Genomic DNA, 288,358 nt, shown 5'->3' with positions numbered 1-288,358 from the left:
TTGTGGGAGCAGGTGATTGTGAGTTGAGGTTTATGGCTCTCAACCCTCAATTTAAGCAATTCTTAGTTTATAAAATCAGAATCATCAAAAGCAAAACTTGCTTCGGTTTCTGCTCAATGCTAGCGACATAATTTGGTTTGCCTGGACTATATAGTGGACATTAACACTTTTGTCTTGGACCAGAAATAGACATCTTGCCCATTAAATATGCCCTCATTGGTTGACAATAATTATTTAGGTCAAAATGTCGCACGGTAAACCATCCGCACGGCATCGACTTGTGTCTAATTTAATGCTGAACAATTTTAAGTGTCAGCCCTTGGCCGATTATCATTTTGAGTGCATTGATGCATTTACGGGTCAGTGAGTTAAAACAAGAAAACTCGCAAATCAATTTAGATTTATTTTTTCTAACTCGTGTTTCAACTGGGCCCCGTTCAGTAAAAAAGGCTTTTTCAACTTTTCAATTAATATTTTAACCAAAAGTCAGCTTGTTCAACTTTTTGGGCCTCATCGATTTTTTTTCAACACCAAAAATTGTGGTTTTTTTAAATTTTTTCAACTTTTCAACTATTACAAGTTCTGCTGAATGAATTATAGTCTGTATTTTTATTTTATTAAGGTCTAAATGCTATCTTCAGTATATAGAAAAAAACATGAAACAACAACGTATACCAACAGACCTTCCTAAATCTTGTTTCAGCTGGGCGCCCATTCAGAAAAACAGCCTTTTTCAATTTTTCAAATAATATTTAACCAAAAGTCGGCTTTTTCAACTTTTTGGGCCTCATCGATTTTTTTCAACACTAAATTTTTATTTTTTTCAACGTTTCAAGTATTAAAAATTCTGCTAAATGCATTATATTCTGTATTTTTTTTATTAAGCGCTAATAAATGCTATCTTCCGTAGATAGCAAAAACATTAAAAAAATTTTTTGGACATTTCTAAACCAAATTGTCTTTATTAATTGTTTTATCTGTTACTGGTTGTAAAACTGTACAATGTACATTTTTTGAACCAAGTCCTCATTGCGCAATTTTAAATGAGGAAATTACTAGTACCTCATTTTTCCAATGAAAATTGCGCAATAAGAATTTGGTGAGTTAAACCATAGTAACTTGGACCATAGTTTATATTTTAATAAAAAGTTACATTATATTCAACATTTTTATGATGTTAAAGACGGTAAATAACATTATGGGGCATCTGCAACATGAAGAATAACAGAACTTAAAGATAGGTCGGTCGTTAGTAATGATGACATCATTATATTGGCTTACAGCAACGGCAAATGCTTCACTCGTACACCTCAGTTTCCTGATGAGATTGATCATGTTTACACAGCTCTATATGCGACGAGTTTGATCGAGCATTGCTGCAAAAACTGGGTCATACTTGAGCTCTAAGTGCTAGCTCATTAATGGTAATGTGTGGTGTAATAAATCGAAAAGGGTCATATGTCGGAAAAATTATTTTTCATATTATTTCTCATTTGATATGGTAATTTTGTAGGATATAATATTCTACAATCTTGTGTATAATTGGGCTAATAGTATCCGAAATATGACCAATTTTATGTTGCTTAAAATAATAACATACAGAAGAAATTAAATAATTTTCTCGGTTTTATCATAAAATAAACGTTACCGACTTGAGACTCATTTTGCTTGATCATGTTATTACATTAAGACTTGATCATAAAAACTAGTGACAGGTCGTAGCTAGGGAAATCGTACATGGTTTTGACACAAGAAACGAAAATGTTGTTGAAAGAACCGTTTTTAGAGACAGCTAAAACGTGTCTGTGTCACTGAATGTGATAAACCGATTACTTGAGCAGATAATTTGCGTATTTTATGTTCAAATTATATGTAATTGCAAAATTCCGGTGAATATTGATTAAACTTTTACTTGTAGTATATTTATATCAAATGAAAATCTGAATTTGTATAACAAATTTAAATGAATTGGTCTCACGATGTAATTTAAATTAAGGCATGATTTGCATAATGTCATGTACCTTAAAATTGTATTTCTTTATAATTATTTTACCAAATTAAAAAAAAGAAAAACATGATTTTATATTACATTTGGTTTTCAATCATTTCCCGGGCTATTCTATTTGAAATCCATACACCCCATATGGAAGACATGACCTTAATCTCCCACACTGGGGGTGAAGATTTCATATGGAATCACCCTTTCAGATAACCCCCTTTGAAGTTCACACTCCCTGTGTGGGAGATTAAGGCCATGTCTTCCATAGGGATTATGAATTCCAACTGGAATATCCCAACATGGACTATACAGGGTGTCCCAGAAAAAATTACCGGGCGAATAAATTTGGACGTAAGTCGAGAAATAGACATCAGAATCAAAAAATCTAAAAATCAGCGCGTAGCCCATCTTATTCTGCATCTTATATGCCAATTATATTGGAATCGGTTGACTGATTCCGACGAAATGAGCGATTACATAACGTATGCGTCAATTAACTTCATTCCAAGTTTGAAAGAAAGATCATTCAACACAATTATGCGCACTAGTGGTCAATGGGCTTCATATTTTGTTTGTTGAAATCCCTTTCGTTCTTTTTAAACAATCTGTTTCTTGCAAAACATTTAATTGGGTTTAGTTCACATTTGAATACCTGCACGATATTGAAAATGAAAGCTTGCATGTAAGATAATGCTAGGTACTGGTAAATATCTTTTTTTCGTTAATGTTGATATAAACGTTAAAAAATGTTGCATAAAGAATTGTTGCATTAAGCTGGCTTGAAAAATGTCTCACACACATTAATGTTTTTGGAATGTTTCCAAGAAATTGTAATGCAAAGTTTAAATCTTTTAAAACTTCAACATTGACGGTGCATGGTATCAAAAATCACACGTAAAGCTATAAGCACTTGATCATTGTCATTCTTGGCTCAAATATTCTTTGGAAAGTTAAAATAACATATTTGCTCAACCTAAAGAATTAAAGTTGGAAAGCAATTGCAGTTTTCTCGGACAAACTGTTATTTATCTTCAGTGAAAGCATGAATAACATAACACCATCGGATTATAAAATAGAAAATGTGGACTAAATTTAATGAGATACACAAACTTTAGGAAGCGGTGCAGCGAGTATGAAAAAAGCGCCTGTTGGTCAAACTTGGAATGAACTGCATTGATGCGCGCATTATGTAATCGTTAATTTCTTTGCAACCAGTCAACCGAATCAAATAACATTTTCGTATGTGATGCGCAATAAAATAGGCTATGCAGTACATTTAAAAATTTTTGATTCGGATGTCTATTTCTCGACTTACGTTCAATTTTATTTGCTCGGTAATTTTTTCTGGGACACCCTGTATAGCATGGTGCACTATGGTACAATTGGTGCAAACCAATATACATAAAATATATAAAGTATTTTAACCTACCCATACGTCTCGTCCAATCCACTTTCATCCAGATTTTCTTAAAATGACAAGGGATACATGTGTTGGTGCACTCTGGATACTTTTGCAGGTGCTGCACATGATGTCCCATAGAAACCGTGTGTGCTTTTTTATATTTTGCAACGTGCCTTTGTTTGATGCGGCGGAAGAAAGTTATATTGTGTGTTCCCCCATGAATCGGTAAGACAACTTTACTACCAAAATGCTAAAGGCAGCGCACTTATTAATATTCATGATATTAAAACATATACTTTGATGTTATAGGAAATGAATCAAGGAAGAAAATAATCGCATACATATTTCCATAGGTCTTGAGGGCAATAATATATCAAAGCGATTTTTTTGGGGGGGGGGGGTCCCTCCCGACAAAGAGCATGTATGAGCCGAAATGAATAAATTGAAATTGATAACTGAAACTAAATGACAACCCTTATATTAAGCCTTTGGATCTTCTTTATAGTACTCATACCATTCCTCTTGTGTGTCAGCTTTATCTGTCTTAATATTTGAGTACAAACACTGCTAGGTCATGTTCCACTCCTACCGACTGAAATATATTTTCCGACTTGTAAGTTGTGAATTGTTGACCCCAATTGTTTTGGTGGGTATGTTCCCCCGGAATTTTGAGGTGGTGGCTCTATGGGAGCTGACGGCGTACCAGTAAACGGGGGTCTTTTGGACCTGCGAACCGGGCTGCGAACAAGTAAAATGGGGACTTTTGGAGCTGCGAACAGTTAAAATCAAGGGTCTTTCTTGGCTTTTTGGTTGAAAATCGCCTGAAAAAACACCAGAATTATGTGAGAAATGAGCAATTTTTGGTCAAATATAGGGGGTCTTCGGAGCTGCGAAATTCAAAAAGGGGGGTCTTTCCGGGGAACATACCCGTATGGTCATTTGTGTTGAGTGCCCCCGGCCCCCACTGGCTACGCCACTGGATTGGTAGAGGGGTGGATGTGGGTGTATTATGTGTGTATAGAGTGCACACTGTCTATGGAGATCTATTTATATAAGATTGCACTCTGTATGTGAATTTCATGTTATTATATTTTATGTGAAACCTGTGAGAGAGTACAAACGACCCACTTGAACATCTACTCCGGGCAGGTACTTTATTTTCATGAGTTTATAGCGTATAGCCTCCTTCAGGATAATTTAGCGTCACCCGCTAAAGAGGGATATTTATATGATTAAAGTGACAAGCTTCCCCTCTAATCTGCTGGTCCCCTTCGAGGCTCCTTCGGGTGGCTAGATTATGGGAGAGTGGCCCAGCTCTGGACTTGTTTCAGCATGCCTGATATAATGTAATAATACCTGACATGTTCTTAGGGTCATCGTGGTCATTGGCCAGGTCAGTATCTCATTGTTTCTTGCTCAAAGGGACGTTGCAGATCCATTGTCATTGAGTTGCAATGTCTTTTCCCATTTTTTGCTCATGTTTACCATAAATAGTTATACCCACGTATATAACTTACGGTAATACATTATAATATAAGGTGTTATATTTGGAGCCCGGATTTAGAGTCGTGTCGTTATTCTGAAGGACCGTATTTGGATGGGTCGTTATTCCGAAGGACCGTTATTTAGAAGGGTCGTTATTCCGAAGGACCGTTATTTGGAAGGGTCGTTATTCCAAAGGACCGTTATTTAGAAGGGTCGTTATTCCGAAGGACCGTTATTTGGAAGGGTCGTTATTCCAAAGGACCGTTATTTGGTAGGGTCGTTATTCCGAAGGACCGTTATTTGGAAGGTTCGTTATTCCGAAAGACCATTATTTGGAAGGGTCGTTATTCCAAAGGACCGTTATTTGGAAGGGTCGTTATTCCATAAGACCGTTATTTGGAAGGATCATTATTCCATTTCCAATGGACCTTTATTTGGAAGGGTCGTTATTCCGAAGGACTATTATGTGGAAGGGTCATTATTCCAAAGGACCGTTATTTGGTAGGGTCGTTATTCCGAAGGACGGTTATTTGGAAGGTTCGTTATTCCGAAGGACCGTTATTTGGAAAGGTCGTTATTCCAAAGGACCGTTATTTGGAAGGGTCGTTATTCCAAAGGACCGTTATTTGGATGAGTCGTTATTCCAAAGGACCGTTATTTGGAAGGGTCGTTATTCCAAAGCACCGTTATTTGGAAGGGTCGTTATTCCAAAGTACCGTTATTTGGAAGGGTCGTTATTCCAAAGTACCGTTATTTGGAAGGGTCGTTATTCCATAAGACCGTTATTTGGAAGGATCATTATTCCATTTCCAATGGACCTTTATTTGGAAGGGTCGTTATTCCGAAGGACTATTATGTGGAAGGGTCATTATTCCAAAGGACCGTTATTTGGTAGGGTCGTTATTCCGAAGTACCGTTATTTGGAAGGGTCGTTATTCCAAAGCACCGTTATTTGGAAGGGTCGTTATTCCAAAGTACCGTTATTTGGATGGGTCGTTATTCCAAAGGACCGTTATTTGGATGAGTCGTTATTCCAAATGACCGTTATTTGGAAGGGTCATTATTCCAAAGGACCGTTATTTGGAAGGGTCGTTATTCCAAAGTACCGTTATTTGGATGGGTCGTTATTCCAAAGTACCGTTATTTGGAAGAGTCGTTATTCCAAAGACAAGTTATTGAGAAGGGTCGTTATTCCATAAGACCGTTATTTGGAAGGATCATTATTCCAAATGGACCTTTATTTGAAAGAGTCGTTATTCCGAAGGACTATTATTTGGAAGGGTCATTATTCCAAAGGACCGTTATTTGGTAGGGTCGTTATTCCGAAGGACCGTTATTTGGAAGGGTCGTTATTCCGAAGGACCGTTATTTGGAAGGGTCGTTATTCCAAAGGACCGTTATTTGGAAGGGTCGTTATTCCGAAGGACCGTTATTTGGATGGGTCGTTATTTCAAAGGACCGTTATTTGGAAGGGCCATTATTCCAAAGGACCGTTATTTGGATGGGTCATTATTCCGAAGGACCTTTATTTAAAAGGGTCGTTATTCCAAAGGACCGTTATTTAGAAGGGTCGTTATTCCAAAGGACCATTATTTGGATGGGTCGTTATTCCGAAGGACCGTTATTTGGAAGGGTCGTTATTCCGAAGGACCGTTATTTGGATGGGTCGTTATTTCAAAGGACCGTTATTTGGAAGGGTCATTATTCCAAAGGACCGTTATTTGGATGGGTCGTTATTTCGAAGGACCGTTATTTGGAAGGGTCGTTATTCCGAAGGACCGTTATTTGGAAGGGTCATTATTCCAAAGGACCATTATTTAATTTTTAACCTGTACAACATCTAAATACCATGGACCAGTTGAGCTCCATATCTTGGTTATAACTAGCATATAATGCCCCACGCGCACACAAGTGTTACATTTTTGTGATAGGGACCTACAATGAGTCTCTTGTAGTTGTAATACTTAAGATGTGCTTTTTGAGTACATTTGGAATATGTTTAATTTTTGCCCCTTGTGTGTTCCTTATATGGGTATTTGGAAGGTCCTTTTTAGGGTGATGGTTACAGCTTGGCATAGACCTACAGGCAAAATATTCAAAGTTAACATAACCAATTTAACAAAAATAAGTTGGTTGCTATACTGCTTTAACCCCATTGACCTCCAACGTTTTAAATTAGTTATATTTTGGCTTTTGGTTTAACATTAAAATGCCGGGTTATATAAAGGTCATGAAAACGTTTTAAAACGTTTGCATGAAAATACACTACAACAATATTTTTTAAATGTTTTCACAATGTTATTGTAAACTATTTTGGCAAACATTTTTGCCAAATATTTTGTCAACACTTAACATTATGTTAAAATATTTGCACCCAGCAAACACAGAAATGTTCTTAAAATGTTTTTGTTTTCAAAACGTTTTAATAACATTTAAATGTCGGGTTATATAAAGGTCATGAAAACGTTTTAAAACATTTTGCATGAAAACACACTACAAAAATATTTTTAAAATGTTTTCCAAATGTTATTGTAAACTATTTTTGCAAACATTTTTGCCAAATATTTTGTCAACACTTAAATAACATTATGTTAAAATATCTGCACCCAGCAAACACAGAAATATTCCTAAAATGTTTTTTTTTTTTCAAAACGTTTTAATAACATTTAAATCCCGGGTTATATTAAGGTCATGAAAACGTTTTGTATGAAAACGCCTTTAAAATGTGTTCAAAATGTTATTGTAGGCCTAAACTTTTTTTGCAAACATTTTTTGCCAAATATTTTGTCAACACTTAAGGGATCTAAAATGAGCGTTTATTGCGTTTCGACAGTATTGTTTGTTGGACATGAGAGCACCTCAGACCTATCGAATTGCATTCTGAATACGAAGCATGTCTTTCTGATATCAAATAATTTTTATGTTTTGAAAATCACAATATAATACAAATTTTATGACAAATTATAAAAATTTGATATTTTTCAAATTTTGATATATAACAGTCCTCGAAGTAAATTATATAAATCTAATGATATATTCTTAAAGTGTATGTAGCAGGAGGAAAAGCCGACGGTCAATTGAAAATTTTGACCTTTCATATTGAAGATATGGATTTTTTCCTAAAAAGACCTTAATTTTTTTGGTGTTTTGGGAAAAAAATCCATATCTTCAATACGAAAGGTCAAAATTTTCAATTGATCGTCGGCTTTTCATCCCACCTACATACACTTTTAAGTATAAATCATCAGATTTATAAAGTTTACTTCAAGTAGCCTACTGTTAAATATCAAAAATATCAATTTTTAATGATTTGCCATAAAATGTGCATTAAATTGCGAATTTCAAAAAATCAAAATTATTTGATATCAGAACGACATTCTTCGTATTCAGAATGCAATTCGATATGTCTGATGTGCTCTAATGTCCCAAAATAAATACTCTCCAAACGTTCATCCCCCAGCCCTTAAGTAACAGTATGTTTAAATATTTGCACCCATTAAACACAGAAATGTTCTTAAGGTGTTTTTTTTTTCAAAACGATTTAATAACATTTAAATGTCGGGTTATATAAAGCTCATGAAAACGTTTTTAAAACGTTATTGCAAATATTTTGTTTAGAATGTTTTGTATCAAGTTTTCAAAAATGTTTTTGGAATGTTATTAAAACGTTTTTATACCCCTTATATAACCCGACATTTAAACGTTTTCTGTAAAACATTTTGTGTTTGCTGGGCGGTAGATGTATCATAAAATATTTTTTAATGTTATGAAAATGTTTTATACCCTTATATACCCTTTATATAACCCGACATTTAAACGTTTTCTGATAACCTTTTATAACCTTTTGCGAATGATATCGAAAACGTTTTGTGTTTGCTGGGCTACAGCATTTCTGGTTGCTTGGTAACTAGAAATGCTCATTTCAATTGTCAATTAATAGTATGCTTTAAACTATTGGTCAAACGTGCATTTGCAGATGATCTTATTAATACCGTCTATGATTGGTTCAAAAATTGGACACCATAATTTTTGCCAATCGGCAGGTAGTTCTCATGGGGTTAACCCAGACTTGCCGAACGCAGCTTAGATAAGCATGTATACCGTATTAAACGATATAAGGTACCCGGATGTACATAAACTCCCCGTGCAAAAGTATAGGGGAAAATGACAGGTCGCAAGGAAAATTGCTTTTGCAAAATAGTGGCATTGATTGCAAAGGGTAAAATAACTTGACCCGAAAGATAAACTCTTTATTAACGTTTTCCATCACGGAAAAAAAAATTAACTACGGAAAAGCTAGATATGGCTGATTTACAAACTTATATTTCATAATTTCCGTGCTAAATGGGCGTGCCAATTTGCCATATCTATGACGTAGTGCTGGTTTCATACTATCATGCTGCTTGCCGCCGAGCGACGTGACACACGCGCATTGTAGACAAACAGACACAATCAAGACTTGTGAATGGCTGATAAGTCATGCCTCTTGTCGCAACGGCATGAAAGTATGAAAGGGGACATGATTGGCTTTAAGGTCAGAACTGTGCAAGCGGCGGATGACATGATCGAGCCGGCAACTTGTGAAACCGCCCGGCCGTATGGCATTTTCCAATATAGTCGGTTAATTTTGTGGGGTTCATTATCGAACCCCAACGGTTTTAGCTTGTGTATTTATATTAATTATCAACATAGGCCTATTTGTTTGTGATATTTCAAGCGTTTTAAAATTTCAAAATAATCCCATTCAATTACACGGTTGACGATGAAAATTTACTGAATTTAGAGAATGCAATGCGGCCACCACCTGGAACTGTGGTCGCAATTTCAGTGATTGACAGTGAGGTAACACGAACATGGCACTGGCCATCTGGTCACGTGCGCATTTATATATGCGCATAACCACTTGGCATGTGACGTCATTGCCCGGCAGTATGCGAGCGAATTATGGCAATTTTCATTGTTCTTTGCCCTGCAGTGTGCGTACGCATCGTAGTTTGCTAAGGGCATGTGCATTTTAAATCGCCCGCCACATTTCATATAGTACAAGAAATCCATTGAACAGTATAGCGGCTCGTTCAAGCATATCGATAGACGAGTCCCTCGCCTTTGTTGATAAACAGTGATGTCAAGTGGTCTATACAACCGAAGTCCACTGCTAAATGTATAGAATAATATTATTCTATTCAGGTATTTTTAGTCTCATGTATAAAATAAGCCTGTCGCTAGACGGCGGTAGTCCCTCCATCCTTTTTACAGAGTGGATGTCAATTGAATGTCAAGTTGCACCTCCCTGCGTCATACATAAATTCGCACAGCCCCCCAAAAAAAAAAAAAAAAAAAAAAACACGTAGGGGAGAGTGGCGTAATCCCCGGCACCTTTAGTTAAGGCTACACAGGTACAAGATTAACTAAAGTTCATCAGTGAAAATTATATCAATGCAAAGTAGGAGTAATGTTCCAGTAACCAGTTTTTAATAACTCAACATCTATAGTTAATAAGTTATAATTAAAAAACAAAATGGTAAAAAATGATGGGGTAATGCCGGACACGGGGTAATCCCGGATACAATGATTGCTGCTAAGAGGGAAAGTGGAGTAGGATGATAATCCGATGTATTAGGTACTTCTGTTACCAAGGTTACCTCAAGCAAACAACTACATGTTGTCTATATTTTCGAAATAACAAGTGTCCGGCATTACCCCATCTGTATAGAGACGCATGTGTGTCCGGGATTACCCCTCACGGTCCCGAATTAATTTTTCAGTGCTTGTTCTATTAATCCATTTTTAAGATACCAAAATTCATACATCCAGCTAACAATCAAGTATCAAACATAATTTTCATCCATACTTTCACCCAGCTAATAAATCACTTTTCAGATAAAAAGTCAAAAATGACAATTTCTGTTTTTTCGTAATTTTCACAAAGAAAGACGAGACCCAAAGCGCCGGTAGTAGTTCACGTAAGGTACACCTGGAGGTAGCTAATACTCTAAGGTAGTATAATAGTGCCACCCTTCTCCGTTTAGCTGCAATCGATGTGTCCGGGATTACCCACAGTCCGGCATTACCCCACTTTCCTCTACCATATTTTGGAATTTTCATCTGCTTAAAAACATTGTGTATTATAGCGCTTAATTGTTGTTAAATTGCGTGTTCTACATGCTATGCTTATTTATATTGCGCAATACACGTGTTTGTATTTCCCGCAAGTTTACCGGAAGTTGCATTGCGAACTGCATCCGAACTCCATTTTGAAGCTGACAGAAGTAGGTTTTTTTGATAAAGCTTTGGATTGTTCCAGTTTGCACCAAAAATCCGCATAGAACCCCTACATTTATTTACTTTATGTAAAAAAATCCCTAAATATGGTATATGTGGGGGTTCCAGAGTTCCAGCCGTACATCCTATCAAAATGTAATTCGAGTAAGCTCAGCCCCCCCAGGCGCCCGGGGGGGTAGTGGGTGCATCAGTTTATCATAAACTTTGTAGATCTAGATTCATTATACCACATTCCAAAATAGCGCCATCACTGTTTTGTAAAAACTTCTGCAAAAATAATGGTAGTTGAATTTGCACTCAGACGATGAGCGACGAGAAATTGAATTTTGTCAAATGAAATACTGTCTAATTGCTTTTTAAAATGTTTACATAACTAGGATTTTTTTGCTGGGGAGAGGGGGTGAAGGTGTAAAATTTCCAAACGTTTGGAATTTCCCAACAGGTGAACTGAACATACCCCTAAAATGGACTTTTGGGGCTTTGAACAGTTTAGCATGAAAACGTAGTTTATTTGTTAATTTTTCTTTATAATTTGGACCTAATTTGGGTAAATTGTAGACAGTTTACCATGAAAAATATAATTCTTTTGTCAATTTGGTCAAGGAGGATTGGAGGAATTTTTCCCTGGCAAAAATTGTGTATTTTGGGCTCACCTCCAGTGCATCTTTAAAAAAATAATACTAACAAAGATAACGTGATTAATCGATTGTCATGATTGTCTTTCCAGGATCTGATGTATGATCTAAATGTAAAAGAGTGAAAAACTCACTCCCCAAAAGAGTGATTCACTTTTTTGAGTGGTTTTAAAGTAAAAAACCGCATTTCACTCCTTTTTGAGTGGTCTTTTAAGTGAATCACTCTTTTCGGGAGTGAGATTGTCACTCTTTTACATTTAGAGAGTACTACAACATAATTTGCACAAAGGTTACAAAACAAATAAGTACAGGCTACAATCTAAGCGTATATATGCAGCTGATTTGTACTGTTTTTAAAAAGCCCTTGTCTACGTAGGCCTATAGTTCTACGTGACGTACTAAAAATACAATTAGTATATCTTTATAGATGCATAGGCTTATAATCTTAACCTGGCAAGCTGTAACCGGTTCCTATACATGCGTACATTTATTTTTTGCAACCATAATGGGCTGCAATACACAATACGCAAACCGTAACCCTAACACCAGTGTTGTCTTTGAATCCCCCTCCCATGAGTTGATTTGATAATAATTCAACCCACAGAATTTCAACGCCCTTAACAATCAACCACCCCAAAGAGAATTTCATCCTCCCTAACCCATACCCCCAATAGTTTGAAGTTGAAAATTGGCCCCGATAAACACAATTTCACCTTAATTTTGACCTTAAATAGTGAAATATTGAAAATTTATCAAAGTAGCATAGGGCCAAAATGCTGCCCAAGGATTTTTTTGTCTTTGCCCCCCCCCCCCTAGAAAACTTACCATGATACACCACTGATCAGGACCTCCCAAAAGGATTTTTACAAAGACCACACTGCGTAGGCCTAACCATAACCTAACCCTAAACCCTTGCCGTAATGGTTAGTGGTATGTGCCCCACTGCCCCATTATTGTTGCTAAAAGAAATTTATCTCTGCAGAATTAGAAGCAAGGGAGACCTCTTTTGACACATAAATCAATAGATTGAATTTGTGAAATCGGCGATTTAGCACAAGAGGGCAACATTTACCCTTACTGCAAGCGGTCAGGCGGCGAGCGGCATGTTAGAGAGAGAGACGGCAAAAGTGCTCACTGAAACAGCTGGTGTGTCAGATCATCTAACTCGAAACTCGAAATATGAGACTCGAAACTCGAAAAATAAGACTCGAAACTCGAAGTATAAAGCTCGAAACTCGAAACTCGAAACTCGAGACTCGAAAATTTGACTCGAGACTCGAAACTCGAAGATAAGCAACACACACACAACACAGGGGCACTCACAATAGGCAATTGAACCCTACTGGTAGCGCTGTATCGTGGCTATTGGGGATGAACTAGTTAGTATCATATATCAAAAAGTATAAAAGCTATGATTTTAGTAGGCCTACTTTCTCTCTGTTTCAATTACTTATTCTTTTCCAAATAGGCCTATATGAATCTTCAACCCGGTACAAGCTTTAATAACGGGGGGGAACATACATTTTTATTAAAAAGAAATCCTATCATCTATCCAAACTCGCCGTGTTATTCCAATGCACATTTTACTTCACCGGGCAGCCATTTTTTTAATTGTATTTTGAAGATTGGCGTCATAAAACCGTCATAGGTACAACTTTAGTACTTTCTGTCAATCAATTATGGCTTATTCTCTACATGTCAATCTTTAAATAATTGGCATAGTCCTTATAATAACGGTACTCCGCCTTGATGAGTAAATGACAGCAAACAGCTGCAAACCAGTGAAAAATATCCCAAAACTTGATCAGTGGGGCCCCGTTCGTACATTTCAATAGAGTCGTTATCGATTGGATTAGTCGTCCGTAGCGGACAATTCGGTCGCTCATTGGATCAATATTATCAGGTGTTAATAAATTTGCATTGGACAATAGATTACTATATAATGGTTTAGTACTGCATATATCGGTTTAATCTTCAATAAGCGGGTTTATGGCTGGAAAGGTCACGGTGAATTCGCCGTGGACGTAAGTGCACTATGTCTTTGGAACTGCCGGGATTCTACATGTAGAATTCTGACGGGTGTCAGAATTGTGGAATTTCGACAGCTGTCAACAATTTGGAATTATTTTGTAAAGTCGGGTTCATGTATCGCTGATGGCATGGGAAATGCAGTGGCGTCCATGTCACGAAAGACTGGACATCCGTTATTTTGGTGAGGGATTCCTCGACCACTATAGTTGCCACTGCGTTGAAGTGAAGCGCCTGTGACTTGATGTAGTTTTTGCAACACATTGTAAGAACATTAATTTATTTTTCTGTAAATTTTGGATACTTTCAAATGTTTGTTTCTATAAAATCATGTTTGAAATTAAAGTATTTTATAGGGCATTTTGGTATTACCTTGCAAATTGGTGTTAGGTTTATTTAAAGGTGGTATGTAATATATTTGTGTTTGGAGTAGGCCAAAATATTTGTTTAATTGTAAATTGGAAAAAATCACTTTGCATTGCAGTCATGCGCCACACCCAAAATTTTATTTTTGTCATGAACATGAGGTATATGAATTGTGCTTTTGGTATCATGGGTAAAGTCTTATAATTATGGGTGTTTTCGAAGTATGGTTTCGCTTTATAATTTAGGTTTGTTTGGGCATGTACAATTTTCGGTCATTGAAATTAAAATTTGTCTTCATGCTTTTGAAATCGCATCTTATCAAGTTTAATAAATTTGTTTTGCTTTGTATGCTTGTGGACGGTAGACAACTATTGTTAGGTCGTTTTTCTATTTCTATTTGTCTTCAATACAGTGCCACCTTTTTTCTTTTGCTTGGATTTTTTATTTGGAATTACGTTTTACAACTGAAGACCAGAGTGTACTTCATCCATAAAACAACAATGGAAAGATCAGCTCTTTGAACTCCAAAGCTTGAACAGAACTTTTACTATGAACTTTAAAACACAATGGATTCTTGAACATACTGATATTCATATATAAAAAAAAGGGTAATAGTATAAACCATATAGTTCATCAATACCAGGTATGTCAGTTTTTGGATGTTCTAAAACATACTGCTAATAATTGTCAAGCTCTACAAAAACGTTATATCACTCATGGTGTTTAAATAATCCGGATCATCATTTTAATAATTATATATCACAATTATATTTTTGTACATGTATTTGCTTGGAAGAAAGACTTAAAAAAAATTATTAAAGTTTACTTTCTCGTGAAGATTGATATCTTTGTTTTCGTATCTTATTTTGTTGGATAGCCACTAGATAACATAGTCAAATTGTTCTCCCTAATTTTGGGTGACAATTAATGGGGGCTCGTCCGGGAGTTTCTATCCAACAAATTCCAAATTTAATTTTGCGGGATAAATTAATTTTGGTAGTTAAGCTAAACTATATAGTGTATATATTCTTACTATTGTATTACTTTGTATTCACAGGCGACACTACTGTGCTGTGGCAGGTGAACTGGTCGAGGGTGTCCCTACATTCCTGTTTTCCCAGGCACAAGCGAAGGCGAAAGCTGAGGAAGCACATGCGAAAGCTGAGGAAGCACAGGCGCACGCGCAGGCGAAGGCAGCTGAAGCACATGCAAAATCTCAGGAAAATGATGCTAAAATGACAATCGAAATAGAAAGGTCTAAACAACTTCAATTACAGCTTGAAATAGAGAAGGTTAAGAATGAGCCGGGGAATGGTCATAATGGTGATAATACGCAAGGTAGTAAAGCCAGGACCCCAAAGTTAACCTCGTTCAATCAGGATAAAGATGATATTGATGCGTATTTGCATAGGTTTGAATTATATACCACATCTCAAGGCTGGAACAAGACTACCCAGTGGCCAACAAGTTTGTCCGCATTGTTACAAGGTAAGGGATTGTTTGAATACTCTTCATTGTCACAATAAGTTGCACTGGATTACGATAAAGTTAAAACAGCCATCTTAAGAGCATATAAATTGACCGAGGACGGATTTAAGAAAAAGTTCCGTGAGGTAAGGCCTTTGGAAGATGAAATGGGCGATAGATTTGCTGTTCGACTACAGAACTATTTAGGACGCTGGATGGAACTTGATAAGGTAGACAATTTTGAACAATTGCAAGATATGATGTTAAGAGAACAGTTTTTAAATTGTTGTACAAAAGATCTGTCAACTTTCTTGAAAGAGAGAAAACCAAAAACTGGCCAAATGGATGAAATGGCCAAATATGCAATCAGTATAGAGAGGCACGTGGTGGTTGGAATCCAGGTAATTCTAAGAATAAGAATGTCGGGTCTGGTAAGCCAAATACGAGTAGTAACTCTCATACAGCTAAGAGTAATGAAACGAGCAAAGGTTCCGACAATGGTAAGTTCTCCCAGTCAGGTCAAAGTACAATTAATAAGCGTTCAGGTGTCTGTTTCAGTTGTGGGAAACTCCGTCATTATGCAAATAAATGTAGACAAAAACAAACAATGGCAGCTATGTCACAGATGATGGAAGGAATGTTCTCTGAACTTCGATCAGCTAAACAGCGTCTAGCATCTCGACAACAAAGTCACTGCGATTTGAATACTCGGAATGATATTGCCGGAGGTATGATTACGTTGAATTGTAGTCCCCAACTTCCTGTTGTGTAATTAGCTTGTTACAATTTAGATAGTCTTGGAATGTCGGTAAAGAAAGGTAAGGTTGGTAAACATAGAGTTCAAGTTATGCGTGATGATGGATGCAATTGTGTGATGGTATGTGCAATCTCATCAGAAGACAGGAACCATTGAACCATGCGGACAGCTTTGAGACAAACCTTTTTTTTTGTGGCCATATAACTCCTAAATGTGCCAAGTAGAACGTGGGAACCTTTTGGATATCAATTCAGGCATATCTTTACTGTTGGATTTGTTATGTTTTCATGTAGTGCCGAAGAGGGGACTACAGAAGTGAAAGATAAATGCCCATGCCTCATAGTCTAAAGACAATTATGTAGTCAATGAGGAAATGTAGAAACTATTGTTCTTAAGGGATCTAAAATGAGCGTTTATTGCGTTTCGATAGTTTTTTTTGTGGGACATGAGAGCACCTCAGACATATCGAATTGTATTCTGAATACGAAGCATGTCTTTCTGATATTAAATAATTTTCATTTTTTGAAAATCACAATATAATACAAATTTTATGACAAATTATACAAATTTGATATTTTTCGAATTTTTGATATATAACAGTCCTCGAAGTAAATTATATAAATCTAATGATATAATTGAAAAGCCGACGGTCAATTGAAAATTTTGACCTTTCATATTGAAGATATGGATTTTTTTCCCAAAAAGACCTACTTTTTTTCGGTGTTTTGGGAAAAAAATCCAAATCTTCAATACGAAAGGTCAAAATTTTCAATTGATCGTCGGCTTTTCAACCCACCTACATACACTTTAAGACTTAAGTATAAATCATCAGATTTATAAAGTTTACTTCAAGTACTATTAAATATCAAAAATATCAATTTTAATGATTTGCCATAAAATGTGTATTAAATTGCGAATTTCAAAAGTCAAAATTATTTGATATCAGAATGACATTCTTCGTATTCAGAATGCAATTCGATATGTCTGATGTGCTCTAATGTCCCAAAATAAATACTGTCCAAACGTTCATACCCCAGCCCTTAAATTTTCACTCATATTTTACGGCTCACTATGGATTTTCGCGTTCACCTCGACTTCCAGAGGCTTTAATGCCAGAGTGGTTTTGAATACATAATCCTCTATAATCCTCTATAATCCTCTAGACGTTCAAGTTTGTACTTTTGAACTGCATTTCGCAAACTCTCTATTACTACTTTCTCCGACTTCATAATTTCAGAAAACAGAATCACAGCTTCTGCTTCTAAATATGATTTCCTACATAGGATCACTTCAATGTCTGTACCTTCTATAATTGGGTACGAAGCTTGACTAAAATAAGACACTATATTGTCTCCTATCAGTTTCACATTTTTGATCTTAGGAAGTGTAACCAACATGTCATATATTCGCTCAACCCAATTTGTCTGACTTACTTCTTTATATGCTTGCCGTACTGCAAGGTTTTCAAGCGTGGGGTGGTATGAAAGTGATTGTAAACTTTCAGAAGAATACCTTGACAAAAAATGCGGCAGCAACACTAGCGATTTTATTTTCTCTAGATTTATGTTGATCAGTTTAACCAGCGATGACCTCACGCATATTCCTTCTAATACAAGTGTTTCTAGATTAGGCAGTCCCTGTATCATAATCTCAAAGGCTTCTGTCGAATAGCGCACCCTTCGCAAGGTCAACATTTTCAGATGTGTCAAGTGAGCGATTGATGGTAAAAGTCTGTCACCGTCGATTTCAAGAAATTGACCATGTCGACGCTCACCGGTGATTTTGAAGCGCGTTAATGATGTCATACACCCTACTGTAGAGGACAATATCTCATCAGCCATCTCCTCCTCACCATACTTAAAGTTTAATTCCATCTCACGTAAATTTGTTAATGTTACAGGTGACATCTTCTTCAACATGGATAAAAAAGAAAGGTCGACCTCGTGAAGGCTTATATATCCCAATTTACATTTGTGTATTAATTGAATAATTTGTTCATAACCATTCCATTCAATTGAATGCCAAATGCAATCTGCGGGCCATGTCAGATCCAATCGATGCAATTTCGGCAGAAAATACAGCAGCTGATACAGATTTCCGTAATCGTGTTTAGGTACTCTTACATCGGACCATTCCTCGACGTGCATCATTTCGAAACGTAACCCAAGAGTGTTTATATTCGGACAGTTCACGCGCAAATAACTCATGATTTCATCGCTGGCTACAGGTAGATGGATCTCTTGCAAACCTATACCAGCATAAAGAGTCAAGAACTTTAACACGTCATTTTCGTTTATTGGAAATTGCCATTCATTGCCATACTCTCTGTACTCAAAAATATTTTGTCCATTTTGTGATACAAACCGTCTGAACCGTCTACTAGACTCTTCCACTTTTCTGTTGGGACCTTCGTCTCTGAAGTTGATGACAGTCCAAGCATGGTTTTTGATTATTAGATGCCATTCCTTGCTTACCCTATTAAAAATACAAATAAATATTTTATAAACGTTTCTCGATATACTTTTACGACAACTATTCATGATCAAACCATCTAGGCTGACCCTTGTCAACAGAGCATTATAGTATGGTGCAATTTACCCAATGTGAGTAGAAAAAAATTGCATGTTAGTTAGGTGCCTTTCCTACTGAAGATTCAGCGGCTCTGAAAAGAGCCGAATAGTCCATTATTATAGGAGCAAGCCCTTTCCAATATGTGGTGGCTCTATAAATTTGACAAATGATCAAAAATCAACGGACGTTAGGTGCGTTTAGATCACTGTACACACTAAATTTCGACAGACAGCCCAAAAATAACATTGTTAAAGATATTTAATATAATAGTTAATTTTTGTAGGCAAAATACAGTTTACGGCTTTTTTGTCAGGGCCACAGCACTTTTAGTGTGCAAGGGACATTTCCTTTTTTAGCTCTTTCAGAGCCACCTAAGGCAGCTACTGTAAACGGCTCTTTTCAAACCCACCATCTCTTAAGTACTGCTCACACCACATACATGTATCATTGGGTAAGTGCATGGCAACCACAGAATTAAAACCATTCTGTGATGGCAACCAATATGCCTCCCCACAATGATACTCTGTAGACAAGGATTTATCATAAATGTGAAAACCATGTGTGAATGAATGAATTTAATAAACGAATGAATGTTCACCGGGCATTTAATTTTGTCTTTGCTCTCTTCAGACAATTGACTCTGATTCCTCACTGAACATGTAAAATACTTGCATTTGGACCCCCCCCTTAAAAGTAGATTTACAAATATCACGCTTCCCTTAAAACATTGTTTTGTCCTGAAGAAGTGGCGGAATCTATTGAAACCCCCTATCGGTTAATATTCTATGACAGACCTTTATGGCACTAGGAACATAAGTTTATATGTTGCTATTTATTAACGTGTTGAAGTATATTGCTAATAGACCAACGTGATGTAAGCTGGGAATGAAAGGGCTCAAAAGCTACCGAATTCTTGTACCCGAGATCGCAAATTGGAGCACTTTTTGTTCCCATCATGCAACACTTTTGCCGATCGATTACTTTCAGCATTATACCTTATTGAATAGTAGTCACTATCTTACCTCATTGCGATTAATTTCTCGTATAAAGACAAGAAGTTGAAAATAACCAGCAATGTATCAATATTAAGCATCCCAATTGGTCCCTCATCGACCGGCGTTCTGTTTTGCAAGAAGGTAGCGTCCATTTCTGTATTAAAATAAAAATGGGTAATTATCACAGAAAATTGGTTGTGATGACGCTGCATGGAAGTCCTGCAACTTTTTATGTCTTTGAGACTACGCGTCGTTTAAGTAAGCTTACCACTGAATGCTGTTATATCCATATCTAAATTAAGCTAAGACTGATCTATAATCACATAATTAAGTTTTCGCGTTACAATAAGATTAGTAGAAAGAACATGTGTATTATGTGTGGTTCATCGGTAACATACATGTATTAAGATGAACCTTATTATTACAGAGCACATGTTCCATTTTTGACTATATTGCCCTGCACTACATATTTCACGCGGTACCTATGCATTTAACCATATCATGCTGACCACTCGCACCTGTAAGATTAGTATCTTTGAAAACAAATTATGATTGCAGATATATACAGGTGATGAGTGCAACCTGCACGTAGTTCAGGACGATATAGTCAAAATTGTATTCATCTATTGCTATGGTAGTTAATCCGATTTATTACGTCACTTCTACAGCTAATTCGAGGTCGAAGTGACATAATCGGATTAACTTCATAGCAATAGGTATTTTTGATTATATCGCTCTGCACTAGTAGGGTACCTGCAGGTAATATGGGACCATTAAGGACGTTTAGCTTATTTGCATAAAAACTAAAGAAGATATGCCAAAAAGAGATTGTTATGATGAACAACATGTCCTTTAAGATTAATAAAACAGACAATGTTACCTTGTTTTTATGTTTGTTTGGACGCTATGACGTCAAAATGACGTCATCGTCAAGTGTCCCATATTACCTGCATGTGCAGGTAATATGGGACACTGTGTTATCTCTATGGTGAAAATCAAAAGTTCAGAAAATCACTCTTTTGTTCTAAAAACATTTTTGTTACATGATTTTGAATGTTAAATGCAAATTTCTACAAGAAAATTCAATTTTCTAAATAGTTTTGCTTTTCGCATTGACAATGCACACAATTTCCTATGTGTCCCATATTACCTGCACCCATTCAGTTGAAAATCAGAGAAAATAATCATTTATAAAAGGAAAGTGCCACTTGTCAGTGGAATTTTACCTGCTGATAAGCTTTACCCATCACCTAAAGATCATAAAAATGACAAATGCCCCTCAGTACCAGAGTTTTTGGATACACAATCATAAAATGTGACGTCATTGATTTTATATCAGGCCAAAAAAAACGACATAATTTTTGGGCAATTTCACTCTTTTGGCATTGATTTCAAGAGTTTGATACACAGACTCCAAAACTGCATTTCTAGAAGCACAATTGATGTCTCTAAACACTTAACAAATCAACTTAAAGTGTTTACCTTCTCTAAGCTACTTTTTGTTAAAATGAAAACAGGTGTCCCATATTACCTGCTGTCCCATATTACCTGCACCTACCCTACGTTACGCGGTACCCCTGCATTGAACCATATCATGTTGATCACTTGCATCTTAAAAGATCTTTAAAAAAAATTAGTATTGTATTCAATATATGATTGCAGACACACACAGGTGAGTGCAACCTGCTTGAAGTGCATCGTGATACATTCAAAAATTGTTTATACCTGTTGCTATGGTAGTTAATTACATAACTTTGACAGCGAATACGCAAGCGAAGTTACGTAATTAATCGGATTAATTACCATAGCAATAGGTGAAAACAATTTTGAACATATCGTGCTGCAATACAAGCAGGTAACACTCATCACGTGTGTATGTCTGCAATCATAGATTGACTACAATACTGGTCTTTTCAAAGATACTAATCTTACAGGTGCAAGTGATCAGCATGATATGGTTCAATATTAACAAAATTGATAATGAATTAAAGCTGTCAGCTATTTCTGTATCAAAATAAAAATGGTGACAGAACATGGGTCTGTGCGGACAGTTTACTTACTAGTTAAAATATCTTGAGATTTTCCTGTAGAAAGAACATGTGTATTGTACATGTATTAAGAACCTTATTATCACAGAATCACACAAATCAAAGCAGACTTACTTGACAAAATTGATAATGAAATAAACCTGTCAACTATTTCCTTATCAAAATGGCGCCGGCAGATCATGGATCGACAGTTTGTCCCAGTTAGTGCATATAGCAGGATCTAGCAGGCGCATACTGCAAATATGATTGTTATAATGTAACACGTGACCGGATAATAATAAAGCGTAACCTGTTTTGCATATTCATTTTGGTTGAAGTTCAAGGCAAGGATACGACATACAGGCTGTATCAGAATGATTATTCTTGACAAACGAGTCATTTTTTTACAAAATATTAAAAATATGAAATCGATTTCATTTGAATGAAAATTATGTGGATTGAAAGATTTGCTGATTTTGTTGACATTTGCTGTTGTATTTTTGCAGATATTGTCATTTGAATGAAGAAAGGTGACATTTCACCCATCACAACAAAATATAATTTGTTTTACTGCTTGCAAGATTTGTTATTCTACTTCCACTGTGTCAAGCAAAATTGAATACTAGGGTTGTAAACATGTTTAAAATGAATAATATTAATTATTGGTCATGTAATTACAAATCATGCCTTCTTTCATACATTTCCTAGTCAAACCACATCATTGATATGCTAGGGGATACACCAACAAGCAAGATTATATGATAAAATCGTGAAAGGGAGAACTTGTTCACAGAATGTGCTATTCTCGTAAGTTAATTCTGATCAAAAATGACATTCTTAGAAATTTGAATATTTAAACAGAATTGCTAACAAATTTCAGCTATATGATTAAAAACATTCACAAAAATTGAGAAAAAATAATTTTGATACAGCCTGTATAATACAACAAAATTATTAACAAATGGCAGCTTTCCACCTTTAGTTATGCTGCTTATTGTTTATGTACCTTTAACTCTTAGGTATATAAGCAAGTATTTTCCATGTTATCACAAAAAAAATCAAGTAGCGTATGGAATACACAGGGAGCTATGAATTACAATGCCGACAACATGACTCACTGGAATAGCCTATAGGCCAACATAATTTTGAATATAAAACAAGCAAACACATCATTCGCCAAAGGTTAGAAAACTTTGTCAGGAAACGTTTAAATATCGGGTTATATAAAGGGCATAAAGCGTATAAAATGTTTTCATAACATTCAAAAACATTTGTTAATAACCTACTGCAAATATTCTAACATAATGTTATTTAAGTGTTGACAAAATATTTGGCAAAATATGTTTGCAAGAAATATTTTACAATAACATAAAACCCGGGGAAAGATAATAAGAGAAAGGTGGTCCACGGAAAGAGCTCTGCGTTGTATTATTTGCCCTTCGTTCTCTATCGACCACATCACATACCCTATCAGAGTCTTCAAGGTCTTTTTGTGATCTTTCTAATTTGCGATACCGTCCACCACTAATTTTAGTCAATCTTAGATGTATAAGAAATTCTTTGGTCAATAATTAAATTACGCTTAAAATGATTGATTCTAAGGGATTTCTGGCCCTGTGATTCGTTGATTCAAGTCTACCACGAATAGGCGTCTAAAATTGCATCATAGACGTCTCAGATTGTATCTTAGACGTCTAAGCCTGTATCTGAGACGTCTAAGATTGCATCTGAGATGTCTAGGATGTCTATCAAAGACTTATCTTAGGCGTGTAAGGTTAGGCGTATTATCTTAGGCGTATTTAGACGGTATCCGCCATCCACAGATGTCCAAATACGTCGGCCAGTGCCCGCGTAAATTATTCGAACGCATAAAAAGTAAATAAATTGCGTTCGCGTATAATTTACAGTTTATTATCTGCGATTGATTGGGAAGCACATGTGGTGCGAGATTATGAATGGACTAAACTGGAATCCTCCAGTTTTCTACATTGCGCATGTATTTGTCTTATACTTGTAGTGGCGACTGAAAAACTATCGTGTCGGACTCGTGAACATATTCTCGCGCGACATTGGTTGTGTGCCATAGCGTGACTATCGGCACCCGTGTACTGCGACACCCGTGTAATGACAATGACAGACAGTAAGTGTTGACGAATGAAGGAGAATGGACAACCTGTTCTTCCACGTAAATGTGAAGTATCTCAGTCGTCAACCCAGACAGTAAGTGTTGACGAATGAGGGAGAATGTACAACCTGCTCTTCCACGTAAAAATAAGTATCTCATTCGACAACCCAGACAGTAAGTGTTGACGAATGAGGGAGAATGGACAACCTGTTCTTCCACGTAAATGTGAAGTATTCTCAGTCGTCAACCCAGACAGTAAGAGTTGACGAATGAGGGAGAATTGATACCTGCTCTTCCAAGTAAAAATGAAGTATAAAATACTCGTCAACCCAGACAGGAAGTGTTGACGAACGAGAGAGAGAGGGGACAACTTGCTCTTCCACGTAAAAATGAAGTATCTCAGTCGTCAACTCAGACAGTAAGTGTTGACGAATGAGGTAGAATGGACAACCTGCTCTTCCAGGTAAAAATGAAGTATCTCAGTCGTCAACCCAGACAGTAAGTGTTGACGAATGAGAAGAATGTACAACCTGCTCTTCAACGTCACAATGAAGTATCTCAGTCGTCAACCCAGACAGTAAGTGTTGACGAATGAGAAGAATGTACAACCTGCTCTTCCACGTAAAATGAAGTATCTCAGTCGTCAACCCAGACAGTAAGTGTTGACGAATGAAGGAGAATGGACAACCTGTTCTTCCACGTAAATGTGAAGTATCTCAGTCGTCAACCCAGACAGTAAGTGTTGACGAATGAGGGAGAATGTACAAACTGCTCTTCCACGTAAAAATTAAGTATCTCATTCGACAACCCAGACAGTAAGTGTTGACGAATGAGGGAGAATGGACAACCTGTTCTTCCACGTAAATGTGAAGTATCTCAGTCGTCAACCCAGACAGTAAGAGTTGACGAATGAGGGAGAATTGATACCTGCTCTTCCAAGTAAAAATGAAGTATAAAATACTCGTCAACCCAGACAGGAAGTGTTGACGAACGAGAGAGGGGACAACTTGCTCTTCCACGTAAAAATGAAGTATCTCAGTCGTCAACTCAGACAGTAAGTGTTGACGAATGAGGGAGAATGGACAACCTGCTCTTCCACGTAAATGTGAAGTATCTCAGTCGTCAACCCAGACAGTAAGTGTTGACGAATGAGGGAGAATGGACAACCTGCTCTTCCACGTAAAATGAAGTATCTCAGTCGTCAACCCAGACAGTAAGTGTTGACGAATGAGAAGAATGTACAACCTGCTCTTCCACGTAAAATGAAGTATCTCAGTCGTCAACCCAGACAGTAAGAGTTGACGAATGAGAAGAATGTACAACCTGCTCTTCCACGTAAAATGAAGTATCTCAGTCGTCAACCCAGACAGTAAGTGTTGACGAATGAGAGAGAATGGACAACCTGCTCTTCCACGTAAAATGAAGTATCTCAGTCGTCAACCCAACAGGAAGTGTTGACGAATGAGAAGAATGTACAACCTGCTCTACCACGTAAATGAAGTATCTCAGTCGTCAACCCAGACAGTAAGTGTTGACGAATGAGAAGAATGTACAACCTGCTCTTCCACGTAAAATGAAGTATCTCAGTCGTCAACCCAGACAGTAAGTGTTGACGAATGAGGGAGAATGGACAACCTGCTCTTCCACGTAAAAATGAAGTATCTCAGTCTTCAACCCAGTCAGTAAGTGTTGACGAATGAGGGAGAATGGACAACCTGCTCTTCCCCGTAAAATGAAGTATCTCAGTCGTCAACCCAGACAGTAAGAGTTGACGAATGAGGTAGAATGGACAACCTGCTCTTCCACGTAAATATGAAGTATCTCAGTCGTCAACCCAGACAGTAAGTGTTGACGAATGAGGGAGAATGGACAACTTGCTCTTCCACGTAAAATGAAGTATCTCAGTCGTCAACCCAGACAGTAAGAGTTGACGAATGAGGTGGAATGGACAACCTGCTCTTCCACGTAATTATGAAGTATCTCAGTCGTCAACACAGACAGTAAGTGTTGGCGAATGAGGGAGAATGGACAACATGCTCTTCCACGTAAAAATGAAGTATTTCAGGCGTCAACCCATACAGTAGGTGTTGACGAATAAGGGAGAATGGACAACCTGCTCTTCCACGTAAAAATGAAATATTTCAGGCGTCAACCCATACAGTAGGTGTTGACGAATAAGGGAGAATGGACAACATACTCTTCCACGTAAAAATGAAGTATTTCAGGCGTCAACCCATACAGTAGGTGTTGACGAATAAGGGAGAATAGACAACCTGTTCTTCCACGTAAAAATGCAGTATCTCAGTCGTCAACCCAGACAGTAAGTGTTGACGAATGAGGGAGAATGGACGACCTGCTCTTCCACTTAAAAATGAAGTATCTTAGTCGTCAACCCAGACAGTAAGAGTTGACGAATGAGGTAGAATGGACAACCTGCTCTTCCACGTAAATATGAAGTATCTCAGTCGTCAACCCAGACAGTAAGTGTAAGGAATTAAAAGATCACTTGAAACATAATCATAAGTATATAATAACTGAATTTACTCAAAATTCTCGATTTCTCACTATGCCGAATTCGTAACGAATTATAATGTGACTGATGTTTAAAGATTATTTCAATTATAAAATTGAATTAATTCAAACACATTAATTACTTAAATTTAACGGTTAAAGTTATATGCCTGTATATCCTATACTAATTTTGACAGTTATGACACATGTCACCTTTGACATAGACCGCAATTTCTATTCATTCTATTGTGTTTTGAGTTGAGTTTTGAAATAAAACGTCCACGATATATTGGCATATCTCAGGTCACATGGTATATCATAGGTCACTATGTCCTGACAAATGTGGTATTGACCAATATTGTGTAGGTTATTATTTGCTCAGTATATACATTATGGAATAACATTAATTAAATGACAGTAAGTTAACAAACCTTGTTAATGAAGAGTTAAAGGAAGTAAGCAATTGGTTTAAAGCTAATAAATTGTCAATTAATGCTACCAAAACAAATTACATGATACTTGGCACACCCAAAATGACATCGATGAATCAAGACCTGCAAATCACACTGGATCACACGGCTTTAGAAAGAGTGCATCAAACTAAATTCCTTGGTGTACTAATAGACGAATGTCTTACTTGGAAATGTCACATAAACTATGCAAAAAAAGTTTCTTTATGGTTAGGAAATTTACCCTCTATTAAAATCGAGCAACTACTTTGCTAAATAGTCGCATGCGGGGGATTGTCCTGCGCAATTTGACACTTCAATCACTACCCTACGACACTCCTGAGAAAAGACATGGATGTTTAAGTACCAAGAGGTCGACAAATAAAAATTGCATTTTCTTTGATGCATGTTGGATAAGTCCTGCATTCTGTTGTAGTCCCATTTGCAGCAGCCATTGGTGAGGGATATTACCTGATGCAAGACAACACAACACCACAAACTGCAGCCAGTACAGCTGAATTTCTGGAAGCAGAAGGAATCGAGACACTTGAGTGGCCCTCCAGAAGCCCTAGTCTTAACCCCTAGGAGAGCATTTGGGATCAGCTGAAGAGACGAGTCAACAAGAAGATAAAGGTAGATACAACTCTGGTGGGATTGCGTCGCATCGTTATCAACGAGTGGAACGGGATTGAGCAAGGTAACATTCGACACTTCATTAGGAGCATGAGACGCCGCGTGGCTGCTGTAAGGGAAGCCAACGGTGGACACACAAAGTACTGAAAGACTGGACAAGAAAGAGATTAATCGCAAGTGAAGTTGGAAGCGGCAGTATGATGCCTGAAATGTGTTCAGCAAGTAAACATAAAATGTTATCTGCATGTTTGTTGTTTTTGTGTTCTTTTATGCTGAAAACTTGAATAGGCCTTTTTGCAATTCTTATTTTTCGACCTCGTGTTACTTAAACATTCATATCTTTTCTCAGGAGTGTCGTAGGGTAGTGATTGAGGTGTCAAAATGCACAAGACAATCCTCCACATGCGATTATTTAGCAAACGTACAAAATTAGTCGCTAGATTTTAATAGCGGGTAAATTTCCTAACCATAAAGAAACTTTTTTTGCGTAGTGTAGATTGCGTATCTAGAACAATTTCAAGAAATGTCGGTGTCATGAATAATTGAAACATTTTGTTCCAAGTAGTATTTTATTTACACTTTATTGTACGTTAATATTGCCTTATTTGAATTATGGAGTACTTTTATGGGGAAATACATGTAAAACTTACTTAAATAAAATATTGTAAAAATTCAAAATGGGCTATTAGAACGGTGGCAAACGTTCACTATAGAGACCACACAGCGCCATTGTTTGCTAATTATAACATATTAAAAGTTGAAGATATGTACACACTAGAATTGGGTACATTCATGTACAGGCACTCTATAAATGAGCTGCCCTGTTCATTTGATAATTATTTTACCAAACGTTCTGACATACATAACTACAAGACACGATATGTAAATGACCTAAATCTAACCAAAAATAAGAAAGTATTTTCTGATCATGCCATACGTACAAGAGGTCCCATTCTTTGGAATTCTTTAGATAAAAATCTGAAAGCTTCAAAATCTGTTAAACAGTTCCGTAATCAATTCAAAACAAAACTGATCTCTAAATATAATTAATATTTTCCGTGAGCACCTCCCTCCCCTTCCCTTGTCTTTTGGTTATGTTATGTGATGTTGATTTATTTTGTTAATTTCATTTGATTTCAGGGAAAGGCTAACTTTCAGACATTTTTGGTCTTCCAGCCTTTTCCTCCATATGTACCGTGTTTATATATTTTTTTAATGTAATGTCTTTGATTTTTATGGAAATAAATATGAATGAATGAATGAATGAATAAACAATTGTTGATCTCATCATGTGTACAAAAAAACACCCGAATTGCTTATATATTATGAATATCAACTAATTCATTTTGTCCTGACAGCGACGATACACTTGTGTAAATTCAAAATTATAAATCATGATCTTGTAGCAATAAAACTACCTCAAGGAATCACATCGTTTATTTCCACCAATATAGCCATGCATATTTGACCGCATCTCTGACTTCATAATTTTAGAAGTCACTATCACACGATGTGGTTCTTTAATAGTACTAACATAGTGTTTCTCACAGAGGATCACTTCAATTTCAGCACATTCTATAATTGGATACGAAGCTTGACTAAAACAAGAAACTAAATTGTATCCTGTTAGTTTCACATTTTTGATCTTAGGAAGTGTAACCAGTATGTCATATATGCGCTCAACCCAATTTGTCTGATTTTTCTCATCATGTGCTTGCTGCACCGCAAGATTTTCCAGCGTGGGGTGGTATGAGAGTGATTGTAAACTTTCAGAAGAATACTTTGAAAAAAAAGGCGGATACAACTGTAACGATTTAATTTTCTTAAGATGAATGCTGATCAGATTAACCACCGATGACGTCACGGATTCTCCTTCTAATACATGTGTTTCTAGATTAGGCAGTCCCTGTATCATCATCTCAAATGCTTCTGTCGAATAGTGCACATATAGCAAGGTCAATATTTTCAGATGTGTCCAGTGAGCGATGGAAGGTAAAAGTTTGTCACCATCGGTCTCAGTATATCGTGAAAATCTACTCGGGTACTGAAACTCACCGGTGAGTTTGAAGCATGTTAATGATGTCATACATCCTACTGTTGAGGACAATATCTCATCAGCCGCGTCTTCTTCGCCTAATTTAACGTGAAATTGCATCTCACGTAGTCTGGTTAATGTTACAGGTGACATCTTCTTCAACATGGATAAAAAAGAAAGTTCGACCTTGGGAAGGCTTATATATCGCAAATTACTGTTTTGTAACAATTGAATGATTTGTTCACTATAACAATTCATATCAGTTGAATACCAAATGAAGTGTGCGGGCCATGTTAGATCCAATCGTTGCAATTTCGGCAGAAAATAAAGTAGCTTAGACAGGTTTTCGTTAGAAACTGAAAAGTCCTTTTTCTTGAATTCCAATTCGAAACGTACCCCAAGAGTCTTTATATTAGGACAGTTCACGCGGAAATAGCTTATGATTTCGTCACTGGCTACGGATAGATGAATCTCTTGCAGACCTATACCAGCATAAAGAGGCAAGAACTTTAACACGTCATATTCATTCATTGGAAATTTCCATTCATTTGCATACTGTCGGTACTCAAATGTGCTTGGTCCATTTTGAGATACAAACCGTCTAAACCGTCTACTAGACTTTTCAACCTTTCTGTTGGGACCTTCGTCTCTGAAGTCGATGACAGTCCAGGCATGATTTTTGATTATAAGATGCCATTCCTTGCTTACCCTATATGAAAATACAAATACATATTATATAAAATATAAGTTTTCATAACGGCTATTTACGATATAAATTTTCAAAATTACACTGTTAGGAGTTCCGCATCTAGACTGTCCTTTGTCAACCGATTATTGTAGGTTACCCCCTTTAAAAAAGGTCAGCATTTACCTTCTTGAATAGCCCCTTGGGACACGGAGGAAGATGTTTTATATTTTATATTATTTTTTACGCTTATTATAACTATTTTGGATAGTGATTTGTAAAAAACAAATTACCTCATCAATTATGCAAAATAGGACCCGTGTACAATTGTACACATTTTGGCTAAATGTCGTCATTTACAATGGTATTGTTTGATACAACACACTATGACTAAGTAATGATAATAAAACTTGGTTACATGTGTGAAACAACAAACTTTATCCCTATTTTGTCCGTATCTACGGCAGTACTCGCCATACGCCAAGTGTTTCTAGAATGCAGCTAAAATAAGAACATTTTTAATGCTAATTTATTGCACATTCTAGGAAGTGTGGTTACCTTTTTGAAATCGCCGAGTGGGAGGGCTTTCAATGAAACATTTTTTGTGTTAAAACTGAAGCATCCTATGTATAAAAGAATATATGAATATTAACTGCACATCATATATAACGATTCGTGATACCCAATCGTGCTAAAATTTATGTGGTTTAGGAGGCAGAGAATTTTATTTCAATTTTGTATACGCCAAAATATTTTCTGAATTTAGTCAAAATAACACTGAATTAATGGTGAAAATTTTATGTAAATTTTACGTAGGTCCTGACTAAAGATTACTGTTTCGTCTTTATGGGAATCTAATCTTTTAATATGTGAAAGAACTTTGGGGACCTACGTGGACTTTTCCTATAAATTGCACAAATTCAGACCGTCTAACCAAGAAAAATGGTAGGCTGACTGGGCTCCATACACACCTCGCACCCGACGCGATGTCCTGAGCAAAGCACGTGGCCGAAATCAAAATCGATTGATGTATTGTGTATGTATCATAGGCCCCTCGTATTAATTGTCTGTATGCGCTTGAGAATTAAGAATTCAACAATATTAATAATGGTAGCTCTATTATAATACACATTAATGTTTTAAGCAGATAAAATGCCAAAATATGGTACGTTTTCTGTCTTTGCTTGTCACGTGGTATGTTGAAGTAATAAAGTTGCGATTATAATTTATGTTCAAATTTTCAAGATGGCACCAAGAAGTTAGGTGGCCGAGCGGTAAAGGCGCTGGTAATATGTCGATACTGTATAGGCCTACCTGATAGCGGCGCAGTGCAGCGTGGTTTCGAGCCACACCTCTGCCGAACTTAATTTTATTTTATGTTAGGGAAATGTGGCTGGGAGAATTTATGTATGACGAAGAATGTGGTCAGTATCTGTGGGCTCTTAAATGACATTAATTATAGGTATGAAGTGCTAAGAAACAGTTCTGGTCTTTGGAGACACAGAAAAAAGACATCACACTTGATACACTTGATTTCTAAGAACAATTGTGTTACCCCACCCTACACGATCCATTTTCGGGCCCACCACCGACCAGTTACTCCTGCAATAATAGACATACGTGTGGTATTGCAAAAAAATGTATCGGAGCCAATCATAAACTGAATGGAAGTATTAACAAAAGAGTAACAAATTAAATGATTTAGAAATGTACTAAATAACGCCTATATATTGATAAGATTAGTCACACTGTGTACAACTGCACACAAAAACTTTGGGGTATATTTACAAGGTGAGACATACTGTGTACAATTGAACACACTATTAAAAAAATCTACCCAAACATGTTTGAAGCATTTGATCAAAAAAGTGTTTCATGTGTTCTACAGGTCTTACACTAACACCATGACTAGAATTTAGCTGGTTCACAATATTATTTCATATAAAATTTAAAAGGGAAAGTACATGTCTTCCGGCACTGTGCAGTAGTGGGTGGTGCCCTCTTAGATTGTGAAAAGGGACATTCAGCTAGGTGATGGCGCACTGCGCTGGAGGATAGCATAATTATGAATACGCGATTGTACACTTGGTGTTTGTTTGCAGTAATAGGCTTCCACTGGCATACAGGGTGCAATAGCAGTTCATAAGTTTAATTGTACACACTATGTACGAAGGGGATAGTATCACTCTCTTACCTCATTGCGATTAATTTCTCGTACAAAGACAAGAAGTTGAAAATAACCAGCAATGTATCAATATCAAGCATGCCAATAGGTCCTTCATCAACCGGCACTCTGTTTTTCAAGAAAGTAGCGCCCATTTCTATAAGTATCATTAAAATAAAGATGGGTGATTACCAAAGAGAGTTTATTGTAGAAACACAGATAATGGGCTATTCCAGATGTATTCCGCACCCCCCCCCTATGGAAGACACTTCCGGAATTCGGGGCTAAATTGACAGCCGGAATTCACATGTCAGGAAAACCCCATGGAAGACACTGCCGGAATTGTGGTAATATGTCTAATATGGCCAGCTGGAATTCACATAAATGTAAATGTCTTCCATAGGGTTCCAGCTGGAATTAGAACATTTTTTGTTTCCAGCCAGAATTCAAGTAAATGTCTTTCATAGGTTAATCGAGATGGTGATCATAAGTGAAGATTCTGCTGGAATTGGAGCATTTTTGACCATTTTCCAACCGGAATATTAAGAAATGTGAATGTCTTCCATAGGCACATCATGGCCTTTCACAATCCCCACTCTTGTTTTTTTCGTTTATTTTAGTAGCCGGAGTTTCACCTAATCTCAATGTCTTCCATACCCTCCAGCCGGAATCTTTGCTAAAAATGACTGCTGGAATTCTAGACACATCTCAATTCCAGCTGGAATTGTATTTTTTTTTAAATGTCTTCCATAGGGGGGGTGCGGAATACATCTGGAATAGCCCAATATGACTCTGCATGGCGTCATGCAACTTGGGTTGTCATTGAGACTACGCTTCGGGTTAGGCTTACCACTGAATACTGTTATATACATATCTATATAGCTGAGACTGATCTAAATTATAAATATAAATAAAGTTTTCGCGTTAAAATAAGATTTTCTAGTGATTTAATGTATTTAATAGAACACTATACGTGTATATTTATATCACAGAATCACATAAATTAACACAGACTTACTTGATAAAATTGATAATGAATTAAACCTGTCAACTATTTCCTTATCAAAATGGTGGCATGGGTCTGTAGATGGACAGCTTAGTGCATTCCTGCATATACTACTACATGTACAGAGGGGTTCAGTACACTTACAAAAATGATTGGTGTATTATTGTATGTAACACGTGACCCGGTAATAATAAAGCGTAACCTGTTTTGCATATTCATTTTGGTTGAAGTTCAAGGCAAATATATGACATACAGGCTGAGTCAAAATGATTATTCTTGACACACGAGTCATTTTCAGAAAATATTAAAAATATAAAATCGATTTCATTTCGAACAAAATTATCTCGGAGTGGGGGGCACTCAACTTTAGAAGTGATGTGGTAAGTACCTGTCATCAGTAGGCCTCCATTTCTGAAGTCGAATATACCGATGACATCCCATATTAATTTGTAAGCGCTCTTCAATCAAAGTCATTGTCCATTGACAAAGCAGGCAAAAATAGTAACTTTTTGCACAAGATTGGCCATTACTCATTGAAAGGAATCTACTATATGGACAATATAAGTGTGTTCTTTTTTATTCCCTGTACTTGGGACTGGTGGGGGGGGGGGGGCACACAACAGAGATGTAAGCCAAAAAATAACTCCTTTAATATGCATGGAACCAAACCAAAACAACCGAACAGGAAGACAATTCCTGAAATAATGAAATTGATGGTAAAATTACAAATAATAATAATAAAAAAACTTAAATCCAGGAAATTTCCCGAAACCTTACACCTCTGGTACAAAGATAATAACCACCAACGCCCCCACTACTGTTCACACAATCAAATCACACATCATGGGGGTAATTGTTTGAAATTAAAATACATGGAGATGATCTGTGTCCAGAATAAATTGAATGCACACGGCAATAAGCACGGGCAGTCAAAAAGTTGGGAAATGACAGACACATATCAACCCAATAGTTTCATTGACATAATATAAAAACAAAATCATGAAGAGGAATCATTATTCATAAGAAAACAACACAAAATTAATTGTATATAGTAGTTGTGAGAAAGAAAATCGCTAATATCAGGGAAAGAAAACAAAACCACCCATCCCAAAACACCCACCCAACCTCCCCTACACAAACAAGACAAAACAGAGGACCCAAAAACACGTGCTATATATTATAAGTGTGCTCTTTCATTTAATGACATTAACTTTGAAAAATGTTATAAGGATCACTCGGGGTTTTGAATTTTTAAACCTATATTTTGGTCAACTGCATAATATTGTACGTGAATAGGTTGTTTTCAACAGATTTACCACATTCGCCTTGCTGTAAACATTGAATTGCGTCATCTGATGACGTGATGAAAAAAAAGTGTTTTCAGCGCGAATTGTTAGCTTTCTTTCTTTCTGATTTGATGAAGGGAACATCAGAATTTTTTGACAAAAACCAATCACAGATACCGTATTTTCCATTAGTCACTAGCTGGAAGCTCACATAGCTCTTATGATGCTATGCACTCAACCGTGTAGTGTAAACACAGAGTGTTTAGAGACAAGGCACTGCTTGCTAGCTCTTGCTTGGACGAAATTGTGTGCTCAGGTGTATCAAGGTGGAAACTGTGCATAGATGCGTTTATAAGAGAATCGTTTTGTAGTCAAACATTTCCATATGTCATTTTAAAAGCCATGCATGCCAAATGACCCTCTTTTTAAGGTGCTGCTACTTAATGACTCCTTTTTTATATTTAGAATTGTATCAATAAAAAGCCACAAATTAATGCGAAAACTTTCAAATAATGATATGTCAGCAAATTTATATTAGAAATTTGGAATTTGAGAAATAGAAGTTTGCTCCATTTTTAACACTTTTTTACCCGATATGTCCAATGAAATATTATACCTAATGACCTCCTTTTTCATTCTGTTTGTTCCCAATAATGATACAGCCTGCATAACACAATTACATCATTATTAACAAATGGCAGCTTTCCACCTTTAGCTATAATTGTCATCAGATGAACCCAGCTCCAGAGGGATTTGCCATTTGGTCCAATACCATTTCGTCTAATATTCATTTTGTCTACATCCATTTCGACTAAACCCATTAGGTCTATATCCACTAAGTCATTGGTCCTATATTACCATTTGGTTCGATAACCAGTTACTCCGATAACCACTTGGTCCGATAAACATTTGGTCAGATAAACATTTGGTCAACATTTAGTCCAATAACCAATAAGTCTTAAACCTATGAATCTAGCAACTACTTAGTCTAATACCCATTTGGTCTATAACCAATAAGTCTAATAGCCATTTGGTCTAATAGGCATTTGGTCTGAAAACCATTTAGTCTAACAAGCATTTAATTTTGCATTTTTAAATGGTACTAGACTAACTGGTAATTATACCCAGTAAACACAAACATGTTCTTAAAACAGACTTGCAAAATGGGCAAACATTTTTGTAAAATATTTTGTCAACACTTAAATAACATTATGTTTAGAATATTTTGCATCAAGTTTTCAAAAATGTTTTTGAATGTTATAAAAACGTTTTGATACACTTTATATAACCCGACAATTAAGTGTTTTCTTTCAAACATTTTGTGTTTGCTGGTATAGATTACACGAATATTAGACCTAACAATTATATATTAGGCTCGGTCCCTGTCTAATAGGCATTTGGTCTGAAAACCATTTAGTCTAACAAGCATTTAATTTTGCATTTTTAAATGGTACTAGACTAACTGGTAATTATACCCAGTAAACACAAACATGTTCTTAAAACAGACTTGCAAAATGGGCAAACATTTTTGTAAAATATTTTGTCAACACTTAAATAACATTATGTTTAGAATATTTTGCATCAAGTTTTCAAAAATGTTTTTGAATGTTATAAAAACGTTTTGATACACTTTATATAACCCGACAATTAAGTGTTTTCTTTCAAACATTTTGTGTTTGCTGGTATAGATTACACGAATATTAGACCTAACAATTATATATTAGGCCAAACGGAATTAGACCAACTGGTTATTACAAAAATATTAGGCGAAATGGTTATTAGACTATATGGTTTTTAGACCAACTGGTTATTGGACCAAACAATATTATACTAAATGAATATTAGACCGAATTGCAATAGACCGGGCCCAGGACACCTAAAATGTGGGGCACACAAAATTGCCCTGTGCATCAGTCTTCCATTTCAGCCCGAGAAACACCATGTTTTGGACCAATATAGGCCCTGATGTAAAGTTGCAAAATTTTACCCTATATCGAACACACTGCCCTTCAAATAGCCCTTCATGTTGGGCTTAATTAGTCTGAAATTCTTCGCGCACAAAATATTATGCTCGGTCCCTTCTAAATTTTAATGCATCCGCCGCAACTGTCGATCTTATACAATGTACGAAAATTGGATTCCGTTGTCTGAGGCAGATTCCGTTTGCATGAAAGGTGCCCGAAGCTACTCTTCACAGTACAGTCATTAACTAGACCATCAAGACAAAAAAAAGCGAGGGTAGCCTTTTTGTAACTTTGCAATAACTCTGTTAGAGGGTGTTTATTAAAATGGCCTCCAAATCCCATTTAATTACACATGAAGGCTTAAGAGGCGCTACTGACTACAAACTGATTCTGTTTTCAAATATTTATTAATGACATAGGTACAAGAAGGCATCTTAACTTTAAACAGACTTAAAATGAAGACTATTCTAGAGGGCGCTTTTCAAAATGCCGCCAAATTCCATTGGATTACAAATTAAGGCTAAAAATAGGCACTAATGACTACAAAGTGATTTTTTCCAACTATCTATTAATGGCATAGGTACAGGAAGGCCCCATGACTCAACACAGACATACAAGTTGAAGACTATTATAGAGGGCACTTTTCAAAATGGCCGCCAAATCACACTAAATTACATATTTAGGCTTATAAACAGGCACCAATGACTAAAAATTGATTTTGTTATCAAGTATTATTTACAAGCCAATTATATTTTGAACTATTTATACAATTAGAGGTACATCTTACAGCAAGGCACTTTGTCTTAATTTAGACAATGAGAGAATACATTTATTTCTTTGGGTTTTCAAAATGGCGGTCAAATGTCTGTGAAATGGCCCCATTAGTTAAAATCGGTAAAGTTACTTGTTAAATTTGGTGCCTTGTTGATCTATCGTTTTGCATGGGGTTCCTGTCTTCAAAACTTGCATAAGATATACATTAGTCGTAACAAATAGTTGTATGTTGTAGTCATTTGACATGTTCGGGTGGAATCCAAACTCCATTAGATATTTTCTCTGACTTCGCTTTCAAAGCTGCACGCTTTTTACCCACTTTGCTGATATAATCACAGCCGTGCCGGTTAGAACTTATAACTAATGTAGCCATTTCGAGAACCCAAAACCCACATATATTCTCTCGTTGTCTTAATTGAGCCAATATAGTCATTAGTACCTGCTTTTAATTTAACGGATTTGTAATTCAATGGGATTTGGCGGCCATTTTGGAAAGCTTCACCAAAAAAAAAACCCATTGTGGTGAAGTTGATCAAAATAAAAACGGGTTTATAGAAACTTATAACTATAACTAGTTTAAAAAAAATAATAACGTAACGTAGTATATATTACATAAGTATTACGCGCTAAAATGACCTCGCAGTATGAGGTGGTATGCGGTAAAAAATTTTAAATATTTTCTCAATACCCTCAAAACCTGATGCACACTTTAACTCCTGTGTGCGTATGTCATTCAACGGGCAATTTGATTGTGACTCATATAGTGTGATACGCGGAGGTTATGAAATATCTCTGTAAATGTTGACGAATGAGGGAGAATGGACAACCTGCTCTTCCACGTAAAATGAAGTATCTCAGTCGTCAACCCAGACAGTAAGTGTATACTGTTTGGGTTAAATAAGGGAGAATGGACAACCTATTCTTCCACGTAAAAATGAAAAATCTCAGTCGTCAAACCAGACAGTAAGTGTTGACGAATGAGGGAGAATGGACAGCCTGCTCTTCCACGTAAAAATGAAGAATCTCAGTTGTCAACCCAAACAGTAAGTGTTGACGAATAAGGGACAATGGACAACCTGGTCGAATCCAACCAAAAGTGTACACGGCATGTTCAGGGCCATAACTTGAAAGTAGTAAACAATTGGATTTCGTATTTGTATTGTGTTTATTCTCCTTGATCATACCCTTCGCGCCATATATAATAAGACCCCCTTTAATAAAAAAACTTAGACACAGAGACCCAAAAACATGCTATTTTGACCCATTTTTTCAAATTATTTTTTACAGTATTTTTTAAAACACCTACATCAGTTATGAAAAGCAGTCATTGGATTGAATCTAAATTGATTTCCTGAAAGGTGTGTGTTCAAAGATTGCCTGTTCAATTTTTCACATATTTGAACATAATTATGAATTTTTTGTTATAATTTTTTGAATGGTACTTTTTTACATTACCTACGAATACAATTTTTCATAGCACTAGATATATCTCTAAATAATGGAAATCACTAATAAATGCGCGATTGATACAAGCTTTGGTATGTCCAATACTGAAATGCATTGCATTTAGATATCTTTATTATTGTGTTTAGCTGCCAGAAATTCTAAATGGGACAAAGGTAGGTTTGGTAAAAAATATGCATTATTACCCCCGAAAAAATGTTAAAAGCTCTCTCATTTCCACAAACTGAAATAATAGTAAATTATATTTAAGCAATAGGTGCAGGGTAATACACTCTTTAACACTACCAAGTTTTAATAGCCTGCATTTAACTATTTCTGAGATATTAACAAAATAAGTAAGTATTCGTAGGTAGTTTTCGGTAGCCGTATGTTGCCTACAAATAAAATTTGACATCATGACCCTATTATGAAACACCGCCATTCATGCCAATTCCCATATCGGTACATAAAGAAGGCCCGTACGTTCGCTATTAAATCATACGTCAATGAAAGTTGCGAATTCACATACATACCTGCCATGCAAAACTGAATACAGCTTAATTGTTGAAAATATATACTGAAATAGACGACGGTCTGCTTATTTGAAAGAAAAATCAGATCCGAGGAAGATTAGAACGGGATAAATACTTGGATTTGTCAGCTGTCATGTGTGACTCATTTTAAACGTTTACCGACCTTCTGGTTTCTGAGTAATTTGTGTCCAAATTGATTTATTCGAAGGTAACTTTTGACGTTTTCGCTAAGATTACCTACGAATACCACGGACAAAAACGACTGTTCTTATTGTCTCATGATCTAGAACACGCAGCGGTGGACCCTGGTATAAAGCTAATTGTAGTTGCCCTCAAACTAAAGGCCACAAGACGTAACTGACTCCAAGATGGACTTCACAAGTCTGTAATAACGGTTTTAAGCGATTTGTGTGCAATTAAGCAAATTAAAGACACTTTAGTGCCTTTGTTTCTTACTTTGTTTCCTCATTCAACCGCTGTGAACCGACATTATTAATACATGATAGGATCTCTAGTATCAATAAACGAACATAAAGAAACGTAATACATTCAAAGTGCTTTATAAAATGAAGATTTGATTGTGATATCCACTAAAAGTCTAATTCTAACCTACAAATACTGAAATGTTACTTACGAAGACAGCATAATACATGACATGCGCAATGAAGTGTCCCTACCAATGGAAATTAATTGTCAAAAAATTTAAGCGGTACCCCCGGACAATTTTATTACCGATATACGGATTTATTCAACAATTATTTATTTTGTAAATTTGCTGTTTAACTACTTGTATATCAAAATGAAGTGTTCAAAATCTTGCTAAAAGCATCATTTTTATTAATCTAATGTAATAACATTTATTCATTTGGACGTACCATCTGAAACAGATCTAAAAACTACCATTATATTCATTCATTAACATAATAGCAAAATTTGATCCTCTAAACTCAATATAGATATTGTTAAATCGATCATATTACCTACGAATACCCGGGTTTCTTCACCTATCATTTTATAAAGTGTTAGGTGTAAGTTAAGGAAGGTAAAGGAGACGATCCTGTATAAAGAGTGATCGGAGTGCCCATCTCTCTTTCATTGGCGATTGGGCCAGACTCCACCATGTAATGTTGCTACAGGGGGATCACTACACCTCCTCTACAGCGAGTCTGTTACCTTCCCAGCATTTAAGAATGCCAGTTTGAATGGATAACATACTCTTCCACGTAAAAATGAAGTATCTCAGTCGTCAACCCAGACAGTAAGTGTTGACGAATGAGGGAGAATGGACAACCTGGTCTTCCACGTATAAATGAAGTATCTCAGTCGTCAACACAGACAGTAATTGTTGGCGAATGAGGGAGAATGGACAACCTGCTCTTCCACGTAAAAATGAAGTATCTCAGTCGTCAACCCAGACAGTAAGTGTTGGCGAATGAGGGAGAATGGACAACCTGCTCTTCCACGTAAATATGAAGTATCTCAGTCGTCTATCCCGACAGTAAGTGTGTCGACGAATGGGGGAGAATAGAAAACCTGCTCTTCCACGTAAAAATGAAGTATCTCAGTCGTTAACCCAGACAGTATGAGTTGACGAATGAGGTAGAATGGACAACCTGCTCTTCCACGTAAATATGAAGTATCTCAGTCGTCAATCCCGACAGTAAGTGTGTCGACGAATGGGGGAGAATAGACAACCTGCTCTTCCACGTAAAAATGAAGTATCTCAGTCGTCAACCCAGACAGTAAGTGTTGGCGAATGAGAGAGAATGGACAACCTGTTCTTCCACGTAAATATGAAGTATCTCAGTCGTCAATCCCGACAGTAAGTGTGTCGACGAATGGGGGAGAATAGACAACCTGCTCTTCCACGTAAAAATGAAGTATCTCAGGCGTCAAGCCATACAGTAGGTGTTGACAAATAAGGGAGAATGGACAACATACTCTTCCACGTAAAAATGAAGTATCTCAGTCGTCAACCCAGACAGTAAGTATTGACGAATGCGGGAGAATGGACAACCTGCTCTTCCATGTAAAAATGAAGTATCTCAGGCGTCAACCCATAAAGTAGGTGTTGACGAATAAGGGAGAATGGACAACCTGGTCCTCCACGTAATATTGAAGTATCTCAGTCGTCAACCCAGACAGTAAGTGTTGACGAATGAGGGAGAATAGACAACCTGCTCTTCCACGTAAAAATGAAGTATCTCAGTCGTCAACCCAAACAGTAAGTGTTGACGAATGAGGGAGAATGGACAGCCTGCTCGTCCACGTAAAAATGAAGTAACTCAGTCGTCAACCCCGACAGTAAGTGATGACAAATGAAGGAGAATGGACAACCTGCTCTTCCACGTAAAAATGAAGTATCTCAGTCGTCAACCCAAACAGTAAGTGTTGACGAATGAGGGAGAATGGACAGCCTGCTCGTCCATGTAAAAATGAAGTAACTCAGTCGTCAACCCCGACAGTAAGTGTTGACAAATGAAGGAGAATGGACAACCTGCTCTTCCACGTAAAAATGAAGTATCTCAGTCTTCAACTCAGACAGTAAGTGTTGGCGAATGAGGGAGAATGGACAACCTGCTCTTCCACGTAAAATGAAGTATCTCAGTCGTCAATCCAGACAGTAAGTATTGACGAATGAGGGAGAATGGACAGCCTGCTCTTCCACGTAAAAATGAAGTATCTCAGTCGTCAATCCAGGCAGTAAGTGTTGACGAATGAGGGAGAATGGACAGCCTGCTCTTCCACGTAAAAATGAAGTATCTCAGTCGTCAATCCAGGCAGTAAGTGTTGACGAATGAGGAGAATGGACAGCCTGCTCTTCCACGTAAAATGAAGTATCTCAGTCGTCAATCCAGGCAGTAAGTGTTGACGAATGAGGGAGAATGGACAGCCTGCTCTTCCACGTAAAAATGAAATATCTCAGTCGTCAATCCAGGCAGTAAGTGTTGACGAATGAGGGAGAATGGACAACCTGCTCTTCCACGTAAAAATGAAGTATCTCAAGCGTCAACCCATACAGTAAGTGTGTTGACGAATAAGGGAGAATGGACAACCTGCTCTTCCACGTAAAATTGAAGTATCTCAGTCTTCAACTCAGACAGTAAGTGTTGGCGAATGAGGGAGAATGGACAACCTGCTCTTCCACGTAAAATGAAGTATCTCAGTCGTCAATCCAGACAGTAAGTATTGACGAATGAGGGAGAATGGACAGCCTGCACTTCCATGTAAAAATGAAGTATCTCAAGCGTCAACCCATACAGTAAGTGTGTTGACGAATAAGGGAGAATGGACAACCTGCTCTTCCACGTAAAATTGAAGTATCTCAGTCTTCAACTCAGACAGTAAGTGTTGGCGAATGAGGGAGAATGGACAACCTGCTCTTCCACGTAAAATGAAGTATCTCAGTCGTCAATCCAGACAGTAAGTATTGACGAATGAGGGAGAATGGACAGCCTGCTCTTCCACGTAAAAATGAAGTATCTCAGTCTTCAACTCAGACAGTAAGTGTTGGCGAATGAGGGAGAATGGACAACCTGCTCTTCCACGTAAAATGAAGTATCTCAGTCGTCAATCCAGACAGTAAGTATTGACGAATGAGGGAGAATGGACAGCCTGCTCTTCCACGTAAAAATGAAGTATCTCAGTCGTCAATCCAGGCAGTAAGTGTTGACGAATGAGGAGAATGGACAGCCTGCTCTTCCACGTAAAAATGAAGTATCTCAGTCGTCAATCCAGGCAGTAAGTGTTGACGAATGAGGAGAATGGACAGCCTGCTCTTCCACGTAAAATGAAGTATCTCAGTCGTCAATCCAGGCAGTAAGTGTTGACGAATGAGGAGAATGGACAGCCTGCTCTTCCACGTAAAAATGAAATATCTCAGTCGTCAATCCAGGCAGTAAGTGTTGACGAATGAGGGAGAATGGACAACCTGCTCTTCCATGTAAAAATGAAGTATCTCAAGCGTCAACCCATACAGTAAGTGTGTTGACGAATAAGGGAGAACGGACAACCTGGTCTTCCACGTAAAATTGAAGTATCTCAGTCGTCAACCCAGACAGTAAGTGTTGACGAATGAGGGAGAATGGACAACATGCTATTCCACGTAAAAATGAAATATCTGTAAATGAAAAACGTAGTAGATACTGCTTTTTAATTTGGGTGGAAGGTCTATAGAGTCAGTCTACTCGCAAAGTATAACGAGAATGTCTGCTGGTAACATGATGTAAATTATACAATTTTTCAACCTGATATGGGAGTGACGTCAGTGCGTATTTCAATGGTTCGCTCAAAGCGCTGGCGTACACACACACACACGCTTAAAAGCCTCATAGATGTACGGGAGAATAAGCTTTCTCGAGGCGCTGGCGTCACTGCCACATCAGGGTGAAAAATGGTAGAGTTCGGCTTATAATAATCGAAAATTATTCGTTTTTTGTTACTGCGCGCGTCAATTAAGTCTAGACTCACGCTCGTGTAAATTCACATAAGCGTGCGCCAGCCATGCATTACGTAACGTGCAACTAGCGTAAGTGCTGCGCATAACTGCGTGCACGGATTATGTATCAATACACGGGTGCTATAAGTTTTATTTTTGTCGCTTATTATAATTGGCGAAAATTATTTAGTTTTGTTTAGACTTTCTTACTGCGCAGGTCCATAAAATTCGAACTTACGTCCGCACTTAAATTCACATAGGCGCGAGCCAGTCACGCATTACGTAACTCGGAACTAGTGTAAGTACTGCGTCCATATCAATACACAATGTTATGGGTCAAATTTTCGTCAATAAACGGAAAAAAAATTGTTTGAACCATAGACAATCTGTACTGTCTATGATTGAGCAGGTTTAAGGTTACGCAAGGTTTGGTCAAAATCTTCCCTCAAATTTGATTCACGTAAACCACCTGTCATTGTATTTCTTTCTGAAACTAAATATCGATGAAAGGAAAATCAGAACTGATAGTATGGAATTATCATTTGGACGTGTTGTTCACCTAGCTCGTAAAGTAATGTAAGTGTGTGAATGTTGTTTTATTGAGTACGTACGAAGAATTTGGGAGAACATGCCATAAACGACTGAGTGTATGCAGCGATTGTGTTACGAATTATGATACAATCATACTAAAACAAGTGAATAAAATGAGGATATTCTTTCTACGTATATCGCCAAAATTGATTGTAAATTTTATAACGATAGTAATCATTGTTTTAATGTGTCATTTTGTCGACATATTTCTTAGCTACGTTATTTGTATGTTACCTATTGTAAACACATGTTTGTTTCTTGTAGCGTTCAGCTCGTGGCTCATTACACAATCTTGATAAATGGTGGTGAAATTGAGTAAATATTCATGTGCATTTATTTGCCTTTGCTATATTTGTGTATTTGCAAATGTATAACAAGTCACACTTTATCTTGTGTAAATTATAACAAATCATATTCTTGCTTTGTCAGTTAAACTTCTTCAAGGTTCAAACCAATCTCTTGTATAATACATTGCTTCAATATTTTAGAATATTCTCTGACTTCAATATGTTAGAAGTCACAGGTTCAGCAATATATATATATTCTTCTGTATGAGTCCAATACCAATCTAATCTATCTACTCTCCTTAAATGGATCACTTCAATTTCTGCACATTCTATAACTGGATACGAAGCTTGACTAAAACAAGAAACTAAATTGTATCCTGTCAGTTTCACATTTTTGATCTTAGGAAGTGTAACCAATATGTCATATATTCGTTCAACCCAATTCGTCTGATTTTTCTCATCATATGCCTGTTGTACCGAAAGGTTTTCAAGCGTGGGGTGGTATGAAAGTGAATGTAAACATTCAGAAGAATACTTTGACGAACTACAAGGGGACAACTGTAACGATATAATTTTCGTAAGATGAATGCTGATCAGATTAACTACCAATGACGTCACGGATATTCCTTTTAATAGAAGTGTTTCTAGATTAGGCAATCCCCGTATCATCGTCTCAAATGCTTCTGTCGAATGGCGGACACATACCAAGGTCAACATTTTCAGATGTGTCCAGTGAGCGATTGATGGTAAAAGTCTGTCACCAACGATCTCAGTATATCGTACATCTCTATGAGATGGGTGAGTGCTCCAATATGGATTTAGATGACGCTCACCGGTGAGTTTGAAGCATATTAATGATGTCATGCATCCTACTATTGAGGACAATATCTCATCAGCCATCTCCTCCTCGCCAAACTTTAAGTTTAATTCCATCTCACGTAAACTTGTTAATGTTGCAGGTGACATCTTCTTTAACATTGATAAAAAAGTTAGGTCGACCCCGTGAAGGCTTATATATCGCAAATTACATGTTTGTAACAGTTGAATAATTTGTTCATAACAATTCCATTCAACTGAATACCTTCTCAGAGTCCGGGCCATGTCAAATCCAATCGTTGTAATATCGGCAGAAAATACAGCAGCTGATACAGTTTTTGTAATCGTGTTTAGGTACTCTTACTTCGGACGTTTCCTTGCCACGCATTTCGAAAGGTAACCCAATAATGGTTATATTAGGACAGTTCACGCGCAAATAGCTCATGATTTCATAGTTGGCTACAGATAGATGAATCTCTTGCAAACCTATTCCAGCATAAAGAGTCAAGAACTTTAACACGTCACTTTCGTTCATTGGCAATTTCCATTCATTATAATACTCTCGGTACTCAAAAATGTTTGGTCCATTTTGTGATACAAACCGTCTGAACAGTCTACTGGACTCTTCAACTTTTCTGGCAGGACCTCTGTCTCTGAAGTCGATGACAGTCCAGGCATGATTTTTGATTATTAGATGCCATTCCTTGCTTACCCTATTAAAAATACAAATAAATATTTTATAAAAATGTCTCGATATACTTTTACGACAACTATTCATGATCAGACCATCTAGGCTGACCCTTGTCAACAGAGCATTATAGTATGGTGCAACTTGCCCAATGTGAGTAGAAAAAAAATCGCATGTTAGTTAGGTGCCTTTCCTACTGAAGATTCAGTGGCCCTGAAAAGAGCCGAACAGTCCATTATTATAGGAGCAAGCCCTTTCCAATATGTGGTGGCTCTATAAATTTGACAAATGATCAAACATCAACGGACGTTAGGTGCGTTTAGATCACTGTACACACTAAATTTCGACAGACAGCAAAAATAACATTGTTAAAGATATTTAATATAATAGTTAATTTGTGTAGGCAAAATACAGTTTACGGCTTTTTTGTCAGGGCCACAGCACTTTTAGTGTGCAAGGGACATTTCCTTTTTATAGCTCTTTCAGAGCCACCTAAGGCACCTACTGTAAACGGCTCTTTTCAAACCCACCATCTCTTAAGTACTGCTCACACCACATACATGTATCATTGGGTAAGTGCATGGCAACCCAATATGCCTCCCCACAATGATACTCTGTAGACAAGGATTTATCATAAATGTGAAAACCATGTGTGAATGAATGAATTTAATAAACGAATGAATGTTCACCGGGCAATTAATGTTGTCTTTGCTCTCTTCAGACAATTGACTCTGATACCTCACTGAACATGTAAAATACTTGCATTTGGACCCCCCCCCCCTTAAAAGTATATTTACAAATACCACGCTACCCCTAAAACATTGTTTTGTCCTGAAGAAGTGGCGGAATCTATTGAAACCCCCTATCTGTTAATATTCTATGACAGACCTTTATGGCAAGAGGAACATAAGTTTATATGTTGCTATTTATTAACGTGTTGAAGTATATTGCTAATAGACCAACGTGATGTAAGCTGTGAATGAAAGGGCTCATAAGCTACCGAATTCTTGCACCCGAGATCGCAAATTGGAGCACTTTTTGTTCCCATCATGCAACACTTTTTCCGATCGATTACTTTCAGCATTATACCTTATTGAATAGTATCACTATCTTACCTCATTGCGATTAATTTCTCGTATAAAGACAAGAAGTTGAAAATAACCAGCAATGTATCAATATTAAGCATGCCAATTGGTCCCTCATCGACCGGCACTCTGTTTTGCAAGAAGGTAGCGTCCATTTCTGTATTAAAATAAAAATGGGTAATTATCACAGATCATTGGTTGTAATGACGCTGCATGGAAGTCCTGCAACTTTTTATGTCTTTGAGACTACGCGTCGTTTAAGTAAGCTTACCACTGAATGCTGTTATATCCATATCTAAATTTAGCTAAGACAGATCTATAATCAAGTAATTAAGTTTTCGCATTACAATAAGATTAGTAGAAAGAACATGTGTATTATGTGTGGTTCATCGGTAACATACATGTATTAAGATGAACCTTATTATTACAGAGCACATGTTCCATTTTTGACTATATCGCCCTGCACTACATAGTTCACACGGTACCTATGCATTTAACCATATCATGCTGATCACTCGCACCTGTAAGATTAGTATCTTTGAAAATAAATTATGATTGCAGATACAGGTAATGAGTGCAACCTGCACGTAGTTCAGGGCGATATAGTCAAAATTGTATTCATCTATTGCTATGGTAGTTAATCCGATTTATTACGTCACTTCTACAGCAAATTCGAGGTCGAAGTGACATCATCGGATTAACTTCATAGCAATAGGTATTTTTGATTATATTGCTCTGCACTAATACGTTCACGCGGTACCCCTGCATTGAACCATATCATGTTGATCACTTGCACCTGTAAGTTTAGTATCTTTAAAAAAATAGTATTGTATTCAATCTATGATTGCAGACACACACAGGTGAGTGCAACCTGCTTGAAGTGCATCGCGATACATTCAAAAATTGTTTATACCTGTTGCTATGGTAGTTAATTACATAACTTTGACAGCGAATACGCAAGCGAAGTTACGTAATTAATCGGATTAATTACCATAGCAATTAGGTGAAAACAATTTTGAACATATCGTGCTGCAATACAAGCAGGTAACACTCATCACGTGTGTATGTCTGCAATCATAGATTGAATACAATACTGGTCTTTTCAAAGATACTAATCTTACAGGTGCAAGTGAACAGCATGATATGGTTCAATATTAACAAAATTGATAATGAATTAAAGCTGTCAGCTATTTCTGTATCAAAATAAAAATGGTGACAGAACATGGGTCTGTGCGGACAGTTTACTTAGTAGTTAAAATATCTTGAGATTTTCCTGTAGAAAGAACATGTGTATTGTACATGTATTAAGAACCTTATTATCACAGAATCACACAAATCAAAGCAGACTTACTTGAAATTGATAATGAAATAAACCTGTCAACTATTTCCTTATCAAAATGGCACCGGCAGAACATGGATCGACAGTTTGTCCCAGTTATTGCATATAGCAGGAGCTAGCAGGCGCATACTGCAAATATGATTGTTATATGTAACACGTGACCGGATAATAATAAAGCGTAACCTGTTTTGCATATTCATTTTGGTTGAAGTTCAAGGCAAGGATACGACATACAGGCTGTATCAGAATGATTATTCTTGACAAACGAGTCATTTTTACAAAATATATTGGAGATATTGTCCTTTGAATGAAGAAAGGTGACACCGCGAATTTCACTCATCACAACAAAATATAATTTGTTTTACTGCTTGCAAGATTTGTTATTCTTCTTCCACTGTGTCAAGCAAAATTAAATACTAGGGTTGTAAATGTTTAAAATGGATAATATTAATTCTTGGTCATGTAATTACAAATTCATGCATTCTTTCATACATTTCCTAGTAAAACCACATCATTGATATGCTCGGGGACACGCCACCAAGCAAGATTATATGATAAAATTGTGAAAGGGAGAACTTTTTCACAGAATGTGCTATCACATACCCTATCAGATTCCTTCACATTCACATAGTATACGGTTACGAACTGCTAATAGTCGTCAAGGTCTTTTTGTGATCTTTCTAATTTGCGATACCGTTTACCACTAATTTTGGTAAATCTAGGATGTATAAGAGATTCTTACGCGTCTAAAATCTTAGGCGTCTGAGATTTCATTGGTCAATAATTAAATACGCTTAAGATGGTTGGTTGTTTGGGATTTCTGGCCCTGTGATTCATTGATTCAAGTCTATCGCGAAATTCTTAGACGTCTAAGATTGCATCTTAGAAGTCTAAGATTGCATCTTAGGCGTGTAAGGTTAGGCGTATTATCCTAGGCGTATTTAGAAGTTATCCGCCATCCATAGATGTCCAAATACGTCGACCAGTGTCCGCGTAAATTATTCGAACGCATACAAAGTCACACAACGTGGTTGTTGTAACAAGTATGTATCTATCACGTTACGAGACGCGGTCATTATACTTTTCCAATTACCTACAAATAATTGCGTCCGCGTATTTAAAATTTATTATCTGCGATTGGATTAAATATATCGCATCTATGCATGAGGTTATGAATGGATATTCATTAATATTCGCGGACTAATCGCGGACTAATTTAATCACTCTTTGACGTAAATGCATGTTATAGAAAAAGTATAATGACCGCGTCTCGTGACGTAGCCAGAATTACGCTTTATAATGACCACGTTATCTGACGTGTTGTTATGCATTCGAACAAATTACGTGGGCGCTGGCTGCCGTATTTGGACATCGCACAAGTGTGATTGGTTGGTAGCTGTATTTCCTTACTCGACTATTCGATTTTTTTACAGGGAAAGCATTAATTACAGTTAAAATTGTATATATTTGCTTTTCAAATTTAAAAAGAAGAAAATAGTCAAATATCTCCCAATGAGGCGCTTACAAGTGGTGATTTGGTAATCATGTTTTATATTGAAATGCAATACAAAATAATTGCATTGGAGCAAAGATAATTTATTCTATTCATTCGTAACGATGGCAAGCTAATCTGATAATTGGTTGGGCCTATACGCCGTAGAAGTGACGTCATAATCGGATTAACTACCATAGCAATAGATGAATACAATTTTTGAATAGACCGCCCTGCACTACAAGCACATTGAACTAATCACCTGTGTATGTCAGCAAACATAGATTGAATACAATACCGCTCTTTTCAAAGATACTCATCTTACAGGTGCGAGTGATCAGCCATTCTTTGACATCTATGGTTCAATGCATCGGTACCGCGTAAACGTTGTAGTGCAGTGCGGTATAGTCAAAATTGTATTCATCTATTGCTATGGTAGTTAATCCGATTAACTACGTCACTTCTACGGCGTATATGCAAGACTCGGGTTTATTTTAAATGTTTATTTTTGCAGAGCTTATTTTCAGTCATGGATCATACTGATCAATTTCGCAAGGGAGGGGGAGGGAGGGAGAGGGAGGGAGATCCTATGTCTTGAGACTGAACAAGTGAGAGTGGGAGGTGATAAGGAAGAAAGAGAGGAGAGGGAGAGACGGAAAGACTAGAAAGAGAAGAACTCGAGAGGAGAGAGTAGGGACCGGGGAGGGAGTGGGGAGACTGATCATGGGGGGGGGCAGAAGGAAGCAAAATGGGGAGATAGATATTGATACGAGGGAAGGGCGACACTGTGACCCTGCACAAGTGCATTGGGGTGTGACAGGCTCATAAGCGGACCTTTTGTGATTTAAGGGCTTATTTTCAACGTTTTTACAGAAAAAAGTGGACTTTGTCATTCGGATTGGCATGCATTTTGTCAAATTAATGTAGATCAATTTACCACTGTCAAAGACGAGAGGGCGCTAGACCATTAAAAACACCGGTGTTAACATAATCTTGTCTCTCCCGCTTTTATTGACATAGGCATGCGCCTCTATTGAAATAAGCTGATTGGTACTTCAAAGTTAACAATGAAGTCAGATTACAGTAAACTTACTAAATCCCTTGCGTTTTCGTATCTGGACAAAAGACTTACGGAAACTGAAAAGAAACGAACCTCAGTCGTCAACCCAGACAGTAAGTGTTGACGAATGAGGGAAAATGGACAACCTGCTCTTCCACGTAAAAATAAAGTATCTCAGTCGTCAGCCAAGAGAACAAGTCTTGACGAATGAGGAGATGTGGACAACCTTCTCTTTTACGTAAAAAATTAAGTATCTCAGTCATAAACCCAGATAGTAAGTGTGAAATGACAACCCGCTCTTCCATTTAAAAATGAAGTATCTCAGTCTTCAACACTTACTGTCTGGGTTGAAGACTGAGATACTTCATTTTTACGTGTTGACGAATGAGGGAGAATGGACAACATACTCTTCCACGTAAAAATTAAGTATCTCAGTCGTCAACCCAAACAGTAAGTTTAAGTGTTGACGAATGAGGGATAATGGATAACCTGCTCATCCACGTGGAAATGAAGTATCTCAGTCGTCAACCAAGAGAATAAGTGTTGACGAATTAGGGAGAATGGACAACCTGCTTTTTCACGTAAAATAAAGTACAAGGTGCATGTAGAAAATGAACCGCATTTTGTGATCGTACAACAAAACAATGTAATTTTTTCAGATATTATTTATTCATCCTTCTTGTAACTATCTGTTAAGTTTCAAGTCCGTATCTTAAAAGCAACATAATTTATGAACGCAAGATGACATGGGTGTCAAGATTAGTTAAGGGGGTACTACACCCCTGGCCAATTTTGTGCGTATTTTTGCATTTTTCTCAAAAATTATAGCGCATTGGTGACAGGTAAGATATGTATATTATAGGGGCAGAGACTATAACTACTGCACTGAAAATTCAGCAACTCAAGGCAAGTAGTTATTGATTTATTGATCAAATATTGGTTTTCCCTCATTTTTGACTGTAACTCCACAACTGTTTTCTGTGCTGAAATAAAATGTCCAGTGCAGTAGTTGTAGTCATTGCCCCTATAATATACATATCTTACTTGTCACCAATGCGCTATAATTTTTGAGAAAAATGCAAAAATAGGCACAAAATTGGGCAGGGGTGTAGTACCCCCTTTACCAACAACATATTGCACAACGAAAGGTGAACACAGGCACACCTTTGTTTTCAGATTTTTGCTTTGTTACTTTTTATGTTTCTCTTATTTTTCATTATTGCACAAAAGAAACATCTTGAAAAATTAAATATTGTACACTGAAAATAAATCAGTTTTAGAGCTTCTGGACTCTTGGTGGTACAAAATAAAGGAATATGGTCATTAGAGGAGAGCACGTTATCGGTGAAAGCAGTTCTGCACGCTGTTTCTCCTGTCATCAAAATAGTGAAATGAATAACAATCTTTTACATTTAGGTCTTGCATGGATTGTGTTGACTTGAAATCGATGCTGTTTGTTTTTACATTGAACTCTTGAAATAAAACCGAATAAGTTATTTTCATTGTTTTTTTCAGAATAAAATACTGCATCTGCCATGCTATGGCTGGGCCTACTCAAGTGCCCCGCCAAAGGCACGGTGGCTGTGACGGTGGTAATACCACCGGTATACTGAACCTCGTGTTGTATTTTGTCACGTAAAGAGCTTGGTCAGGAATGCCTGGAAGTACGTAGGTTGTGAACTTGACATTCACATGGGTACTACATGTAGTAAAGGGTACATAGATTATGCCATGAAAAGGATGTTTATATTTGTTAACATTAACTTAGATTATTTTCAAATATCTACATGTAACCTTTTTTGGGACACCCGGTATCTCAGTCTTCAACCCAGACAGTAATTGTTGACGAATGAGGGTTAACCCAGACAGTAATAAATTGTTGACGAATGAGGGAGAATAGACAATCTGCACTTCCACCTAAAAATGATGTATCCCAGTCTTCAACCCAGACAGTAAGCGTTGACGAATGAGGGAGCATGGACAACATACTCTTTGAAGTAAAAATGGAGTATCTGTGAATGAATCAATACACAATGTCATGGGTCTAATTTTCGTCAATAAACCGAACAAAATGCGTTGATATTTGTTTGAACCATAGACAATCCGTACTGTCTATGATTGAACAGGTTTAAGCTTACGCAAGGTTTGGTCAAAATCTTCCCTGAAATTTGATTCACGGCCATGTGTCCTGAACTCGCCACCCTTAGTGTTACATCACAAATATTATGATTTTTTACACCAATCGAGTTTCTAATTAGATTAATTAATCTCCACCATTATCAACCCTAAACTAGCAAAAGTAGGCTAAAGGCATAAGCAATTCAAATATACACATTTACTTAATGCATTGCTTATTACCAACTTGCAGTAATAAACTGGAAATAAGCAACATTTATTTGGTTAGAGGATAGGGGAAGCCTACTGACTTTGGAAGAAACCAACATCACAGCTGTTTGGTAATCTCGGAATACAAGGTATCCCAAAGTATGTTAGAATTTTTTACAATTCAACATTTTGTTTAACTCAAACATTTTGCCCCTAACCCATACAGAAAAAAAAAATAAGTCCATATTAAGATTCCTCATCAAATGTACCTTCAGAAATATATACTTTGACTATGATAGGATAAGTAATAAACATTTTACAGTAACTTTTAGATTATGAAGACTTCCGAATTACTTACTACAGTGTTTTATACAGGTAGTTTTATATGGAAAAGTTTGTATTTTCTACACTAAACAATCATAAATGAATAAAAACAGTTAGTAGAATTGTTAAGATGTAAGGTCATGTGTCTTTTAGGTGCTAAAATCAAAATCCAATTTACAGCCTTCGCAGAAGCAGATTATGCACTAAAAACATCAATCCCATAGAGTTTGTGTGTACCACATCCCTCACCTCCACATCAACCACAACCGCCATCCTGCCCATTCTGAATTCTATGAAACACAGTGTCAGTATTAAAAAGCCTAAAGAATTTCTTATTACAGGGTTGAAAGTGCATTTTATTTAGCAATAAAATGAGACCACAAGCATGACAATAACTTTTCGGTTTGCACAGATATCATCATTAATTTGAGTCGAATTTGGAAAAACGTAACATTGGCACCTTTTTGGGTGGCGAGGTCAAGACGCATGACCCCACCTGTCATTGATTTTCTTTCTGAAACTAAACATCGATGGGAGGAAAATCCGGAAACTGATAGTGTAGGAATTATCATTTGGACGTGTTTTTCACCTAGCGTAACGATTTTAGGAGAACATGCCATAAATGACTGAGTGTATGCAGCGATTGTGTTACGAATTCTGATACAATCATGCTAAAAACAAGTCCATAAAATGAAGATATTCGTTCTACGTATATCGCTGAAATTCAGTGAAAATTGTACAACGAGAGTAATCATGGTAATTGTTTTAATCATTTTATCGACATAATTCTACGTTATTTGTATAATTATTATCTTCTGCAAACACATGTTTCTTTCTTGTAGCATTCAGCTCGTGGCTCATGAGACATTCCTGATAAATGGTGGTGAAATTTAGTAACATTCTCCAGAAATCCCGGATACGTGTACACGTATTCAATATCGATAATACATACATGGATACATACATACACTGGGCGATAACAATATATAAAAATAGTGACTGGGATCAATTTCTCGATTTATTCATGGCATGTGTTAGGGACTCCATACCTTCTCGCACTCAAAGAAAACGTCCCAAGCCCTGGATTACACCAGAAATGCACAGACTCATCACTCGTAAACATGCCCTTTTTCGCAAGTCGAAGTCTTCTCAATCACAAACTGATTGGGCTGCATTTAAAAAAACTCGTAACAGGGTATCCAATGGTATAAAAGCTGCTTACAGTAACTACCTTCATTCTCTCCTCACTGCTGACGACAGTAAAAAACGATTTTGGTCTTTTGTTCGTGGTCGCAAAAAAGAACCCGATGTTAAATCATTTGTTGTCAACGGCAAACTGTGCTCTGACCCGGCCGTTATTGCTGACAATTTTAACCAAACTTTTGCTAGCTACTTTACTGCCCCCACCTCTCCAGCCTTTGATATCACATCTCCCTTATTACCTGTGACCCGCTTATGCTCCCTCCAAATAACCATAGACCAAGTTATACACCGCATCAAAAACTTAAAACTGATGGTGCTGTTGGTCCCGATGGTTTGTCAGCGAGGATGCTTAAGCTCTGCATGTACCAGGTTGCTCCAATTCTCACCAAATTATTTAATCTTTCTCTTAGTTCTGGTCACCTTCCTAGTGGCTGGAAACAAGCCAATATTGTCCCTGTTTATAAAAAGGGGGACCGCTCAAATGTTGCCAATTACAGGCCCATCGCTCTGACTAGTATTGTCTGTAAAATGCTTGAAAGCATCGTGGCTGACAACCTTCGTGTCCATCTAGGTAACAACAATCTCTTATCATTAAGTCAACATGGCTTTAAGCCTGGTTTATCATGCTGTACACTATTACTTGATAAAACAAATGAACTCTTGGAATTAATGGACAGTAAATCTACTCAAGTTGACCTCATTTCTCTAGACTACAGCAAAGCATTTGACTGTATATCACATAACATTCTAATTTCTAAACTTGAAAAAACTTATGGTATCAGAGGTCAACTGCTTGCCTGGATCAGTTCCTTTGTCTTAGGTCGTGTTCAGAGGGTTACTTTTAGAGGGCAGAGTGCTGATTGGGTCTCGGTCCTTTCTGGAATTCCTCAGGGCTCTGTTCTTGGCCCCTGCTCTTCACCATTTATGCCAATGATCTAGGCCAGCACTTGACCTCTGGTATCGGGCAATTTGCTGATGATACATTTCTTTATCGTGTTATTTACAATGCTAATGATGTAAGGGATTTACAAATGGATCTTGACAAGCTTTCAGTATGGTCGTCTCGTAATTCACTTCAATTGAATCCTACCAAATGTAAATTTATATCTATCACTCGTAAACGTACTTCATATCCATCAGTGTATAGTATTAACAACATCAATCTTGATCAGGTAAATAATCTTCCCCTCTTGGGTGTCATCATCTCAGATAAGCTTAATTGGGATGCTCATGTTAAGGATGTTATAGCAAGAAGCAACAAACTTCTTGGTTTTATTCGCCATGTGACCGGGGAATCTCCCCCAGAGGTTCTCCTCCAATTATATCGGACCATGGTCTTGCCCATCCTCGATTATTGCTCCCCTGTCTGGATGCCCCACACAAAGCGTCTCAAAAATGCTCTTGAACGCGTTCAAAGGACAGCCACCAGGGCTATTCTCCATCAGAAGCGTCGCGAGGAGGAGTACAATGTTCGTTTGGCGCGTCTTGACCTCAGTTATTTGTCCCAAAGACGTGAATACATGTCCATTTCACTTGTTTCCAAATGCCTCCTCAATGTTGACTGCTGCAATGCTATGCCTGCTTTAAATAAAATCCGTCCAAATAGTAGGCATCCCGATCACCTTATTTTTCACCATCTCAAAGCCAAAACTGATGCTTTTCTTTATCATTCCATCCAACGCTTCCCCAAAAATGGTCTGACCTCCCCGTCACATCACTGATATTTATTTGTGCAATAGCTTTAACTGCTTCAAATCCCACTTGAGAGACTACTTTCAGTCCATTCAAGAAATTTAATCCTTGGTGCCATCTATGTTTTGTTGTGGTGATAGGGTGGGAGGGGGGGCATTATCTCATTATGTCGTGGTGTGTTTTTTTCCTGCCTGGCTAAGTGCAATATATTGTGTCTCTTGTATCTTGGGGCTTCATGCTTCTAGTTTTAACATAGTGCTGTTTTAAAAAAATGTTTGTACTTTTAATGTGTTAATAATCTTTGTAATTTTTATGTGTATTTATAGTGCAATACTTTGTTTATTTTCATGACCAGCTTGCAAGGGTGGGGTCCACTCATCTTTTAGATGTCAGTGCTTTATTTGCACTTTTGTTGGGCCCTGGCAGCCCTTGCTTGCTGGTCTAATTTTGCTGTATATTTTTGTTGAAATGCCTAATGAATAATAAATGAATAATAAATAAATAAATAGACTGCTGTGATCTGGTTTTACTGCATTTCCTGCGGAGGTTGGATGCACTCTCACTCCTAGTCGAAGTATTTATTTTTCAATTTTAATGTATACCTTTATACAAAGTTGGGTGGGGGAATTTTTTTTACTCATCAGTGAGGCAAACAATTTTTTTTCCGTCTCACTAGTGGGTGGATTTTTTTTTTTTTTTCAAAAATCTCCCATGCCCCCCCTGGAAATCTAATGGTGCGCCCCTTAGCTAATACAATTTTTTGAAGAAATTTGGTTTTATACCGGAAGTGACCCCTTAATAACCTTTGACGTCAAATATGTTTATGATTTATAAACACTGAGCAATAACAATGCATGTGTGCGAGTGGCGTTACTGCTCTGCGAAATTTGTGGGAGAAGTAGCATTTTGAGTTAAAATCACATTTTTGACCCCTGTGACCCCTACGTGACCTTTGACCCCAGAAATTTCATGTGACATGTAGGGGCATAGTCAACGATCATTGTGACCAAGTTAGGTTAACATCGATGTAAGCATGTCAGTGCTAGAGCAAATGTAATGGTCGACAGAAAGAAGATCATGTAAAAAAATATATTATCTTGTTGGAAGGAATTAAGGTACAAGTCGACATTCGGTAGAGAAACCTTAAAGCTGGGTATATTTTAGAACATTCTCTGACTTCATAATTTCAGAAGTCACATACACAGGTGCTGTTCCAATAATCACACCCGAAATTATTGGAAGACGCTTTCTATCTATCTGCTTTCCTCAACAATCTAATTACGATCACTTCAATTTCTGCACATTTTATAATTGGATACGAGAATTGTCTAAAACAAGAAACTAAATTGTATCCTGTTAATTTCACATTTTTTATCTTAGGAAGTGTAACCAATATGTCATATATTCGCTCAACCCAATTTTCCCCATCATATACCTGCTGTACTGCAAGGTGTTCAAGCGTGGGGTGGTATGAAAGTGATTGTAAACTTTCAGAAGAATACTTTGAATGACCACCCGGAGATAACTGTAACGATTTAAGCTTCTTAAGATGAATGCTGATTATATTAACCACCGATGACGTTACGGATGCTCCTTTTAATACAAGTGTTTCTAGATTAGGCAGTCCCTGTATCATGATCTCAAATGCTTCTGTGGAATAGCGCACATATCGCAAGGTCAACATATTCAGACGTTTCCAGTGAGCGATTAATGGTAAAACTCTGTCGCCGTAGGCGATCTCATAGTATCCTCCACTCGTGTGCCAATCTTCTAGGTTACGTTCACGCTCACCGGTGAGCTTGAAGCATGTTAATGATGTCATGCACTCTACTGTTGAGGACAATATCTCATAAGCCGTCTCCTGTTCGCTACACTTAAAGATTAACTCCATCTCACGTAAAGCTGTTAATGTTACAGGTGACTTGGATAACATGGATAAAAAAGAAAGGTCGACCTCGTGAAGGTGTATATATCGCAATTTACATTTGTGTAACAATTGAATAATTTGTTCATAACAATTATTCCATTCAATTGAATACCAATACCAAATGCAGTCTGCGGGCCATGTCAGATCCAATCGTTGCAATTTCGGCAGAAAATACAGCAGCTGATACATGTTTCCGTAATCGTGTTTTGGTACTCTTACATTGGACCATTGGACCTTTCTCTTGACTTCCAATTCGAAACGTAACCCAAGAGTGTTTATATTAGGACAGTTCACGCGCAAATAGCCCATGATTTCTTCGCTGGCTACCGATAAATGAATCTCTTGCAAACATATACCAGCATAAAGAGTCAAGAACTTTAACACGACACTTTCGTTCATTGGAAATTTCCATTCATTGCCACTCTCTCGGTACTTAAAAATGTTTGGTCCATTTTGTGATACAAACCGTCTGAACCGTCTACTAGACTCTGCAACCTTTCTGGTAGGACCTCTGTCTCTGAAGTCGATGACAGTCCAGGCATGGTTTTTGATTATAAGATGCCATTCTTTGCTTACCCTATATAAAAATACAAATAAATATTATATAAAGTTCTTTAATAGTTTTTACACGGTTGTACATGATACAGATCTTTAGAAGAAAACTGTCCTTGTCGTCAACAGGTCATTAATAGTTGGCTACCCCAATGATATGAGAGTAGATTGCACATGAAGGAGATGTTTGTTCTTAAAATTAAAATTACAAATCTTAAAGTTTGACAGACTTGTAGTCTGTAGACAAGGATCAGTCTACTTTATTATAGCTATTTAATATAACAGTTAATTTCTATAGGCAATGGACAGTCTACGGCTATTTTTCAGGGCCATCCCACCTTTAGTGGGCAAGGGAAAGATCACGTTTATGGCTGTTTGAGAGCCAATGAAGGCTTCAGTAAGAAAGGAGCACCTAGTATCTACTATAAACGGCTCTTCTCACACCCAACATGCATTATATTCACATCAGATGTCGTTATGAATTCGGCAGACGGTAAATTCATTTTATGCATGCATAACATTTGAATTAGAGAACAAGGGATCAATCATGTACATAATAGAGGGCAGCATATAAATTTTTTAACGGAGATCAGATGATAACAGCATAATAAGTAATCAAAAGAGGGCAACATACCACGGCCGTTCGCCGCCTATGCGTGATGTCCACTTGTATCTAGAGCGCCCTCAGTTTTGACTTAAGGAGTCTTATTTGGTTTAAGTGGTGTTGGGCGATACAAAGAGTTATAATTTAAAACTACCGATACCAATTAGCACACAAAAGTATAGCGGTACTGTTGACTCAAAATTCCCATACCGCCCAACCACTAGTGGGTGGATTTTTTTTTTTTTTTTTCAAAAAACTCCCATGCCCCCCTGGAAATCTAATGGTGCGCCCCTTAGCTAATACAATTTTTTGAAGAAATTTGGTTTTATACCGGAAGTGACCCCTTAATAACCTTTGACGTCAAATATGTTTATGATTTATAAACACTGAGCAATAACAATGCATGTGTGCGAGTGGCGTTACTGCTCTGCGAAATTTGTGGGAGAAGTAGCATTTTGAGTTAAAATCACATTTTTGACCCCTGTGACCCCTACGTGACCTTTGACCCCAGAAATTTCATGTGACATGTAGGGGCATAGTCAACGATCATTGTGACCAAGTTAGGTTAACATCGATGTAAGCATGTCAGTGCTAGAGCAAATGTAATGGTCGACAGAAAGAAGATCATGTAAAAAAATATATTATCTTGTTGGAAGGAATTAAGGTACAAGTCGACATTCGGTAGAAACCTTAAAGCTGGGTATATTTTAGAACATTCTCTGACTTCATAATTTCAGAAGTCACATACACAGGTGCTGTTCCAATAATCACACCCGAAATTATTGGAAGACGCTTTCTATCTGCTTTCCTCAACAATCTAATTACGATCACTTCAATTTCTGCACATTTTATAATTGGATACGAGAATTGTCTAAAACAAGAAACTAAATTGTATCCTGTTAATTTCACATTTTTTATCTTAGGAAGTGTAACCAATATGTCATATATTCGCTCAACCCAATTTTCCCCATCATATACCTGCTGTACTGCAAGGTGTTCAAGCGTGGGGTGGTATGAAAGTGATTGTAAACTTTCAGAAGAATACTTTGAATGACCACCCGGAGATAACTGTAACGATTTAAGCTTCTTAAGATGAATGCTGATTATATTAACCACCGATGACGTTACGGATGCTCCTTTTAATACAAGTGTTTCTAGATTAGGCAGTCCCTGTATCATGATCTCAAATGCTTCTGTGGAATAGCGCACATATCGCAAGGTCAACATTTTCAGACGTTTCCAGTGAGCGATTAATGGTAAAACTCTGTCGCCGTAGGCGATCTCATAGTATCCTCCACTCGTGTGCCAATCTTCTAGGTTACGTTCACGCTCACCGGTGAGCTTGAAGCATGTTAATGATGTCATGCACTCTACTGTTGAGGACAATATCTCATAAGCTGTCTCCTGTTCGCTACACTTAAAGATTAACTCCATCTCACGTAAAGCTGTTAATGTTACAGGTGACTTGGATAACATGGATAAAAAAGAAAGGTCGACCTCGTGAAGGTGTATATATCGCAATTTACATTTGTGTAACAATTGAATAATTTGTTCATAACAATTATTCCATTCAATTGAATACCAATACCAAATGCAGTCTGCGGGCCATGTCAGATCCAATCGTTGCAATTTCGGCAGAAAATACAGCAGCTGATACATGTTTCCGTAATCGTGTTTTGGTACTCTTACATTGGACCATTGGACCTTTCTCTTGACTTCCAATTCGAAACGTAACCCAAGAGTGTTTATATTAGGACAGTTCACGCGCAAATAGCCCATGATTTCTTCGCTGGCTACCGATAAATGAATCTCTTGCAAACATATACCAGCATAAAGAGTCAAGAACTTTAACACGACACTTTCGTTCATTGGAAATTTCCATTCATTGCCACTCTCTCGGTACTTAAAAATGTTTGGTCCATTTTGTGATACAAACCGTCTGAACCGTCTACTAGACTCTGCAACCTTTCTGGTAGGACCTCTGTCTCTGAAGTCGATGACAGTCCAGGCATGGTTTTTGATTATAAGATGCCATTCTTTGCTTACCCTATATAAAAATACAAATAAATATTATATAAAGTTCTTTAATAGTTTTTACACGGTTGTACATGATACAGATCTTTAGAAGAAAACTGTCCTTGTCGTCAACAGGTCATTAATAGTTGGCTACCCCAATGATATGAGAGTAGATTGCACATGAAGGAGATGTTTGTTCTTAAAATTAAAAATTACAAATCTTAAAGTTTGACAGACTTGTAGTCTGTAGACAAGGATCAGTCTACTTTATTATAGCTATTTAATATAACAGTTAATTTCTATAGGCAATGGACAGTCTACGGCTATTTTTCAGGGCCATCCCACCTTTAGTGGGCAAGGGAAAGATCACGTTTATGGCTGTTTGAGAGCCAATGAAGGCTTCAGTAAGAAAGGAGCACCTAGTATCTACTATAAACGGCTCTTCTCACACCCAACATGCATTATATTCACATCAGATGTCGTTATGAATTCGGCAGACGGTAAATTCATTTTATGCATGCATAACATTTGAATTAGAGAACAAGGGATCAATCATGTACATAATAGAGGGCAGCATATAAATTTTTAACGGAGATCAGATGATAACAGCATAATAAGTAATCAAAAGAGGGCAACATACCACGGCCGTTCGCCGCCTATGCGTGATGTCCACTTGTATCTAGAGCGCCCTCAGTTTTGACTTAAGGAGTCTTATTTGGTTTAAGTGGTGTTGGGCGATACAAAGAGTTATAATTTAAAACTACCGATACCAATTAGCACACAAAAGTATAGCGGTACTGTTGACTCAAAATTCCCATACCGCCCAACCACTAGTGGGTGGATTTTTTTTTTTTTCAAAAACTCCCATGCCCCCCTGGAAATCTAATGGTGCGCCCCTTAGCTAATACAATTTTTTGAAGAAATTTGGTTTTATACCGGAAGTGACCCCTTAATAACCTTTGACGTCAAATATGTTTATGATTTATAAACACTGAGCAATAACAATGCATGTGTGCGAGTGGCGTTACTGCTCTGCGAAATTTGTGGGAGAAGTAGCATTTTGAGTTAAAATCACATTTTTGACCCCTGTGACCCCTACGTGACCTTTGACCCCAGAAATTTCATGTGACATGTAGGGCATAGTCAACGATCATTGTGACCAAGTTAGGTTAACATCGATGTAAGCATGTCAGTGCTAGAGCAAATGTAATGGTCGACAGAAAGAAGATCATGTAAAAAAATATATTATCTTGTTGGAAGGAATTAAGGTACAAGTCGACATTCGGTAGAGAAACCTTAAAGCTGGGTATATTTTAGAACATTCTCTGACTTCATAATTTCAGAAGTCACATACACAGGTGCTGTTCCAATAATCACACCCGAAATTATTGGAAGACGCTTTCTATCTGCTTTCCTCAACAATCTAATTACGATCACTTCAATTTCTGCACATTTTATAATTGGATACGAGAATTGTCTAAAACAAGAAACTAAATTGTATCCTGTTAATTTCACATTTTTTATCTTAGGAAGTGTAACCAATATGTCATATATTCGCTCAACCCAATTTTCCCCATCATATACCTGCTGTACTGCAAGGTGTTCAAGCGTGGGGTGGTATGAAAGTGATTGTAAACTTTCAGAAGAATACTTTGAATGACCACCCGGAGATAACTGTAACGATTTAAGCTTCTTAAGATGAATGCTGATTAGATTAACCACCGATGACGTTACGGATGCTCCTTTTAATACAAGTGTTTCTAGATTAGGCAGTCCCTGTATCATGATCTCAAATGCTTCTGTGGAATAGCGCACATATCGCAAGGTCAACATTTTCAGACGTTTCCAGTGAGCGATTAATGGTAAAACTCTGTCGCCGTAGGCGATCTCATAGTATCCTCCACTCGTGTGCCAATCTTCTAGGTTACGTTCACGCTCACCGGTGAGCTTGAAGCATGTTAATGATGTCATGCACTCTACTGTTGAGGACAATATCTCATAAGCCGTCTCCTGTTCGCTACACTTAAAGATTAACTCCATCTCACGTAAAGCTGTTAATGTTACAGGTGACTTGGATAACATGGATAAAAAAGAAAGGTCGACCTCGTGAAGGTGTATATATCGCAATTTACATTTGTGTAACAATTGAATAATTTGTTCATAACAATTATTCCATTCAATTGAATACCAATACCAAATGCAGTCTGCGGGCCATGTCAGATCCAATCGTTGCAATTTCGGCAGAAAATACAGCAGCTGATACATGTTTCCGTAATCGTGTTTTGGTACTCTTACATTGGACCATTGGACCTTTCTCTTGACTTCCAATTCGAAACGTAACCCAAGAGTGTTTATATTAGGACAGTTCACGCGCAAATAGCCCATGATTTCTTCGCTGGCTACCGATAAATGAATCTCTTGCAAACATATACCAGCATAAAGAGTCAAGAACTTTAACACGACACTTTCGTTCATTGGAAATTTCCATTCATTGCCACACTCTCGGTACTTAAAAATGTTTGGTCCATTTTGTGATACAAACCGTCTGAACCGTCTACTAGACTCTGCAACCTTTCTGGTAGGACCTCTGTCTCTGAAGTCGATGACAGTCCAGGCATGGTTTTTGATTATAAGATGCCATTCTTTGCTTACCCTATATAAAAATACAAATAAATATTATATAAAGTTCTTTAATAGTTTTTACACGGTTGTACATGATACAGATCTTTAGAAGAAAACTGTCCTTGTCGTCAACAGGTCATTAATAGTTGGCTACCCCAATGATATGAGAGTAGATTGCACATGAAGGAGATGTTTGTTCTTAAAATTAAAAATTACAAATCTTAAAGTTTGACAGACTTGTAGTCTGTAGACAAGGATCAGTCTACTTTATTATAGCTATTTAATATAACAGTTAATTTCTATAGGCAATGGACAGTCTACGGCTATTTTTCAGGGCCATCCCACCTTTAGTGGGCAAGGGAAAGATCACGTTTATGGCTGTTTGAGAGCCAATGAAGGCTTCAGTAAGAAAGGAGCACCTAGTATCTACTATAAACGGCTCTTCTCACACCCAACATGCATTATATTCACATCAGATGTCGTTATGAATTCGGCAGACGGTAAATTCATTTTATGCATGCATAACATTTGAATTAGAGAACAAGGGATCAATCATGTACATAATAGAGGGCAGCATATAAATTTTTTAACGGAGATCAGATGATAACAGCATAATAAGTAATCAAAAGAGGGCAACATACCACGGCCGTTCGCCGCCTATGCGTGATGTCCACTCAGTTTTGACTTAAGGAGTCTTATTTGGTTTAAGTGGTGTTGGGCGATACAAAGAGTTATAATTTAAAACTACCGATACCAATTAGCACACAAAAGTATAGCGGTACTGTTGACTCAAAATTCCCATACCGCCCAACCCTACATAGTTACCGAATGTAATCGGTCGCCGATAATGGCGCCGAAATGTCCTTTCGAAGTTGAAAATAGCCCATTTTGATCACTAGAATAGACCCACAAAAACACTCCCAATTATATTTTATTAATTTTTTCAAGTAAACCAGAAGCTTTAGATAAAAATGTTATCCAAGAGTTACCGTTCACACTCCTTAGATGCTTGATAATAGACAACTTGTGTCCGTACACCATCACTAAATTCACTGCACAAAATGCGAATCATACCGTACGGTATAGCGTATTTTAGTCAGAATATTGGAACATAAAAAACAGTTAATAATCATCCTCGCTTTATTTACAAGTAAAACAGATGCTAATGATAATAATTTGTGCGAGCATAACAGTGTCACAGTCCATATACTTTGCAGAAATGATATGACATGTACTGATAATACACGCACTATAGCCACTATACTGTACTACAGTACAGTACATGTACATGTAAACTCTACATAGAAACCCAAAAGTATAACATGTAGTGTGTGTGCGCCGACTGAAATCATTGTGAGTTGCGATTTTGTTGTCAAACCCTTACGAAGCATTAGTTTGGTTCGTGTGAGATACGTAACGATACGCTATGACTTTTCGCTTGTTTTTACCAATCTCGATAAATTCTCCATTTTTATATTTTGTCCTTCCGTAGTTCTTTACGATGCCGAAATAGTGTATCGGTATATTCTGATATCATCGTCGCACTCTTCCGAAGAACCAATTTGGTCCGATTTACAAATGTAACGCTACGCGATGAGTTTTAGCTTGTTTCAACCAGCTACGTAACTAAATGCTCTACGGGCCAAAATTTCCGATACAATTCTACATTACATATAATTTTATGTACCGGGTTCCGTAGCAATTTACGGGTTCCGTAGCAATTTACGGGTTCCGTAGCAATTCACGGGTTCCGTAGGGTTCCGTAGTAATTTACCGGGTTCCGTAGCAATTTACGGGTTCCGTAGCAATTTACGGGTTCCGTAGCAATTTACGGGTTCCGTAGGGTTCCGTAGTAATTTACCGGGTTCCGTAGCAATTTACGGGTTCCGTAGCAATTTACGGGTTCCGTAGCAATTTACGGGTTCCGTAGCAATTTACGGGTTCCGTAGTAATTTACGGGTTCCGTAGTAATTTACGGGTTCCGTAGTAATTTACCGGGTTCCGTAGTAATTTACCGGGTTCCGTAGTAATTTACCGGGTTCCGTAGTAATGCTAAAATAACATACCGGTATATTCCGATTTCAACATCAAGTTCTTACGAAAGACCAATATTGGTTTTGTCACATGCGTAAGTTACGTAACAATACGCAAAGAGTTTTCGCTTGTTTTTACCAGCCATGTTACAACATTTTCTGCGGGGCCTAAAATCTCGATAAATTCTAGATTTCCATGTTGCCCGTAGTTCTTTGCGATGCTGAAATAGTGTATCGGTATGTTCCGATATCATCGTCGCACTCTTTCGAAGGACCAATTTGGTCCGTGTTACAAATGTAACGCTACGCTATGAGTTTTAGATTGTTTCAACCAGCTACGTAACTAAATGCTCTACGGTCCAAAATTCCCGATAAAATTCTACATTGTCTAATGTCTTGTTCTGTACTGGGTTCCGTAGTACTTTACGATGCTGAAATAACATTTCATCATTAAGCTCCTACGAAAGACCAATTATGTACGCAACAATACACGATAAGTTTTAGTCTATTTTAACCAGCTACGTAACTTATTTTTTACGGGGCCTAAAATCTGGAGTAAATTGTACATTTTGCTGTGTCGTACTTCTTTACGATGTTAAATAGGCTAAAATAGCGTACCGGTATGTTCAGATTCACCGTCACAGAATATGTTTTGGTGAAAAAAGAGCGAATTTTTCCACCCGTCTACATTCGGGCCACTGACCGGGTCTTCAAGAATCGGACTTTCACTTTGGAATAGATTCAATTAAACTTATATACATTAATTGCTTTAGCTTAGAGACAAAATTATTGTTAAATTGAAGGTATTGGACACTTTAACTATTATATAACCATGATCTAATGGGATTTTAAGGAAGCTAAAAACTTAACTTTCAGTAAGCTTAAAAACTTAACTTTCAGTAAGCTTAAAAACTTAACTTTCAGTAAGCTTAAAGCGTAATATGTATTACGTGTTCATATCTTCAACGTACTCATCAGTAACGGTGGGCATTCGCTGTGTAGGCGTCTGACACGCCACAAACGTATATACGAGACTAATAGTTTACCCCCTCAGTTTTCGTTGTTTTCGATAAAAGTGGACGTTAAAAATGGCCGTGATACAGGGTTAGCTAACGGTGCTTCGCAGTGTGGTCAACGACGATAACCGTTAAAAAATCGATATGTTGCCCTCTATAGGTAAAGCATAGATCCCTTGTTCTCTATTTCAAAAATAATGCATGCGTAAAATGAATTTAACAAAAGCCGAATCTGGATTCGGCCGTCTGCCGAATTCATAACGATATCATTGGCCAAGTTCTAACCCCCTAAATCCAACCCCCAAGAAATTGTCAACCTCCTAACCCATCAAATAGTGTAACATTGTAGATTGGTACGTTAAACACCTTTATTTTGGACTATAATAGTGGTGATTGAAACATTGCTCGTGCTTTGCGCTCAATTATCACAGTAACACGGGGCCAAAATTTATTTTTGCATTTGCTCCCCTCAGACAACTGACTTTGATACGCCACTGAATATGTAAAATACTTGGACTCTATCTAAAAAGGATTTATACAAAGACCACACTGGAGAAGTCGGAGCCAATCCTGACGAAAGTTTGACAGCTGTATAATCGTCCGACGACGAATCCGTCGAAATCCTCAATCTGTTATTATATTCTAGTACAAGTTGATCTCGAGAGGAACATAAGTGTATAATTATGTTGCTTCTTATTATCACTTGAAAGCAATTATTGAATAGTTATTATAAATGACTAATGTAGGATTTTCATCCAATCACTATCTTACCTCATTGCGATTACTTTCTCGTATAAAGACAAGAAGTTGAAAATAACCAGCAATGTATCAATATCAAGCATGCCAATAGGTCCCTCATCGACTGGCACTCTGGTTTTCAAAAAGGTAGCGTCCATTTCTATATCATTAAAATAAAGATGTCTAATTGTCAACGAGAAATGATTTTAAAAATACAGAGAAATATGACGCTCCGTGGAGTCCTCATCATGTTTTCGGTTCAAGCAAAAGTTCAAGCTTACCATTGAGCCCTACTCGTATATTATATCTAGTAAAGTCTGATCTAAATTATAAACATAAATACATTGTTTGCGTTAAAATATGAGTTTCCCGTGATTTAATGTCACACTCTACGTGTGTATTGATATCACAGAATCACATAAATAAAGGCAGACTTACTTGACAAATTGAGAACGAATCAAAGCTGTCAACTATTTCCTTATCCAAATGGTGGCAGAACATGGGTCTGTGGTTCGACATGCGACAGCCTAGTTTCTAGTGGCATATGTGCATATACTACTACAATGTACATGCCCAAATAGGTTGCGTATACTGCCAATATGATTGTTGTATGTAACGCTATATAGACCGGATAATGATAAAACGAGACCTTTGTATATTTATTTTGGTTGAAGTTCAAGGCAAAGATACGACATACAATCTGTATCAAAATGATTATTCTTGACAAACGAGTCGTTGTTTTGAAAATATTAAAAATATAAAACCTTTAGCTATTGTCATACTGCAGACACAGCTTTTAAGTGCCTATATGTATTCAAACGGGAGCTGTCCACCTTTAACTCTTAGGTATATAAGCCAGTAGTTTCCATAGTATTACAAAAACAAATTAGGAGAACATGCAAATCAAGTAGTGGAACACACTGGGAGCTATGAATTCAAATTACCCACAACGTGGTTCACTCAAATATGACTGCGCACAACTAAAAGTATCCGAACACGTAAAACAAAAACAATAACTGAAAGACGCTCAACCAAAAGTACCAGATAAAGTAGTCATTACATTTCAAAAGTGACAAATTTTGGCTATTTCCTCCTTCAGAGTGATTGCTACCGGCTATTCTAACGGGCTCATTGTAGGTTATATAATACCACTAATAGGCCTGGCCGATGCATGGAAATACGACGAAGTTGACCAAGCTATATAGCCAAAAAAAGTACATTTTGGGGTTTGATGCTTCGAAATGGTATATTTTGTCTCATTATCTGACATTTTTGTTGGAATATTACCACAATTCATCCACACGGCATCGGTTTTTAGTAAATATTCGCCCTACCTAATTGTAACTTTCAGCTTCAAGTGCGCACTGCCATTTTAAGGTGTTTACGGTTCAGTGCGTTAAAACAAGAAAAGTCTCAGGTCAACCTGTTGGGTTTTTTGATCATTTGGCATCTAAATCATCTAGTTCCACCTGATATTGGTGACGTTTAACTGCGAGAGTTCTGAACATGAGACTATTCCGCACGAAATTAGCCATTTTCCTATTGAAAACCGTGTAACAGATTAGTGGTGTTGAACCTACAGCGTGAACAATTAGCCATTTCCCATTGACAACCGAACAGTGTCATCGGCCCGATATCTTCATGGCAGAAAATGCCATGGTAGGTTGAATCCACAGCCACGGATGGCTATTGTATTCCCACCTGTTTAATAGTTTTTAAATGCATAGTAAGTAGGCTGAAGGACATCCGACTAAGGCTAAAGACATTAGCCTGTGACTGACCTCTGTACGGTCAGCGATCATACATTCGCCATTGTCATGCTTATAGACTGTCTCTACGATAGTCTCCTACACAGCCAGTTTGTGTCAGTCGGTCTGACACTCGTCGATCCTGTATGTTCGTGATAGCCACATATAGTCTGGCCTGAGACTACCTCCACGAGGTTCTACGCTACGCTATTTAAAATCTTGAATTTTGGTCACTTTTTCAGCTCAAGACGCAAGCTACTGTCTCAAAGCGCAAACTAACGACTATCATATCTGTTCAACACGTATTTTCAAGTGTATGAGACCACATCTGGTTTCTTGAGAAAAAATCATTTACGGGAGATATTCATCATTTTCCAACCCGGTATCCGAAGATTTTCGTCTGATATTAAAATCGTGCATAGCAATTCACGTGTATTTATTTGAATATCTCTGCTGCATCAAATAATTATTAGCCAGGCGATGTCGGTCTGAACCGTGTAATAGATTAGTGGTGTTGAACCTATAGCGTGAACAATTAGCCATTTTCCCATTGAAACTGTGTAATAGATTAGTGGTGTTGAACCTATAGCGTGAACAATTAGCCATTTCCCATTGAAACTGTGTAATAGATTAGTGGTGTTGAACTTATAGCGTGAACAATTAGCCATTTTCCCATTGAAACTGTGTAATAGATTAGTGGTGTTGAACCTATAGCGTGAACAATTAGCCATTTTCCCATTGAAACTGTGTAATAGATTAGTGGTGTTGAACCTATAGCGTGAACAATTAGCCATGTTCCCATTGAAACTGTGTAATAGATTAGTGGTGTTGAACCTATAGCGTGAACAATTAGCCATTTTCCCATTGAAACCCGTGTAATAGTAGGCATGTCCACTAAAAATTGAAGTACTTTTAAATTGATTCAGACCTAACTTATTGGCTGGGAATTGATGAAAGAAACATTTTGGCGTTTAAATAATCTTAATCGGACGTTTCATTCCAGAGATATGGCCTTTTGAGTGTTACGGTTTTATATAGGGCTGCTAGAACATTTTAAAAAGTTAAAGTCCAAAAAGGATTACTAACAGAAAGTGCAATTTTAAGGTACTTTTTCTTAATGTATTTATTAACTAGCGTTATCTGGAACATTATATTTGCTTATAACAACATGAAAATAAGATCATCCTGAAAATTTAATCGATTTTGTTGACATACAACAAAAAATATAAGACCTCAAAACCCATGGTTTGTTTGGTGAAACCGCAAGCATGATCATAGATGGCCGCCATGGAAAATATCTCCATAGAGGAGATGAACAATAAGTGCATTATTTCAAATGAATGGCGGTAGTCTTAAACATTGTTCAATCTTTTACGGTCAGCACATTTTATCTTCAAAAATTATTATATTTCATCATGGCATAAGTTTGGTAACATTAATCACTGCCAATTTTGAGAAATTTGCTCCAACTCAAAGTTTATCTTTACTACATTGAGCAATACACTGTGTGCATGGAAGCCATGATGGTCCCCGGTTTTTATACTCCCTATGAAATGGACATGGTAGTAAGAAGTGCACGGGGAAGTGCATGATTTGAGATGGGCCGCGGTAGGCTTAAACATTCTTAAATTTCTTAACATCCTACACATTTTGTCTTCATAAATAGTTAAATTTTATGAGTATGTAAGTTTGCTTGTCTGATTCACTCCAAATTTGGAGATAATTGCGTTTGAACACCTGATGCACGGAATGGTGTCACTTCAACCTGTTGTAGTTCTCATCTCATTAAATTTTTCATTAAAAAAAGTTGATCTCTTCATGCAGGAAGGTCCTCTCTATTTACTGACCAAACAGGAAAAAGTTAGGTGAATGTTTTCTGGTGGAATCAGGAATTTCTTGAAACACCCTGATATAGGCCTACATTTGGATCAAAACAAGTATGTACGCCATTTAACATGCCTGGGATTTCTTGTATCGATCAGTTTCTCCATAGACAATACGTGTGTGAGTGCACGCACACAGTAAATGAAAAATCGTTCTAGTGGAAACTGTATTGAGAGTGGGCATCCCTAGTAATAGATTAGTGGTGTTGAACCTATAGCGTGACAGATTAACACTTACTTTTGCCGAAAAGTCAATTTGGTCATTTTTGAAATGCTTTTATTCAAGTGAACTTTGGAAAATAAAGTCCGCATCGTGCCGAATTAAGGTATCAAAATATGCAAAACAAAATTCTATTGACTACTTCATTTGGTACATTAGGATATAAATCCCCATAGTATTAGGTCACATGTTCCGTGATTCTCCCGTTTTAGTGATCGCTCCCGTTTATTCAGCTAGCGGGTATCCTGCTAGTAACGATAATAATTGTTTTAGTATGTCATTTTATCCACATAATTCTTAGCTACATTATGTGTATGTTATCTTCTGCGAACACATGTAAGCTTTTAGCTCGTGGTTCATGACACAATATTCTGATAAATGTTGTTGAAATTTAGTAACACTCTCCAGAAACCCCAGATAAGTGTACACGTATTGTTTGTCAAATATTGTGCAGCTTCGGAAGGAAAAAGTTATTCAAAATACCGACTCTATTAAATATAATTTGATAAAGAAGCAATATTTAAGAATTCGGTTTCATGATGACATACAAATGTTATATTGTTGTATGGGAGCACGGTGGCCTAGCGGAACGGGCACTGACTCATAATCGGAAGGTTGCGGGTTCGAGCCCCGGCGACGCCATCGTGTTGTGCCCTTGAGTAAGGCACTCACTTTATCTCGATTACTCCTCTCCACCCAGGTGTTTAAATGGGTACCGGCATTCTTAAATGCTGGGAAGGTAACAGACTCGCACACCGACATCGCCTGGCTAATAATTATTTGGTGCAGCAGAGACATTAAAATGAATACACGGGATCGATACACGTGAATTGCTATGCACGATTTTGATATCAGACGAAAATCTTCGGATACTGGGTTAGAAGATGATGAATATCTCCCGTAAATGATTTTTTCTCAAGAAACCAGATGTGGTCTCATACACTTGAAAATACGTGTTGAACAGATATTATAGTCGTTAGCGTGCGCTTTGAAAATTGGCCGTGCGCTTTGAACTCAAAATTTGACCAAAACTCTAATTTTATATTGCGTTGGGCCTGTATGGACTACAGCGCGCAGCAGGCTATAGCGGCACTCACTCAAGTGGAGACAGTATAACCATTGACCGCAATGTCGTATACAAGCTTACTCACACAGCGAGAAATCAATTACCCCGTCTATTGTCAGTAGCCTTAGTCAGGTCACTTCGCTAATTATGCATCTCATAAGGTCCGAATAAAATGGCCATGGGTGGCTGTGGATTCAACCTACCATGGCGATTCCTACCATGAAGATATCGGGGCGATGTCACTGTGACTCGCTGTAGAGGAGTTGTAGCGATCCCCCTATAGCAACATTACATGGAGGAGTCTGGCCCAATCGCCAATGAAAGAGAGATGGGCACTCCGATCACTGTTTATACAGGATTGTCGCCTTTACTTATTGTTGTATATTTCTAAATGTACAATTCACACTTGTGTAAATTCCAAAATTATAAATCATATTTTTGCTTTGGCAATAAATTTATTTCAAGGTATCGCATCGGTTTTTTTTCCACTTGGCTTTTCTATTTAACATTCACACTACCTCTGTGGAAGATTAAGCTTAAGTCTTCCACAGTGGGAGTATAAGTTTCAAATATAATAAACAATTGGGTAACTTGCATTTGAAATACTCACTCCAGTTGTGGAAAATACAGGTAAAGCCATAATACAGTGGGAGTATGACTTTCAAAATGATTAACTTTGACCGATTACATTTGAAAAACATACTCCCCCTGTGGAAGATATTTCCAAATTCTAGCCCTACTAGTATATGGCCTTTTGACTGTGGTGATCCAAAACCATCCTATATAATAAACCCTTGCTATACAGGCTTAGTCAAAAAAAAAGTAAACTCATGTTTGAGGGGCTGTAACTTGAGATCTGTAATGAATTTGCTAAAAATGAACATACCGCTGGAAAGAGCAAATTCTACACGTTCAAATAAAAACAAAGAATTGTTGTAATTGCTCACAGCAAACGTAAGTTATACTCATTTTTAAATGAAATGGGTGGTTGTATTTAAAAATACAACCACCCATTTTTGTAGCTGCACACGGTTTCACTTCACTTTTGATTGGTAAGGTGCGATATTCATATGCAAATAAAGTTCTGTGGCAGGTATTGGTTTCGATCAATAATTCCTACATGTTAAAGGGCTCTTTTCAAATGAATTTTACCTCATTGCACTACATTATAATAAAACGGGCCAAATGACAACATGGCACCACAATTTACCGCAAGGGAGCGCACGTTTCTGTCGATGAAGTATCATGAAACTAAGAGTCCCTCTAACATGTGTGGCACGATTTAGGACAAACTTCATTTTGTAAGAGTTCCGATCTTACCAAAATTCTTACAGCTATACCGCCACCAACTGTTCAACCTGATTTCCTTGTGCATGGGACACTAAGGAACAGAGAGCCGGAAGCTTCAGGCAGACCACGAACTGCTAGATCACAAGCGAACATTGCTAGAGTTAGGAATGCGTTACAGCAAGACCAAAGATCAGATCAATCAATCCTTTACCAAACATTCCAAAATCAAGCTTCTGCCGGATATGAATTGAAATACTTGAATTGGTATCCCTACAAACTATAGTACCGTCATGGACTTTGTTAAATGTTAATTAAAAGAAAAAGTTCTCTTTTCAACAATAAATCCTGTTAGCACTTTGCTGATTCGTTGAATTTGATATGGATGAAAATCAATCAGCCGTGCCTAGCTACAAAAATGGGTGGTTGTATTCAAATGAGTATAACTTTGGTTTGCTGTGAGCAATTGCAACAATTCTTTTTTTATTTAGACATGTAGAATTTGTTCTTTCCAGTGGTATTTTTATTTTTAGCAGATTCCTTGCAGATCTCGAGTAATTACAGCCCCTCAAACATGAGTTTACTTCTTTTTGACTCAGCCTGTATCCCGAGAACTGCTAAACCCAGTGACTGCTTCCCCGTCGGGTGTAGCGGTCACTGGGCGTTAGCGGTTCTCGGATATAGTGTGTTTAAAAGGCGCTATAGTAGGGCTACCAAAATCTTCCACAGGGGCAGTGTGGATTTCAACAGGAATAGCCCAATACAGCCATTTGAAAGCACCTCTTGTAAATGCATAGTACAAATCGATATATACAGAACATGTATTACTAGTTAGCCTCTCAGCCACTTTATGTTTGAAGTCGATTCTAGACCAAAATTTTCCGAGGAACACGATCCCGGTGGGCCTTTTTTTTGAAAAAATGTGCCCAAGATGCCTTTACCGGGGGTGCTCCCATTTTTGGGGGCAAAATTTGTTCTTAAGCATTCTCTGGCCAAATATGGTATATTTGGTGTCTATTAATATGTTTTCGAGCATGAAAAATATATTCTGATAATTTTCAAAATAAAAAATAGCTGTCTTATGCTCAAAAATCCAAAATGGCGCACAAAATGCCTTTTCCCGGGGGTGCTCCCATTTTGGGGGTCACATTTTTTTTAAGCATTCTGTGGCCAAAAATTGTATGTTTGGTGTCTGTTTATAGGTTTCCGAGCATGGAAAATCTATTCTGATAGTTTTTAAAACAGGTCATTTTGCTCGCCATTTTGAACACTAATTACCTTAATTACCGTTACATTCAAGATGGCTGATAAAGTTTATTTCGTATTTTCCTATTTCATATAGTTATTAATTGTCATATTTACGAGTCCTCTTCTGAACTCTCTTCACTCAACGGGACTTCATTGTCCTCTGAATCTTCAGAGTCGCTGATCAGATCATATCACCTTAGTTCTGGTGGGATTTCTGGAGTCGGCATGACTGCTTCTGGTGTTTCATACCCTTCCCCTCTTCCACCATCTGTCTCACCTCATCTTCATTTGGAAGTGCCGAACCACGGTACCCAACGGGCTTAAGAACAACATCATCATCAAGTTCCCAGCCGTAGTATCGAGGATTCTATTGTTTGAACATACCAGCCAGGCAATTAACCATACAGTTTACTACAAAGTTTGCACGTTGGATGTGGCATTTCATTGATTTACTGTCAGCCTTTGAGACGGGGTTACCTTCCGCTTTTTTCCCTTTCAACACATTCTCATTGAATAGCGACTATCTTCTGCCGTCTTTTCCTTCCTTGGCCTGTTGTAAACTATGTGAAGTATGAAGTCTGTAACTTCATTAGCATAACCTTCCTTCAAGGCTAGATAGAAGTTCTAGGCTTTCTGGATTATGTTGCATCTTGGTAAAGGCTCTCATTTTAGACCGGTCATAGAAAGGTTGCGTGAAGTCGCTGCCTGTTACTACATGAAAAACAGGTAGGCTCTTGCGAATATCTCTTCCAAGGTGATTTGCAAGAGACTTGATATCATGGTACGTTATGCCTGCTCTTGACAGCCTGGTTGCATGTCTGAAATACAGATTCTTAGTAGCATTTTCTGCTACAAATAGCAACAGAATAATAACGAGATCTGATTGCGTTCGCCTGCGACCGCGAGTATGCACAGCCAGCAGTGACAAATGAGTTATGACCCCGAATCTGTGAGAACCGGAAGTGATCCCTTAATTACCTTTGACCCCGCAAAAATATTACATAGTGCTTAGGATGTCATAAGGAATATTCCTGGTGAATTTCAGCTTAATCGGAACTTATACATGGATTTTGATTTTTTTTAAATTTATGATTGACCTTTTGACCCTCTTAATGACCTTTGACTTCAATGAAAAAAAACCCTCATGTACACCGACAAAATGCATTGTTCCAATGTTAATTTAAAAATTCTACTTTGTTTAGTTGTCGAGATAAAAATTCTTAAAGTTATTTAGCTAAAAACAGGAAGTAACCCCTTAATGACCTTTGACCCCCCAAATAAAAATACCATGTATACATCAGGTAACACTAATTCATGTATGATGATTATATTACTCTGGTCTGTTTACATTTTGAGATAAAAAAATTTTAAACTTTTTTGATAATTTTGGTTTTTGACCGGAAGTAATCCCTTAATGACCTTTGACCCCAAAACTGTAGGCATCGTAAAGACCCTACCTAGTAGCGATGCATGTGTGCTAATGGCGACTCTCTGCTATGTAATTTGTAAAGACAGTGATTTTTTGTATATTTTTACAAATTTTTCAGACTTTTACCGGAAGTGACCCCTTAATGACGTTTGATTCTAATTTTGTGGTATAACTTTTAGACACTGGCTATAGATGATGCATGTGTGTAAGTGACGTCACAGTGCTATGTAATATGTGGGAGGAGTAGCATTTTTAGTGAAAATCCAAGTTTTGGCCATTGACCGGAAGTGGATGACATTTGACCGGAAGTTGATCATGTGACATATGTGGCACCACCAAACGGTTCTACTGACCAAGTATGGTCAACATGCCTGAAAGCATGTGGCTACGATGGCTGATTATGATGTTGACAGAAGAAAGAAGAAAGAACTAGATATGGTTGCGGTCGCCTGCGACCGCGAGCATGCACAACCGCCAGGTATTTTAGAAGGTATTTTGTTTAACACCGGAAGTGACGCCTCATAACCTTTGACCCTAAATAAAAATCAATAATGTAAACGAGATCTGATTGCGTTCGCCTGCGACCGCGAGGATGCACAGCCAGCAGTGACAAATGAGTTATGGCTCCGAATCTGTGAGAACCGGAAGTGATCCCTTAATTACCTTTGACCCCGCAAAAATATTACATAGTGCTTAGGATGTCATAAGGAATATTCCTGGTGAATTTTCAGCTTTATCGGAACTTATACATGGATTATGATTTTTTAAATTTATGATTGACCTTTTGACCCCTTTAATGACCTTTGACCTCAATGAAAATAAAACCTTATATACAACGACAAAATGCATTGTTCCACTTTTAATTAAAAAATTCTACTATGTTTAGTTGTTGAGATAAAATTCTTGAAGTTATTTAGCTAAAACAGGAAGTTACCCCTTAATAACCTTTGACCCCCAAAATAAAAAATACCATGCATACACCATGTAACACTAATTCATGTATGATGGGTATATTACTCTGGTTTGTTTACATTTTGAGATAAAAAAATTTAAACTTTTTGATAATTTTGGTTTTTGACCGGAAGTAACCCTTAATGACCTTTGACCCCAAAACTGTAGGCATCCTAAAGACCCTAGATAATAGCGATGCATGTGTGCTAATGGCGACTCTCTGCTATGTAATTTGTAAAGACAGTGATTTTTTGAATATTTTTTACAAATTTTTCAGACTTTTACCGGAAGTGACCCCTTAATGACCTTTGATTCCAATTTTGTGGTATAACTTTTAGACACTGGCTATAGATGATGCATGTGTGTAAGTGACGTCACGGTGCTATGTAATATGTGGGAGGAGTAGCATTTTAGTGAAAATCCAAGTTTTGGCCATTGACCGGAAGTGGATGACATTTGACCGGAAGTTGATCATGTGACATCTGTGGCACCACCAAACGGTTATACTGACCAAGTATGGTCAACATGCCTGAAAGCATGTGGCTACGATGGCTGATCATAGTGTTGACAGAAGAAAGAAAGAAAGAAGAAGAAGAACGCGGTAAAAAGAATGCACATCGCCGATGGCGGATGTGCAAGAAAGAAGAACGCGGTAAAAACAATGCACAGCGCCGATGGCGGCTGTGCAAAGACATCTGTATTATCAGCTACCACACAAATATTATGTGTTGCAGTAGAATACACTGCGTGGAAAGCCAGGCGAGGGCCAGCTTCTCTTTGATAGGAGAATAGCTCTGGGATTTGTCGTAATACTGACCCTGGTTCTGACGGAAGGCAAAAACAAACATGACCCTTTGTGACAAAAACAGCTCTTCCTAGAGTAGATTCATCAGATAAGATGAAATCAGTTGCGTTAGCTGCAATTTGTTGGATTCATTTGTAAGGAAGTCATTCCATTCACCAAGCTTTGGTAACTGTTGGTCAAGGTGAGTTAATCTTCTTTCTCTTCCTTTGTCTGGACGACAGGTACAGTTGAATCATCGGGTCGACGATAGTCGTCGAACATGAAGAATTCTACCTGGAAGCAACTTGAGGTGATCGATGACTCTTTTCACGCACGATCTAAAGGTAAATGGCTTCAGACCTTTTATTGTCATCATACGGACGATACGCATGGCATCGACGACACAACACTCGATGTCAATTGGTGCTGAGGAATTCGGCGCTGAAGGTGACAATGGTTGACAATGACTTTAGATTTGATCTACGTTTCTCACTGCATATAGACCAGGGTTTGCTAATGATTGGCCAATCCATTATGGCACGCATATCCAGTTTTTTCTTGTTATATTCAGCATATGAACTTCCTTCATCTGCTATAATTGATACTTTGCTATGTTTCTTTCCCAGGCTTTCAAATGTGTGAACTGGTTGCTTCTTTATAGGGTCCACGTACAGAAGGTTTGGCTTTTGGTGAGATGGCACTGTATCTTCACTGGTGATATCACCAGTCGCCGATTGACGGCTGACTGAAAGTGGCGCTGGTTCCTCATTATTCCTAGCTTTAGTTATCCGATCGATAAATTCTTCTTTGGCTTTAACACCACGCTCTATGGCTGATGATACATTTTGAACTTGCCATGGCGTCTGGTGCTACATACTGCAGTTACTGTCCGTTTTCCTATACACAATAAACAGAGCTCTCACAATGCACGCGTGACCTCTACAAGTAGTGTATGTTAAAAGTATAGGCAATTGCCTAGTTAACGCCACTGTGTGAAAAGTAACCGGCCAATATTTAAAGTATTCTCTGAAATTCTAGAAAATATAGTTTTGTAACATGTCCTAAATTTTAAGCTAATTTAGCTGTTTGGAAATATTCGCACTTTGGTGTTTTAGTGTATGTTATAGGTAATAGGACATTGCCTAGTTAACGTCACTGTGTGAAAAATAACCGGCCAATATATTATGTATTCTCTGAAATTGTAGAAAATATAGTTTTGTAACATGTCCTAAATTTTTAGCGTTTGGAAATATTCGCACTTTGGTGTTTCAGGAAGGATATGTTAACGACGGATAACACCAAAAAATATGAAGAAATTATTTCCAAACCGTGTTAAGTCTGCAAACCATTATGCTTCTCATTTTCAAGAACGTTGGTTAACAATAAGCACACTATTGTCTCATTTCGTAAACAAAAGCGCACACAATATTGTTACCTTGCGTTCGTTTTATAATCGTTCACCCAACTGAAACTATAATACCTTTTAATGGGGTTTAAGTCCTGCAAAGGTCGTAGTGAATTCTACTGTAGACATGACTGCATCATGACTTCTCCAGTTGCAATATTGACGAGAGGCTGTGACGGTAACCACATGTCTAGGACCGATGAATTCAGGCCTGACGCAATCCACTTCATCCTTTTTTATCCGCTTGGATCCTAGCTCTGCATGACTTGATTTGGTTACTTTGCGTATTTTTCCATCCATGTACTCCTTCAGGGCTGCCATATAGTGGTTTATACGGACCCATCGGTTGCTGGCACCAACGTTCTCTGTCTTTCCTGAAAGGCCGCCTGTTTCTTTGGAAAATCTGTTTATTGTGACTTCAGTGATCTAATCCATAGTGAGTGAAGAGAGTTCAGAAGAGGACTCGTAAATATGACAATTAATAACTATATGAAATAGGAAAATACGAAATAAACTTGATCGGCCATCTTGAATGTAACGGTAATTAAGGTAATTGGTGTTCAAAATGGCGATCAAAATGACCTGCGAACAGCAAATCACTATTAGGTGGCGTTTTAGTTTTTGCAGCTATTTTGGATTTTGAAGGGAGCTGTAATATAAGTTTAAATCAAGAAAATGCAAATTGAACCTAAGATCATTATCATAATACTGGTACAAACAGTAATTATGAGCTATGTGACGGACATTACCGGTACTAGTATGATTTCAAGCCGATAGCAACCATTTTGAGCTTTAACACTTAATTTTCAACCCTAAAGTTGTGGAACATTGTTTTCTTTTGGCCACATTACTACATCGTTTTGGCCGCCATTTTGAATTTTGGGTATGCAGCAGCCATTTTGAATTTTGAAAATAGATTGATTGTGATATTTGTACTCCACACAATGCAAATAGGTACAAAATAATTTTAAAATGTTCTTACATGGGGAAATATTTCAATTTGGACAAATATTGCATTTTAGGCGCCATTTTGGATTTTTTTTTAGCATAAGGCAGCTATTTTTATTTTAAAAACTATCAGAATAGATTTTCCATGCTCGAAAACATATATAAATAGACACTAAACATACCATATTTGGCCACAGAATGCTTAAAAAATAATTTTGACCCCCAAAATGGGAGCACCCCCGGGAAAAGGCATTTTGGACAATTTTGGATTTTTGTGCATAAGGCAGCTATTTTTAACTAAACTAATTTTAAAAATGTTCTTACATGGGGAAATATTTCAATTTGGACAAATATTGCATTTTAGGCGCCATTTTGGATTTTTTTTAGCATAAGGCAGCTATTTTTTATTTTAAAAACTATCAGAATATATTTTTCATGCTCGAAAACATATAAATAGACACCAAATATACCATGTTTGGCCAGAGAATGCTTAAATACAAATTTTGACCCCCAAAATGGGAGCACCCCCGGAAAAAGGCATTTTGGACAATTTTTTTTCAAAAAAGGCCCACCGGGATCGTGTTCCTCGGACAATTTTGGTCTTGAATCGACTTCAAACATAAAGTGAACACCATTTCCCAATTGTGCGTGGCTGAGAGGCTTACTAATGGCGTTGTGTGATCTCTATAGTGACTGTTTACCACAGTTCTTATAGCCCATTTTTTAATTTTTACAAGTTTATTTAAGTAAGCTTTACATGTATTTCCCCATAAAAGTATTCCATAATTCAAGTAAGGCAATATTAATGTACAATAAAGTGTATATAAAATACGATTTGGAACAAAATGTTTCAATTTATTCATGATACCGACATTTCTTGATATAGTTTTAGATACACAATCAATGTGACGTTTCCAAGTGAGACATTCGTCTATTAGTACACCAAGGAATTTTGTTTGATGCACAATTTCTAAAGTCGTACGATCTAATGTGATTTGAAAGTCTTGATTCAACGATGTCATTTTGGGTGTGCCAAGTATTATGTAATTTGTTTTGGTGGCATTATTGACAATTTATTAGCTTTAAACCAATTGCTTATTTCCTTTAATTCTTCATTAACAATGTTTATATGGCGTTCTACGTTTTTATGTGAGTAAAAAATAGTGGTATCATCTGCAAAAAGGACGGATTCGAGTACTTTGGATGCATTAGTTATATCATTGATATAGAGTAAAAAATAGAGTTGGACCCAGGATTGATCCTTGCGGAACACCACATATAATATCGTGTGATTCTGATTTATAAGAATTATAATAAACATATTGATTTCTGTTGCTTAGATAGTTTCTGAACCATTCTAGCACAATACCACGAAAGCCACAGTGTTCTAATTTATGTAAGAGTATGTTATGATCGATCGATACATTCTTCTTTGGCTTTAACACCACGCTCTATGGCTGATGATACATTTTGAACCATGGCGTCTGGTGCTACATACTGCAGTTACTGTCCGGTTTCCTATACACAATAAACAGAGCTCTCACAATTCACGCGTGACCTCTACAAGTAGTGTATGTTAGAAGTATAGGCAATTGCCTAGTTAACGCCACTGTGTGAAAAGTAACCGGCCAATATTTAAAGTATTCTCTGAAATTCTAGAAAATATAGTTTTGTAACATGTCCTAATTTTTTAGATAATTTAGCTGTTTGGAAATATTCGCACTTTGGTGTTTTAGTTGTGATGTCCACTGGTATATCATAGGATTGATTGAGGCATTGAGCATCCAGCATCAGGCACCCCCTGCCAGCTACTAGTAATTGGGAGACAGGCTTAATTGCCTACAGACTGAAAATACAGGGAGATCAAAATGGCTGCCTACCTGAGCAACACGGATGGCACATGGGCTGAGATAGTTGCAGATTTTTATATCTAACATTTGCAATGTAAATGCAAGGGATTCACCAGAAAGACTTAGCAGTTATTCAAGAACCTAGTGGAGGTAAAGTTATACGTTGGTATGAAACCATTCCAAGGAACTGTTAAGCTTAAGCTAGCTGTGCTGTGTTATTTGATTCTGTCATGACATGACTTTGAGTAGTGTACACGAAAACGCGAACTGCGAGCATGCATTAACTGGCTACAGAGTACAGACTAGTCTTCATGGAAACTCCCAACTACAGATCAAGACATGATATGGATAACAAATGACTCTAGATCATCTCATGCCACAATGATGGCACTGCCAATGATAACATATTAATATGCTTACTCTATGCTAGTATGCTATACATTATATGATTGTGTATGTGTATTATAACTTGTGAAGCAGGTTAACATGGTTAAAGCCCCACCTGATGATGTAATTAACCCCAAAATAAATGTTACTAGTGTTTTATTGTTCTGAAATAGTAAAAACAGTGTGCTGTGTTTACTTTGTGTGAAGCTGGTAGTAAAGGGTATTCTGTCCCTAGGCCATCAGTAAGGTTGGTATATACGTTGGTCATAACAGAATTGGGGGCTCACGTCCGGGAATGAATTAAGTAATTTGGAGCCCTACCAGAAACAGGGGCTCGTGTTCTGAGATATTGAATTAAAAATTACAGTACACTGTACGTAAAGAAATAAAACACTAGTAACATTTATTTTGGGGTTAATTACATCATCAGGTGGGGCTCTAACCATGTTAACCTGTCCCTAGGCCATCAGTAAGGTTGGTATATACGTTGGTCATAACAGAATTGGGGGCTCACGTCCGGGAATGAATTAAGTAATTTGGAGCCCTACCAGAAACAGGGGCTCGTGTTCTGAGATATTGAATAAAAAATTACAGTACACTGTACGTAAAGAAGAAAAAAATACACTGACAAAATTGGGTTTAATCAGTATCATCATCATGGAGTTTAAACCAGAAGAATTCATTAAGGATGTAACATGGGAAAAGTTTGACCAGTTACGTAGACCTAAGTTAGTGTCATTAGGCCAATATTATGAATTGGATATGAAACAGCCAATGAGAAAGCAAGTAATTAATAATGATCTCATAGATGTATTGGTTGGTAAGAATATTCTTGATGAAAAATATTTGGATAAGAAAATGGAAGTCCAAAGTTATGTTGGGGTGGATGTTGTAAAACTGAAACAACATGAAATTGAAATGCAGAAATTGAAAACTGCAGCACAAGAAAACATGGCAAAGTTAAAAATGGAGGAAGAAATTGAAATGCAGAAATTGAAAACTGCAGCACAAGAAAACATGGCAAAGTTAAAAATGGAGAAAGAATTCAGGATGAAACAATTAGAAATGAAATGGTCACTTGAGCATGAGAAATTGAAACAAGAATTAGTATTCAAAGAGAGTACATTTGATGTCACTGAACATATCGAGTTGGTACCAAAATTCAATGAATGCGAAGTAGACAAATATTTCATACATTTCGAGGAAATTGCCAACAGTTTCTCCTGGCCAAAAGACCAATGGTGCTTATTACTTCAGAGTGTTTTGGTGGGTAAAGCTTATGAGGTATTTTACTGTTTACCCGATGCAGATTACCCCACTTTAAAGCAGGCCATCCTGAATAAGTATGCGCTCATTTCACAGTACAAAACAAGATTGGCAAAGCCATTTTCACACTCAAATTCCTATGAGGAATTAAGTATAAGCACACAACATGGAGAAAAAGTTTGGTCATCTGAGGTTCATGATACAAAAAGTATGAAAGTTCCCAGTGACCGTAGTAAACAAAAGGTTATCAATGAAAGTAAGCCTAAATCAAGGCCTTCTTGCTATCACTGCCATAAGAAAGGGCACCTGATGTCCCAATGTTGGAAACTTCATGAGAAACAAAATTGTTCATCTCCAGAAATGTGTGAAGACCCTGTGCAAATTAATGAGAGTCTCCCCAATGAAAACCAAAAAGTCCTACAAAAGGAATCTGACTCAATAGAGGTTAGTGAAATGTTTGAACCTTTGGTGAGTGAGGGAATTTGTGTGTCGTTATCAAATGACAAATCAGATCCAAAGCTCATAGAAATAAAGAAGGATACAGCTTGTGGCAAGAGTGCAAATTTGGAAAGCACCTTGTCATTTTCAGTGATATCTTCCATTGGAGAGGATGTGCTGGTCCCTGTTATTGGGATGGATACTGTTAGTAATACCCCTCACATAATTGAATTACAGACTGACTTGGTGTCAAAAACATATGAAGTGGGAGTACAAAAGGAACTGCCCATAGATGCTGTGAACATACTCTTGGATAATGATTTTACTGAGGAAAAAGTACTACTTGATAAAGTGCCTGATCACATACATGTAGTTACTAAACCAGTGATTAAAACTGATAGGGATGAAGAAAATTATGTTTTCCCATCAGGTGTTGTTCCCAGATCCATGAGTTGTCAAGCAAACAAAGAATTTATGGAGCCCTTACAGAGTGCTCAAGAAAAACATGAAAGTCAGAAAAAGGAAAATGACTTAGTCCCAGACCTAGAGGACACTTTTCTTTCTGAAATACATGTATACGATCAGGATGCACAATCAAGTCCTATTGTTATGGGGAAATCAGATCCCAATGTATTCAATGTAATTGCAAAATCTGAGAAACATAGGGACTGTGAACAGTACCCTAGTAACCATGAAAAACTGGTTAGTGAACAAGAAAAGGACCCAAAACTAGTAAACATAGATCAAAGATCAACTACAGAGGAAACAAATGAGGTCCCTGTATGTTTGTACAAAGTAAATGAGGTTCTAGTGAGAAATTGCAGACCTCCAGATACAAAAGTTTATCAAGAATGGAGAGTCTATAATCAAGTAGTGGTGCATAGTACACGTAATGTAGTCATAAGTCTGACACATGAAAATCTCAAACAGAGTCAAGACAGAATGAGAATATGGTATGACAAGGAAGCTGAGAACAGAGTGTTTAAACCAGGTGAAAAGGTCCTGACAGCAACAACTGACTTGACATACCATGATCTTTCTGTACATGTAGGTGATGCTGCAGCTGCACCCATAAAACAATATCCCTACATGGTAAATCCACTCAAACAAGAGTATACCCTAGATGTCAAGCATGTTAAATGGAAAGAAAAACAGTGGTAACTGACACCCTATCCAGGGCAGCTTAAATTGTACATACATGTATAAACATTGTGTGAAACAAGAATTCCTTTTAAAAGGGAAAACTGTGTACTTTTAAGTATATAGATCACATATATGGAACATGTTCAAAGCTGAGTTTTCATGGCATTTAAATTTTGCTTTTGTGCTATATAAAACTTTGAGTTTTGTTATCAAACAAAAATTGCTTTTAAAAAGAAAAGCAGTGACATGGTCATGAACCAATGTCAACATTTTATAGTTTGTGTGGTGTTATACAGTCAAGGTGTTTTTCACAAAAGTTCAGGTATAAGAACCATAGTGATTTAACTAAGTAATCAGTTATGTAGTAAAACACTTAAAGAAGTGTGAAGTTTTCATTACATGTAAACTTCTCTTTTAAGGGGAGGTGTGATGTCCACTGGTATATCATAGGATTGATTGAGGCATTGTGCATCCAGCATCAGGCACCCCCTGCCAGCTACTAGTAATTGGGAGACAGGCTTAATTGCCTACAGACTGAAAATACGGAGAGATCAAAATGGCTGCCTACCTGAGCAACACGGATGGCACATGGGCTGAGATAGTTGCAGATTTTTATATCTAACATTTGCAATGTAAATGCAAGGGATTCACCAGAAAGACTTAGCAGTTATTCAAGAACCTAGTGGAGGTAAAGTTATACGTTGGTATGAAACCATTCCAAGGAACTGTTAAGCTTAAGCTAGCTGTGCTGTGTTATTTGATTCTGTCATGACATGACTTTGAGTAGTGTACACGAAAACGCGAACTGCGAGCATGCATTAACTGGCTACAGAGTACAGACTAGTCTTCATGGAAACTCCCAACTACAGATCAAGACATGATATGGATAACAAATGACTCTAGATCATCTCATGCCACAATGATGGCACTGCCAATGATAACATATTAATATGCTTACTCTATGCTAGTATGCTATACATTATATGATTGTGTATGTGTATTATAACTTGTGAAGCAGGTTAACATGGTTAAAGCCCCACCTGATGATGTAATTAACCCCAAAATAAATGTTACTAGTGTTTTATTGTTCTGAAATAGTAAAAACAGTGTGCTGTGTTTACTTTGTGTGAACCTGGTAGTAAAGGGTATTCTGTCCCTAGGCCATCAGTAAGGTTGGTATATACGTTGGTCATAACAGAATGTATGTTATAGGTAATAGGACATTGCCTAGTTAACGTCACTGTGTGAAAAATAACCGGCCAATATATTAAGTATTCTCTGAAATTGTAGAAAATATAGTTTCGTAACATGTCCTAAATTTTTAGCTAATTTAGGTGTTTGAAAATATTCGCACTTTGGTGTTTTAGGAAGGATATGTAAACGACGGATAACACCAAAAAATATGAAGAAATTATTTCCAAACCGTGTTAAGTCTGCAAACCATTATGCTTCTCATTTTCAAGAACATTGGTTAACAATAAGCACACTATTGTCTCATTTCGTAAACAAAAGCGCACACAATATTGTTACCCTGCGTTCGTTTTATAATCGTTCACCCAACTTTAAGTCCTGCAAAGGTCGTAGTGAATTCTACTGTAGACATGACTGCATCATGACTTCTCCAGTTGCAATATTGACGAGAGGCTGTGACGGTAACCACATGTCTAGGACCGATGAATTCAGGCCTGACGCAATCCACTTCATCCTTTTTTATCCGCTTGGATCCTAGCTCTGCATGACTTGATTTGGTTACTTTGCGTATTTTTCCATCCATGTACTCCTTCAGGGCTGCCATATAGTGGTTTATACGGACCCATCGGTTGCTGGCACCAACGTTCTCTGTCTTTCCTGAAAGGCCGCCTGTTTATTGTGACTTCAGTGATCTAATCCATAGTGAGTGAAGAGAGTTCAGAAGAGGACTCGTAAATATGACAATTAATAACTATATGAAATAGGAAAATACGAAATAAACTTGATCGGCCATCTTGAATGTAACGGTAATTAAGGTAATTGGTGTTCAAAATGGCGATCAAAATGACCTGCGAACAGCAAATCACTATTAGGTGGTGTTTTAGTTCTTGCAGCTATTTTGGATTTTGAAGGGAGCTGTAATATAAGTTTAAATCAAGAAAATGCAAATTGAACCTAAGATCATTATCATAATACTGGTACAAACAGTATGAGCTATGTGACGGACATTACCGGTACTAGTATGATTTCAAGCCGATAGCAACCATTTTGAGCTTTTAACACTTAATTTTCAACCCTAAAGTTGTGGAACATTGTTTTCTTTTGGCCACATTACTACATCGTTTTGGCCGCCATTTTGAATTTTGGGTATGCAGCAGCCATTTTGAATTTTGAAAATAGATTGATTGTGATATTTGTACTCCACACAATGCAAATAGGTACTAAAATAATTTTAAAAATGTTCTTACATGGGGAAATATTTCAAAAAAAACTATCAGAATATATTTTTCATGCTCGAAAACATATAAATAGACACCAAATATACCATGTTTGGCCAGAGAATGCTTAAATACAAATTTTGACCCCCAAAATGGGAGCACCCCCGGAAAAAGGCATTTTGGACAAATTTTGAATTTTGGGTATGCAGCAGCCATTTTGAATTTTGAAAATAGATTGATTGTGATATTTGTACTCCACACAATGCAAATAGGTACTAAAATAATTTTAAAAATGTTCTTACATGGGGAAATATTTCAATTTGGACAAATATTGCATTTTAGGCGCCATTTTGGATTTTTTTTTAGCATAAGGCAGCTATTTTTATTTTAAAAACTATCAGAATAGATTTTCCATGCTCGAAAACATATAAATAGACACTAAACATACCATATTTGGCCACAGAATGCTTAAAAAATAATTTTGACCCCCAAAATGGGAGCACCCCCGGAAAAAGGCATTTTGTGCGCCATTTTGGATTTTTGTGCATAAGGCAGCTATTTTTGACTAAAATCATTTTAAAAATGTTCTTACATGGGGAAATATTTCAATTTGGACAAATATTGCATTTTAGGCGCCATTTTGGATTTTTTTTAGCATAAGGCAGCTATTTTTTTATTTTAAAAACTATCAGAATATATTTTTCATGCTCGAAAACATATAAATAGACACCAAATATACCATGTTTGGCCAGAGAATGCTTAAATACAAATTTTGACCCCCAAAATGGGAGCACCCCGGAAAAAGGCATTTTGGACAAATTTTTTTCAAAAAGGCCCACCGGGATCGTGTTCCTCGGAAAATTTTGGTTTTGAATCGACTTCAAACATAAAGTGAACACCATTGTAATTTTTACAATTTTATTTAAGTAAGCTTTACATGTATTTCCCCATAAAAGTATTCCATAATTCAAGTAAGGCAATATTAATGTACAATAAAGTGTATATAAAATACGATTTGGAACAAAATGTTTCAATTTATTCATGATACCCGCGACATTTCTTGATATTGTTTTAGATACACAGTCAATGTGACGTTTCCAAGTGAGACATTCGTCTATTAGTACACCAAGGAATTTTGTTTGATGCACAATTTCTAAAGTCGTATGATCTAATGTGATTTGAAAGTCTTGATTCAACGATGTCATTTTGGGTGTGCCAAATATTATGTAATTTGTTTTGGTGGCATTTATTGACAATTTATTAGCTTTAAACCAATTGCTTATTTCCTTTAATTCTTCATTAACAATGTTTATATGGCGTTCTACGTGTTTATGTGAGTAAAAAATAGTGGTATCATCTGCAAAAAGGGCGGATTAGAGTACTTTGGATGCATTAGTTATATCATTGATATAGAGTAAAAAATAGAGGTGGACCCATGATTGATCCTTGCGGAACACCACATATAATATCGTGTGATTCTGATTTATAAGAATTATAATAAACATATTGATTTATGTTGCTTAGATAGTTTCTGACCATTCTAGCACAATACCACGAAAGCCACAGTGTTCTAATTTATGTAAGAGTATGTTATGATCGATTGTATCAAATGCTTTTGACAAGTCCAGAAATATTCCAATAGTCGTTTCGCTTCTTTCAACACGGCATCGGTTTTTTTTTCAACACGGCATCAGTTTATTTCAATACGGCATCGGTTTTTAGTAAATATTCGCCCTATACCTAATTGTAACTTTCCGCTTCGAAAAGAAAAGTCTCAGCTCAACCTAAGTTGAGTTTTTGATCATTTGGCATCTAATTCATCTAGTTTCACCTGATATTGATGACGTTTAACTGTGAGAGTTCTGAATATGAGACCATTCCGCACGAAATTAGCCATTTTGCCATTGAAAACCGTGTAATAGATTTGTGGTGTTGAACCTATAGCGTGACAGATCAACACTCACTTTTGCCGAGAAAAGTAAATTTGGTCATTTTTGAAATGCTTTTATTCAAGTTGACTTTGGAAAATAAAGTCCGCATGTCTTCAGAGTCTATGGCCGAATGCGGTATCAAAATATGCAACACAAAATTCGCCTTCTATTGACTACTTCATTTGGTACATTAGGATATAAATCGCCATGGTATTATGTCACCTGTTCCGTAATTCTTCCCGTTTTAGTGATCGCTCCCGTTTATTCAGCTAGCGGGTATCCCGCTAGTAACGATAATATTAAATTGTTTTAGTGACAAATCAGTCTGGAGTCATTAGTGCAAATGTCAAAGATTGAAATGTGGACTCCACAGGTGTCAAATACATCAAGTTTACCCGATTTTGATTAGAAATGGTCTCTAATGTTTGTCTTGTTACAAAATTCAGAAGAAGGAAAAGTTTTCACCATTGACGACATTTCGTTACCTAGCTAACGCGGAAAAATACGCCAACATTGGAATCAACATTGGACTCCTTTTGGTGTGTTATCATGGTAATGAAAACATCGTAGATAGTGCAAATTCGGTCTTTTCTGAACACCACATATAATATCGTGTGATTCTGATTTATAAGAATTATAATAAACATATTGATTTCTGTTGCTTAGATAGTTTCTGAACCATTCTAGCACAATACCACGAAAGCCACAGTGTTCTAATTTATGTAAGAGTATGTTATGATCGATTGTATCAAAGGCTTTTGACAAGTCCAGAAATATTCCAATAGTCGTTTCGTTTCTTTCAACACGGCATCGGTTTTTTTTCAACACGGCATCAGTTTCTTTCAATACGGCATCGGTTTTTAGTAAATATTCGCCCTATACCTAATTGTAACTTTCCGCTTCGAAAAGAAAAGTCTTAGCTCAACCTAAGTTGAGTTGTTGATCATTTGGCATCTAATTCATCTAGTTTCACCTGATATTGGTGACGTTTAACTGTGAGAGTTCTGAATATGAGACCATTCCGCACGAAATTAGCCATTTTCCCATTGAAAACCGTGTAATAGATTTGTGGTGTTGAACCTATAGCGTGACAGATCAACACTCACTTTTGCCGAGAAAAGTAAATTTTGTCATTTTTGAAATGCTTTTATTCAAGTTGACTTTGGAAAATAAAGTCCGCATGTCTTCAGAGTCTATGGCCGAATGCGGTATCAAAATATGCAACACAAAATTCGCCTTCTATTGACTACTTCATTTGGTACATTAGGATATAAATCGCCATGGTATTATGTCACCTGTTCCGTAATTCTTCCCGTTTTAGTGATCGCTCCCGTTTATTCAGCTAGCGGGTATCCCGCTAGTAACGATAATATTAAATTGTTTTAGTGACAAATCAGTCTGGAGTCATTAGTGCAAATGTCAAAGATTGAAATGTGGACTCCACAGGTGTCAAATACATAAAGTTTACCCGATTTTGATTAGAAATGGTCTCTAATGTTTGTCTTGTTACAAAATTCAGAAAAAGGAAAAGTTTTCACCATTGACGACATTTCGTTACCTAGCTAACGCGGAAAAATACGCCAACATTGGAATCAACATTGGACTCCTTTTGGTGTGTTATCATGGTAATGAAAACATCGTAGATAGTGCAAATTCGGTCTTTTCTGAACACCACATATAATATCGTGTGATTCTGATTTATAAGAATTATAATAAACATATTGATTTCTGTTGCTTAGATAGTTTCTGAACCATTCTAGCACAATATCACGAAAGCCACAGTGTTCTAATTTATGTAAGAGTATGTTATGATCGATTGTATCAAAGGCTTTTGACAAGTCCAGAAATATTCCAATAGTCGTTTCGTTTCTTTCAACACGGCATCGGTTTTTTTTCAACACGGCATCAGTTTCTTTCAGTACGGCATCGGTTTTTAGTAAATATTCGCCCTATACCTAATTGTAACTTTCCGCTTCGAAAAGAAAAGTCTCAGCTCAACCTAAGTTGAGTTTTTGATCATTTGGCATCTAATTCATCTAGTTTCACCTGATATTGGTGACGTTTAACTGTGAGAGTTCTGAATATGAGACCATTCCGCACGAAATTAGCCATTTTCCCATTGAAAACCGTGTAATAGATCTGTGGTGTTGAACCTATAGCGTGACAGATCAACACTCACTTTTGCCGAGAAAAGTAAATTTGGTCATTTTTGAAATGCTTTTATTCAAGTTGACTTTGGAAAATAAAGTCCGCATGTCTTCAGAGTCTATGGCCGAATGCGGTATCAAAATATGCAACACAAAATTCGCCTTCTATTGACTACTTCATTTGGTACATTAGGATATAAATCGCCATGGTATTATGTCACCTGTTCCGTAATTCTTCCCGTTTTAGTGATCGCTCCCGTTTATTCAGCTAGCGGGTATCCCGCTAGTAACGATAATATTAAATTGTTTTAGTGACAAATCAGTCTGGAGTCATTAGTGCAAATGTCAAAGATTGAAATGTGGGCTCCACAGGTGTCAAATACATAAAGTTTACCCGATTTTGATTAGAAATGGTCTCTAATGTTTGTCTTGTTACAAAATTCAGAAGAAGGAAAAGTTTTCACCATTGACGACATTTCGTTACCTAGCTAACGCGGAAAAATACGCCAACATTGGAATCAACATTGGACTCCTTTTGGTGTGTTATCATGGTAATGAAAACATCGCAGATAGTGCAAATTCGGTCTTTTCTGAATGATTATAACAAAACAAGCATTTTGAGAATATTTTTTCTCAAAATTGGAATAAGTTTCTGTGTTAGATCACTATGGAGCCTACATTTCAACCTTTGACCTTTGAGTTATTGGTTGTAGGTAGGTGAAACTATATATTTTCGGAGTGGACGATAGTTTGCAATAGGATTGAACAACATCGGAGTTCTATCCGACTAATAGCTGTGGTGTTTAACTGATTTTAATTTTATTTTATTTTACCTGTGTGATGAACGCCCGCATGTGCGTAACGAAATACTGTCGCGGTCGGATCGCGTATACAGCTGTTGGCTGTCAGATCGCCTACAGCTGTTTTCATTCAAATAAAAGTTTTACCATAGAGTAATGCCTGGAATAAAAAAAAAAGTTTTTAACAACCCCAATATAAATTTTTAATCATTCGCCATTAATGTGTATTATATCGAAACTTTCAAAAAAATCAAAATTATTTGATATCAGAAGGACATTCTACGTATTCAGAATGTTATTCTATATGTTTGATGTGCTCTCGTGTCCCACAAAAAAATACCGTCCAAACGTTCATACCCCACCCCTTAAATAAATTAAGAAAAACAAAACAAAACATGCCTTGTAAGTGGAGAAATTACAAGTTTTATAAATGAAGACCTGAGCGCAAGAAGACCGTAAGTCCACTTGGTCCCTCAGCATGTATATACACTAAAGTTGCGCATAGTTTCCTATAGTTTGGTAATGTTTAATACATGTTCAGGGGCCAAAAAAATATTTCACATCCTGTCATGATGTTTTCACCCTGGAACATGTATTAAACAATAAAACCCTATTAAGAAAGCATACGCAACTTTAGTATATACAGGTTGATGGGCCAAGTGGACTTACGGTCTTCTTGCGCTCAGGTCTTCAATTGCGGAATTCAACAAAAATATACAATGCATAAATAAATACACAAATTGATAACCAGTAGGTATATATATATCTAAAAGTATATGTCATTAAAGCAATATATTACATGTATTAGATAATATTATAAAACAAATAACGGTGGATACAACTATGAAAAATAAGCATTTTATTCAACACATGAATGCATGTGCAAAATCAAAGGCATACATCGAAAGAGATTTCAGGAAAGATTATCGTCAATTAGTATACCAATAAATTTGCTTGTGTGGAATTTTTCTAGTATATTATTATTGATAGTAATATTGATTTCCTTGTGATGTTTGGTAGTATCTTTATTGTTAAAAATCATGATTTTTTTAAAACATTTAATGAGAGTTTATTTAGCTTAAACCAGTTAAAGATAGTTGTCAATTCATTATTATTCTATTTTAGTCTGTTTGAGAACAGAGAGTGTTTGTGTCCATCTGCAAAAATGATGAAATCCACAGTGGTGGATCAAAAGGGAAGATCATGTGTGAAATTCCATAGCCGTAAAGTGTCTGCATCCTGGCTTGATCTGCAATCGGCGTTTTTTAAGGACGTGTACAGATGAAGCAAGTTGTTCTTTTCTGTATCAAGCCCAGGTAGACATATTATAAACCCTGTTCCATCAATCTATCATTATGCTGCACTGCCCATGACTTGCGACGGGCGGTGGTGGGTTGAGCGCTTTGTTCCCGGGAACCCTCCCTCTCCAGTGCAGCAACTGTTGAGATCAGGGAATCACATTACAGTAGTGGCTACTCCCTTCTTGCAGATTAGGAACTGTTGGTACAAGGTGTTGAAACCAACGTGCTTGCCAAACCATCACGCATTAGTATACCAAGCAAACCCTTTGTCATGGATCTGCAGGGCAGGACTTGCACTGCTGGAACATCTTGATGTGTGCAAGTTCCATTAGAGGTTAGGCTGGTCACAGGATCCTGGTCCGATGTAGGGAAGTAAAGCTTGGTCGTTTATTTAACTTCGGGTAGGTCGAGAGGTGGCATAGGACGATGCACCAATTCCCAGTTTCCGAAGTGTTTGTGGTTGCGTGCAAGCCATAGAGTGTACGTTACTCTTAAATGCTGTTCTTGCCACAGTATCCAGTGCCTTTTTGGTTTCTTAGTTTGTGAGGCCAACGAACTTTAAGCAGGTTCGAAGTGTGTTGTTTGTGAATCCTCTTGATCTTACCTCTACTGGGAAGTATTTCAGTTCCCATCCTGCTGCTTGTTCTTCCTGGATTAGATCTTCATTTTCTTTCCGAGGTTGGCATATGCTAAGTTCTCCTCAGCAGGTACTGTGAGTTCAATTATGATGCCTTGCTTGTCTGATGGTGAGTATAGATAGTTATGTCTGGGGTTGTCGATGTTGCCACTATCTCTGGAGGGAACATAGCTAGGCATCTGTCTTCATACCACAGTACTTGCCAGTCCTTACAGCTTTGTATGATGTTGTCTTTCTGGGTTCTGTGCCATGCTACATTTCTGTACTTCGTTCCAGTCTCAGTTCTAAATGAAATGCCGGTGACATTCTGTTGATATCAGTTGCATACTGTCCCACATCTAGCTTTCAAAACAGCAGGAACTAGTTGGTGGACTACCATGTAACGTCTCCAGTTGTAACGGCCTGTTCTAAGAGAGTACTGACAGCAGTTGAATATGTGCAACATTGTGCAGCAGTTGTAGCAACAGAGAGTACACTGACCTAGTGGGTGTTTATTCCAGGTCTTCAAGTTGGCAGGTGAGGGTAGTGCATCTTGGATTGATTTGAGGTAGAATATTTCAGCATCTCAGGTGACCAAGAGTAGAGGAGATTATATCATGATTACAGTGACTTAAGCCGTTTGATAGTTTTTACTATCACATGGCATGAAAAGAATCCATGTGATATCATGATATAAAAACATGATAATCAAATTTTGACTATTCTATTGCACTCGACTACGCCTCGTGAAATAGAAAAGTCAAAATTTGACCTCATGATATATTTTGTACTATCACACTCATAGGCCTGTAATATTTGTATACTATTCCATCTTGTGTCCATGTGCATGGCTGTTTCCCATCCTAAGAAGCGACCTTGTTTTGCCATTCCATATGAAATGAAATGAAGTCATGAATGCTCATTTAAAAATAAAATCACTCGTTTCAGGTTGTCTTGTAAATTGCAATGTATTGACTGTACAAGCCACGTGATCATGTTAAATCACTAGCGTCATCTTAATTAATATTTTATATTATTTTAATAACATGTCGGAAAAATATAGGGTAGGCTAAAATCGAAATAAATTTCTATACTGCTGAAAAAAAGGTTTGTTTCTTGTATAAAGCTTTAAGCTCGATCGTGGCCGGCTCATGACACATTTCTGATAAATGTTGGTGAAATTTAGTAGAGCAGTTTCTCCAGAAACCACGGATACGTGTACACGTATTCAATATCGATAGCATACCGTAATATAAAAATATATAATGTAGTTGTGATAAGTGAAATTTTGTCAATTATTGTGTAGCCCTGGAAGGAAAAAAATATTCCAAAAATCTACTCTATTAAATAGAATTTCTTGACTTAGTTACAGAATCAATATTGAGTTTCATGATGGTACATCATTAATGATATCGTTATGAATTCGGGAGAGTGACGAATAGAGCATTTTGAGCAAATTGGGTTATCGTATGCTTGTGATTATGTTTCAGGCGATCTTTTATTTCCACCGAATATTAATGATAAATTTTTCTTCCCGACGTAGATATTAAAATTGTGATTTGGACGAATCGCGCGCGCCTATTGCGATTAAATGGATTTGACCAAAAGACGAATCGTATACTTGATTCACAAGCCTCGGCACACTTGTATAGTATAAAACTCCAAATTGTCTATATTACATGTCCTCTTAGATTTGATGCCAATGGGTAGCTGCAGGTATCATCTATCCAGTGATACCAAAATAAGTACAAACATTCCCCACACGATATTGCTATGGCGTAGTTATGTCAGAGTGCCGTCGCAAAATTGAAAAATCGCAGAAAATTATACATAAAAATAGACCAATATTGTTATTTCTACTCTAAAACTATCCATAATTTCAACCCAGAGTTTTCACTAAACAATGACTAATTATAACTTACATATCAAGTTTAAAATCTATATCCTTAGGACAACCAGCAATTTTTACATAAAAACCCAAATCAGGATTCGTCCCCGCATACAACTCTTTGCGCAGCGGTGGACACTTTTTGGATTTAGCATAAAGCCGATAGCTGTAAACACTTGTTTTGAGGGAAATTTTGATTGTTTCAGAACATGCAAGTATTACAAATAATTAGTGCTCATTTACTTCTATAATATACACTTCATACGAGTGCTCATGAGTGTTCTCAATTTTTAGAATTTTCAAACGCCGTTTACTCAGAACAGCAATGTTGCGTATTCGGCACTCTGCCGTATTCGTAACGATTTATATGAAGCTTAATAATTAGGTATACATATGTATTTATTTGCCTTTGTGATAATTATTTGTAAATGTACAATAACACTCTTTTGTAAATTCCAAAATTATAAATCATATTCTTGCTTTGTCAGTTCAAGGTTCAAGGTTCAAAAAGCTCTTGTATATATCGTTATGAATTCGGCAGATGGCCGAATCCGGATTCGGCTTTTGTTAAATTCGTTTTATGCATGCATTACTTTTGAATTTGAGAACAAGGGATCAATACTTTGCCTAAAGAGGGCAGCATATCGACTTTTTAATGGTTATCGTCATTGACCGTACTGCAATGCACCGTTAGCTAACCCTGTATACTGCCCTCTTTTGAATGCTTACTGTGCTGTTATCATCTGATCTCCGTTAAAAAATTGATATGCTGCCCTCTAGTATGTACAGCATTGATCCCTTGTTCTCAAATTCAAAAGTAATGCATGCGTAACATGAATTTACCAAAAGACGAATCCGGATTCGGCCGTCTGCCGAATTCATAATGCAACTCTTCAATATTTTAAAATATTCTCTGACATCAATATTTCAGAAGTCACATGTATTATATGTCTCCAATTCCTATATAAATTTACCTTCCTAATTAGGATCACTTCAATTTCTGCACATTCTATACTTGGATACGAAGCTTGACTAAAACAAGAAACTAAATTGCATCCTGTCAGTTTCACTTTTTTGATCTTAGGAAGTGTAACCAATATGTCATATATTCGCTCAACCCAATTTGTCTGATTTCTCTCATCATATGTTTGCTCTACCGCAAGGTTTTCAAGTGTGGGGTGGTATGAAAGTGATTGTAAACTTTCAGAAGAATACTTTGACGAAATATGCGGATACATCCAAGGAGACAACTGTAACGATTTAATTTTCTTAAGATGAATGTTTATCAGATTAACCACCGATGACGTCACGAGTATTCCTTCTAATACAAGCGTTTCTAGATTAGGCAGTCCCTGTATCATCATCTCAAATGCTTCTGTCGAATAGAGCACCGTTCGCAAGGTCAGCATTTTCAGATGTGTCAAGTGAGCGATTGATGGTAAAATTCTGTCACCATGGGTCTCATGAAATTGACCATTTCGACACTCACCGGTGAGTTTGAAGCATGTCAATGATGTCATGCACCCTAATATTGAGGACATTATCTCATCAGCCATCTCCTGTTCGCTAAACTTTAAGGTTAATTCCATCTCACGTAAACTTGTTAATGTTACAGGTGATCTCTCCTTCAACATGGATAAAAAAGAAATGTCGACCTCGTGAAGACATATATATCGCAATTTACATTTGTGTATTAATTGAATAATTTGTTCATAACAATTCCATTCAATTTTATAACTTCTCCAGTGTTCGGGCCATGCCAGATCCAATCGTTGTAATTTCGGCAGATAATACAGCAGCCGATACAGATTGCCGTAATCGTGTTTAGGGTATACTCTTACATTAGACCATTCCTTCCATTCCATTTCGAAACGTAACCCAAGAGTGTTTATATTAGGACAGTTCACGCCCAAATAGCTCATGATTTCATCGCTGGCTACAGATAGATGAACCTCTTGCAAACCAATACCAGCATAAAGAGTCAAGAACTTTAATACGTCATTTCCGTTTATTGGAAATTTCCATTCATTGCCATACTCTCGGTACTCAAATATGTTTTGTCCATTTTCTGATACAAACCGTCTGAACATTCTACTAGACTCTTCAACCTTTCTGTTGGGACCTTCGTCTCTGAAGTCGATGACAGTCCAGGCATGGTTTTTGATTATAAGATGCCATTCCTTGCTTACCCTATATGGAAATATAAATAAATATTATATAAAAGTCCTTGAAAATGTTTTCACAACGGCTATTCACGATACAAATAACACTACCATGAGTTCTGCATCTAGACTGTCCCTTGTCAACAGAACATTACAGTAGGCTACCCCTTTAAAAAGGTAAGTATATACCTAATCAGTATTACTCTCTTACCTCATTGCGATTAATTTCTCGTATAAAGACAAGAAGTTGAAAATAACCAGCAATGTATCAATATTGAGCATGCCAATAGGTCCTTCATCGACCGCCACTCTATTTTGCAAGAAGGTAGCGTCCATATCTATAGGAATCATTAAAATAAAGATGGGAAGTTATCAAAGAAATTTTATTGTAGCAATACATAGAAATATGACTCTGCATGGAATCACGCAACTTGGTTTGTCTTTGAGACTACGCTTCGATTTAGGCTTACCACTGAATACTGTTTATCCATGTCTAGCTGAGGCAAATCTAAATAATAAATATATATAAAGTTTTCGCGTTAAAATAAGATTTTCTTGTGATTTAATGTATTTAATAGAACATTATACGTGTCCATATTTATATCACAAAATCACATAAATCAAGGCAGACTTACTTGACAAAATTGAGAATAAATTAAACCTGTCAACTTAACAACAATTGACCTACAACACGGAAGCCTCACCACTTCAAGTGTTTGCATTGTGGCAGTACTTTTTAACTTTCACATGTAACTGTGTAATTTCAAATGCATACATACCAAGTACTGGCTTCTATTATCATTGCATTTGATGTGATTTAACTGTGTGAACTCCATTTTGGTTTACCTCGTTCATGCTTAAGTCCTTCAGAGCGAGCTGTGTGAGTATTCGTTTTCCAGACCATCAACACAGAAGCAACGACATTTCAAGTGTCCGTTTTGAGGCAGTACTTTTAAATTTAACTGTATTATTACATCTCATGCTTACCAAGTACTGGCTTTAGTCATCTTTGCCATTGTATGTGTGCTGAGCTACAGTGTGATTTACCTCGTTTATGCTTAAAGACCTACTGAGCGAGCTGTCTGCTAATTTACTCACTTTCAAGACCAGCACCACAGAAGCATCTCCATCTCAAGTGTTTGTTTAAGCCATTCTGCGCCACTTTTAACTTTTTAAATTCATCTGTGTGACATTTAATTATTTTTGATTTCTGCATATTTACGTGTGTTTGGTGTGATTATTGGTGAATTTGTGTAATAATAGTCAGTACATAGACTGATTTCCTCATACTTCGCAATACTGTGTGCAGTGCATCTGTCTGTCATCTAGAGCTGGGTGTAGCGAGACTCATCTTTGGTATTCATCATGGACAGAATTACAGTTCTCAAAGACACAGCTCGCAAGAGCAACAGAATCTCAAAACAAAACATAAGAGGAGATTTTGTGTATGACGATTTAAAACTCTCTTATGAACTTGATAAATCAAAAGCTATCGAGAAAAAACTGATCTCATGTAATAGACCAGTTGTCGCCTCTGAAACAAAAGCCAAGGGCCAACTTCGGCTGAAATTTAGCACGGCGGGCTACGAGGCAGCCAAATCCTATATTAGTGACATGTATATTAACAATCCTGACCCGGATCTGATGAAGGATCTCTCTGTCAAGCACTCAGTTGTTAGAGATAAAGGTGAGGCGGTAGTTCAAGAACTGTATTCCATCTATAACAAAAAGAAGAATGGTGATATGGGTAGTCGACTCAAATTCACTATCAACCTGTATAACACTACTTCATCTGCCCTTGTGAATGGGTCACAGGCGATAGATATATTTGGTGGATCACACTTTCCGGTTATACAGAATTTACTGGACACCAACTTAAACCTAGCAGCGGCTGATAGGCATATTGGTAAAGTCCTGCAAGATTTGAAGATAAGTCAACAAAACAAGCAAAACAACAGTGAGTTTTGTGAGGACCTTGTTAATGATCGCAATGTTGCTTTTCCAGCCACTCATCTTACCCCCTTATGTGCCAATAAGAGCATCCCGTATCATACAAACCAAATTCAATATAGAGATGATGTTAGCCAGATGGTACTGGCCACTCAAGATGATAATGTAGATCTTCAACTACTCTGTGTCATTTGCAACAATGACGTGGAATTTGACTCGATTGAGTGTCATAAGTGCCTTAACTGGCTTCATTTCTCTTGTGAAAAAATCAGTGATGAAGACAAGAAAGAGTTCACCTCTAATCCCTCTTACATTTTCACCTGCGCAAGCTGCCAACAAATTACTGCTATGGATGGTCAGGCAGAGCCTGACGAAAACCTTAGTGTGACTCCATCTGACAGTGCTTATACTGCCTCTACTGAATCTGAACTAAATGCTGATGCTGATACAGCTAATCCAACCTCTCACACACCACCTGATGGCACTAGTAAGTCCTTACTTAACACCACCTCGGAAGACAAAAGCCTTGAATCCGAAACTGCCAACAAGAAGCCGGCAGAAGGCAAGACTGACATTCCAGCCGCATTCCAGGCACCACCTGCATTCCAGGCACCACCTGATGGCACTAGTAAGCCCTTACTTAATACCACCTCGGAAGTCAAAAGCCTTGAATCCGCAATTGCCAACAAGAAGCCGGTAGAAGGCAAGACTAGCATTCCAGGCGTAGTTACATCTTGTTTACCTGGTAACAGCATGAGCTCTTATGTGGCCCCTAAGCTGCTGAACTCAATTGAGAAAGATGGAGTTAGTGTTAAATTACACCATGCCTGTAATAAACCTGCAATCAGTAAGATTAACCTTGCCATTAGACAGACTGAACAGCCTGCCAGCAAAAAGTCATCCGAAGACAAGGTCAGCGTGTCTGCTGGTTCAACCAGCTCTTCTGATGTCCTCAGCACTATGGTCAACAAACAAAGAGAACGTGATTTGAATCAAAAAGAGAAACAATTGAAAATTAAAGAATATGAGCTAAAAGACTCTATGAAACAACTCAGCACTACTAAAAGATATGCAGCCAAACTTGAATCTAAAATTATAGACCTTGAAACATCTATAGGTCTTCTGCAGAAAAGACTGCAATGCACCAGTACATCTCATACCAATAATAACTCTTCTAGCATCCAATCTGATCGGACACCAATGATGGGTAACGAGATGCCACAGAGTCAATATACCAATCCTCTTGATAAAGTGAGACAGAATGAGTCACAACTAAATGACTCCTTCAGTAATGAGAGAGCACCGCAGCAACTGAATGAGACATACTGGAACCAGAATAGGACCTGCACAGAGCGTAGTGTTACTAGTGTACCCCATTTATGCAGTAACAACCCGTCTAGCATTGAGCAGAGGCTCAATAAAATAGAGCTTGAGCTAATCAAAGAAAGAATAGCAAAAATTGAGAAGCAGTTGAGCAACTTTCAAGAACAACAATCTCCACACCACTCCATGCATGGTGTACATCTGAATAACCCTACTTATCAGCCAAATACAGCTCAACAGATGCAGTATGTCCACTCGGATGGGAGACAAGGAATATTCAATCATGCTGTCTTGTATAAGCTTCCCATGGGCCTCCGCCATCCTATGCTCAAGCTGGTCCTATGCTAAGAAACCCTGTTCAAATACTGAACCAGCCACAGACCTTGTATCATCATGGGTCAAGTCAGAATGGTAACCAACAAATCCTGAACCAGTTGCAAGCAAATCATTCAGGGAATTTTATCCAACACATGAGGGCTAATCATCTGGGGCCAAACCAGATTGGAAGCCATCAGATGATGCAGATTGGTCAAAAGTTGAAGCCAGAGATGCAGATGGTGCACCACTTGCAGTCACGTCAAATGGAGAAGCCTAGACAACAGTCGGTGTCTAATCATATGATAAGCCAGACTGCAGATAGACAGTTGATGAATCAGCAATTAGGGCAAATGGTGAATCCTAATCACAAGTTTGTGCCTAACCAAATAGCAAGCCAGATTGAAAATGGTCGAGCAACTACTCAAAAAGAGATAGGACAGGCGACAAATCCTAACCAACAGTTGGTAATATGTCATAATGGTGAGCGTCAGTGGGAAAACCAAATGCATCGCCAGCAACTGTTGCCTACTCAAGTGCCAACCCAGAATGAAGTGTTGAAGCCTACTCATCTATCGATGACTAATCCGATGTCTAATCAAAATGCTGACAGTCGGGTGATGAATCATTTGCAAGAAAACCAAGTGATGAAGCCTAGTCACCAGTTGGTGGCTAATCAAGTGACTGTCCAGAATAGCGATAGCCAGACATCGAACCAGTTTCAACCAGGTCGGGTGCTGTTGCCTAATATCCAAACAAAATCTGACTGCCAAGCGTTAACACAGAATAGTGACAGTTGTGTGATGACTCAGTTTCAGAGCTGTCAGATGAAGCCCAGTCAAGCAACTAATCAAGTGTCTACACAGTCCAGCGACAAACTGGTCTTGGAGCAGAAACAGAGGCAAGCAATAAAGCCTAGTTACCACCTGTCTCCTAATCATGATGTGTCAAGTCAGAACTGTGATAACAGTGTGATAAACCACTCGCAGAATAGTCTTGTGTCAAAGCCTAATAATGGTCCTAAATATCAGCAAGTGCTTGGTCACGTGATAGGTCACAATGGTGATAGACAATGGGTTAATCAAGTGCATGGGCAACAACTGATGTCTACTCGAGTACCAAGCCAGAATGCAGTGTCGAAGTCTACTCATTTTTCAGTGACTGATCCGATGTTTGGCCAAAATTTGACAGTCGGGTGATGAATCATTTGCAAGTGGGCCAAATGATGAAGCCCAGTCACCAGTTGGTGTCTAATCAAGTGCCTGTCCAGGATAAAGATAGCCAGACACTGAGCCAGATTAAACCAGGTCAGGTGTTGTTGCCAAATATCCAAATAACATCTAACTGCCAAGCATTAACACAAAATAGTGACAGAGGGTGATAAAGCAGATACGGAGCAGCCAGACGAAGCCCAGTCAAGCAACTAATCAAGTGATGATGGAGCAGAGACAAGTAATAAAGCCTAGTTACCACCTACCTCCTGATCACGATGTGTCAAGTCAGAACGATGAGATCAGTTTGATAAGCCAACCGCAGACCAGTCATGTGATAAAGCCTAATCACATGCCTAACCAAGTGCCTAATCAGAAAGGTGGTTTCAGGGAGCAGTTGACAAATCACACGCAGACGACTCAAGAGTCAAAGGCCACACACCAAACGTCGTCTGATTGTGCAATGTTAAACCAGTCTGGTGGTACATGTAGTAGATTGTCAAACCAGAGGCAGTCCAGTTGTGGGAGCAAGCCTACTGAAGTGTACAATCAAGTGTCACTACCGAATGGAGATGGACAAGTGCTGAATCAGATGTTGCCTGGTAGAGTAACAAGTTCTACTCATCTTTCGTCACATGAACATCCACTGCCCAAACAGAATGACGATCGTCAGGAAAAGAAAGGGCCTCAAACCAGCCAGGTGATGAAACCTAGTCAACTATGCCAAGTGAGGAACCACTTGCAGATAGGTCAAGTGGTGAAGACGAGTCACCAGTCGATGCCTAACCAAATATCAAGCCAGACTGCTAATGGTCATGATGTGTCAAAGACTATTACTGCTAGTCACATGCAGGGCTCTAATGGGCTAGCTGGCACTTATGTGAATTGCGATCAACACACAGCTGATACCGACATGGACTGGCGGAATAGTGGTAATTTACCAGCCTCATCTGAAATAACCAGACCGTCGGCTGTGCGTAGTCAGCTTACTGACTCAATAAATCGTCGGGTGTTCATTCACACCAAGAATTCGTCAGAATGTCAGCCTGCTCGCCAAGTAAAGACTCAAATCTTCAGACGTACGGTGACCCCACTTAGTGGATCAGCTCAAGAGGAGTCATCTTCACAGCAACAGTCTTTTTTAGACGTAAGCCGAGAACTCAAAGAAAGATGGCAGTCGCAGGGAGCGAAACCCAAACGGGTATAACGATTGCTACATCAAACATCAAAAATTATACTTCAAATAAGGTCTTTGTTCAGGAGCTTCTGAAGAACTATGACATAATCTGCATCCAAGAACACTGGCTCTTTAATTTTGAGAAAGAGCATTTGGAAGATGAGTGTAATAAGCACACCTGTTTTGCAAAATCTGTTGACGATGAAGACCCCATTTCACCCCGGCAGCGTCCTCGCGGATATGGTGGTGTTGCGATTTTTATACCATCACAATGGGCTGCAGTTACTCGATTTCGCAAAGATGGAGACCATCGGCTATGTATTGTTACTATTGACTTGCCAGGATGCCATTTATGTATCATAAATTGCTATCTACCCTGTAGAGGCTATGGAACTTCAAGTGACATGCTCAAAGATTCTCTTGACCAGTTACGAGAATCTGTGATTAAATACAGCCATTCCTACATTGTAATTGTCTGTGGAGACATGAATGCATCTGTGTTTGGGAACAGTCAACTAGCAACGGACACTCATGATAGACTACTCAGTGAATTGTGCAATGAGCTACACTTTGTTACTCCAGAGAATTACCAACATGGTCCTACTTTCCACCATAGTGATGGTAGATCTTCGCAGATAGACTACTTTCTTATCCAAGCTGACTATGCAAATGTCATCTCAAAAGTTGTGTTTGAGAATAAGCTCACTGGGTTGGATACCTCCGACCATAGATCCTTGGTGGCACTTGTGAATCTTGTCTCCAAGAAAGCTATTGCCCAACGCAGCATGAGGAAGGCGAAAGAAGGTAGCAGATGCGATAAAGTACACTGGGAACAGTGTGATGTCAAGCTGTACAAGAAAGTTTGCACTGAACTACTCCATGACTTTGACTTCAATGTAGTTTCATCAACTGATGATGTGCTTCATGAACTACAGTTGATTCTGAAGAAAGCAGCTTTAGACGCTGCCCCAGCTAAGAAAGGGTTTAAAAAAAAAAAAAAACTTAGACCATGGAGCTTGCAGATTGCAAAGAAAGTCAAGTCAAGCAAACATGCCTTTGGGGCATTGAAAGAAGCAAAGGCCACAGATCCTGCAAACCTGGAGCAGATCGCCAAGCTTACAAGGAATTGCAAGACAGCCAAGAAGGATCTTCGTGTAGCCCAAAGACAAGAAAGAGCAAAGGACAGGCAGAAGACTTACAATGAGATCATGGAAGCTGATGCTAACGATCAAAAGTTGTTCTTCAAGCTAATCAACAAACAGAGGGCAACTCCACTGAATACTGATTCAATTCTTAGTGAGGGAAAGCTACTCACTGATGATGATGACATCAAGGAGGCATGGAAGAGTTACTTTCACAAACTTGGAACTCCGGAAAATGATCCTCGTTTGACGCTAATTATCTAAGTCAAGTAGAAGCAGATCTTAAGACTATTTCACAAATTGTTGAATTTGAGGAGTATATCAACCCAATCTCAAAGGAGGAAGTGGACCTTGCAATTAAGAAGCTGAATAATGGAAAATCGCCCGATGGTCATGGGATCCAGGCAGAACATATCAAGAAAGCAGGACCTGCTGTTCTCTTCTCTCTTGCACACCTCTTTGACCTCAAAAAAAAAAAAAGGAGAGTCCCTGAAGCCTTTAAGAAGGGTGTTGTAATACCAATCCCAAAGAAAGACAAGAACCATCTTCTGCAGGAAAACTATCGTGGAATAACTCTTACCAGCACAATTGGCAAGATTTTTGAGAACGTACTTCTTGGACGTATGAGACCAGTAATGGAAGCAAAATATTGTCAACTTCAGAGAGGTTTTACTGCTAATACTTCCTCCCTGTCTGCTGCTCTGCTTGTTTCAGAGATAACAAATGAAGTCAAGGATACAAAAAAGGATCTCTTTATTGCAACACTTGATGCAAGAAAGGCTTTTGACGTTGTCTGCCACTCTTCGCTGCTGAGAAAGCTATACCTGCAGGATGTGCAGCCCGAAATATGGAGCATTATCAAACACTGGTACGAGGGCGCTTCTAGCCAAGTAAAGTGGAAGGGTAATCTCTCTGATCCATTCGAACTCTTCCAAGGTGTGCATCAGGGTAGAGTGACCTCAACAGAGCTGTACAAGTGCTATGTGGATCCCCTGCTACATCGACTGGAGGAGAAGAGATATGGTACCAGAATCGGTCCCTACTATGTAGGAGCACCAACATGTGCTGATGACATCCTTTTGGCATCCAACTCCATGACGGAGCTACAAGACATGCTGGACGAGGCAGTTCTATACTAAAAAAAAGAAAGATACATTTTGCACCCTCAGAAGAGTGTTATCATACCTGTGAAATCCAAGTTACCGTTCTCGTTTTGGAGTGATTTCGCACCTTGGTGTATGAATGATGAAGTAGTGGAAGTGGCTGAGAGCAGCAAGCACCTTGGTGTAGAAAGAAACAACCACTCTTCAAATAAAGCAGTAATCCAGGATAGGACTCTGACGGGGAGACGCACCACTTATGCTCTCATGGGAGCTGGATTGCATGGCCTTAATGGGATTAACCCCAAGCTATCTTGGAAATTGATTCACACTTATGTGGAACCACGCTATCTCTATGGAATGGAAATCATGAACCTAACATTGGCTGACTTGAAAGTATTGACAACTTTCCAGAAGAAGATATTGAAGCAAATTCAACACCTGCCAGAGAAGACTGCAGATGAAGCGGTATACCTTCTTCTTGGTGCACTTCCAGTTGAAGCCAGAATTGAGCTTAATCAGCTTACACTGTTCCTGATGACTATAACCGGTCAATCTATTGAGTGGGAGATTGCTGAAAGACAACTGGCAATGAAAGACTTGAAATCAAAGAGCTGGTTCATAGGTGTGAACAAACTACTTCATAAATATGATCTCCCAAGTGCTCATGACTTGATCATCAGTCCTCCATCAAAAGCAATGTGGAAGAATGAGACCCATTCTGCAGTAACTACATTCTGGAATGATAAGCTGAGAAATGGAGCCACAAGAAAGTCCTCTCTGAAATATCTCAACACTGCATACTGCGGCATCGGTTTAACCCACCCAACATGGGAAAATGTGGAATGTAACCAGAGAGATGTCTACAGAGCTACCATCAAGACAAAACTACTGACTGGTACTTACAACCTGCAGGGCAATCGTGCCAAATTTAACCAATTCAACATTGACCCAACTTGCCTGCTGTGTAATAAAGAGGCTGAAACCAGGGAGCACTTTCTTGTCTGCTGCACAGCCCTTCACAAACAGAGAGACCCTTTGTCAAGCAGCTAAAAGCTCAGTGCGAAAGTCTGTATCCGGGTAGCTGGTCACTAACTGCTGAATCTAACACAGCACTTACTCAACTCATTCTTGATCCAACCCGCTTTGCCTGCTATCCCAACCTGCATGCTCACACTGAACCCATCGCAAGACTACTTGTGTACAGACTTCATGTCACAAGATCTGCTATCATCGCTGCTCTGCCTACCTAATGACTTTGTGAAACTCCTAATTTTGACTTTTAACTACATAAAAGGACTTGTATATACAATATGACTTTTTACAGAATTGATTTTCTGGTGCTCCTAATGCAAAGGAGGGAATTACGTCAACCAACCAACCAACCCAATGGCGGCGGAATATGGATATGTAGATCGACAGTTTAGTTAATACTGTAGTGCATTAGTGCATATACTACTACATGTACAGAGGGGTACTTGACAGGGTAATAATAAAGCGTAACCTGTTTTGCATATTCATTTTGGTTGAAGTTCAAGGCAAAGATACGACTTACAGGCTGTATCAAAATGATTATTCTTGACAAACGAGCCATTTTTTGAAAATATTAAAATATATAGTCGATTTCATTTCTATTGAAAATTATCCCGGGGCACTCAACTTTAGAAGTGATGTGGTATATGCCTGTCAGCTCAGACTGATCTAAATTTTAGTTTTTGCGTTAAAATAAAATTTTCTTGTTATTTAATGTATGTAATAGAACATTATACGTGTATATTTATATCACAAAATCACATAAATCAAGGCAGACTTACTTGACAAAATTGAGAATAAATTAAACCTGTCAACTATTTCTTAAAATGGCGGCGGAATATGGATTATGTAGATCGACAGTTTAGTTACTACTCACACCACCTCAATGCCTTCGGCAAAATATTTCCATAAAATATCGCAAAGTAGTTTGATTGACAGATTTCACCTCTGACCTCGATCACAAACATGGCTGCGCCCAGTGGGACATTCACACACACACAAAATGCAATACACACGATAGATGTGAAAATCAATCGCATTATTTGCCTCGTTTACCGACGTGCTTTGACAAGTTTGCAATAGGTTTTCAATTCATCTTGTATCAGAGAAGCAAATAATAAGATGGACTAAGGACAAATATTGCCACGGACATCGAATCCCGCATCGAATAGACGGCGAAAACATGACGAGATATCGATATTTGTTCCATTGACTACCATGTACTGCACTGCCCGTATGTTTTCATATGCATCAATCGATCATACCTTTGTCTGTGTGTACAGCTAGCTGAGCATCAGGCGGCATAGGAAGCGCAACACGTGACGTACGAGGCTGGCGAAGATACAGGGCTGACAGCCCCATTCAAAATACACGGTTAGCAATTACAAATGGAAAATTAACATACTTACAGTGTGGTACACGGTCGTACCCCGACGGTTTTAGAGTAAGATAATTTTGCTTTGACACCACATAACAAATTTAGAATTGTTTGTAAAGATTTCATGATTATGTGTTAATCCTATGGCGACCTCAAAATTGGCGATATCGCTTCCATCACCGCCTGCTGAGCATGCTGTATGTTGGATTGTGTTGCTTGTTGTGTACACGACAGTGAACCTTAATAAAAGATCTGAGCTAGTATCTAAATGTCGTCATGGATACAAACCAGCCAACCGTGCTAAGAAAATATAAGACTGTGTGATCATTGTCATATCATTCCACCTGATGATTGCTACATGCGTGTAGCATGAAACTCGGAGTAGTGGCCATGATGTGTTAGTTAAACTTAATTAATTATTTTATATTTGAAAATATAAATAAATATTATCATGTAAATAGAAAATTAATTGATAGGTTTTCACAATGGCTATTCATGATACCTAAACCATTGCTGTGACGTCAGTCTATTCAATAAACTGTAGATTATTTTCTACGAATCAACACTTTTCTGCACAAATCTACAGTTAAGTGTGGATTCGTAAAGAGAAATGTGGATTCGTGCAAAACATGTAATCTACAGTTTATTGAATAGAATTGTGGCTGCTTCTAAATTAAATGATAGGAAACAGAACATTATCATGAACAAATAAAAATATGAACGACATTCGAAAATTATGGAACCATTTTACACAGTAAAAAATATATACAATGAATACAATATTTGATTTACAAAGCTTACGTTTTTCCAAAATTATATAATCACAGTAACACAGGACCAAAATGCTGTTCACCTTAATTTTTTTTGTCTTTGCTCCCTCAGACAACTGACTCTGATACGCCACTGATCATGAAAAATACCTGGACCCCTTAAAAACCACACTGCTCCTAATATGTTTTATCCTGAAGAAGTCAGACCTAATCCTGACGAAAGCTTGACAGTAATCGTCCGACAACGTATCCGTTGAACCCTGAATCTGTTAACATTCTAGTACATACCTTTATGGCAAGAGGAACACGAGTTTACATGTTGCCTCTTATTATCACTTGAAGGTATAGATGAGTTGACCTCAATGTTTATCAACAAAGGCAAGGGATTGGTATATCCATATGCTTGAGCGAACTGCATACAACTCGGGATACCGTTGCACTGTGTTGTGGCGGTAGTTTTAAAAGCACGGGCCCTGAACAAAATATGATGCGCGCGAATACTGCCAGAAAAAATCAATGGAAATTGTGATGATGCGTACGCATACTGCCAAGCAATGACGTCAGAAGTCAACTCATCTATATGTTGCTGATAGCCATTATCGATCAATAGGCAAACGTGATGCATGCTGGGAATGAAAAGGGCTCAAAAGCTATCGAATTCGTCACCCGAAATCGCGAATTTGAGCCATTTTCCAAGTTTTCGTTCCCAGCATGCATCACTTTTGCCAATCGATTTCTATCAGCATTACTATTGAATGAAAAAGTATTACTCTCTTACCGCATTGCGATTAATTTCTCGTATAAAGACAAGAAGTAACCAGCAACGTATCCATATTAAGCATGCCAATAGCTCCCTCATCAACCGGCATCTGTTTTTCAATAAGGTAGCGCCCATTTCTATCATTAAAAAAAAGGGTATCATTAAAATAAAAATGGTTATTATCAAAGTAAAAAATACAGAGAAATATGACGCTGCATGGAAGTCCTGCAACTTGCTATGTCTTTGAGACATGTTGTCGGCTTAGGCTTACTACTGAATACCGTAAAACCCCGTCTACAAGCATTATAGTGTTTTTTATAAAAGCTTAATTTATTCGAAGCAAGCGTTAAACATGTTAAAGGGGCATTTCGTGATCCACAGCCTGATCCCCCCACTTTTCTCAAAAAAAGTTGAGATTTTTATATCACTGGAAACCTCTGGCTACATAATGTTTATGTACAAAATATTTCTTGCGGATTAATTCGTTTAGCAAAGATATCGTGAAATTTGAATTTCGTTCTGGTGCACCTGAACGAAATTACAACGCATTGTCTATGGAGTAGTGTAATACACATAATCATGCATAACTCGCGAACGCAAAATCGGAAGCAACTGAAATTTTTGGAATAGGTTTTTTTCGTGGATATCTAATCAAAAATGACATAAATAGAAGATGCTAGGATCACGAAATACTCCTTTAATATACCAATACAATAGATCGGTCTAAACTAAATAATACTTGTTTGTATATGCTTGGATCCGTAATTTATTTGCTCAAACTGCATAATGGCGACTGGATTAATGTAGCTTTCATCAGAAGCACACTATATGCTTGTAGACGGGGTTTTACGGTATTGCTCTAGATCTAGCTATACTCCTGGTCTAGAAACATGATAAAGTTTTCGTGTTAAAATAAGATTTCCCTGTGGAAAGAACATGTTTATTATGTGTGGTTCACCGGTAACATACATGCAGATGCATTAAGAACCTTATTATCACAAAATCAAATAAATCAACACACACTTACTTGACAAAAACGAATTAAGCCTGTCAACTATTTCCTTATAAAAATGACGGCAGAACATCGACAGTTTTTGCATGTACAAGGGCTGCGTATACTGACGATATTATTGTTACACCTGACGGGGTAATACAGTGGCGTACCGTGGCCGCCCCAACCCCGGGGGGCTGAAGAAGAAGCAATTTTGCCGCCCCTTCCTTAACATCCCATGCAAATAATATTGAACACACAGAGAGCTATAAATTCAAATTGTCCACAACGTGGCTCACTGGAATATACATGAAGACACATCACTGTTGAGTGAGGAGTTTACCATTACATTACACAATGTCTGAGAAAGTTTCCCATTCGCAGTTTCCAGATGAAGTAGCTTAGACACCACACGTAATGATATAGGCATACACTAATAAAAGCTATATATTTATAAGTTTAAACAATCATGCATCATGGTAACGGTTGAACTGAACAGGAGTTTGTTTAAAATAATTATACAGGTTGCTTAAAATAATATTTTAAACAACCAGTTAAACGGTGTTGCATAAAAGCGCTTTAACAGTGTATGAACAACCCGTTTATCCATCATCAATAGGCCTACAACAATGGGCTATGCATTTCAGTTGAAACCCACACACCCCCTGTTAGTTTTTTAGAAGCATGGCGTACACAGTAGGAGGGTAGTATTCAATATGGGTAAACCCCGCCAAATTCAAAAGACTTTAACCACTTCGTGCAGCGCCATCCTTTTATGTCCGCCGTACCTCAAGCCTCTTGTAACACTTTCACGATAGACGGCCGGTACCTAACAAGCGCTACCATGGCTACGAAGCATGCCTCTTAACTCCTTACGAAATGCTTACTAACGTTGCGCTGGAAATGTATCAATATTAAGCATGCCAATAGGTCCCTCATCGACCGGCACTCTGTTTTGTAAGAAGGTAGCGTCCATTTCTGTAGGTATCACTGACAATAAAGATGGACAATAATTATCATAGAGAGTTCGTTGCAGAAACACATTATGAAGCTACACGGAGTCCTCCAACTTGTTATGTCTTTGAGACTACGCGTCGGTTCAGGCTTCCTACTGAATACTGTTATATATATATCTACCTATACTCCTGATCTATAAACATAAATAAAGTTTTCGTGCTAAAATAAGGCATTAAAATATCTTGAGATTCTCCTGTATAAAGAACATGTGTATCGTGTGCGGTTCATCGGTAACATACGTGTATTAAGAACCTTGTTATCACAGAATCACATAAATCAAAGGCAAACTTACTTGACAAAATTGATAATGAATTATCCTGTCAACTATTTCCTTATAAAAATGATGGCAGAACATGGATCGACAGTTTGTGCATGTAGCAGCGGTTGCGTATACTGCCAATATGATTGTTGTAACACATGACGGAAATAATAAAGCACAGAGGAGGCTTAAAGGCATTCCTACAATGCACTATGATTGGGAAATTTGATCAATATAACCTAATTTTAAAGGCAAAGTCCCCATTGCCACACACACAAAATGGTAATTTTAAAACTGCAGCCAACGAGCTAATAGTTGCGACTTATGACTGATATTTGATTTTCTTACAGGAAACATTCATATTTTCCCACTGCATTAATTTTATTCCTAATATAAGTCTCGATGTTTTGAATGTTAAATAATAGGATGAAAACACCAGATATTTGCACAAAATCCCAATGCAATGTATGATCAACTGTACCACATGTGTACAAAAGCCAGATATACAAGGTCAGAAACCCCATTGGGTTGTGGGAATGTCTTTAAACATCCTCTGAATAAAGCATGACCTTTGCATATTCATTTTGGTTGAAGTTCAAGGAAAGATACACGTACACTCTAAGTCTGTACTATTCATTTTTAATAGAATCCCTACTCATTTACTTTGATTCCGTCTCCCTATTCGTATTGAGATATAATTATATAGGTATATTATCACTTTGAACCGACAATCTTATAGTTTCCGCTTTATTTTGACAAGTAACTGTTCAAATTGACAAGATATCAAACTCTTTATTTGACAAGATTACCCATTTAATTTTGACAAGATTCAGTTACGCCCCTCTCTGACAAGACAACCTATTCAAATTTGATTTTTCGGTCATTTGTGACAAGACAAACTACTCAAATGAGGTTGGTTTTTTTGACAAGAATATAATCATTTTTAACATGGCAAGGCAGTCATGATGAGTTTCTTATCATTTTGATGAGAATTTTCGATTTTTTTCACAGGTTCGCCGTCGCAAAGAATAAAGACGGCAAGTAGAAAAAGTGATCCCGAGCGGGGAATCGAACCCACGACCTCAGGTTTACGAGACCTACATGTGCCATAACCACTCGGCCACGGGAGCTTAATGTGAAAGCTGTCTGAAATTCGAACCCATAAGCGGTCACTAAAATTTCTTTCCTCCCCGCAAATAGCTCATAGTAGCTTCAGGGCCGTAAATGCAAGAAATAAAATGCCATCCTCATTGTACAATGTCTGAGAAAGTTTCCCATTCGCAGTTTCCAGATGAAGTATCTGAAACACCACACGTAATGATATAGGCATAAACTGATAAAAAGCTATACGAGTGGATATTCATACGTAGTGGTAGCTAGTGGTAGATAAAATGATTAAAGAGAACTAGTGAAAACGTTCCAGGTGAGCGAAACATAGTGTTGTGTTGAAGTTAAACTCTTTAATCATGATAAAAAGCTATTTAAAAGTTCAAACAATCAGCATGTATAAACGGGTGAACTGAACATGATGAAGTACTTACCACAGTACTTAGTGTGAGCCGTGTTTAGTGTTGGTTTCACCAATAAGGCGTGTAACTGGTGCAGCTAGCCCGTTATCACTAAGGACCATAGCATACGTCTCACCGAACATGACATATAATTTTATAAGGAGTGATCATAGTGTGCAGGGACTGATCTTTTTGACGCATTTCTGGACTTTGCTGATCACTAATCAGCCTATAAAGTAATAATTGTTCCAATAACTCATCAGGATGACTTTCTATTGTCTTTGTTTAACATCATGATTGAAATAGAACAATTTTTTTATGAAATGCATTTCTTATTTTGAGCGTGGACTGTAACAATAACACGTTCTTATGTTTATCAGGGTTCAAAAGTTTTCAAAATTCATTTTGTCACTCATTTATTAGCCAAAGATTTCATGTCTCTGCCATAGACATCATAATTATGACTAGATGACGGGCAGCTCTTGGATTTGGGCGAGCTAGCTGAAGGGTGGTGGCTATAGAGTACCGAAGTGATGACGTCACAAAACACTGTTTTTGCATTTGGTGGGAATTGGATCATGAGGGCCGAGATATGGACGCATGAATACCTAATTAGCCCCACTGAAATCAGTGTAAATTGGCCTGGTTCATAATTGTTTGTAACTAGGCCAATTTACACTGATTTCAATGGGCTAATTAGCTATTCATGCGGCCATATTTCGGGCCCTCATGATCCGATCCCCTCCTTGCGGGGAGGAGATAAGTTTAAATGACCGCTTATGGGTTCGAATTTCAACCAGCCTAATCATGAAGCTCCCGTGGCCAAGTGGTTAAGGCATAGGTCTCGTAAACCTATGATCCTGGGTTCGATTCCCAGGCGGGATCACTTTTTCTCCTTGTCTCCTTTATTATTTGCGACGGTGAACCTGGTGAAAATTAATGTTTATTTATATAATTTCCGTGTTTTTCATCATGTTCTACTGAAATTTGGTCATGAAAAGCAAAAAAGAAAATTTGATGACGTCACACTTCAGTACTCTATATGACGGTCATTTTTTGGGTTTATTTCTGCCGAAAAATGACGAACATTTGCACTTTTCTTTTCATTACTGTTGTGTTGTGAAGTATTGTATTTTCACTTCAGTGTCAAGTTTTCATGTTCAAAGTTAATGCCTAACATTCTTAGAGGTCAACAATTACAGGTGCCAAGTGGGCACCCTTGAGAAATAAAAGATATATGGGGTCACAGGTTATACAGGGGTCAAAACTCAAAATTGCTCCGATTGGTTAAAAACTATACCAAGTTATTCCTCTGGTCACACGGACTCAGAAAATATATAGTTTGACCTACAGATGACAAATCAGTCTGAAGTCATTAGTGAAATGTCAGAAGTTGAAATGTAGGCTCCACAGGGGTCAAACACATAAAGGTTACCCGATTTTGATTAAAAATGGTCTCAAAATGTTTGTCTTGTTACATTAATTCAGAAAAAGGAAAATATTTCACCATTGACGACATTTCGTTACCTAGGTAACGCGGATAAATACGTCAACATATCAATTGGACTTAACAGGCAGTGACTTCTTCTGGTGTGTTAAAATGGTAGCGAAACATCGTAGATAGTGCAAATTCGGTCTTTTCTGAATGATTATAACAAAACAAGCATCTTGAGACAATTTTAATCAAAATTGGAATAAGTTTCTGTGCTAGATCACTAAGGAGCTTGTAGGTTGTAGGTAGGTGAAACTATATAATTTCAGAGTTCTTGTAATATGTTCGATATTTTACAATACATTTGAACAAAAACGGAACAGTTTCGAGTTTTGACGTGGGACACAAGCTTAACTGACTTGATGTAAATGGCCTTCCAACTAATGTTTGGGAATCGTGTAGCCAAAGTGCGGCTCCGCCTTGAGCGAATATTTAGAAATTGGTCCAACCCATTAGATCAAAATAATGATGCTATACATGAAACATACAGATTTGCCGCAGAAGCCTCTTACATATACTCGACAGTGGGTTCTTTCAGAAATAGATGGACATATCCTATAGAGCTAGAGGAGTTCGGACTTCCAGACTTTTTGACCAGTTATGATTGCTGGAAATCCAGACTTTCCAAGTGTCTAAATACGACAAAATCCAGTAAAAAAAAATCCACAATCGAAAATCCTAAATTTGAGGGGCTTTGACAATCTTTTTACATGTTATTGTATTTTCAAGTTTTTTCCAGTAACATTGGCAACTGCAATTCTAGTCGTTTTTAGGAAGCAAATCTGGAGATCCTGAATTTTCTTTTATTGAAAATGTCTATATAGCGGATGTTCACTAATTTTTTTGGAATAGCCCATTTTAACTCCACATTTAGGCCATCAGACTAGAAGAAGCCATGCAATTGATACTCGAATCCAGGTTTTTGTAGCGCTAAAATTTTATGTTCAAGGCAATGTACACTATAACCATCGATAGTACCATGGAATCAACAAAGCCAGTGCTTGTAGAATAGTGCGACGGGTTACTATAGTATAGTATTATATCTCAAAAAGAAAACCAAATCGTGACCGACGAGAGGTGTCATATGAAAGAAAAAAAGGAGAAACGTGTGACAGTATAAGGTCCATGGTTCAGCTATGGTGCGGTAACTGCTCTAGCTCTAGGATAGCGAGATGAGGCATATTAGACGTGTGCGGAGTGTTATTTTTCAATAGCATATTGATTTAAATAATGCAAATCGACGTTGTGCACCCTTAATACATTAAGCCCTTCAATTTCACATTGACACTCGCCAGTCACGCATTACGCAACGCGCAACTAGGGTAAGTGCTGCGCCCAACTGCACATTTGAATTTGGATTTGGAGGATACCTTCTCTTAAATAACAGTATTGCGAACCACCAGCATACATAACTCGATGTAGAGAGTCTTTCCTATTCAGAGGAAATATTGCAATTACACACCTTATTGCCTTTTAACAATAACCATTGACACTAGCACATATCAGAGAAGATGTAAGAAAAGGATGGAGAACAGAATTATATCCTTGAGATAATCCCGTAGGTAATCCTGTTGCACCTATCATAGTCCTTTATTCTCAAGTGGTGGGTTAACCAACAGTTAACAATGAGAGGAAATTCCTGAACCTAGTTCAGTTGGGGATGATTTGAAGTGACCGCCAATTATGACCATTTGATATTTAATACCAGCAATGTGAAGAAAAAAAAGAAATAATGTAGTGCCAAAATAATGTACCCTTTTACGGAAGGAGCAAAGTTTAACAAGTTATAACTCCGCTTCTGAAGTACGAATGTCAGCGGCGAATGTCAGGTTATTATTTCCCAGTCTTTAAAAAAATTGCAGGCAGAGGTGGGAATCGATCTCGGTACCTCCCGGTTAAACAGCACTGTACAAGACCACTAGACCAACTAAATATCTGTTGTGAGATGTGTGACATTAATCTTTGATATTGCTTAATGGAACAAATCGCGGAATTAAATCAGTAATAAAAGAAATAGATTCTTATATAGCGGTCAAATTAGATAAAAGGGAAATATTTGTCCCTGCTCAAAAGAAAATATAGGTTAGAAAATTATCAAATAAATTTAAATTACAAATTGAGATTTTATATTTCTTTCTTTCACGAAGCGACATTATCACAGACAAACACTGTATAAGCTAAAAACTCGACTCTCATCACTAGATGCTGTCATTTAGCTCAATGGTAGAGCATCAGATTGCTGATATCAATATCGTTGGTTCGAGTCCTCCTGCCAGCAATGGTTAAATTTATGATTTTAATGCTACGCTAAAATTTGTTCAATTTTTTTCGTTTATTTATTTATTTATTTATTTATTTATTTATTTATTTATTTATTTATTTATTTGTTTTTGTTTATTTATGTAAATAATTTGATATATTTGAAAGAGGTATTTGAGCAATTTTATAATCCTATGGGGTCATTTTGAACCCCCACCCTCCCAACTTGCCAAACGCACAACACCTATGAGTTTGCATCATACATGTCATCATTAGTCACGATTATGCACTTTCAGTTTCCCACGCGTTTGAACGGGAATTGGATTGCGTACTTTTTCGATGTCTAGTGAGCAAATTTTTTCATTATTTTGAGAAAATGATGTCAAATTTTCTATTCTATATTGTTTGGTAATAATGTCTTTTGCCAATAGTATGTTTAAAGTTGTAATTTTGTGTTTTTGATCGCAAAGATCGGATATTTTCGTTCCCGATTCGAATTCTGAACCCTTCGCAAGGGTGCCGATTTCGGCAGAACTTTGACGATAATTTTGCCGCTTTCGATCCTTAAAGCCATATTATAACATTTGCTGAGGAAGACGCCCTCACTGAATTTTTAAAATTCCTTTTTTACACGATTAAATTGTACTTTATTAAACCAATATACCCTGCAAAAATCAAGTGCTGTAGTTTTGTCAAAATCCGTGATTTTGAATTAAAGGCTGATTCAGCGCTTTATTATTACGATGGAATTATTAGTCGAACGCATACACGATATTCATAACACACAGTACGTCACGGCGTACGGGACGGTGATATACACAACAAAGGGTCGTACCACAACATGACCGAAGGAGTGGTACGTATTGGCGACATGTGCGCTGGTAGTAAATTCCAATTTTCTTTGCTTTGCCGTATTTGTTCGGCTCAAAAATAAAAGGGATATATATCTGAAAGCTAACATTTTATGGCAAAGAAATGCTAATCTATTTTGTTTGAAAATGTTATAATATTGCTTTAATTTTGTTTCAACCGAGTCTTAAATTATCAAGCACAATACAGTTGGTACCACATTTATATACATTGATGAAATTTTAAAGATTTTTTTTCAAGTTTCTAACCGGCGCAAATCGTTAAGTGTGTATTTCCCATTGACATCCAAAATGGCGTAAGCCAGTCCTCAATATACATAGGTACGGCGTATATAGGAGTGGCAAGCGAGTCTATGTCATCATCATAAAAATTTAAAATTCAGGTCCCACAAAAATACAGTAATTGTGCAAAAGAGGACATAAATAATTTCTTTCTGCAACCATAATGGGCCGCAATATATCACTAACCGCATAGTCCGAGGCAAGGTTCATTATTGTCAGGGTTAGGGTCTTAGGGTTAGGGTCTTATGGTTAGGGTTAGGGTTAGGGTTAGGGTTAGGGTTAGGGTTAGGGTTAGGGTTAGGGGTTAGGGTTAGGGTTAGGGTTAGGGTAAGGGTTAGGGTTAGGGATTAGGGTTAGGTTAGGATTATATTCGTATTTATTATACTAGTAATAGTATATTGTGTGTATGCAGTTTATTCCGTAATCAATAAGTATCATAAACAAACACCTTTCTGGCACAACGAATCATAGCACAGTCGTGTAGGCATTAGACTATGGATACAAAGGTTGTGGGTTCGAACCCCAGGTAAACCGTTATAGAATTTTAATTCTATCGATTTCTTTTTATTTGATTAAGTAAGAGGAAATAATAATGGTAATAAACTCGTGTTATATCTAGCCTCATAGGCCTATTAATTACATGTATGTACTATCGCATTGTGGCCCATTATGGTTGCAGAAAGAAATAACGCACGCCGGCAACTAGACTAGCTATATACAAAAAAATAGTATCAAATCTTTCCTGCTCAATCAATATAATACTTGCAAATAGATCATAGTTTACTAATCTAATCCTGTAATATAGACCTGTTATATCACCTGTATTTGCATGTAGAGTCTATACATGGTTTGTTATGGTAGGGATTAGTGTCCGATCTCTGTAATGTAATGTAAATGAAGCATATTGATATGCAGGAAGAATCGATCAGGGCGCTATCTATTAGGGAAAGATAAACACTATTCAAAATATCAATAGACAAGAAGAAAGGGATGTAGAGATTTGTAATTGAGTCATGCATGATTTAACAGAAGGTTCTTTCCAATTCCCAAACGTAATGATGTACGCCATTGATTTTATAGGAATTGTTATTTGGTAGTGTTGTTCACTAGCCTATAAACTAATGTACTTTGCAAGTCTTTGAATTGTGTCAAATTTAATGAATAAATTACTGAGTGTATACAGCGATTTTGTTGCGAATTCTGATACAAACACGTCAATAAAATATCGACATAAATCTTAGCTACATGTGTGTTATCTTCTGTAAACACACGTAGTATTTTAAAAGTACCAGAATATACCATCATCATCATCATCAGTCGGCTGCGGAGCAGGTGACTACAAGCTTTCTGGACATACTGTAAGTACAGTTTGTGCGGCCGTCCCGGTATTCCTCTTCCCATGTGGTGGAATATAAAGGGCTTATATTTTTAAGGCTCGTCGTCTTCAAGACGCAGTATATGGCCAAGAAATTTGAGTTGATGAATCTTAATTCTGCCAACCAGTGGAGTGGTGTTGGTCAGATTGTAGATGATTTCATTTGGATTCCAGAATATACCAAAAATTAAATATTAAGGTGTTTTTACGTGCGGGCATGTTTGAAAGATTTCGTATATCAAATGTTACGAGCCGCTTAATATATCCCAAGTTCATTTCAGAATGCACAACAAAGCCATATTATAACATTTGCTGAGGAAGACGCCCTCACTGAATTTTTAAAATTCCTTTTTACACGATTAAATTGTACTTTATTAAACCAATATACCCTGCAAAATCAAATCTCTATGTGCTGTAGTTATGTCAAAATCCGAGATTTTGAATAAAACGCCGGAACCGGCGCCTTATTATTACGATGGAATTATTAGTCGAACGCATACACGATGTTCACAACATACAGTACGTACACGGCGTGCGGGACGGTGATATACACAACAAAGGGTCGTACCACAACATGACCGAAGGAGTGGTACGTATTGGCAACATCCAGGGTTCATGGGCCATCATTGTGCCAAATATTAAACCTGAACTACAATCAACGAAAAAAGTCTTGGAACGCTTGCGTGTAAATAACGGAAAACTGTCACCCCTCTCCCCCGTACAATGTCGAGAAATACCAAAGTCTTCAGCAGTTTCCCAATGTGTTCCAACATTGATTGATGGGGAGAGGGGAAGGGTAAATCATTGTTGTAGATGTCATGCTTGTTCCCAGGCAAAATATACGTCATTTCCATGATCATATGACAGAGATGAGATTCTGCACGGAATTTAGACAGAGTGTACCAAGCGTTCCAAGGACTTTTTTCGTAGATTGTAGCTTGGGCTAAAGCTGTTTGAAATGTTACACATATTTCCTCCTGTAGCCCATGAACTTTGACCTCTGTGATCGCGGCTGCCCCCGGAGGCTACCCCAAGAAATTTCTAGGGGTCATGGGCTATCACTATACCAAGTATGGGCCCCAAGGATACCGAAATTTTGATTGGGACGAATCGCGCCTGAGTACGATTAATGAATTTAAGACGAATCGTAATACTTCACTGTACGAATCAGGTTAAACTATAGTGTTGTCCTTGCAATAGCCAGTCTTCTCTTAATTTCAGTTGTGCTGTCACCACTATTGTTAATCATTGAAGCCAGATATTCAAATTGCTTCACCTCCTCAATCTGCTGTCCAACTCATCACTTTTCCGCTCTCTGTCTACAACCATTATTTTTGTCTTCTTTGTGTTCAGGAGAAGGTGTTTTTTTTCACTGGCCTCTTTGATGCGCTTCAAAAAATCAATCAGCTCTACTCTGCTGATACAAATAAGAGTGATATCATCGGCGTACCTCAGGTTAGTAATTCTTGTACCGCCACCTTCAAATTAATGCAAAGTTGTTCTCATTATGTTTTCAGAGTAGATGTTAAATAGGTTTGGTGATAGCACACAGCCCTGTCGTAAGCCTCTTCCAATCTTGAACCAATCTTTGTCCCCACTACTTGTTCTGACTGCCGATTCTTGTTCTTCATATAAGCAGCTGATCAGATCCAGAAGATGACTTGGGAGTTGGGAAACCCATCTTGTTCGTAGTTTCCCACATCTGAGGGTGGCTAACACAGTCAAAACCTTTACTGTAATCTATGAAGCACATGTAAAGAGGAAGTCTATGCTCTCTGCATTTCTCAATCACATTCCTGATATTGATGATTTGGTCCCTAGTCCCCCTTGCTTCACGAAATCCTGTCTGCTCATCAGATATTTCTTGCTCCATTTTGCTCTTCATTCTCTTGATGATGATCTTCAGAAGCACTTTACTTGCATGACAAATCAGGCTAATGGTCCGGTGATTGGCACACTCGTCCAAATTTCCCTTCTTTGGCAGAGGAATAAATACTGCCCTGCATCAGTCTCTCGGCCATTTCTTCTTTTTCCAGATGATACCACATAGACGCCACCTTAGGTCTATCCCTTCTTTGTAATTTCTACACAAAAAGCCCCAGGTACATCTGTATGACGTTTGTAATCCCCAATTATATCTTCTTCTTCCCAAATTTGGATCACTTCAATGTCTGCACATTTTATGATTGGATACTAGCCTTTCTGAAAGGCCCGTTGGTTATTTTCCCACATAAATATTGTATCAGTAAAAATACCCAGTAGTAAAATAGCGCCGCCGCTGTGCACATTTTTTGACCAAAATGTAAGTTTTAAAAGTCAAACCCTTAAGTGTTCCTTATAATATTTTTCAAATGTCCCCGCTTCGCGGCGACCGGCTCGTTCTCGTCGCTTCGCGACTCGCTGTCGCGGCTTCACCGCTCCCTTCCCACTTGACAAGGATCGTCGGGAGGGATAGTGAGTCGTCTTTGACAAAGACTAATTGGATACGGATAAGTACAAACATTCCCCAATTAATGATATCGCTATAGCTAAATACTGTGAGTGCGCCCTCGTGAAATCCCAAAAAATTACGCAAAATAATATAGGCCAATATTGTTATTTTTTTTGCTTTGAAATCCGTTTTTGCCAATAAGTTATGTCTCAAATTTAAAGTCTACAGCCTTAAGACAACCAGTAATTTCTACACAAAAGCCACAGGTCCATCTGTATGACGTTTGTAATCCCCAAATATATCTTCGTCTCAGAAAATTTGGATCACTTCGATTTCTGCACATTCTATGATTGGATACGACTCTTGACTAAAACAAGAAACTAAATTGTATCCTGACAGTTTAACTTTTTTGATCTTAGGAAGTGTAACCATTATGTCATATATTCGCTCAACCCAATTTGCCTGAAGTTGCTCCATATATGCTTGCTGTACCGCAAGATTTTCAAGCGTAGGGTGGTATGAAAGTGATTGTAAACATTCAGAAAAATACTCTGACGAAAACAACGGAGACAATTGTAACGATTTTATTTTCTTTAGATGAATGCTGATTAGATTAACCACCGATGACGTCACGGAATTCCCATCTAATACAAGTGTTTCTAGATTAAGCAATCTCTGTATCATCATCTCAAATGCTTCTGTCGAATAACTCACACGTCGCAAGGTCAACATTTTTAGATTTGTCAAGTGAGCTATTGATGGTAAAAGTCGGTCACCAACGATGTCTTCATATATAAGAGGCTCACCGGTGATTTTGAAGCACGTTAATGATGTCATGCACCCTACTGTTGAGGACAATATCTCATCAGCCGTCTCCTCCTCGCCAAACTTGAAGTTTAATTCCATCTCACGTAAACTTTTTAACGTTACAGGTGACATCTTCTTCAACATGGATAAAAAAGAAAGGTCGACCCAGTGAAGGCTTATATATCGCAATTTACATTTGTGTATTAATTGAATAATTTGTTCATAACAATTCCATTCAATTTGATACCTTCTCCAGTGTGTGGGCCATGCCAGATCCAATCGTTGTAATTTCGGCAGAAAATTCAACAGCTGATACAGATTGCCGTAATCGTGTTTAGGGTATACTCTTACATTAGACCATTCCTTCCATTCCATTTCGAAACGTATCCCAAGAGTGCTTATATTAGGGCAGTTCACGCGCAAATACCTCATGATTTCATCGCTGGCTACAGATAGATAAATCTCTTGCAAACCTATACCCGCATAAAGAGTCAAGAACTTTAACACGTCATTTCCGTTTATTGGAAATTCCCATTCATTGCCATACTCTCTGTACTCAAACATGTTTGGTCCATTCTGTGACACAAACCGTCTGAACAGTCTACTAGACTCTTCAACTTTTCTGGTAGGACCTCTGTCTCTGAAGTCGATGACAGTCCAGGCATGATTTTTGATTATAAGATGCCATTCTTTGCTTACCCTATATGAAAATACAAATAAATATTATATAAAATTCCTTGATAAGTTTTCACAATCGCTATTCACGATACAAATCTTCAGAATAACACTATTTAGTCGAGTCACCAGTTGGCTTTGCATGCACCTGAATCATGTTAAGTTCACCCATGGAACAATATTTAGTTTTAGGAACAACAACATTTGTGTACTAGGAACTTTAAGGATTACGAAGAAATAGGTTAATATACATCATTCAGGTGCATGTAATTAAGCCATCAGGTGACTAGACTAATTAGGACTTTTGCATCTAGACTGTCCCTTGTCAACAGAGTATTATAGTAGGCTACCCTCCCCCCTTTAAAAAAAAAGGTCAGCATTTACCTTATTGAATAGTATCACTATCTTACCTCATTGCGATTAATTTCTCGTACAAAGACAAGAAGTTGAAAATAACCAACAATGTATCAATATTAAGCATGCCAATAGGTCCTTCATCGGCCGGCACTCTGTTTTTCAAGAAGGTAGCGCCCATTTCTATAAGTATCATTAAAATAAAGATGGGTAATTATCAAAGAGAGTTTATTGTAGAAACACAGAATCATATGCAACTTGGTTTGTCTTTCAGACTACGCTTCGGTTTAGGCTTACCACTGAATACTATTATATCCATATCTAGCTGAGACTGATCTAAATTATAAATATCAATACAGTTTTCGCTTTAAAATAAGATTTTCTTGTGATTTAATGTATTTAATAGAAAATTTATTTATATAACTGAACCACATAAATCAAGGCAGACTTACTTGATAAAATTGACAATGAATTAAACTTGTCAACTATTTCCTTATCAAAATGGTGGCATGGGTGTGTAGATCGACAGTTTAGTTTAGACAGCATATACTACTACATGCACACAGAGGGGTTGAGTACACTGCAAAATGATTGTTGTTTTATTGTATGTGACACGTGACCGGGTAATAATAAAGCGTAGCCTGTTTTGCATATTCATTTTCGTTGAAGTTCAAGGCAAAAATACAACATACAGGCTGAATCAAAATGATTATTCTTGACGAACGAGCCATTTTTTAGAAAATATTCAAAATACATAGTCGATTTCATTTCGATTGAAAATTATCCCGGGGGGACTCAACTTTAGAAGTGATGTGGTATGTACCTGTCAACGTGCCCCTTTTTGAAGTCGGATATACCCGATGACCCTCTCTTTTTAAAAGCCATGCACGCCCAATGAACCTCTTTTTAAATTTTAGGTGCGGCTACTCTATGACCCCTTTTTTTATAGGAATTGTATCAGCAAAATGCCACATAATAATGCAGAATTTGTCGGCAAATTTGTATTGGAAATTCGGAACAAGAAATAGAACGTTGCTCCATTTTGTTCAACATTTTTTACCCAATGACCCCTTTTTGAAAATTGTATGCCAATGGCCCCTGTTTTTCAAAATATCATACCTAATGACCCCCATTTTTATTTTGTTTGTACCCAATGACCCATCTTTTTAAAACAACTTTTGTACCGATAGGTCCCTAATTCGAGAGGACGAAACAAAATTGCCAACAAACCTCAGCTTCATGATTAAATAAATAACAGCCTGTATAACACAGCACTACGTGTAAAGTGTGCTGAGGCTTGTGGATCAACGTCTAGGCGTTGTGCCTGTGCGTAGTGCACTATTGTTTTTTATTAACAAGCTGCAACTTTCAACCTTTAGCTATTGTCGTCATTGTATGATTTAACATTGGGCCAGATGAGCCCGGGCCCAGGGGATTCGCCATTTGATCCAATATCCAAAGGCCAGCCAACTATCTCTGAACAAAGACGGAGGGCACTACAAGTTACCAAAGGTCTATGACCCGGTCATTACGTCACACTTCAAGAGTGCACGATCGGGTCAATCCGCTGACGAAGGCTGTATTATATAGTAACAACAGCTGAAAATTACGGAGGTAAATAATATATATTTGTATTGAGATCAACAGTTTAAATCTTTATGCATTATGTATTACCAATACAGATGAACTTCCATGCTAAGTCCAATAATCATATGGCCCTCTAAACATTTGGTCTAATTGGTCATTGAATCTAACAACCATTTGGTCTATAACCAATAAGTCTAATAGCCATTTGGTCTAATAACCATTTGGTCTATAACCAAAAAGTCTAATAACCATTTGGTCTAATACCCATCTGGACTACAAACCATTTAATCTAACAAGTATTTAGCTTCGCATTTAGAAAATGGTATTAGACTAACTGATGATTATATCATACCATTAGTAGACCTAACCGTTATTAGACCAAATGGTTATTAGACCAAACGGGTATTACAAAAATATTAGACGAAATGGTTATTAGACTATATGATTTTTAGACCGAATACTATATGAATATTAATCCAAAAGATATTAGACCATATGGCAATAGACCCGACCCATTGGGCCCCTAAAATTCGGGGCCCCCAGAATTGCCCTGTGCATCTTTCTTTTTTGCCCGAGATGGGTCAATTATAGGCTCTGGTGTAAACTTGCAAAGTTTTACCCTATATCGCACACACTGGCCCTTCAAGTAGCAGAATTCACCTTCAATTTGTGATTAATTAATCTGAAATACTTCGAACAAATGTCATATAGAAAAATCGGAACAAAATATGCTCGCAACCCTCTAAATTTTAATGTATACGCCGCAACTGTCGATATTATACAAAACTTGTGATCCGTTGTCTGAGGCAGATTCCGTATACATGAAAGGTATAGGTATACCCTTCTTTTTTACACGATTATATTGTACACGATTATATTAAACCAATATACCCTGCAAAAATCAAGACTCTAGGTGCTGTAGTTTTGTCAAAATCCGAGATTTTGAATAAAATGCCGGAACCGGTGTTTTATTATTACGATGGAATTATTAGTCGAACGCATACACGATATTCATAACACACAGTACGTACACGGCGTGCGAGACGGTGATATACACAACAAAGGGTCGTACCATAACATGACCGAAGGAGTGGTACGTATTGGTGACATGTGCGCTGGTAGTAAATTCCAATTTTCTTTGCTTTGCCGTAGTTGTTCGGCTCAAAAATAAAAGGGGATATATCTGACAGTAAAAGCTAACATGTTATGGCAAAGAAATGCTAATCTATTTTGTTTGAAAATGTTATAATATGGCTTTAAGGTTAGCAACCTTTTTAAACTGTTGCGATTTGGTCGTTCGCAGCATCCTACAAAATGGTAGTAAACTTTGGCAAAAATTGCTTTGATCAATTTATAGCGAGTTTGTAGAAGAATTCAAACATCACAGATATACTTTTGTAGGTCATGTGGTTCTTGAGTTATGTTGTAAAGAGGGCTGAAACAACAACACTTTTGTAAAACGTACATGACTCATTAACAACAATAAATCAAGCAAGTTTTCAAAGTATATGATTTGTAGAATGAACTGTTGTAAAACATCAAAATGTGTGTTATTTTTCAATAATATATTGATTCAGATAATGAAAATCGATTTTTTTTTACTGCTTCGATCAACAATACCAACACATGCACCTCAAATCCAACCTTCTACCTCTTGTCCGGCAAACATAGTCCAATGATCCCTTAAACGTACTATAGCCTACCCTTAACTAGACCATGTCATGACAAATGGAAAATGGTGAGGGTAGACATTTTGTAACCTGGCAGCAACTCTGTTAGATGGCGTTTTTCAAAATGGCCACCAAATCCCATTGAATTACACATGAAGGCTTAAAACAGGCGCTACTGACTACTAACTGGTTCTGTTTTCAAATATTTATTAATGACATAGGTACAAGAAGGTATCCTAACTTAAAACAGATTTTAAAAGAAGACTAGTCTAGAGTGCGCTTTTCAAAATGCCACCAAATTCAATTGGATTACAAATTAAGGCTAAAATGGGCACTACAAAGTGATTCTATTTCAACTAATTTATATATCTATTACTGGCATTGGTACTGTAATGCACCATAATTCAACACAGACAATGAGAGAATACATTTGTGTCTTTGGTTTATAAAAGCAGCCAAATTTCTGTGAAATGCCTCCATTAGTTTTAAAATCATTAAAGTAAAATGTTGTTGCTAAGTTTGGTATTATTGTTGGTCCATCGTTTTACATGGGGTTCCTGTCTTCAAAACTTGCACAAGATATTCATTAATCGTAACAAACAGTTGTATGTTGTAGTCATTTGGCATGCTTGGATGGAATCCAAACTCTACAAGGTATTTTCTCTGGCTTCGCTTTCAAAGCTGCACGCTTTGTACCCACTTTATAATCACCGTAGCGGCGGGTAGAGCTTTTAACTAATGTAGCGATTTCGAAAATCCAAAACACACATATATTCTCCTGTTGTCTTAATTGAACCATAATAGTCATTAGCTCCTGCTTTTACGCCTGGATTGTTATTGACATTTTATTCAAGAATTGTTTTGTTACGTTGCCCGAAAAAATTTGGTCAAAAAAATCACACCCGTTTTTGGCCAAAAAGTCTTTCTTTGTCATTCTAAATATGTATACTTTATATACTTGCAAAGTTATGAGGCCCAAATGTTTCCATAATTCCAGGGTTAAGATCACCCTTAATAGGCATATTATAGACGTGTGCTGAATGTGTGTTGAAATTTTTGAGAAAAAATATACCAAAAGTCCCATGACCCTCACTTTTGAACTCCTCACTGAATCAAATCTCAAGATTTTATTTTTCGAAATGTGTTGAAATTAACAATTTAAATCACAACTTCAAAGTCCTTTAAAAATCGAAGAGGCTAATACGGACTTACCAGTTATAGAAGTGAAATTTTCCGGCGCAAATGTTCCGGCGCAAAGCATGCGTTCGAATCCCCTACGACACACGCGTAAGTCATTGATTAGTTGCTTTGAGGGTATTGTGAAAAATCGAAACATATTGCTTTGGAGCTGAGGATATTCTATTCCTAGGTTCGCGCAAAATAATTTAATCATATCAGAGGTAAAAACATTTTAAATACGGGGACGCAATTGCAGGTTATTGAAAAGTATATGACCGCGCCGTGTGACGTAGTAAATAAGTACGCGCTACAATGACCGTGTTGTATGAGGTGTTATGCGGTAAAAAATGAGTACGGTAAACGAATGAGGGACAATGAACAACACACTCTTCCACGTAAAATGAAGTATCTCAGTCTTCAACCCAGACAGTAAGTGTTGACGAATGGGTGAGAATTGACAACCTGCTCATCCACGTAAAAACGAAGCATCTCAGTCTTCAACCCAGACAGTAAGAGTTGACGAATGAGGGAGAATGAACAACTTGCTCTTCCACGTAAAAATGAAGTATCTCAGTCTTCAACCCAGACAGTAAGTGTTGACGAATGAGGGAGAATGGGCAAACTGCTCATCCACGTAAAAACAAAGTATCTCAGTTGTCAACACAGACAGTAAGTGTTGATGAACGTGGGAGAATGGACAACCTGTTCTTCCACGTAAAAATGAAGTATCTTAGTCGTCAACCCAGACAGTAAATGTTGACGAATGAGGGAGAATGGGCAAACTGCTCTTCCAGGTAAAATGAAGTATCTCAGTCTTCAACCCAGACAGTAAGTGTTGACGAATGAGGCAGAACAGACAACATGTTCTTCCACGTAAAAATGAAGTATCTCAGTCGTCAAACCAAAAAGTAAGTGTTGACGAATGAGGGAGAATAGACAACCTGCTCTTCCACGTAAAAATGAAGTATCTCAGTCGTCAACCCAGAGAGTAAGTGTTGACGAATGAGGGAGAATGGACAACCTGCTCATCCACGTAAAAAAGAAGTATCTCAGTTGTCAACACAGACAGTAGGTGTTGACGAATGGGTGAGAATGGACAACCCGCTCTTCCACGTAAAAATGAAGTATCTCAGTCTTCAACCCAGACAGTAAGTGTTGACGAATGAGGGAGAATGGACAACCTGCTCTTCCAAGTAAAAATTAAGTATCTCAGTCTTCAACCCAGACAGTAAGTGTTAACGAATAAGGGAGATTATGGACAACCTGCTCTTCCACGTAAAAATGAAGTATCTCAGTCGTCAACCCAGACAGTAAGTGTTAACGAATAAGGGAGAATGGACAACATGCTCTTCCACGTGAACCTGAAGTATCTCAGTCGTCAACCCAGACAGTAAGTGTTGACGAATGAGGGAGAATGGACAACCTGCTCTTCCACGTAAAATTAAGTATAAATTAGTCGTCAACCCATACAGTAAGTGTTGACGAACGAGAGAGAGAAGGGGGACAACCTGCTCTTCCACGTAAACATTAAGTATCTCAGTCGTCAACCCAGTCAGTAAGTGTTGGCGAATCAGCTCGAGTCTCGTGACACAATTCTGATAAATGTTGGCAAAAATTTAGTAACACTCTCCAAAATTTTTGTCAATTATTTATTTGGAAGAGAAATACCGACTCTGCAGCCTGTCTCAAAAAAAGTTGTGCAAGTGAAAAGCGTCCTCTTTGGCGATTAGGAAATACCGTTGTGACATGATGCTTACGTCAAGGGCACAGCCTTAGCTCTCAAATACCGTTTGTTCTGTTCAATTTGCTCTTTTTAATCTCGAGATATGTTTAGTTAAGAACGAAAGGGTAAAATCACAATTGTGCCACTTTTACTAGGGAATAGGACTGTACATGTAAATCAATGATAGCTGATGTTGATGCGTCTAATGCACTCCCCCCCTTTGTGATTCGTGCATTAGACGCATCAACACCAACGCGTGCATTATTTTGTCTAATTTCATTAATTTGTCAAATTTCATGAACTTATCAAAGTTCATTAACCCATAAGTGTGTAATATTTGTTTGTCTTTTAACATGTCTTGAATGACAAAAAGAACAGTATGTAAAATCATTGACATGCACATGTATTTAATTTTGCAGGAGAATGTGAAATATTTATTTATCGTTTAATTTGTCGTAAGAGGAAAAAGAGAATCATTATACCTTTATCATGATAAAACAGTAAAAACAATTTTGTATTGTTGTGTAATTGATGCATTCTTTTGATTTCACGAAGGAACTCTTGATAAACTTGATGCTATCATTGATTTACATGTACAGCCCTCTTCCCTAGTAAAATTGGCACAATTGTGATTTTAGCCTTTCGTTGTTTCGAGATTAAAACAAACATTTGAGAGCTAAGACTATGCCCTTGACGTCGGTGTAAGCATTATGTCACAATGGTATTTTCTAATTGCAACAGAGGGCGCTTTTCACTTGCACAATTTTTTTTGGAGACATGCTGTATTTAAAAGAAGCAATACTTAAGAATTGGGTTTCATGATGATATTTCTAAATGCTAAACACTTTATTTTGTGTAAATTCCAAAATTATAAATCATATTCTTGCTTTGGCAGTAAAACAACTTCAAGGTATCGTATCGTTTATTTCCACAAATACAGCCAAGAATATTTGAATGCATCTCTTGCAAATGCATGATTGTGCAGATTTCAATATTTTAGAATATTTTCCAACTTCAATACCTCAGAAGTCACAGGTTTTGTAAAAGATATAATCCAACATCTACATGGTCCATCTACTTTCTTAAATAGGATCACTTCAATTTCTGCACATTCTATAATTGGATACAAAGCTTGACTAAAACAAGAAACTAAATTGTATCCTTTCAGAGTCACATTTTTGATCTTAGGAAGTGTAACCAATATGTCAAATATTCGCTCAACCCAATTTGTCTGATTTTTCTCATCATATGCCTGCTGTACCGCAAGGTTTTCAAGCGTTGGGTGGTATGAAAGTGATTGCAAACTTTCAGAAGAATACTTTGACCAAGTCCGTGGAGACAACTCTAGAGATTTAATTTTCTTTAGATGAATGCTGATTAGATTAACCACCGATGACGTCACGGATATTCCTTCTAATACAAGTGTTTCTAGATTAGGCAATCTCTGTATCATCATCTCAAATGCTTCTGTCGAATAACGCACCCGTTGCAAGGTCAATATTTTCAGATGTGTCAAGTGAGTGATTGATGGTAAAAATTTGTCACCATCGAGCTTACCGGTGAGTTTGAAGCATGTTAATGATGTCATCCACCCTACTGTTGAGGACAATAACTCATCAGCCGTCTCCCGTTCGCTAACCGTAAAGTGTAATTCCACTTCACGTAAATGTGTTAATGTTACAGGCGACATCTTTTTCAACATGGTCATAAAGAAATTTAGGTCGACCTTGTGAAGGCTTATATATCGCAAATTACATTTCTGTAGCAATTGAATAATTTGTTCATAACAATTCCATTCAATGAAAGACGATTTCCAGTTTGCGGGCCATGTCAGATCCAATCGATGCAATTTCGGCAGAGAATACAGCAGCAGCTGACATAGGTTTCCGTAATCGTGTTTAGGAACAAATTCAAAATTGGGTACTTTCCTGTCGCACATTATTTCGAAATGTAAGCCAAGCGTTTTTATATTAGGACAGTTGACGCACAAATAGCCAATGATTTCTTCGCTGGCTACAGATAAATAAATCTCTTGCAAACCTGTACCAGCATAAAGAGTCAAGAACTTAAACACGTCATTTTCGTTCATCGGAAATTGCCATTCTTTGCCATACTCTCGGTACTCAAAAATGTTTGGTCCATTTTGTGATACAAACCGTCTGAACAGTCTTCTAGACTCTGCAACTTTTCTAGTAGGACCTCTGTCTCTGAAGTCGATAACAGTCCAGTCATGATTTTTGATTATAAGATGCCATTCCTTGCTTACCCTATATGAAAATACAAATAAATATTACATAAAATATAAGTTTTCATAACGGCTATTCACGTCACGATACAAATCTTCAAAATAAAACTATTATGTGTTCTGCATGTAGACTGTTCCTTGTCACAAGAGTATTGAATATTATGACTTACCTCATTGCGATTAATTTCTCGTACAAAGACAAGAAGTTGAATATAACCAGCAATGTATCAATGTTAAGCATGCAAATAGGACCCTCGTCGACCGGCACTCTGTTTTGCAAGAAGGTAGCGTCCATATCTATAGGTATCATTAACATAGAGATGAGTAATTATCAAAGATAGTTTATTGTAGAAACGCAGAGTACATGACTCTGCACAGAGTCATGCAACTTGGTTTATCTTTGAGACTACGCTTCGGTTTAGGCTTACCACTGAATACTGTTATATACATATATCTAGCTGAGACTGATCTTATTATAAATATACAATAATAAAGTTTTCGCGTTAAAATAAGATTTTCTTGTGATTTAATGTATTTAATAGAACACTATACTAGTATATTTATATCACAGAATCACATAAATCAACACAGACTTACTTGATAAAATTGATAATGAAATAAACCTGCCAAATTTTTCCTTATCAAAATGGTGGCATGGGTCTGTACATGGACAGTTTAGTTACTACTGTAGTGCATTCCTGCATATACTACTACATGTACAGAGGGGTTGAGTACACAGCCAAAATGATTGCTGTATTATTGTCATGTAACACGTGACCGGGTAATAATAAAGCGTAACTTGTTTTGCATATTCATTTTAGTTGAAGTTCAAGGCAATGATACGACATACAGGCTGTATCAAAATGATTGTTTTTGACACACGAGTCATTTTTCAGAAACTATTTAAATTATAAAATCGTTTTCATTTCGAACGAAATTATCGCATATGAAAATACAAAACAAAAAACGATTCTCTTATGCATATTCGCACAGTTTTCACCTCGATAGTACGCACTCTGTTTTATGCTACACGGTTGAGTGCATAGCATCATAAAAGATGTGTGAGATCTTGTGGAAAAAAGGATTCTGTGATTGTTTTTTTTTGTTAAAATCTCAAGTGTTTCCCTCACCCAATCAGATTTTTTTTTTATATCAAACGAAAGCTAACACTTCCTCCTAAAACTTCTTGTCCCCATTAGGTAAACAGATAACGCAATTTAAAGTTACAGCAAAGCGAATGTGGTTAATCTCTTGAAAACTGCATATCCAAGCAATTTTTGACCAAAATGTAGGTTTTAAAAGTCAAAACTTCAAGTGCTCCTTACAATATTTTTCAAATTGTATGTAATTAAATGAAAGAGCACACTTATATTGTCCAAATACTAGCCTCATTTTAATGAGCAATGGCCAATTCTGTTAAAATTGCAAATCTTGTGCAAAAGTTACTATTTTCACCTGTTTTGTCATACAGTTTCAGTTTAGATTTATTTGTACATATAGGCCCTTGGCCCTTTGCACTACAAACATAATAAATACATATGAGGAAGACATATAAATAACGTGAAGAAATAATTACATAAATTCAATCATTTCACGAAGTTTCATAGCATGAAAAACAAATAATGAAAGACCACTGATGTCAGATGGTGTATCTGAACTCATGAGAGAAAATGAATTTTGGGGACCCGGTTCCGATCTGTACCTGAGTGGAAGATATTTTTGACGAATCTTATCAAAAAACTTGCAGACCATGACAAAATGATATTCATCTTCAATATTCCCATCCCTGCACAGATCACAAACCCGGTCCGTCCTCCAAATCCAATTTCAGTCTTCTACCTGTCTCAATCTTGAGAATATGACTGGAACACCTTAATTTAGCTAAAAAACGCCTATATGAGGCGTGCTTTACATCAAAAAGATATTTTTCAGGAGTCAATTGATACTTGAAAGTGCAATAAGTGCGTAGCTTATCAAGTGAAGTTACATCAGAATACCAGTCTTGTTTTGCAACATCTTCAAGTCTTTGTTTAAATATGTACATAAAAAGACATTCATTTTCAACACCTTGATTGTACCAAACGTGGCCAAAGCCATACGTTAAAAGAATGTTTTTAACATGCATTACCCATGTTGCTTTACCTCTGTCGTCAAGATACAATAACATAAGGTAGCACTTTTTTCGATACCTGTTATTGTCCATATTTAGAAGTTGAAACCAAAATTTAACACAACGAATCATACAAGTAACATAAATTGGAAGTCTACCACATTCACCAACAGCAGCATTATTGGGAGTGTTTTGAGATATCTGTAAAAAATGTTTACATGCTTTGAAATGAATTTTTTCAATGCAATCATATTTTTTGTAACCCCAGATTTCAGAGCCGTATGTAAGAATAGGCAAAATTGTTGTATCAAATATCTCGAAGTATGAGTCATAAGAAATATTTCCAACAGCAGACATCGTTTTTCTTTATATAACGATCTTTTTGCATACTGAATATTATGTTTGGAAGCAAAACTGCTTAATGCAGAGTAACAATGTCTATCAAGCCTTAAAACCCCATTATTTTTGACGGAGTTTTCTACTAAAATTTCACCAAGATGAATTTCAATAATCTTTGTTTAACATCATCATTGTAGAACAAGTTTTATGAAACAGTTTTCTTATTTTGCACTTGAACTGTAAAAATATATATTTATCACTCAGAACGATGGTCAAAAATTCTTTTGTTATGCATAGTCGCGCTAAAAGTCGATCGATACATGTTAAAATCAGCACAATTCAGAGATACACCTTTTTGCTATGAAATTTATTTTCCCGGTCAAACATAAAGCAATATTTTTTTCCTTCAGAAATGTCAGTTAAAAACATAGTGCTTGGATATAATTTTTTTTTAAATCCTCGTGTTAAAATTAAGCATCAAATTGTGTTTTTTAATGTGATATTTTTGATTTTTATAGGCCTTTAGTTCGCCCGCGAGCTTTTTACGGAATTCATTTTTTAGCGTCTCAAACTAATATAGTTTGCTAACGAAAGATATTTCCCACCTCTGTAAGGCACATCGTGTGGGTCTATATATTATAGTTGTCAGAACTTCCGTTGTTATTTTACCCTTTTTCCTTTCATGCTCCGAAAATGTCAAACTCAGCACTTTATCTCGAGAGCAACCAGCAGAAATAATCGATATTTCCATTGTTGTCATCAAGGTCCCTTTTCCATTGAAAGCAAGGATTGCCCGACCAGAGATTTTGTAGCCCAAATCCCCAATTGGGTGTTCTGGTAAATGAAGTGAATTTTGGAAATTTGCTCCCGTGATAGCCTGCAATTTCAATTTATAGGGCCTATGGATTCCATGATTATAAAAACCATTTTGTCTTTTTGTTTATTTACCTAGGATGAAGTGCATGGGAAAATCCGCTCTCCAAACCTAGGAAAATTTGCGTGTTATTATAATTATATTTAATTTTCTGTCCCTCCTATCTCCAGATGAATTTTGTATGCCCCCCCCCCCCCTCCCCCATCGCGGGTTGGCATTTTCATTACACCCTTCAGACTTGTGTTCGGGTTTGTTTAATTTGACATGTAGGCCTATTTGTCATAATTTAGCACTGCAGGACCAACTTTATAAATGTATAGCTATAGCCGTGCTATATAAATAATATTATGTACCGGTATGTAATATTATGTAGGCCTATGGGGGTGGGTGGGTGCAGAGGTGTGTGAGGTGGGTAGTGGGGGTATGTAGGGATGGTAGGGGTGGTACTCAACACATTTTAATTTTTTGACTTTCAATGCAAGGCTCATTGTTGCCACAAATGTTTTTTCATTTAGGTCAATATAGGTTTTTATGAACTTCCACGCTAGGCCTGGGAATTTCTTTGCTATATTGAAGTTCTGGCAACACTGTAGCCAGGCCGGGCACCCAGAGATATCGATCCACAATGCTAGTACTAGCCTCAGAATTCACGCGTTGATTTTGAAAAATTTTCAGCCGGCAGTAAAAAATGGTGAAATCAAAACGGAAATTCTGACAAAACTATGATATATCGTTCACGGTGATGTGCGTTAGAAAGTTGGGAAAAATCCTTCATTAGCGAACTATATTACTTTGAAAAGCTAAAAGGTTGATCCAAAAAAAGGCTCGCGGGCAGAGTTGAAGCTATCAAAATCGAAAATCTTACACTAAATGACTGAATTTCACGCCTAAGTTTAACACTAGGATTTGAAAAAAAAACCAGTATCAAGCATTACTGTTTTTCCTGACATTTACTGAAAAAAATGAAAATTATTGCTTTTCATTTGGCCGAGAAAATTAATTTTACATTGAAAACGTGTAACTCAAAATTTTGCTCATTTCAACACCAAATTCGATCGTTTGTATTGCCTCATTAAATGACTGAGTGAGCCTTGTACAACAATAGGGCCATTGTTGACCATCGTTCAGAGTGTTATAAGGTTCCAAAAGTTTTCAAAATTTTGTCACTGAAACAACTTGGACAACTTGCTCGTTCAATGCACCTCCACGTAAAAGTGAAGTATCTCAGACAGTAAGTGTTGACGAATGAGGATATATTTGCAACCTGCTCTCTCACGTAAAAATGAAGTATCTCAGTCGTCAACCCAGATAGTAAGTGTTGACGAATGAGGGAGAATGGACAACCTGCTCTCCCACGTAAAAATGAAGTGTCTCAGTCGTCAACCCAGACAGTAAGTGTTGACGAATGAGGGAGAATGGGAACCTGTTCTTTCCCGTAAAAATGATGTATCTGTAAATGAATAAAGTAGTAGATAATGCTTTTGAGCTTGAAAGGCACGTCTATTCGCCCTTTGCACGGATCCACCATTTTGCGACCAAAGCGAGGCTTTTTGAAAGCGTACGCGGTAATTATGGCACGCGTTTGACAGGTGTACGCACACATAACATGCACTACGGGTAGATAGACCCTTGTTTTGAAATGACCGTGCAAATGTTCAACTGAGTCCCAAAGTAAAAAGACAGTATCGGCTGTTAATTAACAAAGGAATGTCTTTTTGGGGTGCCCTCTACGGAGTGTACCCCCTTATTTGTCTTGGAATTGCAAATTACTTCAATTTTTGGTTTTGTTATATTTACGTAGCATTTGTTTTGTTTAAAAGTACGTGCTTAGAATAAATAACGCAATTGACTTTTTTTGCTCTGTACTAATGTATGCACTGGATGCAAGTTAAGTTAATTGGTTCTATATACAGCAGGAATGTACAGTCAGCCAGCACAGCAGTGCATTCAGCGGTTGACCTCGCCTAGCAATAAACTGAATCTCGACCTACCCCCCTAAAATCCTCACACGCTTTGCGCATGTGCGAGTACTAGTCTGTGTTCAAGACTTTGCGTATATTCATGATGTATTGACCAGGCGAGCACGTATATTTGCCGTTCTTGAGATCACTTGGTAGCCTACAACTTATTATAACAAGTATGCTAAAATCATGAAAAATAAACTGTTACTTTTATGATAAAAGAAAATATAGGCCTATTCGGTAATTGTACCAAAATAGGTCTATAGGCCCCTATCCATGCAATCAACTATCATAATGCCGTGAGTTGGTTATAATTAAGCTGTTATAGGCCTATGCCCAGGCCTATGCCTAGCTTAGGCTCTTTTAGATTTTTTAAAACGGCACGATGACTGTTAATTAGGTAGGCCTATTAATTATTAATTTTAATTAAAAATAATAAGTAATTAAAATTACTTATTATTTTCTTTATTTTGAAACGAGTGGTCACATCCCAGTAGGTCTATCAACGGTACATTTTTGCACTGCAGATATAATTATTGCGATTATGGTTGATTTTATAGGTCTACATTGATATCTAAAATGCAGGGGTGTTTCAGTAGGCCTATCATAGTAAAGAAGTAAAAAAAAAAAAAGTAGCAAATTAATATAGGCCTATTTTTGAGAAAATGTCAAATAAAGATCAAATAGGCCTAATTAGATATTGTGCAATTCTCAATTTTGGACGCGGGAAATATTAGGCTAAATAAATAAGAAATAAGTAAATAAATAAACATGTTTCACGTCTCCTCTGGCTTTCCTTTTGGAGGTTTCTTCGATTTATAGGCCTATATTATTATTTTTTTGAAATTCAATTTAATATAGGCTAACTTTTCAAAACATATCTATAGGCCTATGTCTAGAAAGTTGAGATGCTTTCTATAGCCTAGCTAATATAGGCCTACAAGAAACATTTTTGGAAGGTTTTGTGATAATTAAAGGGGTCTTACCGATACCTCTCAGAAAAACAAATAAAATGCTTAACCCTTTTTCCAGGCATTAGGCCTGTTGTCAGTGCAGTGGCGGCACCAGGAATTATTAAAGTGAATTTCAGGGGGAGGGGCGCAAAATAAACACATTTTGAGCAAAATTGCCTCAAAAAGTGGACATTTTCATAATTTTGAGTTTTTACTGGGCAATTTTCGATAAAAAATAAAAACTCCCCTCTTCCTCCTCTATTTTTCAAAAACCCAGATGTGAAACACGTTTGTTTATTTTGTTTATTTAGGCCTATAAGTTTGTTTATTTGTTTGTTTAAAACTGTGTTGTTATTTGTTTGTTTATCTTTGTTATTTATTTTGTTTATTTGCCTGTATTTTGCTTGTTTTAAAGTTTGTTTATTTATATTTGTTTATAAGTTTGTTAATTTGTTTAAAACTTGATTCATAATTTCTTTGTTTGTTGATCTTTTTGTTAATTATATTGTTTATTTGTTTGTTTATAAGTTTATTTGTTTATAAGGTTTTAGATTTAAATATCTATGTATTTGTTTGTTTGTTTATATACTTCCAGAGTGGTGTAAATCGTTTTCATTTAATAAATTAATAATTGCTAACCGCTGCTTGCCTATTTGTTTGTTTGCTAACTTGCCTATTTGTTTGTTTGCCTACTTGCCTGTTTGTTTGTTTGTTTGCTTGTATGTTTACTTGTTTGTTTGTTTACTTGTTTGTTTGTTTACTTATTTACGTTTTTACTTATTTACTTACTTGTTTACTTGTTTACTTGTTTATTTATTTAATTAATTAATTATTTAAGTATGTATTTATGAGTAAAATGAATGATTGAGTAAGACGAGAATTGAGTGAGTGAGTGAGTGAGTGAGTGAGTGGGTGGGTGGGTGGGTGGGTGGTTTGATTAGCTTATGATTGATTGGTTGATAAAATTATTGAAATGTTGATTATGTTAATTGAGATGTTGATTGATTGATTGAATGGTTGAGTAAGTGATGATCTATATTGATCGCGATTGAATGAGTTCTGAAGTATTACTTGATAATAGTAATTGTTTGTTTGACATGATCGAGTGATCAAGTAGTAATTTTTGTTTGGCAAAACCAGTAAGTTTTTACTTACTAATATTTCGTCCATCTCGTCGGAGGACTTCATCAGATGTGAGCATCTGATCCACTCTCCCGGGAAACTGGCTTCCGGTTTTGGGTATTCTTACTTCCAGTCTTCAAAAGTGGGTCAAATACGTGACTTAGGAACATCGTCATAACATTGTAAGGTTTCGTTTTGTACCAATAAAACTAACTTTGAAATAATTATATGACTGTTTACTAAGTGCTGTGTGAAAATGAGAGATTTCCATGACTTCAGGGCTGAATGAGCCTAAATCTACATCTACATAAATACTCAACAAAGTTGCATGAAAGCAATATCTAGTTGAGGTGATCAAATTGAAGGCAAAAACTGCCCTTTTCAAAAGTCACGAAGTAGGCCTATGTTTGCCACAAAAATTGATTCATGGCTTGTTACTAATGGAAAACCCCATGTGTTTGAGTGCAGTTTAAAATCCTCACCAAGTGAACATTTACTGTAATGTGTATCGATCCTTGATCATTCAGACATGCAAATCCCCTTGGTGCAGATTTCAGCACAGTGAGTTGTAAGATGGCCAGTTCCATTTCTTGTCCCAATACGCCTTGCCGTTAACAAGCATAGGCCTACTTTGTGAATTTTGGAAAGGGCATTTTTTGTCTTCAATTAGGGTTCATTCAGCCATGAAGTCATGGACATCTTTCATTTTCACAAAACACTTAGTAAACAATCATATAATTATTTCTAAGTAAGTTTTATTGGTACCACGTTTTACTTTACGATGTTATGACGACATTTTCAGAGGGGGACTTATTTCTTTTGATGTGTTTACTATACAATAGATCAACCTGATTTGGACAGCTAAGTATACGATTTGTCTCTTCGTCAAATTCATTAATCGCACTTTGGCGCGATTTGTCCAAGTCATAATTGCAATTTCTACGTCGGGAAGTAAGATTTATCATTAATTTTTGGTGGAAATGAAAGATCGCCTGAAACATAATCACAAGAATACAACCAAATTTGCTCAAAATACTCGATTCGTCATACTCGATTCGTCATAACGATGTATTGTAACTTTAACAGATTGGCGTAGCTTCTGGGACTGTTCAGGGTTGCATAAAATACTCGAAACTGATAATAAAATACCAAAGCATCTTTTGTCGCGTGGAAAAAAAAATACAGAGCAGTAAATCCGCTAATCAGTTTGATCATTTAAGATGCTTGATGGGAGGGTCTGTTAATATTGTAAATTTATTTTGTACGCTATTTCGATTGAACAATATTTGCAGTATAGTACTAGCTCAACAGTTTACACCTCAAATATTTTTTTTTAACTTTGGGAACGAGAAATCAAAATCCATGAGAGACCAATGGGACCAAATGGATTTTGAATTTGAGTTTACAAAGTTATAAGTAGATTGGGGGTGGGAATTGTGGAACTATTACTTCTGTCTCCGACTCCCGCTCCGACTTCATAATTTCAGTAAACAAAATAACAGGTTCTGCTCCGTCATATGTTCTCCTACATAGGATCACTTCAATGTCAGCACATTCTATAATTGGATACGAAGCTTGACTAAAACAAGAAACTAAATTGTATCCTGTCAGTTTCACATTTTTGATCTCAGGAAGTGTAACCAATAAGTCATATATTCGCTCAACCCAATTTGTCTGATTTCTCTCATCATATGTTTGCTGTACCGCAAGGTTTTCAAGTGTGGGGTGGTATGAAAGTGATTGTAAACTTTCAGAAGAATACCTTGAAACAAGATCCGGAGTCAGCTTTAGCGATTTTATTTTCTTCAGATGAATGTTGATCAGATTAACCAGCGATGACGTCACGGGTATTCCTTCTAATACAAGCGTTTCTAGATTAGGCATTCCCTGTATCATCATCTCAAATGCTTCTGTCGAATAGAGCACCGTTCGCAAGGTCACCATTTTCAGATGTGTCAAGTGAGCGATTGATGGTAAAATTCTGTCACCATGGGTCTCATGAAATTGACCATTTCGACACTCACCGGTGAGTTTGAAGCATGTCAATGATGTCATGCACCCTAATATTGAGGACATTATCTCATCAGCCATCTCCTGTTCGCTAAACTTTAAGGTTAATTCCATCTCACATAAACTTGTTAATGTTACAGGTGATCTCTTCTTCAACATGGATAAAAAAGAAATGTCGACCTCGTGAAGGCATATATATCGCAATTTACATTTGTGTATTAATTGAATAATTTGTTCATAACAATTCCATTCAATTTTATAACTTCTCCAGTGTTCGGGCCATGCCAGATCCAATCGTTGTAATTTCGGCAGATAATACAGCAGCCGATACAGATTGCCGTAATCGTGTTTAGGTTCTCTTACATTAGACCATTCCTTCCATTCCATTTCGAAACGTAACCCAAGAGTGCTTATATTAGGACAGTTCACGCGCAAATAGCTCATGATTTCATCGCTGGCTACAGATAGATGAATCTCTTGCAAACCAATACCAGCATAAAGAGTCAAGAACTTTAATACGTCATTTCCGTTTATTGGAAATTTCCATTCATTGCCATACTCTCGGTACTCAAATATGTTTGGTCCATTTTGTGATACAAACCGTCTGAACATTCTACTAGACTCTTCAACCTTTCTGTTGGGACCTTCGTCTCTGAAGTCGATGACAGTCCAGGCATGGTTTTTGATTATAAGATGCCATTCCTTGCTTACCCTATATGAAAATACAAATAGATATTATATAAAATTCCTTGAGAAGTTTTCACAATCGCTATTCAGTTAGCAACCTGGACAACGGATTCTTTTGTTCTGCAAGGCTCACTCAGTCATTTAATGAGGCAATACAAACGATCGAATTTGGTGTTGAAATGAGCTAAATTTTGAGTTACCCTTTTCAATGTAAAATTAATTTTCTCGGCCAAATAAAAAGCAATCATTTTCATTTTTTCAGTACATGTCAGGTCAAATTGTAGCGCTTGATACTGTATTTTTTTTTCAAATCCTAGTGTTAAACTTAGGCGTGAAATTCAGTCATTTCGTGTAAGATTTTCGATTTTGATAGGCTTAAACTCTGTCCGCGAGCCTTTTTTGGATCAACCTTTTAGCTTTTCAAAGTAATATAGTTCGCTAATGAAGGATTTTTCCCAACTTTCTAACGCACATCACCGTGAGCGATATATCATAGTTTTGTCAGAATTTCCGTTTTGATTTCACCATCTTTCACTGTCGGCTGAAAAAAATTCAAAATCAACGCTGAAATATAATGCTAGTACTAGCATTGTGGATCGATATCCCTGGGTTTAATAGGAATACCGGCATGGCTATAGTGTTGCCAGAACTTCAATATAGCAAAGAAATTCCCAGACCTATAGCGCTCCTACTGATCATGTTTAACCAGAACACCCAATTGGGGATTTAATCGCTGGTCGGGCAATTTGCTTTCAATGAAAAATTGACCTGGATAACAACAAAGGAAATATCGACTATTTCTGCTGGTTGCTCTCGAGATAAAAGTACTGATTTGACATTTTCGGAACATGAATGGAAAAAGGGTAAAACAAAACGGAAATTCTGACAAAACTATAACATATAGACCCACACGATGTGCTTTACAGAGGTGGGAAATATCTTTCTTTAGCAAACTATATTAGTTTGAGACGCTAAAACATGAATTCCGTAAAAAGCTCGCAGGCGAATTCAAGGCCTATAAAAATCAAAAATATCACACTAAAAGACACAATTTGATGCTTAATTTTAACACCAGGATTTAAAAAAAAAATGTATATCCAAGCACCAAGTTTTTAACTGACATTACTGAAGGAAAAAAAATATTGCTTTATATTTGGCCGAGAAAATTAATTTCATAGCAAAAAGGTGTATCTCTGAATTGTGCTGATTTTTACATGTATCGATCGACTTTTAGCGCGACTAAGCATTTCTAAAGAATTGGTTGTCCAGGCGGCTGACTGTATTCACGATACAAATCTTCAGAATAACACTATTTAGTCGAGTCACCAGTTGGCTTTGCATGCACCTGAATCATGTTAAGTTCAACGACCTTCCCCCACCCATGGAACAATATTTTGTTTTAGGAACAACAAAATTTGTGTACTAGGGACTTTAAGGATTACGAAGAAATAGGTTAATATACATCATTCAGGTGCATGCAATTAAGCCATCTGGTGACTAGACTAATTAGGAGTTTTGCATCTAGACTGTCCCTTGAATAGTATCACTATCTTACCTTATTGCGATTAATTTCTCGTATATGGACAAGAAGTTGAAAATAACCAGCAATGTATCAATATTAAGCATGCCAATAGGTCCCTCATCGACTGGCACTCTGTTTTGCAAGAAGGTAGCGTCCATGTCTATAGGTATCATTAAAATAAAGATGATTAATTATCAAAGAAAGTTTATTGTAGAAACACAGAGAAAATGACTCTGCATGGCGTCATGCAACTTGGTTTGTCTTTGAGACTACGCTTCGATTTAGGCTTACCACTGAATACTGTTATATACATATCTAGCTGAGACTGATCTAAATTATAAATATAAATAAAGTTTTCGCGTTAAAATAAGATTTTCTAGTGACTCAATGTATTTAATAGAACATTATACGTGTATATTTATATAACTGAATCACATAAATCAACGCAGACTCACTGGATCAAGTTGATAATAAATTACACCTGTCAACTATTTCCTTATCAAAATGGTGACGGAACATGGGTCTGTAGATCGGCAGTTTTATAGGTGTTGTATTCGTGCATATACTACTACATGAACATAGGAGTTGCGTACACTGCCAAAATGATTGTTGTATTATTGTATGTAACACGTGACCGGATAATAATGAAGCGTAACCTGTTTTGCATAGTCAATTTGGTTGAAGTTCAAGGCAAAGATACAACATACAGGCTATATCAAAATGATTGTTCTTGACATATGAGTCATTTTTTAGAAAAGATTAAAAATATAAAACCGATTTCATTTCGAACGAAATTATATCCGGGGAGGGGCACTCAACTTTAGAAGTGATGTGGTGTGTGCCTGTCAATAGGCCCCTTTTTGAAGTCGAATATACCCGATGAACCTCTCTTGATAAAAGTCATGCATGCCCAATGACTCTTTTTTCAATTTTATGTGCGGCTAATCAATGACCTCCATGGTTTTTTTTAGATTGTATCATCAAAATGCCACAAAATAATGCGGAAACTTTCAAATTTTCTTATGACAGCAAATTTGTATTGGAAATTTTGGAACAAGAAATAGAACATTGCTCCATTGTTTCAACATTTTTGATGACCTCTTTTTAAAATTTGTATGCCCAATGACCCCTTTTTTCCAACAACGTTTTTTAAACAACGTTTTGTACCGAAGGGGGGGTGATAGGCCCCTACTTCGAGATGCCGAATATTTAAACAAAATTTATTAAGATCTGATTTAAATCTGGTCAACCAGACATACCTATTTTTGACGGACGAACCGACGTTGCGACTGTAACCTTCAGTCTTCAGCTGGGTTGTGATGCAAATGACCTTGAGTACCGGACACTTCCGGTATTGATGACAATCGACGAGGAATGTCCTTTATGATTCGGTCCAAGCCGTGTGACAGCTTGGCCCGGACGCCTCCTCCACGGTTGAGAGATGGTTGCTCCGCTCTAACCCAGATAGCCTCTTTCACACAACGCTCAAACCAACGCTGCTCACGGTCTAGAATACGAACATCCTTGGTGTCAAAATGGTGTCCGCTCACATCCGTCTTTTTCGCATTCGACCTGTGCTAGAAATCTTTCAGGTTTATAAATAGCGCCATGTGCGGTATACTTTGGTAACTTCTAGAGGGTTTCAATTCATACTTATAATTCGCTTATGACGACTGGGAGGAGATGAGATTTCAATCTGGGCTAAACCCTTCTGTTACCGTTGGGGAGTGCAATACGTGATTGATTAAAAATCAATAACTCGCAGCTTGCCGATTGATTGTAGATCACTATAAATCGAAGGAGCCTTTTGTAAGCTATTTGACCCCGATCTTATTGTTAGAATACAATAGCTACCTTCTAATTACGTTTCCATATCAGGCCAAAAGGATGTATGCTTTGTGTCAGATGTATGTACTGTACTTCTTTTGTCGTGGTACGAAATTCGAGACCTAAAGTCCCGAAGCTTTATTATAAAAAGTACAGATAAAACGCATTCTTCTTTTGGATTTTTGAGACAAGAACTATTTTGTGTGCAAGATAACACGGATAGATTTTCTTTTGAGACTTGAAATTCCTTGTAAATCGTCAGTTTTACCGAGGTTTCTTGTAAGTTTTGTTTCCATGAAAGTGGTCAAGAAAAAGTTCAAAAATATCACATTTTGGCCGGCAAATTTAAATTTTATTCAGGCTATCTTGCAGCTTCGACTTTAAAGTAAAGATATATATGGGACATTTCATATTTCCTTGAGGTGTTCTCTGAATGTTTATGTCAGAAAGATCATGGTTCAATACAAAATATTCACCAAAAATAGTAACTTGCCAACTTGATATAATTTATTTTAAAGACGGTCCCTGCATGCATGCATACATGGCAGGTATGGTACAATATAGGGACGCACCATTTGATATCAAGGTGGGGGGGCTGAGTCGTGACAATTTTTAGTAGGCCTACCTCGGTGAAGCAATTTTTAGCGCCTCGATGAAGCAAACAGTTTACATTTTGTAGCACCTAAATTTCGCGTAGCACGAAAAACGTTCTTCTTATGTTAAAATGAGTTCATATCAGGAGCGTAGTCAGCTTTCGTGATCAGAGGGAAAAATAAAGGTTTTGGGGGAAAATACAAAAATAATCATCAATTTGAACCGGTATTATTAATGCGATATGTACATACACTGGGTTTTTTTTAGCGAGACTGTAGGGCCTACATATAAACTGTTAAGTTTTCGAGCCTCCAAAAACCGGGACAAAATGGTTTTATTGAGACAATGCGCGCGCGCGCGCAAAAATTTGGTATTTTACATTCATTTTGGTGCATGATCGGGGTAATTTTGGTGGGAAACAGGCTCCTTGCCCTTTCTTTTCCTATGCCTTCCCGATTTCTTTCATTTTTGTTATGCGGGCACTCTTTTCAGGGAGCACTCTGCCCCGCTGGTTAGTACCGGTACGCTTCTGGTTCAAATGGTGAGTTTTAGCATGTTTTTTTCATGAATGTTTTCAAAGGAGATCCATGTCTTGTGATTATTTTCTTCAAAATATAGGTTCATGTGAGGATATCTCACCAAAACCATACTCTGATCCATCCACTGACCCCACATATGGCTCCCATCATCATGTGGCATAGATTTCTTTTTGACTTTGGGGTGGACTCTGGGGAAAATCTTTGAAGTGGAGTGAATCAAGTGTATTCACTCACAGAATAACCTTTCACAAACAAATGCGAACAAAATACTTGCCAGTTTGAAGCTAAAATAAAATTAATATACCTGATGAAAACTGGAGCACCCTTGCCACCAAATTTTTTTCAGGTCCGAGGTGGTGCAATGTGTTTTTTTTTTTGGGGGGGCTCTGAGGTGAAGCAATTTTTTTTTTTTTTTTTTTTGGCGTGACAATTTCTTTTCCAAAAAACTACCAAGCCCCCCCCCCCACCTTGATATCTAATGGTGCGTCCCTTATATAGGTTTATACATATACAATACAGTGTTGTATTTTGTTTATCGAAGTGATTACATAACTTGGGTCACGGCCGGTCGTTGCATCAATCAAAGACGTTTAGTCAGACTGATTCGGGGGGGGGGGACACTCCCACTTTGGAGGTGACGCGTACTAGTATGTAGGGCTGTTAAGACCCCCCTTTTCAGCGTCGCTGTCACCCACAGACCCTATATTTTTACGAGCACATGCTCTGTCACCCGAAGACACCCTATTGTTCCATTCGATCTGTCACCAAAAGAGTGCCGCACCAGGATGAGGTGCAGGGGAGGGGGTGATGTGATGCAATACTTATCCCAGGGTGTTGAATTATAGGGGGAAGCTTTTTGGCGGGACAAGGGGGGGAGCCAATATTGGCACAGGTATAGGTATTTGCACCGTTTCGATATTGCGAATGTGATGTAGAAACATGTCAGGATAGGCCTAAATTCAAATGGTAGGCCTATAAAGGGGAATATTTTTGGCATGTCAAAATATTTTGATGTATAGGCCTAGCCATGATAATCTTTACCTATTAAAACCAAAAAGAAACTGTCTTTGGGTCACTATGTTTGAAAAAAATCGTTTTGATTAACAAAAGTTGTAGCTTCGGAAATACTAAAAAATGCCATTTTGCCGAATTTAATAAAAGTAAATGAGATATTTCAATTTTCTCTTGAAAACATTAGTCAAGTTACATAAAGTAGTGCAAAATATGGGTTCGAATTTGATTGCAAAGATGGTTTCTAGAAAAGGGGTAAATTTATTTTGTTGCAAAAGCCCTTACATCCACAAAAGGCACGATATAAACGAAATAATAAAATAAATAGGAAGGCTTGAAAATTGTACCAAACCTATTCTTTTAGTTTCTATTTATCAACACTTTATTCAAAACCAAAATGAATCAAATCGAACTAGTAATAATTGAACAATTTTTGAAAAAGCTGTTTTTCTCAAAAAGTCAAAAAGTAGATGTATAAAGGGCTTTTGCAACAAAACTCTTTATATATTAATATCATCTGTATTATTAATATTAGAAAGATTGACTATTATTTTGTAGTTGATATATTATAAGTACTGAATTTACTAGTATTACTATCACCAAGTCAATAGTAGGCCTATATTGTTATAATTCAATGTTAATTAAAATGTCAGCAGTAGCCTAGGCACATCAACAATATTTGGTGGGTATGTTCCCCCGGAATGTTTAGGTTGTGGTTCTTTGGGAGATGCGGGCGTACCAGTAAAAGGGGGTCTTTTGGAGCTGCGAACAAGTAAAATATGGGGACTTTTGGAGCTGCGAACAGTCAAAATCAAGGGCCTTTCTTGGCTTTTTGCTTGAAAATCCCAGAAATATGAGGAATGAACAATTTTGGGGTCTTTTAGAGCTATATATTTATTTATCAAAATCAAGGGTCTTTCGGAGTTCTATTTTGGTCAAATATAGGGGGTCTTTCGGAGCTGCGAAATCCAAAAAGGGGGGTCTTTCCGGGGGAGCATACCCGTATGGTCAAATTTTGTGTTAAGTGCCCTTCCCCCCGTGAGTATAATGCATTTGCCACTTCCGAAATTTTTTAACTGATAAGCATAGGAACCGCATAGTCAGAGGCAAGGTTCATTATTGATTGGAGATTCAGTAGGCTATAAAGAGACAAGTGCGGTAATAGCATTTCAAGTGTATGCGCTTAATTTCGTAATCAATAAGAGCTAATGAACAAAATCATTTCTGACAGAACTGCTAGCACAGTAGTGTAAGCGCTCGACTGTGAAACCGGAGGTTGTGGGTTCGAACCCCGTCAGAATTTTAATTCAGATAATTTTCTTTTTCTTTCGTGAAGAAGAAATAATAATTGAATCCGTCTTATAAAATTTAACATAGTATAGTAGAATCATGGAGGTATATAAATAAATGGAGAATGATCCAGCCAAGCCTCTTTTGTACTACGTTGGTTATGACCAATTATTGTTGAATAGGCAATTTCAGGTTTATATTGATTATGCTAAGCTGATTACATTGTGAAGTCTGTTTCACTGGCCATTGATTTCAATGGGGTAAAATGAAGTTTATACTTATTGGAAAGTGCTCATGTTTCATAAAATTTTGATAGGCCTATCAAAATCTCATTTTCGCCCAAAATTGAGTGCTTAAATTGGATCAAGAAATCAGTCTTTTTGAAAAAAGAAACACCTTATCTGTTGTCATCTTGTGACTCCCTACATTTTGGTCATGAAAAATTGAATTATGACTTTTTTTTTTCCAAAAAGGTTATGACCCCCCCCCCGTATATTTGGAACCCCTCCCTCCAAAGAAAATGATAGCCTCCTAATAATATTAATAATCATTTAGGCCTAAATACTGATAATTATTTATTATACAATGAGAAGTTTAATGATGATTTTTTAGGCTCCCTATACGATTTCATGACAATACAGAATTAAAAGTTTAAAAACAATAACATGACATATCCGTCATGGCACTCAATCAATTTGACCCGAAGCTTCAACCAAAATCACGGTTATCATACACTAAACTATGAGAAACTGTTTAAACAAAGTATGTATAGGGCCTATACATTCCGTATATCAATTTCTCTCTAGAAAAGATTGTCTGATCATCACTTTTGCTTGAATTTCGAAGTACTTCCGGTAAATTTTGCTCGCTCGTAACTCAAATGGCCCAAATTGGCCCAACATAATTTTTTCACAATCGGAAGGTAAAAACGTTTTGCTTTCATTTGCACTATATTTGAACTCCCTCAGACCCCCTTAAAAGCTTAATATATGAACATGAAAACTAAGTATATTTGTCAACTTACGGCACAACTAGTGTAGAAAACAGTTTCATAACTTGAGAACAGAACATCCGAATTTCTTCGGGTTTTCGCACGATCATACATTGAAACTATAAGCTATCAAAACTGGTGACTTTGAACTAGCTGATTGACTAGCTGACGTCATTATACAGTCTCTTTTACAAGGCTTCCGGTACGGGTCAATGTAGGGTCAATTCCTATGAGGAAATTTTGGGAGTGACAATCAATGAACCATGGTAGAGGCTCATAACCATCGTGGAGATCAATAGCTTGGCTGAAGTGGCTGGTCAATTCAAGTTTGGTGACTCATTGAATAGAGGTAACGGGATAATCTCCACTTAGGAGATTAGAATTCTGGCGATCATTCTCCATTTATTTATATACCTCCATGGTAGAATCATGTAGGCCTATGTGTTATCAGATAAGATCTTCTGTAGATTACCATATCAAAAGAATTTCGAAGTTTTGTCAAGCAAGTTTCTAAGTGTGCCCCTAATCGTGGTTTGTATAGAATTGAGGTGATAGCTTTGTTTGATAATAACCAATGACAGAGCCGCTACGATTTTAAATTAAAAACAGGTCACCGCTTGAGGCGCTGCATTTAAGACGCAGCCTAAAAAGTTTATTACGGGACAAAATAGACGTGCGCTGGCTTTTAGATGTAGAAAAACCGCTGAGTCGTTACCACCTGAGCTGGCTCTGCGGTGTTGTAGCATGCGGTTGTGAAGAGGTTGGGCGGTTTCTCCTATGTAGGAGTCCTGACAGGCTGATTCCTCCGAACAGCGTACCCCGTAGACCACTCCACTGATCCTACTCTTAGGCTGTTTGTCCTTGGGATGCACTAAGGACTGGCGGATCGTGTTTGTAGGTTTAAAATGAGTGGTGATTTTACCGAATATTTTCGACCAGCTTCTGGCGCCGCCACCGGCAGCAACTTCAGGAAAGAAGAAGAAGCAATGTTGCCAGTCTGATGAAGTGCTGCGTAGCAGCATGAAACTGTAGCAAGGTATGTCACCAAAAATTGGATTTGATAGTATGAATTCCCATCAAACAGTTAAAATTGACAATCCAGATGAACCTAATACAACATAGCTGATAATTAGATCATACGGTTATTTGACCTAACCGTTATTAGACCAAACGGCTATTAGACCAAATTGTTATTGCAAAAAATATTAGACGAAACCATAGACTATATGGTTTTTAGACCGACTGGCTATTGGACCAAACAATATTATACTAAATGAATATTAGACCGAATTGCAATAGACCGGGCCCATGACACCTAAAATTTGGGGCACGCAAAATTAATCTGTGCATCTTCCTTTTTAGTCCGAGAAACACCATGTTTTGGGTCAATATAGGCCCTGATGTAACATTGCAAAATTGTACCCTATATCGAACACACCGGCCCTTCAAGTAACAGAATTCACCTTCATTTTGGGCTAAATTAGTGTGATGCACAAAATATTATGCTCGGTCCCTTCTAAATTTTAAAGGAAAATGAAAGGTATCTTAAGCTATTCTTCACAGTCATTAACTAGACCATATCATGACAAAAAAGTGAGAATAGACATATTGTAACTTGGCAACAACTCTGTTAGAGAGCATTTTTTTAAATGGCCTCTAAATAATTATGTATACTTTCATATATACCCTGATAACACAAAGAGGTTGGCCCGACGTCGGGTATTGGTCGCCATGGACGTTGGCTTAACGTCGGCTCAGATGTCGGCTGCTCATTGGGTATATGTGACGTGTCATGTCAAAAGGAGACACTTTTGGGCAGGATCGTAAATGGAGAAATAGCCAAAAATCTGCCCAGGGGTGATTTTTTCACAATTTGGGTTTGTTGCGAATTTGTGATGTTATTAATGTTAAAAATATTGTCTGATAGTTTCAGACCGGAATATAACTGGCATCTTCTATTTTTTGAGACATTTTTCAAGGTAATTCCTACTCTCAACATTGTCAATAGTATTTTTAAAGGCCGATATCTCAATTTCCAATTTTATAATACCATAACTTACGAACGCAATATCTTCGCTTCGGAATGCCCGATTTTATTGGGTTAAACGGCGCTGTGAAGCAAAATATCTCTTTATTTAAGATATGTCAAAATATCAAAATTGATAACCTGCCCAAAAGTGTCTCCTTTTGACATGACACGTCACATATGTCCTGCCGACGAGGTCGGCCCGACTTCGGTTCGACCACCGGCCGACGTAATGCCGACTGCTTAAAAGCCGGTGCCGACTCTAACCCGACTTCAACAACGTCGGCCCGACCTTGGAACTACGTTGGACCAACCATTATCCAACGTCGATCCAACGATTGGCAAGTTAGCCCAATGAGACGAAAAATCAAAAATATTATTTAGTAGCGTATACTCTGCTTACACCGAGTCTTATACTTACCTACTCTCTATTTTACAACGAACACAAATTTCCTAGCTTAATTTACACAAGTCACTTACCTTAATGGACCTACCGGGATTCGAACCAGGGACCTTCGGTTTATAAATCTGGTGCTCTACCGATTGAGCTACCGAGGTTTCTATATTTGATGAAGTGTTTTAAGTTAATATAAGCAATATTTTGATCAAATTTACTGTAAATATTGATAACATTTACTAAATTTGTTGATTTGTTTTTTTTATAAAGTAATATACATGTAAAAATAAAAAAAAAATTGGTCAATGGATGGATTAATAACATTGGCCCAACATCAAAGATTTGATGAATTTCACCGACCTCAACCCGACGTCGCCCCAAAGTCAGCGGGCCGACATTCACTTAGTGACGTAGGGCCGACTTCAACCCGACGTCGCCCCAAAGCAGCAGGCCGACGTTCACTTAGTGACGTAGGGCCGATGTCCGCCCGACTACTTCAGCAGGACCCCGACCCCTTGCCGACTTCGCCGACCAGTCGCCAACGTCGGGCCGACGGCATTGTGTTATCAGGGTACTTGCAAAGTAATGAGGGCCTAAGACCACCGTCAATAGGCATTATTATAGACGTGTGTTGAATGTGTGTTGAAATGTATGAGAAAAAAAATATACCAATTCCCATATCCCACTTTTGAAATTAACAATTATTTTAATCACAACTTAAAAAGTCCTTCAAAAATCGAAGAGGCTAAATCGGACTTACCACTTGCAGCAGTGAAATTTTCCGGCGCAAATTTTCCTTCGCAAAGCATGCGTTCTAATCCACGCGGAAGTCATTGATTAGAGGTTAATGACAGCGCATCAGAAGAATGGAAAACCTGCGCATTCACGTAAAAATGAAGTATCTCAGTCTTCAACCCAGATAGTAAGAGTTGACGAATGCGGGAGAATGGACAACCTGCTCTTCCACGTAAAAATGAAGTATCTCAGTCTTCAACCCAGACAGTAAGAGTTGTCGAATGCGGGAGAATGGACAACATGCTCTTCCACGTAAAAATGAAGTATCTCAGTCTTCAACCCAGACAGTAAGAGTTGACGAATGCGGGAGAATGGACAACCTGCTCTTCCACGTAAAAATGAAGTATCTCAGTCTTCAACCCAGACAGTAAGAGTTGACGAATGCGGGAAAATATGGTTTATCCTTCGTGTAAGAGAGCACGAAATTAATTTTTTTTGAGAATGCTCTTATCACTGGTTCATGTCAGTGTTAATGTATAAAGAATAGGTATGATGCCCAATGCGAGCCTGTATCAATTAACAGCAAAGCATACTGAAAATTATAACGAAGCCAGCTCCCTTATACGGAACATATATATAATTCCTGAACAAATTATTAAAGGTATGTCATGTTTAGCACTATTTCAGTATTTATTCCTGGGACTGTGACAGTGTGCCAGACAAGGCATTCACTAGTTATTAAAGTGTCAATGTGTCAGCCAACCATTACTTTCACGTGTGAGTCAATGTGTTTGCCACTTGTGCCAGGCAAGCCTTAATTGTTATTCTTTCTGGCACTGTGACAGTGTGCAAGGCAACCCGATCACGCGGGCCCGATCATTACTTTCACATGTGTATCAATGGTAAAAACACTTTTAAAAAGACTTGTTAACATTCGTATGTTTTAAACTAATTTGTACTCTTTCTTCCTGTCACTGTGACAGTGTGCCAAGCAAGCCGACCATTACTTTTACATGTGTGTTAATAGTCAGACACTTTTAAGGCTCGTTAACATTCGTATGTTTTAAACTAATTTGTGCTCTTTCTTCCTGTCACTGTGACAGTGTGCCAGGCAAGCCGGTCATTACTTTCACATGTGTGTCAATGGTCAGACACTTTAAAGACTCGTTAACTTTCGTATGTTTTAAACTAATTTGTGCTCTTTCTTCCTGGCACTGTGACAGTGTGCCAAGCAAGTCGAGCATTACTTTCGCATGTGTGTCAATGGTCAGACACTTTTAAGGCTCGTTAACATTCGTATGATTTAAACTAATTTGTGCTCTTTCTTCCTGTCACTGTGACAGTGTGCCAGGCAAGCCGACCATTACCTTCACATGTGTGTCAATGGTCAGACACTTTAAAGACTCGTTAACTTTCGTATGTTTTAAACTAATTTGTGCTCTTTCTTCCTGGCACTGTGACAGTGTGCCAGGCAAGCCGACCATTACCTTCACATGTGTGTCAATGGTCAGACACTTTAAAGACTCGTTAACTTTCGTATGTTTTAAACTAATTTGTGCTCTTTCTTCCTGGCACTGTGACAGTGTGCCAAGCAAGCCGATCATTACTTTTGCATGTGTGTCAATGGTCAGACACTTTTAAGGCTCATTAACATTCGTATGTTTTAAACTAATTTCTTCCTGGCACTGTGACAGTGTGCCAGGCAAGCCGGTCATTACTTTCACATGTGTGTCAATGGTCAGACACTTTAAAGACTCGTTAACTTTCGTATGTTTTAAACTAATTTGTGCTCTTTCTTCCTGGCACTGTGATGGTCGAGCATTACTTTCGCATGTGTGTCAATGGTCAGACACTTTTAAGGCTCGTTAACATTCGTATGATTTAAACTAATTTGTGCTCTTTCTTCCTGTCACTGTGACAGTGTGCCAGGCAAGCCGACCATTACTTTCACATGTGTGTCAACGGTCAGACACTTTAAAGACTCGTTAACTTTCGTATGTTTTAAACTAATTTGTGCTCTTTCTTCCTGGCACTGTGACAGTGTGCCAGGCAAGCCGATCATTACTTTCACATGTGTGTCAATGGTCAGACACTTTAAAGACTCGTTAACTTTCGTATGTTTTAAACTAATTTGTGCTCTTTCTTCCTGGCACTGTGGCAGTGTGCCAAGCAAGTCGAGCATTACTTTCGCATGTGTGTCAATGGTCAGACACTTTAAAGACTCGTTAACATTCGTATGTTTTAAACTAATTTTTGCTCTTTCTTCCTGGCACTGTGGCAGTGTGCCAGGTAAACCGATCGTTACCCTTTCGTGTAATCTTGCACGAAATTGAATTTTTGAGAATGCTCTTATAATCAGTGGTTTGTGTTAATGTCACTGTAAGAACAATTATGATGCCCAACGTGAACCTGCATCAACAGCAAAGCACACTGAAGTGATACTATGTGACTGGACACCACGAATCAGCCGTAAAGTCAGCCCGGTCAATTTTGTTTTATTTTGTGTTTAGAAAATATATATCATAAGCTTTAAAATGGTATATCATTTGACTTCAAACGATATCCAGAAGCAGTGTTATGGTTTGTTGAATTCTGTTCCTTCAACAAAATTGTATCTTTTTTTTCGGTTCTACATGTGTCTCTTTTTCCACATTCCTGGTAATAAATATCAAACAGTCATAATTGGCGGTCATTTCAAATCATCCCTAAGTCAACAAGGTTCAGGAATGTCCTCTCATTGTTAATTGTTGGTTATACATACCTAGACAAAATACATTTAGCCCAAGCAAAATGAAAATTCCTTTAAAAAAGGAATGGGGCGCCCAATGGGAGGTTTGATGTGATGTGCTGAAATCCGGGGGGTACTTCCACTTTGGAGGTGACGCGTATGTAGGGCTATTAAGACCCCCTTTTTCAACATCGCTGTCACCCAAAGACCCCATTACCAGCACATGCTCTGTCACCCAAAGACCAGGCTATTAAGACCCCCTTTTTCAACATGTCCCCAAAAGATCCCATTACCAGCACATGCTCTGTCACTCAAAGGCCCCATATTTTTCCTTTAGATCTGCATGTCACCCAAAGACCTAGACCATAATATTTCCATCTGAACAGCAACGAGTCGTCTATCACTCGAGGCTTCTTTTGGCTCTCACCCAACGACCCCATTAAAAAAGGTCATATTCTCACCCAATGCCCCCTAATTTAGATCCAAACTGTCCCTCTCTCACCCAATGACCTCATATTTTGTACACCGATTCTTGCTCTCACGGAATGCCAAAAATCATGCTCTCAGGCTTGCAATGACCTGATATTTTTTTTATATTTTGCTATCACCGAAAGCCCCTTACTGGCCAGCCCTACACCTATATCCATTTCATATTGAAGTGCCACCCCCGAGGCTGAAATGTAACCGTTTGTATACAATTAGTCAAAGCAAAATAAAAATTCCTTTAAAAAAGGAATGGGGTGCCCAATGGGAGGTTTGATGTGATGTGCTGAAATCCGGGGGGTACTTCCACTTTGGAGGTGACGCGTATGTAGGGCTATTAAGACCCCCCTTTTCCCCCCCATTACCAGCACGTGCTCTGTCACCCAAAGACCAGGCTATTAAGACCCCCTTTTTCAACATGTCCCCAAAAGATCCCATTACCAGCACATGCTCTGTCACTCAAAGACCCCATATTTTTCCTTTAGATCTGCATGTCACCCAAAGACCTAGACCATAATATTTCCATCTGAACAGCAACGAGTCGTCTATCACTCGAGGCTTCTTTTAGCTCTCACCCAAAGACCCCATTAAAAAAAAAGGTCATATTCTCACCCAATGCCCCCTAATTTAGATCCAAACGGTCCCTCTCTCACCCAATGACCTCATATTTTGTACACTGATTTTTGCTCTCACGGAATGCCAAAAATCATGCTCTCAGGCTTGCAATGATCTTATATATTTTTTATTTTGCTATCACCGGATGCCCCTTACTGGCCAGCCCTACACCTATATCCATTTTATATTGAAGTGCCACCCCGGGCTGAAATATAACCGTTTGGATACAATTAGCCAAAGCAAAATAAAAGTTCCTTTAAACAAGGCGGTTCTCGCGCTCGAACCACGAGTCTCGCCTGCTTTCGCGACCACCTGCTTTCGCGATTACTTTTGGTAGAAGTTAATGATCCTGCAACAAGCCATGGTGATTTGATTGTTCAATTGGAGCTTGATGGCTGATGGTGAGTGTACCCACCAAGTCTCATGCCCAGACGAGGTTTTAGTAATTTGATCTCAGATGACCCCTGGGTGACCCCGGATAACCCCAAAATGACATTCCAAAAATTTGGCTCTAAATGTTGACTGTACCCACCAAGTTTCATGCCCATAAGACAGTTTTTAGTAATTTGACCTCAGATGATCCCTAGGTGACCTTGGATGACCCTGAAATGACCTTCCAAAAATTTGACTCTAAATGTTGACTGTACCCACCAAGTTTCATGCCCATACAACAGTTTTTAGTAATTTGACCTCAGATGACCACTGTGTGACCTTGGATGACCCCAAAATGACCTTCCAAAAAAGTTGGCTTTAAATGTTGACTGTACCAATCAAGTTTCATGCCCATACGACAGTTTTTAGTAATTTGACCTCAGATGACCCTGTGTGACCTTGGATGACCCCGAAAATTACCTTCCGAAACTTTGAGTCTATCCCTGATAACACAAAGAGGTTGGCCCGACGTCGGGTATTGGTCGCCATGGACGGTGGCTGAACGTCGGCTCAGATGTCGGCTGCTCATTGTGTATATGTCCTGCCGACGAGGTCGGCCCGACTTCGGTTCGACCACCGGCCGACGTAATGCCGACTGCTTAAAAGCCGGTGCCGACCCTAACCCGACTTCAACAACGTCGGCCCGACCTTGGAACTACGTTGGACCAACCATTATCCAATGTCGATCCAACTATTGGCAAGTTAGCCCAATGAGACGAAAAATCATGAAAAAAAAAATCAAAAATATTATTTAGTAGCGTATACTCTGCTTACACCGTGTCTTACACTAACCTACTCTCTATTTTACAACGAACACAAATTTCCTAGCTTAATTTACACAAGTCACTTACCTTAATGGACCTACCGGGATTCGAACCAGGGACCTTCGGTTTATAAATCTGGTGCTCTACCGATTGAGCTACCGAGGTTTCTATATTTGATGAAGTGTTTTAAGTTAATATAAGCAATGTTTTGATCAAATTTACTGTAAATATTGATAACATTTACTAAATTTGTTGATTTGTTTTCTTTATAAAGTAATATACATATAAAAATAAAAAATTTGGTCAATGGATGGATTATTAAGAACATTGGCCCAACACGTTTAACCATAGGCCTATCACACGCAATTTTAAGGTCAATAAAAAAAATAAGAGAACAATTCACAAGAAAAACAACAACGATAATAATTAAAAAATAATAATAATTAACACTAATATAATAATAACATTAATTATTAAAGAACCATAATAATAATAGGCCTAATAATAATAAATAAATATAGGCCCCTATCATCTTTGCTTCTGTCATGGAATTTCACCGACCTCAACCCGACGTCGCCCCAAAGTCAGCGAGCCGACATTCACTTAGTGACGTAGGGCCGACCTCAACCCGACGTCGCCCCAAAGTCAGCAGGCCGACGTTCACTTAGTTACGTAGGGCCAATGTCCGCCCGACTACTTCAGCAGGACCCCGACCCCTTGCCGACTTCGCCGACCAGTCGCCAACGTCGGGCCGACGGCATTGTGTTATCAGGGATTATATAAAATGTTGACTGTACCCATCAAGTTTCATGCCCATACGACAGTTTTTAGTAATTTGACCTCAGATGACCTTCCACAAATTAGACTCTAAATGTTGATTGTACCCACCAACTTTCATGCCCATACGACAGTTTTTTGTAATTTGACCTCAGATAACCCCTTGGTGACCTCGGATGACCCCGCAATTACCTTCCGGAACTTTGACTCTAAATGTTCACTGTACCCACCAAGTTTTATGCCCATATAACAGTTTTTAGTAATTTGACCTCAGATGACCCCTGGGTGACCTTGGATGGCCCTGAAATTACCTTCCAAAAATTTGGCTCTAAATGTTGACTGTACCCACCAAGTTTCATGCCCATACGACAGTTTTTAGTAATTTGACCTCAGATGACCCCTTGGTGACCTTGGATGAACTTGAAATGACCGTCCGATAATTTGACTCTAAATGTAAACTGTACCCACCAAGATTCATGCCCATACAACAGTTTTTAGTAATTTGACCCCAGATGACCCCTTGGTGACCTCGGATGACCCCGAAATGGCCGTCCGAAAATTTGACTCTAAATGTTAACTGTACCCACCAAGTTTCATGCCCATACGACAGTTTTTAGTAATTTGACCTCAGATGACCCTTTGGTGACCTCGGATGACCCCAAAATGACCGTCTGATAATTTGACTCTAAATGTTAAATGTACCCACCAAGTTTCATGCCCATATGACAGTTTATAGTAATTTGACCTCAGATGACCCCTGGGTGACCTCGAATGACCCCAAAATGACCTTCCGAAAATCTGATTCTAAATGTTGACTGTACCCACCAAGTTTCATGCCCATACGACAGTTTGTAGTAATTTGACCTCAGATGACCCTTTGGTGACCTTGAATGACCCCGAAATTACCTTCCGAAATTTTGACTCTAAATGTTAACTGTACCCAGGAAGTTTCATGCCCAGACGACAGTTTTTAGTAATTTGACCTCAGATGACCCCATTGGTGACCTCAGATGACCCCATTGGTGACCTCAGATGACCCCAAAGTGACCGTCCGAAAATCAAAACCAAGCAATGTGTTTTTATTTCTAAGCTGGGCATACTTTAAGCAAAACAGTTGCGAAGTAAATCTAGCAAGACAAAAAAAAACGACGACAAGAACTATTTAAGGATTCTATAGAAATAGGTAGTTAAGCTTATTATCCTCTTCAGCAATAGGATTATTGATTGGTTTAAACAGTGTTTGATGATATATATAAATTTACTTGTCGCACTGAATTGAGATACCTATGAATACGACCTTCTCACACAATTTACACTATAACTCAGAATACAATTTGCCGAGTTTACGGCTCTTTCGCAGTGTCCAGTCACCTATAGTCAAAGAATAGTTATTTACAGTTCCTTACACAACAAACAGTTCCTAAATAAATGTGACAAATGTAAGGTATGTCATGTTTGGTAATGATTCAGTATTTATAACTTGGACTGTGACATTTTCTTTTTGTATTAACTTTCTTTCTGAAATGTTTGAATATATTTTTGTACAGTAGGTAATTCTATTAAATATTAATATTATACAAAAGCTCCTGGTACTAAGCAAATCTAGGTGATAGGCCCAATTTATCATTCCTTGATCACCTTTTCTTTAAAATTAATATGGACGACTGCCAAATTCTTATTGCTGTACTGTAACCCCAAAGCTGCAGTGTTGCTCAATAACTTCGTAGTTATGCGGAGGCTTGGGGGGTATGTATGTGCATACGAGATTTTGAAAACTGACCACATACCCCCTTTTTCAAATTAAGAACAAGTAAGGATCAGCTTGCCTGGAAGAAATAGCTAAAGAGCATACATGTAAAAGTAATGATATGCTTGTCTGGCACAGTGTCACAGTGCCAGGAAGAAATAGCTAAAGAGTATACATGTAAAAGTAATGATTTGTTTGCCTGGCATAGTGTCACAGTGCCAGGAAGAAATAGCTAAAGAGTATACATGTCAAAGTAATGATATGCTTGCCTGGCACAGTGTCACAGTGCCGGGAAGAAATAGCTAAAGAGTATACATGTAAAAGTAATGATATGCTTGCCTGGCACAGTGTCACAGTGCCAGGAAGAAATAGCTAAAGAGCATACATGTAAAAGTACTGATATGCTTGCCTGGCACAGTGTCACAGTGCCAGGAAGAAATAGCTAAAAAGCATACATGTAAAAGAAATGATATGCTTGCCTGGCACAGCGTCACAGTGCCAGGAATAAATAGCTAAAGAGTATATATGTAAAAATAATGATATGCTTGCCTGGCACAGTGTCACAGTGCCAGGAAGAAATAGCTAAAGAGTATACATGTAAAAGTAATGATATGCTTGCCTGGCACAGTGTCACAGTGCCAGGAAGAAATAGCTAAAGAACATACATGTAAAAGTAATGATATGCTTGCCTGGCACAGTGTCACAGTGCCAGGAAGAAATAGCTAAAGAGCATACATGTAAAAGTAATGATATGCTTGCCTGGTACAGTGTCACAGTGCCAGGAAGAAATAGCTAAAGAACATACATGTAAAAATAATGATATGCTTGCCTGGCACAGTGTCACAGTGCCAGGAAGAAATAACTAAAGAGTATACATGTAAAAGTAATGATATGCTTGCCTGGCACAGTGTCACAGTGCCAGGAAGAAATAACTAAAGAACATACATGTAAAAGTAATGATATGCTTGCCTGGCACAGTGTCACAGTGCCAGGAAGAAATAGCTAAAGAGCATACATGTAAAAGTAATGATATGCTTGCCTGGTACAGTGTCACAGTGCCAGGAAGAAATAGCTAAAGAACATACATGTAAAAATAATGATATGCTTGCCTGGCACAGTGTCACAGTGCCAGGAAGAAATAGCTAAAGAGCATACATGTAAAAGTAATGATATGCTTGCCTGGCACAGTGTCACAGTGCCAGGAATAAATAGCTAAAGAGCATACATGTAAAAGTAATGATATGCTTGCCTGGCACAGTGTCACAGTGCCAGGAAGAAATAGCTAAAGAGCATACATTTTTGCCATTGTGAGCAGGTCAAAGGTCAAATGGAGTTCAATGTCATGTCACATGTGAAGACATGTTCAGTGGTGTTTGTGACCAAGTATGGTCAAAATCGGTCAAAGCATAGCAGAGCTATGGCGAAACGTGGCAAATCACGCAAAATGTCACGTTTTGCTAAGAAAAAGCAAAAAAACCACGTTTTTGACCATTGCAGCTAGGTCAAAGGTCACAGCCAGGTCAAAGTCATATGCAAGTTTTGCACTAGCCCAATGGTCATTTGGGTCAAGTATGGTTGAAATCTGCCAATGCCTTGCGGAGCTAGAGCTTGTTGCCAGAAAGAAAGAAAGAAAGAAAGAAAGAATTGGCAAAAGACAGAACACAGCGAATTTGCAAATTCGCTGTGTAATGATATGCTTGCCTGGCACAGTGTCACAGTGCCAGGATGAAATAGCTAAAGAGTATACATGTAAAAGTAATGATATGCTTGCCTGGTACAGTGGCACAGTGCCAGGATGAAATAGCTAAAGCGTATACATGTAAAAGTAATGATATGCTTGCCTGGCACAGTGTCACATTGCCAGGATGAAATAGCTAAAGAGCATACATGTAAAAGTTTTGATATGCTTGCCTGGCACAGCGTCACAGTGCCAGGAAGAAATAGCTAAAGAGCATACATGTAAAAGTACTGATATGCTTGCCTGGTACAGTGGCACAGCGCCAGGATGAAATAGCTAAAGAGTATACATGTAAAAGTAATGATATGCTTGCCTGGCACAGTGTCACATTGCCAGGATGAAATAGCTAAAGAGCATACATGTAAAAGTTTTGATATGCTTGCCTGGCACAGCGTCACAGTGCCAGGAAGAAATAGCTAAAGAGCATACATGTAAAAGTACTGATATGCTTGCCTGGCACAGTGTCATAGTGCCAGGAAGAAATAGCTAAAAAGCATACATGTAAAAGTAATGATATGCTTGCCTGGCACAGCGTCACAGTGCCAGGAATAAATAGCTAAAGAGTATACATGTAAAAGTAATGACATGCTTGCCTGGCACAGTGTCACAGTGCCAGGAAGAAATAGCTAAAAAGCATACATGTAAAAGTAATGATATGCTTGCCTGGCACAGTGTCACAGTGCCAGGAAGAAATAGCTAAAGAGCATACATGTAAAAGTAATGATATGCTTGCCTGGCACAGTGTCACAGTGCCAGGAAGAAATAGCTAAAGAGCATACATGTAAAAGTAATGATATGCTTGCCTGGCACAGTATCACAGTGCCAGGAATAAATAACTAAAGAGTATATATGTAAAAGTAATGATATGCTTGCCTGGCACAGTGCCAGGAAGAAATGGCTAAAGATCACACATGTAAAAGTAATGATATAAGCTTGCCTGGCACAGCGTCACAGTGCCAGGAATAAATAGCTAAAGAGTATATATGTAAAAGTAATGATATGCTTGCCTGGCACAGTGTCACAGTGCCAGGAATAAATAGCTAAAGAGTATACATGTAAAAGTAATGATATGCTTGCCTGGCACAGTGCCAGGAAGAAATAGCTAAAGAGCATACATGTAAAAGTACTGATATGCTTGCCTGGCACAGTGTCATAGTGCCAGGAAGAAATAGCTAAAAAGCATACATGTAAAAGTAATGATATGCTTGCCTGGCACAGCGTCACAGTGCCAGGAATAAATAGCTAAAGAGTATACATGTAAAAGTAATGACATGCTTGCCTGGCACAGTGTCACAGTGCCAGGAAGAAATAGCTAAAAAGCATACATGTAAAAGTAATGATATGCTTGCCTGGCACAGTGTCACAGTGCCAGGAAGAAATAGCTAAAGAGCATACATGTAAAAGTAATGATATAGCTTGCCTGGCACAGTATCACAGTGCCAGGAATAAATAGCTAAAGAGTATATATGTAAAAGTAATGATATGCTTGCCTGGGACAGTGTCACAGTGCCAGGATGAAATAGCTAAAGAGCATATATGTAAAAGTAATGATAAGCTTGCCTGGCACAGTGTCACAGTGCCAGGAAGAAATAGCTAAAAAGCATACATGTAAAAGTAATGATATGCTTGCCTGGCACAGTGTCACAGTGCCAGGAAGAAATAGCTAAAGAGCATACATGTAAAAGTAATGATATGCTTGCCTGGCACAGTGTCACAGTGCCAGGAAGAAATAGCTAAAGAGCATACATGTAAAAGTAATGATATGCTTGCCTGGCACAGTATCACAGTGCCAGGAATAAATAGCTAAAGAGTATATATGTAAAAGTAATGATATGCTTGCCTGGCACAGTGTCACAGTGCCAGGAAGAAATAGCTAAAGAGCACACATGTAAAAGTAATGATATGCTTGCCTGGCACAGCGTCACAGTGCCAGGAATAAATAGCTAAAGAGTATATATGTAAAAGTATATATGCTTGCCTGGCACAGTGTCACAGTGCCAGGAAGAAATAGCTAAAAAGCATACATGTAAAAGAAATGATATGCTTGCCTGGCACAGCGTCACAGTGCCAGGAATAAATAGCTAAAGAGTATACATGTAAAAGTAATGATATGCTTGCCTGGCACAGTGTCACAGTGCCAGGAAGAAATAGCTAAAGAGTATACATGTAAAAGTAATGATATGCTTGCCTGGCACAGTGTCACAGTGCCAGGAAGAAATAGCTAAAGAACATACATGTAAAAGTAATGATATGCTTGCCTGGCACAGTGTCACAGTGCCAGGAAGAAATAGCTAAAGAGCATACATGTAAAAGTAATGATATGCTTGCCTGGTACAGTGTCACAGTGCCAGGAAGAAATAGCTAAAGAACATACATGTAAAAATAATGATATGCTTGCCTGGCACAATGTCACAGTGCCAGGAAGAAATAGCTAAAGAGCATACATGTAAAAGTAATGATATGCTTGCCTGGCACAGTGTCACAACAGTGCCAGGAAGAAATAGCTACAAAGCATACATGTAAAAGTAATGATATGCTTGCCTGGCACAGCGTCACATTGCCAGGAAGAAATAGCTAAAGAGCATACATGTAAAAGTAATGATATGCTTGCCTGGCACAGTGCCAGGAAGAAATAGCTAAAGAGCATACATGTAAAAGTAATGATATGCTTGCCTGGCACAGTGTCACAGTGCCAGGAATAAATAGTTAAAGAGCATACATGTAAAAGTAATGATATGCTTGCCTGGCACAGTGTCACAGTGCCAGGAAGAAATAGCTAAAGAGCATACATTTTTGCCATTGTGAGCAGGTCAAAGGTCAAATGGAGTTCAATGTCATGTCACATGTGGGGACATGTTCAGTGGTGTTTGTGACCAAGTATGGTCAAAATCGGTCAAAGCATAGCAGAGCTATGGCGAAACGTGGCAAATCACGCAAAATGTCACGTTTTGCTAAGAAAAAGCAAAAAAACCACGTTTTTGACCATTGCAGCTAGGTCAAAGGTCACAGCCAGGTCAAAGTCATATGCAAGTTTTGCACTAGCCCAATGGTCATTTGGGTCAAGTATGGTTGAAATCTGCCAATGCCTTGCGGAGCTAGAGCTTGTTGCCAGAAAGAAAGAAAGAAGAAAGAAAGAATTGGCAAAAGACAGAACACAGCGAATTTGCAAATTCGCTGTGTAATGATATGCTTGCCTGGCACAGTGTCACAGTGCCAGGATGAAATAGCTAAAGAGTATACATGTAAAAGTAATGATATGCTTGCCTGGTACAGTGGCACAGTGCCAGGATGAAATAGCTAAAGCGTATACATGTAAAAGTAATGATATGCTTGCCTGGCACAGTGTCACATTGCCAGGATGAAATAGCTAAAGAGCATACATGTAAAAGTTTTGATATGCTTGCCTGGCACAGCGTCACAGTGCCAGGAAGAAATAGCTAAAGAGCATACATGTAAAAGTACTGATATGCTTGCCTGGTACAGTGGCACAGCGCCAGGATGAAATAGCTAAAGGGTATACATGTAAAAGTAATGATATGCTTGCCTGGCACAGTGTCACATTGCCAGGATGAAATAGCTAAAGAGCATACATGTAAAAGTTTTGATATGCTTGCCTGGCACAGCGTCACAGTGCCAGGAAGAAATAGCTAAAGAGCATACATGTAAAAGTACTGATATGCTTGCCTGGCACAGTGTCATAGTGCCAGGAAGAAATAGCTAAAAAGCATACATGTAAAAGTAATGATATATGCTTGCCTGGCACAGCGTCACAGTGCCAGGAATAAATAGCTAAAGAGTATACATGTAAAAGTAATGACATGCTTGCCTGGCACAGTGTCACAGTGCCAGGAAGAAATAGCTAAAAAGCATACACGTAAAAGTAATGATATGCTTGCCTGGCACAGTGTCACAGTGCCAGGAAGAAATAGCTAAAGAGCATACATGTAAAAGTAATGATATGCTTGCCTGGCACAGTGTCACAGTGCCAGGAAGAAATAGCTAAAGAGCATACATGTAAAAGTAATGATATGCTTGCCTGGCACAGTATCACAGTGCCAGGAATAAATAGCTAAAGAGTATATATGTAAAAGTAATGATATGCTTGCCTGGCACAGTGCCAGGAAGAAATGGCTAAAGATCACACATGTAAAAGTAATGATATGCTTGCCTGGCACAGCGTCACAGTGCCAGGAATAAATAGCTAAAGAGTATATATGTAAAAGTAATGATATGCTTGCCTGGCACAGTGTCACAGTGCCAGGAATAAATAGCTAAAGAGTATACATGTAAAAGTAATGATATGCTTGCCTGGCACAGTGCCAGGAAGAAATGGCTAAAGATCACACATGTAAAAGTAATGATATGCTTGCCTGGCACAGCGTCACAGTGCCAGGAATAAATAGCTAAAGAGTATATATGTAAAAGTAATGATATGCTTGCCTGGCACAGTGTCACAGTGCCAGGAATAAATAGCTAAAGAGTATACATGTAAAAGTAATGATATGCTTGCCTGGCACAGCGTCACAGTGCCAGGAAGAAATGGCTAAAGAGTATACATGTAAAAGTAATGATATGCTTGCCTGGCACAGTGTCACAGTACCAGGATGAAATAGCTAAAGAGCATATATGTAAAAGTAAGGATAAGCTTGCCTGACACAGTGTCACATTGCCAGGAAGAAATGGCTAAAGATCACACATGTAAAAGTAATGATATGCTTGCCTGGCACAGTGTCACAGTGCCAGGATGAAATAGCTAAAGAGTATATATGTAAAAGTAATGATATGCTTGCCTGGCACAGTGTCACAGTGCCAGGATGAAATAGCTAAAGAGCATATATGTAAAAGTAATGATAAGCTTGCCTGGCACAGTGTCACAGTGCCAGGAAGAAATAAAAAGCATACAAAAAGTAATGATATGCTTGCACAGTGTCACAGTGCCAAAGAAATAGCTAAAGAGCATACATGTAAAAGTAATGATATAAGCTTGCCTGGCACAGTGTCACAGTGCCAGGAAGAAATAGCTAAAGAGCATACATGTAAAAGTAATGATATGCTTGCCTGGCACAGTATCACAGTGCCAGGAATAAATAGCTAAAGAGTATATATGTAAAAGTAATGATATGCTTGCCTGGCACAGTGTCACAGTGCCAGGAAGAAATGGCTAAAGATCACACATGTAAAAGTAATGATATGCTTGCCTGGCACAGCGTCACAGTGCCAGGAATAAATAGCTAAAGAGTATATATGTAAAAGTAATGATATGCACAGTTCACAGTGCCTGGCAAAGATCAGTGTCACAGTGCCAGGAATAAATAGCTAAAGAGTATACATATAAAAGTAATGATATGCTTGCCTGGCACAGCGTCACAGTGCCAGGAAGAAATGGCTAAAGAGTATACATGTAAAAGTAATGATATGCTTGCCTGGCACAGTGTCACAGTACCAGGAAGGAATAGGTAAAGAGTATACATGTAAAAGTAATGATATGCTTGCCTGGCACAGTGTCACAGTGCCAGGAATAAATAGCTAAAGAGCATACATGTAAAAGTAATGATATGCTTGCCTGGCACAGTGTCACAGTGCCAGGAAGAAATAGCTAAAGAGCATACATGTAAAAGTAATGATATGCTTGCCTGGCACAGTGTCTCAGTGCCAGGAAGAAATAGCTAAAGAGCATACATGTAAAATTAATGATATGCTTGCCTGGCACTGAGCGGTCTGATACATTGACACACATGAAAGTGGGTTGCCTGGCACGCTGTCGTAGTGCCAGGAAGAAAGAGCACAAAAGAGGTACAGAAGCGAACTTAGTCTTTTAGTTAGACACACCCTAATGATCGGCTTTCCTGACACAGTGATGCAATGCCAGGAAGAACTACCTAAAAATAATAACTTGTGAAAGTAATGATTGGCTTGCCTGAGACACTGTAACAGTGACAAGAAATTAAATTAGTTAAAACATAAGTTAAAGAAGTCTTAAAAGTGTCTGACCATTTACACACACGTGAAAGTAATGATCAGCTTGCCTGGCACACTGTCGCAGTGCTAGAAAGAAAGAGCATAAAACAAACATACATTGACTCACACATGAAAGTAAAGTTGGCTTGCTTGCCAGTGTCACAGTGCCAGTAAGAAATAACTAAAAACATACTCATTGGCACGCATGAAAAGGAAATGATCGGTTTGCTTGGCACACTGTCAGGAAGAATGAGCACAAGAGAAGTACGGAAGTTAACATAGTCTTTTAGTGTCTGACACATTGACACACCGTAATGATTGGCTTGCCTGGCACACCGTCACAGTACCGGGAAGAAAGAGCACAAAAGAAGTACAGGAGATTAACATGATTAACAAAGTCTTTAAGTGTCTGACACATTGACACATAATCAGCTTGCCTGGCACAGTGTTGCAGTGGCAGGAAATAGTTCAAAACAAGACATTCACGTAAAAGTAATTACGGAAGTTAACGAAGTGTCTGACACATTGACACATAGAAGTAATAATGAGCTAACCTGGTGTTAATGTGCCATGAAAGAAGGGCCAGAACATACGAAGTATTAATGTTTCATGTAATGATAGGATTGTCTGGCACATTGTCACAGGACACGGAAGAAAGACTTACTTAAGTTAACAAAGTTTTCAAAGTGGCAAACACATTGACTCACACATGAAAGTAATGTTTAGCTGACACATTGACACTTTAATAACTAGTGAATGCCTTGTCTGGCACACTGTCACAGTCCCAGGAATAAATACTGAAATAATACTAAACATGACATACCTTTAATAATTTTTTTAAACTATGATGTTCCGTAAGGAGCTATAACTCCTATATTCTTTAACTGCGTTATCATTTTCAGTATGCTTTGCTGTTAATTGATACAGGTTCACATTGGGCATCATACTTATTCTTACATTGACATTAACATGAACCAATGATAAGAGCATTCTAAATGAAATAAATTTCGTGCTCTCTTACACGAAGGATACACCGAAAATAGACAACCTGCTCTTCCACTAAAAATGAAGTATCTCAGTCTTCAACCCAGACAGTAAGAGTTGACGAATGCGGGAGAATGGACAACCTGCTCTTCCACGTAAAAATGAAGTATCTCAGTCGTCAACCCAGACAGAAAGTGTTGACGAATGAGGGAGAATGGACAACCTGCTCTTCCACGTAAAAATGAAGTATCTCAGTCGTCAACCCAGACAGTAAGTGTTGACGAATGAGGGAGAATGGACAGCATACACTTCAACGTAAAATGAAGTATCTCAGTCGTCAACCTAGACTGTAAGTGTTGACGAATGAAGGGGAATAGACAACCTGCTCTTCCACGTAAAATGAAGTATCTCAGTCGTCAACCTAGACTGTAAGTGTTGACGAATGAAGGGGAATAGACAACCTGCTCTTCCACGTAAAATGAAGTATCTCAGTCGTCACTCCCTCACTTGCCCCTGGCTTTCAAAATGACTATTCGTGATATTAAGAAACCCATTTGACTTTATTGAATAGACATATAGCCATGATAACAACATATACTGCGAAATAGTGATAACCAGTAGGTATATCTAGAATTATATGTCATTAAAACAATTCTCGCGATTCACAATACAATGCGCCGCCAACGGTTGCTCTAGCTAGTCCAAACTTTGACCTCCAGGGTCGACATCGCCTTCCTAGCCACCATTGGGTTTTTACGCGAGTGTGATAGTAATAATGCTAAAACCAGCTCCACAACGGATTCCGTGGACCGAAAACGGATCTACTACATTTATTATAAACTTCTGTTTAGTGTACATTCGCGTGTAATATAATAATATTGACATTTACACACAAAATGACTTGTTCCTGTGTTGAATTCGTGTTACGCTGGCTTTGGATGTCAACATTTTTTCCAATATGCACTGCGTATTTCAGCCTTTCCCCAATGACCGCTGGAGGCGCATCGTATTGTGAGTCGACCGAATTTCCACAACATTACAGGTATAAGATAATAGCATAATAACAAATGGATAAAACTTTGAAAAATGAACATTTAATGCTACACATGCGCTAATCAGAGGCATACATTGAATGAGATTATCGTCAATTACTATTATGCCTGTGTGGCACTCGGTAATTTATTATAGATAAATTCTGGGTAATTATATTATAAAATTCTTTAATTGCCATGGGTTGATCGGTTTTGCCTGAATCTAAATTGGTTGGGACTAAGAATGTTTTGAAATGAAATGAAGTTATGGATGCTCCTTTAATAAACAAAATCACTCTCCAGAAACCTCGGATACGTGTACACGTATTAAATATCGATAGCAGAATATAAAAATACTTGGGATAAGTGGAATTGTGTCGATTATTGTGTAGGTTTGGAAGTAAAAAAGTCATTCCAAATACCGACTACAGGATTAAATATAATTTCTCAAGTTTCATAAAGAAGTAATATTGAGTTTCAGGATGATATATACATATTAATAATTAAATAGATTTTCTGGAGTTAGATAAAAAAAAGTAATATTGAGTTTCGTGAAGATATGATACAGATTAATAATTAGGTATTCATGTGCATTTATTTGCCTTTGTTATATTTGTATATTTTTATATGTATAAACAACTCACACTTTATCTTGTGTAAATTATTACAAATCCTATTCTTGCTTTGTCAGTTAAACTACTTCAAGGTTCAAACCCATCTCTTGTATAATACATTGCTTCAATATTTTAGAATATTCTCTGACTTCAATATGTTAGAAGTCACAGGTACTGCAAAAGCAAAATAATAACAATATAGGATCACTTCAATTTCTGCACATTGTATAATTGGATACGAAGCTTGTTTAAAACAAGAAACTAAATTGCATCCTGTTAGTGTCACATTTTTGATCTTAGGAAGTGTAACCAATATGTCATATATTCGCTCAACCCAATTTGACTGATTTTTCTCATCATATGTCTGTTTGACCGCAAGGTGTTCTAGTGTGGGGTGGTGTGAAAGAGATTGTAAACTTTCAGAAGAATACTTTGACAACATCAAACTATGCGGGGACAACTGTAACGATTTAATTTTCTTAAGATGAATGCTGATCAATCTAACCACCGATGACGTCACGGATTTTCCTCCTATTTCAAGTGTTTCTAGATTAGGCAATCCCTGTATCATCATCTTAAATGCTTCTGTCGAATAGCGCACCCTTCGCAAGGTCAACATTTTCAGATGTGTCAAGTGTGCGATTGATGCTAAAAGTCTGTCACTATCGATCTCACGATATCGACCAAGTGGCTCACCGGTGATTTTGAAGCATGTTAATGATGTCATGCACCCTACTGTTGAGGACAATATCTCATCAGCCACCTCCTGTTCGCTGCTAAACCCAAAGTTTAATTCCATCTCACGTACACTTGTTAATGTTCCAGGTGACATCTTCTTCAACATGGATAAGAAATATAGGTCGACCTCTTGAAGGCTTATGTATCGTAAATTACATTTGTGTAACAATTGAATGATTTTTTTATAACAATTCATTTCAGTTGAATACCATCTGAAGTATGTGGGCCATGTCAGATTCAATTGTTGCAATTTTGGAAGCTGCTGATACGGGTCTTCGCTAGGAACTAAATAGTTCGCATTGGACTTTACCTTTTGATCGACACGTATCCCAAGAGTCTTTATATTTGGACAGTTCATGCGCAAATAGCTCATGATTTCATCGCTGGCTACAGATAGACGAATCTCTTGCAACTCTTTACCAGCATAAAGAGTCAAGAACTTTAACACGTTATTTTCGTGCATTGGAAATTTCCATTCATTGCCATACTCTCGGTACTCAAATGTGTTTGGTCCATTTTGCGATACAAACCGTCTGAATATTCTACTAGACTTTTTTACTTTTCTGGTAGGACCTGTGTCTCTGAAGTCGATGACAGTCCAGGCATGGTTTTTGATTATAAGATGCCATTCCTTGCTTACCCTATATGAAAATACAAATAGATATTATAAAAAAATTCCTTGATAAGTCTTCATAATAATAATTTTCAAAAAGCCGTTAGAAATAATCTGGTTAATTAAATAATTTTCTTCCCGTTGAAATTGTCAATTTATGTATATAGCTCATGTGTTAAAAAGCAAATTCGGAGGAGTAACCAAAGTCCATGTTGCCTGCGCAGTCAACATGCTTCCTGGCCCGGCAATATTTCCTTGGCAGGCAGTCGGTTCAGACTGTCTGCTTTGTACAACAAATATTTGAAGGCAAGGGACAGTCTACAGATTTTGTCAGGGTCACAGCTCTTTCTGAGCCAGCGATTCCTCAGTAGGAAAAAAGGCGCCTACTATAAACGACTCTTTTCAGAGCTACCATCAAAAATGTAATCTACTCACATATTATTGGGCAAGGGATAGCCTACAATGCCTCACCACAATGATACTCTGCAGATACCCTTAAGGGGCAGTCTATTATGAATAACCCCTAATCAGTGTGATCTATGCGGGGTTAGGATGGCTGAACCCCTACAAACCTCTTAATGAGATGGTTTGCTAACTCAACCCACTAAAACCAACCCCAAGAATATTTCAACACCATAACCCCTCAAATAGTGTAAAAATGAAGACATTCTAGTACAAACCTTTATGGCAAGAGGATCATAAGTTTACATTTTGCTTCTTATTATCACTTGAAGGTATATTGCTGATAGCGATCGGCATACGTGATGCATGCTGGGAATGAAAAGGGCTCAAAAGCTATCGAATTCGTCACCTGAGATCGCGAATTAGAGCCCTTTTCGTTCCCAGCATGCATCACTTTTGCCGATCAATTTCTATCAGCATTATACCTCATTGAATAGTATCACTATCTTACCTCATTGCGATTAATTTCTCGTATAAAGACAAGAAGTTGAAAATAACCAACAATGTATCAATATTAAGCATGCCAATAGGACCCTCGTCAACCGGCATTCTGTTTTTCAAGAAGGTAGCGCCCATTTCTATAGGTATCATTAAAATAAAGATGGGTAATTATCAAAGAAAAATGATTGTAAAAATACAGAGAAATTACGCTCCTTGGAGTCCTCAATTGTTACATCTTTGAGACTACGCTTCGGTTTTGGCTTACCACTTAAGGTTAGCAACTATTTTAAACTGTTGCGGTTTGGTAGTTCACACTTCACAACATCTTGTGAATGGTAATGAGCTTTGGCAACAATTGTCTTGATCATTTCATAGCGAGCGTGTATAAGAATTCAAGTATCACAGATAAACTTTTGTAGGTCATGAGTTATGTTGTAAAGAGGGCTGAAGCAACAACACTTTTGTAAAACGTACATAACTCTTTAACCACAATGAATGAAGAACATTTTTAAATTATATGATCCGTGGAATGAACTTTTGCAAAACATAATAATTTTATTTTTCAATAATATATTGATTTAAATAATGAAAATCGATTTGTTTTTGGCTGCTTCGACCAACAATACCTCGTCTACCCTTAATACTGTTAAACACTCGTATATTATATCTATCTAGGACTGATCTAAACGTAAATAAATATTTCGCGTTAAAGTATGATTTTCTTGTGTTTTAATGTCACATTACACGTGTCCATATTTATATCACATAATCACATAAATCAAGACAGACTTACTTGACAAAATTGATATTAAATTAAACCTGTCAACTATTTCCTTCTCAAAATGGCGGCAGAACATGGATCGACTGTTTTGTAGTGGCATTTGCGCATGCAGCAGGAGTTGAGGACACTGCCAATATTATTGTTGCATGTAACACTTGAAGGGGTAATAATAAAGCGTAAACTGTTTTGCATAGTCATTTTGGTTGCTAGTTCAAGGCAAATATACGACATACAGGCTGTATCAAAATAATTTTTCCTGACATACGAGTCATTTTCTAGAAATATATAAAATCGATTTCATTTGGAATGAAAATTATACCGATTGAAAGAGTATAAGCATACAATCTGTTCGGTTAATTTTGTTGGAATTTGCAGTTGTATTTTGGAGATATTGTCCTTTGAATGAATGAAGGGGATACTTCAAATTAAACTCATAACTCAAAATAGTTTGTCCACTGCTTGGAAGATTTATTATTCTAGTGCTTCCACGGTGCCCAGCAAAATCTAATATAAATAAAAACAATTCATTCTTGATCGTATAATTACAAAATCATGTTTGGTTTCACATTTTTTTTTCTCAAACCACATCATTGTTATCACAAGAGGATACGCCAGCAAGCCAGATTATATTATAGAATCGTGAAAAAAGACTTCTTCGCAGAATGTACTTTTCCTATAAGCTACAATTCTTATCAAACCTGACATTCTTAGCAATGTTAATATTTAAACAAAATTGCCAACAAATTTCAGCAACTTGATTAAAAACATTCACAAAAATTGAAAACAGTCAGAAAACAATTAATTTAATACAGCCTGTATAATACAACATTATTAACAAATGGCAGCTTTCCACTCTTAGCTATTGTCATACTGCTGACACAGTTTTTAATTGAACACAGTCGGAGAACACTTATTTTGATACAGTCTGTATAACACAACAAATGGCAGCCTTCCACCATTAGCTTACCATCGGCCTACTTTAAGAGACATAAATATGGAATCAAGTTTAAACTCTGTTTCTCTATTATACAAGTTTTAGCGGCACATTTTAAAGTCACAATTTGTCCTACTACATCACAGAAGACACTTGTTGAATTCACATGAATGATTTAAAGTGAACAAGTCGGTAGACATGGTCGTTATAATCTCACCTTCACTATGGACTATATTAGCCGAATTTCGTTGTTATATACATACAATGCGTAGTGGTTTAGTAAACTTTGTTTTTTACTGAATTGTTATAGTCTCGACAGAAAGTCTCTACAGAGTAACCTGGTTTTTCTAAAATTTACTTTTTAGATTATCGCCGGTGCCATTTTTCGGGGGGTCGTGAATTACTTAGTCTGAAGTATAATCACCCCTCCCAGTTTCAGCGTTAGCTATCACGATCTTTTGCATACTGAATATTATATTTGGAAGCAAAACTGCTTAATGCAGAGTAACAATGTCTATCAAGCCTTAAAACCCAATTTTTGATTTTTGACGGACTTTTCTGCTAAAAATTCACCAAGATGAATTTCTATAATCTTTGTTTTACATCATCATTGAAATAGAACAAATTCTATGAAACAGTTTTCTAATTTTGCACTAGAACTGTAAAATACATCAAATTGGATCGTCAAATTTCAGGATGGTAATGAGAAAAATATAATCTATTAAATGATACCAAAAACTCATCAACAATGAGAAAAATCGGGGGGATGATGCGGTCGATCGGGTCACGGACCTTTAATATTGTAAATTTATTTTTACGCTATTTCGATTGAACAATAGTTACAGTATAGTTATATATAATATGTCAACGGTCCACACCTCAAATATTTTTTTTTAAACTTTGGGAACGATAAATCAAAATCCATGAGAGACCAATGGGACCGAATGGATTTTGAATTTGAGTTTACAAAGTTATAAGTAGATTGGGGGTGGGAACTGTTGACATATTACTTCTGTCTCCGACTCCCGCTCCGACTTCATAATTTCAGTAAACAAAATCACAGGTTCTGCTCCTACATATGATATCTCACATAGGATCACTTCAATGTCTGCACATTCTATAATTGGATACGAAGCTTGACTAAAACAAGAAACTAAATTGTATCCTGTTAGTTTCACATTTCTGATCTTAGGAAGTGTAACCAATATGTCATATATTCGCTCAACCCAATTTCTCTCATCATGTGCTTGCTGCACCGCAAGATTTTCCAGCGTGAGGTGGTATGAGAGTGATTGTAAACTTTCAGAAGAATACTTTGAAAAAAAATGCGGATACAACTGTAACGATTTAATTTTCTTAAGATGAATGCTGATCAGATTAACCACCGATGACGTCACGGATTCTCCTTCTAATACAAGTGTTTCTAGATTAGGCAGTCCCTGTATCATCATCTCAAATGCTTCTGTCGAATAGTGCACATATAGCAAGGTCAATATTTTCAGATGTGTCCAGTGAGCGATGGAAGGTAAAAGTTTGTCACCATCGGTCTCAGTATATCGTGAAAATCTACTCGGGTACTGAAACTCACCGGTGAGTTTGAAGCATGTTAATGATGTCATACATCCTACTGTTGAGGACAATATCTCATCAGCCGCGTCTTCTTCGCCCTAATTTAACGTGAAATTGCATCTCACGTAGTCTGGTTAATGTTACAGGTGACATCTTCTTCAACATGGATAAAAAGAAAGTTCGACCTTGGGAAGGCTTATATATCGCAAATTACTGTTTTGTAACAATTGAATGATTTGTTCACTATAACAATTCATATCAGTTGAATACCAAATGAAGTGTGCGGGCCATGTTAGATCCAATCGTTGCAATTTCGGCAGAAAATAAAGTAGCTTAGACAGGTTTTCGTTAGAAACTGAAAAGTCCTTTTTCTTGAATTCCAATTCGAAACGTACCCCAAGAGTCTTTATATTAGGACAGTTCACGCGGAAATAGCTTATGATTTCGTCACTGGCTACGGATAGATGAATCTCTTGCAGACCTATACCAGCATAAAGAGTCAAGAACTTTAACACGTCATATTCATTCATTGGAAATTTCCATTCATTTGCATACTGTCGGTACTCAAATGTGCTTGGTCCATTTTGAGATACAAACCGTCTAAACCGTCTACTAGACTTTTCAACCTTTCTGTTGGGACCTTCGTCTCTGAAGTCGATGACAGTCCAGGCATGATTTTTGATTATAAGATGCCATTCCTTGCTTACCCTATATGAAAATACAAATAAATATTATATAAAATATAAGTTTTCATAACGGCTATTTACGATATAAATCTTCAAAATAACACTGTTAGGAGTTCCGCATCTAGACTGTCCTTTGTCAACCGATTATTGTAGGTTACCCCCTTAAAAAAAGGTCAGCATTTACCTTGAATAGCCCCTTGGGACACGGAGGAAGATGTTTTATTATTTTATATTATTTTTTATGCTTATTATAACTATTTTGGATAGTGATTTGTGAAAAACAAATTACCTCATCAATTATGCAAAATAGGACCCGTGTACAATTGTACACATTTTGGCTAAATGTCGTCATTTACAATGGTATTGTTTGATACAACACACTATGACTAAGTAATGATAATAAAACTTGGTTACATGTGTGAAACAACAAACTTTTTCCCTATTTTGTCCGTATCTACGGCAGTACTCGCCATACGCCAAGTGTTTCTAGAATGCAGCTAAAATAAGAACATTTTTAATGCTAATTTATTGCACATTCTAGGGAAGTGTGGTTACCTTTTTGAAATCGCCGAGTGGGAGGGCTTTCAATGAAACATTTTTTGTGTTAAAACTGAAGCATCCTATGTATAAAAGAATATATGAATATTAACTGCACATCATATATAACGATTCGTGATACCCAATCGTGCTAAAATTTATGTGGTTTAGGAGGCAGAGAATTTTATTTCAATTTTGTATACGCCAAAATATTTTCTGAATTTAGTCAAAATAACACTGAATTAATGGTGAAAATTTTATGTAAATTTTACGTAGGTCCCGACTAAAGATTACTGTTTCGTCTTTATGGGAATCTAATCTTTTAATATGTGAAAGAACTTTGTGGACCTACGTGGACTTTTCCTATAAATTGCACAAATTCAGACCGTCTAACCAAGAAAAATGCTAGGCTGACTGGGCTCCATACACACCTCGCACCCGACGCGATGTCCTGAGCAAAGCACGTGGCCGAAATCAAAATCGATTGATGTATTGTGTATGTATCATAGGCCCCTCGTATTAATTGTCTGTATGCGCTTGAGAATTAAGAATTCAACAATATTAATAATGGTAGCTCTATTATAATACACATTAATGTTTTAAGCAGATAAAATTCCAAAATATGGTACGTTTTCTGTCTTTGCTTGTCACGTGGTATGTTGAAGTAATAAAGTTGCGATTATAATTTATGTTCAAATTGGCACCAAGAAGTTAGGTGGCCGAACGGTAAAGGCGCTGGTAATATGTCGATACTGTATACATGATAGCGGCGCAGTGCAGCGTGGTTTCGAGCCTAACCTCTGCCGAACTAAATTTTGTTTTACGTTAGGGAAATGTGGCTGGGAGAATTTATGTTCGACGAAGAGTGGTGTGGTCCGTATCTCTGGGCTCTTAAATGTTATTAATTATAGGTATGAAGTGCTAAGAAACAGTTCTGGTCTTTGGAGAGACAGAAAAAAGACATCACACTTGATACACTTGATTTCTAAGAACAATTGTGTTACCCCACCCTACACGATCCATTTTCGGGCCCACCACCGACCAGTTACTCCTGCAATAATAGGCATAAGCGTGGTATTGCAAAAAATGTATCGGAGCAAATCATAAACTGAATGGAAGTATTAACAAAAGAGTTACAAATTACTTAACATGATTTAGAAATGTACTAAATAACGCCTATATATTGATAAGATTAGTCACATTGTGTACAACTGCACACAAAAACTTTGGGGTATATTTACAAGGTGAGACATACTGTGTACAATTGTACACACCATTAAAAAAATCTACACCAAACATGTTTGAAGCATTTGATCAAAAACAGTGTTCCATGCACCTTTGTTTCCAATGGACATTTTATTATGCAATTTCATCGTACAAGGAACACATTAAAACAAATCCACATAGCCCCCGCATGAAAAGTATTTAACTATCTTTGTAGTCACTCAAAAAGCATTTTGTGTGAATTTTACATCCAAACTAGGTGCTATTAAATTTTATGAGCTTTTTTATTTTACATGTAAAGTCTATTGGGGAGACGATTAGAAATGGACGGCAATATTGCAAAATCCTCATTTTGGGCCATTTTAGACACTAAAATGCCCATAAAAAAGAATAGCACTTTATAGTTTGGATGTAAAATTCTCACACAATGCTACCTGAGTGAGTACAAACATAATTAAAAAATACATTTCATTCGGGGCTATACCAACATGCAGTAGTGGGTGGTGCTTTGTGAAAAGGGACATTCAGCTAGGCGGAGGCGCACAGGGATCTACTACGAAGGGATCGGCATCTGAAATCACGTGACGAAACCGAAAGATGTATCCTAGGTCGGACAATAGGCGGATTAGCGGCCATTTTGTCTTCGACATGATTTTATTCACGTGTCCTTATACTTTAGTATACAAATATATAAGTTAACAGGTTTACAATATTAAAATTATATTTTGAATATACAATATATTCTGTAGTAAATCGATCAAATGACGGTGATTGTTCAGGTATTATATATATGCTTGATACAATTAAACTGTCTGACCAGCTAGTATTCTCCTCCGCCGTCAGTGTGATTCCAGTCACTCCACGTACCGTGTTGCGAAGGTGGAGGAGACTAAAGCTGTATTGACGAACACGCATGAGTTAAAAATGATGTAGCCTATGTCGAACAATAGCGTGACGTAGTTTCCGGCATTGTTCCTATGCACTGTCACCCTCCTGAGGCGCACTGCACTAGAGGATAGCATTATATTATGAATACGCGATTGTGCACTTGGTGTTTGTTTGCAGTAACAGGCTTCCACTGGCATACAGGGTGCAATAGCAGTTCATGTGTTTAATTGTACACAGTATATACGAAGGGGATAGTATCACTATCTTACCTAGCCCTAGAACTCTGGCCATAGTATCCGTTTTTACTTCCACTAGGGCCAGAGGCACTTACATTGAAAAATTTGTTGGACATACTTGAACGATCCAGTACAAAAAATGAAATCATTTCAATGCTTGATCGAACCAATACAAATGTGTGTCAGGTCACTAATTAACATGATAAAACCCACTTGAGAACACACAATCGCCGGTCATTTCTAAAGATGCATTTATACTTTAATCGCTTTTGCAGAAACCTAAATCGCACGCATGATCAGTGTACTAAATCGCCGTCATATTTGCCTGCTGAGCATGCGCATGATTCGCTGTTTTTCAAAAGCGACACGTAGGCTATTATTGACACCCTCTGTCGTTCAACGTTCTCTAGAATTGCACACCTAACTTGTGCAGTTAACGACAAGGGTTCAGTCTGATGATGAGCAACCCATGGGTATAAACACAGCTTTACACAATGAATAATTTACATAGGCACAAAAGACCGTGTTCATGTACCGTTACTCAGCCAAACATGGCAGAGTAGGTCCCGGATGACGGTACATGTTCCTATCTCCTCAACGTTATACCTTTCCAACAAGGAAAGAGATACGAAAAGCGAACGTCTAATCTTACCTCATTGCGATTAATTTCTCGTACAAAGACAAGAAGTTGAAAATAACCAGCAATGTATCAATATCAAGCATAACAATAGGTCCTTCATCGACCGGCACTCTGTTTTTTCAAGAAGGTAGCGCCCATTTCTATAAGTATCATTAAAATAAAGATGGGTGATTATCAAAGAGAGTTTATTGTAGAAACACAGAGAATATGACTCTGCATGTAGTCATGCAACTTGGGTTGTCTTTGAGTCTACGCTTCGGGTTTGGCTTACCACTAAATACTGTAATATCCATATATCTAGCTGAGACTGATTTAAATTAAATATATATATATAAAGTTTTGGCGTTAAAATAAGATTTTCTTGTGATTTAATGTATTTAATAGAACATTATACGTGTATATTTATATCACAGAATCACATAAATTAACACAGACTTACTTGATAAAATTGATAATGAATTAAACCTGTCAACTATTTCCTTACCAAAATGGTGGCATGGGTCTGTAGATGGACAGTCTAGTTACAACTGTAGTGCATTCCTGTATATACTACTACATGTACATGATGCAGTCATGTCTACAGTAGAATTCATCTCGACCTTTGCAGGACTTAACCCCATTAAAAGCTATTAAACCAAGATAACACTCATTGAAACAGCTCAACTGATTAAATCGGATCTTCTCTGGCTGTGCACATGTGACTGTTTTCATGTGCGATATCGCAATAAAGTTTGCGTATTATAGCTTCAGTTGGGTAACCGATTATAAAGGAAACGAAAGGAAACAATGGTATGTGTACTTTTGTTCACGAAATGAGACAAAGACCTGCTTTTTGTTAACCAGCATTCTTCAAAATGAGCAACATAATGATTGTTGACTTAACACAGTTTGGAAATAATTTCTTCATATTTTTGGTGTTATCTGTCGTTTACATATCCTTCTTAAAACACAAAAGTGCGACCCTCTCCAAACATCTAAATTAGCTAAAAATTTAGGACATGTTACAAAACTTTATTTTCTAGAACCTATTTAGAATAATTTAAATGTAGCTTTTACCGTTTTTTGTGGCATCCTTCAGAAGTGAGCGGTCCGATACCAATATTTTCGGTCAAATCTCCATTCAATTAACACGGGGAGTTGGCTAGCTATGCCTTGCCCTCACTCATATTTTACAAAAGTGCGACCATTTCTGAACATCTAACCTAGCTGTAATTTTAGGTCATGTTAGAGAAATATATTTGCTAGAAGTTTTGGAGAATAAATAAAATATTGGCTGGTTATTTTTCACACAGTGATGTTAACTAGGCAAGTGTCCATTCTCCCAACATACATCATTTGTACAGGTCACGCGTCAATGGTGAGAGCACTGTGTATTGTGTATAGGAAAACGGACAGTAACTGCAGTATGACAGAGGGGTTGAGTACACTGCCAAAATGATTGTTGTATTATTGTATGTAACACTTGACCGGGTAATAATAAAGCGTAACTTGTTTTGCATATTCATTTTGGTTGAAGTTCAAGGCAAAGATATGACATACAGGCTGTATCAAAATGATTGTTCTTGACAAACGAGTCATTTTTTGGAAAATATTAAAAATATAAAATCGATTTCATTTGGAATCAAAATTATACAAATTGAAAGAGTACACTCTTTGATTTGTTAATTTTGTTGGAATTTGCCGTTGAAGGAAGGTAATCATGGTGAAACCACGAATTTCACTCATAACTCAAAAATAATTTGTTTACTGCTTGCAAAATTGATTACTTTATTTCTTCCACTAAAAATGTGCTTAATTTTGACCAAAAAATGACTATGAGAAGCGGGAAGTGTGGGATGGTAGAAAAATGTTTCATTTATTCACATGTTTTTAAATTTTTCAAATGAACAATATGTATGTCAAGTTATATGACGAAATGTTTTGTAATTTTAGGGTGTGGTTATTTTTTGAACCCTTTATTATCAATATACCCGTAGACCCAAGAACGATGATCGATGTTGACTTCCCGAAGGTAAACAAATAGGAATGCGCTTAAATAGCAGCAGTAAATTGTTAATTTAACAAGTAAAAATGAAACAACAACAAAAAAGGCCAACCTAACAGAAAAGTCGACAAATGTGGTCGGGAAGGCTGTACGCGCCACGTTCTTGCATTACGTGCCCACAACCGAAAATTGCTGGTAGTCGGTTTATCGCCACAAAATTTGCCGATTTATTTACCGAGCTGTTTCAAACGTCAAATTTGTTTTGGTATAATTGAAGACCTGGGCGAAAAAAAGACCGTAAGTCCACTTGGCCCTCAACATGTATACACTTCAGTTGCGTCTAGTTTGGCAATGTTTTATACATGTTCAGGGGCCAAAACAAATCTTTCACAACCTTTCATGATGTTTTCACCCTGGAACATGTATTAAACATTATAAAATCCGAAGAAAATACACGTGACTTTAGTGTATACATGTTGAGGGGCCAAGTGCACTTACGGTCTTCTTGCACTCAGGTCTTCAATTGTTAGTTCTATGCTACTATCAAAGCGATATAGCATATTTACTTTCTTTACCGGAAATATTAGATAATGTTTGCATTTTATCCCTGAAAAATTATTTAGGGAGCCAGAATAGGGCAAATTCTAATTAGTTTGTATGAGTCAAAATTAATTGTAATATGTAGGACTACTCCTACATATTACACATACAAAATAAAACCTAACACTTTCGAAGCGAGCATAAAAAACGAATTATAATTAATGCTAGTCTAGTCACCAGAAGGGGTTCCCATACACCCAGTGCTTTTTTTCTAACTTACATTTTTGTAATCCTGAAGGTGTCTAGTAAATGAATTTTGATGTTCCCAAAATTAAATATTGTCCCATGGGGTTTACTTGGCGGCCATCTTGGATTACGACAAAATTCAATTAAATTGACATAACTTTTGAACTAGACATCATAGGAAGACAAGTGACCCCATTTTTCGGGATAATGTGGACAAGAACAATCAATTAAAAGGGTTATTTTCATGATTAAACATGTTGGATACATTAAAATGCAAAACATTACTAAAAATAATATCTTCATGGTATTCTCGCCTGTAATAGAAGCTCTTTTTGGTACTTTGAGAAGTATATTTTATTTTTATTGATTTATTTACTATTTTCTCTTCTAGGTGCATAACTTACCTTATTATTAGCTAGAACTGGTTTTGGTAGTGAACTAAAAATCGTAGCATAGTTATAGTGAAGTGGTGGATAATCATGCCTAAATGCAAGGGTGATAAAGGTACTGAGTCAGAATCACTGCAGAAACGTCCTCCTGTAAATTGTATTTTACATGTGAGTGGTATTGAGCATCTAGATTTTACGCCGCTCAGTTAAAAGTAAGGGGCTCCGCCACTGACAAGCTGGCTCAGCTACATGACATTAGTGACCAAAGACACATTGAACCTCATGATTCACCCTATCGCATGGATGATGTCTTTAATCACATTCCGGAGAGTCTTGCTGGTGTAGAAGTGTAGTGCAGCAATTAACGAAGCTTCAACATCACACTCTTCTCATAACCGTAAATCACAATTATCAACTGCCATGCGACTGTTCCCTCCAGAATGTATCTTTTGTGAAAGACTGGAAATGAAAGTGTCTGGAAAGACTGAGAGATGCATCAAATTCCCAGTATTCAAGGACAAAGACGGAGCATTTAAGGAGCCTACATGGAAACAGATTGAGCTTCGGGCACTAGAACTAGGACTACATCGTCTACATAGCATGGTGCAAGGTGAGGACCTGTTTTCAGTTCTTAATAAACACGTTCATGTGTTTAAAACGTGTTACAGAAACCTAACTATTTTTATTTGCAGTATACCACTGTGATTTGTTAAAATCGTCTACGTTGTCCCTTAATAATCTCATCCCGTACTTAAACCGTAATCACGTACCTTTAACTTTTTTCATGCAGGATTATCTTTCATGAATCCCACTTTTCGTTCCTCTTTTACTTCTTTCCTAATCGCTGCACAGCCACCGTTATTGGTGGTGTGCGCAATCATACCGATTCCCGACAGACAAGGTGCGTCGTGTCGTGTCGCGTGTGAGCCGAGTGACGCAAAGAGAAGAAGATGACAATGCTCCCTGATCATAGGGTGAACACACATATTTTTCTACTAGGCTGATATCAGTAAAGTTTGTGCTTTCTCCTATATTACCCAGTCCCTCGAGATGGAGTGCATTCTTTCCCTCTGTTTAGTGGGTTGACCAATCCCTACCTAAAGAAGGTTGATGTATAGTTGCATCCAAATAGTGCATGGTAGCCTGATTGCAAATAATTGAACCAAGGTAGGTAATTTGCTAGCGCAGTGATATGGACATATCTTCTTATGTCAATGGCCTACATCCATCCCAAAGTGGCTTTGACATATCTAGCATGATAAAGCAGGATAATCATGATATCGGCATCTGTTGTACGAACAACAACATTTTATCCTTGAACTGCTTTAGACAGCACTCTACGATTCTTGATGCAGTTGCTGTATATTGCCGATGCTGCTGCGCCAGTGATGTTAATTGAGCCCCAGCCCCCCCCATTAGCACCTCTTGCTTGTTGCTCACAAAGTGTTCTTTGCGTACTTGAGGACCAGTTCTGCCACGCTGCCAAAACGACAGCCTTGAAATGCCAGTACACCGCAAGGACACTCACTCAGATCAGTATCTGTTGTTTGAATTGCACCACTCATTGATTCATAAACTAGGTGGATCTTTTTACACCATGCTCGGGGAAACGATTAACATTTTCTTCGCTGCAAATCGCCACAATTATGCACGCAATATTGCTTATCTCAGGCTGTTGAACATGGATTACACTCATCCTGGAAAAAGACAACAACTTGAACGAGATGGTGTATCTGTGAGGTTGTCGTCCAATTCCTTTGCCAGACAATCAATGGATCAAGCACTAGAGAGTACTATCAATGCATATGCAGACTCACGACAAAGTGGAATAATTTCTTTCCATCAAAGTCCAGGAGCATCCAGGCGGTGAACAGTTACTAGATCAGCTAGAAGTTCTTTAGTTTGGCATCTGTTTGAAAAGGCATCTCTAAAGAAGGACACTAGGAATATTTAGCTGAGCACCTTCTCGAAGACTTCATTTTGTACACTTTCTGTCATATTGTAAGAAAATGCCTGATGAAGTGTAAGGGTGCATGCTAATCGTCTTTCGTTTAGGGAGTTATGGTGGAAAGATGAGTTCCTACAGGAATGTTTCCAGCAGGCCCGTAGCCAGGGGGGGGGGGGTGTGGTGGGTGCGACGCTCCCCCCAAATGCATTGACCCAAAAAGTCCACTTTTGACCAAAAAGGTCCATTTGCGAGCGTAGCGAGCGAAAAAATTGAGGTTTGTTATGCCTTTTTGGTCCAAAAATGTCCAAATCCGCCCCCACCAGTCCAACAAGGTCCAAATTTTGAAAAAAGGTCCACTTTTTTCTAAATCAGCACCCCCCCCCCAAAATAAATCCTGGCTACGGGCCTGGTTTCAAGGACCCTGCACCATGTGCACGTTTTGAAAGACCACTGCAAACAAAAGTAATCAACTTTGCCAGTGTTGCTACTGGGGCTGCTACCAAGAGTAAAATACAAGATAAAAATGTAAATGTTGTTGAGCTAAGGGACCGTTCAGAAACACTTGTAAGGGGGGGGGGGCTGATGCAAAAAGGGGGCCCTGAAAATTTTGTCCCTCCTAAGGGGGCCCTGAAAAAAATGGCCACACATTTTTCTGGGAAAATTGAGTTTGTATGCTTTTCTATGGGGTTGACCGATCATTTCGCGATAAAATTTTTTTGCATCAGGCCCCCCCTTACAAGTGTTTGTGAACGGTCCCTAAAGACCAGGCAGTCTCGTGGGCCAATGTAACTCAGCGCTTCTAGTTTCACCACAGTGGTTTCACACGTGTTTGAATATAAAATATTGTGCGTACTTTCTTAATGTTTTCAGAGCACATTTCTTCAATACTTGGACAAGTTGACGTCGAATGTTCTATTCTATGTTGTTTGGCACTATGTATGTTGCTATAGTATGTCCAAAATTTGTAATATTGTGTTTTTGATCGCAAAAGTTGGGTATTTTTTATTCCAAATTCAAATTCTGTAACCGCTAGCATGGTAAGGATAACTTGGACACTAAAACGCATTTGATCCTTGATTTTAGTTTTATGAACTTTTTTAATTACCAAGCATAATGAATTGGGTACCGATTTTATATGTTTATTAAACTTCAAACTATATTAAAACTATATACTTTATTAAACTATTAACATTTTTGCCCATGTTTGACCAACGCAAATGTATTGCCCATAGACCTACTTAATAGTGTGTGGCAGTCCACAATATTCATAGGCACAGCGTATTATAGGACTGGACGCGAGTCTAATACTGTATGTGGTTGCCGACTAGCGTTAGAAATGACAAAAACTGTCGGTGAAGGAGACTACATACATCGCTAACAAATAAGCGTCCTTAACAACCATCTACCGTAATTCAAAATTGTCGAAATAGGACACTTTCATGATTTTTTCCCCGTTTTTTTTTATTTCACCTTATTAGTAGTCATATCGCCTTGCTAAAAATTTTGTTTTTGTCAATCAAACCAGTATGAAGAGTATGTACCCTTAAGTGGTTTTGTGGTACTAGTATGTATAACACTAAATGTTTACATTCATATCTTTAAAAAAGTCACTAAATAATACGTGTTCTTCTTTAGCAATGCAGTCAATCATAAGACATAAATACACCTGTAGGAAAAAACAATTCTGAAGAATTAAATATGCAATATCCTGAATAGAATAATTCTGCTACAATACCCCCCCCCCCATTATATAGGCCCTACCATTGCCCAACAATAGTAAACGAAATCGTAACTTGAGTTTTATTCCTTTTTAATTTGAAACCAATCCACTTGTTTTATAGTCAATTTTATCCAAACGGTTACATTTCAGCACATCACATCAAAGCTCTTATTAGGCACCCCATTCCTTTTTAAAGGAATTTTCCATTTATAACGATAGTATTTATTTTAATGTGTCATTTTATCAACATAGTTCTTAGCTACGTTATTTGTATGTTATCTTCTGCAAACACATGTTTGTTTCTTGTAGGCTTTAAGCTCGTGGCTAATGACACGCTGGTGAAATTTAGTTACATTCTCTAGAAACACCGGATAAAAGTACACGTATTCAATATTTCAATGTCTGCACATTCTATGATTGGATACGAAGCTTGACTAAAGCAAGAAACTAAATTGTATCCAGTAAGTTTCACATATTTGATTCTCGGAAGTGTGACCAGTATGTCATATATCCGCTCAACCCAATTCGTCTGATTTTTCTCCTCATATGCCTGCTGTATCGCAAGGTTTTCAAGCCTGGGGTGGTATGAAAGTAATTTTAAACATTCAGAAGAATATTTTGACGAAATATGCGGATTCAACTGTAACGATTTAATTTTCTTAAGATGAATGCTGATCAGATTAACCACCGATGACGTCACGGATATTCCTTCTAATTCAAGTGTTTCTAGATTAGGCAATCCCCGTATCATCATCTCAAATGCTTCTGTCGAATAGCCCACATATTGCAAGGTCAACATTTTCAGATGTGTCAAGTGAGCGATTGATGGAAAAAAGCTGTCGCCATCGATCTCTATATAACTAAGTACGTAGATTTTGAAGCATGTTAATGATGTCATGCACCCTACTGTTGAGGACAATATCTCATCAGCCATCTCCTCTTCGCCGTCTATAATGCATAATTCCATCTCACGTAAACTTTTGAATGGTTCAGGTGACATCTTCTTCAACATGGATAAGAAATACAGGTTGACCCCGTGAAGGCATATATATTGCAAATTACATTTCTGTAACAATTGAAAAATTCGTTCACTGTGATAACATTTCCTTTCAATCAGACTGTAGTTGCAGTCATCGAAACATGTCAGATCCAATCGTTGCAATTTCGGTAGAAAATACACCAGCTGATGCAGGTAATCGTTTTGAGGTACTCTAATGGACACTTCCTCGACGTTTACGAAAGGTAACCCAAGAGTGTGTATATTAGGACAGTTCACGCGCAAATAGCTCATTATTTCACCGCTGGCTACAGGTAGATATATCTCTTGCAAACCTATACCAGCATAAAAAGTCAAGAACTTTAATACGTCATTTTCATTCATTGGAAATTTCCATTCATTGCCATACTCTCGGTACTCAAATATGTTTGGTCCATTTTGTGATACAAACCGTCTGAACATTCTACCAGACTCTTCGACTTTTCTAGTAGGACCTTTGTCTCTGAAGTCGATGACAGTCCAGGCATTATTTTTAATTATTAGATGCCATTCCTTGCTTACCCTATATGAAAATACAAATCAATTCCCTTGATAAGTGTTCACAATGGCTATGATACAAATCTTCAGAATAACAAAAAAAAAAGGTCAGCATATACCTTTTCGAATATTATCACTATCTTACCTCATTGCGATTAATTTCTCGTATAAAGACAAGAAGTTGAAAATAATCAGCAATGTATCAATATTAAGCATGCCAATAGGTCCCTCATCAACCGGCACTCTGTTTTGCAAGAAGGTAGCGTCCATGTCTACAGGTATCATTAAAATAAAGATGGGTAGTTATCAAAGAGAGTTTATTGTAGAAACACAGAGAAATATGACTCTGCATGGAATCATGCAACTTGGTTTGTCTTTGAGACTACGCTTCGGTTGCCACTGAATACTGTTATATCCAAATCTAGCTGAGACTGATCTAAATTATAAATATAAATAAAGTTTTCGCGTTAAAATAAGATTGTTTGTGATTTAATGTATGTAATAGAACATTATAGGTGTATATTTATATCACAAAATCACACAAATCAACGCAGACTTACTTGACAAAATTGATAATGAATTAAAATTACCAACAATTTCCTTATGAAAATAGTAACAGGACAAAGGTCTGTAGATCAACAGTTTAGTTACTACTGTAGTGCATCCGTGCATATACTACTATATACATGCACACAGAGGGGTTGAGTACACTGCCAAACGATTGTTGTTTTATTGTATGTAACACGTGACCGGGTAATAATAAAGCGTAACCTGTTTTGCATATTCATTTTGGTTGAAGTTCAAGGCAAAATTACGACATACAGGCTCTATCAAAATGATTATTCTTGACGAACGAGCCATTTTTTAGAAAATATTCAAAATACATAGTCGATTTCATTTCGATTGAAAATGATTCCGGGGGGACTCAACTTTAAAAGTGATGTGGTATGTACCTGTCAATGTGCCCCTTTTTGAAGTCGGATATACCCGATGACCTTCTCTTTTTAAAAGCCATGCACGCCCAATGACCCTCTTTTTAAATTTTAGGTGCGGCTACTCTATGACCCCCTTTTTTATAGGAATTGTATCATCAAAATGCCACAAAATAATGCAGAAACTTTCAAATTCTCTTATGTCAGCAAATTTGTATTGAAAATTCGGAACAAGAAATAGAACGTTGCTCCATTTTTTCAACATTTTTTACCCGATGACCCCTTTTTGAAAATTGTATGCCCAATGGCCCCTTTTTTCAAAATATCATACCTAATGACCCCCTTTTTTATTTTTGTTTGAACCCAATGACCCATCTTTTCAAAACAACTTTTGTACCGATAGGCCCCTACTTCGAGAGGACGAATATTTAAACAAAATTGCCAAAAAACCTCAGCTTCATGATTAAATAAATAACAGCCTGTATAACACAGCACTACGTGTAAAGTGTGCTGAGGCTTGTGGGTCAACGTCTAGGCGTTGTGCCTGTGCGTAGTGCACTATAATATTTTTTATTAACAAGTGGCAGCTTTCCACCCTTAGTTATTGTCATCATGACATGATTTAACATTGGGCCAGAGGCCCAGGGGGATTTGCCATTTGGTCCAATATCGTCTAGTCTAATATCCATTTTGTCTACGACCATTTCGTCTAAACCCATTAGGTCTAAATCCACTAAGGCCAGCCAACCATCTCTGAACAAAGACGGAGGGCGCTACAAGTTACCAAATGTCAATGACCCGGTCATTACGTCACACTTCAAGAGTGCACGATCGGGTCATTCCGCTGACGAAGGCTGAAGTAACAACAGCTGAAAATTACGGAGGTAAATAATATATTTGTATTGAGATCAACAGTTTAAATCTTTCTGCATTATGTATTACCAATACAGATGAACTTCCATGCTAAGTCCAATAATCATATGGCCCTCTAAACATTTGGTCTAATTGGTCATTGAATCTAACAACCATTTGGTCTATAACCAATAAGTCTAATAGCCATTTGGTCTAATAACCATTTGGTCTATAACCAAAAAGTCTAATAACCATTTGGTCAAATACCCATCAAACCATTTAATCTAACAAGTATTTAGCTTCGCATTTAGAAAATGGTATTAGACTAACTGTAACTGTTTTGTAAAACGTACATAACTCATTAACAACCATAAATCAAGCAAGTTTTCAAAGTATATGATTTGTAGAATGAACTGTTGTAAAACATCAAAGTGTGTGTTATTTTTCAATAATATTATTGATTCAGATAATGAAAATCGAGTTTTTTTTACTGCTTCGACCAACAATACCAACACATGCACCTCAAATCCAACCTTCTACTTCTTGTCCGGCAAACATAGTCCAATGATCCCTTAAACGTACTATAGCCTACCCTTAACTAGACCATGTCATGACAAAATGGAAAATGGTGAGGGTAGACATTTTGTAACCTGGCAGCAACTCTGTTAGATGGCGTTTTTCAAATTGGCCACCAAATCCCATTGAATTTCATGTGAAAAATGGTGAGGGTAGACATTTTGTAACCTGGCAGCAACTCTGTTAGATGGCGTTTTTCAAATTGGCCACCAAATCCCATTGAATTTCACATGAAGGCTTAAAACAGACACTAATGACTACTAACTGATTCTGTTTTCAACTATCTATTAATGACATAGGTACAAGAAGGCATCCTAACTTAAAACAGACTTTAAAAGAAGACTATTCTAGAGGGCGCTTTTCAAAATGCCACCAAATTCAATTGGATTACAAATTAAGGCTAAAATGGGCACTAATGACTACAAAGTAATTCTGTTTTCAACTATCTATTACTGGCATTGGTACTGTAAAGCACCATAATTCAACACAGACAATGAGAGAATACATTTGTGTTTTTGGTTTATAAAAGCAGCCAAATGTCTGTGAAATGCCTCCATTAGTTAAACCAGTAAAGTAAATTGTTGTTGTTAAGTTTGGTAATTGTTGGTCCATCGTTTTACACGGGGTTCCTGTCTTCAAAACTTGCACAAGATATTTATTAGTCGTAACAAACAGTTGTATGTTGTAGTCATTTGGCATGCTTGGATGGAATCCAAACTCTACAAGGTATTTTCTCTGGCTTCGCTTTCAAAGCTGCACGCTTTGTACTTTGCTGATATAATCAAAGCCGCGCCGTTTAGAACTGTTAACTAATGTAGCCGTTTCGAAACCCAAAACAAACAGATATTTTCCTGTTGTCTTAATTGAGCCATAATAGTCATTAGCTCCTGCTTTTACGCCTGGATTGTTATTTCAATGTGATTTGGCGGCCATTTTGAAAAACTTTACCAAAAAAAATTGAAAACTAGTTGTTGAAGTTGATCAAACTAAAAAATAAAAAAATAAAAAACGGGTTTACAGATATTCTAGTTTTTAAAAATTAATAAAAAGAAATTTTATTCAAGAATTGTTTTGTTACGTTGCCCGAAAAAAATTGGTAAAAAAAACACCCGTTTTTTGGCCAAAAAGTCTTTCTTTGCCATTCTGAATATGTATACTTTATATACTTGCAAAGTTATGAGGCTTAAATGTTTCCATAATTCCAGGTTTAGATCACCCTTAATAGGCATATTATAGACGTGTGCTGAATGAGGGTTGAAATTTTTGAGATATACCAAGTCCCATGACCCTCACTTTTTAACTCCTCACTGAATCAAATCTCAAGATTTTATTCTTCGAAATGTGTTGAAATTAACAATTGTAAATCACAACTTCAAAAGTCCTTTAAAAATCGAAGAGGCTAATACGGACTTACCAGTTATAGTAGTGAAATTTTCAGGCACAAATGTTCCGGTGCAAAGCATGCGTTCAAATCCCCTACGCCACACGCGTAAGTCATTGATTAGTTGCTTAGGGTATTGTGAAAAATCGAAACATATTGCTTTGGAGCTGAGGATATTCTATTCCTAGGTCCGCGCAAAATAATTTAATCATATCAGAGATAAAACATTTTAAATACGGGGCACACAATTGCAGGTTATTGAAAAGTATATGACCACGCCTTGTGACGTAGTAAATAAGTACTGGCTACAATGACCGCGTTGTATGAGGTGTTATGCGGTAAAAAATGAGTGCGGTAAACGAGTGAGGGACAATGAACAACCTGCTTTTCCACGTAAAATGACGTATCTCAGTCTTCAACCCAGGCAGTAAGTGTTGACGAATGAGGGATAACGGACAACCTGCTCTTCCACGTAAAAATGAAGTATCTCAGTCGTCAACCCAGACAGTAAGTGTTGACGAATGAGGGAGAATGGACAACCTGCTCTTCCACGTAAAAATGAAGTATCTCAGTCGTCAAACCAAAAAGTAAGTGTTGACGAATGAGGGAAATGGACAACCTGCTCATCCACGTAAAAACGAAGTATCTCAGTTTTCAACCCAGAGAGTAAGTGTTGACGAATGAGGGAGAATGGACAACCTGCTCTTCCACGTAAAATGAAGTATCTCAGTCGTCAAACCAGACAGTAAGTGTTGACGAATGAGAGAGAATGGACAGCCTGCTCTTCCACGTTAAATTATCTCAGTCGTCAAACCAAAAAGTAATTGTTGACGTATGGGGGAGAATGGACAACATGCTCTTCCACGATGGGGGGAGAATAGACAAGTAGTGTAAAAGGGGGCCTCTGAGACACCCTTGTATTTTCCCTGTAAAAATCAAAAAAACTCTTAACACAAAAAATACACACAAAACTTTTAATACCCTGTAATCCCCTGCATTATTTTACCCTAAGCTTCCTGTATTCTTCCCTGTAAATTGTTCAAAAATAACAACACAGGATTACACAGAAAAACAATTTACACAGGATTACACAGAAAAACAATTTACACAGGATTACACAGAAAAACAATTTACACAGGATTACACAGAAAAACAATTTACACAGGATTACACAGAAAAACAATTTACACAGGATTACACAGAAAACAATTTACACAGGATTACACAGAAAAACAATTTACACAGGATTACACAGAAAACAATTTACACAGGATTACACAGAAAAACAATTTACACAGGATTACACAGAACAATAATTTACACAGGATTACACAGAAAAACAATTTACACAGGATTACACAGAAAAACAATTTACACAGGATTACACAGAAAAACATCCTTGTATTTTTAATTCACCCCAATCCAAATTACACGGAAAAATTTCCCCTGCATTTCAACTTATCCAAAAAAAAATGCAGGGGAAAAAATTCCCCTGCATCTCAAATCAAAAAAAAATTGATATTCTACACAGAAAAAAATCCCCCTGTATCTCATATCCAGTCTTCAACTATTATGACCTTGAGCTGACCCAAGTAGGGGAACAATCAATTTGTCTAACCGGAAACCTAGCCTGGAGGCAACTCACAAATCCTTGACTAGCACACTTATGTACACTGTTGAGTTGCAGGAAGTGAGACAAAGTGGTTTTATGCTAAGCGGGAAGAATTAATTTGATATGTCTAACCAGGCGGAAACCTAGCCCGAGGCATTGTGGAGTTGAAACTTAATAACACACATTCCTTTGTTAACATGTTGCCTGATCAACCCTATTTACGTACATTAGGATAGTTTTGCAGGGAATTTTTTGTTGTTGATTTTATCCAGTTGCCAGATTTTTTTTTTTTTTTTTGGCGACATACCTAAAGGTATCACACATTCCGATCCGGCATACACATTCCGATCCGACATAATTTTTTTGAAAAAATTTTTAATTTTTTTTGATACTGTTTGGAATGTTTGTGCCGGATCGGAATGCGGAAATGCTAAACAGTGATGGCGCTGTTATTTTTTACTAGTTAATACCAGCTGGGAGAGGGCACACACTATTTTTAGATTTTTTCCTAATTTAAAAAATAATTTAAGAAATTTTGATATAATAAAAAAATCTTATAATAAAAAAAAATGGAATCGTTTAAAAATTATCGCAACATCGAAAAAGAAATTACTCTTGAGTCAAAAGTTGAAAACAAGCATTTGTTTGTATTTTACAAGGATCAGTGGATTCAGCTTAGTCATAAGAAAAATCCAGACAAATTTTTGGTTATCATACGATGATTAATCGATATGATGGAATTTTGTGTACTGAACTTGGGCTGTGTAATCCGCTTAAATATTCGAAAGAGCTATATTTGAGACACAAAGAATCATATAAAAGGCTTCTAAAAAATATTATGCTAAAAAGAAAGCAAAAAAATCAATTTAGAAAAATAAATATTTTGGTTTAAAAGAATATAATAAAGAATAAAGCTAGAATGCCGGTCGCTCAATTGCTTCTAACCGCGAAGCAATTTCGCAACTACGCTAGAAATAATGGATATCGAGGATACTCCAGACTAAAAAAAGAAGATTTGAGAAATTTAATCAGCAAACCTCCTCCGGATTACAAGGCGATCGATGAAGCAAAAAATGAAGAAAGACGACAAAGAGGAGAGTACACCGCAAAAGAATTACACGCGATTGCAAAAAATGCGGGCCTTCGAGGATACTCGAGACTGAACAAAGATGCTCTCAGTCAAAAACTTGAGGATAATTTTTTTCTTTCTAACAATTTTGACGTTGTGGTACCTCCCGCAAATCCTCGTCATCCGTTCAAGATCAAAAAGACCGATTCGAATCTTAACAACTTTCTTGAACAGTACACAATCAACGGACGCGTTGGTTACGACCCCAACACCTTCTTTGTGACCGTCAGGCTGAGCATAATCCGTCTTTTTAACAAACATAAGCAGAGAAAAATTCACATGGCTCTTAAGTGCACGTTTGAAAAAACAAACCCGCAAACTGGTCAAACTGATACTATAACCGGTACATTTCGTTCTACCACGAAGGTGTTTCTAGAAGGTACAGATCCTGATGAATTTTACGAATTCACGACGGGTGAAATCTTGCAGAGCCTATTCGCATTCACAAACAATGGAAGTGGTTGGGTATTCAAGATCATCGAATTCTTGAATATTCACATGACCAAGTACCAGCCGATGCAAGGAGGTACGTACATGCCACTTCATCCATTTTTAGCCCACAAGAAAGCGATTATCAATATGCAAAATGATGACGATCGGTGCTCCGTGTGGAGCATTGTTCGAGCCCTCAATCCAGTTGATATTCATCCTGAAAGAATAACCGGAGAACTTAGGATACAATCCAAAGAGCTCAACTTGGATGGTATCTCCTTTCCGACTCCTACTACGGACTTTGCCAAGTTTGAAAAGAACAATCCTACAATCTCCGTAAATGTAGGATTGTTCAAACCAAAGGGTACGGACAAAGACACGAAGTATAACCACGCAATCGATCCCGTAGTAACTAGTAAGAACCTCGATCGTCCTCATCGTGTTGATCTGATCTTGATTAAAGGACAAAACTCTAAAGGTGAAGAAACTAGTCACTATACCCTGGTTAAGGACATGGGCAAAGTTCTGAAGAATATAACAACCAAAAAAAAAGTAAAACACTACCACTGTAGAAACTGCTACAAAGGTTACATTTGCATAGAACGACTAAGGGTGCACGAAGATTTATGCCATACTCATGAGCCCTCGAGAATTGAGATGCCAAAAGCAACGAAAGACGGTGATCCTCCAACTCAGTACTTCAAGCACTTCTTCAAGTCGCAGAGCGTTCCATTTGTCGTTTACGCCGACTTCGAATCCTTTACGACGCCGATACAAACCTGCCAACCTGAAGTTTCGCAGAAGACGACGAAATACCAAAAGCACGAACCTTCGGGCTTTTGCTACTACATCAAGTGTTTCGATGATTCCGTGTACTCTCAAGATCCCGTAATGTACACCAAGCAAACCGAAACTGAGGACGTATCCCAAGTATTCGTGAACATGCTCGAGGAGAACGTTAAAAAAATCTACAACAGGTTTTGGAAACGGAAAAACAATCCTTACATACTCGCGGAAAATATGATCATCAGTCCCGAAGAACGAAAGATCTACAAGAAGTCTACGCGATGCCACATTTGTAAGGAACATCTAACTCCGAAAAATGAGAAAAACAGAACCGTTAGAGATCACTGTCACTTTACTGGAAAATTCAGAGGAGCCGCTCACAATCAGTGCAATCTTGCTTACAGAGCGCCAAATTTCATGCCGGTATTATTTCACAATCTCGCGGGATACGACGCTCACCTCTTCATCAAAAATCTCGGTAAGACCGATGGAAAAATAGACTGCATTCCGACCAACGAGGAAAAGTACATCTCCTTCAGCAAAAAAATCGTGGTAGATTCCTTCGTTCCTATGAGGAATCAAATTGTCGCGCGGCCGAACGAAGTATGCCATATTTGCAAAGGCCCTCTAAAAACAAAAGACAAGAAGAATCCAACCGTAGCCGATGTGTCGTATCCTAAGAAAGAATCTTTAGGACCGGCTCACCAAAAGTGCATCAAACCAGTCGATGCTAAATACGAAATCAGGTTTCTCGATAGCTTTAAGTTTCAGTCTGCCGGCTTGGGTACGCTCGTGAATAATCTTTCGAGTTTTCCCGAAATTACAAAATTTTTCAAAGACGATGAAAAATTGCAACTTCTTCTGAGAAAAGGAGTATACCCTTACGATTACGTCAACTCCATCGAAAAACTTCGAGAGACCAGTCTTCCTCCCAAAGAAGCGTTTTACTCCAAGCTCATCGACGCTGAAATCTCCGACGAAGATTACCAGCACGCTCGGAATGTTTGGAATACCTTCGGAATGAAAACCATGAGGGAGTACCACGATCTGTATCTCAAGTCGGACGTTCTTCTTCTAGCCGACGTGTTCGAAAATTTCAGAAAAACCAGTCTGAAAAATTATGAACTGGATCCTATGACGCCATGCTAAAAACGACGGGTGTACGTCTGGAACTTCTTACTGATTACGACATGATTTTGTTTTTTGAAAACGAAAAGAGAGGCGGGGTTTCCATGATACCTACCAGACATGGTAAAGCCAACAACAAGTACATGGGTGCTGATTACGATCTGAGCGAGCCTTCTAAGTACCTCATATATTTAGACATGAACAACCTTTACGGAGATGCGATGAGACAACCGCTTCCGGTCGGTGATTTTAAGTGGATGACGCCAAAAGAACTAGACAATTGGCGCAAAATCCCGTGCACTCTTAAAGTGGATTTGGAATATCCTAAAGAGCTGCACGACCTTCACAACGACTTTCCCCTAGCTCCGGAAAGAAAGATCGTGAACAAAGTGGAAAAACTAATTCCGAATCTGAACGACAAGGAAACGTACGTTCTTCACCACGTGGCTCTGAAGCAGTGCTTGGAGCTTGGACTCAAACTGACCAAGGTTCACAGTGGGATAAAATACCGAGAGGAAGCCTTCATGAAATCGTACATAGACAAGAATACCAGTCTTCGAACAAAAGCTGAATCGGATTTTGAGAAGGATTTTTTCAAACTGATGAACAACAGCGTTTTTGGAAAAACGATGGAAAACATTCGAAACAGAGTGGACATTCATCTTGTAAACAGCGAAGCCGAAGCTCGCAAGTTATCCACAAAACCTACCTACGACCGATACACCAGCTTTGACGAAAACCTCGTAGCCGTTCACATGAAAAAATCCTCGCTGTACTTCAACAAGCCGATATATCTCGGAGCGAGCATCCTGGATATCGCAAAGGCGAAGATGTACGCCTTTCACTACAATTACATCAAGAAAAAGTACGGAAACAAAGCGAAGCTCTGTATGACGGATACAGACTCGCTACTTTATGAAATCGAGACCGAAGATTTCTACAAGGACATCGCTCAAGACGTGGACCGCTACTTTGACACTTCCAACTACCCAGCTGATCATCCGTCGGGAATTCCGACCGGAAAGAACAAAAAAGTTCCCGGCATGGTCAAGGACGAAGCCGGAGGAAAGCAGATAGTGGAATTCGTTGGACTGAGAGCAAAGTTGTACTCCTTCAGAATGCACGAGGGAAACGAGGAAAAGAGGTGCAAAGGCATCAAGAAAGCGGTCGTCGAAAGAAAAATTACCTTCGACGACTACAAGCAATGTCTTACTGACAAAAAACCTCAGACGAGAGAGATGAATGTGATTAGGAGCTACAAGCACGATATCTACACAGAAACCGTTAACAAAGTCGCTTTAGATGTTAACGATGACAAAAGAGTCATACTCGAAGACGGAATACACACGTACGCGATTGGACACTACGCCGTAAAACTTGAATAAGAAATTTTACTTCAAAACTCTGTCGGTGGCAACTGTGTACCCTCGGGTACTATCACAAGCTCCTGTCTAACAAACGCTCTTTTGGTGCTCCTTTGACAAATAGTACAAAATTGGATCACCCGGTGTTCTCACGATACTATCAACCGTGTAAGTTTCCAGAGACCAAATGGGATCGGTTGCGCGTCTTCTCTCACCTCCCTCCAACTCTCCGGGAGCGTAAAGATATCTCAATCTCACGTTACCTGGAATTTCAATCTCATTTTTCAACTTCTGTGGAGCTGAAGGCATCGTTTCAATCTTTTTCTTCTTGATAGCATCAGCCGGTTTCATTCCTATCAGCCGAGTCTCTTCGCTGTTCAAAGCTCTGATCACATCCGGAAGCCTACCCACCCACTCGGTAGACCTCACATTTTTTTTACCACGAGCCTCCATCAGTATTTCCTGCGAGTACTGATGGCCAAACAGTCTTTCAGCCAAAGTTCTGTTGAATCTTTCAACAATTGCCTGAGCTCTATGTTGACCAGGCAACCCTCTTCTGATATCGACCTTGTGCTTTTTCATCACTTCGTTCACTTTGCCCATGAATTCTCTTCCAGGATCGACCTGCAGAAGCTTCGGCCACTTTAAAACTCGAGAGTACATTTTTTCCAATGCCTTCGCCACCTCCCCAGATTCCTTCGAGCTCAGAGGCTCAGCTTCCTTGTATCCGCTCGCGACATCCACCACAGTCAACGCGTACTTGTAAAGCTTTTTTTCCTTTACTCGGTCTGTCGTGAGGAGAAACAACAAATTGGCTTGATGAACTTCATTAGGTACACTTACGTTAAATTTTGCTCTGGGAATGTACTTCGGAGGTGGTAGGTAAATTTGCCACTGAGTCTGCTTTTTCAAAAAATGTCTAGCTTTTTCTTTCGTCACTCCAGCCTCTTTCGCCAGCTTGTCTATCGCAGAAACACCCTTCCAATACCCTCTCGGACTGTAGTAAACCTTAGACATTTTAGTTTCAGCCATCTTTTATTTTTAGCCCGATTTGAAAATAAAAACAGTTTAAGAAAATCCCGGCTAATAAAAAAACCAGTTTAAGAAAATCCCGGCTAATAAAAAACAAAAAAATGGCAAAACAATCAAGCATACTCAATATTGAATTTGAACATTTGTTAGAAGGGCAAAAGGACCCTCAATTTTGAAATGGGTTGAACTAGAAGAAGGTGGAATTTACGAAATTACCAATTTTGAGATCATGGAAACCAGGGTTGGAAAATCCGGAGTTATCACTCTCAGTGATAACACTCGAGTTTGGAGTTGTTCTACCCTAACAAAAAGGCTAGAGAACTTGGACTTGGACTTTGGTGAATCAATAGCTCTTGTTAAACCCACGGGCAAAAAAGAAAGCAAAACAACCGGGAACATGTACCACAGTTTTGACCTTGTAGTGAAAGAGTTGGAATATGATGAAGACTCAGACTAGACGTACAGTCTACCATAACCAACAAAAAAAAAAATCTCCTTTAGACATTCAGTCTAAAGGAGATTTTTTTATTGTTACAAAAATGAAGTGTACGAGTAAATATAAGCGTTGTTTTTGCAAATTGTGTAAAAAGAAAACTCGCCTCCGGAACAAAAACCGATTTGCAACCTATACGGTACCGAATTCACTCGGTTGTTTAAAGAACCCGCACGAGTGGAGCAAAGAGTTCCGCCAAAATGTAAAAATTGCAACTCAGAATACATAGTAGACGATGTGTGTTATGATTGTGGTTTGGAAAATGACGCGTCTCTTAACGAGAACTCACCCCGAGTTAACATCGACCAAATTCGACAATCGATAAAGTACTGCGAAACCAAGACCTACCAGTTTGAAGAATACATTGAAATCTATCGAGGAAATGTTACGAATTTGAACGAAAAAAATTATTGTTCGAGTCCCTCCGAGTAAAAAAGACTTGTTAAAAGTCTTGAGATCAGACCAAAAGCCGTTCACAAGATTTACTACGAAATTACGGGCAATTTTCCCGTCGATTTTTGGCATGATCAAGCTAATTTGTTATGCGATCTTGATAATATACTGAAAATTTATCTACAAAATAAACCCAAGAGAAATAATTTTAATATTCACTACGTTCTCTTCTACCTACTCAAGCGAAGAAATTATTCCGTAACTCTCGATGATTTTCCAGAGATTAGAGGCTCAGCTCCCACCCAAATACTTTTATCCAAAGTATTTGATAGCGACCACACCGGTTCCGAGCAATCCCAGTCCGAGCAAAGCTAATTCCCCATTTTGGATCGATTTTGTTTGATCTTCGTCGAGATACTCTCCATCATAAAGTTGTGGTTCGGGTGGAAAAGAATCCATCAAAATTCCCGTTAAATTATAATACTGTCTCATCGCGTCATCGACGTCCGAAAAGGTTCTCTCCGCGTGACCCTGTTTTTTAATTGATCGTTGATGTAATCTATTCTTGAAAGACGCGCTAGATTCCAAGAATCTCGGTCGTGCTGAAGTTTTTCGAGAGCGAGATCGTGTCTGTTGCGTTCTTCCGAACTACTGAGAGAGTTGAACAAATAATTGCTCCCTGAAAATGCCAAAGCGTTAACCATGGCTCCACCAACCATGAATGCGATCGACGCCATTTTTCTCTTTATTTTCACAAAAAAAAAAAAAACCCTCTTAGCACAGATAGTGCTAAGAGGGTTTTTAATATACCTACCTTGACAGAATGTTTCCCTTGGACTAAACCATAATTTCATCCGGAAGAATTCCTTGATTCACGAGCCAATCTCTGAGCATCGTAGCCGAATAGACGCTCAAAATCAACTTTCCGATATCCTCCACATCAAGCTGCGAGAGATTAGCCGGCTTCATTTTTAGGAACTTTTTCATAACGAACGAGTTAGCCCATATACCGAGGCTTATCGTTGTTGCGTGATACGCGCCGTTTACGATCATTTTACGTTTGGATTGGTTTCTGCCATCTTCTTTATTGTAACTAAAAATCATCGAAAGGATCGACTTTTGGTTGATGATCGACCGCTGTGGTCACGGTGGGTGGGCTTTCAGTCGTACCGTTTAAGGTAGAATACCCATATGCCACTATCCCTCCAACGACGACGACCGCTCCTCCAACAAGAACTGGACCTGACAACCAGTTTGACACGTCTGAAGGTGTACGTGACGTTTTGTCTATGGTGGACGGGTTCTCCCGTGTCGTTTCCTCTGCTTCAAAGGCTTTCATTTTGCTGCCCTTTCTTTGTTTTTTGCGGCTAATGCTTTTCCAGCGGCAACCCGGTTCGGGTTTTTGACTTTTGCTTGATTCACTCCTGCCGTCACTTTTGTCGGAGGCGTCGTGTCCGCTGCTGGAACGTCTACTGATTTGGTTTCTAGATCACTCATCTTTTATTATTAGAAAAATCTATAGATACCTGTAGAATCATCTATAGATACCTGTAGAATCATCTATAGATACCTGTAGAATCATCTATAGATACCTGTAGAATCATCTATAGATACCTGTAGAATCATCTATAGATACCTGTAGAAATCATCTATAGATACCTGTAGAATCATCTATAGATACCTGTAGAAATCATCTATAGATACCTGTAGACTCTTGCGAAAGCTGAAATTTTCTTTGAAACTTCATTTTAAAGTTTTGATAAATAATTATAAACAAAAATCAGGCATTGATCATCGGAACCGAGATTGGTGTTTTAATAGCGGCCGGTATTTTTATAAGAAAAAAAAAACCGACGAACTCTGGGAAGCCATTCACGAACTCAGAGAAAAGGTGGAGACCCTAGAAAAGCAACGGGTAGAAACGCAACCGGTTGCGCGCAGGCAAAAGCAAAATTCGATAAAGCTCGTCAAACCCGAAAAGAAAGAAAGTTGGAACAATCTGTTTGAAGATTCTGACTCGGAAACTCAGTAAGATGACGGATTCGTTCTCCGAAGAATCAGATTTCAGCGACGAATGCGACGCGTTCGATCCGCTGTACTGCGATTCAAGAGGGAGCATCTCACCTTATCGCAGAGGGTAAAAAGAAGCAGAGAGAGAATCGCCGAGAAAAGAGAGGTCGAGCTCCAAAAGACACGACTCCTGGTGGAAGAGATCGCGCAGAGCAAATTTCCCAGAAAAAAAATGCCCTACAAAGAGAACGAGCCCCCGGTGACGCTCGTTCACTTCCTCTCGTTCGGGTGCAAGAACTCGGTCTACGAAAAGAGATAACCTGGAAAACTAAAAATGTTCGAGGATATTTTTTTAACCTTTGAATACTAACGGCGACTCGAGTCGCCGTTAGTTTCCAGGATCTTAATCAATCACATCAATACTTGGGGAGTCGTCTACTGTGCACTTCGCTTCTGGTGGAAAGTCAACTTTTTTAACACCGTTGCTAGTTAACAGAATAGCCTCCAACGGAGCTAGCATACGTCCAAAACTATGATACAGCCCACAGGTCCATTTGTTTAAAGCTAAATCAATAAAGGGCCCTTCGTTCAGAGACTCTTCCAGAGCATCGCGATCAGTAATTGCCAAATTTTTTGGAAGGAAGAGTCCGACCAAATTTACGTAAGCGGTAACGAAGTGCTTTTTTTTTTTTTTGGTCACTATCCCACCCATGTGAGCCTCGTATCTGGCGTAGAGTCTCATCAGGCTCTTTTGATCAAGCCTATCGATCTCAGCGGAGGTTATGGTCTTTCCCAAATACTCTTTGCTTTTTCCTGCCTCTGCTACGCCGATCAACCGTCCCCGCAGCTGTTCCGTTTCGCCAGACTCCCTCACAGGTTCCTCCCGTGTAGCCGTACCGTCTAAGGTAGACATTCCGCCTATGGTAGGCGTTTCGCTCAGGGTGGGCAGAACGTCCACGGTCATCGCCTCGTTAACTATATCTTCAATTTCAGTCATCTTGCTTTTTTATCTTAAGATTATTTTTGCCACCAGTACTCAGTCGGTTGCTCGGTAATTAGAATTAGTTTGGAATGTTTTTTGTTTAGCTAGCTTTTTTTGATCTCTTTCTTCTCTTCTAGAGTTGGGATTATATCGTTCTCCTTAGAGTCTCGCCGAAACTATCTTGATCTTTTGTGTAAAACAGGGCTGTCCATTTTGTCTGCTCTCTGAGATCGGTAACGATGGAGTTATATTTTTGTGTAAGCACCCAAACGGAGCAATTATCGTGTCTTCCGAGAATGCTAGCTGAGAAAGCATCTGTTTCTTTTTGGTTAATGATCTGTCAGAGCTGCAGTCGTCGATAATGAAAAGTGTGTGTCCGTCTTGTATTCCATAAGTTTTGTAGCCAAATTTCAAACAATCGTTCAGCCAATCGTCGGACTTTGGACACCAGTTAGGATCCATTGGAATGACATCAACGTCCTTAAAAACCAGGATCTGTTTAAGTACGCTTTGTTGCGCGTCCAGGTAGGGCAAACGATTATGATGTATTCAAAGAAATTCTTGTATTCCCTCTCGAGTAAATCCAAAACAAATTCAGTCTTGCCACAGCCGGTGGCTCCGCAGATTATAGCCGAGTGCGCGTGTTTTGGAAACATCTTTTATTCTAGTATTTCACGCTCTGCAATTTTCCGGCTTCGATATTCACCTTTGCATCCTGTATGTAGTACACGTAAGCGTTCAACGCTCCTGCAGCCTCGGCTTCTTTTTCGATTTCGATTTGAATACTCTGACTAGCTCCTTCAATTTTCCTACCAGATCCATGCAACGTGTCATCATCCGTGGTTCTCATGTCCAACCAGAGTCCATACTTGGTCGTGAGATAATCTGGTAAAATCACATCGGCCAATTCCGCTTCTTTGATTATGTGTGGGACGGTTCTGAATTTTCCATCCGCAAAGTGCTTTTGAATTTCTTCAAAATGGTTGTGAGGTAACATTCCGCTTGCATACAGCTGGTTTGGGTTCCCGTCTAGAGTGGCTGAGACTTTTTTGATTTTTGGGTTGTATAATTTCTCGGAATCTCGAGCGTAATCGGTTCCTCCATCCGCGGGATCTACGAAAAGAATCAAAATGCCTTTCATGGACTTTGCTCGTGGTGCCAGGACAATATTCCAGACGGTGTTTGATTTGTCCAGCGACTCCTTGCTGTGTCTCATAACTCTATCGTACATAACCACGCTTTTTCCATCGTACATGTTTTTGATCATCATCGCCGTCTCTTGTGAGCTTACCACATCAAACTCCAGGTGAATGTTAGAAATGGAGTAACTGGCAGCTGTGTCTGTGGAAACTATCACTTTCCCATAGTTGTTAAAAGTTAGTTCGTAAGAGAGTCTGTCTTTTAACTCGAACTGGAAAAATGGGTTGTGGGAACTCAGCATTTCAAAGTCCAACGGGATGCAGAACATGTTGCCATAATTCTTGTCCACGGCAATATCCTTGGCGTCGGCACCTTTGTCACCGGCATCTATTCTGTGCTTACGCCCTGCTCCAGATTGAATACCCTGATAGACGGCATTTGATCGCTCCTTGGTTGTTTTCCAAAGATCTTGATAGCACAGGAAAACGTCAGCATCGTTCAGGGTGTATATGCTCTGTCCTTCCAATTTGACCTCAATTTTTGACACTATTGCTCTTCCAAGATTATTTACGATCGTTCGATTAACATCTTGGTTTCCACCAGCCGCAGAATTCAAATCAACATTGAATGAAAGTCTGCTAGTTCCAGGGACTATGACATCATTTTTTCCAAGGTCTGGGAACCTCACTGTGAGGATTTCACCCTGATTGATAGTACTTGGAACGTGCGTGTTTCGAATGCTGCGTCGAATACCATTGATTCCTCGTGCATTACGAAGTTGTCGGTATGGGTCCAATTTGTATCCGTATTCAGTCGCCATCTTTTATTTATACGTAAAATAAAACCAAAAGATGGCAGATTTTAATCCTCGAGAAGACATTCAGATGGATGACTTCGATGAATTCGAAGATACGATCGGAGATACCACGGGAGCAGTTGGTGGTACACCGGCTGAGACTGATTTTGGTGATGAGCAAATACAAACGGAGGGTCAGAGACGACGAGGAAGCGTCGGTTGGGAAAATTCCGATGTGAGTTTCGTTTCTGATAAGAGTCGAAATTCCATCGAAGATCTCAACGAACGACTCGATCTATTAAAAATGCGCGACAGCAGTCCTTCCCTGAGGAGAACCATCAAAACATTGAATCGACAAAAAGCGGAACTGGCTAGGGACGAGTTTCGTGATTACGTGGAACGCTTAGGATACACGCAACAAGGAACGACCTTTGCTACCGAAGCGGTTTTTGCGGTAGACGAAACCGGGAGAATCAAGGTCACTTACAGAAAGATCACGGTTTGGTTAACCAAACTAAAATCGAGCGAATTTTACTCCTTAGAATCGATAGCTAAACAAGTCAAAGGCGACGATCCAGGAGGTACCAAATTTGTCAAAATAGGTCTCGGAATCAAGGATTTCAAACGAGGATCAACGCCGCAAGTGCAGGAAAGTGCCGAAAAAGCGTCAACTAGCGCGAGAGACGTATCACCCCTAACCACTACACCCGCTGGTAGACCAAACAACACTAAAAGAGTTTTGGAGGGTCTTCAAAAAACAAACCAAGACATGGAAGGTTTAGCCAATGAATTGCCAAATGATCCTCACGAAGAAATCCGAAATTTTTTAACCGAACGAGGGCAACTCAAGAAGCTGTCTGATGTCTATGAGCACCTTGTCCGAAGAAGGAATGAAAAGGAAACTGAACTGAAAGAATTAAAGTCTAAAGGACGCGGTTCGGTCAGTTTACTAACCCAACTTACGAAGGTGATGAAGGAGAGCCTCTGCTACCTGTCAGCGAAGAAGATGCTGAAAGAGCTAGGGAGCTTGAAAGCGATATCAAAGAGTTTGACAATGCCATCGCGGATCAAGATGCCAAGGTCAGAAATTCGCTTCAGCGTTTGCGAAGATCGATCGAAAGTTTCATAGACAGCGATGCTACCACGGGAAGTCGGATTCGAGAACTCTTTAGACGAGAGGGTGTTACCATAGTTTCGCTGCTCACAGCCATCGGAATGACGATAGCAACCGTCGTCGAGGGTATTCTGTTAGCCACCAAATCCGCAGTCTCAGCGATTACGCCGAAGCCTCCAGAACCAAAACCAGGTCCTCCTAAACCAGACCCAGGTCCTGAACCTGGACCATCACCAGGACCCCCACCAAAGCCTAAAACTTGGACCGAGTGGGTTAAGGATCAGCTCAAGAAAATAGCCAATCTCCTTTTGAAACTCGGAGACAAAGCTTTGATCGCACTTCCAGGGATCATCGGGGCTGTTGTGAATTTCTGTCTCAAAGCTGCGGGGTCTGTTGCTGGATTTCTAGCTGATCACATATGGACATTAGCTTTGGGTGTTGGAATTTTGTTGTACACTACAGTTATGGAATTTGTCAAAAAGAAGTAAAAAAAAATCTTCTCACTAGAATTTAGTGAGAAGACTTTTTGTGTGTGTCCAACTTATTTTTTTAAACCCAGAAAAAATAAGAAAATTGCAGCGGCTGCCAAAAATAGAGAAAGCTTTTTCTCATCATGCATTAGAGGCTCTTCAGTCAAGGGTGGACTTTCAGTCAAGGGTGGACTTTCAACCTCCTTTAAAACAACAGACTTTCCTCAGGAGCACTGTCTTCAACATTCGGTCGAGAGTCGGTGTTTACGTCTGAGTTTAGCCCTATCTGCATGTCATCCGTGGCGATTTGGATAAAATTGTTGTATCCGTTTACGGATCCCACGAGGATTTCCATGTTGCTCGGGAGCAAGTAAAGTCCGTGACCCACGACAAAATCCAGTTTGCTTTGAGCGTACTGAAGAGTTTTTTGGTATCTGTCGATCGAGTCCGGAAGATCCACGACCGAGTTGATCGCATCCTCGACGTTTGCTAGAAATTGTTTCTGAGCGTCGAACGCCTTGCCGAAGCCCAAGATGCCGGATCTGGCTTGAGCTTGGGATCCGAGAATTGCCCACGTGTAAGTCCTGACGGAGTCGTTGATTCTCGAAACTCCCGCACGTGTGAAACCCTCGTTCCAAGTGTCTGCCACGAAACTGCCGATAGCAGCCATGGCATCTCCTTTCCGAATGGATCTGTCGGTTATATCCGGATCGTGATCAAACAGCTGTTCAATGTATAGAATTTTGTCAGTCTGCTTGTCCACGCCTCCGAAGCTGTCCGCGTCAAAGTGAACTTTCCAGTCCATCGACTGACTGTAGTTTCCTCCGTTGGTAAGCTTCGACCATTTTTTGGTGGTCACGAATTTCCAGTCGTAAAATTGTTTGTTGAAGAAGTAACTGCCCATTCCGTTGGAAAGATCGAACTTTTGTCTCCAGTTAGCTCTCGCGGACACTCCAAATTCGTTGCAAATTCTTTCGTAAGCGTGGGTGTCGATCCCGTTGTTCAGAGGATTGAAGGATTCCTCCGAGGGTAGTGGACAGGACATTTCCGACAGGATTCTTCTGATCTGATAATATGCGTGAAATCTGAACACGGATCGAATCATCGGATCTTTGTGACTGAGAAGTTCTTTGGACACCCCGCATCCTGACGTGGCGCACCAAACCGCGAAGTTCAGCTGGTTTTGCCAAAATTGCATCTGGTTGGAGAGCCAGTCATCGTACACGGTTTTGTCCGTGACTCTCGGAAGTTTGTACTTTTGCCACAAACTGGGAAATCTTACGTAAAATTTTCCTTTTTTGCTGACTTGAATTTCTTGATTCACGAGACTGAAACCGTGCGTCGGTTCGAATACTCCTCCGGTTCTCATTTTATTGAAAGATAAAAGAAAAATGTTTGTTACAATTACCAGCACCGGCAAAGGAAAACCTTATCGCCCGTTGCAAAGTATAGACAATAACGGCAAAAACTTAAAAATTGGAATCAAAAGGATCTCGGGTCGAGTAGGTTGGTTCAACGTCGAAGAAGAACTCGAATGGAGGTACACTCAAGGAGGGCAGGGACCTGAAGAAGCGATAAAAATAAGCCCGGGGCTGTATAATTTTGACCTGCTCGTAAATGAATTCACGAGTCAAATCGACGGTTTCGAATTCGAATTCGACAAACGCGATGGGAAACTCAACATGACAACCCCCGAGCAGTATCAGATTTGGTTTCCGGACCGCGTTCGAAAAATGTTCGGATTGGACGACGAAGGGTGGCTAGCAGATGGTGAGATGGGGAGATCGGGCGATAGAATTTTTACCTCAAAGAATTCTCGTATACCTGAATCAGCTGTCAACCACGGACAATCTCAAAAACAACGACGACGTTCTGCAGGGAGGTCAGGTTCTTGGGTCTATCGATCTCACAAACGCCGCGTTCGGGGAATACTTCGTTTCGACCTACGAAAAGCCGAGTTTCAAAAAACTGCAAAACGGAACCATCCACGAGCTCGACTTCAACTTCAAAGTAGAATGGAAAAATTCTTCGAGAAAGCTCGATAATCACGATCAACCGTTGGATTTGGAATTTGAAATCCGATAAAATAAAAGAGAGAATGTCTATCTGGGGACCAACGATCGAAACAAAATCGACGTCAATAGCTGGCGAAGATGTAGATCTTTCCGCGTACGTCAAAAAAACTGGAGCGCGAATGACCGGAAGGATTAACATGGGAGGAAAAAAAAATAACGGGGTTGATGAATCCAACCGAGCCGCAAGATGCAGCTACTATGGGTTCCGTGACCAGCCTAACCTCATGGTTAAACGACAGAAAAGTTTCGAAGGATGGCGACTCGATGACCGGCGAAATCGCTATGAGCGGCAATAGAGTCACGGGTCTCGGAACTCCCACGGACAACGAGGACGCTGTGACGAAAGAGTACGTAGACCGGCAAATTGGACACGAGCACGATACCAGCTTGCATGTTTTGGGGAGATTCATGGTATGGATGAACGAAGACGGAACGCACTATGTTTCCATCCGAGCTAAAAAACATCGACTTGGAGAGAGACAAGTTGATCGAAATTAAAAACGGAATGAACAACACTTTCAACGCTAGGCCTATGCAAATTGGCATCACTGCTGGGTTTACGAATTTGCCGAATCCCGGAAAAGATTTGACCCCATGCGACTCACTAGACCTTTAGAAATTTTCTTCAACAACCCACATTTTATTGCTCAGCCTTGGAACCTCTCTTTTTTTTTTTTTTTGGGAGTGAACCCGCCGAACGCCCCAGCGAACGCTTGTTCTTTGACGTTTCAGTCTAATCAGAATTTCTTCATGTACCTAAATATTACTTGGACCGACGACTCGATATCGTTCAAAGTGCTAAATAACGCGCGGCAAACCCTCTTTTCCACATCCGTTCAAACGGACACTACGATTATGCATCATGTCTCGATCGAGTACGTTGAAAATAAGCTTTGCTTTTGGATCAACGGGGTTTCAGCAGATGTCTACAGAACTCAAGCCCTGGTAAGTCTCCTTGGAATCAACATGAATTTTGAGCAACTGGGAATACTTAGCTTCTACGAAAAAAAAAAATTTAACCAAGCAAGAAATCATACAGCATTTCGTTGAAAACCACGTTTTAAACTTTACGGAGCACGAAGTTCTAATTGACTAATTAAATAAAAGGATGAAAAAACCTACAGCACCGCAAATGTACCCTGATCTTCCACAGGAGAGGATCAGGGAGTTCAATTCGACTAAGTAAGATATCCGAAATCCGCGACTCCTCGAAAAGGAAGTTGACCAAAGAGATCAACTAAGGAGAAAATACAAAACAGTTTGGAATGTGTTTTACAACACGGCTCAAGTAGCAGGACTCGTCGCAGTTGGAAGCGGAACGGGAGCTGTCGGAACTCTAGCCACGGGTGTTGGAGTTTCGTAAGCATTCCTCTCGGAGGAATAGCAATTTTGGAGGTGTTCTTAGTGGAGCATGCGTGGCTCTCGGAAAAGCAACGATGAAGAAGGTCGAAAAGCACGAAAGCGTCAAAAGAACCGCAGAGTCCAGTTTGAACACGGTGAATGATCTTGTCTCCAGAGCTCTGGAAGATGGGGTTGTGAGCAATGAGGATTTCCATCACATTCTGCGGGAAATGGAAAACTACCGAGGTCACAAGGCTGGAATCAAGCATAGAACCAGAGTGGATTTAATTGAACTTACGGCTGATAGAGAACGTAAAATTCGCACAGAGGCAGAACAGGCTGGATTGGAAAGAGGAAAAAAAGAAGCTTTGGAGAGCCTCCGAGATACTCTGAAGCCGTAAAAAATAAAAAATTAGAAATCAAACTTGTTTTGTATAAATAAAAAAGAAATGGGCGATATTTCACATTTAACGAGTAAGAACATGATTAAGACCCTAAGAGCGTACGGAGAGTATCGGAAAGAAATGTGGGATGATGAAGAAAAACCATGCGGCATTTGGAGATGGTACTATGACGAAGAAAAACAAAATTAAAGGCTGCGTTGGAGTTTGTTGACAATGATCCCTCGAGGATAAGAGTTTTTAACGAAAACGGAATAGTAAAATCAGAAGGTAGTTACTCCTGCGATGTACCTAAAAAATGGTGGGAATCTTGGGATATGATGGACTTCGCGAGTGTTGGATACCTTGCATTTGTAGCAACCTACGGCGTTACATCCTTTATGAAATGGAAGTGGTAAACTATGGCAAAAAAAAACCTCTTGTGATTATTAATCACAAGAGGTTTTTTTTTATTTCTGTACTCATTCTGCTTTTTTACCAAAAAAAAAAAGTTTTATTAATCTAATATTGCTCAGTTTTTTAATAATAAAAGATGAGTGATCAAGAAACCAAATCGGTAGACATTCTAAGCCTAGTCCAACGCCTCCAGGACCTGAACCTGGGCCATGTCCGAGTCTATTACCCAGTCCGCCAAAACCAAAAAATTGATACAACGGATGAGAATTGGGTTGAGAACCTGAAAGCGTATGGAGAGTATCGGAAAGAAATGTGGGATGATGAAGGAAAACCACACGGCGTTTGGAGATGGTACTAAGAAAAGGAAAAAACACATATAAAAGCCGAGCTGGTTTTTGACGGTAATGATCCCAAGGAAATGGTTACGTTTTACTACGACTACGACGGATTAGTAAAAGAGGAAGGTATATACGAAGACGACGCACCTAAAGAACCACAAAAATTTTGGATTGAGCGGGGCCTGCAAAGTCTGCAGGCCTCTGCAAAGTCTGCGGATCCCTTGGTTGCTGGATACGTCGGATTTGTAGCAGCCTACTTGACTACAACCATTTTGAACTGGGTGTAGTAAACTATGACAAAAAAAAAAAAAAAAAAAAAAAATCCCGTAGCACTTAATTGTGCCACGGGATTTTTATTTTAGTTTAAAGAAAAAATATTGTAAATAAAAGTATGGAAACTCAACAAATGCTGTACGAACGTTTGGATGGAACTGAAAGGAAGTGGTACAAAAATGGTCAACTGATGAGTGAAAAATTGCCGGATGGAACCATGAGGGAATGGTACGAGAACGGTCAACTGGAGTATGAATCATTTCCTGATAAAGCATCAAGGAGATGGTACGAGAACGGTCAACTGGAGTTTGAAACATTTCCTGATAAAGCATCAAGGAGATGGTACGAAAACGGCCAACTGAAAAGTGAACGTTTGCCGGATGAAAATATCAAAAGTTGGTACAAAAACGGCCAACTGAAATATGAACGTTTGCCTGATGGAACTATCAAAAGTTGGTATAACTTAACTTAAACTACAACAAAAAACCTCTTGTGATTAATAATCACAAGAGGTTTTTTTTATTTTTGCACGACCTACTCATTCTTAGCATCGTTGTAGGCTTTTAAAATTTCTGTCATGCGTTTGGCTTCCATCCTGATTCTTCTCTCGGGAGAATCCAAAAGAGCGCTCGTAAGAATCCAAAATGCTACGATCATCTTTTATTTGAATAAAAGATGGCAGATTCGATTTATTTTGAGCTCGCTGATGATGAAATATTCCAAAAACTGGAAGACTCGTCCAAAGGAGATTTTTATATGTGGAATGGTACTAGTCTCGGAAACCTGTTTGTTGCTGTCAGCGGTTACAACGGAAACAAAGTAATAATTCAGGCAATCAACCTTTTGATGTGTTACATTAAGTGGTATAAGGATAGATACAGGATGAGATTGTGTTTAAGACCACCTTGGATTTTTCCTGAAAGGACAGAGGAGTTCGAGGTTTTGAAAAAGACTCTTGAGTTTGTTACGAACGAACCACCGATTGAAAAAAAAGATATGACTATGTTAAAAAATTATCAAGACAAATTTGGTCTTGTGGATAATTTTTGTGAAATAATATATTAAAAGTAAAAATCAAAAATTTTTTGATTTTGATGAAGAGGTTAAAAAAATGCAGGGGAATTTTTTTCCCTGCATTTTTTTTTTTTTTTGATAAGTTAATGAGATTTTTTTCAAAATTGTTGAAGATTTGAGTTACATTTAACCATTGTAACATCTTCAGAGAAACCGACACCCATGAAGTGGCTTGTTGGCGCACCATCTTCCAATTCTGTAGTCGCTGCGGAAACTCGAGGGCCAATTCCTTAGAGCTACAGAACGGGGCATATGTCAGTTCCTTAGGGTTTGTTTTTGTTAGTTCTACATCTACATCTAACTACCTCCCTCCCTCCCCCATGAGATCTGCTGGCTTAGCGATTTAGATTTTGGACTATGTCGCGTGTGACGTCAGTTCAACGTGTGTCCAATCCCCCCCCCCCCCTCCCCTGTTTGTGTTTTTGAAGAGTCGGAAATCCTGGGAAACAACCCCGTTCACTCTCTTTTGAGGTCCATTTGACAATTATTTCTTGTACATTTCCTTCATGAATGCATTTGTGACTTTCGCCCTTTCATTCACCTCTTCATATGTGCTGTAAAGGTAGGTCAGAAATCCTAAGAAACAATTCCGTTCACTCTCTTTTGAGGTCCATTTGACAATTATTTCTTGTACATTTCCTTCATGAATGCATTTGTGACTTTCGTCCTTTCATTCACCCTTCCTTTTTTTTGTAATTTTTTTCCCCCGAGGGGACTCGAACTCACGCTGCTCTGACGTCACGCGCTCCACAGAACCAAGAATCTAAACCACTAAGCTAGCAGATCTCATGAATATTAATTAGGAAATTGGTGTATTTAAACCTTAGAATGAGAAAAAAATTCAAAAACTGGCTAAATCAGCCTCAAATATTACCCAAAAAATCTGTTATTTAAAAACAAACAAATCTACAATGTTTATCTTCAAAAATCTCTCTCTAACGGCAGATTAAAAAACAAATAGTGCGCCATCACAACAACATACTAGAAACACCGCAGTCTATTTTAGAATTGCTGACGTGTAATCTACATGTAGTGGTGACAGCTAAATCGCGTTTTAAGACAAAATCACATAAAAGTGATCGTGAATTCAAAAGTTTTTAGGGACAGTGGAAATCAAAAGCAACTTTGTGAGTAACTCCGGAGCAATATGACTGCTAACAGCAATAAACAAACGATTTTGGTATGTGAAAAGCAATGGCCACGCCATGTAGTACAACACACACACACACTGTATGTGTGAGCAGTTATATGAGTTAGTATGGTAAAAGGTCAACAGCAGTACACAACAAACAACTCGAAGTGGATATATTTCGACATTTTGCAGCCAGTACAAGTACGTTGTTTATAATTTAAACACAGTTCTATTGATCTTCCATTTGTGTTTCATTAGCACTGCTTTTATTTTTTAGACACGTATATTTATCTACAAGATTTCTCAACCGACTATTGTAAAGGTAAGATATTGATTACAAAAAATTTAATTTTGAGTTTCATAACCAATGCATCGGCTACAACTAGAATCAGCTTTACATGTCTACACCAGAAGTGGCAGCCACTACATTGGTTGCGAACACGATTCTGTTGCAAGGGTCTATGGAAACGATAAAAAAATGCAGGGGAATTTTTTCCCCTGCATTTTTTTTTTGGATAAGTTGAAATGCAGGGGAATTTTTCCGTGTAATTTGGATTGGGGTGAATTAAAAATGCAAGGATGTTTTTCTGTGTAATCCTGGATGTTTTTTCTGTGTAATCCTGTGTAAATTATTGTTCTGTGTAATCCTGTGTAAATTGTTTTTCTGTGTAATCCTGTGTAAATTGTTTTTCTGTGTAATCCTGTGTAAATTGTTTTTCTGTGTAATCCTGTGTAAATTGTTTTCTGTGTAATCCTGTGTAAATTGTTTTTCTGTGTAATCCTGTGTAAATTGTTTTTCTGTGTAATCCTGTGTAAATTGTTTTTCTGTGTAATCCTGTGTAAATTGTTTTTCTGTGTAATCCTGTGTAAATTGTTTTTCTGTGTAATCCTGTGTTGTTATTTTTTGAACAATTTACAGGGAAGAATACAGGGAAGCTTAGGGTAAAATAATGCAGGGGGATTACAGGGTATTAAAAGTTTTGTGTGTATTTTTTGTGTTAAGAGTTTTTTTTTATTTTTACAGGGAAAATACAAGGGTGTCTCAGAGGCCCCCTTTTTACACTACTAGACAACATGCTCTTCCACGTAAAAATGAAGTATCTCAGTCTTCAACCCAGACATTAAGTGTTGACGAATGAGGGAGAATGAACAACCTGCTCTTCCACGTAAATATGTAGTATTTCAGTCGTCAAACCAGACAGTAAGTGTTGACGAATGAGGGAGAATAGACAACCTGCTCTTCCACGTAAAAATGAAGTATCTCAGTCGTCAACCCAGACAGTAAGTGTTGACGAATGAGGGAGAATGACAACCTGCTCTTCCACGTAAATTTGAAGTATCTCAGTCGTCAACTCAGACAGTAAGTGTTGACGAATGAGGGAGAATGGACAACATGTTCTTCCACGTAAAAATGAAGTATCTTAGTCGTCAATCCAAACAGTAAGGGTGTTGACGAATGAGGGAGAATGGACAACCTGCTCTTCCACGTAAAAATGAAGTATCTTAGTCGTCAACCCATACAGTAGGTGTTGACGAATGGGGGAGAATGGTCAACTTGCTCTTCCACGTAAAAATAAAGTATCTCAGTCGTCAACCAAGAGAATAAGTGTTGACGAATGAGTAGAAATGGACAACCTTCTCTTTTACGTAAAAATTAAGTATCTCAGTCATAAACCCAGATAGTAAGTGTTGACGAATGAGTATGAATTGACAACCTGCTCTTTCATTTAATAAATGAAGTATCTCAGTCTTCAACCTTACTCTCTGGGTTGACGACTGAGATACTTAATTTTTACGTGGAAGGCTTAGTGTCTAGGTTGACGATTGAGATACATCATTTTTTACGTGGAAGAGAAGTATCTCATTCGTCAACACTTCTGTTGACGACATTCATTCGTCACTGTCTGGGTTGAAGACTGAGATACTGCATTTTTACGTGGAAGAGTATGTTGTTCATTGTTCTTATTCGTCAACATTTACTGTCTGGGTTGATGACTGAGATACTTCATTTTACGTGGATTCGTATTGTCTGTCTGAATTGAACTGAGATACTTCATTTTGCTGGGAAAAGCATTCTCGTCATCATTCGTCAATACTGTCTTTTGTGACGACTGAGATACTTCATTTTTACGTTTTTAAATGTTGACGAATGAGGGAGAATGGACAACATACTCTTCCGCGTAAAAATTAAGTATCTCAGTCGTCAACCCAGACAGTAAGTGTTGATGAATGAGGGAGAATGGACAACCTGCTCTTCCACGTAAAAATGAAGTATCTCAGTCGACAACCCAGACAGTAAGTGTTGACGAATGAGGGAGAATGGACAACCTGTTCTTCCACGTAAAAATGAAGTATCTCAGTCGTCAACCCAGACAGTAAGTGTTGACGAATGAGGGAGAATGGACAACCTGCTCTTCCACGTAAAATGAAGTATCTCAGTCGTCAACCCAGACAGTAAGTGTTGACGAATGAGGGAGAATAGACAACCTGCTCTTCCACGTAAAATGAAGTATCTCAGTCGTCAACCCAGACAGTAAGTGTTGACGAATGAGAGAGAATGGACAACCTGCTCTTCCACGTAAATATGAAGTATCTCAGTCATCAATCCAGATATCTTAGTCGCAATCAAGTCAGTAAGTGTTGCCGTATGAGGTAGAATGGACAACCGGCTCTTCCACGTAAAATGAAGTATCGTAGACGTTAATCCAGACCGTACGGGTTGACGAATGAGGGAGAAAAGACAACCTGCTCGTCCACGTAAATATGAAGTATCTTAGTCGTCAACCCAGACAGTAAGTATTGACGACTGAGGGAGAATAGACAACCTGCTCTTCCAAGTAAATATGAAGTATCTCAGTCATCAATCCAGACATCTTAGTCGTCAACCCAGTCAGTAAGTGTTGCCGTATGAGGTAGAATGGACAACCTGCTCTTCCACGTAAAATGAAGTATCTTAGTCGTTAATCCAGACAGTACGCGTTGACGAACGAGGGAGAAAAGACAACCTGCTCGTCCACGTAAATATGAAGTATCTCAGTCGTCAACCCAGACAGTAAGTATTGACGACTGAGGGAGAATAGACAACCTGCTCTTCCACGTAAATATGAAGTATCTCAGTCATCAATCCAGACATCTTAGTCGTCAACCCAGTCAGTAAGTGTTGCCGTATGAGGTAGAATGGACAACCTGCTCTTCCACGTAAAAATGAAATATCTCAGTCGTCAACCCAGACAGTAAGTGTTGACGAATGAGGGAGAATGGACAACCTGCTCTTCCACGTAAATATGGAGTATCTCAGTCGTCAACCCAGACAGTAAGTGTTGACGAATGAAGGAGAATGGACAACCTGCTCTTCCACGTAAATGTGAAGTATCTCAGTCGTCAACCCAGACAGTAAGTGTTGACGAATGAGGGAGAATGGACAACCTGCTCTTCCACGTAAAAATGAAGTATCTCAGTCGTCAACCCAGACAGTAAGTGTTGACGAATGAGGGAGAATGAACAACCTGCTCTTCCACGTAAATATGAAGTATCTCAGTCATCAATCCAGATATCTTAGTCGCAATCAAGTCAGTAAAGTGTTGCCGTATGAGGTAGAATGGACAACCGGCTCTTCCACGTAAAATGAAGTATCGTAGACGTTAATCCAGACCGTACGGGTTGACGAATGAGGGAGAAAAGACAACCTGCTCGTCCACGTAAATATGAAGTATCTTAGTCGTCAACCCAGACAGTAAGTATTGACGACTGAGGAGAATAGACAACCTGCTCTTCCAAGTAAATATGAAGTATCTCAGTCATCAATCCAGACATCTTAGTCGTCAACCCAGTCAGTAAGTGTTGCCGTATGAGGTAGAATGGACAACCTGCTCTTCCACGTAAAATGAAGTATCTTAGTCGTTAATCCAGACAGTACGCGTTGACGAACGAGGGAGAAAAGACAACCTGCTCGTCCACGTAAATATGAAGTATCTCAGTCGTCAACCCAGACAGTAAGTATTGACGACTGAGGGAGAATAGACAACCTGCTCTTCCACGTAAATATGAAGTATCTCAGTCATCAATCCAGACATCTTAGTCGTCAACCCAGTCAGTAAGTGTTGCCGTATGAGGTAGAATGGACAACCTGCTCTTCCACGTAAAATGAAGTATCTTAGTCGTTAATCCAGACAGTACGCGTTGACGAACGAGGGAGAAAACACAACCTGCTCGTCCACGTAAATATGAAGTATCTCAGTCGTCAACCCAGACAGTAAGTATTGACGACTGAGGGAGAATAGACAACCTGCTCTTCCACGTAAATATGAAGTATCTCAGTCATCAATCCAGACATCTTAGTCGTCAACCCAGTCAGTAAGCGTTGCCGTATGAGGTAGAATGGACAACCTGCTCTTCCACGTAAAATGAAGTATCTTAGTCGTTAATCCAGACAGTACGCGTTGACGAACGAGGGAGAAAAGACAACCTGCTCGTCCACGTAAATATGAAGTATCTCAGTCGTCAACCCAGACAGTAAGTATTGACGACTGAGGGAGAATAGACAACCTGCTCTTCCACGTAAATATGAAGTATATCAGTCATCAATCCAGACAGTAAAAGTTAACGACAGTTAACGAGAGTAAGAGTGTTGACGAATGGGGGAGAATAAAAAAATGAAATATCTCAGTCGTCAACTCAGACAGTAAGTGTTGACGAATGAGGGAGAATTGACAACCTGCTCCAAGTCAAAATGAAGTACCTGAATATAAATATCTTAAGAGACAGGTGTATAGTCGAATCCCAAAGTGAATATCTTCGGAAGTCATTGATGGATGTCAAAAATCTGTGCGCCTGTGTGTGTACGTCATCTTTTACGAGTCGTTTAATGACTCAAGGCCAAAAACACCTTTTACTCAAATTCACTTCAGAATGCACAACAAAACACACTGTTTGATTAAGTTAACAAAAATTGAGTCTTTAATGAAAGGTATAATATCGTTATGAACACGGCAGAGTGCCGAATACGCAAAATTGCTGTTCTGAGTAAACGGCGTTTGAAAATCTTGGTACCATTCCATTGGTCCTTCTAAAAATTTAGAACATTCGTGAGCACTCATTTGAAATGTATATTATAGAAGTGAATGTACACGAATTATTGGCAATACTTGCATGTTCTGAAATAATCGATATGTCCTTCAAAACGCGTTTTAACAGTTATTCGGCTTTATGCTGTATCCAAAATGTCTCTACCACTGCGCAGAGAGAGGTCGAATACGCATTCAACTACGTGTAAACCATAGCACGCATTCTTGATTTGGGGCTTTTGGGTAGAAATTACTGGTTGTCCTAAGGCTATGTAGACTTAACTTGCTATATAAGTTATAAATAGTCATCCCTGTAATATTTAGCAAAAACTCGAGGATTTTAAAGCAAAAAAAAACAGTATTGGCCTATATTTTACGTATGATTTTCCGGGATTTTCCAATTTCACGGGCGCGCACTCACATTATTAAACCACAGCAATATCATGTGGGGAATGTTTGTACTTATTTTGGTATCACTGGATAGAAGATACCTACAGCTTTACGTTGGTATCAAATATATTAGTATAGGACATGTGATATAGAAAATTCGGAGTTTCCCGCTATACAATACTACAGATGAACATGATTTGTACAGCAAAGTATACGATTCGTCTCTCTGCCGAATTCATTTATCGCACTTAGGCGCGATTCGTCCAAATCAACATTTTAATAACTACGTCGGTGAGTAAGATTTACCATTAATTTGTGGTAGAAATAAAAGATAACCTGAAACATAATCATAAGCATACAAAAAGTCAATTTGCTCAAAATTCTCGATTCGTCACTCTGCCGAATTCATAACGATATGATTGGACAATATACTAGGATATAAACATGCATGCATGCATCAACAAATCACAATGTTTATTCTACAATGTTTACTAATCCGATCCTCTTCTTGTTGATGATGACACTGTTCAGTTCGCTCGAAGTTCCATTAATGTCCAGTTCCTACTTTGCAATTATTTCATAGCAACAATATCCTTGGACAACGGTGATACTCAAAATGATGTTATTTTCACCATTCACACAATATCTTCAGGAAAACAGGCCTGCCTCCATATCCGCTCTGTTTCTACTAACATTAACAGATGTGTATCATACCAAACTTCAGCTTTTAGGGAGGTTATGCACCTTCGTGTACTCAAATCTCCTGGATTTACATCAATCTCCTGTATTCACATTACAGCACACACAACACAATTAAATCTCCTTCTGTTTCACTTAACAGACTTTAGACCCTTCTTGAACCAGTTATCAGCTTGACGATGAAGACTATAAACAAATCCCTCTTTTCGGGATATGACTCCATATTATCTCCTTCTTTCAGCGGCCGAATACTTATATAGCACCTTTGCTGATTTAGTGTTCAACCTTGGGAACACTTTGCTGTACTAATCACACAACTCACACGCTTCATAATAATCAAATATCTGTCCAGTAAACCTGTTAACATCTGTTCATTTATAGCAACAAAACAAAAACCCACATCTATTCATAGATCATTCTGTCACATTTATATTATTCTAGCAACTTGTATTTTACCACAAAATAGACATTATTGAATTGTTTGTCTGATCAACTGGATTACATGAGAGGGGATTCCCAAAACTTAATTACACACCAACTCTTCCAAGGGGGTTTCCCATCTCTCATAGAATAACTTTAAATTATTGTAAACAAAGATAGATGATCAAATTGAATTACTCAGGGCATATCACACATTCAATGGTGCGATACGTACGCGGAGATTATGAATGGACAACCTGCTCTTCCAAGTAAAAATGACCGTGCAAAGGGGCAATAGAGTCATTGGAATCCTAAAGTAAAAAATATAAATTAGTTCGACTTATAATTGGCGAAAATTATTCGGTTTTTGACAGTAAAATACGAAAGATTTAAGAGACTATTATTTTGTAACAAAGAAACATGATGGAAATTAAGAATCACTTGGCAGATATTTTCCAAGGAGATTGTTTTTATGTGCTGTTTGAAAACAGCAACCGAAGGTGCATTTTTCAGAGTTGATGGTAAATTATTCCAATGTAAAGCACTTTGCAGACATGATTGAGAAGGACTATATAAGGCCTTAATGGCTATTCAGCTCTTACCTTTATCTTTCAATTCACACTTTATATTTTGTGTAAATTCCATATCATAAATCATAGTCTTGCTTTGTCAGTTAATCTTTTTTTCAGATTCAACCCATCTCTGTTAATCATTGCTTCAATATTTTAGAATATTTTCTGACTTCAAATTTTCAGAAGTTACAAGCTCTGTAAGAATTAAATCACCTACTTTCTTACATAGGATCACTTCAATTTCTGCACATTCTATGATTGGAAACGAAGCTTGTCTGAAACAAGAAACTAAATTGTATCCTGTAATTTTCACATTTCTGATCTTAGGAAGTGTAACCAATATGTCATATATTCGCTCAACCCAATTTGTCTGATTTGCCTCATCATATGTTTGCGGCACCGTGAGGTTTTCAAGTGTGGGGTGGTATGAAAGTGATTGTAAACTTTCAGAAGAATACTTTGACGAAGTCCATGGAGACAACTCTAGCGATTTTATTTTCTTTAGATGAATGCTGATCAGATTAACCACCGATGACGTCACGGATGTTCCTTTTAACACAAGTGTTTCTAGATTAAGTAATCCTGTATCATCATCTGAAATGCTTCTGTCGAGTAACGCACCCGATACAAGGTCAATGATTTCAGATGTGCCCAGTGAGTGATTGATGGTAAAAATTTGTCACCATTGAGATTACAGATGAGTGTGAAGCATGTTAATGATGGCAGGCACAATACTGTTGAGTGGAATATCTCATCAGCCGTCTTCTGTTCATTAGCCAGAACGTGTAATTCCATCGCACGTAAACTTGTTAATGTTAGAGGTGACATCTTCTTCAACATGGATAAAAAAGATAGGTCGACCTCCTGAAGGCTTATATATCGCAAATTACATTTGTGTAACATTTGAATGATTTGTTCATAACAATCCATTTCAGTTGAATACCATCTGAAGTGTGCGGGCCATGTCAGATACAATCGTCGCAATTTTGGAAGCTGCTGATACAGGTCTTCGCTAGGAACTAAACAGTAGTTGGACTTAGCCTTTTGATCGCTACGTATCCCAAGAGTGTTTATATTAGGACAGTTCACGCGCAAATAGCTCATGATTTCATCGTTGGCTACAGTTACATGAATCTCTTGCAAACCTATACCAGCATAAAGAGTCAAGAACTTTAACACGTTATTTTCATTCATTGGAAATTTCCATTCATTGCCATACTCTCGGTACTCAAATGTGTTTGGTCCATTTTGCGATACAAACCGTCTGAATATTCTACTAGACTTTTTAACTTTTCTAGTAGAACCTCTGTCTCTGAAGTCGATGACAGTCCAGGCATGGTTTTTTATTATAAGATGCCATTTCTTGCTTACCCTATATGAAAATACAAATAGATATTATAAAAAATTCCTTGATAAATCTTCATAATACCGGTAATAATTTTTCAAAAACCGTTAGAAATTATCTTGTTATTTAAATAATTTTTTTCCCGGTGAAATTGTCAATTTATATATAGCTCATGTGCGTAAAAGCAATTTCGTAGGAGTAACCAAAATCCATTTTGCCTGCGCAGGCAACATGCTGCCTGGCCCGGCAATGTTTCCTTGGGAGGCAGTCGGACCGGTCTGCCTGCTTTGTTATAGATATTTAATTACAACACGTATTTTTTGCAGGTAAGGGACTGTTTGCAGGTTTTTTGTCAGGGTCACTGCAATTTTCAATGAGCAAAGGACAGTTCACTTTCATGGCTCTTTCAGAGCCAGCGATTCTTCAATAGGAAAGGGACACCTACTATAAACGGTTCTTTTATAGTAAGAGCCACCATCTCCTGAGTAGATATTAAAAATGTAACCTACTCACATACATATTATTGGGCAAGAGGCAGCCCAGTATGCCTCACCACAATGATACTCTGTAGATACCCTTAAAGGGTCAGTTTATATGCAGAACCCCTAATCAGTGTGATCTTTGTAGTGGTTAGGGTGGTTGAACCCCTACAAACCTCTTAGTGAGTTGTTTTGCTGACTCAACCTCCAAAAAGAAAATTTCAACCCCCTAAAACCAACCCCAAGAATAATTCAACACCCTAACCACTCAAATAGTGTAAAAATAACTTGCCTGATAAACACAAAATTTTAACTTTATTTTGAGCAAAATATTGTAAATTGAAAAATGGCTTGGTAAACAAAATATCTTAATTTTGGGGTAAGATCGCCATTATCACAGTAAAACAGGACCAAAATCCTGTTCACCATGATTGTCTTTTGCCTTTGATCCCTCAGACAACTGACTCTGATACGCCACTGAACATGGAAAATACTTGGACTCCCTGAAAAAGGATTCTTTTTACAAACACCACACTGCTCCTAATATGTTTTATCCTGAAGAAGTCAGACCTAATCCTGACGAAAGCTGTACAGTTGTATAATCGTCCGACAATGAATCCGTTGAACCCTGAATCTGTAAATATTCTAGTACATACCTTTATGGTAAGAGGAACAAGAGGGTACATGTTGCTTCCTATTATCACTTGAAGGTATAGATGAGTTGACCTCAATGTTTATCAATAAAGGCAAGTGATTGGTATATCGATATGCTTAAGCGAACTGTGTACAACCCGTGATAACATTGCACTGTGCGTTCAATTAGACTATTTGAAGTATGCCGGGCACAAAAGGAGAGTGCGTACTTTGGTTTGGGTAATCGTTTGTTGTATGCTTCTCAGCTGTCAACTCATATATATGTTGCTGATAGCCATAGCGATCAATAGGCAAACGTGATGCATGCTGGGAATGAAAAGGCCTCAAAAGCTATCGAATTCGTCACCCGAAATCGCAAATTTGAGCATTTTCCATATTTTCCTTCCCAGCATGCATCACTTTTTCCTAACGATTTCTATCAGCATTATACCTTATTGAATAGTATCACTATCTTACCTCATTGCGATTAATTTCTCGTATAAAGACAAGAAGTTGAAAATAACCAGCAATGTATCAATATTAAGCATGCTAATAGGTCCTTCATCGACCGGCACTCTGTTTTTCAATAAGGTGGCGCCCATTTCTATCATTAAAAAAAAGGTATCATTAAAATAAAAAATGGTTATTATCAAAGTAAGAAATACAGAGAAATATGACGCTGCATGATAGTCCTGCAACTTCCAATGCTTTGAGATTACACTTTTTCGGCTTAGACTTACTACTGAATACTGTTCTATGTCTAGCTATACTCCTGATCTAGAAACATAAATAAAGTTTTCGTGTTAAAATAAGATTTCCCTGTGGAAAGAACATGTTTATTATGTGTGGTTCACCGGTAACATACATGTATTAAGAACCTTATTATCACAGAATCATATAAATCAACGCAGACTTACTTGACAAAATTGATAAAGAATTAAGCCTGTCAACTATTTCCTTATCAAAATGGTGGCAGAACATCAACAGTTTGTGCATGTACAAGGGCTGCGTATACTTACAATATTATTGTTACACTTGACGGGGTAATAATAATGCTTTGCATATTCATTTTAGTTGAAGTTCAAGGCAAAGATACGACATACAACACAAAATTTAACTAAGCTTAAATTATTGTCTACTGCTATTTGTTGTCCTGCAGACACAGCTTTTAAAGGTAAACGACGTATTGTTGGTCGGAGCAGCCAAAAAGATCGATTTTCATAATTTAAATCAATAATATTATTGAAAAATAACACTTTCATGTTTTGCAAAAGGTCATTCTACAAATCATATACTTTGAAAATGTTCTTGACTTATAGTTGTTAATGAGTTATGTACGTTTTACAAAAGTGTTGTTGTTTCAGCCCTAGTCCGACGAGTAGGGCCTGTTTCTTTTTTCTTAGTTTACCAACTATACTCTAACTCTGATCGCTCAAGAAAGATTAACCACAAAAATCCACTAACCGTCCCCTCCCGAAAATGGGCGGCGCGGTCACTGGACTTTTGCGATTCGTCTTTCTTGCGCCATGTGAGATAGATAGTGATCATAGTGTGAAATGTGTATAGTCTGGTAACTTAGAAAAAAAGGTCCTACTCGTCGGACTATTCAGCCCTCTTTACAACATAACTCAAGAACCACAGGACCTGTAAAAGTATATCTGTGATATTTTAATTTTCTACACACTCGCTATGAAATGATCAATGCAATTTTTGCCAAAGCTCACTAACATTCGCAAGATGCTGTGAATTGCCATATCGCAACAGTTAAACAAATTTGCTAACCTTAATTGCCTAAATATATTCAAACGGGAGCGTTCAACCTTTAACTATTCGGTATAAGCATAATTCCCCTTTTCATGGTATATTCTATGGAAAGTATTGCAATAGAACTAATACATAGTATTACAAAAACAAATGAGGCGAACATGCAAATAATATTGAACACACAGAGAGCTATAAATTCAAATAATTATTGTCCACAACGTGGCTCACTGGAATATACATATGCGCCGTATGTATGATTTTCTCGAAAGAGGTAAAACGCCCAAACTTCATAGGCTATTTACTTTTCAAATCTTGTGACAAATAGTGCTTACTGATGCTTGTATAAGGTATTATAGACAAATTATTAGAATGCATGTGCACCAGTAGAAATGACCCAGGTTGAATAAAATAAATAAACATATGAATGAATATTTTATTCCCTGGATTATTTTTGTTGGGACAAAATAATGATATCGTTTGACGCTTTGAAATACAGTTATGTTAATCATAATAAAGTTACAAAGTTAAAAAATAATATCGAAATATTGTAAAATCAAACTTTTCCCTCATAAGTTGTATCAAAACAACATATTGAGGAAATTGATATGACAGATTTTTAAACTTTGATATGGAAAGATACCCCAGCCCTGTTGTCTCACCAGAGAAGATGAGCAGAGAAGTCTTTCTATCTGATGATAAAAAAAACTCTAGGTATGATTACGAAAATGTTTTAAATAACTATTATCTACAAAAGTTTTATAACAATGTTTTATATAAAATGTTAACATAAAACGTCTTCTGTTATGATGTGAAGGGTTAATATAAAAACAGGGAAAATCTGTTCCAACTGACCAGCAGAGAACAAAGGATAAGCAATAGATAAGATTAAAATAAGGGAAAATATGACACAACCTCCAATGCGGGAATAACAAACGTATAAACGTATAAAGTTAAAAACTCTTTTAACTTTGTTTATACGTTTTGTGTTATTCCCCCATTGGAAATCGATGTTGTGTCATATTTTCCTGTTTTTAATTGTGAACTTGACTTACTCACTCTTTCATTTCTCTTGACAATTTTTCATTTGCCCGCCCTATTCCTTTTAAAGGAATTTTTATTTAATATACATTAAATATTGGCCTTAATTCATGAACCTATGGAAAATATAAATGCAATCATTGGCTTTATTCCTGTATGATAAATGTATTATTATGGATCGGAAAAATATGGCTTCTATCATCTCACTCGCCTAAAGGTTAGCAACTATTCTAACCTGTTACGATTTGCGTATGGTAGTGAGCTTTGGCAAAAATACATCGATCATTTCATAGCGAGCATGGAGAAGAATGCAAATATCACAGATATACTTTTGTAGGTCCTGTGGTTCTTGAATTATGTTGTAAAAAGGGCTGAAACAACAAAATATTATGTAAAACGTACATAACTAATTCACAACAATGTATCAAGCAAGTTTTCAATGTATATGATTTATAGAATGAACTTTTGCAAGACATAAAAGTGTAATTTTTCAATAATATATTGATTTAGATAATGAAAATCGATATTTTGACCGCGTCCACCTTTAGGATGATGACATACTGTGTGAAACATTTAGATTTTTTTTAAATCGTGCTTCGATTGATTTACTTTACCACCCCCCCCCCCACCACCCCCAAAAAATATATAGGTTTTTAATCAGGCAGCCTGTATTTGACCTGTATCGACAAGACGTCATGAGTGACAACTTTACGAACAGTGAAGTTGTTACAAGACATTAAAATGTTATTAATTTGTCAGCCACCCAGAAGTTTGTAAGTATTCAATAAACTATAAAATATTGAACTTTTTAAAAATAAACGGATGGAATATGGAGACACGGTCGAACTATCGGGTAGATATGGAAAATTTTGACTTTTACCGCTAGGAGGTGGCGCAGAATTAATCGATTTTGTTTTATTTATCCATCATGATTTCGGCGCCCCATAATGTGGCGCCCATGGCACGTGCCCCCCTGCCCTCTACCCCACTCGACGCTATTCCACCCCGCCGGGCAATGGCCAGTAGGCGTAAGCCAGTAAATCTCCAAATCGGTGAGCCCTGTCATATTTTTTCCTCGGTACCTATTTTTGTCCCGCTGATTTTGTCATCAAATAGCAAGATAACGGGACGGTAATTATCCCAAATAATCGGTTATACAGGAAGATAGATTATTCAAGTATGAATTTCTGCAGTTCATTCTTGTATTGGACTGTTATTATAAGTCTGAGGACCAATTAAAAAAAAAATTAAGAAGCCGTGACGTCACACCATTGTTTAAAATATTATTATTTACATCTGGGGGACCCACTCAGATATATAGGAGCAGGTATAGGAGCTACGTATAACTGGAATAAACACATGGGAAAAGGGTCGGATTTTCGCCATCAGACGGCGTTTTAGGAATCAGGGGTTTCACCCAGGCACGCCTGTAAATCGCCTCATTATAATTTGTATAATGCTACGTGTGACTTTGCATATATCGTGGCTGGAAAGAGCGGAACCAAACGCTGCTGAAGAGACTGCAATTATTTGACTTGAATATATTATTTTTAAAATTCCCGTATTTGCTCAAATGGTTTCATGGTCCAGTGGTAGAGTTCTCGCCTGCCACGAGGGAGGCCTGGGTTCGATTCGCGGTGGTTTTAGTATTTTTTTTTTCTCACATCCATTTTAACTCCTAAATTATTTGTTTTTATGTGAAAATGTATACATTACATTGGGAAATATTTGTGCACTTTTTTTCTGTAACGGGGCCAATAACAGCTAAAATCACACCTCGGTCCGGCTCGGGAAATAAATTACGTTAAACATATTAATTAAATAATTAGTTAATTAAAACTACATGAATGAAAATCATAAACTAAATGAAAAATGTTTAATGTACAAGATGATATACAAAATTTAAAAAAAATATTTCAGGGTCGAATTAAAACAAAAAGAATGAGATATTTTGTCAAGAATGATGGGCGTAGTGGTATGGCGAAGCACACGAATGGCGAATGCGGCAACGGTGCTGCATGTTTCTTGATGCTGGACCATAATGCAATTCACGCAATGATTGGCTTGCTGATTGTGCTAGTTATTGACATTTACGCTGGAAATATTCTCGTTTTTGAAGCAGCGCCCGCAGGCGATGCTTCCCTATTTAATTTCACCGAAATGACTTGCATACGAGTAGGTGATATTCCTCAACTTTCGTTGATACACCATTCAAAATACATTAAGATAATCAAGCTCAAATGAGATCGAAAATTGTAGGTTAGGCGCATGCACATTCTGTTTTTTATGAGTTTGTTTTGTATGGCAGTACATGACTGAGAAAGAGAATAAACATAGTTTGTCTTTTTAACAGTCTGTGCAAGGGTTGGCCGGTTTGTAGTATGTATTGACAGTGTAAGTAGAGGTTAACTACGATGAGACCACCAGATTTTGAAGGGGTTATACTATATTATTCAGTCATGAATTCAAAGGGTTTGCACTATACTCTAATTAAAATCAAAACGACACGCCATTTTATAAAGTGACTGTAGTGCCCTTAGTGAAACTTAGTGAAACTTGACAGGGCCTTACCAATTATAATGGTGTCTTTTGTGTGTAATTTAGGAACACTCTTGATTTGCCAGATTACAATTTTATGTTTCCCTAAAAATATAATGGTAGGCCTATGTCTTCTATGTCTTACGCAGATCTTAAAAGTGACGTAATGGGCATAGTGATATGGTGAAAGCTTCAGGATGTGGTACACGGGTATTTGCAGGGTGTTATTCCGTGAATTAAAAGAGTTTGCACTATTAATAACGAAACAACACGCCATTTTACAAAGTTACTTGTGTACTTAGTGAAACTTGAAAAAGCTTATCAACTATAGCGTGTCTTTTGTAACGTAATGGCCACAGTAACATTCATTTATGGTAAAGGTTTTCAGGAAATGGTAAGGGGTATCAATTACGTGATTGGTGTATCATAGTTGACACGATTGCTCTACGTGCATCATGAGCATGATGAGGGCTTCAGGAGGTACAGTGTATCAATTACGTGATTGGTGTACTGTACATGTATGTAATCTTTCAACACAGCCTTACTTTTGCCAGCAACTAATTTTTTTATATGTACATCTGAACGTTATATTTTTCCACCAAATAAAGTACAATTTCTGTGTTCAAGCATAGATACTAAAATAGTATCTATGGTTCAAGTGCTTTACTCCAAAGTGTTCTTACAGTATATAGCTTAACTTCTTTGCTTCTACTCAAACAGTGTTTATAAAACACAAACCTATTTAATGCCCAACATTTCGTTGAACATACACTGTAAATCCAAGTGTTAAGAGTTTTTGTAACACTTTTGAACACTGAAAAGTGTTTATTTAGGCCTATCCAATCCACACTAAGTGTACAAGACACCTAAACACCAAAGCAAACACAAAGTTAACACATAAACACAAAGAATAAACATATGACAGTATTAAGATCCTAAACATCGGACATGTTGAGTTCCAAAATTGTTTAAAAAGTAATTAAATAGAACAGTAAAACATCTAAATACTCGTCAGTGTTTACTCTTAAGGCCAAGTAAAATAAAAAACATGTTTCACGTCCGGGTTTTTAAAAAAAAGGAGGAGAGGGGGCTTTTTATTTTTTATTTTTTTCGGTATAAATACCCATAATTAGAGCTGTTTTAGCGCACACAATAATACCTGGAAAAAGGAGGAGGCTTCTTTTTATTTGTTGTTCTGAGAGATATGCCCCTCTTATTATCACAAAATATTCCAAAAGTGTTTCTTGATTATCATCAAGGCTGTAGGAAGCATATCTCTACTTCTTAGACATATTTTTGAAAAGTTATGACTGAATTTCAAAAAAATGAAAATATACTTGAAGAAACCTCAAAAAAGGAAAAAGGAGTGGACGTGAAACATGTTTATTTTTTTATTTGGCCTAATATTTATGTGTTAACTTTTGTGTTTTGGTGTCATACCTTTTCTGTATAATGCCAAAATTGTTACAGACACCCTAAACACTTGGACTCACAGTGTACATTTTTAACACATCCTAACAAACTTAACATTCGTGTCAACACATTATTACTTTGATTTGTATACCTCATTAAGTAACTCTATCCATTCTCTCCCCCACACACACACAAAAAATCATCACAGTTTCCAAAATTTCAAAGATTTCCTTTGACGCTGCTTAACCCTTTTAAAGGTTTTTTTTTAATTTCACATAGATGCATTAAGGGGACGATATTTGATATTGTATGTAAGTTTGAAGACAATACATATCCTAAACCAATAGGGTCACCCCCTTTAAATGATCGACCAACGTTGTCTGCCAAACCTAATACCCTTGAACATAGGTGCCGTGGCTACAGAGCGCATAGCTCTGTAGCCATGGCGCACCTATACATCCTAATCCGAAACCACCGCTGCTCACCACAACCCCAAAACCATTGCTCATCTGGTTACGTCACTGATGCTTGAGAAGGACTATCTATACGGGTCTATTGGCTCTATACTTTATAATAATACCTTTCATAGCAAACACGGTTGTTTGATGTTATAGTTTATTAATAAAACATATAATTTTCAATTCTAGACCTTTACAATACCAACAGCTATCCCACAAATATACACAAATAATTTCTAGCTATTTTTTAACTTGGATTTCCTTTTCATTATTACATTTTTAAAATCTTTTTCTGCCTTTTTGTGGTAATTTGTATTCTTATGTATTTGTGTGCAAACTGAGGGCACTATTTGCATATATTTACATATATTTACATATATTTTAAATTTAATTTAATTTAACCCAATAATATGAGTTATTCCTTTCATTTTATAATCAAAGGTACAGAAGTGACATTTAATATGGAATATTTTTTTTTTTTTTTTAGTCCCAAATTGTGTACCCACAAAGCTCAAATTCAGCTTCCCTAAATCCGCCATTTTAGGCAAATTCGCTACATTTGAGCACCATAATGTAAACTAATGGAAAGCGCATTTTCGGTCAAACAATTATTTACACCATCTCCCGACACACCCCAATTAATAATTAGCCCGTGCGGTTTATGCAGACTCGATCCAGACCAGTCTTGGAATTTTGAGAAAAAAATATTCCATATTAAATGTCAAGTCTGTAGTTTGAAAATTTCCTTGCTCGTATGTTACACATTTTTATGTTTTAATACCATTATACAAGTGTCTACCTCTTGTAAAGATGCAAACAAGATTTAAAAAGCGCCATCATCGTTCAACTTTACTTAAAGTGGCTACAGTCTTACATGGCATCATTATTCCATCGAAAGAGATTTCGAGTGCAACAAAATCTTCGCTTCCCTAAAGGTTATTATGAAGTCTGCTTTACGAAACAACACATCTGTCAGTTGGATCAGCGCATAAAAAAACCTGTTTCCTGGAGAGTGAGTGATTGGGAAATCCAGCTCCATTTGTTGAAAGTGTCATCTGTACGAGGATTTTTTATACGCAAAGGATATTTAATTCAAGTCTTCAGTGAATTTCGCTGAACAGTGATCTTCGCAGGACAAGTGAATGTATTCCAAATCCATGTATTTGATTGATTTTAAAGTGTATGTATTTATACATGGTCGTCCAAAAACAGCTTTACCAAATTTCAAAGTTTCATATCTCAAAATTGTAAAGTCTTTTTCAAACTGTTGTTACATATTCTTAACATCTTTCTAAGAGTATTCGGTGAAAAATGGAATGAAAAAGAATATAAATTACAAATGAAAAGGGTCAACAGTGAGTTTTAATTTTTACTCAGAAAGTCATCCAGAAATACCGCGAAGTTCACTGTTGTTTTTTAAGAAAAATATTACGGCTTCAACAAATCCAGATATATTATTTATTATCCTATTTTTGATTTCTTGATGAATTCTGTATGTATTCGTTCAAATAGAGCCGTTACACTCATGTTTCCGTGCTTTTTACTTCACGAAATTGCGCTGTGGATGCCACCTTTTCTATAAATGACCGCGCGCACGCGTAAACGACGTGCAATAATGAGACTAAGCGAACTGAATTAATTGTACACTTTAACGTACGCACGAACAGCGTGGGACTCGGGTACCCATCTGGTATGACATGTATGAAGTGTGAAATCCCCAAATATATCTTCTACTTCCCAAATTTGGATCACTTCAATTTCTGCACATTTTATGATTGGATTCGAAGCTCGACTTAAGCAAGACACTAAATCGTATCCTGTCAGTTTCACATTTTTGATCTTAGGAAGTGTAACCAATATGTCATATATTCGCTCAACCCAATTCGTCTGATCTTGCTCTTCATATGCCTGCTGTACCGCAAGGTTTGTAAGCGTGGAGTTGCATGAAAGTGATTGCAAACTTTCAGAAGGATACTTTGACGAAGACCATGGATACAACTGTAGCGATTTTATTTTCTTAAGATGAACGCTGACCAGATTAACCGCCGATGACGTCACGGATATACCTTCTAATACAAGTGTTTCTAGATTAGGCAGTCCCTGTATCATCGTCTCAAATGCTTCTGTTGAATAAGTAATCCAATATAAGGTCAACATTTTCAGATGTGTCCAGTAGGCGATTGATGGTAAAAATCTGTCTCCATCGATCTCATATTCTCTATATAAATTGCCTGGAAAGCTGATGTGGGGATTTTTTAGTTTGAAGCATGTTAATGATGTCATGCACCCTAGTGTTGAGGACAATATCTCATCAGGAGTCTCGCTTAATTTTTCCTGACACCATAAGTCCATCTCATGTAAATTTGTTAATGTTGCAGGTGACATCTTCTTCAACATGGACAAAAAAGATAGGTCGACCCCGTGAATTCTTATATGTGATGCGATCAAGCAAAATCAGTCGGAACTAGGAAAAATTAAATTTTCAGTTTTTTAAAAGATAAAAAAAAGCATTTACAAAGCTGGATTTTGCAGAAAGCCACATTAAAATTAAACAACCAGTTCCAAAGATATGAGCCATTAAAGAGTTTACAAAACAATAGGAAACAAAAGGAATATTTCCTTTGTGTGGCTATATCTCAAAATCAATATTTGCGAGTTCCGACTGATTTTGCTTGATCGCATCACATATATCGCAAGTTACATTTTTGTAACAATTTAATAATTTGATCTTAATGATTCCATACAAAGTCATATCTATCGTATATATGATTTACCGGTACCGATTCATCATCATTTAAAAAAAAAAGCGGGGAAAATTTATATTATTTAGGCCTAGGCCTAGGCCACAGAATTTTGTGGCCTAGGCTTATAGGAAAGGCTAGGCCGATGTCGGTATATATTATGCAAAAGCATGAACCTGATCCTATTTTTACATTTCTATTTTTTATGAACATTATTTTGTTAAGCCATAGACCCTGGAATGGTTAAGCATGAATTTTGATAGGCATGTATACAATCGCACAATCGGAGTGCCTTTCAACATTTACCACGCTATACGCTCTTTTGCATGTTGAATTTGTGTCCATTTTTGGACAACATTGAGGATGGCTTTACTCGGGTCATAGAATTGATACATAAATTTTTTCTGCGGAATAAATTAAATTTGACCTTACATATTAATTGTATATTGAGGAAATTTCTGAAATTCCGTAATTTTTTTATTAAACCTATTATTTTAGCAAGAGTTTAATTTTTACTCAGAAAGTCATCCAGAAATACCGCGAAGTTCACTGTTGTTTTTTAAGAAAACTATTACGGCTTCAACAAATCCAGATATATCGTACGATGCATTTATTATCCTATTTTTGATTTCTTGATGAATTCTGTATGTATTCGTTCAAATAGAGCCGTTATACTCATGTTTCCGTGCTTTTTACTTCACGAAATTGCGCTGTGGATGCCACCTTTTCTATAAATGACCGCGCGCACGCGTAAACGACGTGCAATAATGAGACTAAGCGAACTGAATTAATTGTACACTTTAACGTACGCACGAACAGCGTGGGTCTCGGGTACCCATCTGGTATGACATGTATGAAGTGTGAAATCCCCAAATATATCTTCTACTTCCCAAATTTGGATCACTTCAATTTCTACACATTTTATGATTGGATTCGAAGCTCGACTTAAGCAAGATACTATATCGTATCCTGTCAGTTTCACTTTTTTGATCTTAGGAAGTGTAACCAATATGTCATATATTCGCTCAACCCAATTCGTCTGATCTTGCTCTTCATATGCCTGCTGTACCGCAAGGTTTGTAAGCGTGGGGTTGCATGAAAGTGATTCCAAACTTTCAGAAGAATACTTTGACGAAGACCATGGAGACAACTCTAGCGATTTTATTTTCTTAAGATGAACGCTGACCAGATTAACAGCCGATGACGTCACGGATATACCTTCTAATACAAGTGTTTCTAGATTAGGCAATCCCCGTATCATCGTCTCAAATGCTTCTGTTGAATAAGTAATCCAATATAAGGTCAACATTTTCAGATGTGTCCAGTGATCGATTGATGGTAAAAATCTGTCTCCATCCATCTCATATTCTCTGTATAAATTGCCTGGAAATCTGATGCGGAAATGCTCATTTTTTAGTTTGAAGGATGTTAATGATGCCATGCACCCTAGTGTTGAGGACAACATCTCATCAGGAATCTCGCTTAATTTATCCTGACACCATAAGTCCATCTCATGTAAATTTCTTAATGTTGCAGGTGACATCTTCTTCAACATGGACAAAAAGATAGGTCGACCTCGTGAAGGCTTATATACCGCAAGTTACATTTTTGTAACAATTTAATAATTTGATCATAATGATTCCATACATATCTATCGTGGTCAGGCCATGTCAGATCCAATCGTTGCAATTTCGGCAGAAAATAAAGCAGCTGAGACAGATTTTCGTTAGGAACTAAAACGTGATGTTTCACATTGGACTTTTTCTTGACGCGCATCCATTCAAAGTGTTTCAGTTTGGACTTTTTCGTGACAGGCATCCATTTGAAACGTATCCCAAGAGTGTCTATATTAGGACAGTTCACACGCAAATATCCCATGATTTCTTCGCTAGCTACAGATAGATAAATCTCTTGCAAACCTACACCAGCATAAAGAGTCAAGAACTTTAACACGTCATTTTCGTTTTTTGGAAATTTCCATTCATTGCTAAACTCTCGGTACTCAAATTTGTTTGGTCCATTTTGTGATACAAACCGTCTAAACATTTTACTAGACTCTTCAACTTTTCTAGTAGGACCTTTGTCTCTGAAGTCGATGACAGTCCAGGCATGGTTTTTGATTATAAGATGCCATTCCTTGCTTACCCTATATGAAAATACAAATAGGTATTATATAAAATTCCTCGATAAGTTTACATAATAATAATTTTCAGAAAACCGTTAGAAATTATCTACCTATTAATACAACAAATATTTTTTGCAGGCAAGGGACAGCCTACAGCACACCTACTATAAAAGGCTCTTTTCAGAGCCATCGTCTTTTGAGACGAAATCAAAAATGTAATCTACTCACATTGCGCAAGGGGCAATCCACAATACCTCAACACAATGGTACTCTGCGGATACCCGTAAAAGGGCATTCTATATGCAGAACCCCTAATCAGTGTGGTTTTTGCGAAGTTTAGGATGGCTGAATCCCTACAACCCACCTATTGAGTCGGTTTGCTAACTCAACCCCCGAAAAGAACAGTTTAACCCCCTAAACCCAACCCCCAAGAACATTACAACACCATAACCACTTAACAGTGTAAAAAGTAAGATTTGCCCGGTAAACACAAAATTGTACCTTTGTTTTGGGCAAATATTGTAAGTTGATAAATGGCCTGGTAAACATACAATTCCATTTTAATGTTGGGCTAAGCGCGTACTTATAACACAGGGCCAAAATGAGGGATTATTGTTATCTTTGCCCCTTCAGACAACTGACACTGATACGATATTGAACATGTAAATACTTATACCCCAAAAAGGATTTTTACAAAGACAAAACTGCCCCTATATATTTTTGTACTGAAAAAGATTTGTCCTGAGCTAATCCTGACGAATGCTTGACAGTTGTATAATCGTCTGACGACGAGTCCGTAGAAATCCCCAATCTGTTAAAATTCTATAACACACCTTATTGGCAAGAGGAACATAAGTTTATAGGTTGCTTCTTATTGTCGCATTAAGGTATATTGCTGGTGGCGATCAAAAGGCAAACGTGGGAATGAAAAAGCTGTCGAATTCGTCACCTTCAGATCGTGAATTTGAGCCCTTTTCTAAGTTGTCGTTCCCAGCATGCGTCACTTTTTCCGATCCATTGTAATCAGCATTATACCTTATTTAATAGTATCAATATCTTACCTCATTGCGATTAATTTCTCGTACAAAGACAAGAAGTTGAAAATAACCAGCAATGTATCAATATTTAGCATGCAAATAGGACCTTCATCGACCGGCACTCTGTTTTGCAAGAAGGTAGCGTCCATTTCTGTAGGTATCATTAAAATAAAGATGGACAGTTATCTAAGAGAGTTTGTTGTAGAAACACGGAGACATGACGCTGCATGGAGTCCTCAAACTTGTTATGTCTCTGAGATTACTATATTATATTTTTAATCCCGTTTTCCTATTGCTTTTGATGAGATATACATAACTGTTCATTTTGATTCGGTATATTATCACTTTGAACCGACAAGCTTATAGTTTCAGTTTCATTTTAACAAGTAACTTTTCAAATTGACAAGATCTCAAGCTCGTTATTTGACAATATTGCCAAATTAGTTTTGACAAGATTCAGCTATGCCCCCTCTGACAAGACAACCTATTCAAATTCGATTTTTCGGTCATTTGTGACAAGACAAACTACTTAAATTGGGTAATTTTGTTTGACAAGAATATAATCATTTTTAACATGGCAAGGCAGTCATGGTGAGTTTCTTATCATTTTGATAAGAATTTTTCATTAGGTTCGCCGTCGCAAAGAATAAAGACGGCTAGTAGAAAAAGTGATCCCGCGCAAGATTCGAACTCACGACCTCAGGGATATGAGACCAGTATGTGCTAACTACTCGGCCACGGGAGCTGAATGTAAAAGCTATCTGAAATTCGTCACTCAAACTTCTCTCCTCCCCGCAAATAGCTCATAGTAGTTATAGGGCCGTAAATGCGAGAAATAAATTGCCATCCACTCTGTACAATGTCTGAGAAAGTTTCCCATTCGCAGTTTCCAGATGATGTATCTGAAACACCACAAGTTATGATGTATGCATATACACTGATAAAAAACTATTTAGTTCAAACAATCAGCATGTATAAACGGGTTAACTGAACATGTTGAAGTACTGACCACAGTACTTTAATAGTGAAAGCCGTGTTTAGTTTTGGTTTCACCAATAAGACGTGCAACTGGTGCAGCTAGCCCGTTATCACTGTAAGGACCATAGCATACGTCTCACCGAACATGACGTATAGGCCTATAGGGATTTTTTAGAAACATTTTTATGAAATTAATTTCTTATTTTGAGCGTGGACTGTAACAATAACACGTTCTTAAGGGTTCAAACGTTTTCAATTTTCATTTTGTCACTCATTTACTATAGGAAATTATTAGTTCAACTCCGAAGATTTAATGTCTCTGCCATAGACATCATAATTCTGACTGGATGACAGGCACCTCTTGGACTTAGACAAGCTAGCTGAAAGAATGACCGCCATATGACGGTCATTTGGGGGGTGGTGGTGGGGAATGACGAATATTTGCACTTTTCTTTACATTACTGTTATGTTGTACCATAATATAGTCGAGTATATGTCATTTGTATTTTTCCCTTCAGTGTGAAGTTTTTTCTTGTTTTAACCCAGCAAACACAAAAACGTTTTAAATAAGTTATATTTTGGCTTTTGGTTTAGGTAAACAAGTTTTAATAACATTAAAATGTCGGGTTATATAAAGGTCATGATAACGTTTTAAAACGTTTTGTATGAAAACACACTACAACAATATTTTTAAATGTTTAAAAAAAATATTATTGTAAACTATTTTTGCAAACATTTTTGCCAAATATTGTGTCAATACTTAAATAACATTATGTTAAAATATTTGAAACCTTTTAATAACATTTAAATGTCGGGTTATATAAAGGTCATGAAAACATTTTTAAAACGTTATTGAAAATATTTTGGGCAAACATTTTTCTCAAAATATTTTTTCAACCCTAAAATAACATTATGTTTAGAATGTTTTGTATCAAGTTTTCAAGAATGTTTTTGGAATGTTATTAAAACGTTTTTATACCCTTTATATAACCCGACATTGAAACGTTCACGCGGTACCCCTGCATTGAAGATTGGTGTTGTATTCAATTAGAGAATAAACGATAGGAATTTTTATTTTGCCTGTCCTCTACCGTGTGATAGACGACAGGCAGGTCCAATATTTTGAGTAGTGGATGCCGGCGCAGTTAAATATTATTTTAATAACTGTAAACAAATGTTTTAAGCAAAAACTAAGCTACCGTCATAAAAACTCCCCTCATTATAAAATGAACGAAACTTGTTTACAACTTCACGTATTCTGTTGCGAGTATTGCTAGCGAGTTCGCGTATTCCGCACTAGTCTACGCATTCAGGCCTGATAGACGGCACCCGAAATCATGCGATTGTCCAATCAGAAATGTGTCTACGAACTAGACCACTCCCACTGACTAAGAAGCTATGATTGTAGACACACACAGGTGACTGCAACCTGCTTGTAATGCAGCGCGATATATTTAAAAATTGTTTATACCTATTGCTATTATAGTTAATCCGATTATGACATAACTTTGAGAGCGAATACGCTAGCGAAGTTACGTAACTAATCGGATTAATTACCATAGCAATAGGTGAAAACAATTTTGAACATATCGCGCTACACTAAAAGTAGGTTACACTCATCACATGTGTATGTCTGCTATCATAGATTGAATACTATACTGGTCTTTTCAAATATACTAATCTTACAGGTGCAAGTGATCAGCATGATATGGTTCAATGCAGAGAAGACATGGAGGCAGATTTGAACTAATGACCTTTCGTGAAATCGCCCTATTGAACGGAAACACAACTTCAAAAGTGCGAGGCGTTTTGTTCCATGTACCCGTCTCAAAATCAATCGATTGAGATGACTAGCGTACCAGTCCCAGTTGCATAACAGACGTGGTTAAATAATAGCTATGATGGGTCATCGATTATGATAATTCGAGTGCGCAGCTGGGGGTTGAGAACGAATCTAGAAGGACCCGTGCCTGACGGCGTGTATGGATTATTGTGGACCCTCCTTGGCGTACTAGCTGGGGGCGGGGGGGGTTGGTTAGGAAGTTTTGAAGAAAAAAATCCCATTACATGAGCAAAAAAAATAATAACTTTCCTTATCATTACCATACAATGCTGGGCGTTGATTGGTTGATAATTACGTCATTCTAGCTATGCAGCTAGGCATAATATCCCGGTGGATTATATTAACAAAATTGATAATGAATTAAAGCTAAGTGTCAGCTATTTCTGTATCAAAATAAAAATGTTGACAGAACATGGGTCTGTGCGGACAGTTTACTTACTAGTTAAAATATCTTGAGATTTTCCTGTAGAAAGAACATGTGTATTGTACATGTATTAAGAACCTTATTATCACAGAATCACACAAATCAAAGCAGACTTACTTGACAAAATTGATAATGAAATAAACCTGTCAACTATTTCCTTATCAAAATGGCGCCGGCAGAACATGGATCGACTGTTTGTCCCAGTTACTACATATAGCAGGAGCTACATTAGCAGGCGCATACTGCAAATATGATTGTTATATGTAACACGTGACCGGATAATAATAAAGCGTAACCTGTTTTGCATATTCATTTTGTTTGAAGTTCAAGGCAAAGATACGACATTACAGGCTGTATCAAAATGATTATTCATGACAAACGAGTCATTTTTTACAAAATATTAAAAATATAAAATCGATTTCATTTGAATGAAAATTATATGGATTGAAAGATTTGCTGATTTTGTTGACATTTGCCGTTGCATTTTAGGAGATATCGTCCTTTGAATGAAGAAAGCTGACACCGCGAATTTCACTCATCACAACAAAATATAATTTGTTTTACTGCTTGCAAGATTTGTTATTCTACTTCCACTGTGTCAAGCAAAATCAAATATTAGGGTTGTAAATGTTTAAAATGGATAATATTAATTCTTGGTCATGTAATTACAAATTCATGCTTTCTTTCATACATTTCCTAGTAAAACCACATCATTGATATGCTCGGGGACACGCCACCAAGCAAGATTATATGATAAAATTGTGAAAGGGAGAACTTTTTCACTGAATGTGCTATTCTCGTAAGTTAATTCTGATCAAAAATGACATTCTTAGAAATTTGAATATTTAAACAGAATAACTAACAAATTTCAGCTATATGATTAAAAACATTCACAAAAATTGAGAAAAAATAATTTTGATACAGCCTGTATAATACAACAACATTATTATCAAATGGCAGCTTTCCACCTTTAGTTATGCTGCTTATTGTTTATGTGCCTTTAACTCTTAGGTATATAAGCAAGTATTTTCCATGTTATCACAAAAACAATCAAGTAGCCTATGGAATACACAGGGAGCTATGAATTACAATGCCCACAACATGACTCATTGGAATAGCCTATAGGCCAACATAATTTTGAATATAAAACAAGCAAACACATCATTGGCCAAAGGTTAGAAAACTTTGTTAGAAAACGTTTAAATGTCGGGTTATATAAAGTTCATAAAGGGTATAAAATGTTTTCATAACATTCAAAAACATTTGTTAATAACCTACTGCAAATATTCTAACATAATGTTATTTAAGTGTTGACAAAATATTTGGCAAAATATGTTTGCAAGAAATATTTTATAATAACATATAGAACCCGGGGAAAGATAATAAGAGAAAGGTGGTCCACGGAAAGAGCTCTGCGTTGTATTATTTGCCCTTCGTTCTCTATCGACCACATCACATACCCTATCAGAGTCGTCAAGGTCTTTTTGTGATCTTTCTAATTTGCGATACCGTCCACCACTAATTTTGGTCAATCTTAGATGTATAAGAAATTCTTTGGTCAATAATTAAATTACGCTTAAAATGATTGATTCTTTGGGATTTCTGGCCCGGTGATTCGTTGATTCAAGTCTACCACGAATAGGCGTCTACAATTGCATCTTAGACGTCTACGATTGCATCTGAGACGTCTAAGATGTCCATCAAAGACTTATCTTAGGCGTGTAAGGTTAGGCGTATTATCTTAGGCGCATTTAGACGGTATCCGCCATCCATAGATGTCCAAATACGTCGGCCAGTGCCCACGAAAATTATTCAAACGCATAAAAAGTAAATAAATTGCGTTGGCGTATAATTTACAATTTATTTGCGATTGATTGGGAAGCACATGTGGTGCGAGATTATGAATGGACTAAACTGGAATCCTCCAGTTTTCTACATTGCTCATGTATTTGCCTTATACTTATAGTGGCGACTGCAAAACTATCGTGTCGGACTCGTGAACATATTCTCTCGCGACTTTGGTTGTGTGCCATAGCGTGACTAACTATCGGCACCCGTTTACTGCGATACCCGTGTTCTAAAAATACGTGTTCAATAACAAACACGGTCAATGGGTCACTCTGGACACAAGTGCGCAGTCTCAATGCAACCAACATATGGTTGCAAAGTCCGCCCCTTTTTTAACATGTAAGATTCTCAGTCGTCAACCCAGACAGTAAGTCTGGACGAAAGTGAGGGAGATCCTCAACCCAGACAGTAAGTGTTGACGAATAAAAGAGAATGGTCAAGTTAACGAATGAGGGGGATGAACAAACGTGAAAATGAAGTATCTTAGTCGTCAACCCAGACAGTAAGTGTTAACGAATGAGGGAGAATGGACAACCTGCTCTTCCACGTAAAAAAGAAGTATCTCAGTCTTCAACCCAGACAGTAAGTGTTAACGAATGAGGGAGAACGGACAACATGTTCTTCCACGTAAAAATGAAGTATCTCAGTCTTCAACCCAGACAGTAAGTGTTGACGAATGAGGGAGAATGGACAACCTGCTCTTCCACGTAAAAATGAAGTATCCCAGTCTTCAACCCAGACAGTAAGTGTTGACGAATGAGAGAGAATGGACAACCTGCTCTTCCACGTAAAAATGAAGTATTTCGGTATTCAACCCAGACAGTAAGTGTTGACGAATGAGGGAGAATGGACAACCTGCTCTTCCACGTAAAAATGAAGTATCTCAGTCTTCAACCCAGTTAGTAAGTGTTGACGAATGAAGGAGAATGGACAACCTGCTCTTCCACGTAAAATGAAGTATTTCAGTCTTCAACCCAGACAGTAAGTGTTGGTGAATAAGAGAGAATGGATACCTGCTCTTCCAAGTACAAATGAAGTATAGAATAGTCGTCAACCCAGACAGTAAGTGTTGACGAATGAGAGAGAGGGACAACCTGCTCTTCCACGTGAAAATGAAGTATCTCAGTCTTCAACCCAGACAGTAAGTGTTGACGAATGAGGGAGAATTGACAACCTGCTCTTCCACGTAAACTGAAGTATCTGTAAATAAATTACGTAGTAGATACTACTTTTTGAGTCAGTCTACTCCCAATTAATGAACAAAGTAAATAATATAAATTATACCATTTCTCAACCTAATGTGGCACTTACGTCAGTGCGTATACAATGGGCACAGCTTTAAATCGCTAGCATTTGCTCAAAACGCTGGCGTTTACACGCACACGCTTAGACGCCACATAGATGTACGCGAGAATCTTTCTCAACGCGTTGATGTCACTGCGACATCAGGGTGAAAAATGGTATAATTTATATCATTTTGCTTTGTTTTGCATGCACGGATTATATAACAATACACGGATGTTATAAGTATTATTTTTTCGCGTATTATAAATAGAACAAACTTCAGCTATATTATTTACATGTTATCTTCTGCAAACACATGTTTGTTTATTGCAGCGTTCGGCTCGAGTCTCGTGACACAATTCTGATAAATGTTGGGCAAAAATTTAGTAACAATCTCCAGAAACCACAAATAAGTGTACACGTATTCAATATCGATATAAAATAGTTATGATGTAAGAAGAATTTTGTCAATTATTTATTTGGAAGGGAAATACCGACTCTATTTAAGAGAATTTCTCCTCGTTGATAAAGAAGCAATACTTAAGGGATCTAAAATGAGCGTTTATTGCGTTTCGACAGTATTTTTGTGGAACATGAGAGCACCTCAGACCTATCGAATTGAATTCTGAATACGAAGCATGTCTTTCTGATATCAAATAATTTTCATTTTATTGAAAATCAAAATATAATACACATTTTATGACAAATTATAAAATTTGATATTTTTCAAATTTTTGATATATAACAGTCCTCGAAGTAAATTATATAAATCTAATGACATATTCTTAAAGTGTATGTAGCAGGAGGAAAAGCCGACGGTCAACTGAAAATTTTGACCTTTCATATTAACGATATGGATTTTTTTTCCCCAAAAGGCCTAATTTTTTTTTTTGGTGTTTTGGGAAAAAATCCATATCTTCAATACGAAAGGTCAAAATTTTCAATTGATCGTCGGCTTTTCATCCCACCTACATACACTTTAAGTATAAATCATCAGATTTATAAAGTTTATTTCAAGTACTGTTAAATATCAAAAATATCAATTTTAATTGCCATAAAATGTGTATTAAATTGCGAATTTCAAAAAATCAAAATTATTTGATATCAGAATGACATTCTTCGTATTCAGAATGCAATTCGATATGTCTGATGTGCCATAATGTCCCACAATAAATACTGTCCAAACGTTCATACCCCAGCCCTTAAGAATTGGGTTTCGTGATGATATTTCTAAATGCAAAACACTTTATTTTGTGTAAATTCCAAAATTATAAATCATATTCTTGCTTTGGCAGTAAACAACTTCAAGGTATCGTATCGTTTATTTCCACAAATACAGCCAAGAATATTTGAATGCATCTCTTGCAAATGCATGATTGTGCAGATCGATTTCAATATTTTAGAATATATTTTCCAACTTTAATACCTCAGAAGTCACAGGTTTTGCAAAAGATATAATCCAACATCTACATGGTCCATCTACTTTCTTAAATAGGATCACTTCAATTTCTGCACATTCTATAATTGAATACAAAGCTTGACTAAAACAAGAAACTAAATTGTATCCTTTCAGAGTCACATTTCTGATCTTAGGAAACTTACCAGGTAAGAAATTTGTCTGTCAAATTCAAACGACAAATTGTGTTACACTAAATGGGATATGAGTGGAAGCAGTGTTAATTGACGCGAATTTTTACACCTCATTTGTTGCAAACGGATGAGTATTTTTGAAGTTATGCTTATTTAACCGAACCTATCCACTGGAATGAAAGTTGCACTCATACCACTTGAGATGGTTGGCAGTATACAGGTGTAATCAGTGCTCTCCTCTTCTTCTTTGCATGACTAACTTTCCTATTGCTTCTTGTGAGGATGAAGAATGATCAAAGTTCAATGACAATTGTCCTTATTCAATCATCTGAAGAAATTAAGTCGAATGAAAGAATCAATATGATGACCAGGGATTTAGGGGACCTTGGGTGTGTCCAGAGTATTGCGTTCATGTGGTCGTTGGTTCAAGACCTGACAAGACCAAGCAATATGCCTAAATTAAGTGAAAATCAGAGATGGCTTTTAAATGGAATGTGTCTGTTTATTGTGTGAATTCATTGGGGCGGACCTGCAACTTTCAAATTTGATAGTAGGCTTGTTCAAATGAGCATAACTTCAAAAGTTTTGATCTGTTTGCGACAAATGAGGTGTCAAACTCCGCGTAAATGTACACCGCTTCCACTCATATGCTATTCAGTATAATACGATTTGTCGTTTGAACTTGACAGACGAATTTCTTACCTGGTAAGTTACTTTTTTGGGACCAGTTTATATTCGCTCAACCCAATCTGTCTGATCTTGCTCATCATATGCCTGCTGTACCGCAAGCGTTGGGTGGTATGAAAGTGATTGTAAACTTTCAGAAGAATACTTTGACCAAGTCCGTGGAGACAACTCTAGAGATTTAATTTTCTTTAGATGAATGCTGATTAGATTAACCACCGATGACGTCACGGATATTCCTTCTAATACAAGTGTTTCTAGATTAAATAGTCCCTGTATCATCATCTCAAATGCTTCTGTCGAATAACGCACCCGTTGCAAGGTCAATATTTTCAGATGTGTCAAGTGAGTGATTGATGGTAAAAATTTGTCACCATCGAGCTTACCGGTGAGTTTGAAGCATGATGAGGACAATAACTCATCAGCCGTAATCGTAAATTACATTTCTGTAGCAATTGAACAATTTGTTCATAACAATTCCATTCAATGAAAGACGATTTCCAGTTTGCGGGCCATGTCAGATCCAATCGATGCAATTTCGGCAGAGAATACAGCAGCAGCTGACATAGGTTTCCGTAATCGTGTTTAGGAACAAATTCAAAATTGTCTACTTTCCTGTCGCACATTATTTCGAAATGTAAGCCAAGCGTTTTTATATTAGGACAGTTGACGCACAAATAGCCAATGATTTCTTCGCTGGCTACAGATAAATAAATCTCTTGCAAACCTGTACCAGCATAAAGTGTCAAGAACTTAAACACGTCATTTTCGTTCATCGGAAATTGCCATTCTTTGCCATACTCTCGGTACTCAAAAATGTTTGGTCCATTTTGTGATACAAACCGTCTGAACAGTCTTCTAGACTCTGCAACTTTTCTAGTAGGACCTCTGTCTCTGAAGTCGATAACAGTCCAGTCATGATTTTTGATTATAAGATGCCATTCCTTGCTTACCCTATATGAAAATACAAATAAATATTATATAAAATATAAGTTTTCATAACGGCTATTCACGATACAAATCTTCAAAATAAAACTATTATGTGTTCTGCATCTAGACTGTTCCTTGTCAAAAGAGTATTGAATATTATGACTTACCTCATTGCGATTAATTTCTCGTACAAAGACAAGAAGTTAAATATAACCAGCAATGTATCAATGTTAAGCATGCAAATAGGACCCTCGTCGACCGGCACTCTGTTTTGCAAGAAGGTAGCGTCCATATATATAGGTATCATTAAAATAAATATGAGTAATTATCAAAGATAGTTTATTGTAGAAACACAGAGTACATGACTCTGCACGGAGTCATGCAACTTGGTTTATCTTTGAGACTACGCTTCGGTTTAGGCTTACCACTGAATACTGTTATATACATATATCTAGCTGAGACTGATCTTATTATAAATATACAATAATAAAGTTTTCGCGTTAAAAGAAGATTCTCTTGTGATTTAATGTATTTAATAGAACATTATGCGTGTATATTTATATCACAGAATCACATTATAATAACACAGACTTACTTGATAAATTTGATAACGAATTAAACCGGTCAACTATTTCCTTATCAAAATGATGGCAAATCAAAATGGTGGCATGGGTAGATCTACAGTTTAGTTACTACTGTAGTGCATCCGTGCATATACTAGTACATTGTACAGAGGGGTTGAGTACACTGCCAAAATGATTGTTGTATTATTGTATGTAACACTTGACCGGGTAATAATCAAGCGTAACCTGTTTTGCATAGTCATTTTGGTTGAAGTTCAAGGCAAAGATACGACATACAGGCTGTATCAAAATGATTGTTCTTGACAAACGAGCCATTTTTTAAAATATTAAAATACATAGTCGATTTCATTTCGATTGAAAATTATCCCGGGGGCACTCAACTTTAGAGGTGATGTGGTATATGTCTGTCAATGGGCCCCCTTTTGATGTCGAATATACCCGATGTCCCTCTTTTTTTTATAATAAAAAGCCATGCATGCCCAATGACCCTCTTTTTAAATTTAATGTGCGGCTACTCAATGACCCCTCATTTTTTTTACAGAATTGTATCATCAAAATGCAACAAAATAATGCGTAAACTTTCAAATTATCTTATGTCAGAAAATTTGTATTCATTGGCAATTTGGAACAAGAAATAGAGCTTTGCACCATTTTGTCAACATTTTATTTTATCTGATGACGCCTTTTAAAAATTGTATGCCCAATCACCCCTTTAAAAAATATCATACCTAATGACCACCCTTTTTATTTTGATTGTACCCATTTTTCATAACAACAGCGTCGTTAAGGAAAACATTACTACTTCGCCAAATTTCTTGCTGTGTTGCTACTTTTTTACACCTGTAAAGTGTGCTGAGGCTTGTGGATCAACGTCTAGGCATTGTGCCTGTGCGTAGCGCACTATAAATCACTGCGCTTTTTTTTTTTTTACTTCGCTCGTTTGTTGTGTAATGTGTAACATTTAATGTTTACTCCAGTAGTGTTTGATATTATTTTTTGCGATATTTCCGGTTTTTTCTTTAAAAGAATGAACAAAAATTCTAATGCTACGGGTAACAAACTTTTTTTTATTTGGCCTCATGACGAAAAAGTCAGGGTAGACATTTTGTAACCTTGCAACAATTTTGTTAGAGGGCGTGTTTCAATGTGGCCTCCAAATCCCATTGAATTACACAGCAAGGCTTAAAACAGGCACTAATGACTACAAACTGATTATATCTTCAACTATTTATTAATGGCATAGGTACAAGAAGGTATACAAACTTCAAAGAGACTTAAAATTAACACTATTCTAGATGGCGCTTTTCAAAATGCCACACATTTCATTGGATTACAAATTAAGGCTAAAACAGGCACTAATGACTACAACGTGATTCTGTTTTCAACTATCTATTAATGGCATAGGTACAGGAAGGCGCCATGACTCAACACAGACTTATTAGTTGAAGACTTTTATAGATGTCACTTTTCAAAATGGCCGCCAAATCACATTGAATAACATATTTAGGCTTATAAGCAGGCACCAATGACACGATTCTGTTTTCAAGTATTAGCCAATTATATTTTGAACTATTTATAAAATTAGAGGTACACCTTACAGCAAGGCACTTTGGCTTAATTTAGACAATGAGAGAATACATTTGTGTTTTGGGTTTTCAAAATGGCGGCCAAATGTCTGCGAAATGGCCCCATTAGTTAAAATCAGTAAAGTAAATTGTTGTTAAATTTGGAGATCGTTGGTCCATCGTTTTGCATGCGGTTCCTGTCTTCAAAACTTGCATAAGATTCATTAGTCGTAACAAGTAGTTATATGCTGTAGTCATTTAACATGTTTGGATAGAATCCAAACTTCAAAGTATTATCTCTGGCTTCGCTTACAAAGCTGCACGCTTTGTACACACTTTGCTGATATAATCACAGCCGCGCCAGTTAGAACGTTTAACTAATGTAGCCATTTCGAGAACCCAAAACAAACATATATTCTCTCGTTGTCCTAATTGAGCCAAAGTAGTCATTAGTGGCTGCTCACAAAAAAATATGATGAAGTTGAAAAAAATAAAAAAATAAAAAAATAAAAACGGGTTTATAGATATTTATATGTAGTTATAAAAATAAATTGTACTCAAGAATCGTTTTGTTACGTTGTTCGAAAAAATTGTGGTCAAGAAAAACCCCTTTTTTCAATAAATGTCGTTCTTTGCCATTCTAAATAATTATGTATACTTTCATATATACTTGCAAAGTAATGAGGGCCTAAGACCACCCTCAATAGGCATTATTATAGACGTGTGTTGAATGTGTGTTGAAATGTATGAGAAAAAAAATATACCAAGTCCCATATCCCACTTTTGAAATTAACAATTATTTTAATCACAACTTAAAAAGTCCTTCAAAAATCGAAGAGGCTAAATCGGACTTACCACTTGCAGCAGTGAAATTTTCCGGCGCAAATTTTCCTTCGCAAAGCATGCGTTCTAATCCACGCGGAAGTCATTGATTAGAGGTTAATGACAGCGCATCAGAAGAATGGAAAACCTGCGCATTCACGTAAAATGAAGTATCTCAGTCTTCAACCCAGATAGTAAGAGTTGACGAATGCGGGAGAATGGACAACCTGCTCTTCCACGTAAAAATGAAGTATCTCAGTCTTCAACCCAGACAGTAAGAGTTGACGAATGAGAACGAATGGACAACCTGCTCTTCCACGTAAACATGAAGTATCTCAGTCTTCAACCCAGACAGTAAGAGTTGACGAATGCGGGAAAATAGACAACCTGCTCTTCCACTAAAAATGAAGAATCTCAGTCTTCAACCCAGACAGTAAGTGTTGACGAATAAGGGAGCATGGACAACCTGCTCTTCCACGTAAAAATGAAGTATCTCAGTCGTCAACCCAGACAGTAAGTGTTGACGAATGAGGGAGAATGGACAGCATACTCTTCCACGTAAAATGAAGTATCTCAGTCGTCAACCTAGACTGTAAGTGTTGACGAATGAAGGGGAATAGACAGCCTGCTCGTCCACGTAAAAATGAAGTATCTCAGTCGTAACTCCCTCACTTGCCCCTTTCTTTCAAAATGAATATTGGTGATATTAAGAAACCCATTTGACTTTATTGAATAGACATATAACCATGATAACAACATATACTGCGAAATAGTGATAACCAGTAGGTATATCTAGAATTATATGTCATTAAAACAATTCTCGCGATTCACAATACAATGCGCCGCCAACGGTTGCTCTAGCTAGTCCAAACTTTGACCTCCATGGTCGACATCGCCTTCCTAGCCACCATTGGGTTTTTACGCGAGTGTGATAGTAATAATGCTAAAACCAGCTCCACAAAGGATTCCGTGGACCGAAAACGGATCTACTACATTTATTATAAACTTCTGTTTAGTGTACATTCGCGTGTAATATAATAATATTGACATTTACACACAAAATGACATATTCCTGTGTTGAATTCGTATTACGCGGGCTTTGGATGTCGACATTTTTTCCAATATGCACTGCGTATTTCGGCCTTTCCCCAATGACCGCCGGAGGCGCATCGTATTGTGAATCGACCGAATTTCCACAACATTACAGGTATAAGATAATAGCATAATAACAAATGGATAAAACTTTGAAAAATTAACATTCAATGCTACACATGCGCTAATCAGAGGCATACATTGAATGAGATTATCGCCAATTACTATAATGCCTGTGTGGCACTCGGTAATTTATTATAGATAAATTATGGGTAATTATATTATAAAATTCATTAATTGCCATGGGTTGATCGGTTTTGCCTGAATCTAAATTGGTTGGGACTAAGAATGTTTTGAAATGAAATGAAGTTATGGATGCTCATTTAATAAACAAAATCACTCTCCAGAAACCTCGGATACGTGTACACGTATTAAATATCGATAGCAGAATATAAAAATACTTGGGATAAGTGGAATTGTGTCGATTATTGTGTAGCTTTGGAAGTAAAAAAAGTTATTCCAAATACCGACTACAGAATTAAAAAGAATTTCTCAAGTTTCATAAAGAAGTAATATTGAGTTTCAGGATGATATATACATATTAATAATTAAATAGAATTTCTCGAGTTAGATAAAAAAAAGTAATATTGAGTTTCGTGAAGATATGATACAGATTAATAATTAGGTATTCATGTGCATTTATTTGCCTTTGTTATATGTGTATATTTTTATATGTATAAACAACTCACACTTTATCTTGTGTAAATTATTACAAATCCTATTCTTGCTTTGTCAGTTAAACTACTTCAAGGTTCAAACCCATCTCTTGTATAATACATTGCTTCAATATTTTAGAATATTCTCTGACTTCAATATGTTAGAAGTCACAGGTACTGCAAAATCAAAATAATAACAATATAGGATCACTTCAATTTCTGCACATTGTATAATTGGATACGAAGCTTGTTTAAAACAAGAAACTAAATTGTATCCTGTTAGTTTCACATTTTTGATCTTAGGAAGTGTAACCAATATGTCATATATTCGCTCAACCCAATTTGACTGATTTTTCTCATCATATGTCTGTTTGACCGCAAGGTGTTCTAGTGTGGGGTGGTATGAAAGAGATTGTAAACTTTCAGAAGAATACTTTGACAACATATAACTATGCGGGGACAACTGTAACGATTTAATTTTCTTAAGATGAATGCTGATCAATCTAACCACCGATGACGTCACGGATTTTCCTCCTAATTCAAGTGTTTCTAGATTAGGCAATCCCTGTATTATCATCTCAAGTGCTTCTGTCGAATAGCGCACCCTTCGCAAGGTCAACATTTTCAGATGTGTCAAGTGCGCGATTGATGGTAAAAGTCTGTCACTATCGATCTCACGATATCGACCAAGTGGCTCACCGGTGATTTTGAAGCATGTTAATGATGTCATGCACCCTACTGTTGAGGACAATATGTCATCAGCCACCTCCTGTTCGCTGCTTAACTCAAAGTTTAATTCCATCTCACGTAAAGTTGTTAATGTTACAGGTGACACCTGCTTCAACATGGATAAGAAATATAGGTCGACCTCTTGAAGGCTTATGTATCGCAAATTACATTTGTGTAACAATTGAATGATTTTTTTATAACAATTCATTTCAGTTGAATACCATCTGAAGTATGTGGGCCATGTCAGATTCAATCGTTGCAATTTTGGAAGCTGCTGATACGGGTCTTCGCTAGGAACTAAATAGTTCGCATTGGACTTTACCTTTTGATCGACACGTATCCCAAGAGTCTTTATATTTGGACAGTTCATGCGCAAATAGCTCATGATTTCATCGCTGGCTACAGATAGACGAATCTCTTGCAACTCTTTGCCAGCATAAAGAGTCAAGAACTTTAACACGTTATTTTCGTGCATTGGAAATTTCCATTCATTGCCATACTCTCGGTACTCAAATGTGTTTGGTCCATTTTGCGATACAAACCGTCTGAATATTCTACTAGACTTTTTTACTTTTCTGGTAGGACCTCTGTCTCTGAAGTCGATGACAGTCCAGGCATGGTTTTTGATTATAAGATGCCATTCCTTGCTTACCCTATATGAAAATACAAATAGATATTATAAAAAAATTCCTTGATAAGTCTTCATAATAATAATTTTCAAAAAGCCGTTAGAAATTATCTTGTTATTTAAATAATTTTCTTCCCGTTGAAATTGTCAATTTATGTATATAGCTCATGTGTTAAAAAGCAAATTCGGAGGAGTAACCAAAGTCCATGTTGCCTGTGCAGTCAACATGCTTCCTGGCCCGGCAATATTTCCTTGGCAGGCAGTCGGTTCAGACTGTCTGCTTTGTACAACAAATATTTGAAGGCAAGGGACAGTCTAGAGATTTTTTTTTTTTCACAGCTCTTTCTGAGCCAGCGATTCCTCAGTAGGAAAGAGGCGCCTACTATAAACGACTCTTTTCAGAGCTACCATCAAAAATGTAATCTACTCACATATTATTGGGCAAGGGACAGCCTCACCACAATGATACTCTGCAGATACCCTTAAGGGGCAGTCTATTATGCATAACCCCTAATCAGTGTGATATATGCGGGGTTAGGATGGTTGAACCCCTACAAACCTCTTAATGAGATGGTTTGCTAACTCAACCCCCAAAAGAAAATTTCAACCGACTAAAACCAACCCCAAGAACATTTCAACACCATAACCCTCAAATAGTGTAAAAATGAAGACATTCTAGTACAAACCTTTATGGCAAGAGGATCATGAGTTTACATGTTGCTTCTGATTATCACTTGAAGGTATATTGCTGATAGCGATCGGCATACGTTATGCATGCTGGGAATGAAAAGGGCTCAAAAGCTATCGAATTCGTCACCTGAGATCGCGAATTAGAGCCCTTTTCGTTCCCAGCATGCATCACTTTTGCCGATCGATTTCTATCAGCATTATACCTCATTGAATAGTATCACTATCTTACCTCATTGCGATTAATTTCTCGTATAAAGACAAGAAGTTGAAAATAACCAACAATGTATCAATATTAAGCATGCCAATAGGACCCTCGTCAACCGGCATTCTGTTTTTCAAGAAGGTAGCGCCCATTTCTATAGGTATCATTAAAATAAAGATGGGTAATTATCAAAGAAAAATGATTGTAAAAATACAGAGAAATTACGCTCCTTGGAGTCCTCAATTGTTACATCTTTGAGACTACGCTTCAGTTTTGGCTTACCACTTAAGGTTAGCAACTATTTTAAACTGTTGCGGTTTGGTAGTTCACACTTCACAACATCTTGTGAATGGTAATGAGCTTTGGCAAAAATTGTCTTGATCATTTCATAGCGAGCGTGTATAAGAATTCAAATATCACAGATACACTTTTTGTATGTCATGTGGTTCATGAGTTATGTTGTAAAGTTGCAAGTTCAAGGCAAATATACGACATACAGGCTGTATCAAAATAATTTTTCCTGACATACGAGTCATTTTCTAGAAATATATAAAATCGATTTCATTTGGAATGAAAATTATACCGATTGAAAGAGTATAAGCATACAATTTGTTCTGTTGATTTTGTTGGAATTTGCAGTTGTTTTTGGAGATATTGTCCTTTGAATGAATGAAGGTGATACCGGGGGTGATACCTCAAACTAAACTCATAACTCAAAATAGTTTGTCCACTGCTTGGAAGATTTATTATTCTAGTGCTTCTACGGTGTCTAGCAAAATCTAATATAAATAAAAACAATTCATTCTTGATCGTATAATTACAAAATCATGTTTGGTTTCACATTTTTCTCTCAAACCACATCATTGTTATCACAAGAGGATATGCCAGCAAGCCAGATTATATTATAGAATCGTGAAAATAGACTTCTTCGCAGAATGTACTTTTCCTATAAGCTACAATTCTTATCAAACCTGACATTCTTAGCAATGTTAATATTTAAACAAAATTGCCAACAAATTTCAGCAACTTGATTAAAAACATTCATAAAAATTGAAAACAGTCAGAAAACAATTATTTTAATATAGCCTGTATAATACAACATTATTAACAAATGGCAGCTTTCCACTCTTAGCTATTGTCATACTGCTGACACAGTTTTTAATTGAACACAGTCGGAGAACAATTATTTTGATACAGTCTGTATAACACAAAATTATTAACAAATGGCAGCCTTCCACCATTAACTTACCATCGGCCTACTTTAAGAGACATAAATATGGTATCAAGTTTAAACTCTGTTTCTCTATTATACAAGTTTTAGCGGCACATTTTAAAGTCGCAAGTTGTCCTACTACGTCACAGAAGACACTTGTTGAATTCACATGAATGATTTAAAGTGAACAAGTCGGTAGACATGGTCGTTATAATCTCACCTTCACTATGGACTATATTAGCCGAATTTCGTTGTTATATACATACAATGCGTAGTGGTTTAGTAAACTTTGTTTTTACTGAGTTCGATTGTTATAGTCTCGACAGATAGTCTCGACAGAGTAACCTGGTTTTCTAAAATTTACTTTTTAGATTATCGCCGGTGCCATTTTTCGGGGGGGGGGGGGGTCGTGAACTACTTAGTCTGAAGTATAATCACCCCTCCCAGTTTCAGCGTCAGCTATCACGATCTTTTTGCATACTGAATATTATATTTGGAAGCAAAACTGCTTAATGCAGAGTAACAATGTCTATCAAGCCTTAAAACCCAATTTTTGATTTTTGACGGACTTTTCTACTAAAAATTCACCAAGATGAATTTCTATAATCTTTGTTTTACATCATCATTGAAATAGAACAAATTCTATGAAACAGTTTTCTAATTTTGCACTAGAACTGTAAAAGTATATATTTATAAGGGTCCAAAAGTTTTCAAAATCCACATTTGTCACACAAACAATTAAAGAAAATTCCTAGTTCAAGTCCTAAAATGTGATGTCTGTGCCATAGACATCAAGTCGTTATAAAATTCGGCAGACAGCCGAAACTGGATTCGTCGTTTGATAAATTCATGATACGCATGATTTATTTTGAATTAGCGAACGAGGGATCAAATTTGTAGATAATAGAGGGCGGTATAATTTTAACTATGATCAGCTTGATAGGTAAGCAAGAGACGGCGGCATGCATGGGTAGCTAACGGAGCTGTGCAGTAAGATCACTGTGAAAAAATTGAAACATTGATATGCTGCCCTCTTTAATTAAAGCGATGGTCCCTTGTTCGCAACTTCAACAATAATCCATGAATATACCAAAAGACGAATACGGATTCTGCAGCGTTCGAACTTTTGGTTGTCCGTTCGCCCGGGACAACTAAAGAAGTTGCCGGACAACCAAAAATACTGATTCGGTTGTCCGTCGGAAAACCATAAATCTGTAGCCAAAACAAAGTACCAAGTACTAAGCACTAAAAACCAAGTATGGACAACCAAAAACTTAGACGGACAACCAGAAACGGGATTCAGCTCTCTGCCGAATATATAACAATTTATATAAATAACTAGAAAAATAGCGGACACATGCAAATTAGGAGATTAATATTTAAATCCGTGACGAGAAATGAAGAACATTTGCACACTTTTTACTTCCATTACTGTTATATTGTTAAGTAACACAATAGCAGTGGTGTTAGTTCAATATGGTATGTGAGGAGAATAGATTACCTGATAATCCCATGTTGATATCGGCTGAATAATTTGTATTCTCGTTTGAAAAGGTCGCCATTTCGCCAGTCTCAATGAATCCAGAATCTGGTTGCAAAGACCGCCTCTTTTTAACACTTTAATTTCTAAGTCGTCATCCTAGACAGCTGACGAATGAGGGAGAATGAACAACCTGTTCTTCCACGTAAAAATGAAGTATCCCAGTCTTCAACTCAAACAGTTGACGAATGAGGGAGAATGGACAACCTGCTCTTCCACGTAAAAATTAAATATCTCAGTCGTCAACCCAGACAGTAAGTGTTGACGAATGAGGGAGAATGGACAACCTGCTCTTCCACGTAAAAATGAAGTATCTCAGTCGTCAACCCAGACAGTAAGTGTTGACGAATGAGGGAGAATGGATAACCTGCTCTTCCACGTAAACATGAAGTATCTCAGTTTTCAACCCAGACAGTAATTGTTGACGAATGAGGGAGAATGGACAACCTGCTCTTCCACGTAAAAATGAAGTATCTCAGTCGTCAACCCAGACAGAAAGTGTTGACGAATCAGGGAGAATGGACAACCTGCTCTTCCACGTAAACATGAAGTATCCCAGTTTTCAACCCAGACAGTAAGTGTTGACGAATGAGGGAGAATGGACAACCTGCTCTTCCACGTAAAAATGAAGTATCTCAGTCGTCAACCCAGACAGTAAGTGTTGACGAATGAGGGAGAATGGACAACCTGCTCTTCCACGTAAAAATGAAGTATCCCAGTTTTCAACCCAGACAGTAATTGTTGACGAATGAGGGAGAATGGACAACCTGCTCTTCCACGTAAAAATGAAGTATCTCAGTCGTCAACCCAGACAGTAAGTGTTGACGAATGAGGGAGAATGGACAACCTGCTCTTCCACGTAAAAATCAAGTATCTCAGTCGTAACTCCCTCACTTGCCCCTGGCTTTCAAAATGAATATTCGTGATATTAAGAAACCCATTTGACTTTATTGAATAGACATATAGCCATGATAACAACATATACTGCGAAATAGTGATAACCAGTAGGTATATCTAGAAAATACAATACGCCGCCAACGGTTGCTCTTGCTAGTCCAAACTTTGATCTCCAGGGTCGACATCGCCTTTCTAGCCACCATTGGGTTTTTACGCGAGTGTGATAGTAATAATGCTAAAAACATCTCAACAAAGGATTCCGTGGACCGAAAACGGATCTACTACATTTATTATAAACTTCTGCTTTGTGTACATTCGCGTGTAATATAATAATATTTACATTTACACACAAAATGACATGTTCCTGTGTTGAATTCGTATTACGCGGGCTTTGGATGTCGACATTGTTTCCAATATGCACTGCGTATTTCGGCCTTTCCCCAATGACCGCTGGAGGCGCATCGTATTGTGAGTCGACCGAATTTCCACAACATTACAGGTATAAGATAATAGCATAATAACAAATGGAGACAACTTTGAAAAATTAACATTTAATTCTACACATGCGCTAATCAGAGGCATACATTGAATGAGATTATCGCCAATTACTATTATGCCTGTGTGGCACTCGGTAATTTATTATAGATAAATTCTGGGTAATTATATTATAAAATTCTTTAATTGCCATGAGTTGATCGGTTTTGCCTGAATCTAAATTGGTTGGGACTAAGAATGTTTTGAAATGAAATGAAGTTATGGATGCTAAACAAAATCACTCTCCAGAAACCTCGGATACGTGTACACGTATTAAATATCGATAGCAGAATATAAAAATACTTGGGATAAGTGGAATTGTGTCGATTATTGCGTAGCTTTGGAAGTATAAACTTATTCCAAATACCGACTACAGGATTAAATAGAATTTCTCAAGTTTCATAAAGAAGTAATATTGAGTTTCAGGATGATATATACATATTAATAATTAAATAGATTTTCTCGAGTTAGATAAAAAAAGTAATATTGAGTTTCGTGAAGATATGATACAGATTAATAATTAGGTATTCATGTGCATTTATTTGCCTTTGTTATATTTGTATATTTTTATATGTATAAACAACTCACACTTTATCTTGTGTAAATTATTACAAATCCTATTCTTGCTTTGTCAGTTAAACTACTTCAAGGTTCAAACCCATCTCTTGTATAATACATTGCTTCAATATTTTAGAATATTCTCTGACTTCAATATGTTAGAAGTCACAGGTACTGCACAATCAAAATAATAACAATATAGGATCACTTCAATTTCTGCACATTGTATAATTGGATACGAAGCTTGTTTAAAACAAGAAACTAAATTGTATCCTGTTAGTGTCACATTTTTGATCTTAGGAAGTGTAACCAATATGTCATATATTCGCTCAACCCAATTTGACTGATTTTTCTCATCATATGTCTGTTTGACCGCAAGGTGTTCTAGTGTGGGGTGGTGTGAAAGAGATTGTAAACTTTCAGAAGAATACTTTGACAACATAAAACTATGCGGGGACAACTGTAACGATTTAATTTTCTTAAGATGAATGCTGATCAATCTAACCACCGATGACGTCACGGATTTTCCTCCTAATTCAAGTGTTTCTAGATTAGGCAATCCCTGTATCATCATCTCAAATGCTTCTGTCGAATAGCGCACCCTTCGCAAGGTCAACATTTTCAGATGTGTCAAGTGTGCGATTGATGCTAAAAGTCTGTCACTATCGATCTCACGATATCGACCGGTGATTTTGAAGCATGTTAATGATGTCATGCACCCTACTGTTGAGGACAATATCTCATCAGCCACCTCCTGTTCGCTGCTAAACCCAAAGTTTAATTCCATCTCACGTACACTTGTTAATGTTCCAGGTGACATCTTCTTCAACATGGATAAGAAATATAGGTCGACCTCTTGAAGGCTTATGTATCGTAAATTACATTTGTGTAACAATTGAATGATTTTTTTATAACAATTCATTTCAGTTGAATACCATCTGATGTATGTGGGCCATGTCAGATTCAATCGTTGCAATTTTGGAAGCTGCTGATACGGGTCTTCGCTAGGAACTAAATAGTTCGCATTGGACTTTACCTTTTGATCGACACATATCCCAAGAGTCTTTATATTTGGACAGTTCATGCGCAAATAGCTCATGATTTCATCGCTGGCTACAGATAGACGAATCTCTTGCAACTCTTTGCCAGCATAAAGAGTCAAGAACTTTAACACGTTATTTTCGTGCATTGGAAATTTCCATTCATTGCCATACTCTCGGTACTCAAATGTGTTTGGTCCATTTTGCGATACAAACCGTCTGAATATTCTACTAGACTTTTTACTTTTCTGGTAGGACCTGTGTCTCTGAAGTCGATGACAGTCCAGGCATGGTTTTTGATTATAAGATGCCATTCCTTGCTTACCCTATATGAAAATACAAATAGATATTATAAAAAAATTCCTTGATAAGTCTTCATAATAATAATTTTCAAAAAGCCGTTAGAAATAATCTGGTTAATTAAATAATTTTCTTCCCGTTGAAATTGTCAATTTATGTATATAGCTCATGTGTTAAAAAGCAAATTCGGAGGAGTAACCAAAGTCCATGTTGCCTGCGCAGTCAACATGCTTCCTGGCCCGGCAATATTTCCTTGGCAGGCAGTCGGTTCAGACTGTCTGCTTTGTACTAACAAATATTTGAAGGCAAGGGACAGTCTACAGATTTTTGTCAGGGTCACAGCTCTTTCTGAGCCAGCGATTCCTCAGTAGGAAAAAGGCGCCTACTATAAACGACTCTTTTCAGAGCTACCATCAAAAATGTAATCTACTCACATATTATTGGGCAAGGGATAGCCTACAATGCCTCACCACAATGATACTCTGCAGATACCCTTAAGGGGCAGTCTATTATGCATAACCCCTAATCAGTGTGATCTATGCGGGGTTAGGATGGTTGAACCCCTACAAACCTCTTAATGAGATGGTTTGCTAACTCAACCCCAAAAGAAAATTTCAACCGACTAAAACCAACCCCAAGAATATTTCAACACCATAACCCCTCAAATAGTGTAAAAATGAAGACATTCTAGTACAAACCTTTATGGCAAGAGGATCATAAGTTTACATTTTGCTTCTTATTATCACTTGAAGGTATATTGCTGATAGCGATCGGCATACGTGATGCATGCTGGGAATAAAAAGGGCTCAAAAGCTATCGAATTCGTCACCTGAGATCGCGAATTAGAGCCCTTTTCGTTCCCAGCATGCATCACTTTTGCCGATCAATTTCTATCAGCATTGTACCTCATTGAATAGTATCACTATCTTACCTCATTGCGATTAATTTCTCGTATAAAGACAAGAAGTTGAAAATAACCAACAATGTATCAATATTAAGCATGCCAATAGGACCCTCGTCAACCGGCATTCTGTTTTTCAAGAAGGTAGCGCCCATTTCTATAGGTATCATTAAAATAAAGATGGGTAATTATCAAAGAAAAATGATTGTAAAAATACAGAGAAATTACGCTCCTTGGAGTCCTCAATTGTTACATCTTTGAGACTACGCTTCGGTTTTGGCTTACCACTTAAGGTTAGCAACTATTTTAAACTGTTGCGGTTTGGTAGTTCACACTTCACAACATCTTGTGAATGGTAATGAGCTTTGGCAAAAATTGTCTTGATCATTTCATAGCGAGCGTGTATAAGAATTCAAGTATCACAGATAAACTTTTGTAGGTCATGAGTTATGTTGTAAAGAGGGCTGAAGCAACAACACTTTTGTAAAACGTACATAACTCTTTAACCACAATGAATGAAGAACATTTTTAAATTATATGATCCGTGGAATGAACTTTTGCAAAACATAATAATTTTATTTTTCAATAATATATTGATTTAAATAATGAAAATCGATTTGTCTTTGGCTGCGTCGAACAACAATACCTCGTCTACCCTTAATACTGTTAAACACTCGTATATTATATCTATCTAGGACTGATCTAAACGTAAATAAATATTTCGCGTTAAAGTATGATTTTCTTGTGTTTTAATGTCACATTACACGTGTCCATATTTATATCACATAATCACATAAATCAAGACAGACTTACTTGACAAAATTGATATTAAATTAAACCTGTCAACTATTTCCTTCTCAAAATGGCGGCAGAACATGGATCGACTGTTTTGTAGTGGCATTTGCGCATGCAGCAGGAGTTGAGGACACTGCCAATATTATTGTTGTATGTAACACTTGAAGGGGTAATAATAAAGCGTAAACTGTTTTGCATAGTCATTTTGGTTGCTAGTTCAAGGCAAATATACGACATACAGGCTGTATCAAAATAATTTTTCCTGACATACGAGTCATTTTCTAGAAATATATAAAATCGATTTCATTTGGAATGAAAATTATACCGATTGAATGAGTATAAGCATATCATTTTGTTCTGCTAATTTTGTTGGAATTTGCAGTTGTTTTTGGAGATATTGTCCTTTGAATGGATTAAGGTGATACCTCAAATTAAACTCATAACTCAAAATAGTTTGTCCACTGCTTGGAAGATTTATTATTCTAGTGCTTCCACGGTGTCTAGCAAAATCTAATATAAATAAAAACAATTCATTCTTGATCGTATAATTACAAAATCATTTTTGGTTTCACATTTTTCTCTCAAACCACATCAAGAGGATACGTCAGCAAGCCAGATTATATTATAGAATCGTGAAAAAAGACTTCTTCGCAGAATGTACTTTTCTTATAAGCTACAATTCTTATCAAACCTGACATTCTTAGCAATTTTAATATTTAAACAAAATTGGTAACAAATTTCAACAAATTCATCAAAAACATTCACAAAAATTGAAAACAGTCAGAAAACAATTATTTTAATACAGCCTGTATAATACAACATTATTAACAAATGGCAGCTTTCCACTCTTAGCTATTATCATACTGCTGACACAGTTTTTAATTGAACACAGTCGGAGAACAATTATTTTGATACAGTCTGTATAACACAAAATTATTAGCAAATGGCAGCTTTCCACCATTAGCTTACCATCGGCCTACTTTAAGCGACATAAATATGGTATTAAGTTTAAACTCTGTTTCTCTATTATACAAGTTTTAGCGGCACATTTTAAAGTCGCAAGTTGTCCTACTACGTCACAGATTACCGCTTTTGAAATGTAATCAATGAAGACACTTGTTGAATTCATATGAGTGATTTAAAGTGAACAAGTCGGTAGACATGGTCGTTATAATCTCACCTTCACTGTGGACTATATTAGCCGAATTTCATTGTTATATGAGTAAATGGGAGCGTTCACTAAAACAGGAGGAATGATTGAACAGGTAGAATCATTGAAACGGTAAATTTTATTTATCTGAACCTGACCCTCCTTAAGCCTACGTTTCCATTTGAACTTCTTTCTTTCTTTTTTTTTTTTCTACATGGGCCAATTTTGTTCCATTTAAAAAATATTCTGCTGCTAAGCTTGCGATTTTCCGTTGACCATGTGTTTTTATTTATTCAATCACGTTCCCGTTATTTTCTAAATCTGTCCTTTCTTACATTTCCCTTTTAGCTTCTTTTTTTATTTGCTGCATAGCTTGTGATTTCCCGTTTTCATGTTATTTATTTAATTCTGTCCTCAGTTTAATAGCCTTTTTATTTAAATTTCCTGATCTTATTATACCCTTTTTTCTTACATTTCCTGAAGAGTTTCTTTCTTTCCTTCTTTAGCCTATTTTATTCCCGTTTTCATTTTGTGACTAACTATAACCCACATACTCATACAGCCTGTTTGTCCTCATTTTGTTTTCTTTTTTATTTATAGTAGGCCTACCTCTTCATTTTGTTTAATTGTACTTTTTAACACACATCTTTTTTCCCGTATTTATTACGCTACGGTCGTTAAGGAGGCTGTGTACTCTCAGACATGCATGTAGTAAAAGTGCAATAACTTTGTAATTATTCGCGCAAGATATATAAAAGTATACATTTTATGAAGGCAAGACATCAATAAATCTTAATATAAATACAGATTTGGGGTAAAAAAAAATTATGAAGAAAATCACAAAAAGTGAGTTGTTGGCAATATTAAATTTTTTGTTAGGTACATCATATCAAAAAACACTCTTTCCAAAATATTTTATTTTGTTTTAAGCTCAATCTTGAGGCTCCGTTACAAAAACGGCTTTTTTATTTTTTGATATTGGCCTTATTTTTTGAGATATTGACCATAATAGGCATCAAATTGAACTTTTAAAATTCACAAACGCCTATTTGCACAAAATGATGCCAAAAATCGGAAATAGACCAAAATATAAAAAAATGAGAAAACCGTTTCTTGAGTCGATCATGCTTTTTATGATGATCATATTTGCTTACCTATAGATGCTGTATTTATTGAGTTATCGTGTACCTAAATCGTCATTTTACCGAGAAAATGAACATTGAAATAATGGCCGTTGAAGTTTAAAGTGGTCACATTTTGCACTTTCATCGAATCTCGCAGGAGAATGCGGCTGTTTTATTTTTCTACCTTACATTACATAAACATCGGGTAAATCCACGGCCCCTTGAGAAGTTTGAGCGAAATCCATTCATAACCTGATATTTAAATCGGGGGAAAGAACTTGAAAAAACCCACATTTTATCAGCTAAAACGGAGCCTTTTGACCACTAGGTTTTTGTGCTTCCGTGGTGTTTCCATAAGATGCGCCGCGCATGCAGATAAGCGTCGCGTATGCGTAGCGTACTTATGCGTAACAAATTGCGCGATACGCAACGCGATGCGTTGTTGCTCGCGTGTACCCTGCTGGTACAACAAAGATTTTCTTTCCTTTTCAATTTCAAACACGAGTGGAATAGTTAAATAAAATCCTTAAAATATTGCAGTTGGAGTTTACAAATCTGGATTTTCATTCCTTGTATTTATAAAAAACATAACAAAGTACAAACATATCAAAAAAACTCAATTTTGCGAAAGAAACAATGTCTAAAATTTAAATAAGAAAGAAAAAAGAGGGTCATTCCCGATTTTGAAATTGAAATTGTGGGGCTAAGACTGCATCTAGACGAAAAATAGATGCAAGCAGCCCGATTATTGAGTTACATGTCACTCGCCGTAAGTTTGAAGAAGCATGCGAGAAAAACAGAGCTGATCTGTTGAAAAACAAAAGAAAGCCGAGCAGCAACAACAACAAGAAAAAGCGTGAGGAGCAATCTAATGAGAGGCCTTCGAAAGAAGAGGGGAACAGCGAACCGTCAACCGCCGCATCCTTCAAGGGCGGGAGTTCACAACGTCAACCCCAGTCTGATAGGGGTTACCAGAACTAGTACCCGGTTCATCATGGTGAAGGCGGAATGCTAGGCGAGGTCGCGGCAGAGGTCGCGGCTGGAGTTATTAACTCCATTGAAAACCAAACGGCTCTTTTCAGAGCCACCATTTATTCTAAAAAGAGAATTGAGTTTGTGTCAATAAAATGCCCCTTTTAGTGTTTTGCTTTAATAAATATAGAATATATATAAATGAGATGTTTTACTTTATAAGCTCTAGAGGCATGAGAATGCATTAGGGCTTTACTATAAATGAAATTGAAAACCTTGTGGTTTACTTAAGCTCTAGAGTCATGAGAATGCATTAGGGCTTTAGCGTTCTACTGTAATTCGTTTTAATTAAGTTTAAAATAAATAATATTAATTCTTGGTCATGTAATTACAAATTCATGCTTTCTTTCATACATTTCCTAGTCAAACCACATCATTGATATGCTCGGGGACACGCCACCAAGCAAGATTATATGATAAAATTGTGAAAGGGAGAACTTTTTCACAGAATGTGCTATTCTCGTAAGTTAATTCTGATCAAAAAAGACATTCTTAGAAATTTGAATATTTAAATAGAATAACTCACAAATTTCAGCTATATGATTAAAAACATTTACAAAAATTGAGAAAAATAATTTTGATACAGCCTGTATAATACAACAACATTATTAACAAATGACAGCTTTCCACCTTTAGTTATGCTGTTTATTGTTTATGTACCTTTAACTTATTTTAGCCAGTTACGTAGATAAATAAATAGATCTGAAGTCTTTAGGGCGTAACCATGGTAACTGGTCTTCACCATTGATGTTAAATGAGCCCCCACCCCCCACATTAGCACCTCTTGCCTGTTGCTCAACATTGTCTATGCTTTTACGTAACTATCACAAAGTCTTCTTTGCGTGATTGTGAACTGCATATATCGTTATGAATTCGGCCGATGGCCGAATCCGGATTCAACTTTTGGTAAATTCATTTTATGCATGCATTACTTTTGAATTTGAGAACAAGGGATCAATACTTTACCTATAGAGGGCAGCATATCGACTTTTTAACGGTTATCGTTGTCGACCGTACTGCGACGCACCGTTAGCTAACCCTGTATACCGCCCTCTTTTGAATACTTACTATGCTGTTATCATCTGATATCCTTTAAAATTGATATGCTGCCCTCTATTATGTACACCATTGATCCCTTGTTCTCAAATCCAAAGTAATGCATGCATAAAATGAATTTACCAAAAGCCGAATCCGGATTCGGCCATCGGAATATCACGGGTCTAAAACAGACATGTTTAACATTTTATTTGATGTTACGGTCAATGCTGTTCTGTTTTCAGTAAAACCAGTGGATATGTGTTCAATAATAATGTTTATAACATTAGATATTGAAATTGTGACTTGGACGAATCGCGCCTAAGTGCGATTAATGGATTTGACCAAAAGACGAATCGTATACTGTACAAATCAGGTTGATCTGTTGTATTGTATAGCTGGAAACTCCGAATTTTCTATATTACATGTCCTCTACTGTTATGTTTGAAACCAATGGGTAGCTACAGGTATCGTCTATCCAGTGATATCGAAATAAGTACAAACATCCCCCACACGATATCGCTATGACATAATTATGTCAGAGCGCCGTCGCAATATTGGAATATCACAGAAAATTATACACAAAATAAAGGCCAATTTTTGTTGGCAAATTTCCAATTGTTATTTCTACTCTAAATTCCTTGATTTTAACTTGAATTTTCACTAAATATCACGGGGATGACTAAATAACTTATATACCAAGTTTAGAATCTATAGCCTTAGGACAACCAGCAATTTTTTACATAAAAGCCCAAATCAAGGATGGGTGCTATAGTTTACACGTAGTCGAATGCGGATTCGTCCCCACATACAACTCTTTGGGCAGCGGTGGACACTTTTTGGATTTAGCATAAAGCCAAATAGCTGTAATTACCTGTTTTGTGGGATATATCGACTGTTTGAGAACATAATGAGTATTGCAAATAATTGGTGCACATTCTCTTCTATAATATACATTTCAAACAAGTGCTCACGAATGTTCTCAAGTTTTCGAATGACCAATAGAATTGTACCAAGATTTTCAAACGCCGTTTACTCAGAACAGCAATTTTGGTAGCTTCGATCAAAGTGCAAATGTGACCAATTTAAACTTCAACGGTCATTATTTCGATGTTCATTTTCTCCGTAAAATGACGATTTAGGTACACGATAACTCAATAAATACAACATATAAGTATAGGTAAGCAGTTATGAGGCCCAAAACTTCCATAATTCCAGTGTTAAGACCACCCTTTAATAGGATTTCTCGACTTCGATAAATTAGCAATATTGAGGTTCATGAAAATTAGGTATTCATGTGTATATTTTTTTTTTTCTTGGCATAACTGGGCATTAACAACAGAGACAAAAAATCAGTAAGAAGCTGTTGACGAGGAAGCACCCAGAAAGCGATTAACCTCCCTGCTGAAGCTGGCCCTTGATTTAATGGCTGGAATTTGGGCAGGAAGAGAATTCCATAATTGGGCTGTAGATGGTAGAAATGATCTATTTATTTGTATATTTTTAAAGTGAAATTCACACTTATCTTGTGTAAATTCCAAAATTATAAATCATATTCTTGCTTTGGCGGTAAAATTACTTCAGGGTATAGCGTCGTTTATTTCCACCAATATAGTCATGTATGGACGCATCTCTTGTAAAATAACGCATGTACAGTTAGAAATTCTCTGACTTCAATACCTTAGAAGTTACGGGTACTATTCTCACGTGAGTCTGCTCTGCCTAATTTGGATCACTTCAATGTCTGCATATTCTATAACTGGATACGAAGCTTCCTGACTAAAACAAGAAACTAAATTGTATCCTGTCAGTTTCACATTTTTGATCTTCGGAAGAGTAACCAATATGTCATATATTCGCTCAACCCAATTTTTCTGTGTTACCTCATCATATGCCTCCTTTACCGCAATGTTTTCAAGTGTGGGGTGGTATGAAAGTGATTGTAAACTTTCAGAAGAATACTTTGTCATACAACGTGGATATAACTGTAACGATTTAATTTTCTTAAGATGAATGCTGATCAGATTAACCACCGATGACGTTATGGATGTTCCTTCTAATACAAGTGATTCTAGATTAGGCAGTCTCTGTATCATCATCTCAAATGCTTCTGTCGAATAGCGCACATATTCCAAGGTCAACATTTTCAGATGTGTCAAGTGAGCGATTGATGGTAAAAATCTGTCACCATCGATCTCAATATGTCTGTACACATTTCACCGGTGATTTTGAAGCATGTTAATGATGTCATGCACCCTGCTGTTGAGGACAATATCTCATCAGCCGCCTCCTTCTCGTTAAACTTAACGTTTAATTCCATCTCACGTAAACTTGTTAATGTTACGGGTGACATCTTCTTCAACATTGATAAAAAAGAAATGTCGACCTCGTGAAGGCTTATACATCGCAAATTACATTTTGTAACAATAAAATAATTTGTTCATAACAATTCCATTCAATTTTATACCTTCTCCAGTCTGCGGGCCATGCCAGATCTAATCGTTGTAACTTCGGCAGAAAATACAGCAGCTGATACAGGTTTTCATAATCGTGTTTAGGTACTCTTACTTTGGACGTTTCCTTTTGGCGCATTATTTCGAAAGGTAGCCCAAGAGTGTTTATATTAGGACAGTTCGCGCACAAATAACTCATGATTTCATCGCTGGCTACAGATAGATGAATCTCTTGCAAACCTTTACCAGCATAAAGAGCCAAGAACTTCAACACGTCATTTCCGTTTATTGGAAATTTCCATTCATTGCCATACAAAAAAAAAAAAAAAATGTTTGGTCCATTTTGCGATACAAACCGTCTGAACATTCTATTAGATTCTCCAACCTTTCTGGTGGGACCTTCGTCTCTGAAGTCAATGACAGTCCAGGCATGCTTTTTTTTTTTTTCTTCCCTTTCCTTGCTTACCCTATATGAAAATACAAATAAATATTATATAAAACTCCTCGATATACTTTTTAAAACGGCTATTCATGATACATCTAGAATGCCCCTTGTCAACAAAGCATTATATATAGTAGGCTGTCCCTTGCCCAATGATTATGTCAGTAGATTGCCCTTTATCTATGGAAGAGATGCTGACGATTAAGTGGCTATGAAAAGAGCCGTTCAAGCTCTGAAAACAGACAATTCTTATAGTAGCCGCCCTATGGCTCTACAAATTCGTCAAATGATCAGTGGACTGGGCAGTGGACGTAAGGTATGCATAGATCACAGCACTAAAATTTGACAGACGTCTAGTCTGTTATAGATATTTTTAAATATAATTGTTAATTGTTTCAAGGCAAGGGACTGTCTACAGCTTTTTGTCAGGGCCACAGTACTTTCATAGGACAAGGGCAGTTCACTTTTATGGCTCTTTCAGACCCTCCGAAGGCTTCAGTAGGAAAGGGCGCCTAGTACATACTATAATAAACGGCTCTTTCAATCTCACAATCTCATTTATTAATATCAAAAATGCAATGAACTCACATATCACCAGGCAAGTGGCAGTCCACAATGTGATCACCACAATGATCTGTAGACAACGAACAGTCTAATAATGCAGAATCCATAATCAGTGTGGAATTGTGGGGGTTAGAGGGGTTGAAACCACAATCCCCATTGAGTTGGTTTGCTGACTCACCCCTACAAAAAGAAATAAACCATCAAATAATGTAAAACTAAAATGGGCCCGGTAAACGGAAAATGTTACCTTTATTTTGGGCAAAAATAGCTTAATTTAAAAATTGGCCTGGTAAACACAAAATTGCATCTAATTTTGGGCTAAAATAGCGTACAATTGAAAACAATGTTCGTGCTTCCCGCGCAATTATCACAGTAACACCGGACCAAAATGATGTTTACTGGGAATTTTGTCTTTGTCCTCTCAGACAACTGACTCTGATACGCCACAGAACATGTAATATACCCCGAAAAGGATTTAAACAAAGACAACGCTGCCACATACGTTTGTCCTGAAAAAGTCAGACTTAATCCCAAAGAGCTTTCAATAGTCGTAGAGTAGCAATAGATGATGTAATGCTTTTGTTCCTTTGATGCTGATAACAAAATTGCGACAGGCTATTCATAAAAGTGGTACCATTGTTTCAAACAAAGGCGTTCCACCATTAAATTGGTCACTGATCCGGCATCATATTAACTCTTTACACAACAGGCGAGTATAAATAAAGTGACCACAATACAGCCATGTGTAAGGGCAGTCATGTGTAAAGTGGTACCATTGTACTCACGTATCCCAAATGTGCGCTTGTGCGAGCCTGAAGTCTATAAAGGAGGCTTAAGTTGTCGATATAATCTTTATATCACCCACCTGACTTCAGGCGCTTTATTTAAATAAATTGAATGCTCCAGCTGATGGATTACACATCAGAATGTGAAGGCTGCCGGGTCCACATTTCTATAGTACTCTAAAATGGTAATCGCTGCATATACATGTAAACTTATATAAGTATAGGCCTATAAAGGTTTTTTTTTAATGTCCATTTAATTTTATTTTAAGAACGAGATTGGCATAGAAATATCAGCGTACCCAAAGGGGTGGGGAGGGGCAGCTTCTCCCCTGTGAGAAGTCTTGAGAGGGATGAGGAAGGAAAAGGGTATAGGAGGCATATATGGAGAATGAACAGGTAGAGTGAGAGAGGACAAAAGAAAGAAAGAGGGGGAAGAGAGAGAAAAGTAGAGAGAAAAAGAAAAAAAGTTAGTAACAGGCCTAGTAAAGACTAAGAACAGAGAAAGAAAAGAAAGGAAAATAAATGTAATAATAATAACTATTATAGAAACTTAACACATAACAGCACTAAGCAGCCATTCGATGACATCAATGCCGTTGTGCGTTACGTAATTAAAGAGCCCAGTCAGAAGTATTTCGCACCTGCCAAGCACAGGTCACCCAATTTCGAAAACTGGACGTTGAATGTACACTCTCATGAATATTGATTGGCAACATTTTCCAATATGTCAGCGCTCTAATAAGACACAATAGAACAATGAACGTTGCAGCCCGTTGCTTAATCCTGACGAACGCTTGACAGTTGTATAATCTTCCGACGACGAATCTGTTGAAACCCCCAATCTTTTAATAGAGACATTGCGATTTTCTAAACGCAGCACGTGGAACGTACGTTTTCGCGTACAAGCAATTGGGGTCATAACGTGCAGGTAATACGCGCAGCTTATTTTAAAGCTACGTGCAGCTATTTGACCAATCAAAATCGTCAATTTAATCACGTGGTTGGGTCGTTAGCTGCGCGTAGTATAGTGCTAGCTATCCTCTTTCACAATTATTATCTTGTTATTAATTTACGGAATTTGATAACGAGCGGGTAAGGAGGTCAAATCACAGCATCATGAGCATGTGCCAAAAAGGGGCTAAAAAATACACAAAAGCATATTTATTATCATGAGTGTTCCCAAGTTTATACCGTATTTAATGGCATACTTTATACCCGGACTGTATAAAGCAGTGCAGTGGATCTGAAGGTCAAACAACAACATGCAAAGCACTGATTTAAAATACATTGCAGGGAAAGCAAAGGTCACATGCCTTATCCCCCGGCCTGATCCACGTCGTGAAGAACTTGTGTTGGTAAACAAGGAAGGTTGCTGATATGCACCGCGCTTTATACTGAAGACTCATTATAAATAACATAATTTAATCATATTGGCCCGGCATATTGGACAATAATAATAATTTGATCAATAAACTTGACATTAAACTTTAATAAATAGCCAACATAAAGACATTTTCACATTACATTTAAACGAGAGATTCTAATGAACTAGAAAGAGGGTATGTATGATATCATTACGTGCAGCTTGCTTGCAATCACGTGATTGAAAGCACCGAATCTGATTGGTTAATCAGTTGCACGTAACGAGCAAGAAAGCTGCGCGTAGCAGGCTCCACGTAATAAGCCGCTTAGTTTGCCGTATACGTTTTACGTACGTTAATATGATGTTAAATATTGCTAGTATCGGTTCCAAACTGGATTATGCTCATTCGTCACGAAGGAGAACAAGTAAGCTGAAATAAACACTATACTATTTGATCTAATCTAACTGCTTCTAACCTAGGTCGATAGAGGGCATAGTGATGGAAATATAACAGTCCCGATAACAGTAAGATGAGTCTATGCCTGATTCAAACAGGCCGCTTTTGATTTTGACTAAAATTTTGACCAACATGCTGATTAAACTTAATTGTTTTGTGCTCCTCAAATATTATAGTTGCCCAAAAACATATATTTTGGTAGATTAAAGATCACTACATCCATACATCATGACTTTACTTTCAAAATGAGACTTTATCGTCCTGAAAATTGGGTGCGTTGCATGGACTTAGACATGAGGTAAAATCAGCATACTCAACGTAGCATCTGCGTTTTATTCTACGTTGGGAATCCAAAATGGGAAATCGCAAGGTCATTTTTGTACGCAAAAGTATCACACACATTTCGATGGGCAATCTCTGCGTATGAATATTGCGTTTAAATTTAGTCCATTTTAACACATCGCTGTACCTTTATTATAATGATTTGTTACAAACAAAAAGGGTGATAATATTAATTAGACTTTCCTTCGTATGTTCATTATCTTTGACTGTCTTTAACATATTGTGAAATGGACAAATTTTATACATTATCAACGATGTATCTACGTCGATTTCGCACCATGATGCAGTCATGTCTACAGTAGAATTCACTACGACCTTTGCAGGACTTAAACCCCATTAAAGCTATTAAACCAAGATAACACTCATTGAAAACAGCTCAACTGATTAAATCAGATCTTCTCTGGTTGTGCACATGTGTCTGTTTACCAGAAGATGAAATTGTTTTCTCATCTTCTCTGGTTTTACCTGTGCGGTATCGCAATGAGCTGGTATGATGGTTTCAGTTGGGTAACCGATTATAAAAGAAACGCAAGGTAACAATGGTATGTTGGCCTTTGTTCACGAAATGAGACAATGGTCTGCTTTTTGTAACCAGCGTTCTTGAAAATGAGCAACATAATGATTGTTGACTTAATTTGGAAATAATTATTTTCTTCATATTTTTTGGGATTATCTGTCGTTTACATATCCTTCCTAAAGTACGAATATTTCCAAAGATCTAAATTAGCTAAAAATTTAGGACATGTTACAAAACTATATTTCTAGAATTTAAGAAGAGTACTTTTAATATTGGCCGGTTATTTTTCACACAGCGACGTTAACTAGGCAATGTACTATAACATACACTAAAACACCAAAGTACGCATATTTCCAAACATCTAAATTAGCTAAAAATTTAGGACATGTTACAAAACTATATTTTCTAGAATTTTAAAAGTACTTTTAATATTATTAACGCTCTAATAATAATAATATAATAACGCACTTTTATTAAGCGCACTTCACGGAGCGTCACAGTGCGCTTTACAAACTAATTATATGAAAAGCCTTAAAAATACCTTAATTACAAAATACACATAACCTTAAGCAAATACTATTATAAAACAAGTAAAATACAAAAACAACATATACAAAAGAACTATATATTAAAAACAGCAAAAAAAAAAAGCTGGAGAATTCTGCAAGTACAAGTATAACTCAGTCATTATTGCACGAAATTAAACACACTATTCACGCTTTAAAAACATATATAATCATGGGGAAAAACAGACAATTCAGTTTAAGTTCGTGAGTCAGGGTGCGTCGAGTTGTATGAACAGATGAGTTTTGAGTTCCTTTTGAACAGTGCAAGTGAAGATGAATTTCTGATGTGTGGTGGCAGTTGATTCCAGAGTTCAGGAGCAGCGTACTTGAATGAACGTTGTCCGTAGGTGACAGTGTTGACAGATGTATGATGAAGTTGAGGAGCCACGTTAGATTTCAGCGAGCAAACAGGATCTTTGATGACGACAAGTTCCCGGATGTAAGCTGTGGCGAGATCATGAAGTGCTTTGTATGTTGTCAGCAAAAGTTTATACGTGATCCTGCTTTTCACCGGCAACCAATGAAGATTTCGGAGAATTGGTGAAATATGTTCGCGTCGCTTTGTAAGTGTTACCAGCCGAGCCGCGGAGTTTGGAGACGTTGCACCTTCGCTAACTGGAACTCAGGAAGACCGAACAATAAACTATGTCCACAATCAAGCTGAGAAGAAATAAAAGAGTGCACAAGTTCTTCTGTGCAATCTCTGTCCAGGTATTTCCTAATACGGCCGATTTTCCTGATGGCAAGACAAGCTTTTTTGCAGATTTGATTGACGTGCGAGGTCATGGTGAGGTGCGTGTCGACTACAACACCGAGGTCTTTTGCTTGCGAGGCAATTGGAACATTAAATGTACCAACTTTGAAGTCACCGATGGGATCAGAATCCACGTAGCGCGATCGTATATGGATGACCTCAGTCTTGTCGTCGTTGAGTGCGAGTTTATTTTCAACTGTCCATTTCTTGATGTCGTTAACACAAGCCTCAAGTTTTACAAGATTGTCAGCATTAAAAGACACATACAGCTGACTGTCGTCCGCGTAGAACATTCCTCGACTTGATGATCTCTAACAACATTCTGGATGGGGAGCTGTATACATCGTGAAGATCTGTGGTCCAAAGACCGAACCTTGCGGGACACCGCAGGTAAGATCACAGAATGATGATAAATCGTCACCAATCTTGACAGCTTGCTTACGTCCATGCATGTATGATTCAAACCACGAAACTGAGGTACCAGTGATGCCATACTGATGCTGGAGGAGGTTGTGTGGTCAATAGTGTCGAAGGCGGCACTGAGATCAAGTAGTACAAGTACCGCGTCCTTCCTCTTGTCAACAGTAAGAAGAAGATCATTCATGACACGTAACAACGCCGATTCGGTGCTGTGGTGCTTTCGGTAGGCACTCTGGAGGTTAGAGTACAAGTTATTAGCGATGAGATATGCTTGAATCTGTTCAGCAGCTGCTTTCTCCACAACCTTCGACATGAAGCTCAAATAATTGGACACACTGCGATAACTCTTCAGCTGTAAAGCATCCAGCGTTGCTTTTTTAAGCAATGGAATGACATGCGCTATCTTGAAACAATCTGGAAAGACACCAGAGAGGAGCGAATAATTGATAATACGCGTAATGACAGGCAGCAATTAATTCAAACAAAGTTTCAACATCCACGTTGGCATAGGGTCTAAGGAGCAAGTTTTTGATGCTTTTTTGGAGATCAATTTCCGTACATCGTCCACGGTTGTTTGATGTATATAGAATTGGCTTCATTATTAACTAAATGCAAACTATAGATGGCGCTATTTACCCAAAAACATATTTATTTATTTGCAAGGGGTAGGTGATTCATACTGCCATTAAAATAGCTGGAATATGTGACACAAGCAACAAGGAAATTTTATAAACATATTTTATCAAACAATAAAAGGAATTATTTGTGTTAAAAGCTTGAAAGAGTAATTTCCAGAAACTAAATAGCGCCACCAATTTTGTCATTAATAGAGCATTTATATCCATAAAAGCTTTTAAAAATGCTGTAAAAGTGAATAATTTTTTGTAAAGAGGAAAATTAAAGTTGATGTTAACTCAAAGCATATGTATACATTAGCATGATACATGTTTAAGCCTAAAATTTGGTTGTACGTGATGTTTTTGTTTGAAAAACTAATAAATGATCCCATCAAACAACCGTGCGTCTTCAGCTAACGCGTGAAACCACCAAACTCAACTGCGCAATGTGGATGTGACGAATCGTAGGATGTGTCCGAAGATGGAACAGAGTCAAGATGTTCTGACGAATGTTCTTAACTTTGTCGTCAAAGAACTTGACAAAGTTGTCAGCCAGTGTCTGATAAGAGTTATGAGATGGCAACACGTTAGAAACCTTAGCGACACACATGTTGTTGACCACCTTGAACAGATTGCTGTGATCACAATCAAAATTTGAGATCTATGGAATGCTGTCTTAGCACAATCAAGCATAGTCTTGTATTGCTTTGACTTGTCATTGAAGATCTGTCAGTGAACTTCAAGACCTGACGAGATCCACTTCCTTTCCTGCGACGAAGTTCTTGCTTTTTTGCACGGAGATCATCCGAATACCACGGTGAGTGGGGTCGTAGAATCCGCGTACGCGTTTTCAAAGGAGCATGCTTGTCCATCAGCTCTCTTAGGACAGCGTCATATTGCACAGCTAACGAATTGATGTCATTGTCAGGATCAACACTGCGGTAACGTCGCACTTTTACACGCTGTTTTGTTGACGCAGGTCGAGCAATGTCGATGTTACAGGTTGTGGCGAAGTGATCTGAGAGCAGTTCACGTTGTATTGCGATATCTCCTGAGACTTGAGATACATCCTTTGGCGTAATAACCAAGTCAATGTATGGCCATGGATATGTGTAGGCCCAACCACGTGCTGATGGAGATTTGCGGAATCAAGAAGGTCAAGGAACTTAATTGCTTCACGATCGGTTGAAACATCCACGTTAAAATTAAAGTCTCCGACGAAGCAAATTGCTGGAACCAGTAGCAAGCGATTCCAATAGGGTTGGAAATTCATTGAAGAACATATTTGCAGTGAGTTTATTTTTTCTTGTCAGGTCGCAATCTGTAGACCACAACTAATTGTACTGAAGATGAGGCTGAAGCAATCGTGAAATCTCCCATTTCAAAGGAATTGAAATTGAGACGTGGATTTTGGATGACTTTAAATCCTTTGCGCAAGAGAGAGAAAAACACCTCCACCACCACGATTGCACCGTGGTATACTATAAGAGTCAAAGTCAGGTAAAGTACTTGCAGATCGGCGAGGGCTTTATCATCTTTGCTATCTCCATTCAACCACGATTCCGTGATAGCAAATACATCAAGTTTATTTGAAATCACAAAATCACATATCGATGCAGTTTTGTTTCCAATAGATCGAGCGTTCCAATGGGAGAAACGTGCACGAATTGATTGTTTAAACCAGGAAGAAAATTTCACTGGAATGAGATTGTTTTTGTTTACACATCTTGACTTTGGTGTAAAGCAATCATCACGACGTATTCTTGTCACTGGATTGTCAATTATACGAATCTTATTTCTACCGGCACGGCTGCCACGCAAATCGATGTTAAGTATGCCGAATTCGAAATACGGTAAGAAGCTTATAGCTATGAACGATGCAGTCACCGAGATTATTATCAAAGTACAGTTTCAAATGTTATCAATATGCATCAAAATTGGCGTAGAATGTTACAGCAACTACTTACAGATCATCCACTAGGAAATGTTGACCCATCAAACGCATGATAATAGGGTCATTTTGCTGGTTTTTGGGATAGCAAATTCTCCCGTGGCAGCCGTGTTGAGTGGCGCTCTCTACAGTGTCTATCGTTCTATTGTTTCCGATTAGAGTGCTGGCGTATTGGAAAAGGTTGCCAATCAATATTCATGAGATGTACATTCAACGTCCAGTTTTCGAAATTGGGTGACTTGTGTTTGGCAGGTGTGAAATACATCTGGCGTTTTTTACGTAATTAAAATTACATAACGAATAAAGGCATTGACATCATGGAATGGCTGCCCAGTGCTGTTATGTGTTTAGTTATTATATAGGCCTAATAATTATTATTAAAATGTATTTATCATTCCTTTCTTTCCCTTCGCTGTGTACGTATTCTTTCCTAGGCCTACACTTTCCTTGTCCCTCTCATCATCCTCTCTCATTCCCATCATTTTCCTTATATTTTTATTACTTGTCTTTATTATATCTTTTCATTTCTCCCTTCCTCCAGCCCTCTCTCATTCTCAATTTCCCTCCTCCTCTTCCTCCCTCCTCCCCTACCAAGACTTCTCACAGGGGTGAATCTGCCCCTCCCCAACCCCTCTCCCCTTTTTGGGTACGCCACTATTTCTATACCAATCTCCTTCTTAAAATAATTAAATGGAAATTTCTTAAAAACAACCTTTATAGGCCTATACTTATATACTTACAAGGGCAGGATGGGTCAAGGAATCAGTATGGATTCGCAAGAGAGGAGACAACACCATGAACAGAGACGAGGGGACATTCTTTCTAAGCCACATCTTTGATCCTCTGCTCAAGACCAACGTTGGAGGCGAGAGTACTTCCGGTACAACAACAACATCCGGCCGGGATTCCCGCTCCAAGCAGATGGATCAACAACGACATCAATCGCTATGAGAAAGCCAGAAGGTTTCTAGCGAAACTGTCAACAACCTGAAAACGTAAGCTTTTCCTTTGGTCTTGGCAAAGAACGTTGATTAGCAGCATGCAATCTATTTAGATAAAGCGCCTAAAGTCAGGTGGGTGGTAAAGATGCTTGCATCGACAGCTAAAACCTCCTTTATAGACTTCAGACCCACACATGCACACATTTGGGATGCAGGAGAACAATGGTACCACTTTACACATGACTGCCCTCACACATGACTGTATGTTGTGGTCACTTAATTGATACTCGCCTGTTGTGTAGCGCGTTACTATGATGCCGGATCAGTGACCAATTTAATGGTGGAACCCCTTTGTTCGAATCAATGGTACCACTTTTATGAATAGCCTGTCGCAACTTCTAATCGGCATCAAACGAACAAAGCATTATATAATCTATTGCGACTCTATTTATATTAAAAGCTCTTTGAGAGGAACCGTTTACAAGAGTTTACATGTTGCTTCTTATTATCACTTGAATGCAATTATTGAATAGTTATTAAATGACAAATGTAGGATTTTCATGCGATCACTATCTTACCTCATTACGATTAATTTCTCGTACAAAGACAAGAAGTTGAAAATAACCAGCAATGTATCAATATTAAGCATGCCAATAGGTCCCTCATCGACCGGCACTCTGTTTTTGCAAAAGGTAGCGTCCATTTCTGTAGGTATCATTAAAATAAGATGGGCACATTATGAGTTTATAGAAAACCTTCTGGTAATTGCAAACACTCGCTGAGCAGCAAGACCTTCCCTTTAAGCTTTTAATCCGGTAGCTGATTATCTATTTGTTTTCATGAATTGGAAGACATTCTTTGATGTATTACTGAGCTCAATCATCTGAAATTACTGAAGCGTGAGCCACCCAGGTTGGTGGCTCAGCATATAGTATTTCATTAATAGAAAGTTTTCCCCGAATTCATTTCCTAATGAATTATCAAAGTGAGTTTATTGTAGAAACAGAGGACATGACGCTGCATGGAGTCCTGCAACTTGTTATGTCTTTAAGACTACGCGTCGGTGTATGTATACCAGTGAATACTGTTATATCTATATCTAGCTAAGACGGATATTATAAAGTTTTTTGCGTTAAAATAAGATTTTCTTCTGATTTAATGTATTTAATAGAACATTATACGTGCATATTCATACCACAAAAACTCTGAAACACATAAATCAACGCAGACTTACTTGATAAAATTGATGATTTTATCCAAATCAAAATGATTTCCGTATCAAAATCAAAATGCTGGCAGAACATGGATCGACAGTTTAATTACTACTGTCCATTCAATTAGCTTAGATTCTTGTATTTTTAAGATATTTGAAACAAAAAATGTTGTCAAAGTCATCAAAAGAATTCCAAAGTGCAATTATTACCGGTATTAAGTCACTATTACCGCTAATATATCAGTAATAAGTTATTACCGGTAATAAGTCACTTATTCCTTCCGTGTGACACGACTTATGAATGCAGACATACGCATGTGATGAGTGCAACCTGCTTGTAGTGCAGGGCAATATCGAGGCTTAGAACAATATTAACTAGCTATATCCACAATTTATTACATGTTAATCAGTTCGGCAATAAATGGATGGTTAATTCTGCCCTCCATAATAAAATGCAAGTGACTTTGGGGTATATTCATGGTCACTTAAAGCCATAGTTATTATAATATTTGCTGAGGAGAACGCCCTCAAAATTTTTTTAAATTCTGGTTTTTACACGATTGTAATGTACTTTAGTCAATAAAGATACTCTGCAAAAATCAAGACTTAAGGGGCCGTAGTTTTGTCAAATCCGAGATTTTGAATAAAACGATGGAACCGGCGTTTTATTATTACGATGGAAATATTAGTCGAACACGTATGCACAGTACGTACACGGCGTGCGGGATGCATATACACACACACCCCGAGGATCGTGCCGCATTACAGCCGCAGGAGTAACATAGCAAGTAGTAAATTCAATTTTCTATGCTTTACCTCATTTGTTCAGCTCAAAATTAAAGGGACATGCTAACATTTATGGAAATACTAATCTATTTTTACAGAAATGTTATAATAGGGCTTTAAACATTTAGCATGGTTAGTTAGACGCAAGTGACCATGCACATACCCTAAAGTCACTTACATTATATTATAGAGGCAGAATTAACCGTCCAGTTGTTGCGGAAATGAGTAACATGTAGGCCTAATTGTGGACATAGCTAGTTCTTGCCCTACGCCATATTCTAAAATAATTATTGTATTAATCTATTTCTATGGTAGTTAAGGGTACTACACCTGCCCAATTTGAGCATATTTTTGCATTTTTCTCAAAAACTATAGTGCATTGATGACAAGTAAGATATGTATATTATAGGGGCAAGGAATACAATTACTGCACTGGAAATTTTATTTCAGCACATACAATAGTTGTGGAGTTAAAGTCAAAAAGAGGAAAACCAGTATTTGATCAATACATCAATAACTACTTGCCTTGAGTTGCTGAATTTTCAGTGCAGTAGTTGTAGAGCCTTGCCCCTATAATATACATATCTTACTTTTCACCAATGCATTATATTTTGAGAGAAAAATGTACAGATGAACAAAATTGGCCAGGGATGTAGTAGACCTACCCCTTAATACTGTTACATTATCATTTTACGACGAATTTTATTTCTGTCAACACTCCCTGATATGATACGGATGGTCGAATAAATACTATCTCAGCGCATCAAACTATAATTGATATTACTGGAACATTCGCCCCCCATTGCACAAAATGGAAGTAATGGAAGTAGTGGCATTTGTACGTGTAGCAGCCTACTACATGCACAAAGGGTCGAGTTCACCATATTCACTGCCAACATGATTGATACATGTATCATGTAACATAACCTTTATTCATTTAGGTTGAAGTTCAAGGCAAAGATACCACATACAGGCTGTATAAAATGATTGTTCTTGACACACGAGTCGTTTTCTGGAAATATAAAATCGATTTCATTTGGAATGCAAATTATGCCGATTGAGTATATAAGTAACTACAGTAAGCCAAAAAACTAAGGTACCATTTGTGTTCACCCTGTATATCCTATATAAAGCAAAATATGTCAAAATCACAAGTAGCCAATACATGTACTCTTTAGCTCTGATTTAAGACTTTGTTTGTTGAAATTGGTTGAGAATGAAAGAAACGGTGATCTAAAACCTGAAATCAAAAGTTGCACTTGTGTTCTAATCAATGAAAGCACGACGCTATAGTTTTTAGCGTATAGTAGTGATCAATGGAAGCACGGCGCTAAGTCTCTTGCTCGTTAACGCTTTATGTGCAAATCAACAGGGCATGCAATGCAGCAAACTGCAACTTTTTTAATTTGGCATCTTCCGTGGGTTTTTGGATCGTCATAGCTTTATTTTCTTGTTCAATTTTAACAAACGAGGTCTTAATTTTGAGCTAAAAGATGCAGCTACTGGCTGCTTGTTCCAATCATGACATATCTGTCTTTGTTTAGGTTATGCAAGGGACGAACATAACTGGTACCTTAATTATTTGGCTTACTGTATTTGACTGTTTATTCTGTTGGAACTTGCAGTTGTATTTTGGCGATATCCTTTGAATGAATCGCGAATTTCACTCACAACTCAAAATTATTTGTTTACTGCTTGCCAAACTTATAGCGCTTCCTCTTATCCTCTGGGCAAAGCAAAAGTTAATACTAACCATGTTTAAACTAAATAATATTAATTCTTGATCATGTAAGGGGTGGTGCAATAATTATGTGTACCCCGGGGGGGGTGAATTCTCAAAATGGTCTGCCAAAAATCGCTTGCCCCCCCCTTTGGCCGTGCCAAAAAAACCTTTGCCCCCCCCTTTCGACGTGCCAAAAAACCTTTGCCCCCCCCTTTTGACGTGCCAAAAATCTTTTGCCCCCCTTACACATGCAAGATTTTGGGGAACCAATTAAAACCTTAAATTGGCAACATATAATGCGAGCGCAGCGAAACAGGAAAGATGCATAGGCCTATTTGAACGTATTCGTAACGTTTTCTACGCCTTTTTAGGGCGTAATATAGAAACAATGCCCAAAATATCTGTGCCAAAATTGCCCCCCCCTTTCGACCTGCCAAAAATCGCTTGACCCCCCCCCTTTCGACCTGCCAAAAAAATGCTTGCCCCCCTTTTGGCCTGCCAAAAAATCTTTGCCCCCCTATAATTCGCCCCCCCGGGGGACACATAATTATTGCACCACCTAATTACAGAATCATGCTTACTTTCACAAATTTCCTAGTCAAACCACATCATTGTTATCACTAGGGATAATAGCCGCCAAGCCATGTTATATTTACTCGCTTGCTAGTCTGATGTAGGCCTACGCCGTTCCTATTGTGTTCATTCAGACTGGCTTATGCCATTTGCATGTGATTTACACGCTTGATATTTTGCGTCGCTTACGCATTTCAACCAATTTCTTCAAATTTGGACAATACATAAAAAACTGGTACTCATATACAGATCACCAGTACATAATGCACTTACCTAATTTATAAACGAAGTAAAATTGTGGAATTTCTGGGCATAAAAAGATGATTTAAGAGCCAGTCACTCTCACTGTGTCTGACAAAATGATCACGAACGAAACACAACAAATGTCACTGTTCATGCGCAAATCATTGCTAGTTTCCTGTTAATAATATATGGTTGTTAGGGAGTGTTTTTTTTTTTTTTTTGGGGGGTGGGGTGGCTGGAAAATATGTCATAAAATTCTGAATAGGGGAGGGGTTAAAAGGTTTGGAGTGTATGAACAGGGGGGTAAAAATTGGCACGTGATGGGGGGGTGAAAAAACTTTACAAAATAAATAGCCTGACATTTTTTCGCGCTGCTCGCGCATATATTACAATATAACCAGAACAAAAGAACATGGCAGATAAGGGTATTTGTTCATATACTAAATGTATTTTGATAAATCATTCAATACACCACTGTCAGAGATATATATGCAGTGTTAAAAATTGTCTTTGTCTATAACTTAATTTTTGATTTCTGTATCAATTCCTTCTGGTCTGCTCTTTAAATCATTAAAAAGATGCAACATTTTTCATTTTATGTAAACTTTGACCAGCTCGTATTAAATCGGCGGGCCTTTTAACATCGCGGAATAATATCAAAATATTTTATTTTCAGAATCGTCTTGTGACATCTCGCCAGAAGCATCACGAATTATTAATTCAAGTTCTTTACTTTGTCTACTTTCTTTAACACACAAATATAGACCAAAGAAGTCGACTTATCGCACTCTTAACGTGGGTCTACTTTTTCTGCGTAGTGGTAAAAGCGTAACATTTCCACCTAGTACGAGCTGATCAAACTATAGTAGGCCTACAGATTATTATCACTGTTTTTTTACCATTATTTATATTTCTTTACAGTTAAATCATGTGTCATTCAATCATAGGCGACAGAAGCGGTGGGGTACACGCACGCCACCTATTTTTTCCATGGGTACGTCCCCTAAAAATATTAATAGAAGAAAAAATAAAACAATGATAGTCCTGACCATCTTCTTTTTAGCTCATCGAAAAGCACCGGGTTTTGGGCCCAAATAGGGTAAAATTGACCAATTTTGCGCTTCGCGCGAACTGGCCCATCAAATAGAAAAATACACCTTCATTTCGGACTAAAATAGTGTAAAATTGAAGTCCCAGTAAAACCAGAAAAAAATATACTCGTCTCGACCCCCCTAAATTGTTAATGCTTCTGCCGCCACTGATTAAAATCATAAATGGATGGTTTATTGATACTGGGTATAAACATGATGATGAGTTACTTTACTAAAATGACAAAGCATTTCCACAATTCCACATCTTTTATGCCACCCGTCTTAGTATCATTACTATGTTTCCTCTGTCCTTTGATGTAGAATGGTACATTATAAGGGGGGTCAAATTAGTTTGGAACCTAATATGAGGGGGCGTCAAAGAACTTTTAGGTCCATTTAGAGGGGGGTAAAAAGTTTGGGTTCACGAAGAGGGGGGGTAAAATTTTAAACACGAAAAAAATATTTTCCAGACCCCCACTAAAAGTATTTCTGAACACTCCTTAGCGCAAAATAGTCGCGTAAGCTAACACTTCACAATTGGGTGTCACATGTTGGTGAAGGAAATATGTAGCCTAATATTGAAAATTGGGATGATTTTTTGCAATGTACATGATGTAAACGTTTGTTCAAGTCCTTGGGTCCTTATTTGTGTGTTTTTGAGAAAAACATAGGTCATGGAGGGCATGTCTTGTCTTTTTTCCAATGGAGTAGGGGATGTGTAAAAAAGTATTTCCTAACTCCATAAATCCGTCAGATATAACAAATTTATGTTATTAATCTCCGTCTTTAAAATAATATCAAACTCTTAATTGATTGTGTACAAATCAATAAACCTAATAAAACAAATGGTATCAAAATACCAGGTAAGCCCTAATGCTGTTATTGTCTCTTCATATCACTACACACACCGCTGCAAATACACCACACCAGTGACCAACGCTCTGCAGGGTTTATTGTTCGATTGTTTCCGATTAGAGCGCTGACATAATGGAAATTGTTGCCAATCAATATTCATGAGAGTGTACATTCAACGTCCAGTTTTCGAAATTGGGTGACTTGTGCATGTGTTTGGCAGGTGTGAAATACATCTGACTGGGCGTTTAAATTGCGTAACGAATAAACGCATTAACATCATCGAATGGCTGCCTAGTGCTGCTATGTGTTTAGTTTCTATAATTATATAGGCCTCATAATTATCATTCCTTTCTTTTCCCTTCTCTGTACTTATTCTTTCCTAGGCCTACACTTTATCACTCCCTCGCTCTTCTTGTGCCCTCACACTCTCCCTCTCTCACCCGATCCATCATTTTCCTTATATTTCTATTTATCTACTTCTCTTTATTCATTTCTCTTCATTTCTTCCTCTTTCTCCTTTCCTCCAGCCCTCTCTCATTCTCAATCTCCATATCCCTCCTCCCTCTTCCTTCCTCACCCCTTCCAAGATTTCTCACAGGAAGCTGTCTCCTCCTCCCTTGGGCATGTTGGGTAGGCCACTGTTTCTGTGCTAATTTCCTTTTTAAAGTATAAGATTAAATTAAATGGAAATTTGTGATAAAACCTTTACAGGCCTATTACTTATACATGTTACATGTATACGTAGAGCAAAAAGCGTAGCGATTACCATTATACTATAGACTATAGTACTATAGACCTGTTGACCTGGCATAGTACTATAGAACATGTGGACCTGGCAGCCTAAGTTAATGCACTCTGATGTGCAATCGATCAACAAGACCATTCAATTTACTTAAATGAAGGCGCGTAAAAGTCAGGTGGGTGATAAGAAGTGTACATCGACAGAAAAGTCTCCACTATAGACTTCAGACCCGCATAAGC

The 288,358-nt window shown here is 37.6% G+C and overlaps 10 protein-coding genes and 1 long non-coding RNA gene across 16 annotated transcripts; all 11 read right to left on the bottom strand.

The window, feature by feature from the left end:
* Positions 1 to 17,358: 17,358 nt before the first annotated feature.
* Positions 17,359 to 22,263, bottom strand: LOC140167221 (uncharacterized). Its single transcript, XM_072190568.1, has 3 exons — positions 22,150 to 22,263; positions 20,015 to 20,141; positions 17,359 to 18,896 (listed from the first exon to the last, which is right to left on the bottom strand). Exons 1-3 carry the CDS (start codon positions 22,214 to 22,216, stop codon positions 17,561 to 17,563), a joined length of 1,530 nt encoding a protein of 509 aa, XP_072046669.1. The 5' UTR covers positions 22,217 to 22,263; the 3' UTR covers positions 17,359 to 17,560.
* A 6,060-nt stretch (positions 22,264 to 28,323) lies between these two features.
* LOC140167220 (uncharacterized) lies at positions 28,324 to 33,727 on the bottom strand. The gene is made up of 3 exons (XM_072190567.1): positions 33,635 to 33,727; positions 32,647 to 32,773; positions 28,324 to 30,476 (listed from the first exon to the last, which is right to left on the bottom strand). The coding sequence occupies exons 2-3, from the start codon at positions 32,769 to 32,771 to the stop codon at positions 29,147 to 29,149; spliced, it is 1,455 nt and encodes a 484-aa protein (XP_072046668.1). The 5' UTR covers positions 32,772 to 32,773; positions 33,635 to 33,727; the 3' UTR covers positions 28,324 to 29,146.
* A 63,368-nt stretch (positions 33,728 to 97,095) lies between these two features.
* On the bottom strand, positions 97,096 to 110,296 carry LOC140168090 (uncharacterized). 2 transcript variants are annotated; one of them, XM_072191395.1, is made up of 3 exons: positions 109,809 to 110,296; positions 99,988 to 100,114; positions 97,096 to 99,804 (listed from the first exon to the last, which is right to left on the bottom strand). In XM_072191395.1, exons 2-3 carry the CDS (start codon positions 100,110 to 100,112, stop codon positions 98,508 to 98,510), a joined length of 1,422 nt encoding a protein of 473 aa, XP_072047496.1. In that variant the 5' UTR covers positions 100,113 to 100,114; positions 109,809 to 110,296; the 3' UTR covers positions 97,096 to 98,507. The 2 variants fall into 2 exon arrangements, with proteins under 2 accessions (XP_072047496.1, XP_072047495.1); XM_072191394.1 differs by lacking the exon at positions 109,809 to 110,296 and adding an exon at positions 100,412 to 100,457.
* A 12,089-nt stretch (positions 110,297 to 122,385) lies between these two features.
* LOC140168088 (uncharacterized) lies at positions 122,386 to 126,816 on the bottom strand. The gene is made up of 3 exons (XM_072191393.1): positions 126,706 to 126,816; positions 126,310 to 126,436; positions 122,386 to 125,924 (listed from the first exon to the last, which is right to left on the bottom strand). Exons 1-3 carry the CDS (start codon positions 126,797 to 126,799, stop codon positions 124,727 to 124,729), a joined length of 1,419 nt encoding a protein of 472 aa, XP_072047494.1. The 5' UTR covers positions 126,800 to 126,816; the 3' UTR covers positions 122,386 to 124,726.
* Positions 126,817 to 133,316: 6,500 nt separating this feature from the next.
* LOC140168087 (uncharacterized) lies at positions 133,317 to 250,422 on the bottom strand. Of its 3 annotated transcripts, none has more exons than XM_072191392.1 (3): positions 250,170 to 250,401; positions 134,828 to 134,954; positions 133,317 to 134,679 (listed from the first exon to the last, which is right to left on the bottom strand). In XM_072191392.1, exons 2-3 carry the CDS (start codon positions 134,950 to 134,952, stop codon positions 133,401 to 133,403), a joined length of 1,404 nt encoding a protein of 467 aa, XP_072047493.1. In that variant the 5' UTR covers positions 134,953 to 134,954; positions 250,170 to 250,401; the 3' UTR covers positions 133,317 to 133,400. The 3 variants fall into 3 exon arrangements, 2 of the variants coding, with proteins under 2 accessions (XP_072047493.1, XP_072047492.1); XM_072191391.1 differs by lacking the exon at positions 250,170 to 250,401 and adding an exon at positions 135,255 to 135,436; XR_011861145.1 differs by lacking the exons at positions 133,317 to 134,679; positions 134,828 to 134,954 and adding an exon at positions 247,327 to 249,598 and having other exon boundaries at positions 250,170 to 250,422.
* Positions 141,896 to 183,792, bottom strand: LOC140168086 (uncharacterized). 2 transcript variants are annotated; one of them, XM_072191390.1, is made up of 3 exons: positions 183,705 to 183,792; positions 146,269 to 146,395; positions 141,896 to 144,738 (listed from the first exon to the last, which is right to left on the bottom strand). In XM_072191390.1, exons 2-3 carry the CDS (start codon positions 146,391 to 146,393, stop codon positions 143,427 to 143,429), a joined length of 1,437 nt encoding a protein of 478 aa, XP_072047491.1. In that variant the 5' UTR covers positions 146,394 to 146,395; positions 183,705 to 183,792; the 3' UTR covers positions 141,896 to 143,426. The 2 variants fall into 2 exon arrangements, with proteins under 2 accessions (XP_072047491.1, XP_072047490.1); XM_072191389.1 differs by lacking the exon at positions 183,705 to 183,792 and adding an exon at positions 146,691 to 146,841.
* LOC140168085 (uncharacterized) lies at positions 172,946 to 176,683 on the bottom strand. The gene is made up of 4 exons (XM_072191388.1): positions 176,564 to 176,683; positions 175,781 to 175,907; positions 174,213 to 174,895; positions 172,946 to 173,690 (listed from the first exon to the last, which is right to left on the bottom strand). The coding sequence occupies exons 1-4, from the start codon at positions 176,649 to 176,651 to the stop codon at positions 173,641 to 173,643; spliced, it is 948 nt and encodes a 315-aa protein (XP_072047489.1). The 5' UTR covers positions 176,652 to 176,683; the 3' UTR covers positions 172,946 to 173,640.
* Positions 222,237 to 227,852, bottom strand: LOC140168084 (uncharacterized). The gene is made up of 3 exons (XM_072191387.1): positions 227,797 to 227,852; positions 227,357 to 227,483; positions 222,237 to 225,794 (listed from the first exon to the last, which is right to left on the bottom strand). Exons 2-3 carry the CDS (start codon positions 227,479 to 227,481, stop codon positions 224,990 to 224,992), a joined length of 930 nt encoding a protein of 309 aa, XP_072047488.1. The 5' UTR covers positions 227,482 to 227,483; positions 227,797 to 227,852; the 3' UTR covers positions 222,237 to 224,989.
* On the bottom strand, positions 236,905 to 243,472 carry LOC140167219 (uncharacterized). Its single transcript, XR_011861005.1, has 3 exons — positions 243,356 to 243,472; positions 240,018 to 240,144; positions 236,905 to 238,977 (listed from the first exon to the last, which is right to left on the bottom strand). It is a non-coding gene; the product is annotated as an uncharacterized lncRNA (long non-coding RNA).
* A 2,829-nt stretch (positions 250,423 to 253,251) lies between the features above and the next one.
* LOC140168083 (uncharacterized) lies at positions 253,252 to 256,832 on the bottom strand. Of its 2 annotated transcripts, XM_072191385.1 has the most exons (3): positions 256,630 to 256,832; positions 255,053 to 255,735; positions 253,252 to 254,530 (listed from the first exon to the last, which is right to left on the bottom strand). In XM_072191385.1, exons 1-3 carry the CDS (start codon positions 256,767 to 256,769, stop codon positions 254,481 to 254,483), a joined length of 873 nt encoding a protein of 290 aa, XP_072047486.1. In that variant the 5' UTR covers positions 256,770 to 256,832; the 3' UTR covers positions 253,252 to 254,480. The 2 variants fall into 2 exon arrangements, with proteins under 2 accessions (XP_072047486.1, XP_072047485.1); XM_072191384.1 differs by having other exon boundaries at positions 253,252 to 255,735.
* Positions 256,833 to 261,286: 4,454 nt separating this feature from the next.
* Positions 261,287 to 264,606, bottom strand: LOC140167218 (uncharacterized). Its single transcript, XM_072190566.1, has 3 exons — positions 264,399 to 264,606; positions 263,616 to 263,742; positions 261,287 to 262,710 (listed from the first exon to the last, which is right to left on the bottom strand). The coding sequence occupies exon 3, from the start codon at positions 262,696 to 262,698 to the stop codon at positions 261,469 to 261,471; it is 1,230 nt and encodes a 409-aa protein (XP_072046667.1). The 5' UTR covers positions 262,699 to 262,710; positions 263,616 to 263,742; positions 264,399 to 264,606; the 3' UTR covers positions 261,287 to 261,468.
* Positions 264,607 to 288,358: the final 23,752 nt, after the last annotated feature.

This window comes from Amphiura filiformis, chromosome 13, assembly GCF_039555335.1.
Source record: "Amphiura filiformis chromosome 13, Afil_fr2py, whole genome shotgun sequence".
NCBI classification, from domain to species: Eukaryota; Metazoa; Echinodermata; class Ophiuroidea; order Amphilepidida; family Amphiuridae; genus Amphiura; species Amphiura filiformis.
Note: the sequence above shows the minus strand (reverse complement) of the source record. Positions and strands in the feature narration are given on the sequence as shown.

Excerpts from the sequence above, each read along its gene's own strand:
- LOC140167221 (XM_072190568.1), bottom strand. The coding sequence starts at position 22,216 with ATGATCTGCCGGCGCCATTTTGATAAGGAAATAGTTGACAGGTTTATT. Across the intron at positions 20,142-22,149 it reads TTCATTATCAATTTTGTCAA|AAATGGACGCTACCTTCTTG; the intron begins GTAAGTCTGCTT and ends ATTTTAATACAG. Across the intron at positions 18,897-20,014 it reads GAGAAATTAATCGCAATGAG|GGTAAGCAAGGAATGGCATC; the intron begins GTAAGATAGTGA and ends TATTTTTAATAG.
- LOC140167218 (XM_072190566.1), bottom strand. The coding sequence starts at position 262,698 with ATGGCATCTTATAATCAAAAACCATGCCTGGACTGTCATCGACTTCAG.
- LOC140167220 (XM_072190567.1), bottom strand. The coding sequence starts at position 32,771 with ATGGGCGCTACTTTCTTGAAAAACAGAGTGCCGGTTGATGAAGGACCT. Across the intron at positions 30,477-32,646 it reads GAGAAATTAATCGCAATGAG|GGTAAGCAAGGAATGGCATC; the intron begins GTAAGAGAGTGA and ends ATTTTCATATAG.
- LOC140168086 (XM_072191390.1), bottom strand. The coding sequence starts at position 146,393 with ATGGACGCTACCTTCTTGCAAAACAGAGTGCCAGTCGATGAGGGACCT. Across the intron at positions 144,739-146,268 it reads GAGAAATTAATCGCAATAAG|GGTAAGCAAGGAATGGCATC; the intron begins GTAAGATAGTGA and ends ATTTTCATATAG.
- LOC140168085 (XM_072191388.1), bottom strand. The coding sequence starts at position 176,651 with ATGCCACTACAAAACAGTCGATCCATGTTCTGCCGCCATTTTGAGAAG. Across the intron at positions 175,908-176,563 it reads TTTAATATCAATTTTGTCAA|AAATGGGCGCTACCTTCTTG; the intron begins GTAAGTCTGTCT and ends TGATACCTATAG. Across the intron at positions 174,896-175,780 it reads GAGAAATTAATCGCAATGAG|GGTAAGCAAGGAATGGCATC; the intron begins GTAAGATAGTGA and ends ATTTTCATATAG.
- LOC140168083 (XM_072191384.1), bottom strand. The coding sequence starts at position 256,769 with ATGATACCTATAGAAATGGGCGCTACCTTCTTGAAAAACAGAATGCCG. Across the intron at positions 255,736-256,629 it reads GAGAAATTAATCGCAATGAG|GGTAAGCAAGGAATGGCATC; the intron begins GTAAGATAGTGA and ends ATTTTCATATAG.
- LOC140168090 (XM_072191395.1), bottom strand. The coding sequence starts at position 100,112 with ATGGACGCTACCTTCTTGCAAAATAGAGTGGCGGTCGATGAAGGACCT. Across the intron at positions 99,805-99,987 it reads GAGAAATTAATCGCAATGAG|GGTAAGCAAGGAATGGCATC; the intron begins GTAAGAGAGTAA and ends ATTTCCATATAG.
- LOC140168087 (XM_072191392.1), bottom strand. The coding sequence starts at position 134,952 with ATGGACGCTACCTTCTTGCAAAACAGAGTGCCGGTCGACGAGGGTCCT. Across the intron at positions 134,680-134,827 it reads GAGAAATTAATCGCAATGAG|GGTAAGCAAGGAATGGCATC; the intron begins GTAAGTCATAAT and ends ATTTTCATATAG.
- LOC140168084 (XM_072191387.1), bottom strand. The coding sequence starts at position 227,481 with ATGGGCGCCACCTTATTGAAAAACAGAGTGCCGGTCGATGAAGGACCT. Across the intron at positions 225,795-227,356 it reads GAGAAATTAATCGCAATGAG|GGTAAGCAAGAAATGGCATC; the intron begins GTAAGATAGTGA and ends ATTTTCATATAG.
- LOC140168088 (XM_072191393.1), bottom strand. The coding sequence starts at position 126,799 with ATGCTGTCTAAACTAAACTGTCGATCTACACACCCATGCCACCATTTT. Across the intron at positions 126,437-126,705 it reads TTCATTGTCAATTTTATCAA|AAATGGGCGCTACCTTCTTG; the intron begins GTAAGTCTGCCT and ends TGATACTTATAG. Across the intron at positions 125,925-126,309 it reads GAGAAATTAATCGCAATGAG|GGTAAGCAAAGAATGGCATC; the intron begins GTAAGATAGTGA and ends ATTTTCATATAG.